This window comes from Pseudophryne corroboree (assembly GCF_028390025.1).
Source record: "Pseudophryne corroboree isolate aPseCor3 chromosome 3 unlocalized genomic scaffold, aPseCor3.hap2 SUPER_3_unloc_24, whole genome shotgun sequence".
Taxonomy (NCBI): domain Eukaryota; kingdom Metazoa; phylum Chordata; class Amphibia; order Anura; family Myobatrachidae; genus Pseudophryne; species Pseudophryne corroboree.
Window position 1 is genome coordinate 1,438,992 of NW_026967513.1, and position 288,358 is coordinate 1,727,349.

Sequence of the window (288,358 nt, forward strand, 5' to 3'; positions counted from 1 at the left end):
GTTACCGTAATACAGGTAGCGCAGACCCCGGTGTTACCGTAATACAGGTAGCGCAGGCCCCGCCGTTACCGTAATACAGGTGGCGCAGGCCCCGCCGTTACCGTAATACAGGTGGTGCAGACCCCGCCGTTACCATAATACAGGTGGCGCAGGCCCCGCCGTTACCGTAATACAGGTGCATCAGACCCCGCCGTTACCATAATACAGGTGGCGCAGACACCACCGTTACCGTAATACAGGTGGCGCTGACCCCGCCGTTACCGTAATACAGGTGGCGCAGACCCCGTTTACCGTAATACAGGTGGCACAGACCCCAATGTTCCCGTAATACAGGTGGCACAGGCCCCGCTGTTACCGTAATACAGGTAGCGCAGACCCCGGTGTTACCGTAATACAGGTAGCGCAGGCCCCGCCGTTACCGTAATACAGGTGGCGCAGGCCCCGCCGTTACCGTAATACAGGTGGTGCAGACCCCGCCGTTACCATAATACAGGTGGCGCAGGCCCCGCCGTTACCGTAATACAGGTGTATCAGACCCCGCCGTTACCATAATACAGGTGGCGCAGACACCACCGTTACCGTAATACAGGTGGCGCAGACCCCGCCGTTACCGTAATACAGGTGGCACAGACCCCAATGTTCCCGTAATACAGGTGGCACAGGCCCCGCTGTTACCGTAATACAGGTAGCGCAGACCCTGGTGTTACCGTAATACAGGTAGCGCAGACCCCGCCGTTACCGTAATACAGGTAGCGCAGGCCCCGCCGTTACCGTAATACAGGTGGCGCAGGCCCCGCCGTTACCGTAATACAGGTGGCACAGACCCCGCCGTTACCGTAATACAGAAGGCGCAGAGCCCGCCATTACTGTAATACAGGTGGCGCAGACCCCGCCGTTACCATAATACAGGTGGCGCGGACCCCGCCGTTACCGTAATACAGGTGGCGCAGACCCCGCCGTTACCGTTATACATGTGGCGCAGACCCCGCCGTTATCGTAATACATGTGGTGCAGGACCCGCCGTTACCGTAATACAGGTGGCGCAGACCACGCCATTACCATAATAGAGGTGGAGCAGACCCCGCCGTTACCGTAATACAGGGGGAGCAGACCTTGCTGTTACTGTAATACAGGTGGTGCAGACCCCTCTCTTACCGTAATACAGGCAGCGGAAACCCCGCTGTTACCTTAATAAAGGCGACGCAGATCCACCGTTACCGTAATACAGGTGACGCAGACCCCACCGTTACCGTAATACAGGTGGCGCAGACCCTGCTGTTACCGTAACGCAGGTGGTGCAGACCCCGCCATTACCGTAATACAGTGGGAGCAGACCCCGCCGTTACTGTAATACAGGTGGTGTAGACCCCGCTGTTACCGTAATACAGGTGGCGCAGACCCCGCCGTTACCGTAATACAGGGGTAGCATCCTGTGCTATTATAGTATACAGGAGGAGCAGCCTGTGTTGTCATAATATACAGTTGTAGCATCCTGTGCTGTCATGGTATACAGGAGGAGCGGCCTGTTTTGTCATAATATACAGGGGTAGAATCTTGTGCTGTCATACTGTACAGGTGGGGCGGCCTGTGTTGTCATAATATACAGTTGTAGCATCCTGTGGTGTCATAATATACAGGGGTATTATCCTGTGCTGTCATAGTATACAGGTGTAGCGGCCTGTGTTGTCATAATATACAGGGGTAGCATCCTGTGCTGTCATAATATACAGAGGGAGCAGCCTGTGGTGTCCTGTTATTATTATTATTATTATTATTATACAGAGGGAGCAGCCTGTGGTGTCTTGTTATTATTATTATTATACAGGGTGATCAGCCTGTGGTGTGCTGTTATTATTATACAGGAGGAGCAGCCTGTGGCATCCTGTTATTATTATTATTATACAGGAGGAGCAGCCTGTGGTGTCCTGTTATTATTGTTATACAAGAGGAGCAGCCTGTGGAATCCAGTTATTTTTATCATACAGGGGGAGCCACTTGTGGTGTCCAATTATTATTATTCTACAGGAGGAGCAGCCTGTGGTGTCCAGTTATTATTATTATTATTATTTTTATTATACAGGAGAAGTATCCTGTGGTGTCCTGTTGTTATTTTCATACAGGGGGAGCGGCATGTAGTGTCATGTTGTTATTATACAGATGGAGCGGCCTGTGGTCTCCTGTTATTATTATACAGGAGCAGCAGCCTGTGGTGTCCTGTTGTTGTTGTTATTATTATTATTATACAGGGGGAGCAGCCTGTGGTGTCCTGTTATTATTATTATACAGGGGGAGCAGCCTGTGGTGTACTATTATTATTGTTTCTCTAGCATCCATAAGGGATATTGGGATAATCTAGTATGATGGGGTATAGATGGGATCCAAAGGAGCCAGTGCACTTTAAATTTCTTCCACTGGGTGTGCTGGCTCCTCCCCTCTATGCCCCTCCCACAGGCAGTGTAGAAAATGTGCCCTCAGGAGAGGATGCCACCCTGGGGATCCAGAGAGTGTTATTTTCTGTATACTGTATACCGGAGATGGGTAACAGTATACCTGCACCGTGGGAGTTAGGAGGGGGGTGCGGTCACCGGCCTTGCGAGGTGTCAGAGCCGCTTCCCCGCTGCAGGATCGCCGTCCTGAGAGGTTGTTGTACAGCAGGCACTGCGCCTTAGCGGTCACAATCGCCGCACACCCCTAATAGTAGCCTGAAGGTGAGGAATGTGGTGATTACAAACCGCGGCCCCACTAGGGGGGTCTCCTGGTTCATGGTGCTGCAAACACGCAGGGGTGGCATATGGGACCCTCCTGGGGCAGACCCACTATAGCCGCCTGTGTACACTGGCAAGCAGTAGTGGAAACAAGTATTTATATTATGTTTCTCTTACGTCCTAGAGGATGCTGGGGTCCATTTAGTACCATGGGGTATAGACGGGTCCTTTGGGAGCCATAGGCACTTTAAGAGTTTAATAGTGTGTACTGGCTCCTCCCTCTATGCCCCTCCTACCAGACTCAGTTTAGAAAATGTGCCCAGAGGAGCCGGTCACAGCTAGGGGAGCTCCTAGGAGTTTTTCTAGTTTTAGTATTTTCTAAGAGTTTGTTAGGTACAGGCAGGCTGCTGACAACAGTCTCTCTGCTTCATGGGACTTAGGGGGGGGAGTAGGAACCAACTCTGGAAGTTAATGGTTCTCTCTCTCCGCTGACAGGACACTGAGCTCCTGAGGGTGCTGATCACAAGCCCACGAGGCGACCGCTCACTCCCGCAGCACGGCCGCCACCCCCTAACAGAGCCAGAAGAAAGAAGAGTGGTGATTATAACGCCGGTGCCCCGGGAAACGGGTCGCCGCGAGAATGGCGGCACAAGGGTGGGGGCACATCTCTGACAGGCTGTTCTCCGGAAGGCTCAGCGGACACACGGTGTTAGGCGCAGTGAGGGGCATCCTGGGCCAGCGCAATACCCTACACTGGTCAAAATAACTTTCAAGGTCTAATCCACTGTTTGCTGCAGAAATACCTCAGACCAGTATAATCTCTAAGTGCGGGAAGATGCGCCATTACAGGGGGCGGAGCTTCTCCTCATAGCGGATGCAGCACTCACCAGGCCATTTTCTCCCTGCAGATCATAGGAACAGAACGCTGCCCTCCACATAAATCCAGCATACCTCTGCGGTACCAGGGTGTTATAGACAGGGAAGAGGGGGGAGGGTGATTATAGTACTGAGTACCCTATTAAGGTTAGTTAGTCAGCGCCGGGCTTTTATCATAATAACTGCCTACAGGGGCGCTGTGTGGCTGGCTCCTTATACACTGTGACTCTCTGAAGGTGCTCTGGGGGAAACTGTGTCTGACATTTTCCTGTCTCTGTGTGTAAATATGTATATCTCACATAATCATATCTAGGGACTCTGAGTCTTGTGCTGCAGAATGTATCTTCTACCGGGGAATCTATACTATCCTCAAAACTGTACTGATCAGGCTTCTGGGGCAGGACCCCAGGGGTGGCCTCAGCAAGGTGTACTATACCGTATTTTTATACACATATATCCCATACTGGGAAGGAGCCACAGCTGTGCCTCTCACCCCAACTCTGTACCCTAGAAAGCGTAGTCTTGCCCAAATAATGCATATGAGGGGTGTAACATATGATTGAGGCTATTAGGGATGAGGAATCTTATTAAAAATAATTTGACTGTCGAATTGTCAAATGTCGAAATGGATCCAACGTTTTTTTGTCGAAAACGTGTTGAATTGTCGAATGCAATTTGACATTGTTTTTTCGTCGAAAGAGCCCCGGTTTCGACAACACAAAGGATTCGACACCAATTGAATACACCCGTATTTCACATCCCTAAAGAGTGTCTAAATTGTCAAAGAGGGTTGTGTTATCTATCCATAAGGTACAACCTCCATAAGGGATTGGGCTGATCGCAGATTGAGACTACTCTCTAATACTGTACATACAGGTGTAACTCAGTAACTTGGTCAGGCTCCTTACTTGATGATTTAGGTTCTAGGTATGACTGTGACATTTCCTTGTTTCTGTGTCACATACAGGATTCTACAGACTTCTCGGCTGGTGGCCGTGACGGAGTTTGGCCTGCATGACGCAGGGTCTTCTGTCCTGGCGGCTTAGACATGCAGGGGATGGTGGCGACACCAATGGAATGCGGATACAGAGTAAGATATGGCGAGTCTGTCCTTCACAGGTGAGACCCTGGTGGGGACGTGCTGGATACCTAACTATCCCTGCCGACTGCGGGTAAGTCGACATGTCTTCCTTCAGTACTAACCAGAATATTGTATCCTCCGCATACACTGCAATGCATTTGAACCGCAAGGGTTACACATAAATCCAAGGGTTCCTCCACTTCCTTTAGAGGACATTGGGGAAAATCCAGAAAACCTGCACCGCCAGGTTCCCAGGGACAGATTCGGGTTCTGCCTTCTCAAAGCCTTCGGTTTGATGGTGGACCTCGCTGCCCTGGGGATCAGGCTGGTGGGGGAAATGGTTTCACTCAAACATCCCGGTGATATCATGCCTAGGCCGCTAGAATGAGTTAGGTTGCCAAGGGAGTGGACTAGAGTTTCTAGTTTTCCCGCCTCACGGATTCTTCGGCTCGGGATTACTAGCTTCTCAGGCGAAGGGTACGATACTGCTGGTAGCTATTCAAACATTTGCGTTATCCGGTTCCACCTCATGTCCTGTACTGGCTCAACTAGGACTCTAAACTTCAGCAAAGCCAACTTTGACATGAAGGGTCCTGTACCTGTGTCAAGATATCTTCCACACTATTTTTCCATATCTGGGTCTGAGCCGTTTATGAATAAGAGCCATATTAGCATTCAAATCATTCAACACAGTCACACAATCAGCCGTCGGCGGTGCCGACAGGGTCGCCCCCCCCCCCCCCCCCCCCCCCCCTGCATTCAGTGTCCCCAACAAAACGTCCTCCTGGGAGGAACCTTCTACCTCAGACATGTCCTTACAATAGGACAGATCCACACAAAAACCTTTCAGAGAGACACAAAGGGAGTTTGCCGGCTCACAGCCCAGAGCATACAGCAGGACTGAAAAGTAATTTCACAGGACTGCAGCGCTTTGTATATAATATATATAAACAAATATGTCCGCCCCCCCCCCCCCCCCCTTGGTTGTTTGAAAACCTGTCTGCAGAGTGAGGAAGGACCAGCGTCTCGGGAAATGGCGCCGAGCAGTGTGAGCTGCCGGGATGAAGCTCCGCCCCCTTAATGGTGCGATTCGGACCCACTCGTTTTTAAATTAATAAATATACTGGCGGGGGTTAGGACAGTGCCTAGGCACATATGTCCCCTCTCAGCCAGTCATTTCATGAGGAAAGAATGTGTGTGTCTGGCGCTAAGCCTTTCCCCACTGTAGCCTCTAAACAAAGAGAACAACCCAAAAAGGCTGCCTTCACAATATGGACCTGGAAATCCACTTAACATCTAATGTGTACCTAAAGAAAATATAAGTGAAGGCGCACAATATAATAACCGACTGCTTCTTTGATACAATTAACGAATTTATTAAAATTACTGATTAAAAATTAATCTCATATATAGACAGTAAGGCAAATTCATTAGCCAATTAATATCATAAAACCATGAAACAATGATTTAAATCAATTACTCCATGAGCAAGCAAGTGTAAACTCCACACAGATTGCACTTTGATTGATAATGCTCCCTTTTGAAGCTTAATTTGCAAGCACCTGTAATAATAAACCAATTGAAGAAGAATTCTCATTCAGCCGGAATGCTTCTTACACATATATGGGCAAAGATTTTGTTATTTCCAAGAGTGCATGCAACTAACTCATTATTTTGTGAACTAACAACTATTCGCTTTGGAAATAACAAAATCTTTGCCCATATATGTGTAAGAAGCATTCCGGCTGAATGAGAATTCTTCTTCAATTGGTTTATTATTACAGGTGCTTGCAAATTAAGCTTCAAAAGGGAGCATTATCAATCAAAGTGCAATCTGTGTGGAGTTTACACTTGCTTGCTCATGGAGTAATTGATTTAAATCATTGTTTCATGGTGTAAAGATATAGGGGGGGGGCTAATACTGTATTTGTGGTGTTTCAATCTGTATAGCGTTTAATGTACTTTTTATTCCTTCTGTTCCCATGTCTCTCTGGCTTGTGTCACTATTACCCCATGTGTGTGTTCACCCATTAGCCTATATATTCTGTACTATAATCTTACCCATGTAAATACAGGTTGGCTGTGACCTGGCACCTAGTGCTGTCATGTATGTTATTGTAGGAGGATACCAGTCTGGTATGAGGTTATTACAGGTTATCATTGTTATGCCTATTGAGTCCATCCTGTGATCCTTATATGGTCACACAGGAAATACATTTGAGGACCAGGTAATGTCCCTTTGAAGCTTCTCCTCCACAGGGGACAATCAGGACTTAAACCAATTTCCCTGTCATTGTTCCTTCTGTTTACTGTCCCCTGTTCCATCCTGGTCTCTCACAGACAACGCGGAGCCTGACCCAGCATGTGGTCAGCAGGAGAAGGCCAGCTGTGGGAGGGAGTAGGGAAATACCTGAGGTGGCATACACCCAATCAGAAACCTGCGTCTCCTCCCCAGGTGAGCGCGGCATGATGGGAATTTGGAAGGTTTTAAAAGAGGTTGCGCAGGTCAGCTCCTCATGTTAGTCGCAGGACTCTGGCTAAGGGGTGATTCTCTGCCAGGGTACCTTGTGGAACGCATCAACAGTGCTGTGTGGAGTTATATATATTTACTACTACTGCATGGACTAATCTGCTATCACTGCTGTGTGGACTCAGTGATAGTTCTGCTGTATGGACTTGTTTATCTGGAACTTCTGCACGGAATTGCTGTGGACCTAAATCCTCTACTGGGACTTACTATCTGGACTGCTACCTGTATACTGTTTCTGGGCTATATTTACTTCTGCTTCCTGTGAATTATCTATTCCTGTGTGCAGTGAGAAATAAACCATCACTTTGGTTTCATCGGCTCTGTGTCTGAGTGATTAGAGGAACCCCATATCTTCACACATGGTTTTATGATATTAATTGGCTAATGAATTTGCCTTACTGTCTATATATGAGATTAATTTTGAATCAGTAATTTTAATAAATTAGTTAATTGTATCAAAGAAGCAGTCGGTTATTATATTGTGCGCCTTCACTTATATTTTCTTTAGATTTCATGAGGAATTATGCTGCCCAGGGCCCCCCCCCCCCCACCTGCGCCCTGCACCCTGCGGTGGTGATGTGTTTGTGGGAGCATGGCGCGCCGTGCTGTGTCGCTGCGCGGTACCTCAGAATGGCGTCACAGGAGATAAGTCTTCTTGTCTTCTTCTACTCACCTGTCTTCTGGCTCTGTAAGGGAGTGACGGCAGGCTGCGGGAGTGAGCATCCGAGCGTACCCGGCGTTCAGCACCCTCAGGTAGGAGACCTGTTAGCCAGAAGCAGAGCCCTTGAACTCAATAGAAGTGGGTCTAACTTCTCTCCCCTCAGTCCCACGAGGCAGGGAGACTGTTGCCAGCAGCCTCCCTGAAAATAAAAAACCTAACATAAGTCTTTTCAGAGAAACTCAGTAGAGCTCCCCTAGTGTGTGACCATCTCCCTGGGCACAATTCTAAAACTGAGGTCTGGAGGAGGGATATAGAGGGAGGAGCCAGTTCACGCCCCTTAAAAGTCTTAAAGTGCCCATGTCTCCTGCGGATCCCGTCTATACCCCATGGTTCTTTGAATGTCCCCAGCATCCTCTAGGACGTATGAGAAAATACTACAGAGAAATGGGATGTATTAAAATCACTGCTAATTAATAATACTCGGAAATGTATTCCCACCAGCAGCAAAAAAAGGAATAAAAATCCCAAACCAATGTGGTTTAACAAAAATATAAAGTCATTAATGGACAAAAAAAGACAAGCATTTAAAAAATACAAATCTGAGGGGGATGCGGAGTCATTTCAACACTATAAGGACTGTAACAAAATATGCAAAAAAGGAATAAGAGCGGCTAAAGTAGAAACTGAAAAAGTAGTAGCAAAGGAAAGCAAAGCGAATCCCAATTTTTTTTTAAGTACATCAACAGCAAGAGACTAAAGAAGGAGAGTATAGGCCCTTTAAAGGACAAGAGGGGAGTCTTAATAAAAAATTATAATGACATAGCAAACAAACTAAAAAAGTTTTTTTCAACAGTATTTACCAGAGAGGACCAAATGCTGAGTCTAACACAACATCTCAACAAAGATAATGTCCCACTGCTAAATGCTTATTTATGTGAGGAGGTAGTCTGTGACCGATTAAAAAAGTTAAAGATTAAAAAGTCACCTGGTCCCGATGGAATTCACCCAAGGGTTCTTGTGGAGCTGCACGCTGAACTAGCAAGACCTCTATTTTTGATTCAGTTAAATCGTGTATGGTTCCCAAAGACTGGCATATAGCGGAGGTAGTGGCAATATTTAAAAAGGGGAGCAAAGCTGAAACAGGTAATTATAGACCAGTTAGTCTTACATCTATAGTGGGGAAAGTATTGCAAGGTATTCTAAGGGACAGTATTCAAAAGTTCCTTGAAGCAAATAAGGTAATTAAAAGGAACCAACATGGATTTGTGAAGGACAGATCATGTCAGACCAACTTACTTGGCTTCTATGAAACAGTAAGTGCGAACCTGGATTAGGGTAAGGAGGTGGATATAATCTTTTTAGACTTTGCCAAAGCTTTCGACACTGTACCACACATGTGTCTTATCTATAAGCTACAAGAAATAGGGATAGGGAGCACAATATGCACTTGGGTCAGTAATTGGTTAGATAATAGGGAGCAGCACGTTGTGGTCAATGGATCATTTTCAAATTGGACTAAAGTGCTAAGTGGTGTGCCACAAGGGTCTGTACTTGGACCACTTTTGTTGAACATTTTCATCAACGACCTAACAGTAGGTCTAGAGAGCATGGTATCAATTTTCGCAGACCATACCAAATTGTGTAAGGTTATAATACGGAGGGGGATGCTGAGTCTTTTCAGAATGACTTAACTAAACTGGAAGCATGGGCAGCAAAATGGAGAATGAGATTCAACCCAGACAAGTGTAAGGCAATGCACTGCGGTGGCAAGACCAAAAATAACACCAACATACTAAATGGGGTAATATTAGGGGATTCTGTACTGGAAAAAGACTTAGGGGTTCACATAGATAACAAATTAAGCAGCAGTACCCACAGTAGGAGTGCAGAAAAGAAGGCTAATAAGATATTTGGCATGCATAAAACAGGGAATTGATGCAGGGGACGAGAGTATTATACTCCCATTATATAAATCACTAGTGAGGTCACATGTTGAATACTGTGTGCAATTGTGGGCACCATATTACAAAAAGGATATCCTGGAGCTACAAAAGGTTCAGAGGAGGGCGACAAAACTAATCAAGGGCATGGAGACGCTGGAATACGAGGAAAGGCTTGCAAGGCTAGGCAAGTTTACATTGGAAAAGAGGAGACTAAGAAGGGACATGATCAACATCTACAAATATATAAGGGGTCAATACACACAGCTTGGGAGGGACCTGTTTTCTATAAGATCAGCACAAAGAACACGTGGTTAGAGGAGAGGAGTTTCCGCACATTGAGGCGAAAAGGTTTTTTTACAGTAAGGACAATACGTGTTTGGAATTCCCTACCTGAGAGAGTAGTAACTGCGGACTCAGTGAACACCTTTAAGAATGGGTTAGATAAATTCCTATTGGATAAAGATATTCAGGGTTATGGTGTGTAGGCACGCATTATAGTTAATATAACTAGTCCTAACATAAAAATAACTAGTCCTATAATAAGACTGCATAGGAGACCACAAATAGGTTGAACTTGATGGACAATTGTCTTTTTCAACCTTAGTTACTATGTTACATAACAGGGGTTAATATTCAAGCCTAAAGTCATTGAACCCTCACTGGTGGGTATTCAATTCCAAGGGGGTCTGAGAGCGATGTTCTCGGGTAGAGAAATTCCATTCTGGCCATCTCTCTAGACCTCTCTAAGGTTGCGTTACAGCAATGTCACTTCCAGTTCCAGACACTGCACTTGGCTTCTACAAGACCATGGCAGAAATTAAGCTCATCCTCCGCAAAGGGGAGTGGACATACTTCCATACCTGGACAAATTTAACATCCTCCAGGAAGATGTTATTACAGAGTGGTAATCTCACAAATCTACTATCCCAGGATCTTGGGTAGTTCCTGAATTTTCCTGTTTGATTCGACATGGAGGCTGCCCTTCCTGGGAGTGAGTTTTGACAAAGTGCAGAGGGTGTTTCTACCAGTGGAGAAAGCGTTGGTGTTCCAATCGATGGTCCGGGATGTCCTGAAGCCAACCCTGGTGTCGTATCATCAGCGCATTCGCCTTCTGGGAAAGATGGTTGCCTCCTGCGAGGCTCTAAAGTTTGAAAGATGCCATGCAGGGTCCTTCCTAGACAATTGGTCGGGATCACACCTTCACATGCACCAGCGAATACGACTGTCACCAAAAGCCAGAATTTCACTCTCCTGGTGGCTGCGAACTACTCACCTTCTCGGGGGCCGCAAGTTCGGGATTCAGATTTGGATCCTTCTGAGATGCAAGTCTCGGTGTTTGGGGAGCAGTCACCCATGGGGAAAACTTCTAAGGAAGGTGGTCAAGTCTGGAATACGTCCTTCCGATAAATATTCTGTATTTACGGGCCTTATACAACAGCATTTCTTCTGCAAGATCACGCCATTCAGGTTCAGTCGGACAACGTCACGGCAGTGTCCTACATGAAAAGGCGGGGCGGAATGAAGAACGGGGCTGCAGTGTCAGAGGTAACAGAAATCCGCCTCTTGGCGGAAAACCATGTGGTGGCGCTGTCAGCAATCTTCATTCCAGGAGTGGACAACTGGGAAGAGGACTACCTCAGCAGACACGATCTCCATCCAGAAGAATGGGGCCTATACCCGGAGGTGTTCGAGGAGGTAACAAGTCATTGGGGTGTACCTCCAATTGATGTGATGGCCTCCTGCCTCATCAGGATGCTACGGAGGTACCGTTCCAGGTCGAGAGACCCACAGGTAGTGGCGGTGGACGCTCTGGTAGCTCCGTGGGTGTTCCAGTCAGTGTATGGGTTCCCTTCACTTCCGCGCGTCTACGAATTCTCAAACAAATAAGAAGCAAGCGTTCAGGCGATCATTGTTCCGGACGGGCCAAGACTGGCTTGGTATGCGGATTTTCTGGATTTACTGCTGGAGGATCCATGGCCTCTTCCTCTTCGCGAGTACCTTCTGCAATGGGCCGTTCGCTTATCAAGACTTACCGCGGCTACGTTTGACGGCATGGAGGTTGGATGCCTGATTTTAGCTCGGAAGGGCATTCTGAAAAAAAGTAATTTCTACCCTGATACAAGCTAGGAAGGGAGTAACGTCTGAACATTACCATCAGATTTTGAAAAAGTGTGGGTCTTGGTGTGAATCCAAGAAGTTTCGTACGGTGGGGTTTCAACTGGGATGGTTTCTCCTCTTTCTTCAAGCAGGTGTGGATGTGGGCCTACGCTTGGACTCCATAGAAGTCCAGATTTCAGCCTTGTCCATTTTATTCCAGAAACAATTGCCTGCTCTCCCTGAGGTTCAGACTTTTTTTAAACTGGTTCTGCACATCCAACGACCGTTTGTGCCGCCTACGGCACCGTGGGATCTTAATGTGGTGCTGCAGTTCCTGCAATCGGATTGGTTTGAGCCTTCCCAGAAGGTATAACTCAAGTTTCTTACTTGGTAGGCTGTCACACTGTTGGCATTAGCATTTGCTAGGCGTGTGTCAGAATTGGGGGCCTTGTCCTACAAGAGCCCCTACTTGATTTACCATGAGGATAGGGCTGAGCTCAGAACGCGTCAGCAATCTCTTCCAAAGGTTGTGTCAGCTTTTCATATTGTCCAACCTATTGTGGTGCCAGTGGCTACTGGCTCCTCAATTACCTCACAGTCCTTGGACGTTGTGAGGGCTTTGAAGATTTACGTGAAGCGTCTTTCTCTTCTCAGGATAGCAGATTCTCTGTTTGCCCTTTATGCTCCCAACAAGGGTGGTCATTCCGAGTTGTTCGCTCTGTAAATTTTTTCGCATCGCAGCAATTTTAAGCTTAGTGCGCATGCGCAATGTTCGCACTGCCACTGCGCCAAGTAAATTTGCTATGCAGTTAGGTATTTTACTCACGGCTTTTTCTTCATTCAGGCGATCGGAGTGTGATTGACAGGAAGTGGGTGTTTCTGGGCGGAAACAGGCCGTTTTATGGGTGTGTGTGAAAAAACGCTACTGTTTCTGGGAAAAACGCGGGAGTGGCTGGAGAAACGGAGGAGTGTCTAGGCGAACGCTGGGTGTGTTTGTGACGTCAAACCAGGAACGACAAGCACTGAACTGATCGCAGATGCTGAGTAAGTCTGGAGCTACTCTGAAACTACTAAGAGGTGTGTAATCGCAATTTTGAGAATCTTTCGTTCGCAATTATAAGAAGCTAAGATTCACTCCCAGTAGGCGGCGGCTTAGCGTGTGCAATGCTGCTAAAAGCAGCTTGCGAGCTAACAACTCGGAATGAGGGCCCAGGTTGGGTGTCCTGCTTCTAAGCGGACGATTTCTCGCTGGATCAGGTTCACTATCCAGTATGCCTATTCTACGGCAGGCCTGCTGTGTCCAGATTCTGTTAAGGCCCACTCTACATGTAAAGTGGGTTCTTCCTGGATGGCTGCCCGTGTGGTCTCGGCTTTGCAGCTTTTCCGAGCAGCTACTTGGTCAGGGTCGAACACGTTTGCTAAGTACTACAAGTTCGATACTTTGGTCGCTGAGGACCTAAAGTTTTGTCAATCAGTTCTGCAGGAGCCTCCGCGTTCTCCCTCCCATTCTGGGAGCTTTGGTACATCCCCATGGTACTAATGTGGACCCCAGCATCCTCTAGGACATAAGACAAAATAGGATTTTCTCGTAGTCCGTAGAGGATACTGGGCGCCCACCAAGTGCTTCGTTTTCCTGCATTTCTACTTGGTTAAGTATTGGTTCAGCTGTTGCTGTTCCTGTTTCATGCTTGGTTAGCAGGGTGTCTTCAGGTTACATGCTGACTGACATGGTTTCTTCCTATTTCATGCTAGATAACATGGTTTCTTCGTGTTCCGTGAGAGTTGGCATGATTTCTTCATGTTTCATCCTGGTTGGCGTGATTTATTCATGTTGCCTGCTGGTTATCGTGGTTTCTTCTTGTTACCTGCTGGTTGGCATGGTTTCTTCATGTTTCATGCGGTTTTGCATGATTTCTTCATATTGGCATGGTTTCTCCATGTTGCGTGCTAGTCAGCATGATTTTTTCAATTTGGTGTGAGCTGGTGTGATTCTCACCACTATCTGTGTATTTCCTTCTCTCGAAGTATGTCCGTCTCCTCGGGCACAGTTGCTAGACTGAGTCTGGTAGGAGGGGCATAGAGGGAGGAGCCAGCCCACACTATTAAACTCTTAAAGTGCCCATGGCTCCCAAAGGATCCATCTATAACTCATGGTACTAAGGTGGATCACAGCATCCTCTATGGACTACGAGAAAAGGATTTACCGGTAGGTAATTAAAATCCTATTTTTACACCAAAAGGCGTATTTCCAGTACAAATAAGTGTATAGCTCTGGTGCCATTGCAGTGGGCGGAGTTACCTCAGAGCGTGACCAGCGGCTTCTTGACACCTTCCTCTGCTTCCAGCAGCAGCAGGCACACAGTTCCTCCAACACCCCACATACATATAGGAGTGTTAGACAGGAGTAGAGCAGCTATTATACTGGTAAATAGAGTCCTGATAAGGACCATACACCGGTGTCCCACTGAGTCACAGTATAAAGTCACAGCCTGCAGTCTCCCTGAGTCTGCTAGGCTTGGTGTGCTGGTCATTTCCTCTGGATCTCCTCACATACCAAGGGCAGGCTTGCTTGTACAGTGTCTGTGTGTTGTGTGTGAGAGTTGTCTCCTGTGAGTATGGTAAACACCATTTATGCACATGCAGATCCCCCCCTCTTCTCATGAACAATGTTACAAGTCCTCACAGGCTTGTGAGGAGGAGGGAGGTGCAGCAGCCATCCTGGTTATACTCCCTGGATGGCGGACATGTTCTCTCAGCCCTCTGCAAATAGTCATAAGACACAGCGACTGCAGCAGGCTGTAGCGGACCTGGCTACAAGAGGCAGAGGACAGACCTCTCTCCCTAGCTCTGGGCCACATACACGTGGGTGACCTGACTTACTCTCAGTAACTGATGAAGAGGAACAGAAGAAGGGGGAGCTGGACACTATTACCGAGGATTCATCTCCTGCACAAGGGCTTGAGCCCCTCATACTTGCTATCAGGGATGTGTTACAACTCCCAGTAGAAGACAATGCACTAAAGCATTCGTTTTCTCCTAACAGAAAAAGGTTAGCGTCACTTTCCCTGATTCTAAGGAATTAGATGATATGTTTAAAGTTGACCTGGAAAAATCCTGATAAAATATTCTAGGTGGCCAGACGCTTCTTAACACTTTCCCATTTTCTCCTGAAGGCAGGAAAAACTGTGAAGATCCCATGGCTGTTGACATCTGTCTCACGCCTGTCTGAAGAGACCGGTCCCTGGCTCCTCGGCTTTGAGGGAGCCTGGGGATAGACTGGTATATCACAAAGACCTGTGATAGCAGGTGGCTGGTTGACACATGTCATTCCCAACTCGACAGGCCAGTTCAAGAGGGCCTTGCGGGGGATATGTCTCTGGTGAGTATGGTTACTCTAATCACACACATTCAGGATACTGCACGCGTCCTGTGCGACTCTATTAAAGAGATAGGCGCTATTAATGCAAATACTACTGCCATGGCAGTGTCGGCGCGCAGAGCTTTATGGCTACGCCAGTGGATAGTGAACACAGATTCCAAGCGTAGTGTGCTGTCTCTCTCTTTCTCAGGGGAGTGGCTATTCGGGGTTGAGTTGGTTTTGTGGATTTCAAAAGCTACTGTGGGGAATTCCACGTTTCTCCCCTCTGGGGCCCCACCGGCTAGGCTCTTACCTGGGGCCATCTACTTCGGACCGCTATGTTTTGATCGTGAACCAGAGGCGCAACAAAATGCTGCGCGAGGCACCAGAGGTAAGGCAAAAAAGGCCAGCAGTTGCAGGTTCCCAGGAAAAAAGCACCAGTTCAGCTTCCCCTAAGGCCTCAGCATGACGGTGCCTGCCCACCCCGAGGGGATCTCGAGGTGGGAGCTCAGCTGCATCACTTCATCTGCATCTGGGAAAGCTACTGCCAGGATACCTGGGTACAGGACTTCATTTCTCAGGGCTACAAGCTGGAGTTCGACGGCGCTCCTCCTCGACAATTTTTCAAATCAAGCTTACCGGCTTTGGCAGTTACGCGTGTTACGCTGCAACAGGCCATCCTAAAATTAGTCCAATTCCAAGTCAATGTTCCAGTGCCTCTTCAATAACAGGGAAAGGGTCATTACACCAACCTGTTCATGGTACCGAAACCTGATGGTTCGGTAAGACCCATTTTTAATCTGAAATCCTTGAACCCTTACTAAAGGTTTTCGGGTTCAAGATGGAATCCTTGCAAGCAGTGATTGCAGGTCTGGAATAACAGGAGTTCATGGTCTCCCTGGATATCAATGACACCTATCTAGATATCCCAATTTGACCACCTCTCACTTACCTGAGGTGTGCCCTGCTGAATGATCACTACCAGTTCCAGGCGCTACCCTTCGGCCTGTCCACAGCTTCGAGGGTGTTCACAAAGGTGATGGTGGAGATGATGTTCCAACTCCGGGTTCAGGGGGTCAATATTGTCCCTTACTTAGATAAAAGCGAGATCCAGGGAGCTTCTATTGCTCAATATAGGTCACCCTATTCAACTTCTGTCACATCATGGGTGGATCCTCAATTTACAGTCCTACCTAGAGCCAACTCAGCTGCTCCTGGGAATGGTGCTGGATACTGTGGCCCAGAAAGTGTTCCTCCCAGAGGACAAGGCGAGAACACTTCGGGAGATGGTCCGCATGGTTCTCCGGCCTACTCGAATATCCATCCATCTTTGCATAAGATTGTTGGGGAAAATGGTTGCGTCGTACGAGGTGATCTAGTATGGAAGGTTCCATGCCAGAACATTTCAATTGGATCTCCTGAGCAAGTGGGCCGGATCACATCTTCAGATGCGCCGAATAATACGGCTGTCACCTCAGGCCAGGCTTTCCCTCCTGTGTTGGCTGCAGTCCTCCGACCTACTGGAAGGCCAAAGTTTCGGAATTCAGGATTGGATCCTCCTCACAATGGATGCGATTCTGAGAGGATGGGAAGCTGTCACCCAGGGGCTTAGTTCCAGGGCAGGTGGTCAGCCCACGAAGCCCTGCTTCCCATCAACATTCTGGAACTTCAGGCGATCTCCCTCCTGTGGTGACTACAGTCCTCCAACCTACTGGAAGGCCGAAGTTTCGGGATTCAGGATTGGATCCTCCTCATGATGGATGCGATTCTGAGAGGATGGGAAGCTGTCACCCAGGGTGCTCAGTTCCTGGGCAGGTGGTCAGCCCGCGAAGCCCTGCTTCTGATCAACATTCTGGAACTTCAGGCAATCTACAATGCTCTGATTCAGGCATCTCCCCTCCTCTGGGATCGAGCCATTCAGGTGCAGTCGGACAACGCCACGGCCGTGGCGTACATCAACTGACAAGGAGGGACAAAAAGCAGTGCCTGCATGTGAGAGGTGTCAAAGATACTCCTCTGTTCAGAAAAAAATGCAAGAGCACTGTCCGCAATCTTCATTCCAGGAGTTGACAACTGGGAAGCTGACTTCCTGAGGCGTCACGATCTCCACCCGGGAGAGTGGGGGCTTCACCATCAGGTGTTTCAGCAGATCATCGACTGGTGGGCCTGCCCACAAATAGACATAATGGCTTCTCGACTCAACAAGAAGGTTTGTTGGTATTGCTCACGAACCAGGGACCCTCAGGCGAGGGCAGTAGATGCACTGGCGTCACCTTGGCCTTACCAGCTGGTCTTCCTGTTTCCTCCAATTCCATTGCTCCCAAGGGTGCTCAAGCTAATACAGTGTGAGCCTTGAAGATCTATGTCAAGAGGACGGCTCGGATCAGAAAGACTGATTCCTTGTTCGTGCTATATGATGTGCAGAAAAAGGGTTGCCCTGCTTCAAACCAGTCCATTGCTCGTTGGCTTAGACTTACTATCCAACAGGCCTATTTGTCGGCAGCCTTACCTACAAGATCGGTAGGGTCTTCCTGGGCTGCTGCCCGTTGTGTCTCGGCCTTGCAACTATGCCGAGCTTCTACCTGGTCGGGGATAAACACCTTTGTGAAATTCTACAAGTTTGATTCCCTGACCAAAGAGGATAACCAGTTTGGGCAGGTGGTGCTGCAGACGTCTCTGCACATTTCCGCCCGTTCTAGAAGCCTTGGGATGTCCCCATCGTACTAGATTCCCCCAATATCCCTTATGGATGCTAGAGAAAATAGGATTTCTGCAGGGAATAACATCGGGGTGTAGAGTAGGATCTTGATCCGAGGCACCAACATGCTAAAAGCTTTGACTGTTCCCAAGATGGTCAGCCTCCTCTATAACCCACCTCTGCGCACTGGAGCTCAGTTTGTAGTTGGTGACTGCAGCGCAGGACACTAACAGGTAGGGGCTGCTCCAGCAGCCCTGAGAAGAGCTTTTTAAAGAAGAAATAGGCGACTTCAAGGGCTGCAGCAGAGGCCCTCTAGTGCTAGATATCATTCTGACATCTCCTGCTGCAGCTCCATCACCTCCCCCAGCGGGGCTGTATACTCCCGCGTCCCTGGTTGCCGGGTACTTACAGCGGAGGTTCTGGTGCTTCACCCAGGGCACACACACTCACCGCTATTCTCCGGGATCACGTGGCCACATTCAGGGAGGAGGTAAGGTTCCCCCAGGTGGGACCCGCTGAAAATCGTGATCCGGCGTGGCCATTAGGAGGCGGGCAGCGCGCTGGGGTGGACACTGTGTTGGTACAGGGACCCCAATAGACCACCAGGGCAAGGGCACAGGTCAAGTTTCCTCATAAACCAGTTTATTAAGGCCCACAGTACCCGGCTCTGACCTGTAGCCCCTCCCCCAGCCCATGGGCGCCATTTAGAGTAATTGTTCCCGCCCTGGAGCTGCATCTCTCTGTCTCCCTCACTCCCTGTCAGCGTTTGGGCGCCATTACACATGAGCTGCGCTGATTCCGGGACTGCTGGGTGATGCCTTTTCTGTAAAGCCGCCTGCATCATCAGCGATATGCTTTTACAGGACACTTAAGTATTCTACATGTCGTTTAGACAGTGTTAGTTAAGAAAAAGGGCATACTTCAGGGTTATTTAGTACAAGTACCCTGTGACATTCATCCAGTTTTTACTGTGCATTGATATATCTCTTTATATACATAGCCGTACTCAGTAGTAGTATTGCTAGTCCAGTGCAGTTTTATTGTGTGTTATAATTCCTGCATTGTACATATGACTGTGTGTGTGCATATAGCTGCTGTGTGATCTCCACTCTGTGTATCTCACTCATACTGCTATCCATATATTCTGTACCCTGAGGGCTCCGTGCGTCAGGATTATTAGATAATACAGTGCTATCCCTATATTCTGTAACCTGAGGGGGCTCCGTGCGTCAGGATTATTAGATAATACAGTGCTATCCCTATATTCTGTAACCTGAGGGCTCCGTGCGTCAGGATTATTAGATAATATACTGCTATCCCCTATATTCTGTAACCTGAGGGCTCCGTGCGTCAGGATTATTAGATAATATACTGCTATCCCTATATCCTGTAACCTGAGGGCTCCGTGCGTCAGGATTATTAGATAATATACTGCTATCCCTATATTCTGTAACCTGAGGGCTCCGTGCGTCAGGATTATTAGATAATATACTGCTATCCCTATATTCTGTAACCTGAGGGCTCCGTGCGTCAGGATTATTAGATAATATACTGCTATCCCTATATTCTGTAACCTGAGGGGGCTCCGTGCGTCAGGATTATTAGATAATATACTGCTATCCCTATATTCTGTAACCTGAGGGGGCTCCGTGCGTCAGGATTATTAGATAATATACTGCTATCTGTTAGGGTCTCCTGCCCTGTGCTGCCACGTCGTCATGGCAACCGGGAGACAAGTGCTAGTGGAGTAACCTGAGCGCAGCTGATACTCCGGTTCGGGTCTTTTGCTGTGCAGTGGTTATAGGCTCTGTGCACGGCAGGGGATCCGGTGCTGGTTTTTGTGCTCACAGTCTGTGAGGTTTGAGTGGGGCGTGGACAGCACCTGCTTTATAAGGCCTCTTTTCAGAGTAAGCAGATGCTGCTGAATCTTTGTTGGTTAGTCAGTTCATGAAAGTTAGCCAGTACTGTGTAGCTTTGTATTTGTTTGTTGCTTACTGCAAATAGGCCTGGGGATTTGGTATTACACTCTGCCAATCCAGACCTAGCAGTAAGACTGGAGTCAGTCGTTTAGCTTGCTGGAGTTCTGTTACTACTCTGTGAACTTAGCAAGTTTGCGGCTGTATTCTAAGACTTGCCTGTCTAATCCTGTCTCACTGTGCTAGGTGTCAGGGGTCAGTTTAGTGGCAGTAAGCTAAAACCTGTGCACTGCAAGTGAGAAATAGGATTGTGGAGACTCTCCTTGTGTCTATCATTCCATCTCTGACCAAGGAGTTTACTGCCACACCCGTTGGTAACCCTTTAGGGTTTTGCTGTTGCCCTTAGCAACAGCATTTCGGGTTCTCTACGTATTAAAACACAACATCTTGCTTTTTCTATCTGAGCAGTTCTAATACAAGGGAGATACCCAGTTCCTTAGCCTCTGGGCTTCTCTGTTCACTTTGTGTGTATTTTGTTACCCTATCACCTTCTGTGTACGTTATGTCATATTCCCCAGTTTGTCTGTGAGTCCATTTGTTTTGCATAACAGTTCAAACACCAGTACATTCCTGCAGACACTGGAGTGCATAACAGTTCTGACACCAGTACGTTCCTGCAGGCACTGGTGTGCATAACACTATCCCTATATTCTGTAACCTGAGGGCTCCGTGCGTCAGGATTATTAGATAATATAGTGCTATCCCTGTATTCTGTAACCTGAGGGCTCCGTGCGTCTGGATTATTAGGTAATATACTGCTATCCCTATATTCTGTAACCTGAGGGCTCCGTGCATCAGGATTATTAGATACTATACTGCTATCCCTATATTCTGTAACCTGAGGGGGCTCCGTGCGTCAGGATTATTAGATAATATACTGCTATCCCTATATTCTGTAACCTGAGGGCTCCGTGCGTCAGGATTATTAGATAATATAGTGCTATCTCTATATTCTGTAACCTGAGGGGGCTCCGTGCGTCAGGATTATTAGATAATATAGTGCTATCCCTGTATTCTGTAACCTGAGTGCTCCGTGCGTCAGGATTATTAGATAATATACTGCTATCCATATATTCTGTAACCTGAGGGCTCCGTGCGTCAGGATTATTAGATAATATAATGCTATCCCTATATTCTGTAACCTGAGGGCTCCGTGCATCAGGATTATTAGATAATATACTGCTATCCCTATATTCTGTAACCTGAGGGCTCCGTGCGTCAGGATTATTAGATAATATAGTGCTATCCCTGTATTCTGTAACCTGAGGGGGCTCCGTGCGTCAGGATTATTAGGTAATATAGTGCTATCCCTATATTCTGTAACCTGAGGGCTCCGTGCGTCAGGATTATTAGATAATATACTGCTATCCCTATATTCTGTAACCTGAGGGGGCTCCGTGCGTCAGGATTATTAGATAATATACTGCTATCCCTGTATTCTGTAACCTGAGGGCTCCGTGCGTCAGGATTATTAGATAATATAGTGCTATCCCTATATTCTGTAACCTGAGGGCTCCGTGCGTCAGGATTATTAGATAATATACTGCTATCCCTATATTCTGTAACCTGAGGGGGCTCCGTGCGTCAGGATTATTAGATAATATAGTACTATCCCTGTATTCTGTAACCTGAGGGCTCCGTGCGTCAGGATTATTAGGTAATATACTGCTATCCCTATATTCTGTAACCTGAGGGCTCCGTGCGTCAGGATTATTAGATAATATAGTGCTATCCCTATATTCTGTAACCTGAGGGCTCCGTGCGTCAGGATTATTAGATAATATACTGCTATCCCTATATTCTGTAACCTGAGGGCTCCGTGCGTCAGGATTATTTAGATAATATAGTGCTATCCCTGTATTCTGTAACCTGAGGGCTCCGTGCGTCAGGATTATTAGATAATATACTACTATCCCAATATTCTGTAACCTGAGGGCTCCGTGCGTCAGGATTATTAGATAATATACTGCTATCCCTATATTCTGTAACCTGAGGGCTCCGTGCGTCAGGATTATTAGATAATATACTGCTATCCATATATTCTGTAACCTGAGGGCTCCGTGCGTCAGGATTATTAGATAATATACTGCTATCCCTATATTCTGTAACCTGAGGGGGCTCCGTGCGTCAGGATTATTAGATAATATACTGCTATCCCTATATTCTGTAACCTGAGGGCTCCGTGCGTCAGGATTATTAGATAATATACTGCTATCCATATATTCTGTAAACTGAGGGCTCCGTGCGTCAGGATTATTAGATAATATACTGCTATCCCTATATTCTGTAACCTGAGGGCTCCGTGCGTCAGGATTATTAGATAATATACTGCTATCCCTATATTCTGTAACCTGAGGGGGCTCCGTGCGTCAGGATTATTAGATAATATACTGCTATCCCTATATTCTGTAACCTGAGGGCTCCGTGCGTCAGGATTATTAGATAATATACTGCTATCCCTATATTCTGTAACCTGAGGGCTCCGTGCGTCAGGATTATTAGATAATATACTGCTATCCCTATATTCTGTAACCTGAGGGCTCCGTGCGTCAGGATTATTAGATAATATACTGCTATCCCTATATTCTGTAACCTGAGGGCTCCGTGCGTCAGGATTATTAGATAATATACTGCTATACCTGTATTCTGTAACCTGAGGGCTCCGTGCGTCAGGATTATTAGATAATATACTGCTATCCCTATATTCTGTAACCTGAGGGCTCCGTGCGTCAGGATTATTAGATAATATACTGCTATCCCTATATTCTGTAACCTGAGGGCTCCGTGCGTCAGGATTATTAGATAATATACTGCTATCCCTATATTCTGTAACCTGAGGGCTCCGTGCGTCAGGATTATTAGATAATATAGTGCTATCCCTATATTCTGTAACCTGAGGGGGCTCCGTGCGTCAGGATTATTAGATAATATACTGCTATCCCTATATTCTGTAACCTGAGGGCTCCGTGCGTCAGGATTATTAGATAATATACTGCTATCCCTGTATTCTGTAACCTGAGGGCTCCGTGCGTCAGGATTATTAGATAATATACTGCTATCCCTATATTCTGTAACCTGAGGGCTCCGTGCGTCAGGATTATTAGATAATATACTGCTATCCCTGTATTCTGTAACCTGAGGGCTCCGTGCGTCAGGATTATTAGATAATATACTGCTATCCCTATATTCTGTAACCTGAGGGCTCCGTGCGTCAGGATTATTAGATAATATACTGCTATCCCTATATTCTGTAACCTGAGGGCTCCGTGCGTCAGGGTTATTAGATAATATACTACTATCCGTGTATTCTGTAATCTGAGGGCTCCGTGCGTCAGGGTTATTAGATAATATACTGCTATCCCTATATTCTGTAACCTGAGGGCTCCGTGCATCAGGATTATTAGATAATATACTGCTATCCCTATATACTGTAACCTGAGGGCTCCGTGCGTCAGGATTATTAGATAATATAGTGCTATCCCTATATTCTGTAACCTGAGGGGGCTCCGTGCGTCAGGATTATTAGATAATATAGTGCTATCCCTATATTCTGTAACCTGAGGGCTCCGTGCGTCAGGATTATTAGATAATATACTGCTATCCCTATATTCTGTAACCTGAGGGGGCTCCGTGCGTCAGGATTATTAGATAATATAGTGCTATCCCTATATTCTGTAACCTGAGGGCTCCGTGCGTCAGGATTATTAGATAATATAGTGCTATCCCTATATTCTGTAACCTGTGGGCTCCGTGCGTCAGGATTATTAGATAATATACTGCTATCCCTATATTCTGTAACCTGATGGCTCCGTGCGTCAGGATTATTAGATAATATACTGCTATCCATATATTCTGTAACCTGAGGGCTCCGTGCGTCAGGATTATTAGATAATATACTGCTATCCCTATATTCTGTAACCTGAGGGCTCCGTGCGTCAGGATTATTAGATAATATACTGCTATCCCTATATTCTGTAACCTGAGGGGGCTCCGTGCATCAGGATTATTAGATAATATACTGCTATCCCTATATACTGTAACCTGAGGGCTCCGTGCGTCAGGATTATTAGATAATATAGTGCTATCCCTATATTCTGTAACCTGAGGGGGCTCCGTGCGTCAGGATTATTAGATAATATAGTGCTATCCCTATATTCTGTAACCTGAGGGCTCCGTGCGTCAGGATTATTAGATAATATACTGCTATCCCTATATACTGTAACCTGAGGGCTCCGTGCGTCAGGATTATTAGATAATATAGTGCTATCCCTATATTCTGTAACCTGAGGGGGCTCCGTGCGTCAGGATTATTAGATAATATAGTGCTATCCCTATATTCTGTAACCTGAGGGCTCCGTGCGTCAGGATTATTAGATAATATACTGCTATCCCTATATTCTGTAACCTGAGGGGGCTCCGTGCGTCAGGATTATTAGATAATATACTGCTATCCCTATATTCTGTAACCTGAGGGCTCCGTGCGTCAGGATTATTAGATAATATACTGCTATCCCTATATTCTGTAACCTGAGGGGGCTCCGTGCATCAGGATTATTAGATAATATACTGCTATCCCTATATTCTGTAACCTGATGGCTCCGTGCGTCAGGATTATTAGATAATATACTGCTATCCCTATATTCTGTAACCTGAGGGCTCCGTGCGTCAGGATTATTAGATAATATACTGCTATCCATATATTCTGTAACCTGAGGGCTCCGTGCGTCAGGATTATTAGATAATATAATGCTATCCCTATATTCTGTAACCTGAGGGCTCCGTGCGTCAGGATTATTAGATAATATACTGCTATCCCTATATTCTGTAACCTGAGGGCTCCGTGCGTCAGGATTATTAGGTAATATAGTGCTATCCCTATATTCTGTAACCTGTGGGCTCCGTGCGTCAGGATTATTAGATAATATACTGCTATCCCTATATTCTGTAACCTGAGGGGGCTCCGTGCGTCAGGATTATTAGATAATATACTGCTATCCCTGTATTCTGTAACCTGAGGGCTCCGTGCGTCAGGATTATTAGATAATATAGTGCTATCCCTATATTCTGTAACCTGAGGGCTCCGTGCGTCAGGATTATTAGATAATATACTGCTATCCCTATATTCTGTAACCTGAGGGGGCTCCGTGCGTCAGGATTATTAGATAATATAGTACTATCCCTGTATTCTGTAACCTGAGGGCTCCGTGCGTCAGGATTATTAGGTAATATACTGCTATCCCTATATTCTGTAACCTGAGGGCTCCGTGCGTCAGGATTATTAGATAATATAGTGCTATCCCTATATTCTGTAACCTGAGGGCTCCGTGCGTCAGGATTATTAGATAATATACTGCTATCCCTATATTCTGTAACCTGAGGGCTCCGTGCGTCAGGATTATTTAGATAATATAGTGCTGTCCCTATATTCTGTAACCTGAGGGCTCCGTGCGTCAGGATTATTAGATAATATACTGCTATCCCTATATTCTGTAACCTGAGGGCTCCGTGCGTCAGGATTATTAGATAATATACTGCTATCCCTATATTCTGTAACCTGAGGGCTCCGTGCGTCAGGATTATTAGATAATATAGTGCTATCCCTATATTCTGTAACCTGAGGGGGCTCCGTGCGTCAGGATTATTAGATAATATACTGCTATCCCTATATTCTGTAACCTGAGGGCTCCGTGCGTCAGGATTATTAGATAATATACTGCTATCCCTATATTCTGTAACCTGAGGGCTCCGTGCGTCAGGATTATTAGATAATATACTGCTATCCCTATATTCTGTAACCTGAGGGCTCCGTGCGTCAGGATTATTAGATAATATACTGCTATCCCTATATTCTGTAACCTGAGGGCTCCGTGCGTCAGGATTATTAGATAATTTACTGCTATCCCTATATTCTGTAACCTGAGGGCTCCGTGCGTCAGGATTATTAGATAATATACTGCTATCCCTATATTCTGTAACCTGAGGGCTCCGTGCGTCAGGATTATTAGATAATATACTGCTATCCCTGTATTCTGTAACCTGAGGGCTCCGTGCGTCAGGATTATTAGATAATATAGTGCTATCCCTGTATTCTGTAACCTGAGGGGGCTCCGTGCGTCAGGATTATTAGATAATATACTGCTATCCCTATATTCTGTAACCTGAGGGCTCCGTGCGTCAGGATTATTAGATAATATACTGCTATCCATATATTCTGTAACCTGAGGGCTCCGTGCGTCAGGATTATTAGATAATATACTGCTATCCCTATATTCTGTAACCTGAGGGGGCTCCGTGCGTCAGGATTATTAGATAATATACTGCTATCCCTATATTCTGTAACCTGAGGGCTCCGTGCGTCAGGATTATTAGATAATATAGTGCTATCCCTATATCCTGTAACCTGAGGGCTCCGTGCGTCAGGATTATTAGATAATATACTGCTATCTATATATTCTGTAAACTGAGGGCTCCGTGCGTCAGGATTATTAGATAATATACTGCTATCCCTATATTCTGTAACCTGAGGGCTCCGTGCGTCAGGATTATTAGATAATATACTGCTATCCCTATATTCTGTAACCTGAGGGGGCTCCGTGCGTCAGGATTATTAGATAATATACTGCTATCCCTATATTCTGTAACCTGAAGGTTCCGTGCGTCAGGATTATTAGATAATATACTGCTATCCCTATATTCTGTAACCTGAGGGCTCCGTGCGTCAGGATTATTAGATAATATACTGCTATCCCTATATTCTGTAACCTGAGGGCTCCGTGCGTCAGGATTATTAGATAATATACTGCTATCCCTATATTCTGTAACCTGAGGGCTCCGTGCGTCAGGATTATTAGATAATATACTGCTATACCTGTATTCTGTAACCTGAGGGCTCCGTGCGTCAGGATTATTAGATAATATACTGCTATCCCTATATTCTGTAACCTGAGGGCTCCGTGCGTCAGGATTATTAGATAATATACTGCTATCCCTATATTCTGTAACCTGAGGGCTCCGTGCGTCAGGATTATTAGATAATATAGTGCTATCCCTATATTCTGTAACCTGAGGGGGCTCCGTGCGTCAGGATTATTAGATAATATACTGCTATCCCTATATTCTGTAACCTGAGGGCTCCGTGCGTCAGGATTATTAGATAATATACTGCTATCCCTATATTCTGTAACCTGAGGGCTCCGTGCGTCAGGATTATTAGATAATATACTGCTATCCATATATTCTGTAACCTGAGGGCTCCGTGCGTCAGGATTATTAGATAATATACTGCTATCCCTATATTCTGTAACCTGAGGGCTCCGTGCGTCAGGATTATTAGATAATATACTGCTATCCCTATATTCTGTAACCTGAGGGGGCTCCGTGCGTCAGGATTATTAGATAATATACTGCTATCCCTATATTCTGTAACCTGAGGGCTCCGTGCGTCAGGATTATTAGATAATATAGTGCTATCCCTATATTCTGTAACCTGAGGGGGCTCCGTGCGTCAGGATTATTAGATAATATAGTGCTATCCCTATATTCTGTAACCTGAGGGCTCCGTGCGTCAGGATTATTAGATAATATACTGCTATCCCTATATTCTGTAACCTGAGGGGGCTCCGTGCGTCAGGATTATTAGATAATATAGTGCTATCCCTATATTCTGTAACCTGAGGGCTCCGTGCGTCAGGATTATTAGATAATATACTGCTATCCCTATATTCTGTAACCTGAGGGCTCCGTGCGTCAGGATTATTAGATAATATACTGCTATCCCTATATTCTGTAACCTGAGGGCTCCGTGCGTCAGGATTATTAGATAATATACTGCTATCCCTATATTCTGTAACCTAAGGGCTCCGTGCGTCAGGATTATTAGATAATATACTGCTATCCCTATATTCTGTAACCTGAGGGCTCCGTGCATCAGGATTATTAGATAATATACTGCTATCCCTATATTCTGTAACCTGAGGGCTCCGTGCGTCAGGATTATTAGATAATATACTGCTATCCCTATATTCTGTAACCTGAGGGCTCCGTGCGTCAGGATTATTAGATAATATACTGCTATCCCTATATTCTGTAACCTGAGGGCTCCGTGCGTCAGGATTATTAGATAATATACTGCTATCCCTATATTCTGTACCCTGAGGGCTCCGTGCGTCAGGATTATTAGATAATATACTGCTATCCCTATATTCTGTAACCTGAGGGCTCCGTGCGTCAGGATTATTAGATAATATACTGCTATCCCTATATTCTGTAACCTGAGCGCTCCGTGCGTCAGGATTATTAGATAATATAGTGCTATCCCTATATTCTGTAACCTGAGGGCTCCGTGCGTCAGGATTATTAGATAATATACTGCTATCCCTATATTCTGTAACCTGAGGGCTCCGTGCATCAGGATTATTAGATAATATACTGCTATCCCTATATTCTGTAACCTGAGGGCTCCGTGCGTCAGGATTATTAGATAATATAGTGCTATCTCTATATTCTGTAACCTGAGGGCTCCGTGCGTCAGGGTTATTAGATAATATACTGCTATCCCTATATTCTGTAACCTGAGGGCTCCGTGCGTCAGGATTATTAGATAATATACTGCTATCCCTGTATTCTGTAACCTGAGGGCTCCGTGCGTCAGGATTATTAGATAATATACTACTATCCCAATATTCTGTAACCTGAGGGCTCCGTGCGTCAGGATTATTAGATAATATACTGCTATCCCTATATTCTGTAACCTGAGGGCTCCGTGCGTCAGGATTATTAGATAATATACTGCTATCCCTATATTCTGTAACCTGAGGGCTCCGTGCGTCAGGATTATTAGATAATATACTGCTATCCCTATATTCTGTAACCTGAGGGCTCCGTGCGTCAGGATTATTAGATAATATAGTGCTATCCCTATATTCTGTAACCTGAGGGCTCCGTGCGTCAGGATTATTAGATAATATAGTGCTATCCCTATATTCTGTAACCTGAGGGCTCCGTGCGTCAGGATTATTAGATAATATAGTGCTATCCCTATATTCTGTAACCTGAGGGGGCTCCGTGCGTCAGGATTATTATATAATATAGGTATTTCACAGGATATACGTATTCTGTATTTTTCTTTGTGTTTTTCAGTAACATTTTACCTCAGAAATCCTCCGTTTGTGCTGTCACACTGTACGGGGGGGTTTGAGTTAGGTGTTCTATCTCCTGACATTGTACTACGTCGCCCGTGGTTTACGCTTTCATATAATGTCAGCTACATGGGAAGATGGGTCTGGGACTGATTCCGCTGTGCACGGTTATGACGTCCCAGATGCATTAGAGGATAACATGGCTGCGGAACTGGTTAACAAAACTGAGCTCCAGTGCACGGAGGCGGGGTTATAGAGGAGGCGGGGTTATAGAGGAGGCGGCGCTGAGCATCTTGGGAACAGTCAAAACTTTTAGCCTGTTGGTGCCTCGGATCAGGATCCTACTCTACACCTCGATGTTATTCCCTGTGGAATCCAGTGTACCTTGCAGAAAGAGATTTAACAAAGGTAAGTTCTTACCATAAATCTCCTTTTTAATTACCTACCGGTAAATCCTTTTCTCGTAGTCCATAAGGGATATTGGGCGCCCGCCTCAGTGCGGTGACTTTTCTGCAGGTTCTCTTTTGTACGGTTACCTGTTCAGCTGTTACTGTTTGTTACCAGCCATTGCTGGTTGCTTTATGTTGTGGTGTGCTGGTGTAAATCTCACCACTCATTGTTGTGATCTTCCTTCTCTCAAGTATGTCCTTTCTTCTTCGGGCACTGTTTTCCCTATAACTGCCTGTGGGATGGGGCATAGAGGGTTGGAGCCAGCACAGCCAGTTTAAAGAAATTTAAAGTGCACCGGCTCCTTTGGACCCTGTCTATACCCCATCGTACTAGATTCTCCCAATATCCCTTATGGACTACAAGAAAAGGATTTACCGGTAGGTCATTAAAATCCATTTTTTTTGCAGGGGAAGCAGCCTGAGGTGTAATTTTATTATTACTATAAAGGGAAAGCAGAATGGGGTGTTCTGTTGTTATTAGTGTTATACAGGAGAAGCAGGTTTTTGTGTACGGTTGTTATTATTATACAGGAACAGCAGCTTGTGGTGTCCTGTTATTATTATTATACATCGGGAGTGGTGGGGATGTCCTACAATACAAGAGGAATGGTCTGAGGTGTCCTGCTTTTACAGACATCTGTTATTATTTTTATACTGGGGTGCAGCCTTTAGTGTTGTTGTTGTTGTTGTTGTTATTATTATTACTAATATTAATTTTATTATATGTAATTGTGGGGATTGAAAATATTGCTCAAATTCTAGTATATATTAAAGCAGAGACCATAATACCCCTGGCATGTGTAACAGATGATAATAGGAGCATTATGAAGCAAATGTGACATCACTTATATCTATAGTAATAATACAGGGACATGACTGGGGAGGTGAGGGGATCCGGAAATGTAACAGTGACATCACTTATATCTATAGTCATAGTAAACGGACATGACTGGGGAGGAGAGGGGGTCTAGGAGTGTCACTGTGACATCACTTAAATCTATGGTAAAAATACAATGACAAACTGTGGAGGTGAGGGGACCTGGGAGTGTCACAGTGACACCACTTATATATCTATAGTAATAATACAGGAACATGACTGGGGAGGTGAGGGGATCTGGGAGTGTCACAATGACACCACCTATATCTATGGTAATAATACAGGGACATGACTGGGGAGGTAAGGGGGTCTGGGAGTGTCACTGTGACATCACTTATATCTATAGTAATAATACAGATACATAACTGGGGAGGTGAGGGGATCTGGGAGCTACACAGTGACATCACTTATATCTAAAGCAATAATAAAGGGGCATGACTGGAGGTGAGGGGATCTGGGAGCGTCACAGTGACATCACTTATATTTCTATTAATAATACAGGGACGTATTAATAATACTGGGGACGTGAGGGGATCTGGGAGCATCATAGTGATGTCATTTATATCTATAATAATAATACAGGGACATGACTGGGGAGGTGCGGGGATCTGGGAGAGTCACAGTGACATCTGTTATATCTGTAGTAATAATACAGGGACATGACTGGGGAGGTTTGGGGATTTGGGAGTATTTACAGTGATATTGATGTCTCACTAATTTCGCAGGATTACACAGTAGTAAGGAAGACATCCGGTGAGTGTGAGACACCCAGCAGCCGTCCCCGTGTGTCAGGAGGACTGAGCAGGACCCAGAGCCCCATCACGTTGCCACCACCTCACTGACTGATACATGAGAGGCACAGTGACCAGAAGATCCTGGAATTCATCAACAAGATCATTCAGCTGCTGACTGGAGAGGTGACTGCTGGGAATGTGGCATTATACAGTAACACCAGGGGGCGTGTCTGGGTGATGGCTGGAGAGGTGACTGCTGGAAATGGGACATTATACAGTAACACCAGGGGCTGTGTCTGGGTGATGACTGGAGAGGTGACTGCTGGGAATGGGACATTATATACAGTAACACCAGGGGATGTGTCTGGGTGATGACTGGAGAGGTGACTGCTGGGAATGGGGCATTATACAGTAACACCAGGGGATGTGTCTGGGTGATGACTGGAGAGGTGACTGCTGGGAATGGGACATTATATAGTAACACCAGGGGATGTGTCTGGGTGATGACTGGAGAGGTGACTGCTGGGAATGGGGCATTATACAGTAACACCAGGGGATGTGTCTGGCTGATGACTGGAGAGGTGACTGCTGGGAATGGGGCATTATACAGTAACACCAGGGGATGTGTCTGGGTGATGACTGGAGAGGTGACTGCTGGGAATGGGACATTATATAGTAACACCAGGGGATGTGTCTGGGTGATGACTGGAGAGGTGACTGCTGGGAATGGGGCATTATACAGTAACACCAGGGGACGTGTCTGGGTGATGACTGGAGAGGTGACAGCTGGAAATGGGGCATTATACAGTAACACCGGGGAATGCGTCTGGGTGATGACTGGAGAGGTGACTGCTGGGAATGGGACATTATACAGTAACATCGGGGAATGTGTCTGGGTGCTGACTGGAGAGGTGACTGCTGGGAATGGGGCATTATACAGTAACACCAGGGAATGTGTCTGGGTAACGACTGGAGAGGTGTCTTCTGGGAATGGGACATTATAAAGTAACCAGGGGATGTGTCTAGGTGATGACTGTATCACTGTGTGTGTCAGGTTCCTATAAGGTGTCAGGATGTCACTGTCTATGTCTCCATGCAGGAGGGGGAGTATATAGAGGAACACAGGGGTCTGTACAAGGACGTGATGATGGAGAATCACCGGCCCCTCACATCACTGGGTAAGAGGAGACTGTCATGTATTGTACAGGGGAGAGCAGGTATGGGGACCCCTTTTATACAAACATCATCTGATAATCACATATATACACTGTACTCAGTCTTTGTGTGTCTCCTACAGATGGGCTCAGTAACAGAGATACCCCAGAGAGATGTCCCCGTGCTCTGTATTCCCAGGATTGTACAGAGGAGAATCACAGGACCCCACAGGAGGATCGGGTAGGTGGAATTTAGGGTCTCGACAATATACTAAAGTGACTGTCACTGTATTATCTGTAGAGAAGCTGTGTGTCTTATACACTGATATTATACTGTTTCACCTCAGTTTAATCTGACTGTATACAGGTAGAACGTCTGTCTAATATTAAAACAGAAGATATAGAGGAAGAAGAAGACACGTATGTGACTGCTATAAAGGCAGAAGATATAGAGGGAGAACAAGACACGTATGTGACTGATATAAAGGCAGAAGATGTAGAGGGAGAAGAAGAGACGTATGTGACTGATATAAAGGCAGAAGATATAGAAGGAGAAGAGATGTATGTGACTGATATAACGGCAGAAGATATAGAGGGAGAAGATGGGACGTATTTGACTGATATAAAGGCAGAAGATACAGAGGGAGAAGAAGAGACGTATGTGAGGGGTGATCAGCAGTGTAAGGAGGAGGAGATCCCTACAGATATCGGCACAGGTGAGTAGTAAACATTTATTACAGAAAAAAGTCACATATTCTCCTTTCTCAGTCACTACAGCAATCTCTTAGCCTACACCCTCCTCTGTCAGTACAAACTAATGAGGAATATGTATTTTTACAGTGGTGGAGTCAGGAACCATTAGCCCCTATTATACTCTTGCTCTCCCCCTCACATCATGTCACTGTGTGTTACCAGCCCAGAGATCTGACCAGTCTCCTCCCCACACTCTATGGTGTATCTCATTAATCAGGAGCCATCAGCCCCTATTATACTCCTGCTCTCCCCCTCACATCATGTCACTGTGTGTTTCCAGCCCAGAGATCTGACCAGTCTCCTCCTCACACTCTCTGGTGTATCTCATATATCAGGAGACATCAGCCCCTATTATACTCCTGCTCTTCTCCTCACATCATGTCACTGTGTTACCAGCCCAGATATCTGACCAGTCTCCTCCCCACACTCTCTGGTGGATCTCATACATCAGGAACCATCAGCCCCTATTATACTCCTGCTCTCCCCCTCACATCATATCACTGTGTGTTACAGGACGATAGTATAAGGTATATAGTTACGGGAAGAGAAGCATCACATAAATGTCCTGTAAGTCAGAGCAGTATGGACAGTAGATCAATGTTTCCATCAGTAGTTACTGGAGAAGCATCTCCGAGTATTCTCAGACAGCGGGTGTGCCAGGAAAGCAGTGAGATGGTGGTAGAGGTGGGAAAGATGATATATTGTGTAGAGAGAGTCACCTCACATGTTCCATGTATCAGGCTAGGAGTATACAGTGGCCGAATAGCTGAGACTGAGGCAGGATGTTCCAAGGGACTGGTCCCTACATCAGGAAGTCTTCCAGCTACTGATAGAAAGATTTGGGCTTCTTCAGGTAGACATTATGGCAGCAGCTCATGTCACCTGTAGTAATCCCATGTGATCTCTCTGTGTTAGTTATACTCCAATCCAATCATCCTGGTTTTAATAAAATAAATAAACATAAAAGCAATGCTTACATGTAATAATGTCACTTATAGAATGATATATTGTACCATGTGACACCATGGGTCTCGTCTACTCATTTTATAGTAATTTGCTATTTTTAATTATAATCTTTACAAGATTAAAATTGTTACAGGAAAATGTATATTTCCATAATGTATTTTATTTCCAGCAGACGGACACACAAGCAGGAATATCTCAGAAGGACATCTAATGTTATCCCCGGATTGTGACATAAAAGATAATGACAGTAGACAGGATTCTTCAGGAGATAATCCCATTACACCAGTTATACATCCAGCTTTATCAGCTGATCCCTCTGATCCTGGGAAATGTTCTCCTGATCACTCTGATATTGGTGCATCTGTTACAGCTCTGAGAGTAGATACAGTGTTTCCCTGTTCTATAGATGCCAAATGTTTTACACAGAACACAAAGCCTATTAACCAACACACAGGTAAGGCAGGTGAGAGGCCACTGATATGTTCTGAGTGTGGGAAATGTTTTACATACAAAGCAGCTTTTGTTACACATCAGAAAACTCACACAGGTGAGAAACCATTTCCATGCTCTGAGTGTGGGAAATGTTTTACATACAAATCAGCTTTTGTTACACATCAGAGATATCACACAGGTGATAGGCCATTTCCGTGTTCTGAGTGTGGAAAATGTTTTATACAAAAATCACGTCTTGTTATACACGAGAGAAGTCACACTGGTGAAAAACCATTTACATGTTCTGAGTGTGGAAAATGTTTTATTCGAAAATCAACTCTTGTTATACATGAGAGAAGTCACAATGGTGAGAAACCATTTCCATGTTCTGAGTGTGAGAAATGTTTTATATATAAGTCACAACTTGTTAGACATGAGAGATATCACACAGGTGAGAAACCATTTCCATGTTCTGAGTGTGGAAAATGTTTTATTCAAAGCTCAGCTCTTTTTATACATAAGAAAAGTCACACAGGTGAGAAACCATTTCCATGTTCTGAGTGTGGGAAATGTTTTATACATAAGTCACAACTTGTTACACATCAGAGGAGAAGTCACATAGGTGAAAAACCATTTCCATGTTCTGAGTGTGGAAAACGTTTTATACATAAGTCACATCTTATTACACATCAGAGAAGTCACACAGGTGAAAAACCATTTCCATGTTCTGAGTGTGGGAAATGTTTTGTAAACAAATCAGCTCTTGTTAGACATGAGAGAAATCACACAGGTGAGAAACCATTTCAATGTTCTGAGTGTGGTAAATGTTTTGTACAGAAATCAGATCTTGTTACACATGAGAGACGTCACACAGGTGAGAAACCATTTCTATGTTCTGAGTGTGGGAAATGTTTTGCACACAAATCACATCTCGTTAGACATGAGAAAAGTCACATGTTCTGAGTTTGAGAAGTAAATCAGCTGTTTCACACAATAGACATCACACAGGTGAGGAACCGTTATTATCTCATCATCACCATTGCCATGCAATGTTCCTCAAGGTCCTGTCCTATCTCCTATGCTTTTTGCAATATACCTGCTGCCACTAGGTGAATCAATCAGATGTCATGCCCTGGTCTACCACTGCTGTGCCGATTACCTATTTTTTGCTCTGTGTACTCGGAACCCAATACCAATCCTAAGTGGCTGTCTAGCTGAGCTCCAGGTGTGGGTGATACCAGTTGGCTGTGACTAAGTTGTGGTGAAACATCCTTATGATAGAGACTCACCTACAAAGGGCAAGGCTACTGCGTTACCAACCAATATGGGGGAAGCTTTCTGTCTGACCTCTCATTACACAACGTATCCTGATCCCGGCTCTATGTGACCTCTCACATCTATCACTTGTGTCACATTACATCTTATACCTGTAGTTTTATGTTTCTGTTTCCCTGTTACCTGTTCTGTAAGATCACCTGCTCTCATTGTGTGAGGGGGAGGGGGGGGGTTCACTTTCTAGCATGAGTGGTAGTTTCTGGAATTGGATCGCCCAGAGGAGTGTGGGAGTACCAGCCTGGAGGTGACAGGGGTTAGTTCCTATTACCTAATGATAGGGATACGGTCTGACTGTCACATTCCTGGTACACACCGCCGCTCTGCCTAATAATGATTGCCACTTTACATATGTGCAGCTGTGCCAGTGTCACCCCAAGCCTGTATCACACAGGCTGTCACATAAGCCCCTATATCTGTTGTAGATGCAGTAATCAGCCTTTGGCACAATTATATATATATATATATATATATATATATATATATATATACACACACACACACACACACACACATTCATGGGTTCGCCACTCCCAAAGCCTGGTATACGGCTGCGTTGACTCTGGACTAAATAAAGCACAGTGGACCAACACCAGCTGATGACATGGTTTCCTAAATCAACACAGACTGTGTAAACTTCACACTGGACTTCAAGCATCTTGGACTGTGTGCCTCTCCTTTCTTCCTCCGTACTCTGGGACTTTGGTATTCAAATGAGATGCAAAATTTGCTCTAATCAGAAAAGGACTTTGGACCACTGAGCAACAGACCAGTTCTTTTTTTCTTTAGCCCAGGTAAGATGCTTCTTACTAGGCCATTTTAGAGCACATCACACATCCTTCAGCAGACGAGCTTTATGGAGATGCGGACTTCATTTTCCAGCAGGACTTGGCACCTGCCCACACTGCCAAAAGTACCAAAACCTGGTTCAATGACTTTACTTTCTGTGTTGGATTGGCCAGCAAACTCACATGACCTGAACCCTATAGAGAATCTATGGGGCATTGCCAAGAGAAAGATAAGACATGAGATTGAACAATGCAGAAGAGCTGAAGGCCATAACATCTCAGCAGTGCCACAGGCTGATAGAATCCATGCCATGCCGCATTGAGGCAGTAATTCATGCAAACGGGGCCCAAACTGAGTACATATGTATGATTATACTTTTCAGAGGGCCGACATTTCTGTATTTAAAATCCCTTTTTTTTATTGATTTTATGTGATCTAATTTTCTGAGATTTGGGATCTGGGGTTTTCTTAAGCTGTAAACCACAATCATCAATATTATAACAAATAAAGGCAAGAAATATCTCACTGCATGTAATGAGTCTAGATAATATATTAGTTTCACCTTTTAAGTTGAATTACTGAAATAAATGAACTTTTGCACAATATTCTAATTTTCTGAGTTTCACCTGTACAGTTCATTATTACATCTTTCTGCTGCTGATTCCTCTCCCAATGCAGCCAAGCATCTGACTAGCCTTCCTCATTGCTTTGTTACATTGCTTATCTGCCTTTAAGTCACCTGAAATAGTGACTCCTAGATCCCATAGCTCCTCAGTAGTTTCCAGTATAGTGCCATTAATACTGTATTTAGCCTTTGGATTTTTGAGACCCAAGTGCATGATTTTGCATTTTTTGGCATTAAACTGTAATTGCCGCACTCTTGACCATTCCTCTAGTCTACCTAGATCCTCAATCATTTGTTTTACCCCTCCTGGTGTGTCTACCCTGTTCCATACCTTTGTGTCATCTACAAAAAGGCATACTATCCATTTAATGCCATTTTGCAATGTCACAAATAAAGATATTAAAAAGCACTGGTCCAAGTACAGATACCTGGGGTACTCCACTGGTATAATTTCCCTCCTGTGAATGCACTCCATTTACTACAACTCTCTGTTTCTATCATGTAACCAAGATCTTATCCATTCAACAATCTTAGGGGTATATTTACTAACATTCGTAATTTTCGGAAAAAGGTCAAAGTTCAATCCCGAATGACATCGAAAGTGTAAAACTGCAACTTTTTGAATTTATTACGATTAATTTACTAAGCTGTCGTATCCGGATTTTTCTTTTGTTCCGATGTCGATGTCATTCGTGGTTTTTTTTTAATTTTTACGGCAGTGATTAGCAAAACACTGCCGACATTTTAAAAATGAATCTCGGACGGATCTGTGTGATCCGTGCTGGGGTTCATTTTTTTTTTTTTAATTAAACACTGTAAAATCACAAAAAAAAATGTGTGGGGTCCCCCCTCCTAAGCATAACCAGCCTCGGGCTCTTTGAGCCGATCCTGGTTGCAGAAATATGGGGGAAAAATGACAGGGGTTCCCCCATATTTAAGCAACCAGCATCGGGCTCTGCGCCTGGTCCTGGTTCCAAAAATATGGGGGACAAAAAGAGTAGGGGTCCCCCGTATTTTTAAAACCAGCATCGGGCTCCACTAGCTGGACAGATAATGCCACAGCCGGGGTTCACTTTTATATAGTGCCCTGCGGCCGTGGCATAAAATATCCAACTAGTCACCCCTGGCCGGGGTACCCTGGGGAAGTGGGGACCCCTTCAATCAAGGGGTCCGTCCCCCCCAGCCACCCAAGGGCCAGGGGTGAAGCCCGAGGCTGCCCCCCCATCCAATGGGCTGTGGATGGGGGGCTGATAGCCTTTTTGTGAAAATGAAAATATATTGTTTTTAGTAGCAGTACTACAAGGCCCAGCAAGCCTCCCCCGCATGCTGGTACTTGGAGAACCACAAGTACCAGCATGCGGCAGAAAAACGGGCCCGCTGGTACCTGTAGTACTATTACTAAAAAAATACCCAAAAAAAGACAATACACACACACCTTGAAAGTAAAGATTTATTACATACATCCACACAAACATACATACATACTTACCTATGGCCCCACGCAGGTCGGTCCTCTTCTCCAGTAGAATCCAAGGGGTACCTGTTGAATAAATTATACTCACCAGCTCCAGGGTCCCAGGCTCCTCGGGGAATCCATTTGTAATCCACGTACTTGATTAAAATAAAAAAACGGACACCCGAGCCACGAACTGAAAGGGGACCCATGTTTGCACATGGGTCCCCTTCCCCCGAATGCCAGAAACCCACTCTGACTTATGTTTAAGTGGGTTTCTTCAGCCAATCAGGGAGCGCAACGTTGTAGCACTCTCCTGATCGGCTGTGTGTTCCTGTACTGACTGACAGGCGGCACACGGCAGTGTTACAATGTAGCGCCTATGCGCTCCATTGTAACCAGTGGTGGGAACTTTCTGCCCTGCGGTTGACCGAAAGTGACCTCACCGCTGAGCAGATTGACAGGAAGTGGGTGTTCTGGGCGGAAACTGATCGTTTTCTGGAAGTGTGCGGAAAAACGCAGGCGTGTCAGGGAAAAACGCGGGAGTGTCTGGAGAAATGGGGGAGTGCCTGGGCGAACGCTGGGTGTGTTTGTGACGTCAAACCAGAAACGAAAAGGACTCAACTGATCGCAGTGTAGGAGTAAGTCTGGAGCTACACTGAAACTGCTAAGAAATTTCTATTCGCAATTCTGCTAATCTTTCGTTTGCAATTCTGCAAAGCTAAGATTCACTCCCAGAGGGCGGCGGCTTAGCATGTGCAATGCTGCTAAAAGCAGCTAGCAAGCGAACAACTCGGAATGAGGGCCCTTGTACGTTAGTAAGGCATTTTGAAGGCGTATGTGTTGAGACAGAGCCTTGATGAGAAGGTCTTCTAAGTACGGCACTATTATGACTCCCAGGGATCTGAGATGAGCTATCATCACAGACATCACCTTTGTGAATACCCGATGCACTGATGAGAGGCCAAACGGTAGTGCCTGAAATTGCTAATAGTTTTGTTGTACTGCAAACCTTAAGTACACCTGATGCGCTGGCCAAATTAGAATGTGTAAGTACGCATCCTTGAGATCCAGCGTAATCATTAATTCCTGTGGTTCTAAACCTGAAATTACCGACCGCAGGGATTCCATCTTGAATCTGTAGTAGGTCATGTACTGATTGAGCCCCTTCAGGTTCAATATCGGTCTGACCAAGCTGTCCAGCTTTGGTACTACAAAAAGATTGGAATAATAACCTTGACCTTCTTGATGAACTGGAACCTGAATCAAAACTGCTGAATCTAGAAGAGACTGAATCGCAGTCTGCAGAACAGCCTTTTTGTCTCCTGACACAGACTGGCCTGTCTTGAGAAACCGCATTGGTGGTAGGCAATCAAACTCTATTTTGTAACCTTTGAACACTTAATTGTGGATCCACCCATCTGTGGATGTCTGAATCCATGCCAAGTTAAACATATGAAGGTGTGCTCCCACAACTGACGATCTGAGATGGGCAGGAAGCCTGTCATGCCACCGGTTTGTCAGCTGCCTTTCTGTCCTGATGACGGTTAGGGGTTTGTTGAAAACCACATCCTCTACCATGTCTGCGCTGTATGGTTGTTCCTCTTGCACGGCCTCAAAAAGACTGCGGTCTAAAAGATTTGAATGCTGGTCCAGCGTATTTCCGTTTTAGGAACTGGTACAGGCAATGGCAGGAAAACAGACTCCTACAGTAGCCTGAGAAATCCTTTTGTTCAATTCAGGACCAAATAACATATTGCCAGTGTAAGGCAGTGCTTCTATTCCTTGTTTTTACTTTTCCTCCGCTTGCCAAGAATGTAGCCAAAGCGCCCGTCGGGCTGCAACTAGTGAAGTTGAAAGCCAAGAACTAATCTGGCTGACGTCCATAGAAGACATACCTAAATACTCAGCAGATTCACAGATTTGATCAGCAAGAAGTATAAGCTGGTCTAAGGTAAGATCCTATTGTAGGCACAACTTGAGCTGTGTTGTCCATGCAACTACAGCCTTGTTACCCAAACTCCAACTAAAGCATGTCTAAGCAACACCCCTACTGTATACATTGACTTTAGCATAGCTTCTAGCTTATGCTCTGATGGGTCTTTAAGCGTTATTGCAGCGGGGACTGGAATGGTTAACTTCTTTGAAAGTTTTAAAACTGAGGAATCCACTGTTGGTGGATTTTCCCATTTAGTTGTCAGACTGTGGGAATGGGTAGTTAGACAGAAACCGCCTAGGCATAGAAAACCATTTATCTGGATTTTCCATGCTTCCATTAACTGCTTGTAAGAGAATCTGAATAAGGAAAACACCAGTTATCCTCTGGTTTTTAGCAAATAAAACGTCTTCATTTGAAAGAGGTTACTCAGTCTCAGTAAAATGTAGAACCTGGAATACCGCCCTGATGATATTATCAATGGCTGGGTTATCAGTAAAATTATATATATATATATATATATATATATATATATATAAACGCGTTCAAAAAGGACAATCAGCGGCACTCAGAGACTGCAAAAGTCAGGAATAAAGTCCAACGTTTCGGGACGCGAACGTCCCTTTGTCAAGGTGAACAAACATAGAGTGAGTAAACATACAATTTAGTGTTACCTTTATGGTGTGGGAGACCCGGAGGGCGGGAGTAGCAGCAGTGTCCGGAGGAGCGTGGAGCTTCCGTCCCAGTGTGTGTGACATGCAGGCGCCTCAGTCACGTGCTTCTGGCGCGTCATGGGATTCCAACAGTGCCTAGGCAACCAGGCAAGATGTTGCCATGGTTACCCGGCGCTCTGTGCCTTCCCGTTCGGAGGTCCAGTGGCGAGGCTGTGAAACAACAATGCTTAAACGTAATAAGTGAAACATGTGGAACACGTAAAGGGACATAGATGGCATTGCCACGGTTCATGTATAGTAATATCCTAAAGGGACGTTCGCGTCCCGAAACGTTGGACCACCCTTTTTTTGCTGAAATGGATTAAAAGCACTTGCACTTTATTCCTGACTTTTGCAGTCTCTGAGTGCCGCTGATTGTCCTTTTTGAAAGCGTTTGCATGCATCTTCCAGATGGCACCGGAGCACCATTGAATGCACAGGGAGAGTGCCGATCCGAGTATACATCATTATATATATATATATACATTGATACTCAAGACCAATGATAAGGAGTGCTTTGTAAGTTGGAAAAAATTGAATTAATTAATTAGCAGTTATTATCACATTTCCTTAAAAAAGATCTCTGATTAAAAACATATTATGGACAAATATCAATAAGACCAATCATGTGTAGCGAAAAAGATTTCCAATTGTGTGCTGGGAGCTACATCGCCGCTGTGCAATGCTTTTGTACTTTTGCAGTGGGGGGTCGGGCCAGACATGCGGGGTGGACTAGCCCTGTGCTGAGCATCCCCCCCACATGTCAGTGTGCCTGATCATAGTCCTGTGCTGAGCTTCCCCCCCACATGTCAGTGTGCCTGATCGTAGCTCTGTGCTGAGCATCCCCCCACATGTCAGTGTGCCTGATCGTAGCCCTGTGCTGAGCATCCCCCCGCATGTCAGTGTGCCTGATCGTAGCCCTGTGCTGAGCATCCCCCCCACATGTCAGTGTGCCTGATCGTAGCCCTGTGCTGAGCATCCCCCCCACATGTCAGTGTGCCTGATCGTAGTCCTGTGCTGAGTATCCCCCCCACATGTCAGTGTGCCTGATCGTAGCCCTGTGCTGAGCATCCCCCCTGCAGAATTGTGTAGGGCTACGGTCAGTTCTGAATTAGGCCCAAAGTGCAGATTTCTGAACAGTGCTTTTAGAAGGAACACAAGAAGTGCATAGATCACAGTGATCAGAAGTCCAGGACAATGAGGTCAAGAAACCAATGCTGTGGTACTAATAACCCCAATACAAATCACTTGGAGCAAGAGACTAGGTTAAGGACAATAACAATTTCTCATACGTCTCCAGAGCCTTTTCCACTGGAAGAAAAACTCTCTGTAGTTCTGTGTCCAATATCATTTCCAGAAATGACAATCTTGTCGTTGGAACCAACTGTGTCTTTGGGAAGTTCAGGACCCAACCATGTTGTTGAAGTACTGTCAGGGAGAGTGCAATGTTCTGCACCAACCTGTCCTTGGATCTCGCCTTTATCAGGAGATCGTCCAAGTACGGGATAACAGTGACTCCTTTCTGGGGAACCATCATCTCCGCCATCACCTTGGTGAAAATCCTCAGAGCTGTGGACAGACCAAACGGCAACGTCTGAAATTGGTAATGGCAATCCTGAATTGCAAACCTCAGGTAAGTCTGATGCTGAGGATAAATGGGAACATGTAAGTAGGCATCCTTTATGTCCACTGAAACCATGAAATCTTCTTCCTCCAGACTGGAGATCACTGCTGTCAAAGTCAGAAAAATATCTCTATGCACACTGCCATATTTGCACCTCATTCAGGTCCGCGCTGCGCATGCGTGCGCTCTCCCGTGAGTGCGCATACCCGCTGTTGCGTGCACCCGCTGGTGCTCGGTATGCGTATTTACGGTAAAGTTTGTGTAGTCGTAGCGTGCGACTCAACCGTTACATATTTTCACTAATAAGGTATTTTGTAGATCATGGTCCCTTTGATAGATTCTGAAAGTTTGGTTAACATAGCATGTTCCTGAACGGAGAGATTCCTCTTTGTATTGTACGAAGGGTCTAACAGGGGTCATACAGTAGTGTTTGGTACCCATCGGAAGAGTATTTAAATAGCAATATTCCGGTGTTGGTTTGGAGCGGATTAATCGCTCGTGCGAATAGTTATGGACATAAGAAGTTTATGTCCATTTACTATTATTTGTTCTTACTTAGTCATGCGGCGGGAAACCCTGTATCCCACCCACCTGAACAGTTGGAAACAGTCACAGCCCACCTGTATGAATCAACCTATGACCTTTTGTTATAATGCGAAGCCGAATTCCTGTGTCCAATGAACAATGAGATTGTAGGGACCATTGAATTGTATTGTGTGTGGGGCATAAATAGGCAGGCCGACCATATCCAGATTCACTCTCATCAACGGTTCTCATTGCTGATAATCGGGAGCTGGATATCGAGGCGCATGCGATCGTTTCCCCTTGTGCGTAAGTTTTCTCCGTAATCATATTGTCTTACTGTGAGCCATCTCTCTCTCTCTCTATCTCTCTCTTATTTTCCTTTAATTGTATTGTATTGTATTTCCCATGTAGTTATCTGGTTAGTTAGTCTATGTTATATTGTAGTGTATCATTTGTACTGTGATTCCTTTTGCAAGTATAATAATTATAATACATATAATAGGTTTTGGACCCTAAACCCAGGTATCTGTGTATTCTTTATAGTGTTAAGTATTCTCTGAGCGTCGGTGACGCTCAAGCAGCTTTGTAGTTAATCAGGTTACACCAGGTTGCACTTACACTCTGTCTCTACACCAAGGTATACTGTGTATTTCATTGTTAAAGGTATAGGTATAAAGGTTTAACGTTGTAAGCGTCTGCACCGCTGGTGATCTCCTCATGGTCTCGAGCGTACGCTACGCTATAGCGAATCATTACGTTAGTCGGCAGCCAATAGCGTGCCTGCCTGTGATCACTAAGCCGTAAGCGAACGTGACGCTTGAGCGTCTCGACTACGGCTGAGCGATCGCTACGCAACTTGCGTACCCTTACGGTACTTCTTACGTAGATAGCGTACAGTGTTCTTAGAGCTCTTAAAGTGTTTATATAAGATAAATATTTAGCTTTATCAATTGGCGGCTCGCCCGTCCTTCACATATCTGCACTAGGTAGATCAGCAGACATTATCCCTCAGCAAAGGGCGGGAGGATGTATCCCTCGTAGTGCTGACGGGATAAGCGTCTGCTTCGCTTAGGTAAAGAGTGCTGAAGGAATCCGGGAACCGGAGGTAAGAACAAAACGCTAGTGTCTTAAAATTGTTTATTTTTCTGTCTTGCGTACACACGCACGCACACACATATATATATCTGCATTTCTTTTTCATTTTCGTATATCACTCTCCTGTCTGCCAGTTTTATAGTTGATAAAAGTGCTAAAAGAGATTTGCCGTTATTTCATAGTTTAAGAGTAAAGGTAATATAGTTAAAGGATAGACAAACACACAGTTTTGCCTGGGAGATAAGGCGAAGTCAGTGTGGTGTGTGGTAGATGATCAAGGATCATCTACATTGATAAAAGTATAAATTGTGTTACGGTGGATCTTTGCTTTGCGTATACGTGTCTCTAACAAAGACTTGCATACGCAATCCAAAGGCCGACGCACACAGCGTATATTACGCAACGGAGCGTCCGGTTACGCCCACGTAGCTCAAGTCACGATAAGTTGATTTTTAACGCAAAGCGATAAATAGCGCAACAGGCGGTAAATAACGCAAGTCTATTTTTGGGTGTCCGAAATTTAATTAACAGATCCTGCTCCTAATTGGTAACACACCTGATCTAAAGAAAAATTTCTGCGCAGAAATAGAAATAGAAACAAAAGTGTACATGTGATGAGTGAGTGTTTTTACAATTTTAAAGGTTGAACCACAAGAAAAGTCGAGTACTCGTGAGGTACATGCGTGTAAGTGACGTGCACGGTGGCTAGGGAGGCATCCCTGGTTAAATATACAATTTTGAGCATTAGAGTGTAGCAGACCAGGAGGTCATACTGTAACAGACCAGGAGGTCATAACAGATCAGCAGGTTCAGGTACAGCAGACAAGGAAGTCCGCTATACAGTTCACAGGCACAACACCAAGAAAGGGTTGGTGCAACACCCATATAGGCCATATAAGCTCTGGCTGAAGGAATTCGCAGCCGTAATTTTCGATTCCATTGGTCTTTCCGTACATAAGCTTAGTTGTTTGTGTACTGAACGATTGGACCGCACGTAATTGTGTACATTAGTTAGTAATCTGACCTAATACCATTAGAGTAAAGGGGTCACAAACGCTATTTGTACACTCTAATGTGATTTGTGTAATTTTTTTATTTTAAGGGAAGTTTGCTGCTCACTCAGGAACTATCCAGCAACCAATAGTTACTGGAAAGAGTAAGTGTTCTTCGGATAACCCTCGCAGGTTCCAGTAAATAGAGGTTCAGGTCGCAGGGGCCCTAGGTCGAGTACGCCAGCACCATATCGGTGTGATCAGGTCGTATTGGTCGGCGTGGGCGAGTGAGTGGGGTACTCGGTAAACCGCCACCGTCAGCCTATTGTGGACATTTGGTTTTGCGTAAAGGTTGGCTAAATAAAGCAACACTTTCGAACTATGGGGGCCACTTGTTCAGGTAGGGGGCGATCAACCTCGGTTCGGGTTGATTCAGTGGTCCGACCAATTGGGTCAGCCAGGTATATAATGTGTGAGAAATACGGAAGTCACACAGAAGCTTTATGTGATGAATGGGAGAGAATGACTGTACATGACGGGGAGAAATTCCCAAGAGTAGGTAGCTTCAGCTCAGAAGTGTTACAAAATTTAAGGAGGAGGATATGTCTCATAAAATCAACAAAGAGACGAATCCAGCATTATGATTATTTACAGTTGTGGCAACAGGAAGGTGAGATACAGAGAGGTTTGGCTCAGGCGGCGGGATCTGGCCCTAACAGAAAACTGATTGCCACGGCCCCACCGCCACCATATATAGCAGGAGAGAAGTTGATTGCGGAGAAAGACGCACTAAGGAGTAACACACAATCACTTAGTAACTGTGTAAATGTTAATGATAATGTTAACCCATTAACCCATGCAAGTATTAACCCGTGCAAGTTGTACCCTGTTTTGAACTTTCCTCAGGAGTGTGATCAAGAGGACGAATCGGCAACGATTTCAGCGCTCTCTCTAGCAGCCACCATAGCAGAGACCACAGTAGGCACAGCTCCACCCACGAGATTAGTAAAGGCCCCTAGCGGAGGGATAGGTGAGGTCATATCAACTGGTAAGTACGGCACCATGCATTATGCTGAGACTATTTCACCACAGCCTGTAGAATCTACACAGAATGAGGTTGTTAGAATTACACCTGTCAGAGTAATAGCAGTGCCAAATGGGAAAACAGACACATCAGGAGCCACTCCCATTAGGAACATTGCCATGTACACCCCATTTTCCCGAATGGAATTAAGGACCATAGTGTCTGAATTTCCTGACCCTAGAAAAGATTTAGTTGCCAGTCAAAAATACATCAGAGACTTAGGTAACACTGTAGAGCCCAACAATAAAGACTGGCAAATGTTGCTGAGAGCATGTTTACCCTCAAATGTCGACGCAACTCAATTTTTATCTGATTGCGGATTAGATCATGATGTACCTCTTACAGATGTGTACAACCAAGATAATGTGAAAAGAATAAACTTGCAGTTAAAAGAGTATTTCCCAGCGGTAGCTAAATGGAATAAGATATTCTCCATTAAACAGAGGGAGTCAGAGACAGCTGCAGAGTATTTTCACAGAGCATTATTAGAAATGGAAAAATACACAGGCATAGAGGACATTAAAACAGACACAAACCATCGGGAAGTAGCAGTATCGGTACTGATGGATGGTTTAAAAGAGTCATTGAGGACTAGGGTACAGACCACACAACCATGTTGGTGAGGTCTGTCTGTGGCTACTTTTGAGAGAGGCTGCTATTGATCACGATAGAAACATCACCAGACACAGGGAACAACAAGGTGATAAATTAATGTCAGTAAGTATACAGGCCCTGACCACAAGGCAGCCTTTGTTTGTATCACCAAACCCTGTGGGTAGGTCAAGTGTGGTTACTTGTTATTCTTGTCACAAACAGGGACACATGGCACAAGATTGTAGAGTAAAGAATCCACGAAACTCATACCAACCCCCTAGACAACGACACGACACACGACATTGGGATCGGGGTCCACAGAAACGGAGTTATGAGCCACATACAGGGGAAACAAAAAGATATCCCCCGAACAGAGACTGGCATGCCTCTGGTAGTTCCCAGCTATCTCCCTCACAAGTAGTTGCTGCCAGCGGGATTCAGGAAGGTCACCATACCCAATAGGGGTGTGGCCATACCTGTAATCTGCAGCCAGTAAAATTGATTGCCAACCTTGGAAGTGAACCCGAGATCGCAATTAATGTAGCTGGTAAAACTTTAAACTTTCTTGTAGACACAGGGGCGGCCAAGTCAGTGATAAATTCGACAGTGGGCATGAGAACCACTGGTAGGACAATTCCAGCCATGGGAGTAACAGGAGTAGTCCAGCACTACCCTGTTAGCAAACCAGCCGAGATTACAATAGGGCCTTTGCATACCAAGCAGTGATCGCAAAAACGCGCTATAGCGCGTATTTTACCCGCTTTTGATGTCTGGGGACTCACTTATCTAAAATGGGAGGGTCCCCAGGGACGCGCTCAGCAGCAACAAATACTCCGGGACTCCCATTTAGCAGAATAGCTGGACGCGTTCATCTGTGATCGCGCCAGCCAGTCAACGGCATGCAGGAGGTGACTGGCTGTTTCCTCAACCAATCACCTCCTGCCAATCATCCCTGCAGCATCTCCCGCCAGTCCGCCCGCTTTGAATCCTCTCCCCGCTGTCCTGGGCTCCGCTGCCAGCACATGAATGTGCTGCAGCGCTGAGCCCCGCTAATCTCCACCTCCTCCCCGCTGCACACTCTGCCGCCGCCGCCGCCTCCAGCACCAAGAGACTGGCCCCGCTCATCTCCACCTCCTCCCTGCTCCGCCGCCGCCTCCAGCACCAAGAGACTGGCCACGCTCATCTCCACCTCTGCCCTGCTGAATGCTCCGCCGCCGCCTCCAGCACCAAGAGACTGGCCACGCTCACCATGCATAGTGCCCTCCGCCGCAACGGTGAGTACAGGTCCTCATCTACCCCCCCGCATCTGCCCCTGTTCCCAGGCTGCAGCTGGCTGCCAGTGTGGTGGTGGATGGTCTTGCTGAAGGTTTCCCGTGGAGAGGGGGGGGGGGGGGGAGTTGGTTACTGCAGTGTGCCTCAGTGCTCTACCTGGTGCAGTGTGCCTCAGTGCTCTACCTGGTGCAGTGTGCCTCAGTGCTCTACCTGGTGCAGTGTGCCTCAGTGCTCTACCTGGTGCAGTGTGCCTCAGTGCTCTACCTGGTGCAGTGTGCCTCAGTGCTCTACCTGGTGCAGTGTGCCTCAGTGCTCTACCTGGTGCAGTGTGCCTCAGTGCTCTACCTGGTGCAGTGTTTATATGTGCTCTACCTGGTGCAATGTGCCTCGCTGCTCTACCTGGTGCAATGTGCCTCGCTGCTCTACCTGGCGCAATGTGTCTCGGCGCTCTACCTGGCGCAATGTGTGTAACGTGCTCTGCCTGGCGCATTGTGTGTAACGTGCTCTGCCTGGCGCAATGTGTGTAACATGCTCTACCTGGCGCAATGTGTGTAACGTGCTCTGCCTGCTGGAATGTGTGTAATGTGCTCTACCGGGCGCATTGTGTGTAACGTGCTCTACCTGGTGCATTGTGTATAACGTCCTCTACCTTGTGCATTGTGTATAATGTCCTCTACCTTGTGCAATGTTCAGATTTGATTTACCTGGTGCAATGTGTCTTAAGTGTTCTACCTGGTGCAATGTATATAACGTGCTGTACCGGGCGCATTGTGTATAACGAGCTCTACTGGGCGCAATGTGTATAATAATGCGCTCTACCTGGCGTAATGTGTATACCGTGCTCTGCCTGGCACAATGTGTATAACATGTTCTACCTGGCGCAATGTGTATAATGTGCTCTACTTGGAGCAAAGTGTATAGCGAGCTGTACCTGGAACAAAGTGTATAACATGCTGTACCTGGTGCAATATGTATAATGTGCTCTACCTGATGCTATATGTATAACGTGTTCTACCTGGCGCAGTGTGTATAGGAGGTTCTACCTGGTGCAGTCTGTATAAGCGGAACTACTGTGTGGTGTAATGTGAATTGGCACTATTATGTGGTCACGCCCCTTCCCCATGAAGCCACGCCCCTTAAATTTTGCGGCGCGCCTCCGGCGCGCAATTCCTATGCTTTACGCTCTAGTGAGGTGGAACACCAATTCACTTTCTGCCTAAGGGCACCAAAATGTCAAGTTACAGTTTTGGTGCAGGGTGTCCTGTATGCTACACAGCCCAGCAGCATTGTCACCCCATCCCCCTACCTTGCAACACTTTTGTAGTGTCCAAACAATATTAAGATTATTAAGAACCCTCATTCCGATGGGACCCAGAAAAAGACCGGTAGGACCCCAATTTTCGAAAGTGAGGGGTCCCTGGGACCCACTTTTTTTTGGGATCAGCGCGATCACTGCCAAGCATTCCTTTTTGCTGGCTGCATCGGCACCAACCAATCTCCTGGGTAGAGACTTATTGTGTAAAATGGGGTGCGTCATTTATTGTACTCCTGAAGGTGTATTCTTGGACATACCTGAGAAACACGCTCAGGAAGTGCGAGACATGTTAGACTCCCCATCAAAATTAATGTCACATACCATTATGACAAATAGGAATCCATCCCAAGTAGAAGAGATGACATCTCAGATACCAGAGTCACTTTGGACAAAAGACGGACAAGACACTGGATTAATGGCAAACGTAGCTCCAGTAGTTGTACAAGTAAAAGATGGTAGGATAGCTCCAAAAATCCCACAGTACCCTCTGAAGCCAGAGGTGGAGTTAGGAGTTTACCCAGTAATAGAGCGCTTGCTACAACAGGGCATTCTGGTAAGAACGTCCAGCACTGCCAATAGTCCCATCTTCCCTGTTAAAAAGAGTGGGGGGAGGGGTTACAGACTAGTGCAGGATCTAAGGGGGATTAACAAAATAGTTGAGAGTCAGTTCCCCGTAGTGCCAAATCCAGCTGTCATCCTAATGCAAATCCCTCCCACTGCCAAATTTTTCACTGTTATTGACCTCTGCTCCGCTTTCTTTTCGGTACCTCTGCACCCTGACAGCCAATATTTGTTTGCATTCACATACAGAGGAGTCCAATACACGTGGACTCGATTACCCCAAGGTTTCATAGATAGTCCAAGTATATTTTCTCAGGCTTTGCATGATTGTTTACAGTCTTTCCAACCAGACAGTGGATCAGTATTGATACAGTATGTGGACGATTTACTGCTGTGTTCAGATTCACTGGAAGCATCCCTGAAGGATACGAAACAGCTCCTGTTTCATCTTTCAGACACAGGACACAAGGTTTCCAAAGACAAGTTACAATTATGCCAAACTAAGGTAAAATATTTGGGACACTGTCTAACACAAGGACTGAGACACCTGACCGCTGATAGAATCCAAGCAATTAGAGACATGACTCTGCCACAAACCCAGCAACAGATCAGAACGTTTTTAGGAATGTGTGGGTATTGCCGTAATTGGATCCCAGGGTTTTCCATTTTGGCGTTACCTTTGCAAGAAATGGTCTCCTCAAACAAACCTGATAGGATTTCGCATACAGACGAGTCCGAAACAGCATTTGAGAGACTCAAACAGTGCCTAACGCAGGCACCAGCACTAGGTATGCCAGACTATGGGAAACCCTTTGAACTATACGGAACAGAAAGTGCTGGTTGCGCGGCAGGTGTACTAACCCAAAAGCACGGTGATGCCAGCAGGCCAGTTGCATACTACAGCGCTCAGCTAGACACGGTAGCGCGATCCCTCCCCACATGCTTGCGAAGCGTTGCTGCGATAGCATTGCTAGTGACAAAAAGCGAAGATGTCGTGCTAGGCCACAACCTCATAATCCATACGCCACATGCAGTGTCAGCCTTATTGAATTCTGCCCAAACCAGACACGTCTCATCAGCAAGGTTTACAAGATGGGAATTGGCACTAATGGCCCCCGTAAACATCACCATAAGGAGATGCAGTGCATTAAATCCTGCAACGTATCTCCCAGGTGTGCCTGGTCAGGCACAAAGGGTGGAAGGTGAGAGTGATGGGGAAGGAGGATTTAATACAAAGGAAGATACACATGATTGTATGGAATATTTGACCCAAAATTTTACCGCAAGGCCTGACATCAGTGACAACCCACTGGAAGATGCAGAACTCACGTTCTACACGGACGGTAGTTGTCACAGACAGTCAGACTCGGGAGACTTGTGTACTGGATACGCAGTCGTAGATGACCAAGACACCATAGAAGCGGAACCGCTAGGCCCACCTCACTCAGCCCAGGTTGCTGAACTGGTCGCCCTAACCAGAGCATGTGAATTGGCTAAGGGTAAGTCAGCCAATATCTACACCGATTCTAGATACGCATTCGGGGTAGTCCATGATTTCGGAGCCCTATGGCGCCTCAGAAATTTCATGACGGCAGCTGGTACACCGGTAGCGCATGCAGCTCACATAAAAAGGCTTCTAACAGCGATACAGGAACCCGACAGAGTGGCTGTTATCAAGTGTAAAGCACACACATATAGCCAAGACCCGGTATCACTTGGTAACAGCCGAGCAGACGAAGCTGCTAAGTTAGCAGCTGCTACCCCCATACAGACAGACACCACACAACTGATGGTATTTAATACCATCAACACACAGAAGTTGTGTGAAATGCAGAATTTGTGTTCCACACAGGAAAAGGCAGTCTGGAAGGCAAAGGGATATGGCCAGGAGTCCTCAGGACTCTGGACGGATGGACATGGTAAACCAGTGGCCCCCAGAGCATATCTTCCATGTCTAGCTGAAGCAGCTCACGGGCTGACTCATCTGGGCAAGGAGGGGATGTGCAAATTGGTGAGAGCATATTGGTGCGCCCCAGGATTCTCCTCTCATGCGAGTAAAAGAGCAATGTCATGCCTTACCTGTTTGAGAAAGAATATTGGAAAGGCAATACCTACAGAACCATCCCATATCCCACCTGCCGGCGGCCCTTTCCAGGTAATACAGATTGACTTCATACAATTACCCCCTTGTCGGAATTTGAAATATGTACTTGTTTGTATAGATGTTTTCTCGAATTGGGTCGAAGCATTTCCGGCGGCTACAAATACCGCTATGTTTACTGCTAAGAAAATTGTGCAGGAATTTGTATGTAGATATGGTATCCCTAGAATAATCAAAAGTGATAGGGGTACCCATTTTACAGGTGATGTCTTTCAAGGAATGTGTAAGTTGATGGGAATTGATAGCAAGCTGCACACTCCGTACCGTCCACAGGCGAGTGCGAAGGTCGAAAGAGTGAACAGCACTATTAAAAATAAATTGAGTAAAGTGATGGCAGAGACAGGATTGACATGGCCAGAAGCTTTACCCATTGTATTGTACAGTATCAGAAACACTCCCAGGTCCCCTTTTAATCTGTCCCCCTTTGAAATCTTGTTTGGTCGACAACCGCATGTCATGATTAACCCTCAGGATGATTTGAAGTGTAACAATGAAGTGACTGTAAAGTACTTGATTAACATGAGTAAACAGTTAAGGAACCAAAACGATAATCTGAAGTTGGTGATTCCTGATCTACCAGATAGTAATTGTCATGACATTGAACCTGGGGATTATGTAATGATACGAAATTTTCTACGCTCAGGTTGCCTTATTGACAGATGGGAAGGACCATACCAGGTCTTATTGACTAGCACCACAGCATTAAAGGTTGCCGAGAGAGAGACTTGGGTTCATTCATCCCACTGCAAGAAGGTTGCTGATCCAGAGAAGTCCCGTGATAAGGAACAGACGGTAGAGGTTGTATCACTGGAGTGTCTGTTCCAGGAGGACTGAGGCGGCACCTGAGCCTTGAAGACCGAGAGCTGTTGTCGACTCCCCACTCCCTTTTATTGTTTTTCTCCACTTCCCATCCCCTCTCCCTCAAATTTCTTTTCCCCCTTCTCATTCTTCTCCGTTTCCTCCTATAAGATGGACTTGCCCCAAGAGACTGTGATCCGGATTTTCCTGTTAACCATGATGTTGACCAGAGCAGTCTGTTCCGGCGAGAGTACCATGGAGGTCGAGAGAGGTTCTGGAATGGGTTCTGATGATAAAGATGGAGGCGTAGTTTTCCAAGATCAACCTAACCAACAAGCAAAGGCGAGTATTAGAAAACGATCCGATAGGATTGACCATAGAAGAAATTGTGACGGATTGTTAGCTGAAGAAAACTGTATCTGCAGGCTCTGTAACAATGTCATTGAGGATGGGTGCATTAAGAAATGCCAATCCAGTTTTAATATCCATATGGACCGGCATCCATTGAGTGACTATCACTCCTTAGTGGGTAGTGTGTTAAACAAAACAGATTGTTGGGTATGCTCTCAAGTACCTCAAGGTCATAGCAAATCAGGGCTAGTACCATTTCCTTTAACGATAAGGGAGGTACTTGAGTTAAATGGTGGGAGACCGGTGGACAGGAGGTTTAATATCTCCAGCCCTCCTACTTTGAAGCTCCACCAATACCATGTGGATAGATCCCTATTATGTTTCAACATCTCCAATCCCAGAAAGCCGGGAAATTGGGAAGTGTCATGGAGTAACCACACCATGACCTTTTCGCATAGAGCAGATAGAATGCCTACAGATACAGAGCTTGTACGCCACATAGCCAGTAGAGGAAAATCTTTCAGGTATAGGTATACCTTAGGAAATAGAATTACTAGAGTTGGAGAAGTATCACCAGGATACTGTGCACATATCGTACAACCTGATACGTGTATTAAGCAGATGGAAGAATTAGGGTTAGGAGATTTCACCTGGAAGGTGTGTAATATGGTTATGTCCTTCTCCGTCCCATATGTTCTCCCCGATGATGCATATTTCATATGCGGGAGAAAGGCGTACAAGTGGCTTGCCCCAAACGCTGAAGGATTGTGTTATATTGGAAAAGTACTGCCTGAAGTAATGACTGTAACACATGACAAAATGAAAGACATACACCGTGGTGCCCAAGCTCCTTATACTCACACTCATTACGAGCACGTAGTTAAAAGACAACTGACAGAAAGGTTAGAGCATCCGGCCTCTGACCTGATCCATGAATCCACCGGGATTCAGGTTCTGGTGGCGTTAGATTTCACTCGCACCGCTCGAGGAGTGATGAACTATAGATACATCTCTGCGCTTGCAAATTTGTTAGATAATATCACAGAAATGTATGATGACACGTTTAGATATACTGGAAGGGAACTTCAAGCTTATAAAACAGAACTGGTGCAGCATAGAATGGTTCTTAATTACCTCACAGCAGTGACAGGCGGATATTGTGTTACATTGGCAACGCAGTACGGCGTGAAGTGTTGCACGTATATCACAAATAGCACCGAGGATCCGGTAGATAGACCAAAAGATGGACGATATTCTCCAGTTAAAGTGGGAATTTCGCCGAAAACACAATCTCACTCTTGCTGCTGTAGGTAATGAGCTGACTGGTTGGGTGTCATGGTTGAACCCGCGAAATTGGTTCTCCGGTTTGGGAGACTGGGCTCAAGGAGTCATAATGGATGTTGGGAAGTTTCTCCTATGTATCTTAGGTGTTGTCATATCAATTGCCTTGATATTTAGATGCGGTCAGGCTTTAATGAAGTGCAAACATCGTACAAGGGTAATGAGTTTGAGGAGTGAGGAAACTGTAATTAACCTGGATTTGATTTATGACCCAACGATAGAAACAATGATGTGATGAAAATGCGATTATACGGTCCGTTTCTTTCACCTGTTTTTCTGCTTTTCCCCAAGATATAAAGACCCCCTTGGACGAGGAAGTTGACGAGACGCTATACAGACAACGGATATACCAAAGAAGAAGTTTTGACCACTAGAGATACGGACATTTGATGAACTTTGCCATGGATCCCCAGTTTCCCTAGAATTCTTAAACTTACGCTAGCCCAACATTTTTTGTAAATCTAATGGCATTGACAAAGCTTTTTGCTCACACCTAATGGGCAACACAGCGCAAAGAAGACGACTTTCAACTGATACCGAACAAAACTTCAACCGACAGATGTACATTAACCTGACATAGAATACTACTGCATTTTCCATAAGTGTTCTTTATCTTCATCTCTACAACCCTCAGGTAACGACACACATAGTCGATAGGGAATACAGGCACAAATATCAGCAACCACATACCTCCCCTATTCATGTATCATCAACTAAAATGTGCTTCCCCATTTTGTTACAACTGAAAGCCGAAATGAGCTCGGTAGAGTTTGACAGCCCATCCACAGACCCTTAATACGGGATAAGAAGGAATTCAAATGTATACTTCGCAATACCTCGAAGCTTGATTTACAACACGTACGGCACGATGATACATGACCCCCCAAACATGGACTCATACACACATGCTTCTGCTATCTCACTAGGTCATACCCTCTTCACACCTACTCCTCTCTCCTCCCTTACCCAACCATGGAAATGAATTAACCCCTGACATATATTTTTCTCCTTTTGAAATGTTTTAGAAGGTGGCAGTTATTATTGACTGCCAAAGGGTGGACTGTCAAAGTCAGAAAAATATCTCTATGCACACTGCCATATTTGCACCTCATTCAGGTCCGTGCTGCGCATGCGTGCGCTCTCCCGTGAGTGCGCATACCCGCTGTTGCGTGCACCCGCTGGTGCTCGGTATGCGTATTTACGGTAAAGTTTGTGTAGTCGTAGCGTGCGACTCAACCGTTACATATTTTCACTAATAAGGTATTTTGTAGATCATGGTCCCTTTGATAGATTCTGAAAGTTTGGTTAACATAGCATGTTCCTAAACGGAGAGATTCCTCTTTGTATTGTACGAAGGGTCTAACAGGGGTCATACAGTAGTGTTTGGTACCCATCGGAAGAGTATTTAAATAGTGATAAAGCTGAATTATTTATCGTACTTATAACCCTTTATGAGGCCTTAGAACACAGTACGCTATCTACGTAAGAAGTACCGTAAGGGTACGCTAGTTGCGTAACGATCGCTCAGCCGTAGGCGAGACGCTCAAGCGTCACGTTCGCTCACGGCCCAGAGATCACAGGTAAGCACGCTATTGGCTATGACTAACGTAATGATTCGCTATAGCGTAGCGGACGCTCGAGACCACGAGGAGATCACCAGCGGCGCAGACGCTCACAACGCTATACCTTGATATCTATACCTTTAACAATGAGAGACACAGTATACCTTTATGTAGAGACACTGTGTAAGTGCAACCTGGTGTAACCTGATTAACTACAAAGTTGCTTGAGCGTCACCGACGCTCTGTGAACACTTAACACTATAAAATACACAGATACTTGTTTAGGGTCCAAAGCCTATTATATGTATTATAACTAATATACTTGCAAAAGGAATCACAGTACAAATGATACACTACAGTATAACAGAAACTTCCTAACCAAATAACTATACAAGAAAATACAATACAATACTAATCAAGGGAAAATACGAGAGAAGGAGAAAAGAGGGAGAGAGAGAGATATGAGAGAAATGGCTCACAGAAAGACAATATGATTACGGAGAGAAACTTACGCACAAGGGGAAACGATCGCAAGCGCTTCTGGACATCCAGCTTCCCGATTATCAGCAATGAGAACCGTTTGATGAGAAGTGAAAGCTGGATGCCACAGGCCCGTCTTTTATGCTACTCACACAATGCAATCCAATGGTCCCTACAATCTCATTGTCCATTGGACGCAGGAATTCGGCTTCGCATCATAACAAAAGGTCATAGGGTGATTCATACAGGTGGGCTGTGACGATTTCAAACAGCTCAGGTGGGTGGGAAACTAGGTTTCCCGCCGCATACCTGAGTAAGAGTAAATAATAGTAATGGACATAAACTTCTTATGTCCATAACTATTCGCACGAGCGATTAATACGCTCCAAACCAACACCGGAATATTGCTATTTAAATACTCTTCCGATGGGTACCAAACACTGCTGTATGACTCCTGTTAGACCCTTCCTACAATACAAAGAGGGATTCCTCCGTTCAGGGACATTCTATATTAACCAAACTTTCAGAATCTATCAAAGGGACCATGATCTATAAACTACGTTAATTGTGGAAATATGTAACGATTGGGTCGCACGCTACGACTACATACTCTTTACCGTAAATACGCATACCGATGCGAGCGGGTGCACGCATCAGCGGGTATGCGCTATCACGGGAAAGCGCATGCGCAGCGCGTACCAGGGTGAGGTGCAAATATGGCAGTGTGTATAGGGATATTTTTCTGACTTTGACAGTCCACCCTTTGGCAGTCAATAATAACTGCCACCTTCAAAAACATTTCAAAAGGAGAAAAATATAAGTCAGGGGTTAATTCATTTCTATGGTTGGGTAAGGAAGAAGAGAGGAGTAGGTGTGAAGAGGGTATGACCTAGTGAGATAGCAGAAGCATGTGTGTATGAGTCCATGTTTGGGGGGTCATGTATCATCGTGCCGTACGTGTTGTAAATCAAGCTTCGAGGTATTGCGAAGTATACATTTGAATTCCTTCTTATCCCGTATCAAGGGTCTGTGGATGGGCTGTCAAACTCTACCGAGCTCATTTTGGCTTTCAGTTGTAACAAAATGGGGATGCACATTTTAGTTGATGATACATGAATGGGGGAGGTATGTGGTTGCTGATATCTGTGCCTGTATTCCCTATCGACTATATGTGTCATTACCTGAGGGTTGTAGAGATGAAGATAAAGAACACTTATGGAAAATGCAATGATATTCTATGTCAGGTAAATGTACATCTGTCGTCGAAGTTTTGTTCGGTATCAGTTGAAAGTTGTCTTCTTTGCGCTGTTTTGCTCCTTAGGCGTGAGCAATAAGCTTTGTCAGTGCCATTAGATTTACAAAAAAATGTTGGGCTAGCGTGAGTTTAAAAATACTAGGGAAACTGGGGATCCATGGCAAAGTTCATCAAATGTCCATATCATAGGTTGTCAAAACTTCATCTTTGGTTCTTCCGTTGTCTGTATATATATCGTCTCGTCAGCTTCCTCGTCCAAGGGGGGTCTTTTTATCTTGGAGAAAACAGAAAAACAGGTGAAAGAAACGGACCGTATAATCGCATTTTCATCACATCATGGTTTCTATCATTGGGTCATAAATCAAATCCAGGTTAATTACAGTTTCCTCGCTCCTCAAACTCATCACTCTTGTGCTTTGTTTGCACCTCATTAAAGCCTGCCCGCATCTAAATATCAATCCAATAAATATAACAACACCTAAGATACATAGGAGAAACTTTCCAACATCCATTATGACTCCTTGAGCCCAGTCTCCCAAACCGGAGAACCAATTTCGCGGGTTCAACCATGACACCCAACCAGTCAGCTCATTACCTACAGCAGCAAGAGTGAGATTGTGTTTTCGGCGAAATTCCCACTTTAACTGGAGAATATCGTCCATCTTTTGGTCTATGACCTCTACCGGATCCTCGGTGCTATTTGTGATATACGTGCAACACTTCACGCCGTACTGCGTTGCCAATGTAACACAATATCCGCCTGTCACTGCTGTGAGGTAATTAAGAACCATTCTATGCTGTACCAGTTCTGTTTTATAAGCTTGGAGTTCTCTTCCAGTGTATCTAAACGTGTCATCATACATTTCAGTGATATTATCTAACAAATTTGCAAGCGCAGAGATGTATCTATAATTCATCACTCCTCGAGCGGTGCGAGTGAAATCTAACGCCACCAGAACCTGAATCCCGGTGGATTCATGGATTAGGTCAGAGGCCGGATGCTCTAACCTTTCTGACAGTTGTCTTTTAACTCGGTGCTCGTAATGAGTGTGAGTATAAGGAGCTTGGGCACCACGGTGTATGTCTTTCATTTTGTCATGTGTTACAGTCATCACTTCAGGCAATACTTTTCCAATATAACACAATCCTTCAGAGTTTGGGGCAAGCCACTTGTACGCCTTTCTCCCGCATATGAAATATGCATCATCGGGGAGAACATAAGGGACGGAGAAGGACATTACCATATTACACACCTTCCAGGTGAAATCTCCTGACCCTAATTCTTCCATCTGCTTAATGCACGTATCAGGCTGTACGATATGTGCACAGTATCCTGGTGATACTTCTCCAACTCTAGTAATCCTATTTCCTAAGGTGTACCTATACCGGAAAGATTTTCCTCTACTGGCTATGTGGCGTACAAGCTCTGTATCTGTAGGCATTCTATCTGCTCTATGCGAGAAAGTCATGGTTTGGTTGCTCCATGACACTTCCCAATTTCCCGGCCTTCTGGGATTGGAGATGTTGAAACATAAGAGGGACCTATCCACATGGTATTGGTGGAGCTTCAAGCTAGGAGGGCTGGAGATGTTAAACCTCCTGTCCACCGGTCTCCCACCACTTAGCTCAAGTACCTCCCCTATCGTTAAAGGAAATGGTACTAGCCCTGATTTGCTATGACCCTGAGGTACTTGAGAGCATACCCAACAATCAGTTTTGTTTAACACATTACCCACTAAGGAGTGATAGTCACTCAATGGATGCCGGTCCATATGGATATTAAAACTGGATTGGCATTTCTTTATGCACCCATCCTCAACCAAATTGTCACAGAGCCTACAGATACAGTTTTCTTCAGCTAACAATCCATCACAATTTCTTCTATCGGATCGTTTTCTGATACTCGCCTTTGCTTGTTGGTTAGGTTGATCTTGGAAAACTACGCCTCCATCATCATAATCGGAACCCATTCCAGAACCTCTCTCGACCTCTATGGTACTCTCGCCGGAACAGACTGCTCTGGTCAACATCATGGTTAACAGTAAAATCCGGATCACAGTCTCTTGGGGCAAGTCCATCTTTGAGGAGGAAATAGAGAAGAATGAGAAGGGGGAAAAATAAATTTCAAGGGAGAGGGGATGGGAAGTGGAGAAAAACAATAAAAGGGAGAAGGGAGTCGACAACTGCTTTTGGTCCTCAAGGCTCAGGTGCCGCCTCAGTCCTCCTGGAACAGACACTCCAGTGATACAACCTCTACCGTCTGTTCCTTATCACGGGACTTCTCTGGATCAGCAACCTTCTTGCAGTGGGATGAATGAACCCAAGTCTCTCTCTCAGCAACCTTCAATGCTGTGGTGCTAGTCAATAAGACCTGGTATGGTCCTTCCCATCTATCAATAAGACAACCTGAGCGTAGAAAATTTCGTATCATTACATAATCCCCAGGTTCAATGTCATGACAATTACTGTCTGGTAAATCAGGAATCACCAATTTCAGATTATCATTTTGATTCCTCAACTGTTTACTCATGTTAATCAAGTACTTTACAGTTACTTCATTGTTACATTTCAAATCATCCTGAGGGTTAATCATGACATGCGGTTGTCGACCAAACAAGATTTCAAAGGGGGACAGATTAAGAGGGGACCTGGGAGTGGTTCTGATGCTATACAAAACAATGGGTAAAGCTTCTGGCCACGTCAATCCTGTCTCTGCCATTACTTTACTCAATTTATTTTTAATAGTGCTGTTCACTCTTTCGACCTTCGCACTCGCCTGTGGACGGTACGGAGTGTGCAGCTTGCTATCAATTCCCATCAACTTACACATTCCTTGAAAGACATCACCTGTAAAATGGGTACCCCTATCACTTTCAATGATTCTAGGGATACCATATCTACATACAAATTCCTGCACAATTTTCTTAGCTGTAAACATAGCGGTATTTGTAGCCGCTGGAAATGCTTCGACCCAATTCGAGAAAACATCTATACAAACAAGTACATATTTCAAATTCCGACAAGGGGGTAATTGAATGAAGTCAATTTGTATTACCTGAAAAGGGCCGCCGGCAGGTGGGATATGGGATGGTTCTGTAGGTATTGCCTTTCCAATATTCTTTCTCAGACAGGTAAGGCATGACATTGCTCTTTTACTCGCATGAGAGGAGAATCCTGGGGCGCACCAGTATGTTCTTACCAATTTGCACATTCCCTCCTTGCCTAGATGAGTCAGCCCGTGAGCTGCTTCAGCCAGACATGGAAGATATGTCCTGGGGGCCACTGGTTTACCATGTCCATCCGTCCAGAGCCCTGAGGACTCCTGGCCATATCCCTTTGCCTTCCAGACTGCCTTTTCCTGTGTGGAACACAAATTCTGCATCTCACACAACTTTTGTGTGTTGATGGTATTGAATACCATCAGTTGTGTGGTGTCTGTCTGTATGGGGGTAGCGGCTGCTAACTTAGCAGCTTCGTCTGCTCGGCTGTTACCAAGTGATACTGGGTCTTGACTATATGTATGTGCTTTACATTTGATAACAGCCACTCTGTCGGGTTCCTGTATTGCTGTTAGAAGCCTTTTTATGTGAGCTGCATGCGCTATCGGTGTACCAGCTGCCGTCATGAAATTTCTGAGACGCCATAGGGCTCCGAAATCATGGACTACCCCGAATGCGTATCTAGAATCGGTGTAGATATTGGCTGACTTACCCTTAGCCAATTCACATGCTCTGGTTAGGGCGACCAGTTCAGCAACCTGGGCTGAGTGAGGTGGGCCTAGCGGTTCCGCTTCTATGGTGTCTTGGTCATCTACGACTGCGTATCCAGTACACAAGTCTCCCGAGTCTGACTGTCTATGACAACTACCGTCCGTGTAGAACGTGAGTTCTGCATCTTCCAGTGGATTGTCACTGATGTCAGGCCTTGCGGTAAAATTTTGGGTCAAATATTCCATACAATCATGTGTATCTTCCTTTGTATTAAATCCTCCTTCCCCATCACTCTCACCTTCCACCCTTTGTGCCTGACCAGGCACACCTGGGAGATATGTTGCAGGATTTAATGCACTGCATCTCCTTATGGTGATGTTTACTGGGGCCATTAGTGCCAATTCCCATCTTGTAAACCTCGCTGATGAGACGTGTCTGGTTTGGGCAGAATTCAATAAGGCTGATACTGCATGTGGCGTATGGATTGTGAGGTTGTGGCCTAGCACGACATCTTCGCTTTTTGTCACTAGCAATGCTATCGCCGCAACGCTTCGCAAACATGTGGGGAGGGATCGCGCTACCGTATCTAGCTGAGCGCTGTAGTATGCAACTGGCCTGCTGGCATCACCGTGCTTTTGGGTTAGTACACCTGCTGCGCAACCAGCACTTTCTGTTCCGTATAGTTCAAAGGGTTTCCCATAGTCAGGCATACCTAGTGCTGGCGCCTGCGTTAGGCACTGTTTGAGTCTCTCAAATGCTGTTTCGGACTCGTCGGTATGCGAAATCCGATCAGGTTTGTTTGAGGAGACCATTTCCTGCAAAGGTAACGCCAATATGGAAAATCCTGGGATCCAATTACGGCAATACCCACACATTCCTAAAAACGTTCTGATCTGTTGCTGGGTTTGTGGCAGTGTCATGTCTCTAATTGCTTGGATTCTATCAGCGGTCAGGTGTCTCAGTCCTTGTGTTAGACAGTGTCCCAAATATTTTACCTTAGTTTGGCATAATTGCAACTTGTCTTTGGAAACCTTGTGTCCTGTGTCTGAAAGATGAAACAGGAGCTGTTTCGTATCCTTCAGATAAGCTTCCAGTGAATCTGAACACAGTAGTAAATCATCCACATACTGTATTAATACTGATCCACTCTCCGGTTGGAAAGACTGTAAACAATCATGCAAAGCCTGAGAAAATATACTTGGACTATCTATGAAACCTTGGGGTAATCGAGTCCACGTGTATTGGACTCCTCTGTATGTGAATGCAAACAAATATTGGCTGTCAGGGTGCAGAGGTACCGAAAAGAAAGCGGAGCAGAGGTCAATAACAGTGAAAAATTTGGCAGTGGGAGGAATTTGCATTAGGATGACAGCTGGATTTGGCACTACGGGGAACTGACTCTCAACTATTTTGTTAATCCCCCTTAGATCCTGCACTAGCCTGTAACCCCTCCCCCCACTCTTTTTAACAGGGAAGATGGGACTATTGGCTGTGCTAGACGTTCTTACCAGAATGCCCTGTTGTAGCAAGCGCTCTATTACTGGGAAAACTCCTAACTCCACCTCTGGCTTCAGAGGATACTGTGGGATTTTTGGAGCTATCCTACCATCTTTTACTTGTACAACTACTGGAGCTACGTTTGCCATTAATCCAGTGTCCTGTCCGTCTTTTGTCCAAAGTGACTCTGGTATCTGAGATGTCATCTCTTCTACTTGGGATGGATTCCTATTTGTCATAATGGAATGTGACATTAATTTTGATGGGGAGTCTAACATGTCTCGCACTTCCTGAGCGTGATTCTCGGGTATATCCAAGAATACACCTTCAGAAGTACAATAAATGACGCACCCCATTTTACATAGTAGGTCTCTACCCAGGAGATTGGTTGGTGCAGATGCAGCCAGCAAAAGGAATGCTTGGTATGCAAAGGCCCTATTGTAATCTCGGCTGGTTTGCTAACAGGGTAATGCTGGACTACTCCTGTTACTCCCATGGCTGGAATTGTCCTACCAGTGGTTCTCATGCCCACTGTCGAATTTATCACTGACTTGGCCGCCCCTGTGTCTACAAGAAAGTTTAAAGTTTTACCAGCTACATTGATTGCAATCTCTGGTTCACTTCCAAGACTGGCAATCAACTTAACTGGCTGCAGATTACAGGTATGGCCACACCCCTATTGGGTATGGTGACCTCCCTGAATCCCGTTGGCAGCAACTACTTGTGAGGGAGTTAGCTGGGAACTACCAGAGGCATGCCAATCTCTGTTCGGGGGGTATCTTTTTGTTTCCCCTGTATGTGGCTCATAACTCCGTCTCTGTGGATCCTGATCCCAATGTCTTGTGTTGTGTCGTTGTCTAGGGGGTTGGTATGATTTTGGTACATTTCTTACTCTACAGTCTCGTGCATAGTGTCCCGGTCTGTTACAGGAATAACAAGTTATTACAGTTGACTTACTTACAGGATTCGATGGTACATACGTAGGCTGCTTTGTGGTCAGCGCCTGTATACTTACTGACATCAACTTATCACTTTGCGACTCCCTATGTCTGGTGATGTTTCTGTCGTGATCAATAGCAGCCTCTCTCAAAGTGGACACTGACAGACCTCGCCAACATGGTTGCGTAGTCTGTACCCTAGCCTTTAATGTTTCCTTTAAACCATCCATCAGTACAGATACTGCTACTTCTTGGTGGTTTGGGTTGGTCCTAATGTCTTCTATACCAGTGTATTTTGCCATTTCTAATAGTGCCCGGTGGAAATATTCTACTGCCGTTTCGGACTCCTTTTGCTTAATGGAGAATATTTTATTCCATTTAACAACGGCTGGGAAATACTCTTTTAGCTGTAAATTTATCCTTTTTACATTATCTTTGTCGTACACATCTGTAAGCGGTATATCTTTATCTAGTCCACAATCAGCCAAGAATTGAACTGAGTCGACATTGGAAGGTAAGCAAGCTCTTAGTACTATCTGCCAATCCTTATTATTGGGCTCTAAAGTGTTTCCTAGATCCCTGATGTATTTTTGGCTTGCAACTAAATCTTTTCTGGGGTCTGGGAATTCAGACACTATAGTCCTCAATTCCATTCTAGTAAACGGGCAATACATGGCAATGTTCCTAACAGGTGTGGCTCCTGATGCATCTGTTTTCCCATTGGGAACTACTATCACCTTAACTGGATTAATTCTAACAACTTCACTCTGTGTAGATTCTACAGCTTGTTGTGGTACAATTGTCTCAGCATAATGCATGGTGCCGTACTTACCCGTTGACACGACCTCACCTATCCCTCCGCTATGGGCCTTCACTAATCTCGTGAGTGGAGCAGTTCCTACTGTGGTTTCTGATATGGTGGCCGCTAGAGAGAGCGCTGAAATTGTTGCCGAATCGTCTTCTTGATCACACTCCTGAGGAAAGTTCAAAACAGGGTGAACTTGCACGGGTTAATAATTGCATGGGTTACTTGGTTAACATCATTAACATTTACAGGGTTGCTAAGAGTTTGTGTTTTACACCCCAGTGCATTTTTCTCCGCAATCAACTTCTCTCCTGCAATGTATGGTGGAGGTGGGGCTGTGGCTATCAGTTTCCTGACTGCCCCAGATCCCGCCGCCAGAGCCAAACCTCTCTGTATCTCACCTTCCTGTTGCCACAACTGTAAATAATCATGATGCTGAATTCGTCTCTTTGTTGATTTTATGAGACATATCCTCCTCCTTAAATTTTGTAACACTTCTGGACTGAAGCTACCTATTCTTGGGAATTTCTCCCTGTCTTGTACAGTCATTCTCTCCCATTCATCACATAAAACCTCTGTGTGACTTCCGTATTTCTCACACATGATGTACCTTGCCGACCCGACTGGTCGGTTCTCTGAATCAACCCGAACCGAGGTTGATCGCCCCCTACCTGAACAACTGGCCCCCATAATCTGCAGGTGTTGCTTACTACTCCTTTGATCTTTATATCACGGTCTTCAGCGAACCCATACAGCAAACCAAATTATTCAAAATAGGCCGGCGGTGGCGGTTTACCGAGTACCCCACTCACTCGCTCACGTCGACCAATACGACCTGGTCACACCGATATGGTGCTGGCGTACTCGACCTAGAGCATCTACCAAAAACCTTCTGTTTACTGGAACATGTGAGGGTTACCCGCAGGACACTTACTCTTTCCAGTAAAGGTGGGGTTGTTAGATAGTTCCTGAGTGACCAGCGAACTTCCCTTCCAAAAATAAAAAATTACACAAATCACGTCAGAATGTACAACTAGCGTTTGTGACCTTTGTACGCAAAATGATACTAGTCAGGTTTACTAATGCACACAATTACGTGCGGTACAATCGTTCAGTACATAAGCACTACTTGTTATGTACTGAGAGATCAATGGAATCGAAAATTTCGGCTGCGAATTCCTTCAGCCAGAGCTTATATGGCCTATATGGGTTCTGCACCAACCCCGGGGTTGTGCCTCTTACCTTTATAGCGGACTTCCTTGTCTATTGTATGACCTCCTGGTCTGTTACCTTGTGGTCCGCTATACTCTAATGCTCAAATATTTTATTTAACCAAGGATGCCTCCCTAGCCACCGTATATGTCACTTACACGTATGTCCCTTACGAGTACCCGATTTCTTTTTGGTTCAACCTCTAAGTTATATAAACTTATGTGATAAAAACACACTCACTCAACACATGTACACTTTCGTTTCTATATCTATTTCTGCGCAGAAATTTTCTTTAGCCCAGCTGTGTTACCAATTAGGAGCAGGATCTGTTAAACTAAATTTCAGATTTTCCAAAAATAGACTTGCGTTATTTATCGCCTGTTGCGCTATTTACCGCTTTGCGCTAATTATCGCCTTTGCGTTAATTCCACTTATCGTGACTTGAGCTACGTGGGCGTAGCCGGACACTCCGCTGCGTAATGTACGCTGCGTGCCTCGGCCTTTGGATTGCGTACGCAAGTCTCAGTTAGGGACACGTGTACGCAAAACAAAGATCCACCGTACCACAATTTATACTTTTATCAATGTAGATGATCCCTGATCATCCACCGCGTACCCCACTGGCTTTGCCTTATCTCCCAGGCAAACCTGTGTGTTTGTCTACACTTTTAACTATTACCTCTATTCTTAAACTATGAAATAACAGCAAGTCTCTTTTAGCACTTTTCTATCAACTATAAAATTGGCAAACAGGATAATGATATACGAAAAAAATGAAATACACAGATGAAAAAGAAATGCAGATGTATTTATGCGTGCGTGTGTACGCAAGACAGAAGACAAATAAACAGTTTTAAAAGACACAAGCGTTTTGTTCTTACCTCTTATCCCGTCAGCACTGCGAGACAACCTCCCACCCTTTGCTGAGGGATAATGTCTGCTGATCTACCTAGTGCAGATATGTGAAGGACAGGACGAGCCGCCAATTGATAAAGCTGAATTATTTATCGTACTTATAACCCTTTATGAGGCCTTAGAACACAGTACGCTATCTACGTAAGAAGTACCGTAAGGGTACGCTAGTTGCATAACGATCGCTCAGCCGTAGGCGAGACGCTCAAGCGTCACGTTCGCTCACGGCCCAGAGATCACAGGTAAGCACGCTATTGGCTATGACTAACGTAATGATTCACTATAGCGTAGCGGACGCTAGAGACCACGAGGAGATCACCAGCGGCGCAGACGCTCACAACGCTATACCTTGATATCTATACCTTTAACAATGAGAGACACAGTATACCTTTATGTAGAGACACTGTGTAAGTGCAACCTGGTGTAACCTGATTAACTACAAAGTTGCTTGAGCGTCACCGACGCTCTGTGAACACTTAACACTATAAAATACACAGATACTTGTTTAGGGTCCAAAGCCTATTATATGTATTATAACTAATATACTTGCAAAAGGAATCACAGTACAAATGATACACTACAGTATAACAGAAACTTCCTAACCAAATAACTATACAAGAAAATACAATACAATACAATACTAATCAAGGGAAAATACGAGAGAAGGAGAAAAGAGGGAGGGAGAGAGAGAGATATGAGAGAAATGGCTCACAGAAAGACAATATGATTACGGAGAGAAACTTACGCACAAGGGGAAACGATCGCAAGCGCTTCTGGACATACAGCTTCCCGATTATCAGCAATGAGAACCGTTTGATGAGAAGTGAAAGCTGGATGCCACAGGCCCGTCTTTTATGCTACTCACACAATGCAATCCAATGGTCCCTACAATCTCATTGTCCATTGGACGCAGGAATTCGGCTTCGCATCATAACAAAAGGTCATAGGGTGATTCATACAGGTGGGCTGTGACGATTTCAAACAGCTCAGGTGGGTGGGAAACTAGGTTTTCCGCCGCATACCTGAGTAAGAGTAAATAATAGTAATGGACATAAACTTCTTATGTCCATAACTATTCGCACGAGCGATTAATACGCTCCAAACCAACACCGGAATATTGCTATTTAAATACTCTTCCGATGGGTACCAAACACTGCTGTATGACTCCTGTTAGACCCTTCCTACAATACAAAGAGGGATTCCTCCGTTCAGGGACATTCTATATTAACCAAACTTTCAGAATCTATCAAAGGGACCATGATCTATAAACTACGTTAATTGTGGAAATATGTAACGATTGGGTCGCACGCTACGACTACATACTCTTTACCGTAAATACGCATACCGATGCGAGCGGGTGCACGCATCAGCGGGTATGCGCTATCACGGGAAAGCGCACGCATGCGCAGCGCGTACCAGGGTGAGGTGCAAATATGGCAGTGTGTATAGGGATATTTTTCTGACTTTGACAGTAGCAATATTCCGGTGTTGGTTTGGAGCGGATTAATCGCTCGTGCGAATAGTTATGGACATAAGAAGTTTATGTCCATTTACTATTATTTGTTCTTACTTAGTCATGCGGCGGGAAACCCTGTATCCCACCCACCTGAACAGTTGGAAACAGTCACAGCCCACCTGTATGAATCAACCTATGACCTTTTGTTATAATGCGAAGCCGAATTCCTGTGTCCAATGAACAATGAGATTGTAGGGACCATTGAATTGTATTGTGTGTGGGGCATAAATAGGCAGGCCGACCATATCCAGATTCACTCTCATCAACGGTTCTCATTGCTGATAATCGGGAGCTGGATATCGAGGCGCATGCGATCGTTTCCCCTTGTGCGTAAGTTTTCTCCGTAATCATATTGTCTTACTGTGAGCCATCTCTCTCTCTCTATCTCTCTCTTATTTTCCTTTAATTGTATTGTATTGTATTTCCTGTGTAGTTATCTGGTTAGTTAGTCTATGTTATATTGTAGTGTATCATTTGTACTGTGATTCCTTTTGCAAGTATAATAATTATAATACATATAATAGGTTTTGGACCCTAAACCCAGGTATCTGTGTATTCTTTATAGTGTTAAGTATTCTCTGAGCGTCGGTGACGCTCAAGCAGCTTTGTAGTTAATCAGGTTACACCAGGTTGCACTTACACTCTGTCTCTACACCAAGGTATACTGTGTATTTCATTGTTAAAGGTATAGGTATAAAGGTTTAACGTTGTAAGCGTCTGCACCGCTGGTGAGCTCCTCGTGGAGCTATAGCGAATCATTACGTTAGTCGGCAGCCAATAGCGTGCCTGCCTGTGATCACTAAGCCGTAAGCGAACGTGACGCTTGAGCGTCTCGACTACGGCTGAGCGATCGCTACGCAACTTGCGTACCCTTACGGTACTTCTTATGTAGATAGCGTACAGTGTTCTTAGACCTCTTAAAGTGTTTTATATAAGATAAATATTTAGCTTTATCACTGCCCTGAGAGATTCCATCTTGAATTTGAATTTCTTCAGGTAGAAATTGAGGGATTTCAGGTTTAGGATTGGTCTGACAGTGCCGTCCGGCTTCGGGACTACGAAGAGACTTGAATAAAAGCCTTCTCCCTGTTGTGACGGGGGAACCAGTATAATGACCTGATCCTGACACAACTTTTGTATTGCCGCGCTTACAATATGCCTGTCCGGGAGAAAAACTGGCAAGGCCGTTTTGAAAAATCGGCGAGGGGTAACGTCTTGAAACTCCAGTTTGAACCCTTGGGATACTATTTGTAAAACCCATGGGTCCAGGCTTGAATGAACCCAGTACTGACTGAAAAGTTTTAGACGTGCCCCCACCGGTGCGGACTCCCAAAAGGGAGCCCCAGCGTCATGCGGTGGATTTGGCAGAAGCAGGGGATGATTTCTGCTCCTGTGATCCCGATGAGGCCGCAGATCTTTTTCCTCTTCCCCTTCCTCCACTAGCAAGGAAGGAGGAGCCTCTCCCTCTTCTGTATCTATTGGGCCGAAAGGACTGCATCTGATAGTGATGTGTCTTCTTTTTTTTTTTTTTGCGCAGGAACATAAGGCAAGAAGGTTGACCTACCTGCGGTAGCCGCAGAAACCAAATCATCTAGGCCATCACCAAACAAGGCTTCTCCTTTATAGGGGAGAGACTCCATATTCTTTTTGGAGTCTGCATCAGCATTCCATTGGTGAATCCACAAAGCCCTCCTAGCCGAGATCGCCATGGTAGCGGCCCTTGATCCCAAGAGCCCAATATCCCTTGCGGCCTCACATATGTATGCTGCAGCGTCCTTGATATGACCCAATGTTAAGAGAATCTCATCTTTATCTAGTGTGTCTATATCAGATGACAAGTTATCCGACCACTTTTCAATAGCACTACTCACCCACGCACAGGCAATGGCAGGCCTGAGCAGCGTACCATTGGTCACATAAATAGATTTTAATGTAGTTTCCTGCTTACGATCTGCCGGCTCCTTAAGTGCCGCCGTGCCCGGTGCTGGTGGAGCTACCTTTTTTGTTAACCGTGACAGGGCCCTGTCCAGAACGGGGGGTGGCTCCCACCTTTTCCTGTCCTCTGTTGGAAAGGGATAAGCAACTGGTATTCTTCTGGGAATTTTACATTTTTTTTTTCAGGGTTTTCCCAGACTTTCTCAAAGAGATCGTTCAGTTCATGAGAAGGAGGAAAAGTTACCTCAGCTTTCCTTTCTTTATAGAGACACACCTTCTTGTCAGGTACAGAAGGGGTCTCCGTGACGTATAGGACAACCTTAATAGCCACAATCATGTACTGAATGCTCTTTGCCAATTTTGGATCTATTCTGGAATCACTATGGGCGACACAGGAAGTCCATGTCGGTATCAGTGTGTATTAGCTGGGCAAAAGAACATTTATGCGACCCTGGGGGGTCTCCTGTGGAAAAAGAAGCAGAGCCTTGTAACATCACAATCTCCACTGATTTTCTCCATGTCTGTGACTCAGACTTATCCAACCTTTTCCTGATCTGAGTCACACTATCACGCAAATCTTTCACCCAGTCAGGTATAGGCGGTGCCGACAGGGCCACATCACAATTCTGCGTCTCTAATATAGCGTCCTCTGGGGAAGAACATTCTGCCTCAGACATATCGACACACGTGTACCAAACACCCACAGACACTCCGGGGCTTATAGGGGACAGACCCACAGTAAAATATGTCAGAGGGACACAGAGAGGAATCGCCAGCTCACAACCCCATGCCAATAATACAAAGCCTGTGAAACAATAAATGCTGACAGACCTGCAGCGCTTTTATAATGATCAATAAAGCACCAAAATTCACTGCGCCCCCACACCTTTTTGCACCCTCATACTTGTGTCAGTAGTGAAGGAAGGGCCAGCGACTCCTCTGCAGCTCTGGATGAAGAGAAATGGCGCAGAGTATTGTGCTGGCTGAGTGAGGAAGAAGCCCCGCCCCCGCAATGAAGCGCTTCTGTCCTGCTCTAAATTTACCAATATTTATACTGGCCTGGGTAGGACAGTGCCCTGGCACTATATGTCCCCTCTGTGCCAGTTTTTTGTGAGGTTCTATGCTGCCCATGGGTTCCTTCCCCCTCTGTGCCCTGCAGTGCCTGTGTATAGTGGGAGGATGGCGCGCAGCATTCCCGCCCGCTGCGCGATACCTCTATCAGCCTTCGCTGGAGAAGAAGTCTTCTTTCTTCTTTACACTCACCTGTCTTATAATTCTGCAGGGCTACAATCAGGCACACTGACATGTGGGGGGGATGCTCAGCACAGGGCTACGATCAGGCACACTGACATGTGGGGGGGATGCTCAGCACAGGACTACGATCAGGCACACTGACATGCGGGGGGATGCTCAGCACAGGGCTACGATCAGGCACACTGACATGCGGGGGGGATGCTCAGCACAGGGCTATGATCAGGCACACTGACATGTGGGGGGATGCTCAGCACAGGGCTACGATCAGGCACAGCGGCGATGCATTTGTAGTTCAGGAGTAGCTCCCAGCCAGTGCAGCTCCTGCGCACTGTTCCGGGAGCTGCTCGGGTCGCACGGCTGCGTGTGATGTCACGCAGCCGCCACGGCCCATCCCACATACGGTCTAGGCACACCTGCATTGCCCGGACTGTTTCCCTGAAACAGCGGCCAAATGCCACCAGTTTGCCAATCCCACCCAGCAAATGCCTGTGCCTGTCAATCAGGCTGAGGCGTTTGCAGCGCTGCGACAGCCATTGGCTGTCTGCTATGCGCCGTTGTACTGCGGCGCGGGCGAATGCACAGTTCTAACCTGATCGGCTGCTGTGCAAATTCGGACAGCACCAAACAGGTCTGAATTAGGCCCTTTATCTTCTCTCCCCGATGTATGGTGGCAGCGCTGATATTCTGTGGGATACGCCTGGTTCCTCTACTGGTTACTGGTGGCATAGTCCTTGCTATAAAGGCTTTTGTTCTCCTGATAGAGTCAATGAGTCCAAGAATTGGCGATTTTCTTCTATTTTCTTGTGTAATTAATGGCTGTTAATGCAAATGTAACATATTTTTGTAAAAATCAGAGGGTCAGCAAGACGTTATGGAGCCAATATGTAATTTAATTTTTGCTAGTAATTCAACCAAAACAACCGGACCTCCCAAATGTAAGTAGAAGGGACTGCAGCAGGTATCTCCCATACCTTCATACATGGACATTTCCAGGCAAGGGTCAGGTAAGTTATTTTTAAATACAACAACCCTAATTCCCCTACAAGTAAAAAAACCCAGAACATTTGAACAGACATCATTTATTTAAAACAAGTACATACATTATATATATATAAATATACATATACACACACACACACACACACACACACACACACACAAACACACACCCAGAGGGGAATATGGAAACCAGAGAAAATCACGTTATATAATTGCAGCTTCCTGCCAGGCCACTGCCCCCACTCTGCATATCCGGTCACACCCACATATTATCACCTTCCAAAAATGAATAAGCCACTGTTGTCACCTCCTGGGCGTCCTATTATTTCAGGTCTGGGTTCACTCACTTCCATAGCATATGTGGATTTTTTTTGCAGCCACACGTAAACATTCTTAAATCCTATATTAAAGACACCACTCACTTTTTACATTTAATTAAAGATTTAAAGTGGCAAGAGGATTATCTGCTAGTTACATGTGATGCAGAATCCCTATATACAAATATACCAAACGAAAATGGATTAAAGGTAATAGAGCAGTATCTAAATAAAGACCCAACAATGTCATAAAAGCACTGTCAATTTATTATGGAATGTATTCACTTTATTTTGTCATGTAATTATTTCACATTCAATGGAGAATATTTTTACAGATATATGGTACCGCGATGGGTACCAGGTTCACCCCAAGTTTTGCTAATTTATATATGGGTCACCTCAAAGACAAATACATCTGGGGAGGACCTTTTGGGGCAAACTTGGTGCTATATGGTAGATATATAGACAATTTGTTTATTGTTTGGAAAGGGGATACACTATCAGTTTCACTGTTTATTGATTTTCTCAATACTAATACATTTGGTCTCACCTTCACAAGCACTGTTCATAGGACAGATTTAACTTTTTTGGATATTGCGCTACATGCTGGGGAAATCAACCAACCGATACAGACTAAGACTTATCGAAAAAAAGTAAACTGTAATAACTTTTTAAACTATACGAGCTGCCATTATAAACCCTGTCTCACAAATATTCCTAAGAGTCAATACCTTAGGATTAAAAGATATTGTTCTGCTAATGATGACTTTGTCCTTCAAAGCGAGGAATTAACACAATCTTTATTTGATCAGGGCTATCCAAGTCACTTACTTGTCAGTTCTTTTATAGAGGTATCCAAGAAAGAATGACAGAGCCTTCTGTCTTTAGAAAAATCAGAAAATAACTCATATACTTTGATTGAACAGAATAAACCCGTCTTTATATCCCGGTATATTAATTCCTCAAATAAAATCAAAAATATTCTTACAAAATTTTTTCTTATCCTTAAAATGGACAGGGTGTTAGCAGGAAGCTTGGAGGACAAACCTGAATTGGTCTTCAAGAAAGCTAATAATCTAAAAACTTATCTCTCACCAAGTAATTTGGAACATATAACTGAGAATAAGCTAGGTACATGTAAGATAAGAAAATCGTGTCTATTAAAGGGAAGTTGCTCTAAATGCTTCAAAACGAAATGCATTACATGTTGCTTCATGAAACATGGACGTTACGAATTTACTGCCCACAAAGATATAACAAACATGAACTTTAAGATCATCGGTTCTATAACTTGTCAGACCACCTTTGTTGTATATCTGATAACTTGTATATGTGGTGTTCAGTATGTAGGTAGAACCATTCGATCTTTGAACACAAGATTTTTGGAACATAGACTTATCCTCAAAAAGATAATATCTCATAGTGTCCCTAGACATGTTCAGAGTCATGGTGGAGATATTAATGTTCTATCTGTTCAAGGGATTGAACATATTGAAAAAACTTTTAGGGGAGGAGATAGATACAATCGGTTATGCAAAAGGGAGGCATACTGGATCTGTTCATTAAATACTCTATACCCAATGGGATTAAACAAAAATATTGAAATGAATAACATCTAAAAAAAAATTGACAGATACCAGTATGTGTCCCCCTTCTTTTCTTTGCTCCGCTTGTTCTTTTTCTTGCATGCCTTGTAATCCGTCCCCTTTGAGAACGCCCGAGATCTTATCTATTTTCATTAAAAATGTTTCTTTAATAATAATGTCCCTGTGTTAATAACAAATATATACTGTCTAAAGAATTCCCTATGACTGCGTGTTAAATGGTTCTCCTGTCTCTTAATGAATATAGATGTGGAAACGTGTTAGTCCTGTTATATAATACACTGTTATGGTTGATTTACTGCACTATAAATAGAAAAGATCGTGGCCCTGGTTACTTTGCCTAACAAGTTCTGTTAGAATATGTCAGTTTGAGATTTCTCTTGTGTGTAATAGTGTAACATAATTACAAGGTCTCTCAGATATGAACCTTCCTTCTCTATATGGTGTGGAGCTGATGCAGAATAACGACACAGGTAACCTGTTTATGGACTCCTGGATATGCTGTCCTGATATTGTTTTATCTTCTGTGCATTCTCCACCAGATCTATATCATTAATATGTAAATTAATGTTCCACATTTAGACTGTAGTGCTTAGTATTTCAGTATAGATCTACTGGGCTGTTCTGTTATGATATCTGAAGTCTGAAGACTGAGTTGAAAAGTAACTTATTAAATATCAGTCTGAACCCAGATAGCTACGTATCTATGTCTGTTTTGTAAAAACAATGTATTAATCTAGTATTTTTATCAATATAATCAGCTTTGCTCTAATTAAAGTTTTTTTTACAAAGTTGCCAGAGTATCTTGGTAGTTTAATACCTGCATAGACTTAGCCATATAACAAATGGAAAAATGTAAACTGTTTACTAAAAAAGCTGGTGAGCGGGAGGCTCGATCTCGTGACCCTATGCATTGGAGTCCATAACTTAACCGTGTGAGCCATAAGAGCTCAAATACATTTGTTGCTCAAATATATCTGAAGCACCATGACTTTGTGAACACTGATAATGTACAAAACTGCAACAATTAACTTTCACCAGATAATCCGAAATCAATTGGAAATCTTTTGCGCTACACATGGTTGGTCTTATTGGTATTTGTCCATAATATGTTTTTAATCAGAGATCTTTTTAAGGAAATGTGATAATAACTGCTAATTAATTAATTCAATTGTTTCCAACTTACAAAGCACTCCTTATCATTGGTCTTGAGTATCAATGTATATATATAATTTTATTGATAACCCAGCCATTGATAATATCATCAGGGTGGTATGCCAGGTTCTAAATTTTACTGAGACTGAGGAACCTCTTTCAAATAAAGACATTTTATTTGCTGAAAACCAGAGGATAACTGGTGTTTTCCTTATTCAGATTCTCTTAATAAGCAGTTAATGGAAGCATGGAAAAATCCAGGTAAATGGTTTTCTATGCCTAGGCGGTTTCTGTCTAACTACCCATTCCCAGAGTCTGACAACTAAATGATAAAATCCACCAACAGTGGATTCCTCGGTTTTAAAACTTTCAAAGAAGTTAATCATTCATGTTCCCGCTGCAATAACGCTTAAAGACCCATCAGAGCGTAAGCTAGAAGCTATGCTAAAGTCAATGTATATAGTAAAGGTGTTGCTTGGAGCTGCTTTAGTTGGAGTTTGGGTAACAAGGCTGTAGTTGCATGGACAACACAGCTCAAGTTGTGCCTACAATAGGATCTTACCTTAGAACAGCTTATACTTCTTGCTGATCAAATCTGTGAATCTGCTGAGTATTTAGGTATGTCTTCTATGGACGTCAGCCAGATTAGTTCTTGGCTTTCAACTTCACTAGTTGCGGCCCGACGGGCGCTTTGGCTACATTCTTGGCAAGCGGAGGCAGAGTAAAAACAAGGAATAGAAGCACTGCCTTACACTGGCAATATATTATTTGGTCCTGAATTGAACAAAAGGATTTCTCAGGCTACTGTATGAGTCTGTTTTCCTGCCATTGCCTGTACCAGTTCCTAAACGGAAATACGCTGGACCAGCATTCAAATCTTTTAGACCTCAGTCTTTTTGAGGCCGTGCAAGAGGAACAACCATACAGCGTAGACATGGTAGAGGACGTGGTTTTCAACAAACCCCTAACCGTCATCAGGACACAAATCAGGACAAACCGGTGGCATGACAGGCTTCCTGCCCATCTCAGATCGTCAGTTGTGGGAGCACACCTTCAGATGTTTCACTTGGCATGGATTCAGACATCCACAGATGGGTGGATCCACAATTAAGTGTTCAAAGGTTACAAAATAGAGTTTGATTGTCTACCACCAATGCGGTTTCTTAAGACAGGCCTCCCTGTGTCAGGAGACAAAAAGGCGGTTCTGCAGACTGCGATTCTGTCTCTTGTAGATTCAGCAGTTTTGATTCAGGTTCCAGTTCATCAACAAGGTCAAGATTATTCCAATCTTCTTGTAGTACCAAAGCTGGACAGCTTGGTCAGACCGATATTGAACCTGAAGGGGCTAAATCAGTACATGACCTACTACAGATTCAAGATGGAATCCCTACGGTCGGTGATTGCAGGTTTAGAACCACAGGAATTAATGATTACGCTGGATCTCAAGGATGCGTACTTACACATTCCAATTTGGCCACCGCATCAGGTGTACTTAAGGTTTGCAGTACAACAAAACCATTAGCAATTTCAGGCACTACCGTTTGGCCTCTCATCAGTGCATCGGGTATTCACAAAGGTGATGTCTGTGATGATACCTCATCTCAGATCCCTGGGAGTGATAATAGTGCCGTACTTAGAAGACCTTCTCATCAAGGCTCTGTCTCAACACATACGCCTTCAAAATGCCTTACTAACGTACAAGGGCCCTCATTCCGAGTTGTTCGCTCGCTAGCTGCTTTTAGCAGCATTGCACACACTAAGCCGCCGCCCTCTGGGAGTGAATCTTAGCTTAGCAGAATTGCGAACGAAAGATTAGCAGAATTGCGAATAGAAATTTCTTAGCAGTTTCAGAGTAGCTCCAGACTTACTCCTACACTGCGATCAGTTGAGTCCTTTTCGTTCCTGGTTTGACGTCACAAACACACCCAGCGTTCGCCCAGGCACTCCCCTGTTTCTCCAGACACTCCCGCGTTTTTCCCTGACACGCCTGCGTTTTTCCGTACACTCCCAGAAAACGATCAGTTTCCGCCCAGAACACCCACTTCCTGTCAATCACACTACGATCAGCAGAACGATGAAAAAACCTTGTTAGGCCGTGAGTAAAATACTAAACTATTGTGCAAATTTACTTGGCGCAGTCGCACTGCGTTCATTGCGCATGCGCAGTTTGCGACTAATCGCTCCGTAGTGAAAAAAAATAACGAGCGAACAACTCGGAATGACCCCCAAGGTACTAGTTCAGCACGATTGGATTGTCAACTTCTAGAAATCACACCTGGTTCCATGTCAAAGAGTTCAATTTCTAGGAATGATTTTGGATACGGTGGATCAATGAATTTACCTGCCAGAATAGAAAGCACAAAGTATTTGTCATCTAGTACAGTTAGTGCTCAAACCACGGACAGTCTCTGTGCACTTGTGCATTCGACTGTTACGAAAGATGGTGGCGTCTTTTGAAGCACTCCAGTTCGGAAGATTTTACTCATGTCCTTTTCAGCTAGATCTTATAGCATGGTGGTCAGGCTCTCATCTCCAAATTCATCAGATGTTTCGGTTGTCTCCAAGGGCAAGAGTATCACTACTCTGGTGGCTCCAAGTACAGCATCTCACTGTGGGAAAACGGTTCGGAGTCTGGAATTGGATAATTCTAACGATGGACGCAAGTCTCAGAGGTTGGGGAGAAGTGGTCCTACATCATCAATTTCAGGGTATCTGGTCAGACCGAGAAATATTACCGTCAACAAATGTCCTGGAACTCAGGGCAATTTACAATGTACTGTGAGAGGCAGTTCACTTGCTCCAGTCTGAGACTGTTCAGGTTCAGTCAGACAACGTGACTGAAGTCGCATATATCAACAAACAAGGAGGGACTCAAAGTCGAAGTTGCTCGAATCCTGAATTGGGCCGAGCATCACCAAGTGATATTGTCGGCAGTGTTCATTCCAGGAGCGGACAACTGGGAAGCAGATTATCTCAGCCATCAGTATTTTCATCAAGGAGAATGGGTTTTACATCCAGAGGTGTTCCAGATGTTGGCCCAACGGTGGGGTTACCCATAAATGGATCTAATGGCATCTTGCCAAAATCATCAAATACCCCAGTTTGTGTCCAGAACAAGAGATCCAAAAGCAGTGGCAGTGGATGCTCTCACAATACAACCTCGTGTATCTGTTTCCACCATTTCCGCTGCCTCCTCGGTTGCTAAAGCGGATCAAAAGAGAATCCATGACCGTCATAGTAGTGGCGCCTCATTGGCCTTGGTAAGCATAGTTCTCTGATCTCCATGGTCTACTCGCAGATGATCCATGGCCGCTTCCGCTACGTCCATACTACAACAGGGTCCATTCCTTTACCCCGATTTAACGCGTCTGCGTTTCATGGGTTGGCTGTTGAAATGGCTCTCTTAAGATGAGATGGCATTCCAGACTCTGTTATACCAACCACCAGTTACAGCAGCTCATTATCACAGGATTAGATGAGTTTATATTGGTTGGTGTGAAGCTCAGAAGTTTCCAACATCTTCTTTCAAGTTATCCAGTCTTTTGCTATTTTTACAGGCGGGGTTAGATGGATGACTACGTTTAGCTACACTAAAAGTACAGGTCTCTGCCTTGTTAATTTTCTTTCAAAGGCATTTGTCTCTTTTACGAACAGTTCACAATTTCCTACAATGTGTCCTTAGAGTTCAACCTCCACCTACAGCTCCATGGGACTTGAATCTAGTTTTGGATTTTTTGCAGTCTTCAATTTTTGAACCCTTCCAACAATTGGATGTTAAGTTTCTAACACAGGAAAACAGTGTTTTTCCGAGCCTTAGCTTCGGCAAGGCGTGTTTCAGAATTGGGTGCCTTGTTATGCAAGCCACTGTATCTGGTATTTCATGATGACAGAGCAGAACTTTGGACGAATCCCACTTTTATACCAAAAGTAGTTTCTTCTTTTCACATCAATCAACCAATTGTAGTTCAGAAGATTCAGGAACTCCAGCTAATTTGGATGTGGTACATCGACTCAGCGTTTATGTAGCCCGAACATCAACTGTACATAAAATGGATACATTGTTTGTTCTCTATGATGTAGTCAAGATAGGATGGCCAGCTTTCAAACAAGACCTTGGCTAGATGGATTAAGCTTACCATTCGTCAGGTGTACTTTCATGCTAGTCTAACACCGACTACATCTGTTTCAGCACATTCCATGCGTTCTGTGGGAACGTCACGGGCAGCATGTTGTGGGGCTTCTATGATGAAACTTTGCCATGCAGCTACATGGTCATTAGTGCACGTTTGTGCGCTTTTACAAGTTTGACGCGTTTGCGGCATCAGCTTCTAGCTTTGACCACCTAGTGTTACGGTGCCTACCAACTCTCCCGCTCAAGGGGGAAACTTTGGTACATCCCAAGAGTACTCCAATGGATGAAAAAGAAAAGAGGATTTTGGTACTTACCAGATAAATCTTTTTCTTTTAATCCACAGGGGGCACTGGATACCCTTCCAAAGCAGTTTCACCTGTCTTGTGGTAAGTTCAGTAAATCTTATGGTAACACATTCTCACCGACTTGTTCAAATGTTAAGGTGACTGTTATCTATTGTTGTGTCAAGTTTCTAGTTGTCCGTTATGTTATATGTAATTCTCCATTGTTCATCCTCTCTATCGCTCCTATTCGGCTCAGTAAAAAAAAAAACCTCACTGTGGTATCTTGGGAGTATTGAGGGGATGGAGGGTCACTAATTTAAATATTTAAATATATTTAAATGTGCCTATCCCTGCTAATGCCCCATCCATATCCCCAACAGTACTCCAGTGCACCCTGTGGATTCGAAGAAAAGGATTTATCAGGTAAGTACCAAAATCCTCCTTTCAGGTATGTAGGAAAACATATTACTGCATTGCTTTCTATAGGACTTTGACATATTCAGACACACAGTGAAAGGAGTCTGAAAAGATTAGATCGTTCGGGCATTTCCGCAGCCGCAACCTAATATCCAAAGGTATATCCTGTGGATACCACGGTGGACCCTACAGGAGAAATATCTTGTTAGTGTCCTGTCTATGAAGGTAATCAGATGTGCAAAGGCACAAGCTGAGGAGAAAATGGCCCAGTAAGTGGGTGAAGGAGGCAAAACTTTTTTTAGGTATATAATCGAAAGGAGAAAAATAAAAGGCAGAATAATAAAACTAAAAGACAGAGACTGGGAGTCTTGTTGAGGGAGACAATGTAATAGCAGATCATCTTAATTATTTTTGCTCAGTGTTCACTACTGAGAGGGGAAGGGGCCACAGTTAAGTTGCAGAGATATTCAGGAAAATTAAACAAGTACATTTACAAAGGAGAAGGTCCTAACAGAACTCTTAAAGCTGAAAGTGGATAAATCTCTGGGGCCAGATGGGATACATCCAAGGATACTAAAAGAGCTTAAAGAGGTGCTGGTAGCACCATTAACAGAATTATTCAACCAGTAATTAGCTACAGACGTAATTCCAGAGGACTGGAAAAGAGCGAACGTAGTCCCACTGCACAAAAGTGGAAGCAAGGAAGAGGCAAACAACTACAGACCAGTGAGTCTTACATCAGTAGTAGGGAAATACTCTTAGTTGTAGATTATCTCAAATCCAGCAATTTACAGGATCCCAAACAGCATGGATTCACTGGGGGGAGATCATGTCAAACAAACCTTATTGACTGTGTGACTAATGTGATGGCTTAAGATGGAGCCGTGGATATAGCTTATCTAAACTTTAGCAAGACTTTTGACACTGTTCCACATCGCAGACTGCTAAATAAACTCAAAAGCTTGGGATTGGATACTAAGATTGTTGAATGGATAAGATCTTGGTTACATGATAGAAAACAGAGAGTTGTAGTAAATGGAGTGCATTCACAGGATGGAAATGTTACCAGTGGAGTACCCCAGGGATCTGTACTTGTACCAGTGCTTTTTAATATCTTTATTTGTGACACTGCGAATGGCATTAAATGGATAGTATGCCTTTTTGTAGATGACACAAAGGTATGGAACAGGGTAGACACACCAGGAGGGGTAATACAAATGATTGAGGATCTAGGAAGATTAGAGGAATGGTCAAGAGTTTGGCAATTACAGTTTAATGCCAAAAAATGCAAAATTATGCACTTGGGTCTCAAAAATCCAAAGGCTAAAAACAGTACAGTATTAATGGCACTATACTGGAAACTACTGAGGAGGAAAGGGATCTAGGAGTCACTATGTCAGGTGACTTAACACAGCAATGAGGAAGGCTAGTCAGATGCTTGGCTGCATTGGGAGAGGAATCAGCAGCAGAAAGACGGAATAATGAACTGTACAGGTGAAACTCAGAAAATTAGAATATTGTGCAAAAGTTCATTTATTTCAGTAATTCAACTTAAAAGGTGAAACTAATATATTATCTAGACTCATTACATGCAGTGAGATATTTCTTGCCTTTATTTGTTATAATATTGATGATTGTGGCTTACAGTAACAGGAAACCCCAGATCCCAAATCTCAGAAAATTAGATCACATAAAATCAATAAAAAAAGGGATTTTAAATACAGAAATGTCGGCCTCTGAAAAGTATAATCATACATATGTACTCAGTACTTGGTTTGGGCCCCGTTTGCATGAATTACTGCCTCAAAGCGGCATGGCATGGATTCTATCAGCCTGTGGCAGTGCTGAGGTGTTATGGCCTTCAGCTCTTCTGCATTGTTCAATCTCATGTCTCATCTTTCTCTTGGCAATGCCCCATAGATTCTCTATGGGGTTCAGGTCAGGTGAGTTTGCTGGCCAATCCAACACAGAAAACAAAGTCATTGAACCAGGTTTTGGTACTTTTGGCAGTGTGGGCAGGTGCCAAGTCCTGCTGGAAAATGAAGTCCGCATCTCCATAAAGCTTGTCTGCTGAAGGATGTATGAAGTGCTCTAAAATGGCCTAGTAGGAAGCGTCTTACCTGGGCTAAAGAAAAAAAGAACTGGTCTGTTGCTCAGTGGTCCAAAGTCCTTTTCTGATTAGAGCAAATTTTGCATCTCATTTGAATACCAAGGTCCCAGAGTACGGAGGAAGAATGGAGAGGCACAAAATCCAAGATGCTTGAAGTCCAGTGTGAAGTTTCCGCAGTCTGTGTTGATTTAGGGAACCATGTCATCAGCTGGTGTTGGTCCACTGTGCTTTATTAAGTCCAGAGTCAACGCAGCCGTCTACCAGGCTTTGGGAGTGCTGAACCCATGAATGTGTGTGTGTGTATATATATATATATATATATATATATATATATATATATATAAAATTGTGCCCAAAGGCTGATTACTGCATCTACAACAGATATAGGGGCTTATGTGACAGCCTGTGAGCTACAGACGTGGGGTGACACTGGCACACCTGCCCATATATAAAGTGTCACTCATTATGAGGCAGAGCGGAGGTGTGTACCAGGAACAAGACAGTCAGACCGTATCCCTATCATTAGGTAATAGGCACTTACCCCTGTCACCCCAGGCTGGTACTCCCACACTCCTCTGGGCGATCCAGTTCCAGAAACTACTACTCATGCTAGAAAGTGACCCCCCCCCCCCTCCCCCTCACACAATGAGAGCAGGTGATCTTACAGAACAGGTAACAGGGAAACAACAGAAACATAAAACTACAGGTATAAGATGTAATGTGACACAAGTGATAGATGTGAGAGATCACATAGAGCCGGGATCAGGATACGTTGTGTAATGAGAGGTCAGACAGAAAGCCTCCCCATGTTAGTTGGTAACGCTGTTGCCTTGCCCTTTGTAGGTGAGACTCTATCATAAGGACGTTTCACCACAACTGAGTCACAGCCAACTGGTATCACCCACACCTGGAGCTCAGGTAGACAGCCACTTAGGATTGGTATTGGGTTCCGAGTACACAGAGAAAAAGAGAGGTCATCGGCATAGCAGTGGTAGACCAGGGCATGACATCTGATTGTTTCACTCAGTAGCAGCAAGTATATTGCAAAAAGCATAGGAGATAGGACAGGACCTTGATTGCATGGTGATGATGAGATAATAAAGGTTTCTCACCTGTGTGATGTCTATTGTGTGAAAAAGAGCTGATTTACTTCTCAAACTCAGAATATGTGTGACTTTTCTCATGTCTAACGAGATGTGATTTGTGTGCAAAACATTTCCCACACTCAGAACATGGAAAGGGCTTCTCACCTGTGTGACGTCTCTCATGTGTAACAAGATCTGATTTCTGTACAAAACATTTCCCACACTCAGAACATGGAAATGGTTTCTCACCTGTGTGATTTCTCTCATGTCTAACAAGATCTGATTTCTGTATAAAACATTTCCCACACTCAGAACATGGAAATGGTTTTTCACCTATGTGAATTCTCTGATGTTTAACAAGATCTGATTTCTGTGTAAAACATTTCCCGCACTCAGAACATGGAAATGGTTTTTCACCTGTATGACTTCTCTCATGTCTAACAAGTTGTGACTTATATATAAAACATTTCTCACACTCAGAACATGGAAATGGTTTCTCACCTGTGTGACTTCTCTCATGTATAACAAGAGTTGATTTTTTTAATAAAACATTTTCCACACTCAGAACATGTAAATGGTTTTTCACCAGTGTGACTTCTCTCATGTATAACAAGACGTGATTTTTGTATAAAACATTTTCCACACTCAGAACACGGAAATGGCCTATCACCTGTGTGATATCTCTGATGTGTAACAAAAGCTGATTTGTATGTAAAACATTTCCCACACTCAGAGCATGGAAATGGTTTCTCACCTGTGTGAGTTTTCTGATGTGTAACAAAAGCTGATTTGTATTTAAAACATTTCCCACACTCAGAACACGGAAATTGCCTCTCACCTGCCTTAGCTGGTTGATGGGTAATAAGCTTTGTGTTCTTTGTAAAACATTTGGCTTCTATAGAAAAGGGAAACTATATCTACTGTCAGAGCTGTAACAGATGCACCAATATCAGAGTGATCAGGAGAATATTTCCCAGGATCAGAGGGATCAGCTGATAGAGCTGGATGTATAATTGGGGTAATGGGGTTATCTCCCGGAGAATCATGTCTACTGTCATTATCTCTTATGTCACAATCCGGGGATAACATTAGATGTCCTTCTGAGATATTCCTGCATGTGTGTCCATCTGCTGGAAATAAAATACATTATGGAAATATAAATTTTCCTGTAACAATTTTAATCTTGTAAAGATTATAATTAAAAATAGCAAATTACTATAAAATGAGTAGACAAGACCCAGGGTGTATAATATATAATTCTATAAGTGACATTATTACATGTAAGCATTGCTTTTATGTTTATTTATTTTATTAAAACTAGGATGATTGGACTGGAGTATAACACTGAGAGATCATGTGGGATTACTACAGGTGACATGAGCTGTTGCCATAATGTCTAGTTGAAGAAGCCCAAATCTTTTTATCAGTAGCTGGAAGACTTCCTGATATAGGAACCAGTCCCTTGGAACATCTTGCCTCAGTCTCAGCTATTTGGCCACTGTATACTCCTAGCCTGCTACATGGAACACGTGAGGTGACTCTCCCTACACAATATATCAGCTTTCCCACCTCTACCACCATCTCATTGCTTTCCTGGCACACCCGCTGTCTGAGAATACTCGGAGACGCTTCTCCATTAACTACTAATGGAAATATTGCTCTACTGTCCCTACTGCTCTGACTTACAGGACATTTATGTGACGCTTCTCTTCCCATAATTATATACCTTATACTATCGTATGGCAACACAGTGACATGATGTGAGGGGGAGAGCAGGAGTATAATAGGGGCTGATGGCTCCTGATGTATGAGATACACCAGAGAGTGTGGGGAGGAGACTGGTCAGATCTCTGGGCTGGTAACACAGTGACATGATGTGAGGGGGAGAGCAGGAGTATAATAGGGGCTGATGGCTCCTGATGTATGAGATACACCAGAGAGTGTGGGGAGAAGACTGGTCAGATCTCTGGGCTGGTCACACACAGTGACATGATGTGAGGGGGAGAGCAGGAGTATAATAGGGGCTGATGGCTCCTGATGTATGAGATACACCAGAGAGTGTGGGGAGGAGACTGGTCAGATCTCTGGGCTGGTAACACAGTGACATGATGTGAGGGGGAGAGCAGGAGTATAATAGGGGCTGATGGCTCCTGATGTATGAGATACACCAGAGAGTGTGGGGAGGAGACTGGTCAGATCTCTGGGCTGGTAACACACAGTGACATGATGTGAGAGGAGAGCAGGAGTATAATAGAGGCTGATGTCTCCTGATGTATGAGATACACCAGAGAGTGTGGGGAGGAGACTGGTCAGATCTCTGGGCTGGTAACACAGTGACACGATGTGAGGGGGAGAGCAGGAGTGTAATAGGGGCTGATGGCTCCTGATGTATGAGATACACCAGAGAGTGTGGGGAGGAGACTGGTCAGATCTCTGGGCTGGTAACACACAGTGACATGATGTGAGGGGGAGAGCAGGAGTATAATAGGGGCTGATGGCTCCTGATGTATGAGATACACCAGAGAGTGTGGGGAGGAGACTGGTCAGATCTCTGGGCTGGTAACACAGTGACATGATGTGAGGGGGAGAGCAGGAGTATAATAGGGGCTGATGGCTCCTGATGTATGAGATACACCAGAGAGTGTGGGGAGAAGACTGGTCAGATCTCTGGGCTGGTAACACAAAGTGACATGATGTGAGGGGAGAGCAGGAGTGTAATAGGGGCTGATGGCTCCTGATGTATGAGATACACCAGAGAGTGTGGGGAGAAGACTGGTCAGATCTCTGGGCTGGTAACACAAAGTGACATGATGTGAGGGGGAGAGCAGGAGTATAATAGGGGCTGATGGCTCCTGATGTATGAGATACACCAGAGAGTGTGGGGAGGAGACTGGTCAGATCTCTGGGCTGGTAACACAGTGACATGATGTGAGGGGAGAGCAGGAGTATAATAGGGGCTGATGGCTCCTGATGTAGGAGATACACCAGAGTGTGTGTGGAGGAGACTGGTCAGATCTCTGGGCTGGTAACACACAGGGACATGATGTGAGGGGGAGAGCAGGAGTATAATAGGCACCTTGAAAAAGACCTGCTTGGTTGAAACACGTTGGTGCCCTTGCTGCCTAGGACCTGGTGAAGGTACAGCTCTATAGGGGGGAGCTCAACAAATACCCTTATTTGCTTTTTACTGTGCCTTCCTGGAAGGTCTTTTCTGGTACGCATTTTAACTGTAAAATATTGTGTCTTTGAATAAATTTGTAAGAAGTCTGCACCATGATTCCCTATTATTTGTTTTGCATGCACCTACATTGAGGAGCCAGACAAAGAATCATATATGGTGGGAACGACTTACTACAAACAATAAGGAGGATACCAGATAAGCAACAGACTGCTTTTGGACTTTGATTGGATTTTATATATAATATTATTATATATTTTATATTTTTTATGAACTTATTACGAGACTTTCCGCTATTGTTTTGTTTCTTTTGCGAGAAATAAGACGTATGGTATATATTCTTGTGTGAGAAAACAACACGTTTGGTATATATACTAATGTGAAGATTTTTGGTGGATAAAGAAAGGATCTCACATATTATCATCAAAAAAAAAAAAATTGTTTTAAGGTGTTTCCAACGCCCTAAAAAAAAGTGTGTTATATACCCTTTCTAGTGCGCAGGAATTCTTTCCCCCTCTTTTTTGATTGTTACTTTGTGATTAGTGGAGTCACTTAAAAATTCCAGCAGCCAGTTTACTAGCAAGGATCGCAGGTGGTACCGCTGTCTTTTTTAGGAGTATAATAGGGGCTGATGGCTCCTGATGCATGAAATACACCAGAGACAGTGTGAGGAGGAGACTGGTCAGATCTCTGGGCTGGTAACACACAGTGACATGATGTGAGGGGTGGGGAGGGGGGGGCAGGAGTATAATAGGGGCTTATGGCTCCTGATGTATGAGATACACCAGAGAGTGTGAGGAAGAGACTGGTTAGATCTCTGGGCTGGTAACACAAAGTGACATGATGTAAGGGGGAGAGCATGAGTATAATAGGGGCTGATGGCTCCTGACTCCCCCACTGGCAAAATATATATTCCTCATTAGTCTCATTAGTCTGTACTGACAGAGCAGGGTGTAGGATAAGAGATTGCTGTAGTGACTGAGAAAGGAGAATATGTGACTTTTTTCTATAATAAGTGTTTATTACTCACATGTGCTGATATCCCTCACATACGTCTCTTCTTCTCCCTCTATATCTTCTGCCTTCATTTCAATCACATACGTCTCTTCTTCTCCCTCTATATCTTCTGCCTTTATATCAGTCACATACGTCTCTTCTTCTGCCTCTGTATCTTCTGCCTTTATATCAGTCACATATGTCTCTTCTTCTCTCTCTGTATCTTTTGCTTTTATATCAGTCACATACGTCTCTTCTTCTCCCTCTATATCTTCTGCCTTTATATCAGCCACATACGTCTCTTCTTCTCCCTCTATATCTTCTGCCTTTATATCAGTCACATATGTCTCTTCTTCTCCCTCTTTATCTTCTGCCTTTATATCAGCCACATACGTCTCTTCTTCTCCCTCTATATCTTCTGCCTTTATGTCAGTCACATACGTCTCTTCTTCTCCCTCTATATCTTCTGCCTTTATATCAGTCACATACGTCTCTTCTTCTCCCTCTATATCTTCTGCCTTTATATTAGTCACATACGTCTCTTCTTCTCCTTCTATCTTTATATCAGTCACATACGTCACTTCTTCTCCCTCTGTATCTTCTGCCCTTATATCAGTCACATACGTCTTTTCTTCTCCCTCTATATCTTCTGCCTTTATATCAGTCACATACGTCTCTTCTTCTCCCTCTATATCTTCTGCCTTCATATCAGTCACATATGTCTTTTCTTCTCCCTCTATATCTTCTGCCCTTATATCAGTCACATACGTCTCTTCTTCTCCCTCTATATATTCTGTTTTAAAATCAGACAGACGTTCTACCTAATACAAAAAAAAAACGTACACTATGACGACATTTGCATACAGTCAGATTAAACTGAGGTGAAACAGTATAATATCAGTGTATAAGACACACAGCTTCTCTACAGATCATATAGTGACAGTCACTTTGGTATATTGGCGAGACCCTAAATCCTACCTACCTGATCCTCCTGTGGGATCCTGTGATTCTCCTCTGTACAGTCCTGGGAATACAGAGGACGGGAACATCTCTCTGGGGTATCTCTGTTACTGGACCCATCTGTAGGAGACACACAGTGACTGAGTACAGTGTATATATGTGATTATCAGATGATGTGTGTATATAGGGACCCCCATACCTGCTCTCCCCTGTACAATACATGACAGTCTCCTCTTACCCAGTGATGTGAGGGGATGGTGATTCTCCATCATCACGTCCTTGTACAGACCCCTGTGTTCCTCTATATACTCCTCCTCCTGCATGGAGACATAGACAGTGACATCCTGACACCTTATAGGAACCTGACACCCACAGTGATACAGTCATCACCCAGACACATCTCCTGATGTTTCTGTATAATGTCCCATTCCCAGCAGTTACCTCTCCAGTCATCACCCAGACACTACCCCCGGTGTTACTGTATAATGCCCCATTCCCAGCAGTCACCTCTCCAGTCAGCAGCTGAAAAATTTTGTTGGTGAGTTCCAGGATCTTCTGGTCATTGTGTCTCTTATGTATCAGTGAGTGAGGTGGAGGCACTGTGATGGGGCTCTAGGTCCTGCTTAGTCCACCTGCAACACGAGGATGGCTGCTGGGGGTCTCATGCTCACCAGATGTCTTCTTCACTATGGTGTAATCCTGCTAAATGGGGACATCAATATCACTGTAAATACTCCCAGATCCCCTCACCTCCCCCGTCATGTCCCTGTATTATTACTATTGAGATAAGTGATGTCACAGTGATGCTCCTAGATCCCCTCACCTCCCCAGTTATGTCCCTGAATTATTATTATAGATATAAGTGATGTCACTGTGACACTACCAGGTCCCCTCACTTCCCCAGTCATGTCCCTGTATTATTACTATAGATATAAATGACGTCACTGAGACACCCACAAATCCCCTCACCTCCCCAGTCCTGTCCCTGTATTATAGATATAAGTGATGTCACTGTGACACTCCCAGAACCCCTCACCTCCCCAGTCATGTCCCTGTATTATTACTATAGATATAAGTGATGTCACAGCGATGCTCCTAGAACCCACCTCCCCAGTCATGTCCCTAAATAATTATTATAGATATTAGTGATGTCACTGTAACACTCCCAGACCCCCTCACCCCCCCATTCATGTCACTGTATTATTATTATAATTATTAATAAAGATATTAGTGATGTTACTATGACACTCCTAGATCCCTTCACCTCTCCAGTCACGTCCCTGTATTATTAGTAGAGATATAAGTGATGTCACTGTGACATTCCAACATCCCCTCACCTCCTCAGTCATGTCCGTGTATTATTACTATAGATATGAGATGTCACTGTGAAGCTCCCAGACCCCCTCACCTCCCTATTCATGTCCCTGTATTATCACTACAGATATAAGTGATATCACTGTGACACTCCCAGATCCCCTCACTTCTCCAGTCATGTCCCTGTATTATTACTGTAGTTATACGTGATGTAAATGTGACGTTCCAACATCCCCTTCACCCCCCAGTCATGTCCCTGTGATGCTCTCAGATCCCCTCACCTCCCCAGTCATGTCCCTGTATTATTACTAGAGATATGTAATTTAACTGTGACACTTCTAGATCCACTCACCTCCCTAGTCATGTCCATGTATTAAATTAATACTATAGATATAAGTGAGGTCACTGTGACGTTTCCAGATCCCAATACCTCCCCAGTCATGTCCCTGTATTATTATTATAGATATAAGTGATGTCACTGTGACGTTCCCAGTTCCTCTCACCTCCCAAGTCATGTCCCTGTATAATTACTATAGATATAAGTGACGTCACTGTCATGTTCTCATATTCCCTCAACTCCCCAATCATGTCCCTGTATTGTTACTATAGATAAAAGTGATGTCACTGTGAAGCTCCCAGATCCCCTCACCTCCCCAGTCATGTCCCTGTATTATCACTATAGTTACAAGTGATGTAAATGTGACACTCCTAGATCCCCCTCACCCCCCAGTCATGTCACTGTATTATTACTATAGATGTAAGTGATGTCACTGTGACGCTCCCAGATCCCCTCACCTCCCCAGTCATGTCCATGTATTATTATTATTATTATTATTATAAATATAAGTGATGTCACTGTGACATTCCAACATCCACTCACCTCCCCAGTCATAACCTTGTAATATTACTATAGATATAAGTGATGTTTCCAGATCACCTCATCTCCCTATTCATGTCCCTGTATTATTACTATAGATATAAGTGATGTCACTGTGAAGCTCCCAGACCCCCTCACCTCCCTATTCATGTCCCTGTATTATCACTACAGATATAAGTGATGTCACTGTGAAGGTCCCAGATCCCCTCACTTCTCCAGTCATGTCCCTGTATTATTACTGTAGTTATACGTGATGTAAATGTGACGTTCCAACATCCCCCTCACCCCCCAGTCATGTCCCTGTATTATTACTATAGATATAAGTGATGTCACTGTGACATTCCCAGATGTCCTAACCTTCCCAGTCATGTCCCTGTATTATTACTATAGATATAAGTGATGTCACTGTCACATTCCCAGATGCCCTTATCTTCCCAGTCATGTCCCAGTATTAATACTATAGCTATAACTGATGTCACTGTCACATTCCCAGATCCCCTCACCTCCCCAGTTATGTCCCTGAATTATTACTATAGATATAAGTGATGCTACCAGATGCCCTCACCTCCCCAGTTGTGTCCCTGTATTATTACTAGATATAAGTGATGTCACTGTCATGTTCCCAGATCCCTCACCCCCCAGTCATGTTCCTGAATTATTATTATTATAATTATAGATATAAGTGATGTCACTATGATGCTCCTAGATCCCCTAAACTCCCCAGTCAAATCCATGTATTATTACTAGATATATAAATGATGTTACTGTGACATTCCCAGATCCCCTCAGCTCCCGTCATGTCCCTGTATCATTACTTTAGATATGTAATGCCACTGTAATACTCCGAGATCCCCTCACCTCCCCAGTCATGCCCCTTAGTGTACAAGCTAGGCTGTTTTAGCAGGGCGCCGCACCTTGCCCTATTTTTTAAGGGCAAAATCCACCCTGCCCTTTCTGCGGCACCCTGCTAAAACTGCCGTCCGCTTCCTGCCCTCTCAGCGTGTAAAGATGTCTTGCACGTGCGCATGCGGACGGCATCCATTCATGCTAGGAGAGAGAGAGCTTATGGAAAGCCCAGCACATCATAAGTGCTGGGCACGTCTCCAACAGTGAAGCCGCCGGCCGCCCACGCCCCCTGCAGTAACGTCTGTGGGCCGCAACGCCCACTTAAATTATGTTTTATGGCCACCAACCCCATTTTACATGTCCACAAACCCTTTTCAGATGCGTGTATGGCATTGCCGTGCGCGCACACATATGCCACCGCAGTCCAGGGCCCTGCCTAACATTATTTCTAGAGTGAACACTATCCCTGTATTATTACTACAGATAAGTTATGTAACTGTGACACTCCCCGATTCCCTCAACTCCCCAGTCATGTCCCTGTATTATTAGTATAGATATAAGTGAGTTACTGTGAGATTCCCAGATCCCCTCACCTTCCCAGTCATGTCCCTGTATTATTACTAGAGATATGTAATGTAACTGTGACACTCCCAGATCCCCTCACCTTCCCAGTCATGTCCCTGTATTATTAGTATAGATATAAGTGAGTTACTGTGAGATTCCCAGATCCCCTCACCTCCCAAGTCATGTCCCTGTAGTATTATGTCTAAGTTGAAAAATATTGCAGTACACACATCAGGTACAAACAACACACAGATGGCCTCCGCGCGTGTACTTGTTCTGCTGTGCGTGCACATATTCGCAATTTGCGTATGGTCGCTCCCGCGGTCGTGCGCATCAGCGCGTGGTATGGGTATTTACGGTAGAGTTTGTGAACTACACATTACATATTTAATCCAAATAGTGCACAAAGTACACATAGGCCCTCATTCCGAGTTGTTCGCTCGGAGATTTTCATCGCATCGCAGTGAGAATTCTCTTAGTGCGCATGCGCAATGTTCGCACTGCGACTGCGCCAAGTAACTTTACTATGAAGAAAGTAAGTTTACTCACGGCTTTTTCATCGCTCCGACGTTCGCATTGTGATTGACAGGAAATGGGTGTTACTGGGCGGATGCACGGCGTTTTAGGGGCGTGTGGCTGAAAACGCTACCGTTTCCGGAAAAAACGCAGCAGTGGCCGGGGAAACGGTGGGTGTGCCTGGGCGAACGCTGGGTGTGTTTATGACGTCAGTCAGGAACGAAAAGCACTGAACTGATCGCACAGGCAGAGTAAGTCTGAAGCTACTCAAAAACTGCTAACTCGTTTGTGATCGCAATATTGCGCATACATCGGTCGCACATTTAAGAAGCTAAGATTCACTCCCAGTAGGCGGCGGCTTAGCGTGTGTAACTCTGCTACATTCGCCTTGCGAGCGAACAACTCGGAATGAGGGCCATAGTCTCCCTGCACCACATATGAAATTAACAACAGTTTAAATGGTTTCAGAACAAAGGGATTCACCTTTACAGGATAGGAGGGGACAGAACAAGGTTATAAGGTGGTGTTTGGTATCCAGCTGTAGGGTATTTTAAGGGTAACATTCCGGTGTTGGTTTGAGGGAGATCGCATATTCCTGCGGATACTTATGTGCAGAAGCAGAATATAGACATAAACTGTATTTACTGTATATTATGTATGCGGCGGGAATCCAGAGGAGACCACCCACAAGAGCAGTTGGAACAGACATCGCCCACCTATTCAAACTGACCTATGACCTCTCCTGTACTGTAAAAGTGCATTCCTCTGTCCAATGGACAAAGGGATTACAGTATCCATTGTATTGCTTTTGGAAGAAGTGTATAAAGAGAGCCTGTTTCTGGCCTGGTAAATCACAAGACTCACAAAGTTATCTATTTGATGACCGAGGACCGGGCCTGGAAGCGCAAGCGTATCTACTCAAGTATGTACCATTGAATGTAGCCATTTACTCTGTTATATTGTATTGTATTATTTGTATTGTAACCCCCTTTCAGCAATAATCCACTGTGGTGTCAGAACCCAGCGGTTAAATCACGATTGGTGTCGTGTCTTCATTGCCCTGCTAAGGTTTAAAGTCAGAAATGGCAAAGTGTAGGATTGCCATTTCTGACTTTTTGGGGAAAGAGGAATTCCCTGAGGTGTATCCTAGGCTGCCCATTCCATTTCTTGCGCCCAATAAGTTTTCTCGCAACCCCGTTTCTACATAAGGTTTAAAGTGTTTTATCATTGCATTGCATTACTGTGAAGGTTTAAAGTGTATCTCTGGGTGTGCGCGCGCTGTGTGTACTTTGTACCCCCAGCGTGGCGTTTGTACGCTAAGTCCGCACAGTGATACGGGACTCCGTACGTAAACAGTGTCTAAAGTACGTAGCGTGTGTACTAAGTTTAGCGGCAGCAGCGGCTCCATGGTAAAGTGTATTCGAAGTGTGTATAAGGTATAGCTTTCTTTCCTGTAAGATAATCGACATTATCAATTATTATAGATATAAATTATGTCACTGTGACACTTCCAGATTCCCTCACCTCCCCAGTCATGTCCCTGTTTTATTACTAGAGATATAAGTGATCTCACTGTAACGCTCCCAGATACCCTCACCTCCCCAGTCATGTCCCTGTATTATTACTATATATGTGTGATGTCACTGTGACTCTCCCAGACCTCCTTACCTCCCCAGTCATGTCCCTGTATTATTACTATAGATATAAGTGATGTTACTGTGATGCTCCCAGATCCCCTCACCTCCCCAGTCATGTCCCTGAATTATTATTATTATTATTATAGATCTAAGTGATGTCACTATGATGTTCCCAGATCCCCCTCACTTCTCCCAGTCATATCCCTGTATTACTATTATAGATATAAGTGAAATCACTGTGACATCACCACCACTCCCAATGTATAATAATAATAATAATACCAGGACACCACAAGCTGCTGTCCCTGTATAATAATAGAAAGGGGAATAATAGAAGCGCTCTTAACACTATAAATATTGAAATCCCTGAAAAAGATTTTACTATCAAAGGAGTCAAAAGGCAATTCAAAATGTATATATATATAACACTATATGCTGTCCCTATTTCCACTAGAAGGTCACGATATAATAGTATAGAAAATTCACATAAATGCACTTTAAAGCAAACGAATAAACATATAAACTGTTAAATAGACTGAAATGATTGGTCACAGTATGAAAAATAAAAAAAGGGCTCCTCCCCTTATCCACTGGACTGATTACACGATTTTGGCAGCATCTACAAGTACCTCTCTCCTTCTGATTTAGCAGCGGACAGCATACGTCCATAAATAGATGTTTTATCCACAGCGGTATCTGTGCAGCTGCAGCAAGCCGACAATTTATATCAGCCTCTCTCTCTCCAATTACCTGCGGACGGTGCACGTCTATAGAGAGGTGTTTTATACACAGCGGTATCCGTGCGGCTGCAGCAAGCCCACAATTTATATCAGCCTCTCTCCCTCCAATTACCTGCGGACAGTGCACGTCTATAGAGAGGTGTTTTATCCACAGCGGTATCCGTGCGGCTGCAGCAAGCCGACAATTTATATCAGCCTCTCTCCTTCCAATTACCTGCGGACGGTGCACGTCTATAGAGAGGTGTTTTATCCACAGTGGTATCCGTGCGGCTGCAGCAAGCCGACAATTTATATCAGCCTCTCTCTCTCCAATTACCTGTGGACAGTGCACGTCTATAGAGAGGTGTTTTATCCACAGCGGTATCCGTGCGGCTGCAGCAAGCCGACAATTTATATCAGCCTCTCTCTCTCCAAATACCTGCGGACGGTGCACGTCTATAGAGAGGTGTTTTATACACAGCAGTATCCGTGCGGCTGCAGCAAGCCGACAATTTATATCAGCCTCTCTCCCTCCAATTACCTGCAGACGGTGCACGTCTATAGAGAGGTGTTTTATCCACAGCGGTATCCGTGCGGCTGCAGCAAGCCGACAATTTATATCAGCCTCTCTCTCTTCAATTACCTGCGGACGGTGCACGTCTATAGAGTGGTGTTTTATCCACAGCGGTATCCGTTCCGCTGCAGCAAGCCAACAATTTATATCAGCCTCTCTCTCTCCAAATACCTGCGGACGGTGCACGTCTATAGAGAGGTGTTTTATACACAGCGGTATCCGTGCGGCTGCAGCAAGCCGACAATTTATATCAGCCTCTCTCCCTCCAATTACCTGCAGACGGTGCACGTCTATAGAGAGGTGTTTTATCCACAGCGGTATCCGTGCGGCTGCAGCAAGCCGACAATATATATCAGCCTCTCTCTCTTCAATTACCTGCGGACGGTGCACGTCTATAGAGTGGTGTTTTATCCACAGCGGTATCCGTTCCGCTGCAGCAAGCCAACAATTTATATCAGTCTCTTTCCCTCCAATTACCTGCGGACGGTGCACGTCTATAGAGAGGTGTTTTATCCACAGCGGTATCCGTGCGGCTGCAGCAAGCCGACAATTTATATCAGCCTCTCTCTCTCCAATTACCTGTGGACGGTGCACGTCTATAGAGAGGTGTTTTATCCACAGCGGTATCCGTGCAGCTGCAGCAAGCTGACAATTTATATTAGCCTCTCTCTCCCCAATTACCTGTGGACGGTGCACGTCTATAGAGAGGTGTTTTATCCACAGCGGTATCCGTGCGGCTGCAGCAAGCCGACAATTTATATCAGCCTCTCTCTCTCCAATTACCTGCGGACGGTGCACTTCTATAGAGAGGTGTTTTATCCACAGCGGTATCCCTGCGGCTGCAGCAAGCCGACAATTTATATCAGCCTCTCTCTCTCCAATTACCTGCGGACGGTGCATGTCTATAGAGAGGTGTTTTATCCACAGCGGTATCCGTGCGGCTGCAGCAAGCCGACAATTTATATCAGCCTCTCTCTCTCCAATTACCTGCGGACAGTGCACGTCTATAGAGAGGTGTTTTATCCACAGCGGTATCCGTGCGGCTGCAGCAAGCCGACAATTTATATCAGCCTCTCTCTCTCCAAATACCTGCGGACGGTGCACGTCTATAGAGAGGTGTTTTATACACAGCAGTATCCGTGCGGCTGCAGCAAGCCGACAATTTATATCAGCCTCTCTCCCTCCAATTACCTGCAGACGGTGCACGTCTATAGAGAGGTGTTTTATCCACAGCGGTATCCGTGCGGCTGCAGCAAGCCGACAATTTATATCAGCCTCTCTCTCTTCAATTACCTGCGGACGGTGCACGTCTATAGAGTGGTGTTTTATCCACAGCGGTATCCGTTCCGCTGCAGCAAGCCAACAATTTATATCAGTCTCTCTCCCTCCAATTACCTGTGGACAGTGCACGTCTATAGAGAGGTGTTTTATCCACAGCGGTATCCGTGCGGCTGCAGCAAGCCGACAATTTATATCAGCCTCTCTCTCTCCAAATACCTGCGGACGGTGCACGTCTATAGAGAGGTGTTTTATACACAGCGGTATCCGTGCGGCTGCAGCAAGCCGACAATTTATATCAGCCTCTCTCCCTCCAATTACCTGCAGACGGTGCACGTCTATAGAGAGGTGTTTTATCCACAGCGGTATCCATGCGGCTGCAGCAAGCCGACAATTTATATCAGCCTCTCTCTCTTCAATTACCTGCGGACGGTGCACGTCTATAGAGTGGTGTTTTATCCACAGCGGTATCCGTTCCGCTGCAGCAAGCCAACAATTTATATCAGTCTCTCTCCCTCCAATTACCTGCGGACGGTGCACGTCTATAGAGAGGTGTTTTATCCACAGCGGTATCCGTGCGGCTGCAGCAAGCCGACAATTTATATCAGCCTCTCTCTCTCCAATTACCTGTGGACGGTGCACGTCTATAGAGAGGTGTTTTATCCACAGCGGTATCCGTGCAGCTGCAGCAAGCTGACAATTTATATTAGCCTCTCTCTCCCCAATTACCTGTGGACGGTGCACGTCTATAGAGAGGTGTTTTATCCACAGCGGTATCCGTGCGGCTGCAGCAAGCCGACAATTTATATCAGCCTCTCTCTCTCCAATTACCTGCGGACGGTGCACGTCTATAGAGAGGTGTTTTATCCACAGCGGTATCCCTGCGGCTGCAGCAAGCCGACAATTTATATCAGCCTCTCTCTCTCCAATTACCTGCGGACGGTGCACGTCTATAGAGAGGTGTTTTATCCACAGCGGTATCCGTGCGGCTGCAGCAAGCCGACAATTTATATCAGCCTCTCTCTCTCCAATTACCTGCGGACAGTGCACGTCTATAGAGAGGTGTTTTATCCACAGCGGTATCCGTGCGGCTGCAGCAAGCCGACAATTTATATCAGACTCTCTCTCTCCAATTACCTGTGGACAGTGCACGTCTATAGAGAGGTGTTTTATCCACAGCGGTATCCGTGCGGCTGCAGCAAGCCGACAATTTATATCAGCCTCTCTCTCTCCAATTACCTGCGGACGGTGCACGTCTATAGAGAGGTGTTTTATCCACAGCGGTATCCGTGCGGCTGCAGCAAGCCGACAATTTATATCAGCCTCTCTCTCTCCAATTACCTGCGGACGGTGCACGTCTATAGAGAGGTGTTTTATACACAGCAGTATCCGTGCGGCTGCAGCAAGCCGACAATTTATATTAGCCTCTCTCTCTCCAATTACCTGCGGACGGTGCACGTCTATAGAGAGGTGTTTTATCCACAGCGGTATCCGTGCGGCTGCAGCAAGCCATCAATTTATATCAGCCTCTCTCTCTCCAATTACCTGCGGACAGGGCACGTCTATAGAGAGGTGTTTTATCCACAGCGGTATCCGTGCAGCTGCAGCAAGCCGACAATTTATATCAGCCTCTCTCTCTCCAATTACCTGTGGACGGTGCACGTCTATAGAGAGGTGTTTTATCCACAGCGGTATCCGTGCAGCTGCAGCAAGCTGACAATTTATATTAGCCTCTCTCTCTCCAATTACCTGTGGACAGTGCACGTCTATAGAGAGGTGTTTTATCCACAGCGGTATCCGTGCGGCTGCAGCAAGCCGACAATTTATATCAGCCTCTCTCTCTCCAATTACCTGCGGACAGTGCACGTCTATAGAGAGGTGTTTTATCCACAGCGGTATCCCTGCGGCTGCAGCAAGCCGACAATTTATATCAGCCTCTCTCTCTCCAATTACCTGCGGACGGTGCACGTCTATAGAGAGGTGTTTTATCCACAGCGGTATCCGTGCGGCTGCAGCAAGCCGACAATTTATATCAGCCTCTCTCTCTCCAATTACCTGCGGACAGTGCACGTCTATAGAGAGGTGTTTTATCCACAGCGGTATCCGTGCGGCTGCAGCAAGCCGACAATTTATATCAGACTCTCTCTCTCCAATTAACTGTGGACAGTGCACGTCTATAGAGAGGTGTTTTATCCACAGCGGTATCCGTGCGGCTGCAGCAAGCCGACAATTTATATCAGCCTCTCTCTCTCCAATTACCTGCGGACGGTGCACGTCTATAGAGAGGTGTTTTATCCACAGCGGTATCCGTGCGGCTGCAGCAAGCCGACAATTTATATCAGCCTCTCTCTCTCCAATTACCTGCGGACAGTGCACGTCTATAGAGAGGTGTTTTATCCACAGCGGTATCCCTGCGGCTGCAGCAAGCCGACAATTTATATCAGCCTCTCTCTCTCCAATTACCTGCGGACGGTGCACGTCTATAGAGAGGTGTTTTATCCACAGCGGTATCCGTGCGGCTGCAGCAAGCCGACAATTTATATCAGCCTCTCTCTCTCCAATTACCTGCGGACAGTGCACGTCTATAGAGAGGTGTTTTATCCACAGCGGTATCCGTGCGGCTGCAGCAAGCCGACAATTTATATCAGACTCTCTCTCTCCAATTACCTGTGGACAGTGCACGTCTATAGAGAGGTGTTTTATCCACAGCGGTATCCGTGCGGCTGCAGCAAGCCGACAATTTATATCAGCCTCTCTCTCTCCAATTACCTGCGGACGGTGCACGTCTATGAGGTGTTTTATCCACAGCGGTATCCGTGCGGCTGCAGCAAGCCGACAATTTATATCAGCCTCTCTCTCTCCAATTACCTGCGGACGGTGCACGTCTATAGAGAGGTGTTTTATTCACAGCGGTATCCGTGCGGCTGCAGCAAGCCGACAATTTATATTAGCCTCTCTCTCTCCAATTACCTGCGGACGGTGCACGTCTATAGAGAGGTGTTTTATCCACAGCGGTATCCGTGCGCCTGCAGCAAGCCATCAATTTATATCAGCCTCTCTCTCTCCAATTACCTGCGGACAGGGCACGTCTATAGAGAGGTGTTTTATCCACAGTGGTATCCGTGCAGCTGCAGCAAGCCGACAATTTATATCAGCCTCTCTCTCTCCAATTACCTGCGGACGGTGTACGTCTATAGAGAGGTGTTTTATCCACAGCGGTATCCGTGCAGCTGCAGCAAGCCGACAATTTATATCAGCCTCTCTCTCTCCAATTACCTGCGGACGGTGCACGTCTATAGAGAGGTGTTTTATCCACAGCAGTATCCGTGCGGCTGCAGCAAGCCGACAATTTATATCAGCCTCTCTCTCTCCAATTACCTGTGGACAGTGCACGTCTATAGAGAGGTGTTTTATCCACAGCGGTATCCGTGCGGCTGCAGCAAGCCGACAATTTATATCAGACTCTCTCCCTCCAATTACCTGCGGACAGTGCACGTCTATAGAGAGGTGTTTTATCCACAGCGGTATCCGTGCAGCTGCAGCAAGCCGACAATTTATATCAGCCTCTCTCTCTCCAATTACCTGTGGACGGTGCACGTCTATAGAGAGGTGTTTTATCCACAGCGGTATCCGTGCAGCTGCAGCAAGCTGACAATTTATATTAGCCTCTCTCTCCCCAATTACCTGTGGACGGTGCACGTCTATAGAGAGGTGTTTTATCCACAGCGGTATCCGTGCGGCTGCAGCAAGCCGACAATTTATATCAGCCTCTCTCTCTCCAATTACCTGCGGACGGTGCACGTCTATAGAGAGGTGTTTTATCCACAGCGGTATCCCTGCGGCTGCAGCAAGCCGACAATTTATATCAGCCTCTCTCTCTCCAATTACCTGCGGACGGTGCACGTCTATAGAGAGGTGTTTTATCCACAGCGGTATCCGTGCGGCTGCAGCAAGCCGACAATTTATATCAGCCTCTCTCTCTCCAATTACCTGCGGACAGTGCACGTCTATAGAGAGGTGTTTTATCCACAGCGGTATCCGTGCGGCTGCAGCAAGCCGACAATTTATATCAGACTCTCTCTCTCCAATTACCTGTGGACAGTGCACGTCTATAGAGAGGTGTTTTATCCACAGCGGTATCCGTGCGGCTGCAGCAAGCCGACAATTTATATCAGCCTCTCTCTCTCCAATTACCTGCGGACGGTGCACGTCTATAGAGAGGTGTTTTATCCACAGCGGTATCCGTGCGGCTGCAGCAAGCCGACAATTTATATCAGCCTCTCTCTCTCCAATTACCTGCGGACGGTGCACGTCTATAGAGAGGTGTTTTATACACAGCAGTATCCGTGCGGCTGCAGCAAGCCGACAATTTATATTAGCCTCTCTCTCTCCAATTACCTGCGGACGGTGCACGTCTATAGAGAGGTGTTTTATCCACAGCGGTATCCGTGCGGCTGCAGCAAGCCATCAATTTATATCAGCCTCTCTCTCTCCAATTACCTGCGGACAGGGCACGTCTATAGAGAGGTGTTTTATCCACAGCGGTATCCGTGCAGCTGCAGCAAGCCGACAATTTATATCAGCCTCTCTCTCTCCAATTACCTGTGGACGGTGCACGTCTATAGAGAGGTGTTTTATCCACAGCGGTATCCGTGCAGCTGCAGCAAGCTGACAATTTATATTAGCCTCTCTCTCTCCAATTACCTGTGGACGGTGCACGTCTATAGAGAGGTGTTTTATCCACAGCGGTATCCGTGCGGCTGCAGCAATTCGACAATTTATATCAGCCTCTCTCTCTCCAATTACCTGCGGACAGTGCACGTCTATAGAGAGGTGTTTTATCCACAGCGGTATCCCTGCGGCTGCAGCAAGCCGACAATTTATATCAGCCTCTCTCTCTCCAATTACCTGCGGACGGTGCACGTCTATAGAGAGGTGTTTTATCCACAGCGGTATCCGTGCGGCTGCAGCAAGCCGACAATTTATATCAGCCTCTCTCTCTCCAATTACCTGCGGACAGTGCACGTCTATAGAGAGGTGTTTTATCCACAGCGGTATCCGTGTGGCTGCAGCAAGCCGACAATTTATATCAGACTCTCTCTCTCCAATTAACTGTGGACAGTGCACGTCTATAGAGAGGTGTTTTATCCACAGCGGTATCCGTGCGGCTGCAGCAAGCCGACAATTTATATCAGCCTCTCTCTCTCCAATTACCTGCGGACGGTGCACGTCTATAGAGAGGTGTTTTATCCACAGCGGTATCCGTGCGGCTGCAGCAAGCCGACAATTTATATCAGCCTCTCTCTCTCCAATTACCTGCGGACAGTGCACGTCTATAGAGAGGTGTTTTATCCACAGCGGTATCCCTGCGGCTGCAGCAAGCCGACAATTTATATCAGCCTCTCTCTCTCCAATTACCTGCGGACGGTGCACGTCTATAGAGAGGTGTTTTATCCACAGCGGTATCCGTGCGGCTGCAGCAAGCCGACAATTTATATCAGCCTCTCTCTCTCCAATTACCTGCGGACAGTGCACATCTATAGAGAGGTGTTTTATCCACAGCGGTATCCGGGCGGCTGCAGCAAGCCGACAATTTATATCAGACTCTCTCTCTCCAATTACCTGTGGACAGTGCACGTCTATAGAGAGGTGTTTTATCCACAGCGGTATCCGTGCGGCTGCAGCAAGCCGACAATTTATATCAGCCTCTCTCTCTCCAATTACCTGCGGACGGTGCACGTCTATGAGGTGTTTTATCCACAGCGGTATCCGTGCGGCTGCAGCAAGCCGACAATTTATATCAGCCTCTCTCTCTCCAATTACCTGCGGACGGTGCAAGTCTATAGAGAGGTGTTTTATACACAGCGGTATCCGTGCGGCTGCAGCAAGCCGACAATTTATATTAGCCTCTCTCTCTCCAATTACCTGCGGACGGTGCACGTCTATAGAGAGGTGTTTTATCCACAGCGGTATCCGTGCGCCTGCAGCAAGCCATCAATTTATATCAGCCTCTCTCTCTCCAATTACCTGCGGACAGGGCACGTCTATAGAGAGGTGTTTTATCCACAGTGGTATCCGTGCAGCTGCAGCAAGCCGACAATTTATATCAGCCTCTCTCTCTCCAATTACCTGCGGACGGTGTACGTCTATAGAGAGGTGTTTTATCCACAGCGGTATCCGTGCAGCTGCAGCAAGCCGACAATTTATATCAGCCTCTCTCTCTCCAATTACCTGCGGACGGTGCACGTCTATAGAGAGGTGTTTTATCCACAGCAGTATCCGTGCGGCTGCAGCAAGCCGACAATTTATATCAGCCTCTCTCTCTCCAATTACCTGTGGACAGTGCACGTCTATAGAGAGGTGTTTTATCCACAGCGGTATCCGTGCGGCTGCAGCAAGCCGACAATTTATATCAGACTCTCTCCCTCCAATTACCTGCGGACAGTGCACGTCTATAGAGAGGTGTTTTATCCACAGCGGTATCCGTGCAGCTGCAGCAAGCCGACAATTTATATCAGCCTCTCTCTCTCCAATTACCTGCGGACGGTGCACGTCTATAGAGAGGTGTTTTATCCACAGCGGTATCCGTGTGGCTGCAGCAAGCCGACAATTTATATCAGCCTCTCTCTCTCCAATTACCTGCGGACGGTGCATGTCTATAGAGAGGTGTTTTATCCACAGCGGTATCCGTGCGGCTGCAGCAAGCCGACAATTTATATCAGACTCTCTCTCTCCAATTACCTGTGGACAGTGCACGTCTATAGAGAGGTGTTTTATCCACAGCGGTATCCGTGCGGCTGCAGCAAGCCGACAATTTATATCAGCCTCTCTCTCTCCAATTACCTGCGGACGGTGCACGTCTATGAGGTGTTTTATCCACAGCGGTATCCGTGTGGCTGCAGCAAGCCGACAATTTATATCAGCCTCTCTCTCTCCAATTACCTGCGGACGGTGCATGTCTATAGAGAGGTATTTTATCCACAGCTGTATCCGTGCGGCTGCAGCAAGCCGACAATTTATATCAGCCTCTCTCTCTCCAATTACCTGCGGACGGTGCACGTCTATAGAGAGGTGTTTTATCCACAGCGGTATCCGTGCGGCTGCAGCAAGCCGACAATTTATATCAGCCTCTCTCTCTCAAATTACCTGCGGACGGTGCATGTCTATAGAGAGGTGTTTTATACACAGCGGTATCTGTGCGGCTGCAGCAAGCCCACAAATTATATCAGCCTCTCTCCCTCCAATTACCTGTGGACGGTGCACGTCTATAGAGAGGAGTTTTATCCACAGCGGTATCCGTGTGGCTGCAGCAAGCCGCCAATTTATATCAGCCTCTCTTCCTCCAATTACCTGCGGACAGTGCACGTCTATAGAGAGGTGTTTTATCCACAGAGGTATCCGTGCGGCTGCAGCAAGCCGACAATTTATATCAGCCTCTCTCTCTCCAATTACCTGCAGACGGTGCACGTCTATAGGCCCTCATTCCGAGTTGTTCGCTCTGAGATTTTCATCGCATCGCAGTGAGAATTCTCTTAGTGCGCATGCGCAATGTTCGCACTGCGCATGCGCCAAGTAACTTTACTATGAAGAAAGTATTTTTACTCACGGCTTTTTCATCGCTCCGGCGATCGCATTGTGATTGACAGGAAATGGGTGTTACTGGGCGGATGTACGGCGTTTTAGGGGCGTGTGGCTGGAAACGCTACCGTTTCCGGAAAAAACGCAGGCGTGTCCGGAGAAACGGTGGGAGTGCTTGGGCGAACGCTGGGTGTGTTTATGACGTCAGCCGGGACCGAAAAGCACTGAACTGATCGCACAGGCAGAGTAAGTCTGAAGCTACTCAAAAACTGCTAACTCGTTTGTGATCGCAATAATGCGCATACATCGGTCGCACATTTAAGAAGTTTAGATTCACTCCCAGTAGGCGGCGGCTTAGCGTGTGTAACTCTGCTAAAATCGCCTTACGAGCGATCAACTCGGAATGAGGGCCATAGAGAGGTGTTTTATCCACAGTGGTATCCGTGCGGCTGCAGCAAGCCGACAATTTATATCAGCCTCTCTCTCTCCAATTACCTGTGGACAGTGCACGTCCATAGAGAAGTGTTTTATCCACAGCGGTATCCGTGCGGCTGCAGCAAGCCAACAATTCATATCAGCCTCTCTCCCTCCTATTACCTGCGGACGGTGCACGTCTATAGAGAGGTGTTTTATCCACAGCGGTATCCGTGCGGCTGCAGCAAGCCGACAATTTATATCAGCCTCTCTCTCTCCAATTACCTGCGGACGGTGCACGTCTATGAGGTGTTTTATCCACAGCGGTATCCGTGCGGCTGCAGCAAGCCGACAATTTATATCAGCCTCTCTCTCTCCAATTACCTGCGGACGGTGCACGTCTATAGAGAGGTGTTTTATACACAGCGGTATCCGTGCGGCTGCAGCAAGCCGACAATTTATATTAGCCTCTCTCTCTCCAATTACCTGCGGACGGTGCACGTCTATAGAGAGGTGTTTTATCCACAGCGGTATCCGTGCGCCTGCAGCAAGCCATCAATTTATATCAGCCTCTCTCTCTCCAATTACCTGCGGACAGGGCACGTCTATAGAGAGGTGTTTTATCCACAGTGGTATCCGTGCAGCTGCAGCAAGCCGACAATTTATATCAGCCTCTCTCTCTCCAATTACCTGCGGACGGTGTACGTCTATAGAGAGGTGTTTTATCCACAGCGGTATCCGTGCAGCTGCAGCAAGCCGACAATTTATATCAGCCTCTCTCTCTCCAATTACCTGCGGACGGTGCACGTCTATAGAGAGGTGTTTTATCCACAGCAGTATCCGTGCGGCTGCAGCAAGCCGACAATTTATATCAGCCTCTCTCTCTCCAATTACCTGTGGACAGTGCACGTCTATAGAGAGGTGTTTTATCCACAGCGGTATCCGTGCGGCTGCAGCAAGCCGACAATTTATATCAGACTCTCTCCCTCCAATTACCTGCGGACAGTGCACGTCTATAGAGAGGTGTTTTATCCACAGCGGTATCCGTGCAGCTGCAGCAAGCCGACAATTTATATCAGCCTCTCTCTCTCCAATTACCTGCGGACGGTGCACGTCTATAGAGAGGTGTTTTATCCACAGCGGTATCCGTGTGGCTGCAGCAAGCCGACAATTTATATCAGCCTCTCTCTCTCCAATTACCTGCGGACGGTGCATGTCTATAGAGAGGTATTTTATCCACAGCTGTATCCGTGCGGCTGCAGCAAGCCGACAATTTATATCAGCCTCTCTCTCTCCAATTACCTGCGGACGGTGCACGTCTATAGAGAGGTGTTTTATCCACAGCGGTATCCGTGCGGCTGCAGCAAGCCGACAATTTATATCAGCCTCTCTCTCTCAAATTACCTGCGGACGGTGCATGTCTATAGAGAGGTGTTTTATACACAGCGGTATCTGTGCGGCTGCAGCAAGCCCACAAATTATATCAGCCTCTCTCCCTCCAATTACCTGTGGACGGTGCACGTCTATAGAGAGGAGTTTTATCCACAGCGGTATCCGTGTGGCTGCAGCAAGCCGCCAATTTATATCAGCCTCTCTTCCTCCAATTACCTGCGGACAGTGCACGTCTATAGAGAGGTGTTTTATCCACAGAGGTATCCGTGCGGCTGCAGCAAGCCGACAATTTATATCAGCCTCTCTCTCTCCAATTACCTGCAGACGGTGCACGTCTATAGGCCCTCATTCCGAGTTGTTCGCTCTGAGATTTTCATCGCATCGCAGTGAGAATTCTCTTAGTGCGCATGCGCAATGTTCGCACTGCGCATGCGCCAAGTAACTTTACTATGAAGAAAGTATTTTTACTCACGGCTTTTTCATCGCTCCGGCGATCGCATTGTGATTGACAGGAAATGGGTGTTACTGGGCGGATGTACGGCGTTTTAGGGGCGTGTGGCTGGAAACGCTACCGTTTCCGGAAAAAACGCAGGCGTGTCCGGAGAAACGGTGGGAGTGCTTGGGCGAACGCTGGGTGTGTTTATGACGTCAGCCGGGACCGAAAAGCACTGAACTGATCGCACAGGCAGAGTAAGTCTGAAGCTACTCAAAAACTGCTAACTCGTTTGTGATCGCAATAATGCGCATACATCGGTCGCACATTTAAGAAGTTTAGATTCACTCCCAGTAGGCGGCGGCTTAGCGTGTGTAACTCTGCTAAAATCGCCTTACGAGCGATCAACTCGGAATGAGGGCCATAGAGAGGTGTTTTATCCACAGTGGTATCCGTGCGGCTGCAGCAAGCCGACAATTTATATCAGCCTCTCTCTCTCCAATTACCTGTGGACAGTGCACGTCCATAGAGAAGTGTTTTATCCACAGCGGTATCCGTGCGGCTGCAGCAAGCCAACAATTCATATCAGCCTCTCTCCCTCCTATTACCTGCGGACGGTGCACGTCTATAGAGAGGTGTTTTATCCACAGCGGTATCCGTGCGGCTGCAGCAAGCCGACAATTTATATCAGCCTCTCTCTCTCCAATTACCTGCGGACGGTGCACGTCTATGAGGTGTTTTATCCACAGCGGTATCCGTGCGGCTGCAGCAAGCCGACAATTTATATCAGCCTCTCTCTCTCCAATTACCTGCGGACGGTGCACGTCTATAGAGAGGTGTTTTATACACAGCGGTATCCGTGCGGCTGCAGCAAGCCGACAATTTATATTAGCCTCTCTCTCTCCAATTACCTGCGGACGGTGCACGTCTATAGAGAGGTGTTTTATCCACAGCGGTATCCGTGCGCCTGCAGCAAGCCATCAATTTATATCAGCCTCTCTCTCTCCAATTACCTGCGGACAGGGCACGTCTATAGAGAGGTGTTTTATCCACAGTGGTATCCGTGCAGCTGCAGCAAGCCGACAATTTATATCAGCCTCTCTCTCTCCAATTACCTGCGGACGGTGTACGTCTATAGAGAGGTGTTTTATCCACAGCGGTATCCGTGCAGCTGCAGCAAGCCGACAATTTATATCAGCCTCTCTCTCTCCAATTACCTGCGGACGGTGCACGTCTATAGAGAGGTGTTTTATCCACAGCAGTATCCGTGCGGCTGCAGCAAGCCGACAATTTATATCAGCCTCTCTCTCTCCAATTACCTGTGGACAGTGCACGTCTATAGAGAGGTGTTTTATCCACAGCGGTATCCGTGCGGCTGCAGCAAGCCGACAATTTATATCAGACTCTCTCCCTCCAATTACCTGCGGACAGTGCACGTCTATAGAGAGGTGTTTTATCCACAGCGGTATCCGTGCAGCTGCAGCAAGCCGACAATTTATATCAGCCTCTCTCTCTCCAATTACCTGCGGACGGTGCACGTCTATAGAGAGGTGTTTTATCCACAGCGGTATCCGTGTGGCTGCAGCAAGCCGACAATTTATATCAGCCTCTCTCTCTCCAATTACCTGCGGACGGTGCATGTCTATAGAGAGGTATTTTATCCACAGCTGTATCCGTGCGGCTGCAGCAAGCCGACAATTTATATCAGCCTCTCTCTCTCCAATTACCTGCGGACGGTGCACGTCTATAGAGAGGTGTTTTATCCACAGCGGTATCCGTGTGGCTGCAGCAAGCCGACAATTTATATCAGCCTCTCTCTCTCAAATTACCTGCGGACGGTGCATGTCTATAGAGAGGTGTTTTATACACAGCGGTATCTGTGCGGCTGCAGCAAGCCCACAAATTATATCAGCCTCTCTCCCTCCAATTACCTGTGGACGGTGCACGTCTATAGAGAGGAGTTTTATCCACAGCGGTATCCGTGTGGCTGCAGCAAGCCGCCAATTTATATCAGCCTCTCTTCCTCCAATTACCTGCGGACAGTGCACGTCTATAGAGAGGTGTTTTATCCACAGAGGTATCCGTGCGGCTGCAGCAAGCCGACAATTTATATCAGCCTCTCTCTCTCCAATTACCTGCAGACGGTGCACGTCTATAGGCCCTCATTCCGAGTTGTTCGCTCTGAGATTTTCATCGCATCGCAGTGAGAATTCTCTTAGTGCGCATGCGCAATGTTCGCACTGCGCATGCGCCAAGTAACTTTACTATGAAGAAAGTATTTTTACTCACGGCTTTTTCATCGCTCCGGCGATCGCATTGTGATTGACAGGAAATGGGTGTTACTGGGCGGATGTACGGCGTTTTAGGGGCGTGTGGCTGGAAACGCTACCGTTTCCGGAAAAAACGCAGGCGTGTCCGGAGAAACGGTGGGAGTGCTTGGGCGAACGCTGGGTGTGTTTATGACGTCAGCCGGGACCGAAAAGCACTGAACTGATCGCACAGGCAGAGTAAGTCTGAAGCTACTCAAAAACTGCTAACTCGTTTGTGATCGCAATAATGCGCATACATCGGTCGCACATTTAAGAAGTTTAGATTCACTCCCAGTAGGCGGCGGCTTAGCGTGTGTAACTCTGCTAAAATCGCCTTACGAGCGATCAACTCGGAATGAGGGCCATAGAGAGGTGTTTTATCCACAGTGGTATCCGTGCGGCTGCAGCAAGCCGACAATTTATATCAGCCTCTCTCTCTCCAATTACCTGTGGACAGTGCACGTCCATAGAGAAGTGTTTTATCCACAGCGGTATCCGTGCGGCTGCAGCAAGCCAACAATTCATATCAGCCTCTCTCCCTCCTATTACCTGCGGACGGTGCACGTCTATAGAGAGGTGTTTTATCCACAGCGGTATCCGTGCGGCTGCAGCAAGCCGACAATTTATATCACCCTCTCTCTCTCCAATTACCTGCGGACAGTGCACGTCTATAGAGAGGTGTTTTATCCACAGCGGTATTCGTGCGGCTGCAGCATGCCGACAATTTATATCAGCCTCTCTCTCTCTCCAATTACCTGCGGACGGTGCACGTCTATAGAGAGGTGTTTTATCCACAGCGGTATCCGTGCAGCTGCAGCAAGCTGACAATTTATATTAGCCTCTCTCTCTCCAATTACCTGCGGACGGTGCACGTCTATAGAGAGGTGTTTTATCCACAGTGGTATCCGTGCGGCTGCAGCAAGCCGACAATTTAGATCAGCCTCTCTCTCTCCAATTACCTGCGGACAGTGCACGTCTATAGAGAGGTGTTTTATCCACAGCGGTATCCGTGCGGCTGCAGCAAGCCGACAATTTATATCAGCCTCTCTCTCTCCAATTACCTGCGGACGGTGCACGTCTATAGAGAGGTGTTTTATCCACAGCGGTATCCGTGCGGCTGCAGCAAGCCGACAATTTATATCAACCTCTCTCTCTCAAATTACCTGCGGACGGTGCACGTCTATAGAGAGGTGTTTTATACACAGCGGTATCCGTGCGGCTGCAGCAAGCCCACAAATTATATCAGGCTCTCTCCCTCCAATTACCTGCGGACGGTGCACGTCTATAGAGAGGAGTTTTATCCACAGCGGTATCCGTGCGGCTGCAGCAAGCTGACAATTTATATCAGCCTCTCTCCCTCCAAATACCTGCGGACAGTGCACGTCTATAGAGAGGTGTTTTATCCACAGCGGTATCCGTGCGGCTGCAGCAAGCCGACAATTTATATCAGCCTCTCTCCCTCCAATTACCTGCGGACGGTGCACGTCTATAGAGAGGTGTTTTATCCACAGTGGTATCCGTGCGGCTGCAGCAAGCCGACAATTTATATCAGCCTCTCTCTCCAATTACCTGTGGACAGTGCACGTCCATAGAGAAGTGTTTTATCCACAGCGGTATCCGTGCGGCTGCAGCAAGCCGACAATTCATATCAGCCTCTCTCCCTCCAATTACCTGCGGACGGTGCACGTCTATAGAGAGGTGTTTTATCCACAGTGGTATCCGTGCGGCTGCAGCAAGCCGACAATTTATATCAGCCTCTCTCTCTCCAATTACCTGCGGACGGTGCACGTCTATAGAGAGGTGTTTTATCCACAGCAGTATCCGTGCGGCTGCAGCAAGCCGACAATTTATATCAGCCTCTCTCTCTCCAATTACCTGCGGACGGTGCACGTCTATAGAGAGGTGTTTTATACACAGCGGTATCCGTGCGGCTGCAGCAAGCCGACAATTTATATCAGCCTCTCTCTCTTCAATTACCTGCGGACGCTGCACGTCTATAGAGAGGTGTTTTATACACAGCGGTATCCGTGCGGCTGCAGCAAGCCAACAATTTATATCAGCCTCTCTCTCTCCAATTACCTGCGGACAGGGCACGTCTATAGAGAGGTGTTTTATCCACAGCGGTATCCGTGCGGCTGCAGCAAGCCGACAAATTATATCAGCCTCTCTCTCTCCAATTACCTGCGGACAGTGCACGTCTATAGAGAGGTGTTTTATACACAGCGGTATCCGTGCGGCTGCAGCAAGCCGACAATTTATATCAGCCTCTCTCTCTCAAATTACCTGCGGACGGTGCACGTCTATAGAGAGGTGTTTTATACACAGCGGTATCCGTGCGGCTGCAGCAAGCCCACAAATTATATCAGGCTCTCTCCCTCCAATTACCTGCGGACGGTGCACGTCTATAGAGAGGAGTTTTATCCACAGCGGTATCCGTGCGGCTGCAGCAAGCCGACAATTTATATCAGCCTCTCTCCCTCCAAATACCTGCGGACAGTGCACGTCTATAGAGAGGTGTTTTATCCACAGCGGTATCCCTGCGGCTGCAGCAAGCCGACAATTTATATCAGCCTCTCTCTCTCCAATTACCTGCGGACGGTGCACGTCTATAGAGAGGTGTTTTATCCACAGCGGTATCCGTGCAGCTGCAGCAAGCTGACAATTTATATTAGCCTCTCTCTCTCCAATTACCTGCGGACGGTGCACGTCTATAGAGAGGTGTTTTATCCACAGTGGTATCCGTGCGGCTGCAGCAAGCCGACAATTTAGATCAGCCTCTCTCTCTCCAATTACCTGCGGACAGTGCACGTCTATAGAGAGGTGTTTTATCCACAGCGGTATCCGTGCGGCTGCAGCAAGCCGACAATTTATATCAGCCTCTCTCTCTCCAATTACCTGCGGACGGTGCACGTCTATAGAGAGGTGTTTTATCCACAGCGGTATCCGTGCGGCTGCAGCAAGCCGACAATTTATATCAGCCTCTCTCTCTCAAATTACCTGCGGACGGTGCACGTCTATAGAGAGGTGTTTTATACACAGCGGTATCCGTGCGGCTGCAGCAAGCCCACAAATTATATCAGGCTCTCTCCCTCCAATTACCTGCGGACGGTGCACGTCTATAGAGAGGAGTTTTATCCACAGCGGTATCCGTGCGGCTGCAGCAAGCTGACAATTTATATCAGCCTCTCTCCCTCCAAATACCTGCGGACAGTGCACGTCTATAGAGAGGTGTTTTATCCACAGCGGTATCCGTGCGGCTGCAGCAAGCCGACAATTTATATCAGCCTCTCTCCCTCCAATTACCTGCGGACGGTGCACGTCTATAGAGAGGTGTTTTATCCACAGTGGTATCCGTGCGGCTGCAGCAAGCCGACAATTTATATCAGCCTCTCTCTCCAATTACCTGTGGACAGTGCACGTCCATAGAGAAGTGTTTTATCCACAGCGGTATCCGTGCGGCTGAAGCAAGCCGACAATTCATATCAGCCTCTCTCTCTCAAATTACCTGCGGACGGTGCACGTCTATAGAGAGGTGTTTTATACACAGCGGTATCCGTGCGGCTGCAGCAAGCCCACAAATTATATCAGGCTCTCTCCCTCCAATTACCTGCGGACGGTGCACGTCTATAGAGAGGAGTTTTATCCACAGCGGTATCCGTGCGGCTGCAGCAAGCCGACAATTTATATCAGCCTCTCTCCCTCCAAATACCTGCGGACAGTGCACGTCTATAGAGAGGTGTTTTATCCACAGCGGTATCCCTGCGGCTGCAGCAAGCCGACAATTTATATCAGCCTCTCTCTCTCCAATTACCTGCGGATGGTGCACGTCTATAGAGAGGTGTTTTATCCACAGCGGTATCCGTGCAGCTGCAGCAAGCTGACAATTTATATTAGCCTCTCTCTCTCCAATTACCTGCGGACGGTGCACGTCTATAGAGAGGTGTTTTATCCACAGTGGTATCCGTGCGGCTGCAGCAAGCCGACAATTTAGATCAGCCTCTCTCTCTCCAATTACCTGCGGACAGTGCACGTCTATAGAGAGGTGTTTTATCCACAGCGGTATCCGTGCGGCTGCAGCAAGCCGACAATTTATATCAGCCTCTCTCTCTCCAATTACCTGCGGACGGTGCACGTCTATAGAGAGGTGTTTTATCCACAGCGGTATCCGTGCGGCTGCAGCAAGCCGACAATTTATATCAGCCTCTCTCTCTCAAATTACCTGCGGACGGTGCACGTCTATAGAGAGGTGTTTTATACACAGCGGTATCCGTGCGGCTGCAGCAAGCCCACAAATTATATCAGGCTCTCTCCCTCCAATTACCTGCGGACGGTGCACGTCTATAGAGAGGAGTTTTATCCACAGCGGTATCCGTGCGGCTGCAGCAAGCTGACAATTTATATCAGCCTCTCTCCCTCCAAATACCTGCGGACAGTGCACGTCTATAGAGAGGTGTTTTATCCACAGCGGTATCCGTGCGGCTGCAGCAAGCCGACAATTTTTATCAGCCTCTCTCCCTCCAATTACCTGCGGACGGTGCACGTCTATAGAGAGGTGTTTTATCCACAGTGGTATCCGTGCGGCTGCAGCAAGCCGACAATTTATATCAGCCTCTCTCTCCAATTACCTGTGGACAGTGCACGTCCATAGAGAAGTGTTTTATCCACAGCGGTATCCGTGCGGCTGCAGCAAGCCGACAATTCATATCAGCCTCTCTCCCTCCAATTACCTGCGGACGGTGCACGTCTATAGAGAGGTGTTTTATCCACAGTGGTATCCGTGCGGCTGCAGCAAGCCGACAATTTATATCAGCCTCTCTCTCTCCAATTACCTGCGGACGGTGCACGTCTATAGAGAGGTGTTTTATCCACAGCAGTATCCGTGCGGCTGCAGCAAGCCGACAATTTATATCAGCCTCTCTCTCTTCAATTACCTGCGGACGGTGCACGTCTATAGAGAGGTGTTTTATACACAGCGGTATCCGTGCGGCTGCAGCAAGCCGACAATTTATATCAGCCTCTCTCTCTTCAATTACCTGCGGACGGTGCACGTCTATAGAGAGGTGTTTTATACACAGCGGTATCCGTGCGGCTGCAGCAAGCCAACAATTTATATCAGCCTCTCTCTCTCCAATTACCTGCGGACAGGGCACGTCTATAGAGAGGTGTTTTATCCACAGCGGTATCCGTGCGGCTGCAGCAAGCCGACAAATTATATCAGCCTCTCTCTCTCCAATTACCTGCGGACAGTGCACGTCTATAGAGAGGTGTTTTATACACAGCGGTATCCGTGCGGCTGCAGCAAGCCGACAATTTATATCAGCCTCTCTCTCTCAAATTACCTGCGGACGGTGCACGTCTATAGAGAGGTGTTTTATACACAGCGGTATCCGTGCGGCTGCAGCAAGCCCACAAATTATATCAGGCTCTCTCCCTCCAATTACCTGCGGACGGTGCACGTCTATAGAGAGGAGTTTTATCCACAGCGGTATCCGTGCGGCTGCAGCAAGCCGACAATTTATATCAGCCTCTCTCCCTCCAAACACCTGCGGACAGTGCACGTCTATAGAGAGGTGTTTTATCCACAGCGGTATCCCTGCGGCTGCAGCAAGCCGACAATTTATATCAGCCTCTCTCTCTCCAATTACCTGCGGACGGTGCACGTCTATAGAGAGGTGTTTTATCCACAGCGGTATCCGTGCAGCTGCAGCAAGCCGACAATTTATATCAGACTCTCTCTCTCCAATTACCTGTGGACAGTGCACGTCTATAGAGAGGTGTTTTATCCACAGCGGTATCCGTGCGGCTGCAGCAAGCCGACAATTTATATCAGACTCTCTCTCTCCAATTACCTGTGGACAGTGCACGTCTATAGAGAGGTGTTTTATCCACAGCGGTATCCGTGCGGCTGCAGCAAGCCGACAATTTATATCAGCCTCTCTCTCTCCAATTACCTGCGGACGGTGCACGTCTATAGAGAGGTGTTTTATCCACAGCGGTATCCGTGCGGCTGCAGCAAGCCGACAATTTATATCAGCCTCTCTCTCTCCAATTACCTGCGGACGGTGCACGTCTATAGAGAGGTGTTTTATACACAGCGGTATCCGTGCGGCTGCAGCAAGCCGACAATTTATATTAGCCTCTCTCTCTCCAATTACCTGCGGACGGTGCACGTCTATAGAGAGATGTTTTATCCACAGCGGTATCCGTGCGGCTGCAGCAAGCCATCAATTTATATCAGCCTCTCTCTCTCCAATTACCTGCGGACGGTACACGTCTATAGAGAGGTGTTTTATCCACAGTGGTATCCGTGCGGCTGCAGCAAGCCGACAATTTATATCAGCCTCTCTCTCTCCAATTACCTGCGGACGGTGCACGTCTATAGAGAGGTGTTTTATACACAGCGGTATCCGTGCGGCTGCAGCAAGCCGACAATTTATATTAGCCTCTCTCTCTCCAATTACCTGCGGACGGTGCACGTCTATAGAGAGATGTTTTATCCACAGCGGTATCCGTGCGGCTGCAGCAAGCCATCAATTTATATCAGCCTCTCTCTCTCCAATTACCTGCGGACGGTACACGTCTATAGAGAGGTGTTTTATCCACAGTGGTATCCGTGCGGCTGCAGCAAGCCGACAATTTATATCAGCCTCTCTCTCTCCAATTACCTGCGGACGGTGCACGTCTATAGAGAGGTGTTTTATCCACAGCGGTATCCGTGCGGCTGCAGCAAGCCGACAATTTATATCAGCCTCTCTCTCTCCAATTACCTGCGGACGGTGCACGTCTATAGAGAGGTGTTTTATACACAGCGGTATCCGTGCGGCTGCAGCAAGCCGACAATTTATATCAGCCTCTCTCTCTTCAATTACCTGCGGACGGTGCACGTCTATAGAGAGGTGTTTTATACACAGCGGTATCCGTGCGGCTGCAGCAAGCCGACAATTTATATCAGACTCTCTCCAATTACCTGTGGACAGTGCACGTCTATAGAGAGGTGTTTTATCCACAGCGGTATCCGTGCGGCTGCAGCAAGCCGACAATTTATATCAGCCTCTCTCTCTCCAATTACCTGCGGACGGTGCACGTCTATAGAGAGGTGTTTTATCCACAGCGGTATCCGTGCGGCTGCAGCAAGCCGACAATTTATATCAGCCTCTCTCTCTCCAATTACCTGCGGACGGTGCACGTCTATAGAGAGGTGTTTTATACACAGCGGTATCCGTGCGGCTGCAGCAAGCCGACAATTTATATTAGCCTCTCTCTCTCCAATTACCTGCGGACGGTGCACGTCTATAGAGAGGTGTTTTATCCACAGCGGTATCCGTGCGGCTGCAGCAAGCCATCAATTTATATCAGCCTCTCTCTCTCCAATTACCTGCGGACAGGGCACGTCTATAGAGAGGTGTTTTATCCACAGCGGTATCCGTGCAGCTGCAGCAAGCTGACAATTTATATCAGCCTCTCTCTCTCCAATTACCTGCGGACGGTGTACGTCTATAGAGAGGTGTTTTATCCACAGCGGTATCCGTGCAGCTGCAGCAAGCCGACAATTTATATCAGCCTCTCTCTCTCCAATTACCTGCGGACGGTGCACGTCTATAGAGAGGTGTTTTATCCACAGCGGTATCCGTGCGGCTGCAGCAAGCCGACAATTTATATCAGCCTCTCTCTCTCCAATTACCTGTGGACAGTGCACGTCTATAGAGAGGTGTTTTATCCACAGTGGTATCCGTGCGGCTGCAGCAAGCCGACAATTTATATCAGACTCTCTCCCTCCAATTACCTGCGGACAGTGCACGTCTATAGAGAGGTGTTTTATCCACAGCGGTATCCGTGCAGCTGCAGCAAGCCGACAATTTATATCAGCCTCTTTCTCTCCAATTACCTGAGGACGGTGCACGTCTATAGAGAGGTGTTTTATCCACAGCGGTATCCGTGCGGCTGCAGCAAGCCGACAATTTATAATCAGCCTCTCTCTCTCCAATTACCTGCGGACGGTGCATGTCTATAGAGAGCTGTTTTATCCACAGCTGTATCCGTGCGGCTGCAGCAAGCCGACAATTTATATCAGCCTCTCTCTCTCCAATTACCTGCGGACGGTGCACGTCTATAGAGAGGTGTTTTATCCACAGCGGTATCCGTGCGGCTGCAGCAAGCCGACAATTTATATCAGCCTCTCTCTCTCAAATTACCTGCGGACGGTGCACGTCTATAGAGAGGTGTTTTATACACAGCGGTATCCGTGCGGCTGCAGCAAGCCCACAAATTATATCAGGCTCTCTCCCTCCAATTACCTGCGGACGGTGCACGTCTATAGAGAGGAGTTTTATCCACAGCGGTATCCGTGCGGCTGCAGCAAGCCCACAAATTATATCAGGCTCTCTCCCTCCAATTACCTGCGGACGGTGCACGTCTATAGAGAGGAGTTTTATCCACAGCGGTATCCGTGCGGCTGCAGCAAGCTGACAATTTATATCAGCCTCTCTCCCTCCAATTACCTGCGGACGGTGCACGTCTATAGAGAGGTGTTTTATCCACAGTGGTATCCGTGCGGCTGCAGCAAGCCGACAATTTATATCAGCCTCTCTCTCCAATTACCTGTGGACAGTGCACGTCTATAGAGAGGTGTTTTATCCACAGTGGTATCCGTGCGGCTGCAGCAAGCCGACAATTTATATCAGACTCTCTCCCTCCAATTACCTGCGGACAGTGCACGTCTATAGAGAGGTGTTTTATCCACAGCGGTATCCGTGCAGCTGCAGCAAGCCGACAATTTATATCAGCCTCTTTCTCTCCAATTACCTGAGGACGGTGCACGTCTATAGAGAGGTGTTTTATCCACAGCGGTATCCGTGTGGCTGCAGCAAGCCGACAATTTATAATCAGCCTCTCTCTCTCCAATTACCTGCGGACGGTGCATGTCTATAGAGAGCTGTTTTATCCACAGCTGTATCCGTGCGGCTGCAGCAAGCCGACAATTTATATCAGCCTCTCTCTCTCCAATTACCTGCGGACGGTGCACGTCTATAGAGAGGTGTTTTATCCACAGCGGTATCCGTGCGGCTGCAGCAAGCCGACAATTTATATCAGCCTCTCTCTCTCAAATTACCTGCGGACGGTGCACGTCTATAGAGAGGTGTTTTATACACAGCGGTATCCGTGCGGCTGCAGCAAGCCCACAAATTATATCAGGCTCTCTCCCTCCAATTACCTGCGGACGGTGCACGTCTATAGAGAGGTGTTTTATCCACAGCGGTATCCGTGCGGCTGCAGCAAGCTGACAATTTATATCAGCCTCTCTCCCTCCAATTACCTGCGGACGGTGCACGTCTATAGAGAGGTGTTTTATCCACAGTGGTATCCGTGCGGCTGCAGCAAGCCGACAATTTATATCAGCCTCTCTCTCCAATTACCTGTGGACAGTGCACGTCCATAGAGAAGTGTTTTATCCACAGCGGTATCCGTGCGGCTGCAGCAAGCCGACAATTCATATCAGCCTCTCTCCCTCCAATTACCTGCGGATGGTGCACGTCTATAGAGAGGTGTTTTATCCACAGTGGTATCCGTGCGGCTGCAGCAAGCCGACAATTTATATCAGCCTCTCTCTCTTCAATTACCTGCGGACGGTGCACGTCTATAGAGAGGTGTTTTATACACAGCGGTATCCGTGCGGCTGCAGCAAGCCAACAATTTATATCAGCCTCTCTCTCTCCAATTACCTGCGGACAGGGCACGTCTATAGAGAGGTGTTTTATCCACAGCGGTATCCGTGCGGCTGCAGCAAGCCGACAAATTATATCAGCCTCTCTCTCTCCAATTACCTGCGGACAGTGCACTTCTATAGAGAGGTGTTTTATACACAGCGGTATCCGTGCGGCTGCAGCAAGCCCACAAATTATATCAGGCTCTCTCCCTCCAATTACCTGCGGACGGTGCACGTCTATAGAGAGGAGTTTTATCCACAGCGGTATCCGTGCGGCTGCAGCAAGCCGACAATTTATATCAGCCTCTCTCTCTCCAATTACCTGCGGACGGTGCACGTCTATAGAGAGGTGTTTTATCCACAGCGGTATCCGTGCGGCTGCAGCAAGCCGACAAATTATATCAGCCTCTCTGTCTCCAATTACCTGCGGACAGTGCACGTCTATAGAGAGGTGTTTTATCCACAGCGGTATCCCTGCGGCTGCAGCAAGCCGACAATTTATATCAGCCTCTCTCTCTCCAATTACCTGCGGACGGTGCACGTCTATAGAGAGGTGTTTTATCCACAGCGGTATCCGTGCGGCTGCAGCAAGCCGACAATTTATATCAGCCTCTCTCTCTCCAATTACCTGCGGACGGTGCACGTCTATAGAGAGGTGTTTTATACACAGCGGTATCCGTGCGGCTGCAGCAAGCCGACAATTTATATCAGACTCTCTCTCTTCAATTACCTGCGGACGGTGCACGTCTATAGAGAGGTGTTTTATACACAGCGGTATCCGTGCGGCTGCAGCAAGCCGACAATTTATATCAGCCTCTCTCTCTCCAATTACCTGCGGACAGGGCACGTCTATAGAGAGGTGTTTTATCCACAGCAGTATCCGTGCGGCTGCAGCAAGCCGACAATTTATATCAGCCTCTCTCCCTCCAAATACCTGCGGACAGTGCACGTCTATAGAGAGGTGTTTTATCCACAGCGGTATCCCTGCGGCTGCAGCAAGCCGACAATTTATATCAGCCTCTCTCTCTCCAATTACCTGCGGACGGTGCACGTCTATAGAGAGGTGTTTTATCCACAGCGGTATCCGTGCGGCTGCAGCAAGCCGACAATTTATATCAGCCTCTCTCTCTCCAATTACCTGCGGACAGTGCACGTCTATAGAGAGGTGTTTTATCCACAGCGGTATCCGTGCGGCTGCAGCAAGCCGACAATTTATATCAGACTCTCTCTCTCCAATTACCTGTGGACAGTGCACGTCTATAGAGAGGTGTTTTATCCACAGCGGTATCCGTGCGGCTGCAGCAAGCCGACAATTTATATCAGCCTCTCTCTCTCCAATTACCTGCGGACGGTGCACGTCTATAGAGAGGTGTTTTATCCACAGCGGTATCCGTGCGGCTGCAGCAAGCCGACAATTTATATCAGCCTCTCTCTCTCCAATTACCTGCGGACGGTGCACGTCTATAGAGAGGTGTTTTATACACAGCGGTATCCGTGCGGCTGCAGCAAGCCGACAATTTATATTAGCCTCTCTCTCTCCAATTACCTGCGGACGGTGCACGTCTATAGAGAGGTGTTTTATCCACAGCGGTATCCGTGCGGCTGCAGCAAGCCAACAATTTATATCAGCCTCTCTCTCTCCAATTACCTGCGGACAGGGCACGTCTATAGAGAGGTGTTTTATCCACAGCGGTATCCGTGCGGCTGCAGCAAGCCGACAAATTATATCAGCCTCTCTCTCTCCAATTACCTGCGGACAGTGCACGTCTATAGAGAGGTGTTTTATACACAGCGGTATCCGTGCGGCTGCAGCAAGCCCACAAATTATATCAGGCTCTCTCCCTCCAATTACCTGCGGACGGTGCACGTCTATAGAGAGCAGTTTTATCCACAGCGGTATCCGTGCGGCTGCAGCAAGCCGACAATTTATATCAGCCTCTCTCTCTCCAATTACCTGCGGACGGTGCACGTCTATAGAGAGGTGTTTTATCCACAGCGGTATCCGTGCGGCTGCAGCAAGCCGACAAATTATATCAGCCTCTCTCTCTCCAATTACCTGCGGACAGTGCACGTCTATAGAGAGGTGTTTTATCCACAGCGGTATCCCTGCGGCTGCAGCAAGCCGACAATTTATATCAGCCTCTCTCTCTCCAATTACCTGCGGACGGTGCACGTCTATAGAGAGGTGTTTTATCCACAGCGGTATCCGTGCGGCTGCAGCAAGCCGACAATTTATATCAGCCTCTCTCTCTCCAATTACCTGCGGACGGTGCACGTCTATAGAGAGGTGTTTTATACACAACGGTATCCGTGCGGCTGCAGCAAGCCGACAATTTATATCAGCCTCTCTCTCTCCAATTACCTGCGGACGGTGCACGTCTATAGAGAGGTGTTTTATCCACAGCGGTATCCGTGCGGCTGCAGCAAGCCGACAATTTATATCAGCCTCTCTCTCTCCAATTACCTGCGGACGGTGCACGTCTATAGAGAGGTGTTTTATACACAGCGGTATCCGTGCGGCTGCAGCAAGCCGACAATTTATATTAGCCTCTCTCTCTCCAATTACCTGCGGACGGTGCACGTCTATAGAGAGGTGTTTTATCCACAGCGGTATCCGTGCGGCTGCAGCAAGCCAACAATTTATATCAGCCTCTCTCTCTCCAATTACCTGCGGACAGGGCACGTCTATAGAGAGGTGTTTTATCCACAGCGGTATCCGTGCGGCTGCAGCAAGCCGACAAATTATATCAGCCTCTCTCTCTCCAATTACCTGCGGACAGTGCACGTCTATAGAGAGGTGTTTTATACACAGCGGTATCCGTGCGGCTGCAGCAAGCCCACAAATTATATCAGGCTCTCTCCCTCCAATTACCTGCGGACGGTGCACGTCTATAGAGAGGAGTTTTATCCACAGCGGTATCCGTGCGGCTGCAGCAAGCCGACAATTTATATCAGCCTCTCTCTCTCCAATTACCTGCGGACGGTGCACGTCTATAGAGAGGTGTTTTATCCACAGCGGTATCCATGCGGCTGCAGCAAGCCGACAAATTATATCAGCCTCTCTCTCTCCAATTACCTGCGGACAGTGCACGTCTATAGAGAGGTGTTTTATCCACAGCGGTATCCCTGCGGCTGCAGCAAGCCGACAATTTATATCAGCCTCTCTCTCTCCAATTACCTGCGGACGGTGCACGTCTATAGAGAGGTGTTTTATCCACAGCGGTATCCGTGCGGCTGCAGCAAGCCGACAATTTATATCAGCCTCTCTCTCTCCAATTACCTGCGGACGGTGCACGTCTATAGAGAGGTGTTTTATACACAGCGGTATCCGTGCGGCTGCAGCAAGCCGACAATTTATATCAGACTCTCTCTCTTCAATTACCTGCGGACGGTGCACGTCTATAGAGAGGTGTTTTATACACAGCGGTATCCGTGCGGCTGCAGCAAGCCGACAATTTATATCAGCCTCTCTCTCTCCAATTACCTGCGGACAGGGCACGTCTATAGAGAGGTGTTTTATCCACAGCAGTATCCGTGCGGCTGCAGCAAGCCGACAATTTATATCAGCCTCTCTCCCTCCAAATACCTGCGGACAGTGCACGTCTATAGAGAGGTGTTTTATCCACAGCGGTATCCCTGCGGCTGCAGCAAGCCGACAATTTATATCAGCCTCTCTCTCTCCAATTACCTGCGGACGGTGCACGTCTATAGAGAGGTGTTTTATCCACAGCGGTATCCGTGCGGCTGCAGCAAGCCGACAATTTATATCAGCCTCTCTCTCTCCAATTACCTGCGGACAGTGCACGTCTATAGAGAGGTGTTTTATCCACAGCGGTATCCGTGCGGCTGCAGCAAGCCGACAATTTATATCAGACTCTCTCTCTCCAATTACCTGTGGACAGTGCACGTCTATAGAGAGGTGTTTTATCCACAGCGGTATCCGTGCGGCTGCAGCAAGCCATCAATTTATATCAGCCTCTCTCTCTCCAATTACCTGCGGACGGTGCACGTCTATAGAGAGGTGTTTTATCCACAGCGGTATCCGTGCGGCTGCAGCAAGCCGACAATTTATATCAGCCTCTCTCTCTCCAATTACCTGCGGACGGTGCACGTCTATAGAGAGGTGTTTTATACACAGCGGTATCCGTGCGGCTGCAGCAAGCCGACAATTTATATTAGCCTCTCTCTCTCCAATTACCTGCGGACGGTGCACGTCTATAGAGAGGTGTTTTATCCACAGCGGTATCCGTGCGGCTGCAGCAAGCCATCAATTTATATCAGCCTCTCTCTCTCCAATTACCTGCGGACAGGGCACGTCTATAGAGAGGTGTTTTATCCACAGCGGTATCCGTGCAGCTGCAGCAAGCTGACAATTTATATCAGCCTCTCTCTCTCCAATTACCTGCGGACGGTGTACGTCTATAGAGAGGTGTTTTATCCACAGCGGTATCCGTGCAGCTGCAGCAAGCCGACAATTTATATCAGCCTCTCTCTCTCCAATTACCTGCGGACGGTGCACGTCTATAGAGAGGTGTTTTATCCACAGCGGTATCCGTGCGGCTGCAGCAAGCCGACAATTTATATCAGCCTCTCTCTCTCCAATTACCTGTGGACAGTGCACGTCTATAGAGAGGTGTTTTATCCACAGCGGTATCCGTGCGGCTGCAGCAAGCCGACAATTTATATCAGACTCTCTCCCTCCAATTACCTGCGGACAGTGCACGTCTATAGAGAGGTGTTTTATCCACAGCGGTATCCGTGCAGCTGCAGCAAGCCGACAATTTATATCAGCCTCTTTCTCTCCAATTACCTGAGGACGGTGCACGTCTATAGAGAGGTGTTTTATCCACAGCGGTATCCGTGTGGCTGCAGCAAGCCGACAATTTATAATCAGCCTCTCTCTCTCCAATTACCTGCGGACGGTGCATGTCTATAGAGAGCTGTTTTATCCACAGCTGTATCCGTGCGGCTGCAGCAAGCCGACAATTTATATCAGCCTCTCTCTCTCCAATTACCTGCGGACGGTGCACGTCTATAGAGAGGTGTTTTATCCACAGCGGTATCCGTGCGGCTGCAGCAAGCCGACAATTTATATCAGCCTCTCTCTCTCAAATTACCTGCGGACGGTGCACGTCTATAGAGAGGTGTTTTATACACAGCGGTATCTGTGCGGCTGCAGCAAGCCCACAAATTATATCAGCCTCTCTCCCTCCAATTACCTGTGGACGGTGCACGTCTATAGAGAGGAGTTTTATCCACAGCGGTATCCGTGCGGCTGCAGCAAGCCGCCAATTTATATCAGCCACTCTTCCTCCAATTACCTGCGGACAGTGCACGTCTATAGAGAGGTGTTTTATCCACAGAGGTATCCGTGCGGCTGCAGCAAGCCGACAATTTATATCAGCCTCTCTCCCTCCAATTACCTGCAGACGGTGCACGTCTATAGAGAGGTGTTTTATCCACAGTGGTATCCGTGCGGCTGCAGCAAGCCGACAATTTATATCAGCCTCTCTCTCTCCAATTACCTGCGGACGGTGCACGTCTATAGAGAGGAGTTTTATCCACAGCGGTATCCGTGCGGCTGCAGCAAGCCGACAATTTATATCAGCCTCTCTCCCTCCAAATACCTGCGGACAGTGCACGTCTATAGAGAGGTGTTTTATCCACAGCGGTATCCCTGCGGCTGCAGCAAGCCGACAATTTATATCAGCCTCTCTCTCTCCAATTACCTGCGGACGGTGCACGTCTATAGAGAGGTGTTTTATCCACAGCGGTATCCGTGCGGCTGCAGCAAGCCGACAATTTATATCAGCCTCTCTCTCTCCAATTACCTGCGGACAGTGCACGTCTATAGAGAGGTGTTTTATCCACAGCGGTATCCGTGCGGCTGCAGCAAGCCGACAATTTATATCAGACTCTCTCTCTCCAATTACCTGCGGACAGTGCACGTCTATAGAGAGGTGTTTTATCCACAGCGGTATCCGTGCGGCTGCAGCAAGCCGACAATTTATATCAGCCTCTCTCTCTCCAATTACCTGCGGACGGTGCACGTCTATAGAGAGGTGTTTTATCCACAGCGGTATCCGTGCGGCTGCAGCAAGCCGACAATTTATATCAGCCTCTCTCTCTCCAATTACCTGCGGACGGTGCACGTCTATAGAGAGGTGTTTTATACACAGCGGTATCCGTGCGGCTGCAGCAAGCCGACAATTTATATTAGCCTCTCTCTCTCCAATTACCTGCGGACGGTGCACGTCTATAGAGAGGTGTTTTATCCACAGCGGTATCCGTGCGGCTGCAGCAAGCCATCAATTTATATCAGCCTCTCTCTCTCCAATTACCTGCGGACAGGGCACGTCTATAGAGAGGTGTTTTATCCACAGCGGTATCCGTGCAGCTGCAGCAAGCTGACAATTTATATCAGCCTCTCTCTCTCCAATTACCTGCGGACGGTGTACGTCTATAGAGAGGTGTTTTATCCACAGCGGTATCCGTGCAGCTGCAGCAAGCCGACAATTAATATCAGCCTCTCTCTCTCCAATTACCTGCGGACGGTGCACGTCTATAGAGAGGTGTTTTATCCACAGCGGTATCCGTGCGGCTGCAGCAAGCCGACAATTTATATCAGCCTCTCTCTCTCCAATTACCTGTGGACAGTGCACGTCTATGTAGAGGTGTTTTATCCACAGCGGTATCCGTGCGGCTGCAGCAAGCCGACAATTTATATCAGACTCTCTCTCTCAAATTACCTGCGGACGGTGCACGTCTATAGAGAGGTGTTTTATACACAGCGGTATCTGTGCGGCTGCAGCAAGCCCACAAATTATATCAGCCTCTCTCCCTCCAATTACCTGCGGACAGTGCACGTCTATAGAGAGGTGTTTTATCCACAGCGGTATCCGTGCAGCTGCAGCAAGCCGACAATTTATATCAGCCTCTCTCTCTCCAATTACCTGCGGACGGTGCATGTCTATAGAGAGGTGTTTTATCCACAGCTGTATCCGTGCGGCTGCAGCAAGCCGACAATTTATATCAGCCTCTCTCTCTCCAATTACCTGCGGACGGTGCACGTCTATAGAGAGGTGTTTTATCCACAGCGGTATCCGTGCGGCTGCAGCAAGCCGACAATTTATATCAGCCTCTCTCTCTCAAATTACCTGCGGACGGTGCACGTCTATAGAGAGGTGTTTTATACACAGCGGTATCTGTGCGGCTGCAGCAAGCCCACAAATTATATCAGCCTCTCTCCCTCCAATTACCTGTGGACGGTGCACGTCTATAGAGAGGAGTTTTATCCACAGCGGTATCCGTGCGGCTGCAGCAAGCGGCCAATTTATATCAGCCTCTCTTCCTCCAATTACCTGCGGACAGTGCACGTCTATAGAGAGGTGTTTTATCCACAGAGGTATCCGTACGGCTGCAGCAAGCCGACAATTTATATCAGCCTCTCTCCCTCCAATTACCTGCAGACGGTGCACGTCTATAGAGAGGTGTTTTATCCACAGTGGTATCCGTGCGGCTGCAGCAAGCCGACAATTTATATCAGCCTCTCTCTCTCCAATTACCTGTGGACAGTGCACGTCCATAGAGAAGTGTTTTATCCACAGCGGTATCCGTGCGGCTGCAGCAAGCCGACAATTCATATCAGCCTCTCTCCCTCCTATTACCTGCGGACGGTGCACGTCTATAGAGAGGTGTTTTATCCACAGCGGTATCCGTGCGGCTGCAGCAAGCCGACAATTTATATCACCCTCTCTCTCTCCAATTACCTGCGGACAGTGCACGTCTATAGAGAGGTGTTTTATCCACAGCGGTATTCGTGCGGCTGCAGCATGCTGACAATTTATATCAGCCTCTCTCTCTCCAATTACCTGCGGACGGTGCACGTCTATAGAGAGGTGTGTTATCCACAGCGGTATCCGTGCGGCTGCAGCAAGCCGACAATTTATATCAGCCTCTCTCTCTCCAATTACCTGCGGACAGTGCACGTCTATAGAGAGGTGTTTTATCCACAGCGGTATCCCTGCGGCTGCAGCAAGCCGACAATTTATATCAGCCTCTCTCTCTCCAATTACCTGCGGACGGTGCACGTCTATAGAGAGGTGTTTTATCCACAGCGGTATCCGTGCGGCTGCAGCAAGCCGACAATTTATATCAGCCTCTCTCTCTCCAATTACCTGCGGACAGTGCACGTCTATAGAGAGGTGTTTTATCCACAGCGGTATCCGTGCGGCTGCAGCAAGCCGACAATTTATATCAGACTCTCTCTCTCCAATTACCTGTGGACAGTGCACGTCTATAGAGAGGTGTTTTATCCACAGCGGTATCCGTGCGGCTGCAGCAAGCCGACAATTTATATCAGCCTCTCTCTCTCCAATTACCTGCGGACGGTGCACGTCTATAGAGAGGTGTTTTATACACAGCGGTATCCGTGCGGCTGCAGCAAGCCGACAATTTATATTAGCCTCTCTCTCTCCAATTACCTGCGGACGGTGCACGTCTATAGAGAGGTGTTTTATCCACAGCGGTATCCGTGCGGCTGCAGCAAGCCATCAATTTATATCAGCCTCTCTCTCTCCAATTACCTGCGGACAGGGCACGTCTATAGAGAGGTGTTTTATCCACAGCGGTATCCGTGCGGCTGCAGCAAGCCGACAATTTATATCAGCCTCTCTCTCTCAAATTACCTGCGGACGGTGCACGTCTATAGAGAGGTGTTTTATACACAGCGGTATCTGTGCGGCTGCAGCAAGCCCACAAATTATATCAGCCTCTCTCCCTCCAATTACCTGTGGACGGTGCACGTCTATAGAGAGGAGTTTTATCCACAGCGGTATCCGTGCGGCTGCAGCAAGCCGCCAATTTATATCAGCCACTCTTCCTCCAATTACCTGCGGACAGTGCACGTCTATAGAGAGGTGTTTTATCCACAGAGGTATCCGTGCGGCTGCAGCAAGCCGACAATTTATATCAGCCTCTCTCCCTCCAATTACCTGCAGACGGTGCACGTCTATAGAGAGGTGTTTTATCCACAGTGGTATCCGTGCGGCTGCAGCAAGCCGACAATTTATATCAGCCTCTCTCTCTCCAATTACCTGCGGACGGTGCACGTCTATAGAGAGGAGTTTTATCCACAGCGGTATCCGTGCGGCTGCAGCAAGCCGACAATTTATATCAGCCTCTCTCCCTCCAAATACCTGCGGACAGTGCACGTCTATAGAGAGGTGTTTTATCCACAGCGGTATCCGTGCGGCTGCAGCAAGCCGACAAATTTATATCAGCCTCTCTCTCTCCAATTACCTGCGGACAGTGCACGTCTATAGAGAGGTGTTTTATCCACAGCGGTATCCGTGCGGCTGCAGCAAGCCGACAATTTATATCAGACTCTCTCTCTCCAATTATCTGTGGACAGTGCACGTCTATAGAGAGGTGTTTTATCCACAGCGGTATCCGTGCGGCTGCAGCAAGCCGACAATTTATATCAGCCTCTCTCTCTCCAATTACCTGCGGACGGTGCACGTCTATAGAGAGGTGTTTTATCCACAGCGGTATCCGTGCGGCTGCAGCAAGCCGACAATTTATATCAGCCTCTCTCTCTCCAATTACCTGCGGACGGTGCACGTCTATAGAGAGGTGTTTTATACACAGCGGTATCCGTGCGGCTGCAGCAAGCCGACAATTTATATTAGCCTCTCTCTCTCCAATTACCTGCGGACGGTGCACGTCTATAGAGAGGTGTTTTATCCACAGCGGTATCCGTGCGGCTGCAGCAAGCCATCAATTTATATCAGCCTCTCTCTCTCCAATTACCTGCGGACAAGGCACGTCTATAGAGAGGTGTTTTATCCACAGCGGTATCCGTGCAGCTGCAGCAAGCTGACAATTTATATCAGCCTCTCTCTCTCCAATTACCTGCGGACGGTGCACGTCTATAGAGAGGTGTTTTATCCACAGCGGTATCCGTGCGGCTGCAGCAAGCCGACAATTTATATCAGCCTCTCTCTCTCCAATTACCTGTGGACAGTGCACGTCTATAGAGAGGTGTTTTATCCACAGCGATATCCGTGCGGCTGCAGCAAGCCGACAATTTATATCAGACTCTCTCCCTCCAATTACCTGCGGACAGTGCACGTCTATAGAGAGGTGTTTTATCCACAGCGGTATCCGTGCAGCTGCAGCAAGCCGACAATTTATATCAGCCTCTCTCTCTCCAATTACCTGCGGACGGTGCATGTCTATAGAGAGGTGTTTTATCCACAGCTGTATCCGTGCGGCTGCAGCAAGCCGACAATTTATATCAGCCTCTCTCTCTCCAATTACCTGCGGACGGTGCACGTCTATAGAGAGGTGTTTTATCCACAGCGGTATCCGTGCGGCTGCAGCAAGCCGACAATTTATATCAGCCTCTCTCTCTCAAATTACCTGCGGACGGTGCACGTCTATAGAGAGGTGTTTTATACACAGCGGTATCTGTGCGGCTGCAGCAAGCCCACAAATTATATCAGCCTCTCTCCCTCCAATTACCTGTGGACAGTGCACGTCTATAGAGAGGAGTTTTATCCACAGCGGTATCCGTGCGGCTGCAGCAAGCGGCCAATTTATATCAGCCTCTCTTCCTCCAATTACCTGCGGACAGTGCACGTCTATAGAGAGGTGTTTTATCCACAGAGGTATCCGTGCGGCTGCAGCAAGCCGACAATTTATATCAGCCTCTCTCCCTCCAATTACCTGCAGACGGTGCACGTCTATAGAGAGGTGTTTTATCCACAGTGGTATCCGTGCGGCTGCAGCAAGCCGACAATTTATATCAGCCTCTCTCTCTCCAATTACCTGTGGACAGTGCACGTCCATAGAGAAGTGTTTTATCCACAGCGGTATCCGTGCGGCTGCAGCAAGCCGACAATTCATATCAGCCTCTCTCCCTCCTATTACCTGCGGACGGTGCACGTCTATAGAGAGGTGTTTTATCCACAGCGGTATCCGTGCGGCTGCAGCAAGCCGACAATTTATATCACCCTCTCTCTCTCCAATTACCTGCGGACAGTGCACGTCTATAGAGAGGTGTTTTATCCACAGCGGTATTCGTGCGGCTGCAGCATGCCGACAATTTATATCAGCCTCTCTCTCTCCAATTACCTGCGGACGGTGCACGTCTATAGAGAGGTGTTTTATCCACAGCGGTATCCGTGCGGCTGCAGCAAGCCGACAATTTATATCAGCCTCTCTCTCTCCAATTACCTGCGGACAGTGCACGTCTATAGAGAGGTGTTTTATCCACAGCGGTATCCCTGCGGCTGCAGCAAGCCGACAATTTATATCAGCCTCTCTCTCTCCAATTACCTGCGGACGGTGCACGTCTATAGAGAGGTGTTTTATCCACAGCGGTATCCGTGCGGCTGCAGCAAGCCGACAATTTATATCAGCCTCTCTCTCTCCAATTACCTGCGGACAGTGCACGTCTATAGAGAGGTGTTTTATCCACAGCGGTATCCGTGCGGCTGCAGCAAGCCGACAATTTATATCAGACTCTCTCTCTCCAATTACCTGTGGACGGTGCACGTCTATAGAGAGGTGTTTTATCCACAGCGGTATCCGTGCGGCTGCAGCAAGCCGACAATTTATATCAGCCTCTCTCTCTCCAATTACCTGGGGACGGTGCACGTCTATAGAGAGGTGTTTTATACACAGCGGTATCCGTGCGGCTGCAGCAAGCCGACAATTTATATTAGCCTCTCTCTCTCCAATTACCTGCGGACGGTGCACGTCTATAGAGAGGTGTTTTATCCACAGCGGTATCCGTGCGGCTGCAGCAAGCCATCAATTTATATCAGCCTCTCTCTCTCCAATTACCTGCGGACAGGGCACGTCTATAGAGAGGTGTTTTATCCACAGCAGTATCCGTGCAGCTGCAGCAAGCCGACAATTTATATCAGCCTCTCTCTCTCCAATTACCTGCGGACGGTGCACGTCTATAGAGAGGTGTTTTATCCACAGCGGTATCCGTGCGGCTGCAGCAAGCCGACAATTTATATCAGCCTCTCTCTCTCCAATTACCTGCGGACAGTGCACGTCTATAGAGAGGTGTTTTATCCACAGCGGTATCCGTGCGGCTGCAGCAAGCCGACAATTTATATCAGACTCTCTCTCTCCAATTACCTGCGGACGGTGTACGTCTATAGAGAGGTGTTTTATCCACAGCGGTATCCGTGCAGCTGCAGCAAGCCGACAATTTATATCAGCCTCTCTCTCTCTAATTACCTGCGGACGGTGCACGTCTATAGAGAGGTGTTTTATCCACAGCAGTATCCGTGCGGCTGCAGCAAGCCGACAATTTATATCAGCCTCTCTCTCTCCAATTACCTGTGGACAGTGCACGTCTATAGAGAGGTGTTTTATCCACAGCGGTATCCGTGCGGCTGCAGCAAGCCGACAATTTATATCAGACTCTCTCCCTCCAATTACCTGCGGACAGTGCACGTCTATAGAGAGGTGTTTTATCCACAGCGGTATCCGTGCAGCTGCAGCAAGCCGACAATTTATATCAGCCTCTCTCTCTCCAATTACCTGTGGACGGTGCACGTCTATAGAGAGGTGTTTTATCCACAGCGGTATCCGTGTGGCTGCAGCAAGCCGACAATTTATATCAGCCTCTCTCTCTCCAATTACCTGCAGACGGTGCATGTCTATAGAGAGGTGTTTTATCCACAGCTGTATCCGTGCGGCTGCAGCAAGCCGACAATTTATATCAGCCTCTCTCTCTCCAATTACCTGCGGACGGTGCACGTCTATAGAGAGGTGTTTTATCCACAGCGGTATCCGTGCGGCTGCAGCAAGCCGACAATTTATATCAGCCTCTCTCTCTCAAATTACCTACGGACGGTGCACGTCTATAGAGAGGTGTTTTATACACAGCGGTATCTGTGCGGCTGCAGCAAGCCCACAAATTATATCAGCCTCTCTCCCTCCAATTACCTGTGGACGGTGCACGTCTATAGAGAGGAGTTTTATCCACAGCGGTATCCGTGTGGCTGCAGCAAGCCGCCAATTTATATCAGCCTCTCTTCCTCCAATTACCTGCGGACAGTGCACGTCTATAGAGAGGTGTTTTATCCACAGAGGTATCCGTGCGGCTGCAGCAAGCCGACAATTTATATCAGCCTCTCTCTCTCCAATTACCTGCAGACGGTGCACGTCTATAGAGAGGTGTTTTATCCACAGTGGTATCCGTGCGGCTGCAGCAAGCCGACAATTTATATCAGCCTCTCTCTCTCCATTTACCTGTGGACAGTGCACGTCCATAGAGAAGTGTTTTATCCACAGCGGTATCCGTGCGGCTGCAGCAAGCCGACAATTCATATCAGCCTCTCTCCCTCCTATTACCTGCGGACGGTGCACTTCTCTAGAGAGGTGTTTTATCCACAGCGGTATCCGTGCGGCTGCAGCAAGCCGACAATTTATATCACCCTCTCTCTCTCCAATTACCTGCGGACAGTGCACGTCTATAGAGAGGTGTTTTATCCACAGCGGTATTCGTGCGGCTGCAGCATGCCGACAATTTATATCAGCCTCTCTCTCTCTCCAATTACCTGCGGACGGTGCACGTCTATAGAGAGGTGTTTTATCCACAGCGGTATCCGTGCGGCTGCAGCAAGCTGACAATTTATATTAGCCTCTCTCTCTCCAATTACCTGCGGACGGTGCACGTCTATAGAGAGGTGTTTTATCCACAGTGGTATCCGTGCGGCTGCAGCAAGCCGACAATTTAGATCAGCCTCTCTCTCTCTCCAATTACCTGCGGACAGTGCACGTCTATAGAGAGGTGTTTTATCCACAGCGGTATCCGTGTGGCTGCAGCAAGCCGACAATTTATATCAGCCTCTCTCTCTCCAATTACCTGCGGACGGTGCATGTCTATAGAGAGGTGTTTTATCCACAGCTGTATCCGTGCGGCTGCAGCAAGCCGACAATTTATATCAGCCTCTCTCTCTCCAATTACCTGCGGACGGTGCACGTCTATAGAGAGGTGTTTTATACACAGCGGTATCCGTGCGGCTGCAGCAAGCCCACAAATTATATCAGCCTCTCTCCCTCCAATTACCTGCGGACGGTGCACGTCTATAGAGAGGAGTTTTATCCACAGCGGTATCCGTGCGGCTGCAGCAAGCTGACAATTTATATCAGCCTCTCTCCCTCCAAATACCTGCGGACAGTGCACGTCTATAGAGAGGTGTTTTATCCACAGCGGTATCCGTGCGGCTGCAGCAAGCCGACAATTTATATCAGCCTCTCTCCCTCCAATTACCTGTGGACAGTGCACGTCCATAGAGAAGTGTTTTATCCACAGCGGTATCCGTGCGGCTGCAGCAAGCCGACAATTCATATCAGCCTCTCTCCCTCCTATTACCTGCGGACGGTGCACGTCTATAGAGAGGAGTTTTATCCACAGCGGTATCCGTGCGGCTGCAGCAAGCCGACAATTTATATCAGCCTCTCTCTCCAATTACCTGTGGACAGTGCACGTCCATAGAGAAGTGTTTTATCCACAGCGGTATCCGTGCGGCTGCAGCAAGCCGACAATTCATATCAGCCTCTCTCCCTCCAATTACCTGCGGACGGTGCACGTCTATAGAGAGGTGTTTTATCCACAGTGGTATCCGTGCGGCTGCAGCAAGCCAACAATTTATATCAGCCTCTCTCTCTCCAATTACCTGCGGACAGTGCACGTCTATAGAGAGGTGTTTTATCCACAGCGGTATCCGTGCGGCTGCACAAGCCGACAATTTATATCAGCCTCTCTCTCTCCAATTACCTGCGGACGGTGCACGTCTATAGAGAGGTGTTTTATCCACAGCGGTATGCGTGCGGCTGCAGCAAGCCGACAATTTATATCAGCCTCTCTCTCTCAAATTACCTGCGGACGGTGCACGTCTATAGAGAGGTGTTTTATACACAGCGGTATCCGTGCGGCTGCAGCAAGCCGACAATTTATATCAGCCTCTCTCTCTTCAATTACCTGCGGACGGTGCACGTCTATAGAGAGGTGTTTTATACACAGCGGTATCCGTGCGGCTGCAGCAAGCCAACAATTTATATCAGCCTCTCTCTCTCCAATTACCTGCGGACAGGGCACGTCTATAGAGAGGTGTTTTATCCACAGCGGTATCCGTGCGGCTGCAGCAAGCCGACAAATTATATCAGCCTCTCTCTCTCCAATTACCTGCGGACAGTGCACGTCTATAGAGAGGTGTTTTATACACAGCGGTATCCGTGCGGCTGCAGCAAGCCGACAATTTATATCAGCCTCTCTCTCTCAAATTACCTGCGGACGGTGTACGTCTATAGAGAGGTGTTTTATACACAGCGGTATCCGTGCGGCTGCAGCAAGCCCACAAATTATATCAGCCTCTCTCCCTCCAATTACCTGCGGACGGTGCACGTCTATAGAGAGGAGTTTTATCCACAGCGGTATCCGTGCGGCTGCAGCAAGCCGACAATTTATATCAGCCTCTCTCCCTCCAAATACCTGCGGACAGTGCACGTCTATAGAGAGGTGTTTTATCCACAGCGGTATCCCTGCGGCTGCAGCAAGCCGACAATTTATATCAGCCTCTCTCTCTCCAATTACCTGCGGACGGTGCACGTCTATAGAGAGGTGTTTTATCCACAGCGGTATCCGTGCGGCTGCAGCAAGCCGACAATTTATATCAGCCTCTCTCTCTCCAATTACCTGCGGACGGTGCACGTCTATAGAGAGGTGTTTTATCCACAGCGGTATCCGTGCGGCTGCAGCAAGCCGACAATTTATATCAGCCTCTCTCCCTCCAATTACCTGCGGACGGTGCACGTCTATAGAGAGGTGTTTTATACACAGCGGTATCCGTGCGGCTGCAGCAAGCCGACAATTTATATTAGCCTCTCTCTCTCCAATTCCTGCGGACGGTGCACGTCTATAGAGAGGTGTTTTATCCACAGCGGTATCCGTGCGGCTGCAGCAAGCCATCAATTTATATCAGCCTCTCTCTCTCCAATTACCTGCAGACGGTGCACGTCTATAGAGAGGTGTTTTATCCACAGCGGTATCCGTGCGGCTGCAGCAAGCCGACAATTTATATCAGCCTCTCTCTCTCCAATTACCTGCGGACGGTGTACGTCTATAGAGAGGTGTTTTATCCACAGCGGTATCCGTGCAGCTGCAGCAAGCCGACAATTTATATCAGCCTCTCTCTCTCCAATTACCTGCGGACGGTGCACGTCTATAGAGAGGTGTTTTATCCACAGCGGTATCCGTGCGGCTGCAGCAAGCCGACAATTTATATCAGCCTCTCTCTCTCCAATTACCTGCGGACGGTGTACGTCTATAGAGAGGTGTTTTATCCACAGCGGTATCCGTGCAGCTGCAGCAAGCCGACAATTTATATCAGCCTCTCTCTCTCCAATTACCTGCGGACGGTGCACGTCTATAGAGAGGTGTTTTATCCACAGCGGTGCAAGCCGACAATTTATATCAGCCTCTCTCTCTCCAATTACCTGTGGACAGTGCACGTCTATAGAGAGGTGTTTTATCCACAGCGATATCCGTGCGGCTGCAGCAAGCCGACAATTTATATCAGACTCTCTCCCTCCAATTACCTGCGGACGGTGCACGTCTATAGAGGTGTTTTATCCACAGCGGTATCCGTGCGGCTGCAGCAAGCCGACAATTTATATCAGCCTCTCTCTCTCCAATTACCTGCGGACGGTGCACGTCTATAGAGAGGTGTTTTATCCACAGCGGTATCCGTGCGGCTGCAGCAAGCCGACAATTTATATCAGCCTCTCTCCCTCCAATTACCTGCGGACGGTGCACGTCTATAGAGAGGTGTTTTATACACAGCGGTATCCGTGCGGCTGCAGCAAGCCGACAATTTATATTAGCCTCTCTCTCTCCAATTCCTGCGGACGGTGCACGTCTATAGAGAGGTGTTTTATCCACAGCGGTATCCGTGCGGCTGCAGCAAGCCATCAATTTATATCAGCCTCTCTCTCTCCAATTACCTGCAGACGGTGCACGTCTATAGAGAGGTGTTTTATCCACAGCGGTATCCGTGCGGCTGCAGCAAGCCGACAATTTATATCAGCCTCTCTCTCTCCAATTACCTGCGGACGGTGTACGTCTATAGAGAGGTGTTTTATCCACAGCGGTATCCGTGCAGCTGCAGCAAGCCGACAATTTATATCAGCCTCTCTCTCTCCAATTACCTGCGGACGGTGCACGTCTATAGAGAGGTGTTTTATCCACAGCGGTATCCGTGCGGCTGCAGCAAGCCGACAATTTATATCAGCCTCTCTCTCTCCAATTACCTGCGGACGGTGTACGTCTATAGAGAGGTGTTTTATCCACAGCGGTATCCGTGCAGCTGCAGCAAGCCGACAATTTATATCAGCCTCTCTCTCTCCAATTACCTGCGGACGGTGCACGTCTATAGAGAGGTGTTTTATCCACAGCGGTGCAAGCCGACAATTTATATCAGCCTCTCTCTCTCCAATTACCTGTGGACAGTGCACGTCTATAGAGAGGTGTTTTATCCACAGCGATATCCGTGCGGCTGCAGCAAGCCGACAATTTATATCAGACTCTCTCCCTCCAATTACCTGCGGACAGTGCACGTCTATAGAGAGGTGTTTTATCCACAGCGGTATCCGTGCAGCTGCAGCAAGCCGACAATTTATATCAGCCTCTCTCTCTCCAATTACCTGCGGACGGTGCATGTCTATAGAGAGGTGTTTTATCCACAGCTGTATCCGTGCGGCTGCAGCAAGCCGACAATTTATATCAGCCTCTCTCTCTCCAATTACCTGCGGACGGTGCACGTCTATAGAGAGGTGTTTTATCCACAGCGGTATCCGTGCGGCTGCAGCAAGCCGACAATTTATATCAGCCTCTCTCTCTCAAATTACCTGCGGACGGTGCACGTCTATAGAGAGGTGTTTTATACACAGCGGTATCTGTGCGGCTGCAGCAAGCCCACAAATTATATCAGCCTCTCTCCCTCCAATTACCTGTGGACAGTGCACGTCTATAGAGAGGAGTTTTATCCACAGCGGTATCCGTGCGGCTGCAGCAAGCGGCCAATTTATATCAGCCTCTCTTCCTCCAATTACCTGCGGACAGTGCACGTCTATAGAGAGGTGTTTTATCCACAGAGGTATCCGTGCGGCTGCAGCAAGCCGACAATTTATATCAGCCTCTCTCCCTCCAATTACCTGCAGACGGTGCACGTCTATAGAGAGGTGTTTTATCCACAGTGGTATCCGTGCGGCTGCAGCAAGCCGACAATTTATATCAGCCTCTCTCTCTCCAATTACCTGTGGACAGTGCACGTCCATAGAGAAGTGTTTTATCCACAGCGGTATCCGTGCGGCTGCAGCAAGCCGACAATTCATATCAGCCTCTCTCCCTCCTATTACCTGCGGACGGTGCACGTCTATAGAGAGGTGTTTTATCCACAGCGGTATCCGTGCGGCTGCAGCAAGCCGACAATTTATATCACCCTCTCTCTCTCCAATTACCTGCGGACAGTGCACGTCTATAGAGAGGTGTTTTATCCACAGCGGTATTCGTGCGGCTGCAGCATGCCGACAATTTATATCAGCCTCTCTCTCTCCAATTACCTGCGGACGGTGCACGTCTATAGAGAGGTGTTTTATCCACAGCGGTATCCGTGCGGCTGCAGCAAGCCGACAATTTATATCAGCCTCTCTCTCTCCAATTACCTGCGGACAGTGCACGTCTATAGAGAGGTGTTTTATCCACAGCGGTATCCCTGCGGCTGCAGCAAGCCGACAATTTATATCAGCCTCTCTCTCTCCAATTACCTGCGGACGGTGCACGTCTATAGAGAGGTGTTTTATCCACAGCGGTATCCGTGCGGCTGCAGCAAGCCGACAATTTATATCAGCCTCTCTCTCTCCAATTACCTGCGGACAGTGCACGTCTATAGAGAGGTGTTTTATCCACAGCGGTATCCGTGCGGCTGCAGCAAGCCGACAATTTATATCAGACTCTCTCTCTCCAATTACCTGTGGACGGTGCACGTCTATAGAGAGGTGTTTTATCCACAGCGGTATCCGTGCGGCTGCAGCAAGCCGACAATTTATATCAGCCTCTCTCTCTCCAATTACCTGCGGACGGTGCACGTCTATAGAGAGGTGTTTTATACACAGCGGTATCCGTGCGGCTGCAGCAAGCCGACAATTTATATTAGCCTCTCTCTCTCCAATTACCTGCGGACGGTGCACGTCTATAGAGAGGTGTTTTATCCACAGCGGTATCCGTGCGGCTGCAGCAAGCCATCAATTTATATCAGCCTCTCTCTCTCCAATTACCTGCGGACAGGGCACGTCTATAGAGAGGTGTTTTATCCACAGCGGTATCCGTGCAGCTGCAGCAAGCCGACAATTTATATCAGCCTCTCTCTCTCCAATTACCTGCGGACGGTGCACGTCTATAGAGAGGTGTTTTATCCACAGCGGTATCCGTGCGGCTGCAGCAAGCCGACAATTTATATCAGCCTCTCTCTCTCCAATTACCTGCGGACAGTGCACGTCTATAGAGAGGTGTTTTATCCACAGCGGTATCCGTGCGGCTGCAGCAAGCCGACAATTTATATCAGACTCTCTCTCTCCAATTACCTGTGGACAGTGCACGTCTATAGAGAGGTGTTTTATCCACAGCGGTATCCGTGCGGCTGCAGCAAGCCGACAATTTATATCAGCCTCTCTCTCTCCAATTACCTGCGGACGGTGCACGTCTATAGAGAGGTGTTTTATACACAGCGGTATCCGTGCGGCTGCAGCAAGCCGACAATTTATATTAGCCTCTCTCTCTCCAATTACCTGCGGACGGTGCACGTCTATAGAGAGGTGTTTTATCCACAGCGGTATCCGTGCGGCTGCAGCAAGCCATCAATTTATATCAGCCTCTCTCTCTCCAATTACCTGCGGACAGGGCACGTCTATAGAGAGGTGTTTTATCCACAGCGGTATCTGTGCAGCTGCAGCAAGCCGACAATTTATATCAGCCTCTCTCTCTCCAATTACCTGCGGACGGTGTACGTCTATAGAGAGGTGTTTTATCCACAGCGGTATCCGTGCAGCTGCAGCAAGCCGACAATTTATATCAGCCTCTCTCTCTCCAATTACCTGCGGACGGTGCACGTCTATAGAGAGGTGTTTTATCCACAGCAGTATCCGTGCGGCTGCAGCAAGCCGACAATTTATATCAGCCTCTCTCTCTCCAATTACCTGTGGACAGTGCACGTCTATAGAGAGGTGTTTTATCCACAGCGGTATCCGTGCGGCTGCAGCAAGCCGACAATTTATATCAGACTCTCTCCCTCCAATTACCTGCGGACAGTGCACATCTATAGAGAGGTGTTTTATCCACAGCGGTATCCGTGCAGCTGCAGCAAGCCGACAATTTATATCAGCCTCTCTCTCTCCAATTACCTGTGGACGGTGCACGTCTATAGAGAGGTGTTTTATCCACAGCGGTATCCGTGTGGCTGCAGCAAGCCGACAATTTATATCAGCCTCTCTCTCTCCAATTACCTGCAGACGGTGCATGTCTATAGAGAGGTGTTTTATCCACAGCTGTATCCGTGCGGCTGCAGCAAGCCGACAATTTATATCAGCCTCTCTCTCTCCAATTACCTGCGGACGGTGCACGTCTATAGAGAGGTGTTTTATCCACAGCGGTATCCGTGCGGCTGCAGCAAGCCGACAATTTATATCAGCCTCTCTCTCTCAAATTACCTACGGACGGTGCACGTCTATAGAGAGGTGTTTTATACACAGCGGTATCTGTGCGGCTGCAGCAAGCCCACAAATTATATCAGCCTCTCTCCCTCCAATTACCTGTGGACGGTGCACGTCTATAGAGAGGAGTTTTATCCACAGCGGTATCCGTGTGGCTGCAGCAAGCCGCCAATTTATATCAGCCTCTCTTCCTCCAATTACCTGCGGACAGTGCACGTCTATAGAGAGGTGTTTTATCCACAGAGGTATCCGTGCGGCTGCAGCAAGCCGACAATTTATATCAGCCTCTCTCTCTCCAATTACCTGCAGACGGTGCACGTCTATAGAGAGGTGTTTTATCCACAGTGGTATCCGTGCGGCTGCAGCAAGCCGACAATTTATATCAGCCTCTCTCTCTCCATTTACCTGTGGACAGTGCACGTCCATAGAGAAGTGTTTTATCCACAGCGGTATCCGTGCGGCTGCAGCAAGCCGACAATTCATATCAGCCTCTCTCCCTCCTATTACCTGCGGACGGTGCACTTCTCTAGAGAGGTGTTTTATCCACAGCGGTATCCGTGCGGCTGCAGCAAGCCGACAATTTATATCACCCTCTCTCTCTCCAATTACCTGCGGACAGTGCACGTCTATAGAGAGGTGTTTTATCCACAGCGGTATTCGTGCGGCTGCAGCATGCCGACAATTTATATCAGCCTCTCTCTCTCTCCAATTACCTGCGGACGGTGCACGTCTATAGAGAGGTGTTTTATCCACAGCGGTATCCGTGCGGCTGCAGCAAGCTGACAATTTATATTAGCCTCTCTCTCTCCAATTACCTGCGGACGGTGCACGTCTATAGAGAGGTGTTTTATCCACAGTGGTATCCGTGCGGCTGCAGCAAGCCGACAATTTAGATCAGCCTCTCTCTCTCTCCAATTACCTGCGGACAGTGCACGTCTATAGAGAGGTGTTTTATCCACAGCGGTATCCGTGTGGCTGCAGCAAGCCGACAATTTATATCAGCCTCTCTCTCTCCAATTACCTGCGGACGGTGCATGTCTATAGAGAGGTGTTTTATCCACAGCTGTATCCGTGCGGCTGCAGCAAGCCGACAATTTATATCAGCCTCTCTCTCTCCAATTACCTGCGGACGGTGCACGTCTATAGAGAGGTGTTTTATACACAGCGGTATCCGTGCGGCTGCAGCAAGCCCACAAATTATATCAGCCTCTCTCCCTCCAATTACCTGCGGACGGTGCACGTCTATAGAGAGGAGTTTTATCCACAGCGGTATCCGTGCGGCTGCAGCAAGCTGACAATTTATATCAGCCTCTCTCCCTCCAAATACCTGCGGACAGTGCACGTCTATAGAGAGGTGTTTTATCCACAGCGGTATCCGTGCGGCTGCAGCAAGCCGACAATTTATATCAGCCTCTCTCCCTCCAATTACCTGTGGACAGTGCACGTCCATAGAGAAGTGTTTTATCCACAGCGGTATCCGTGCGGCTGCAGCAAGCCGACAATTCATATCAGCCTCTCTCCCTCCTATTACCTGCGGACGGTGCACGTCTATAGAGAGGAGTTTTATCCACAGCGGTATCCGTGCGGCTGCAGCAAGCCGACAATTTATATCAGCCTCTCTCTCCAATTACCTGTGGACAGTGCACGTCCATAGAGAAGTGTTTTATCCACAGCGGTATCCGTGCGGCTGCAGCAAGCCGACAATTCATATCAGCCTCTCTCCCTCCAATTACCTGCGGACGGTGCACGTCTATAGAGAGGTGTTTTATCCACAGTGGTATCCGTGCGGCTGCAGCAAGCCAACAATTTATATCAGCCTCTCTCTCTCCAATTACCTGCGGACAGTGCACGTCTATAGAGAGGTGTTTTATCCACAGCGGTATCCGTGCGGCTGCACAAGCCGACAATTTATATCAGCCTCTCTCTCTCCAATTACCTGCGGACGGTGCACGTCTATAGAGAGGTGTTTTATCCACAGCGGTATGCGTGCGGCTGCAGCAAGCCGACAATTTATATCAGCCTCTCTCTCTCAAATTACCTGCGGACGGTGCACGTCTATAGAGAGGTGTTTTATACACAGCGGTATCCGTGCGGCTGCAGCAAGCCGACAATTTATATCAGCCTCTCTCTCTTCAATTACCTGCGGACGGTGCACGTCTATAGAGAGGTGTTTTATACACAGCGGTATCCGTGCGGCTGCAGCAAGCCAACAATTTATATCAGCCTCTCTCTCTCCAATTACCTGCGGACAGGGCACGTCTATAGAGAGGTGTTTTATCCACAGCGGTATCCGTGCGGCTGCAGCAAGCCGACAAATTATATCAGCCTCTCTCTCTCCAATTACCTGCGGACAGTGCACGTCTATAGAGAGGTGTTTTATACACAGCGGTATCCGTGCGGCTGCAGCAAGCCGACAATTTATATCAGCCTCTCTCTCTCAAATTACCTGCGGACGGTGTACGTCTATAGAGAGGTGTTTTATACACAGCGGTATCCGTGCGGCTGCAGCAAGCCCACAAATTATATCAGCCTCTCTCCCTCCAATTACCTGCGGACGGTGCACGTCTATAGAGAGGAGTTTTATCCACAGCGGTATCCGTGCGGCTGCAGCAAGCCGACAATTTATATCAGCCTCTCTCCCTCCAAATACCTGCGGACAGTGCACGTCTATAGAGAGGTGTTTTATCCACAGCGGTATCCCTGCGGCTGCAGCAAGCCGACAATTTATATCAGCCTCTCTCTCTCCAATTACCTGCGGACGGTGCACGTCTATAGAGAGGTGTTTTATCCACAGCGGTATCCGTGCGGCTGCAGCAAGCCGACAATTTATATCAGCCTCTCTCTCTCCAATTACCTGCGGACGGTGCACGTCTATAGAGAGGTGTTTTATCCACAGCGGTATCCGTGCGGCTGCAGCAAGCCGACAATTTATATCAGCCTCTCTCCCTCCAATTACCTGCGGACGGTGCACGTCTATAGAGAGGTGTTTTATACACAGCGGTATCCGTGCGGCTGCAGCAAGCCGACAATTTATATTAGCCTCTCTCTCTCCAATTCCTGCGGACGGTGCACGTCTATAGAGAGGTGTTTTATCCACAGCGGTATCCGTGCGGCTGCAGCAAGCCATCAATTTATATCAGCCTCTCTCTCTCCAATTACCTGCGGACGGTGCACGTCTATAGAGAGGTGTTTTATCCACAGCGGTATCCGTGCGGCTGCAGCAAGCCGACAATTTATATCAGCCTCTCTCTCTCCAATTACCTGCGGACGGTGTACGTCTATAGAGAGGTGTTTTATCCACAGCGGTATCCGTGCAGCTGCAGCAAGCCGACAATTTATATCAGCCTCTCTCTCTCCAATTACCTGCGGACGGTGCACGTCTATAGAGAGGTGTTTTATCCACAGCGGTATCCGTGCGGCTGCAGCAAGCCGACAATTTATATCAGCCTCTCTCTCTCCAATTACCTGTGGACAGTGCACGTCTATAGAGAGGTGTTTTATTCACAGCGGTATCCGTGCGGCTGCAGCAAGCCGACAATTTATATCAGACTCTCTCCCTCCAATTACCTGCGGACAGTGCACGTCTATAGAGAGGTGTTTTATCCACAGCGGTATCCGTGCAGCTGCAGCAAGCCGACAATTTATATCAGCCTCTCTCTCTCCAATTACCTGCGGACGGTGCACGTCTATAGAGAGGTGTTTTATCCACAGCGGTATCCGTGCGGCTGCAGCAAGCCATCAATTTATATCAGCCTCTCTCTCTCCAATTACCTGCGGACGGTGCACGTCTATAGAGAGGTGTTTTATCCACAGCGGTATCCGTGCGGCTGCAGCAAGCCGACAATTTATATCAGCCTCTCTCTCTCCAATTACCTGCGGACGGTGTACGTCTATAGAGAGGTGTTTTATCCACAGCGGTATCCGTGCAGCTGCAGTAAGCCGACAATTTATATCAGCCTCTCTCTCTCCAATTACCTGCGGATGGTGCACGTCTATAGAGAGGTGTTTTATCCACAGCGGTATCCGTGCGGCTGCAGCAAGCCGACAATTTATATCAGCCTCTCTCTCTCCAATTACCTGTGGACAGTGCACGTCTATAGAGAGGTGTTTTATTCACAGCGGTATCCGTGCGGCTGCAGCAAGCCGACAATTTATATCAGACTCTCTCCCTCCAATTACCTGCGGACAGTGCACGTCTATAGAGAGGTGTTTTATCCACAGCGGTATCCGTGCAGCTGCAGCAAGCCGACAATTTATATCAGCCTCTCTCTCTCCAATTACCTGCGGACGGTGCACGTCTATAGAGAGGTGTTTTATCCACAGCGGTATCCGTGTGGCTGCAGCAAGCCGACAATTTATATCAGCCTCTCTCTCTCCAATTACCTGCGGACTGTGCATGTCTATAGAGAGGTGTTTTATCCACAGCTGTATCCGTGCGGCTGCAGCAAGCCGACAATTTATATCAGCCTCTCTTTCTCCAATTACCTGCGGACGGTGCACGTCTATAGAGAGGTGTTTTATCCACAGCGGTATCCGTGCGGCTGCAGCAAGCCGACAATTTATATCAGCCTCTCTCTCTCAAATTACCTGCGGACGGTGCACGTCTATAGAGAGGTGTTTTATACACAGCGGTATCTGTGCGGCTGCAGCAAGCCCACAAATTATATCAGCCTCTCTCCCTCCAATTACCTGTGGACGGTGCACGTCTATAGAGAGGAGTTTTATCCACAGCGGTATCTGTGCGGCTGCAGCAAGCCGCCAATTTATATCAGCCTCTCTTCCTCCAATTACCTGCGGACAGTGCACGTCTATAGAGAGGTGTTTTATCCACAGAGGTATCCGTGCGGCTGCAGCAAGCCGACAATTTATATCAGCCTCTCTCCCTCCAATTACCTGCAGACGGTGCACGTCTATAGAGAGGTGTTTTATCCACAGTGGTATCCGTGCGGCTGCAGCAATCCGACAATTTATATCAGCCTCTCTCTCTCCAATTACCTGTGGACAGTGCACGTCCATAGAGAAGTGTTTTATCCACAGCGGTATCCGTGCGGCTGCAGCAAGCCGACAATTCATATCAGCCTCTCTCCCTCCAATTACCTGCGGACGGTGCACGTCTATAGAGAGGTGTTTTATCCACAGCGGTATCCGTGCGGCTGCAGCAAGCCGACAATTTATATCACCCTCTCTCTCTCCAATTACCTGCGGACAGTGCACGTCTATAGAGAGGTGTTTTATCCACAGCGGTATTCGTGCGGCTGCAGCATGCCGACAATTTATATCAGCCTCTCTCTCTCTCCAATTACCTGCGGACGGTGCACGTCTATAGAGAGGTGTTTTATCCACATCGGTATCCGTGCGGCTGCAGCAAGCCGACAATTTATATCAGCCTCTCTCTCTCCAATTACCTGCGGACAGTGCACGTCTATAGAGAGGTGTTTTATCCACAGCGGTATCCCTGCGGCTGCAGCAAGCCGACAATTTTTATCAGCCTCTCTCTCTCCAATTACCTGCGGACGGTGCACGTCTATAGAGAGGTGTTTTATCCACAGAGGTATCCGTGCGGCTGCAGCAAGCCGACAATTTATATCAGCCTCTCTCCCTCCAATTACCTGCAGACGGTGCACGTCTATAGAGAGGTGTTTTATCCACAGTGGTATCCGTGCGGCTGCAGCAAGCCGACAATTTATATCAGCCTCTCTCTCTCCAATTACCTGTGGACAGTGCACGTCCATAGAGAAATGTTTTATCCACAGCGGTATCCGTGCGGCTGCAGCAAGCCGACAATTCATATCAGCCTCTCTCCCTCCTATTACCTGCGGACGGTGCACGTCTATAGAGAGGTGTTTTATCCACAGCGGTATCCGTGCGGCTGCAGCAAGCCGACAATTTATATCACCCTCTCTCTCTCCAATTACCTGCGGACAGTGCACGTCTATAGAGAGGTGTTTTATCCACAGCGGTATTCGTGCGGCTGCAGCATGCCGACAATTTATATCAGCCTCTCTCTCTCTCCAATTACCTGCGGACGGTGCACGTCTATAGAGAGGTGTTTTATCCACAGCGGTATCCGTGCGGCTGCAGCAAGCCGACAATTTATATCAGCCTCTCTCTCTCCAATTACCTGCGGACAGTGCACGTCTATAGAGAGGTGTTTTATCCACAGCGGTATCCCTGCGGCTGCAGCAAGCCGACAATTTATATCAGCCTCTCTCTCTCCAATTACCTGCGGACGGTGCACGTCTATAGAGAGGTGTTTTATCCACAGCGGTATCCGTGCGGCTGCAGCAAGCCGACAATTTATATCAGCCTCTCTCTCTACAATTACCTGCGGACAGTGCACGTCTATAGAGAGGTGTTTTATCCACAGCGGTATCCGTGCGGCTGCAGCAAGCCGACAATTTATATCAGCCTCTCTCCCTCCAAATACCTGCGGACAGTGCACGTCTATAGAGAGGTGTTTTATCCACAGCGGTATCCCTGCGGCTGCAGCAAGCCGACAATTTATATCAGCCTCTCTCTCTCCAATTACCTGCGGACGGTGCACGTCTATAGAGAGGTGTTTTATCCACAGCGGTATCCTTGCGGCTGCAGCAAGCCGACAATTTATATCAGCCTCTCTCTCTCCAATTACCTGCGGACGGTGCACGTCTATAGAGAGGTGTTTTATCCACAGCGGTATCCGTGCGGCTGCAGCAAGCCGACAATTTATATCAGCCTCTCTCCCTCCAATTACCTGCGGACGGTGCACGTCTATAGAGAGGTGTTTTATCCACAGCGGTATCCGTGCGGCTGCAGCAAGCCGACAATTTATATCAGCCTCTCTCCCTCCAAATACCTGCGGACAGTGCACGTCTATAGAGAGGTGTTTTATCCACAGCGGTATCCCTGCGGCTGCAGCAAGCCGACAATTTATATCAGCCTCTCTCTCTCCAATTACCTGCGGACGGTGCACGTCTATAGAGAGGTGTTTTATCCACAGCGGTATCCTTGCGGCTGCAGCAAGCCGACAATTTATATCAGCCTCTCTCTCTCCAATTACCTGCGGACGGTGCACGTCTATAGAGAGGTGTTTTATCCACAGCGGTATCCGTGCGGCTGCAGCAAGCCGACAATTTATATCAGCCTCTCTCCCTCCAATTACCTGCGGACGGTGCACGTCTATAGAGAGGTGTTTTATACACAGCGGTATCCGTGCGGCTGCAGCAAGCCGACAATTTATATTAGCCTCTCTCTCTCCAATTCCTGCGGACGGTGCACGTCTATAGAGAGGTGTTTTATCCACAGCGGTATCCGTGCGGCTGCAGCAAGCCATCAATTTATATCAGCCTCTCTCTCTCCAATTACCTGCGGACAGGGCACGTCTATAGAGAGGTGTTTTATCCACAGCGGTATCCGTGCAGCTGCAGCAAGCCGACAATTTATATCAGCCTCTCTCTCTCCAATTACCTGCGGACGGTGTACGTCTATAGAGAGGTGTTTTATCCACAGCGGTATCCGTGCAGCTGCAGCAAGCCGACAATTTATATCAGCCTCTCTCTCTCCAATTACCTGCGGACGGTGCACGTCTATAGAGAGGTGTTTTATCCACAGCGGTATCCGTGCGGCTGCAGCAAGCCGACAATTTATATCAGCCTCTCTCTCTCCAATTACCTGTGGACAGTGCACGTCTATAGAGAGGTGTTTTATCCACAGCGGTATCCGTGCGGCTGCAGCAAGCTGACAATTTATATCAGACTCTCTCCCTCCAATTACCTGCGGACAGTGCACGTCTATAGAGAGGTGTTTTATCCACAGCGGTATCCGTGCAGCTGCAGCAAGCCGACAATTTATATCAGCCTCTCTCTCTCCAATTACCTGCGGACGGTGCACGTCTATAGAGAGGTGTTTTATCCACAGCGGTATCCGTGTGGCTGCAGCAAGCCGACAATTTATATCAGCCTCTCTCTCTCCAATTACCTGCGGACTGTGCATGTCTATAGAGAGGTGTTTTATCCACAGCTGTATCCGTGCGGCTGCAGCAAGCCGACAATTTATATCATCCTCTCTTTCTCCAATTACCTGCGGACGGTGCACGTCTATAGAGAGGTGTTTTATCCACAGCGGTATCCATGCGGCTGCAGCAAGCCGACAATTTATATCAGCCTCTCTCTCTCAAATTACCTGCGGACGGTGCACGTCTATAGAGAGGTGTTTTATACACAGCGGTATCTGTGCGGCTGCAGCAAGCCCACAAATTATATCAGCCTCTCTCCCTCCAATTACCTGTGGACGGTGCACGTCTATAGAGAGGAGTTTTATCCACAGCGGTATCCGTGCGGCTGCAGCAAGCCGCCAATTTATATCAGCCTCTCTTCCTCCAATTACCTGCGGACAGTGCACGTCTATAGAGAGGTGTTTTATCCACAGAGGTATCCGTGCGGCTGCAGCAAGCCGACAATTTATATCAGCCTCTCTCCCTCCAATTACCTGCAGACGGTGCACGTCTATAGAGAGGTGTTTTATCCACAGTGGTATCCGTGCGGCTGCAGCAAGCCGACAATTTATATCAGCCTCTCTCTCTCAAATTACCTGCGGACGGTGCACGTCTATAGAGAGGTGTTTTATACACAGCGGTATCTGTGCGGCTGCAGCAAGCCCACAAATTATATCAGCCTCTCTCCCTCCAATTACCTGCAGACGGTGCACGTCTATAGAGAGGTGTTTTATCCACAGTGGTATCCGTGCGGCTGCAGCAAGCCGACAATTTATATCAGCCTCTCTCTCTCCAATTACCTGTGGACAGTGCACGTCCATAGAGAAGTGTTTTATCCACAGCGGTATTCGTGCGGCTGCAGCATGCCGACAATTTATATCAGCCTCTCTCTCTCTCCAATTACCTGCGGACGGTGCACGTCTATAGGCCCTCATTCCGAGTTGTTCGCTCGGTATTTTTCATCGCATCGCAGTGAGAATTCTCTTAGTGCGCATGCGTAATGTTCGCACTGCGCATGCGTCAAGTAACTTTACTAAGAAGAAAGTAATTTTACTCACGGCTTTTTCGTCGCTCCGGAGAACGCATTGTGATTGACAGGAAATGGGTGTTACTGGGCGGATGTACGGCGTTTTAGGGGCGTGTGGCAGGAAACGCTACCGTTTCCGGAAAAAACGCAGGCGTGTCTGGAGAAACGGTGGGAGTGCTTGGGCGAACGCTGGGTGTGTTTATGACGTCAGCCGGGACCGAAAAGCACTGAATTGATCGCACAGGCAGAGTAAGTCTGGAGTTACTCAGAAACTGCTAACTCGGTTTTGATCGCAATATTGCGAATACATCGGTCGCACATTTAAGATGTTTAGATTCACTCCCAGTAGGCGGCGGCTTAGCGTGTGTAACTCTGCTATAATCGCCTTGCGAGCGAACAACTCGGAATGAGGGCCATAGAGAGGTGTTTTATCCACATCGTATCCGTGCGGCTGCAGCAAGCCGACAATTTATATCAGCCTCTCTCTCTCCAATTACCTGCGGACAGTGCACGTCTATAGAGAGGTGTTTTATCCACAGCGGTATCCCTGCGGCTGCAGCAAGCCGACAATTTATATCAGCCTCTCTCCCTCCAATTACCTGCGGACGGTGCACGTCTATAGAGAGGTGTTTTATCCACAGCGGTATCCGTGCGGCTGCAGCAAGCCGACAATTTATATCAGCCTCTCTCCCTCCAAATACCTGCGGACAGTGCACGTCTATAGAGAGGTGTTTTATCCACAGCGGTATCCCTGCGGCTGCAGCAAGCCGACAATTTATATCAGCCTCTCTCTCTCCAATTACCTGCGGACGGTGCACGTCTATAGAGAGGTGTTTTATCCACAGCGGTATCCTTGCGGCTGCAGCAAGCCGACAATTTATATCAGCCTCTCTCTCTCCAATTACCTGCGGACGGTGCACGTCTATAGAGAGGTGTTTTATCCACAGCGGTATCCGTGCGGCTGCAGCAAGCCGACAATTTATATCAGCCTCTCTCCCTCCAATTACCTGCGGACGGTGCACGTCTATAGAGAGGTGTTTTATACACAGCGGTATCCGTGCGGCTGCAGCAAGCCGACAATTTATATTAGCCTCTCTCTCTCCAATTCCTGCGGACGGTGCACGTCTATAGAGAGGTGTTTTATCCACAGCGGTATCCGTGCGGCTGCAGCAAGCCATCAATTTATATCAGCCTCTCTCTCTCCAATTACCTGCGGACAGGGCACGTCTATAGAGAGGTGTTTTATCCACAGCGGTATCCGTGCAGCTGCAGCAAGCCGACAATTTATATCAGCCTCTCTCTCTCCAATTACCTGCGGACGGTGTACGTCTATAGAGAGGTGTTTTATCCACAGCGGTATCCGTGCAGCTGCAGCAAGCCGACAATTTATATCAGCCTCTCTCTCTCCAATTACCTGCGGACGGTGCACGTCTATAGAGAGGTGTTTTATCCACAGCGGTATCCGTGCGGCTGCAGCAAGCCGACAATTTATATCAGCCTCTCTCTCTCCAATTACCTGTGGACAGTGCACGTCTATAGAGAGGTGTTTTATCCACAGCGGTATCCGTGCGGCTGCAGCAAGCTGACAATTTATATCAGACTCTCTCCCTCCAATTACCTGCGGACAGTGCACGTCTATAGAGAGGTGTTTTATCCACAGCGGTATCCGTGCAGCTGCAGCAAGCCGACAATTTATATCAGCCTCTCTCTCTCCAATTACCTGCGGACGGTGCACGTCTATAGAGAGGTGTTTTATCCACAGCGGTATCCGTGTGGCTGCAGCAAGCCGACAATTTATATCAGCCTCTCTCTCTCCAATTACCTGCGGACTGTGCATGTCTATAGAGAGGTGTTTTATCCACAGCTGTATCCGTGCGGCTGCAGCAAGCCGACAATTTATATCATCCTCTCTTTCTCCAATTACCTGCGGACGGTGCACGTCTATAGAGAGGTGTTTTATCCACAGCGGTATCCATGCGGCTGCAGCAAGCCGACAATTTATATCAGCCTCTCTCTCTCAAATTACCTGCGGACGGTGCACGTCTATAGAGAGGTGTTTTATACACAGCGGTATCTGTGCGGCTGCAGCAAGCCCACAAATTATATCAGCCTCTCTCCCTCCAATTACCTGTGGACGGTGCACGTCTATAGAGAGGAGTTTTATCCACAGCGGTATCCGTGCGGCTGCAGCAAGCCGCCAATTTATATCAGCCTCTCTTCCTCCAATTACCTGCGGACAGTGCACGTCTATAGAGAGGTGTTTTATCCACAGAGGTATCCGTGCGGCTGCAGCAAGCCGACAATTTATATCAGCCTCTCTCCCTCCAATTACCTGCAGACGGTGCACGTCTATAGAGAGGTGTTTTATCCACAGTGGTATCCGTGCGGCTGCAGCAAGCCGACAATTTATATCAGCCTCTCTCTCTCAAATTACCTGCGGACGGTGCACGTCTATAGAGAGGTGTTTTATACACAGCGGTATCTGTGCGGCTGCAGCAAGCCCACAAATTATATCAGCCTCTCTCCCTCCAATTACCTGCAGACGGTGCACGTCTATAGAGAGGTGTTTTATCCACAGTGGTATCCGTGCGGCTGCAGCAAGCCGACAATTTATATCAGCCTCTCTCTCTCCAATTACCTGTGGACAGTGCACGTCCATAGAGAAGTGTTTTATCCACAGCGGTATTCGTGCGGCTGCAGCATGCCGACAATTTATATCAGCCTCTCTCTCTCTCCAATTACCTGCGGACGGTGCACGTCTATAGGCCCTCATTCCGAGTTGTTCGCTCGGTATTTTTCATCGCATCGCAGTGAGAATTCTCTTAGTGCGCATGCGTAATGTTCGCACTGCGCATGCGTCAAGTAACTTTACTAAGAAGAAAGTAATTTTACTCACGGCTTTTTCGTCGCTCCGGAGAACGCATTGTGATTGACAGGAAATGGGTGTTACTGGGCGGATGTACGGCGTTTTAGGGGCGTGTGGCAGGAAACGCTACCGTTTCCGGAAAAAACGCAGGCGTGTCTGGAGAAACGGTGGGAGTGCTTGGGCGAACGCTGGGTGTGTTTATGACGTCAGCCGGGACCGAAAAGCACTGAATTGATCGCACAGGCAGAGTAAGTCTGGAGTTACTCAGAAACTGCTAACTCGGTTTTGATCGCAATATTGCGAATACATCGGTCGCACATTTAAGATGTTTAGATTCACTCCCAGTAGGCGGCGGCTTAGCGTGTGTAACTCTGCTATAATCGCCTTGCGAGCGAACAACTCGGAATGAGGGCCATAGAGAGGTGTTTTATCCACATCGTATCCGTGCGGCTGCAGCAAGCCGACAATTTATATCAGCCTCTCTCTCTCCAATTACCTGCGGACAGTGCACGTCTATAGAGAGGTGTTTTATCCACAGCGGTATCCCTGCGGCTGCAGCAAGCCGACAATTTATATCAGCCTCTCTCTCTCCAATTACCTGCGGACAGTGCACGTCTATAGAGAGGTGTTTTATCCACAGCGGTATCCCTGCGGCTGCAGCAAGCCGACAATTTATATCAGCCTCTCTCTCTCAAATTACCTGCGGACGGTGTACGTCTATAGAGAGGTGTTTTATACACAGCGGTATCCGTGCGGCTGCAGCAAGCCCACAAATTATATCAGCCTCTCTCCCTCCAATTACCTGCGGACGGTGCACGTCTATAGAGAGGAGTTTTATCCACAGCGGTATCCGTGCGGCTGCAGCAAGCCGACAATTTATATCAGCCTCTCTCCCTCCAAATACCTGCGGACAGTGCACGTCTATAGAGAGGTGTTTTATCCACAGCGGTATCCCTGCGGCTGCAGCAAGCCGACAATTTATATCAGCCTCTCTCTCTCCAATTACCTGCGGACGGTGCACGTCTATAGAGAGGTGTTTTATCCACAGCGGTATCCGTGCGGCTGCAGCAAGCCGACAATTTATATCAGCCTCTCTCTCTCCAATTACCTGCGGACGGTGCACGTCTATAGAGAGGTGTTTTATCCACAGCGGTATCCGTGCGGCTGCAGCAAGCCGACAATTTATATCAGCCTCTCTCCCTCCAATTACCTGCGGACGGTGCACGTCTATAGAGAGGTGTTTTATACACAGCGGTATCCGTGCGGCTGCAGCAAGCCGACAATTTATATTAGCCTCTCTCTCTCCAATTCCTGCGGACGGTGCACGTCTATAGAGAGGTGTTTTATCCACAGCGGTATCCGTGCGGCTGCAGCAAGCCATCAATTTATATCAGCCTCTCTCTCTCCAATTACCTGCGGACGGTGCACGTCTATAGAGAGGTGTTTTATCCACAGCGGTATCCGTGCGGCTGCAGCAAGCCGACAATTTATATCAGCCTCTCTCTCTCCAATTACCTGCGGACGGTGTACGTCTATAGAGAGGTGTTTTATCCACAGCGGTATCCGTGCAGCTGCAGCAAGCCGACAATTTATATCAGCCTCTCTCTCTCCAATTACCTGCGGACGGTGCACGTCTATAGAGAGGTGTTTTATCCACAGCGGTATCCGTGCGGCTGCAGCAAGCCGACAATTTATATCAGCCTCTCTCTCTCCAATTACCTGTGGACAGTGCACGTCTATAGAGAGGTGTTTTATTCACAGCGGTATCCGTGCGGCTGCAGCAAGCCGACAATTTATATCAGACTCTCTCCCTCCAATTACCTGCGGACAGTGCACGTCTATAGAGAGGTGTTTTATCCACAGCGGTATCCGTGCAGCTGCAGCAAGCCGACAATTTATATCAGCCTCTCTCTCTCCAATTACCTGCGGACGGTGCACGTCTATAGAGAGGTGTTTTATCCACAGCGGTATCCGTGCGGCTGCAGCAAGCCATCAATTTATATCAGCCTCTCTCTCTCCAATTACCTGCGGACGGTGCACGTCTATAGAGAGGTGTTTTATCCACAGCGGTATCCGTGCGGCTGCAGCAAGCCGACAATTTATATCAGCCTCTCTCTCTCCAATTACCTGCGGACGGTGTACGTCTATAGAGAGGTGTTTTATCCACAGCGGTATCCGTGCAGCTGCAGCAAGCCGACAATTTATATCAGCCTCTCTCTCTCCAATTACCTGCGGATGGTGCACGTCTATAGAGAGGTGTTTTATCCACAGCGGTATCCGTGCGGCTGCAGCAAGCCGACAATTTATATCAGCCTCTCTCTCTCCAATTACCTGTGGACAGTGCACGTCTATAGAGAGGTGTTTTATTCACAGCGGTATCCGTGCGGCTGCAGCAAGCCGACAATTTATATCAGACTCTCTCCCTCCAATTACCTGCGGACAGTGCACGTCTATAGAGAGGTGTTTTATCCACAGCGGTATCCGTGCAGCTGCAGCAAGCCGACAATTTATATCAGCCTCTCTCTCTCCAATTACCTGCGGACGGTGCACGTCTATAGAGAGGTGTTTTATCCACAGCGGTATCCGTGTGGCTGCAGCAAGCCGACAATTTATATCAGCCTCTCTCTCTCCAATTACCTGCGGACTGTGCATGTCTATAGAGAGGTGTTTTATCCACAGCTGTATCCGTGCGGCTGCAGCAAGCCGACAATTTATATCAGCCTCTCTTTCTCCAATTACCTGCGGACGGTGCACGTCTATAGAGAGGTGTTTTATCCACAGCGGTATCCGTGCGGCTGCAGCAAGCCGACAATTTATATCAGCCTCTCTCTCTCAAATTACCTGCGGACGGTGCACGTCTATAGAGAGGTGTTTTATACACAGCGGTATCTGTGCGGCTGCAGCAAGCCCACAAATTATATCAGCCTCTCTCCCTCCAATTACCTGTGGACGGTGCACGTCTATAGAGAGGAGTTTTATCCACAGCGGTATCTGTGCGGCTGCAGCAAGCCGCCAATTTATATCAGCCTCTCTTCCTCCAATTACCTGCGGACAGTGCACGTCTATAGAGAGGTGTTTTATCCACAGAGGTATCCGTGCGGCTGCAGCAAGCCGACAATTTATATCAGCCTCTCTCCCTCCAATTACCTGCAGACGGTGCACGTCTATAGAGAGGTGTTTTATCCACAGTGGTATCCGTGCGGCTGCAGCAATCCGACAATTTATATCAGCCTCTCTCTCTCCAATTACCTGTGGACAGTGCACGTCCATAGAGAAGTGTTTTATCCACAGCGGTATCCGTGCGGCTGCAGCAAGCCGACAATTCATATCAGCCTCTCTCCCTCCAATTACCTGCGGACGGTGCACGTCTATAGAGAGGTGTTTTATCCACAGCGGTATCCGTGCGGCTGCAGCAAGCCGACAATTTATATCACCCTCTCTCTCTCCAATTACCTGCGGACAGTGCACGTCTATAGAGAGGTGTTTTATCCACAGCGGTATTCGTGCGGCTGCAGCATGCCGACAATTTATATCAGCCTCTCTCTCTCTCCAATTACCTGCGGACGGTGCACGTCTATAGAGAGGTGTTTTATCCACATCGGTATCCGTGCGGCTGCAGCAAGCCGACAATTTATATCAGCCTCTCTCTCTCCAATTACCTGCGGACAGTGCACGTCTATAGAGAGGTGTTTTATCCACAGCGGTATCCCTGCGGCTGCAGCAAGCCGACAATTTTTATCAGCCTCTCTCTCTCCAATTACCTGCGGACGGTGCACGTCTATAGAGAGGTGTTTTATCCACAGAGGTATCCGTGCGGCTGCAGCAAGCCGACAATTTATATCAGCCTCTCTCCCTCCAATTACCTGCAGACGGTGCACGTCTATAGAGAGGTGTTTTATCCACAGTGGTATCCGTGCGGCTGCAGCAAGCCGACAATTTATATCAGCCTCTCTCTCTCCAATTACCTGTGGACAGTGCACGTCCATAGAGAAATGTTTTATCCACAGCGGTATCCGTGCGGCTGCAGCAAGCCGACAATTCATATCAGCCTCTCTCCCTCCTATTACCTGCGGACGGTGCACGTCTATAGAGAGGTGTTTTATCCACAGCGGTATCCGTGCGGCTGCAGCAAGCCGACAATTTATATCACCCTCTCTCTCTCCAATTACCTGCGGACAGTGCACGTCTATAGAGAGGTGTTTTATCCACAGCGGTATTCGTGCGGCTGCAGCATGCCGACAATTTATATCAGCCTCTCTCTCTCTCCAATTACCTGCGGACGGTGCACGTCTATAGAGAGGTGTTTTATCCACAGCGGTATCCGTGCGGCTGCAGCAAGCCGACAATTTATATCAGCCTCTCTCTCTCCAATTACCTGCGGACAGTGCACGTCTATAGAGAGGTGTTTTATCCACAGCGGTATCCCTGCGGCTGCAGCAAGCCGACAATTTATATCAGCCTCTCTCTCTCCAATTACCTGCGGACGGTGCACGTCTATAGAGAGGTGTTTTATCCACAGCGGTATCCGTGCGGCTGCAGCAAGCCGACAATTTATATCAGCCTCTCTCTCTACAATTACCTGCGGACAGTGCACGTCTATAGAGAGGTGTTTTATCCACAGCGGTATCCGTGCGGCTGCAGCAAGCCGACAATTTATATCAGCCTCTCTCCCTCCAAATACCTGCGGACAGTGCACGTCTATAGAGAGGTGTTTTATCCACAGCGGTATCCCTGCGGCTGCAGCAAGCCGACAATTTATATCAGCCTCTCTCTCTCCAATTACCTGCGGACGGTGCACGTCTATAGAGAGGTGTTTTATCCACAGCGGTATCCTTGCGGCTGCAGCAAGCCGACAATTTATATCAGCCTCTCTCTCTCCAATTACCTGCGGACGGTGCACGTCTATAGAGAGGTGTTTTATCCACAGCGGTATCCGTGCGGCTGCAGCAAGCCGACAATTTATATCAGCCTCTCTCCCTCCAATTACCTGCGGACGGTGCACGTCTATAGAGAGGTGTTTTATCCACAGCGGTATCCGTGCGGCTGCAGCAAGCCGACAATTTATATCAGCCTCTCTCCCTCCAAATACCTGCGGACAGTGCACGTCTATAGAGAGGTGTTTTATCCACAGCGGTATCCCTGCGGCTGCAGCAAGCCGACAATTTATATCAGCCTCTCTCTCTCCAATTACCTGCGGACGGTGCACGTCTATAGAGAGGTGTTTTATCCACAGCGGTATCCTTGCGGCTGCAGCAAGCCGACAATTTATATCAGCCTCTCTCTCTCCAATTACCTGCGGACGGTGCACGTCTATAGAGAGGTGTTTTATCCACAGCGGTATCCGTGCGGCTGCAGCAAGCCGACAATTTATATCAGCCTCTCTCCCTCCAATTACCTGCGGACGGTGCACGTCTATAGAGAGGTGTTTTATACACAGCGGTATCCGTGCGGCTGCAGCAAGCCGACAATTTATATTAGCCTCTCTCTCTCCAATTCCTGCGGACGGTGCACGTCTATAGAGAGGTGTTTTATCCACAGCGGTATCCGTGCGGCTGCAGCAAGCCATCAATTTATATCAGCCTCTCTCTCTCCAATTACCTGCGGACAGGGCACGTCTATAGAGAGGTGTTTTATCCACAGCGGTATCCGTGCAGCTGCAGCAAGCCGACAATTTATATCAGCCTCTCTCTCTCCAATTACCTGCGGACGGTGTACGTCTATAGAGAGGTGTTTTATCCACAGCGGTATCCGTGCAGCTGCAGCAAGCCGACAATTTATATCAGCCTCTCTCTCTCCAATTACCTGCGGACGGTGCACGTCTATAGAGAGGTGTTTTATCCACAGCGGTATCCGTGCGGCTGCAGCAAGCCGACAATTTATATCAGCCTCTCTCTCTCCAATTACCTGTGGACAGTGCACGTCTATAGAGAGGTGTTTTATCCACAGCGGTATCCGTGCGGCTGCAGCAAGCTGACAATTTATATCAGACTCTCTCCCTCCAATTACCTGCGGACAGTGCACGTCTATAGAGAGGTGTTTTATCCACAGCGGTATCCGTGCAGCTGCAGCAAGCCGACAATTTATATCAGCCTCTCTCTCTCCAATTACCTGCGGACGGTGCACGTCTATAGAGAGGTGTTTTATCCACAGCGGTATCCGTGTGGCTGCAGCAAGCCGACAATTTATATCAGCCTCTCTCTCTCCAATTACCTGCGGACTGTGCATGTCTATAGAGAGGTGTTTTATCCACAGCTGTATCCGTGCGGCTGCAGCAAGCCGACAATTTATATCATCCTCTCTTTCTCCAATTACCTGCGGACGGTGCACGTCTATAGAGAGGTGTTTTATCCACAGCGGTATCCATGCGGCTGCAGCAAGCCGACAATTTATATCAGCCTCTCTCTCTCAAATTACCTGCGGACGGTGCACGTCTATAGAGAGGTGTTTTATACACAGCGGTATCTGTGCGGCTGCAGCAAGCCCACAAATTATATCAGCCTCTCTCCCTCCAATTACCTGTGGACGGTGCACGTCTATAGAGAGGAGTTTTATCCACAGCGGTATCCGTGCGGCTGCAGCAAGCCGCCAATTTATATCAGCCTCTCTTCCTCCAATTACCTGCGGACAGTGCACGTCTATAGAGAGGTGTTTTATCCACAGAGGTATCCGTGCGGCTGCAGCAAGCCGACAATTTATATCAGCCTCTCTCCCTCCAATTACCTGCAGACGGTGCACGTCTATAGAGAGGTGTTTTATCCACAGTGGTATCCGTGCGGCTGCAGCAAGCCGACAATTTATATCAGCCTCTCTCTCTCAAATTACCTGCGGACGGTGCACGTCTATAGAGAGGTGTTTTATACACAGCGGTATCTGTGCGGCTGCAGCAAGCCCACAAATTATATCAGCCTCTCTCCCTCCAATTACCTGCAGACGGTGCACGTCTATAGAGAGGTGTTTTATCCACAGTGGTATCCGTGCGGCTGCAGCAAGCCGACAATTTATATCAGCCTCTCTCTCTCCAATTACCTGTGGACAGTGCACGTCCATAGAGAAGTGTTTTATCCACAGCGGTATTCGTGCGGCTGCAGCATGCCGACAATTTATATCAGCCTCTCTCTCTCTCCAATTACCTGCGGACGGTGCACGTCTATAGAGAGGTGTTTTATCCACATCGTATCCGTGCGGCTGCAGCAAGCCGACAATTTATATCAGCCTCTCTCTCTCCAATTACCTGCGGACAGTGCACGTCTATAGAGAGGTGTTTTATCCACAGCGGTATCCCTGCGGCTGCAGCAAGCCGACAATTTATATCAGCCTCTCTCTCTCCAATTACCTGCGGACAGTGCACGTCTATAGAGAGGTGTTTTATCCACAGCGGTATCCCTGCGGCTGCAGCAAGCCGACAATTTATATCAGCCTCTCTCTCTCAAATTACCTGCGGACGGTGTACGTCTATAGAGAGGTGTTTTATACACAGCGGTATCCGTGCGGCTGCAGCAAGCCCACAAATTATATCAGCCTCTCTCCCTCCAATTACCTGCGGACGGTGCACGTCTATAGAGAGGAGTTTTATCCACAGCGGTATCCGTGCGGCTGCAGCAAGCCGACAATTTATATCAGCCTCTCTCCCTCCAAATACCTGCGGACAGTGCACGTCTATAGAGAGGTGTTTTATCCACAGCGGTATCCCTGCGGCTGCAGCAAGCCGACAATTTATATCAGCCTCTCTCTCTCCAATTACCTGCGGACGGTGCACGTCTATAGAGAGGTGTTTTATCCACAGCGGTATCCGTGCGGCTGCAGCAAGCCGACAATTTATATCAGCCTCTCTCTCTCCAATTACCTGCGGACGGTGCACGTCTATAGAGAGGTGTTTTATCCACAGCGGTATCCGTGCGGCTGCAGCAAGCCGACAATTTATATCAGCCTCTCTCCCTCCAATTACCTGCGGACGGTGCACGTCTATAGAGAGGTGTTTTATACACAGCGGTATCCGTGCGGCTGCAGCAAGCCGACAATTTATATTAGCCTCTCTCTCTCCAATTCCTGCGGACGGTGCACGTCTATAGAGAGGTGTTTTATCCACAGCGGTATCCGTGCGGCTGCAGCAAGCCATCAATTTATATCAGCCTCTCTCCCTCCAATTACCTGCGGACGGTGCACGTCTATAGAGAGGTGTTTTATCCACAGCGGTATCCGTGCGGCTGCAGCAAGCCGACAATTTATATCAGCCTCTCTCTCTCCAATTACCTGCGGACGGTGTACGTCTATAGAGAGGTGTTTTATCCACAGCGGTATCCGTGCAGCTGCAGCAAGCCGACAATTTATATCAGCCTCTCTCTCTCCAATTACCTGCGGACGGTGCACGTCTATAGAGAGGTGTTTTATCCACAGCGGTATCCGTGCGGCTGCAGCAAGCCGACAATTTATATCAGCCTCTCTCTCTCCAATTACCTGTGGACAGTGCACGTCTATAGAGAGGTGTTTTATTCACAGCGGTATCCGTGCGGCTGCAGCAAGCCGACAATTTATATCAGACTCTCTCCCTCCAATTACCTGCGGACAGTGCACGTCTATAGAGAGGTGTTTTATCCACAGCGGTATCCGTGCAGCTGCAGCAAGCCGACAATTTATATCAGCCTCTCTCTCTCCAATTACCTGCGGACGGTGCACGTCTATAGAGAGGTGTTTTATCCACAGCGGTATCCGTGCGGCTGCAGCAAGCCATCAATTTATATCAGCCTCTCTCTCTCCAATTACCTGCGGACGGTGCACGTCTATAGAGAGGTGTTTTATCCACAGCGGTATCCGTGCGGCTGCAGCAAGCCGACAATTTATATCAGCCTCTCTCTCTCCAATTACCTGCGGACGGTGTACGTCTATAGAGAGGTGTTTTATCCACAGCGGTATCCGTGCAGCTGCAGCAAGCCGACAATTTATATCAGCCTCTCTCTCTCCAATTACCTGCGGATGGTGCACGTCTATAGAGAGGTGTTTTATCCACAGCGGTATCCGTGCGGCTGCAGCAAGCCGACAATTTATATCAGCCTCTCTCTCTCCAATTACCTGTGGACAGTGCACGTCTATAGAGAGGTGTTTTATTCACAGCGGTATCCGTGCGGCTGCAGCAAGCCGACAATTTATATCAGACTCTCTCCCTCCAATTACCTGCGGACAGTGCACGTCTATAGAGAGGTGTTTTATCCACAGCGGTATCCGTGCAGCTGCAGCAAGCCGACAATTTATATCAGCCTCTCTCTCTCCAATTACCTGCGGACGGTGCACGTCTATAGAGAGGTGTTTTATCCACAGCGGTATCCGTGTGGCTGCAGCAAGCCGACAATTTATATCAGCCTCTCTCTCTCCAATTACCTGCGGACTGTGCATGTCTATAGAGAGGTGTTTTATCCACAGCTGTATCCGTGCGGCTGCAGCAAGCCGACAATTTATATCAGCCTCTCTTTCTCCAATTACCTGCGGACGGTGCACGTCTATAGAGAGGTGTTTTATCCACAGCGGTATCCGTGCGGCTGCAGCAAGCCGACAATTTATATCAGCCTCTCTCTCTCAAATTACCTGCGGACGGTGCACGTCTATAGAGAGGTGTTTTATACACAGCGGTATCTGTGCGGCTGCAGCAAGCCCACAAATTATATCAGCCTCTCTCCCTCCAATTACCTGTGGACGGTGCACGTCTATAGAGAGGAGTTTTATCCACAGCGGTATCTGTGCGGCTGCAGCAAGCCGCCAATTTATATCAGCCTCTCTTCCTCCAATTACCTGCGGACAGTGCACGTCTATAGAGAGGTGTTTTATCCACAGAGGTATCCGTGCGGCTGCAGCAAGCCGACAATTTATATCAGCCTCTCTCCCTCCAATTACCTGCAGACGGTGCACGTCTATAGAGAGGTGTTTTATCCACAGTGGTATCCGTGCGGCTGCAGCAATCCGACAATTTATATCAGCCTCTCTCTCTCCAATTACCTGTGGACAGTGCACGTCCATAGAGAAGTGTTTTATCCACAGCGGTATCCGTGCGGCTGCAGCAAGCCGACAATTCATATCAGCCTCTCTCCCTCCAATTACCTGCGGACGGTGCACGTCTATAGAGAGGTGTTTTATCCACAGCGGTATCCGTGCGGCTGCAGCAAGCCGACAATTTATATCACCCTCTCTCTCTCCAATTACTTGCGGACAGTGCACGTCTATAGAGAGGTGTTTTATCCACAGCGGTATTCGTGCGGCTGCAGCATGCCGACAATTTATATCAGCCTCTCTCTCTCTCCAATTACCTGCGGACGGTGCACGTCTATAGAGAGGTGTTTTATCCACATCGGTATCCGTGCGGCTGCAGCAAGCCGACAATTTATATCAGCCTCTCTCTCTCCAATTACCTGCGGACAGTGCACGTCTATAGAGAGGTGTTTTATCCACAGCGGTATCCCTGCGGCTGCAGCAAGCCGACAATTTTTATCAGCCTCTCTCTCTCCAATTACCTGCGGACGGTGCACGTCTATAGAGAGGTGTTTTATCCACAGAGGTATCCGTGCGGCTGCAGCAAGCCGACAATTTATATCAGCCTCTCTCCCTCCAATTACCTGCAGACGGTGCACGTCTATAGAGAGGTGTTTTATCCACAGTGGTATCCGTGCGGCTGCAGCAAGCCGACAATTTATATCAGCCTCTCTCTCTCCAATTACCTGTGGACAGTGCACGTCCATAGAGAAATGTTTTATCCACAGCGGTATCCGTGCGGCTGCAGCAAGCCGACAATTCATATCAGCCTCTCTCCCTCCTATTACCTGCGGACGGTGCACGTCTATAGAGAGGTGTTTTATCCACAGCGGTATCCGTGCGGCTGCAGCAAGCCGACAATTTATATCACCCTCTCTCTCTCCAATTACCTGCGGACAGTGCACGTCTATAGAGAGGTGTTTTATCCACAGCGGTATTCGTGCGGCTGCAGCATGCCGACAATTTATATCAGCCTCTCTCTCTCTCCAATTACCTGCGGACGGTGCACGTCTATAGAGAGGTGTTTTATCCACAGCGGTATCCGTGCGGCTGCAGCAAGCCGACAATTTATATCAGCCTCTCTCTCTCCAATTACCTGCGGACAGTGCACGTCTATAGAGAGGTGTTTTATCCACAGCGGTATCCCTGCGGCTGCAGCAAGCCGACAATTTATATCAGCCTCTCTCTCTCCAATTACCTGCGGACGGTGCACGTCTATAGAGAGGTGTTTTATCCACAGCGGTATCCGTGCGGCTGCAGCAAGCCGACAATTTATATCAGCCTCTCTCTCTACAATTACCTGCGGACAGTGCACGTCTATAGAGAGGTGTTTTATCCACAGCGGTATCCGTGCGGCTGCAGCAAGCCGACAATTTATATCAGCCTCTCTCCCTCCAAATACCTGCGGACAGTGCACGTCTATAGAGAGGTGTTTTATCCACAGCGGTATCCCTGCGGCTGCAGCAAGCCGACAATTTATATCAGCCTCTCTCTCTCCAATTACCTGCGGACGGTGCACGTCTATAGAGAGGTGTTTTATCCACAGCGGTATCCTTGCGGCTGCAGCAAGCCGACAATTTATATCAGCCTCTCTCTCTCCAATTACCTGCGGACGGTGCACGTCTATAGAGAGGTGTTTTATCCACAGCGGTATCCGTGCGGCTGCAGCAAGCCGACAATTTATATCAGCCTCTCTCCCTCCAATTACCTGCGGACGGTGCACGTCTATAGAGAGGTGTTTTATCCACAGCGGTATCCGTGCGGCTGCAGCAAGCCGACAATTTATATCAGCCTCTCTCCCTCCAAATACCTGCGGACAGTGCACGTCTATAGAGAGGTGTTTTATCCACAGCGGTATCCCTGCGGCTGCAGCAAGCCGACAATTTATATCAGCCTCTCTCTCTCCAATTACCTGCGGACGGTGCACGTCTATAGAGAGGTGTTTTATCCACAGCGGTATCCTTGCGGCTGCAGCAAGCCGACAATTTATATCAGCCTCTCTCTCTCCAATTACCTGCGGACGGTGCACGTCTATAGAGAGGTGTTTTATCCACAGCGGTATCCGTGCGGCTGCAGCAAGCCGACAATTTATATCAGCCTCTCTCCCTCCAATTACCTGCGGACGGTGCACGTCTATAGAGAGGTGTTTTATACACAGCGGTATCCGTGCGGCTGCAGCAAGCCGACAATTTATATTAGCCTCTCTCTCTCCAATTCCTGCGGACGGTGCACGTCTATAGAGAGGTGTTTTATCCACAGCGGTATCCGTGCGGCTGCAGCAAGCCATCAATTTATATCAGCCTCTCTCTCTCCAATTACCTGCGGACAGGGCACGTCTATAGAGAGGTGTTTTATCCACAGCGGTATCCGTGCAGCTGCAGCAAGCCGACAATTTATATCAGCCTCTCTCTCTCCAATTACCTGCGGACGGTGTACGTCTATAGAGAGGTGTTTTATCCACAGCGGTATCCGTGCAGCTGCAGCAAGCCGACAATTTATATCAGCCTCTCTCTCTCCAATTACCTGCGGACGGTGCACGTCTATAGAGAGGTGTTTTATCCACAGCGGTATCCGTGCGGCTGCAGCAAGCCGACAATTTATATCAGCCTCTCTCTCTCCAATTACCTGTGGACAGTGCACGTCTATAGAGAGGTGTTTTATCCACAGCGGTATCCGTGCGGCTGCAGCAAGCTGACAATTTATATCAGACTCTCTCCCTCCAATTACCTGCGGACAGTGCACGTCTATAGAGAGGTGTTTTATCCACAGCGGTATCCGTGCAGCTGCAGCAAGCCGACAATTTATATCAGCCTCTCTCTCTCCAATTACCTGCGGACGGTGCACGTCTATAGAGAGGTGTTTTATCCACAGCGGTATCCGTGTGGCTGCAGCAAGCCGACAATTTATATCAGCCTCTCTCTCTCCAATTACCTGCGGACTGTGCATGTCTATAGAGAGGTGTTTTATCCACAGCTGTATCCGTGCGGCTGCAGCAAGCCGACAATTTATATCATCCTCTCTTTCTCCAATTACCTGCGGACGGTGCACGTCTATAGAGAGGTGTTTTATCCACAGCGGTATCCATGCGGCTGCAGCAAGCCGACAATTTATATCAGCCTCTCTCTCTCAAATTACCTGCGGACGGTGCACGTCTATAGAGAGGTGTTTTATACACAGCGGTATCTGTGCGGCTGCAGCAAGCCCACAAATTATATCAGCCTCTCTCCCTCCAATTACCTGTGGACGGTGCACGTCTATAGAGAGGAGTTTTATCCACAGCGGTATCCGTGCGGCTGCAGCAAGCCGCCAATTTATATCAGCCTCTCTTCCTCCAATTACCTGCGGACAGTGCACGTCTATAGAGAGGTGTTTTATCCACAGAGGTATCCGTGCGGCTGCAGCAAGCCGACAATTTATATCAGCCTCTCTCCCTCCAATTACCTGCAGACGGTGCACGTCTATAGAGAGGTGTTTTATCCACAGTGGTATCCGTGCGGCTGCAGCAAGCCGACAATTTATATCAGCCTCTCTCTCTCAAATTACCTGCGGACGGTGCACGTCTATAGAGAGGTGTTTTATACACAGCGGTATCTGTGCGGCTGCAGCAAGCCCACAAATTATATCAGCCTCTCTCCCTCCAATTACCTGCAGACGGTGCACGTCTATAGAGAGGTGTTTTATCCACAGTGGTATCCGTGCGGCTGCAGCAAGCCGACAATTTATATCAGCCTCTCTCTCTCCAATTACCTGTGGACAGTGCACGTCCATAGAGAAGTGTTTTATCCACAGCGGTATTCGTGCGGCTGCAGCATGCCGACAATTTATATCAGCCTCTCTCTCTCTCCAATTACCTGCGGACGGTGCACGTCTATAGAGAGGTGTTTTATCCACATCGTATCCGTGCGGCTGCAGCAAGCCGACAATTTATATCAGCCTCTCTCTCTCCAATTACCTGCGGACAGTGCACGTCTATAGAGAGGTGTTTTATCCACAGCGGTATCCCTGCGGCTGCAGCAAGCCGACAATTTATATCAGCCTCTCTCTCTCCAATTACCTGCGGACGGTGCACGTCTATAGAGAGGTGTTTTATCCACAGCGGTATCCGTGCGGCTGCAGCAAGCCGACAATTTATATCAGCCTCTCTCCCTCCAATTACCTGCAGACGGTGCACGTCTATAGAGAGGTGTTTTATCCACAGTGGTATCCGTGCGGCTGCAGCAAGCCGACAATTTATATCAGCCTCTCTCTCTCCAATTACCTGTGGACAGTGCACGTCCATAGAGAAGTGTTTTATCCACAGCGGTATCCGTGCGGCTGCAGCAAGCCGACAATTAATATCAGCCTCTCTCCCTCCTATTACCTGCGGACGGTGCACGTCTATAGAGAGGTGTTTTATCCACAGCGGTATCCGTGCGGCTGCAGCAAGCCGACAATTTATATCACCCTCTCTCTCTCCAATTACCTGCGGACAGTGCACGTCTATAGAGAGGTGTTTTATCCACAGCGGTATTCGTGCGGCTGCAGCATGCCGACAATTTATATCAGCCTCTCTCTCTCTCCAATTACCTGCGGACGGTGCACGTCTATAGAGAGGTGTTTTATCCACAGCGGTATCCGTGCGGCTGCAGCAAGCCAACAATTTATATCAGCCTCTCTCTCTCCAATTACCTGCGGACAGTGCACGTCTATAGAGAGGTGTTTTATCCACAGCGGTATCCCTGCGGCTGCAGCAAGCCGACAATTTATATCAGCCTCTCTCTCTCCAATTACCTGCGGACGGTGCACGTCTATAGAGAGGTGTTTTATCCACAGCGGTATCCGTGCGGCTGCAGCAAGCCGACAATTTATATCAGCCTCTCTCTCTCCAATTACCTGCGGACAGTGCACGTCTATAGAGAGGTGTTTTATCCACAGCGGTATCCGTGCGGCTGCAGCAAGCCGACAATTTATATCAGACTCTCTCTCTCCAATTACCTGCAGACGGTGCACGTCTATAGAGAGGTGTTTTATCCACAGCGGTATCCGTGCGGCTGCAGCAAGCCATCAATTTATATCAGCCTCTCTCTCTCCAATTACCTGCGGACAGGGCACGTCTATAGAGAGGTGTTTTATCCACAGCGGTATCCGTGCAGCTGCAGCAAGCCGACAATTTAAATCAGCCTCTCTCTCTCCAATTACCTGCGGACGGTGCACGTCTATAGAGAGGTGTTTTATCCACAGCGGTATCCGTGCGGCTGCAGCAAGCCGACAATTTATATCAGCCTCTCTCTCTCCAATTACCTGCGGACAGTGCACGTCTATAGAGAGGTGTTTTATCCACAGCGGTATCCGTGCGGCTGCAGCAAGCCGACAATTTATATCAGACTCTCTCTCTCCAATTACCTGTGGACAGTGCACGTCTATAGAGAGGTGTTTTATCCACAGCGGTATCCGTGCGGCTGCAGCAAGCCGACAATTTATATCAGCCTCTCTCTCTCCAATTACCTGCGGACGGTGCACGTCTATAGAGAGGTGTTTTATCCACAGCGGTATCCGTGCGGCTGCAGCAAGCCATCAATTTATATCAGCCTCTCTCTCTCCAATTACCTGCGGACAGGGCACGTCTATAGAGAGGTGTTTTATCCACAGCGGTATCCGTGCAGCTGCAGCAAGCTGACAATTTATATCAGCCTCTCTCTCTCCAATTACCTGCGGACGGTGTACGTCTATAGAGAGGTGTTTTATCCACAGCGGTATCCGTGCAGCTGCAGCAAGCCGACAATTTATATCAGCCTCTCTCTCTCCAATTACCTGCGGACGGTGCACGTCTATAGAGAGGTGTTTTATGCACAGCAGTATCCGTGCGGCTGCAGCAAGCCGACAATTTATATCAGCCTCTCTCTCTCCAATTACCTGTGGACAGTGCACGTCTATAGAGAGGTGTTTTATCCACAGCGGTATCCGTGCGGCTGCAGCAAGCCGACAATTTATATCAGACTCTCTCCCTCCAATTACCTGCGGACAGTGCACGTCTATAGAGAGGTGTTTTATCCACAGCGGTATCCGTGCGGCTGCAGCAAGCCGACAATTTATATCAGCCTCTCTCTCTCCAATTACCTGCGGACGGTGCACGTCTATAGAGAGGTGTTTTATCCACAGCGGTATCCGTGTGGCTGCAGCAAGCCGACAATTTATTTCAGCCTCTCTCTCTCCAATTACCTGCCGACGGTGCATGTCTATAGAGAGGTGTTTTATCCACAGCTGTATCCGTGCGGCTGCAGCAAGCCGACAATTTATATCAGCCTCTCTCTCTCCAATTACCTGCGGACGGTGCACGTCTATAGAGAGGTGTTTTATCCACAGCGGTATCCGTGCGGCTGCAGCAAGCCGACAATTTATATCAGCCTCTCTCCTCCAATTACCTGCGGACGGTGCACGTCTATAGAGAGGTGTTTTATACACAGCGGTATCCGTGCGGCTGCAGCAAGCCGACAATTTATATTAGCCTCTCTCTCTCCAATTCCTGCGGACGGTGCACGTCTATAGAGAGGTGTTTTATCCACAGCGGTATCCGTGCGGCTGCAGCAAGCCATCAATTTATATCAGCCTCTCTCTCTCCAATTACCTGCGGACAGGGCACGTCTATAGAGAGGTGTTTTATCCACAGCGGTATCCGTGCAGCTGCAGCAAGCCGACAATTTATATCAGCCTCTCTCTCTCCAATTACCTGCGGACGGTGTACGTCTATAGAGAGGTGTTTTATCCACAGCGGTATCCGTGCAGCTGCAGCAAGCCGACAATTTATATCAGCCTCTCTCTCTCCAATTACCTGCGGACGGTGCACGTCTATAGAGAGGTGTTTTATCCACAGCGGTATCCGTGCGGCTGCAGCAAGCCGACAATTTATATCAGCCTCTCTCTCTCCAATTACCTGTGGACAGTGCACGTCTATAGAGAGGTGTTTTATCCACAGCGGTATCCGTGCGGCTGCAGCAAGCTGACAATTTATATCAGACTCTCTCCCTCCAATTACCTGCGGACAGTGCACGTCTATAGAGAGGTGTTTTATCCACAGCGGTATCCGTGCAGCTGCAGCAAGCCGACAATTTATATCAGCCTCTCTCTCTCCAATTACCTGCGGACGGTGCACGTCTATAGAGAGGTGTTTTATCCACAGCGGTATCCGTGTGGCTGCAGCAAGCCGACAATTTATATCAGCCTCTCTCTCTCCAATTACCTGCGGACTGTGCATGTCTATAGAGAGGTGTTTTATCCACAGCTGTATCCGTGCGGCTGCAGCAAGCCGACAATTTATATCATCCTCTCTTTCTCCAATTACCTGCGGACGGTGCACGTCTATAGAGAGGTGTTTTATCCACAGCGGTATCCATGCGGCTGCAGCAAGCCGACAATTTATATCAGCCTCTCTCTCTCAAATTACCTGCGGACGGTGCACGTCTATAGAGAGGTGTTTTATACACAGCGGTATCTGTGCGGCTGCAGCAAGCCCACAAATTATATCAGCCTCTCTCCCTCCAATTACCTGTGGACGGTGCACGTCTATAGAGAGGAGTTTTATCCACAGCGGTATCCGTGCGGCTGCAGCAAGCCGCCAATTTATATCAGCCTCTCTTCCTCCAATTACCTGCGGACAGTGCACGTCTATAGAGAGGTGTTTTATCCACAGAGGTATCCGTGCGGCTGCAGCAAGCCGACAATTTATATCAGCCTCTCTCCCTCCAATTACCTGCAGACGGTGCACGTCTATAGAGAGGTGTTTTATCCACAGTGGTATCCGTGCGGCTGCAGCAAGCCGACAATTTATATCAGCCTCTCTCTCTCAAATTACCTGCGGACGGTGCACGTCTATAGAGAGGTGTTTTATACACAGCGGTATCTGTGCGGCTGCAGCAAGCCCACAAATTATATCAGCCTCTCTCCCTCCAATTACCTGCAGACGGTGCACGTCTATAGAGAGGTGTTTTATCCACAGTGGTATCCGTGCGGCTGCAGCAAGCCGACAATTTATATCAGCCTCTCTCTCTCCAATTACCTGTGGACAGTGCACGTCCATAGAGAAGTGTTTTATCCACAGCGGTATTCGTGCGGCTGCAGCATGCCGACAATTTATATCAGCCTCTCTCTCTCTCCAATTACCTGCGGACGGTGCACGTCTATAGAGAGGTGTTTTATCCACATCGTATCCGTGCGGCTGCAGCAAGCCGACAATTTATATCAGCCTCTCTCTCTCCAATTACCTGCGGACAGTGCACGTCTATAGAGAGGTGTTTTATCCACAGCGGTATCCCTGCGGCTGCAGCAAGCCGACAATTTATATCAGCCTCTCTCTCTCCAATTACCTGCGGACGGTGCACGTCTATAGAGAGGTGTTTTATCCACAGCGGTATCCGTGCGGCTGCAGCAAGCCGACAATTTATATCAGCCTCTCTCCCTCCAATTACCTGCAGACGGTGCACGTCTATAGAGAGGTGTTTTATCCACAGTGGTATCCGTGCGGCTGCAGCAAGCCGACAATTTATATCAGCCTCTCTCTCTCCAATTACCTGTGGACAGTGCACGTCCATAGAGAAGTGTTTTATCCACAGCGGTATCCGTGCGGCTGCAGCAAGCCGACAATTAATATCAGCCTCTCTCCCTCCTATTACCTGCGGACGGTGCACGTCTATAGAGAGGTGTTTTATCCACAGCGGTATCCGTGCGGCTGCAGCAAGCCGACAATTTATATCACCCTCTCTCTCTCCAATTACCTGCGGACAGTGCACGTCTATAGAGAGGTGTTTTATCCACAGCGGTATTCGTGCGGCTGCAGCATGCCGACAATTTATATCAGCCTCTCTCTCTCTCCAATTACCTGCGGACGGTGCACGTCTATAGAGAGGTGTTTTATCCACAGCGGTATCCGTGCGGCTGCAGCAAGCCAACAATTTATATCAGCCTCTCTCTCTCCAATTACCTGCGGACAGTGCACGTCTATAGAGAGGTGTTTTATCCACAGCGGTATCCCTGCGGCTGCAGCAAGCCGACAATTTATATCAGCCTCTCTCTCTCCAATTACCTGCGGACGGTGCACGTCTATAGAGAGGTGTTTTATCCACAGCGGTATCCGTGCGGCTGCAGCAAGCCGACAATTTATATCAGCCTCTCTCTCTCCAATTACCTGCGGACAGTGCACGTCTATAGAGAGGTGTTTTATCCACAGCGGTATCCGTGCGGCTGCAGCAAGCCGACAATTTATATCAGACTCTCTCTCTCCAATTACCTGCAGACGGTGCACGTCTATAGAGAGGTGTTTTATCCACAGCGGTATCCGTGCGGCTGCAGCAAGCCATCAATTTATATCAGCCTCTCTCTCTCCAATTACCTGCGGACAGGGCACGTCTATAGAGAGGTGTTTTATCCACAGCGGTATCCGTGCAGCTGCAGCAAGCCGACAATTTAAATCAGCCTCTCTCTCTCCAATTACCTGCGGACGGTGCACGTCTATAGAGAGGTGTTTTATCCACAGCGGTATCCGTGCGGCTGCAGCAAGCCGACAATTTATATCAGCCTCTCTCTCTCCAATTACCTGCGGACAGTGCACGTCTATAGAGAGGTGTTTTATCCACAGCGGTATCCGTGCGGCTGCAGCAAGCCGACAATTTATATCAGACTCTCTCTCTCCAATTACCTGTGGACAGTGCACGTCTATAGAGAGGTGTTTTATCCACAGCGGTATCCGTGCGGCTGCAGCAAGCCGACAATTTATATCAGCCTCTCTCTCTCCAATTACCTGCGGACGGTGCACGTCTATAGAGAGGTGTTTTATCCACAGCGGTATCCGTGCGGCTGCAGCAAGCCATCAATTTATATCAGCCTCTCTCTCTCCAATTACCTGCGGACAGGGCACGTCTATAGAGAGGTGTTTTATCCACAGCGGTATCCGTGCAGCTGCAGCAAGCTGACAATTTATATCAGCCTCTCTCTCTCCAATTACCTGCGGACGGTGTACGTCTATAGAGAGGTGTTTTATCCACAGCGGTATCCGTGCAGCTGCAGCAAGCCGACAATTTATATCAGCCTCTCTCTCTCCAATTACCTGCGGACGGTGCACGTCTATAGAGAGGTGTTTTATGCACAGCAGTATCCGTGCGGCTGCAGCAAGCCGACAATTTATATCAGCCTCTCTCTCTCCAATTACCTGTGGACAGTGCACGTCTATAGAGAGGTGTTTTATCCACAGCGGTATCCGTGCGGCTGCAGCAAGCCGACAATTTATATCAGACTCTCTCCCTCCAATTACCTGCGGACAGTGCACGTCTATAGAGAGGTGTTTTATCCACAGCGGTATCCGTGCGGCTGCAGCAAGCCGACAATTTATATCAGCCTCTCTCTCTCCAATTACCTGCGGACGGTGCACGTCTATAGAGAGGTGTTTTATCCACAGCGGTATCCGTGTGGCTGCAGCAAGCCGACAATTTATTTCAGCCTCTCTCTCTCCAATTACCTGCCGACGGTGCATGTCTATAGAGAGGTGTTTTATCCACAGCTGTATCCGTGCGGCTGCAGCAAGCCGACAATTTATATCAGCCTCTCTCTCTCCAATTACCTGCGGACGGTGCACGTCTATAGAGAGGTGTTTTATCCACAGCTGTATCCGTGCAGCTGCAGCAAGCCGACAATTTATATCAGCCTCTCTCTCTCAAATTACCTGCGGACGGTGCACGTCTATAGAGAGGTGTTTTATACACAGCGGTATCTGTGCGGCTGCAGCAAGCCCACAAATTATATCAGCCTCTCTCCCTCCAATTACCTGTGGACGGTGCACGTCTATAGAGAGGAGTTTTATCCACAGCGGTATCCGTGTGGCTGCAGCAAGCCGCCAATTTATATCAGCCTCTCTTCCTCCAATTACCTGCGGACAGTGCACGTCTATAGAGAGGTGTTTTATCCACAGAGGTATCCGTGCGGCTGCAGCAAGCCGACAATTTATATCAGCCTCTCTCTCTCCAATTACCTGCAGACGGTGCACGTCTATAGAGAGGTGTTTTATCCACAGTGGTATCCGTGCGGCTGCAGCAAGCCGACAATTTATATCAGCCTCTCTCTCTCCAATTACCTGTGGACAGTGCACGTCCATAGAGAAGTGTTTTATCCACAGCGGTATCCGTGCGGCTGCAGCAAGCCGACAATTCATATCAGCCTCTCTCCCTCCTATTACCTGCGGACGGTGCACGTCTATAGAGAGGTGTTTTATCCACAGCGGTATCCGTGCGGCTGCAGCAAGCCGACAATTTATATCACCCTCTCTCTCTCCAATTACCTGCGGACAGTGCACGTCTATAGAGAGGTGTTTTATCCACAGCGGTATTCGTGCGGCTGCAGCATGCCGAAAATTTATATCAGCCTCTCTCTCTCTCCAATTACCTGCGGACGGTGCACGTCTATAGAGAGGTGTTTTATCCACAGCGGTATCCGTGCGGCTGCAGCAAGCTGACAATTTATATTAGCCTCTCTCTCTCCAATTACCTGCGGACGGTGCACGTCTATAGAGAGGTGTTTTATCCACAGTGGTATCCGTGCGGCTGCAGCAAGCCGACAATTTAGATCAGCCTCTCTCTCTCCAATTACCTGCGGACAGTGCACGTCTATAGAGAGGTGTTTTATCCACAGCGGTATCCGTGCGGCTGCAGCAAGCCGACAATTTATATCAGCCTCTCTCTCTCCAATTACCTGCGGACGGTGCACGTCTATAGAGAGGTGTTTTATCCACAGTGGTATCCGTGCGGCTGCAGCAAGCCGACAATTTATATCAGCCTCTCTCTCTCAAATTACCTGCGGACGGTGCACGTCTATAGAGAGGTGTTTTATACACAGCGGTATCCGTGCGGCTGCAGCAAGCCCACAAATTATATCAGCCTCTCTCCCTCCAATTACCTGCGGACGGTGCACGTCTATAGAGAGGAGTTTTATCCACAGCGGTATCCGTGCGGCTGCAGCAAGCTGACAATTTATATCAGCCTCTCTCCCTCCAAATACCTGCGGACAGTGCACGTCTATAGAGAGGTGTTTTATCCACAGCGGTATCCATGCGGCTGCAGCAAGCAGACAATTTATATCAGCCTCTCTCCCTCCAATTACCTGCGGACGGTGCACGTCTATAGAGAGGTGTTTTATCCACAGTGGTATCCATGCGGCTGCAGCAAGCCGACAATTTATATCAGCCTCTCTCTCCAATTACCTGTGGACAGTGCACGTCCATAGAGAAGTGTTTTATCCACAGCGGTATCCGTGCGGCTGCAGCAAGCCGACAATTCATATCAGCCTCTCTCCCTCCAATTATCTGCGGACGGTGCACGTCTATAGAGAGGTGTTTTATCCACAGTGGTATCCGTGCGGCTGCAGCAAGCTGACAATTTATATCAGCCTCTCTCTCTCCAATTACCTGCGGACGGTGCACGTCTATAGAGAGGTGTTTTATCCACAGCGGTATCCGTGCGGCTGCAGCAAGCCGACAATTTATATCAGACGTTCTCTCTCCAATTACCTGTGGACGGTGCACGTCTATAGAGAGGTGTTTTATCCACAGCGGTATCCGTGCGGCTGCAGCAAGCCGACAATTTATATCAGCCTCTCTCTCTCCAATTACCTGCGGACGGTGCACGTCTATAGAGAGGTGTTTTATACACAGCGGTATCCGTGCGGCTGCAGCAAGCCGACAATTTATATCAGCCTCTCTCTCTTCAATTACCTGCGGACGGTGCACGTCTATAGAGAGGTGTTTTATACACAGCGGTATCCGTGCGGCTGCAGCAAGCCAACAATTTATATCAGCCTCTCTCTCTCCAATTACCTGCGGACAGGGCACGTCTATAGAGAGGTGTTTTATCCACAGCGGTATCCGTGCGGCTGCAGCAAGCCGACAAATTATATCAGCCTCTCTCTCTCCAATTACCTGCGGACGGTGCACGTCTATAGAGAGGTGTTTTATCCACAGCGGTATCCGTGTGGCTGCAGCAAGCCGACAATTTATATCAGCCTCTCTCTCTCCAATTACCTGCGGACGGTGCATGTCTATAGAGAGGTGTTTTATCCACAGCTGTATCAATGCGGCTGCAGCAAGCCGACAATTTATATCAGCCTCTCTCTCTCCAATTACCTGCGGACGGTGCACGTCTATAGAGAGGTGTTTTATCCACAGCGGTATCCGTGCGGCTGCAGCAGGCCGACAAATTATATCAGCCTCTCTCTCTCAAATTACCTGCGGACGGTGCACGTCTATAGAGAGGTGTTTTATACACAGCGGTATCTGTGCGGCTGCAGCAAGCCCACAAATTATATCAGCCGCTCTCCCTCCAATTACCTGTGGACGGTGCACGTCTATAGAGAGGAGTTTTATCCACAGCGGTATCCGTGTGGCTGCAGCAAGCCGCCAATTTATATCAGCCTCTCTTCCTCCAATTACCTGCGGACAGTGCACGTCTATAGAGAGGTGTTTTATCCACAGAGGTATCCGTGCGGCTGCAGCAAGCCGACAATTTATATCAGCCTCTCTCTCTCCAATTACCTGCAGACGGTGCACGTCTATAGAGAGGTGTTTTATCCACAGTGGTATCCGTGCGGCTGCAGCAAGCTGACAATTTATATCAGCCACTCTCTCTCCAATTACCTGTGGACAGTGCACGTCCATAGAGAAGTGTTTTATCCACAGCGGTATCCATGCGGCTGCAGCAAGCCGACAATTCATATCAGCCTCTCTCCCTCCTATTACCTGCGGACGGTGCACGTCTATAGAGAGGTGTTTTATCCACAGCGGTATCCGTGCGGCTGCAGCAAGCCGACAATTTATATCACCCTCTCTCTCTCCAATTACCTGCGGACAGTGCACGTCTATAGAGAGGTGTTTTATCCACAGCGGTATTCGTGCGGCTGCAGCATGCCGAAAATTTATATCAGCCTCTCTCTCTCTCCAATTACCTGCGGACGGTGCACGTCTATAGAGAGGTGTTTTATCCACAGCGGTATCCGTGCGGCTGCAGCAAGCTGACAATTTATATTAGCCTCTCTCTCTCCAATTACCTGCGGACGGTGCACGTCTATAGAGAGGTGTTTTATCCACAGTGGTATCCGTGCGGCTGCAGCAAGCCGACAATTTATATCAGCCTCTCTCTCCAATTACCTGCGGACGGTGCACGTCTATAAAGAGGTGTTTTATCCACAGCGGTATCCGTGCGGCTGCAGCAAGCCGACAATTTATATCAGCCTCTCTCTCTCAAATTACCTGCGGACGGTGCACGTCTATAGAGAGGTGTTTTATACACAGCGGTATCCGTGCGGCTGCAGCAAGCCCACAAATTATATCAGCCTCTCTCCCTCCAATTACCTGCGGACGGTGCACGTCTATAGAGAGGAGTTTTATCCACAGCGGTATCCGTGCGGCTGCAGCAAGCTGACAATTTATATCAGCCTCTCTCCCTCCAAATACCTGCGGACAGTGCACGTCTATAGAGAGGTGTTTTATCCACAGCGGTATCCGTGCGGCTGCAGCAAGCCGACAATTTATATCAGCCTCTCTCCCTCCAATTACCTGCGGACGGTGCACGTCTATAGAGAGGTGTTTTATCCACAGTGGTATCCGTGCGGCTGCAGCAAGCCGACAATTTATATCAGCCTCTCCCCCTCCAATTACCTGCGGACAGTGCACGTCTATAGAGAGGTGTTTTATCCACAGCGGTATCCGTGCGGCTGCAGCAAGCCGACAATTCATATCAGCCTCTCTCCCTCCAATTACCTGTGGACAGTGCACGTCTATAGAGAGGTGTTTTATCCACAGCGATATCCGTGCGGCTGCAGCAAGCCGACAATTTATATCAGCCTCTCTCTATCCAATACCTGCGGACGGTGCACGTCTATAGAGAGGTGTTTTATCCACAGCGGTATCCGTGCGGCTGCATCAAGCCGACAATTTATATTAGCCTCTCTCTCTCCAATTACCTGCGGACGGTGCACGTCTATAGAGAGGTGTTTTAGCCACAGCGGTATCCGTGCGGCTGCAGCAAGCCGACAATTTATATCAGCCTCTCTCTCCAATTACCTGCGGACGGTGCACGTCTATAAAGAGGTGTTTTATCCACAGCGGTATCCGTGAGGCACCAGCAAGCCGACAATTTATATCAGCTTCTCTCTCTCCAATTACCTGCGGACAGTGCACGTCTATAGAGAGGTGTTTTATCCACAGCGGTATCCGTGCGGCTGCAGCAAGCCGACAATTTATATCAGCCTCTCTCTCTCCAATTACCTGCGGACGGTGCACGTCTATAGAGAGGTGTTTTATCCACAGCGGTATCCGTGCGGCTGCAGCAAGCCGACAATTTATATCAGCCTCTCTCTCTCCAATTACCTGCGGACGGTGCACGTCTATAGAGAGGTGTTTTATCCACAGCGGTATCCGTGCGGCTGCAGCAAGCCGACAATTTATATCAGTCTCTCTCCCTCCAATTACCTGCGGACGGTGCACGTCTATAGAGAGGTGTTTTATCCACAGCGGTATCCGTGCGGCTGCATCAAGCCGACAATTTATATCAGCCTCTCTCTCTCCAATTACCTGCGGACGGTGCACGTCTATAGAGAGGTGTTTTATCCACAGCGGTATCCGTGCGGCTGCATCAAGCCGACAATTTATATCAGCTTCTCTCTCCAATTACCTGCGGACGGTGCACGTCTATAGAGAGGTGTTTTATCCACAGCGGTATCCGTGCGGCTGCAGCAAGCTGACAATTTATATTAGCCTCTCTCTCTCCAATTACCTGCGGACAGTGCACGTCTATAGAGAGGTGTTTTATCCACAGCGGTATCCGTGCGGCTGCAGCAAGCCGACAATTTATATCAGCCTCTCTCTCTCCATTTACCTGTGGACAGTGCACGTCTATAGAGAGGTGTTTTATCCACAGCGGTATCCGTGCGGCTGCAGCAAGCCGACAATTTATATCAGACTCTCACCCTCCAAATACCTGCGGACAGTGCACGTCTATAGACAGGTGTTTTATCCACAGCGGTATCCGTGCGGCTGCAGCAAGCCGACAATTTATATCAGACTCTCTCTCTCCAATTACCTGTGGACAGTGCACGTCTATAGAGAGGTGTTTTATACACAGCAGTATCCGTGCGGCTGCAGCAAGCCGACAATTTATATTAGCCTCTCTCTCTCTCCAATTACCTGCGGACGGTGCACGTCTATAGAGAGGTGTTTTATCCACAGCGGTATCTGTGCGGCTGCAGCAAGCCGACAATTTATATCAGCCTCTCTCTCTCCAATTACCTGCGGACGGTGCACTTCTATAGAGAGATGTTTTATACACAGCGGTATCCGTGCGGCTGCAGCAAGCCGACAATTTATATTAGCCTCTCTCTCTCTCCAATTACCTGCGGACGGTGCACGTCTATAGAGAGGTGTTTTATCCACAGCGGTATCTGTGCGGCTGCAGCAAGCCAACAATTTATATCAGCCTCTCTCTCTCCAATTACCTGCGGACAGGGCACGTCTATAGAGAGGTGTTTTATCCACAGCGGTATCCGTGCGGCTGCAGCAAGCCGACAATTTATATCAGCCTCTCTCTCTACAATTACCTGCGGACGGTGCACATCTATAGAGAGGTGTTTTATCCACAGCGGTATCCGTGAGGCACCAGCAAGCCGACAATTTATATCAGCCTCTCTCTCTCCAATTACCTGCGGACAGTGCACGTCTATAGAGAGGTGTTTTATCCACAGCGGTATCCGTGCGGCTGCAGCAAGCCGACAATTTATATCAGCCTCTCTCTCTCCAATTACCTGCGGACGGTGCACGTCTATAGAGAGGTGTTTTATCCACAGCGGTATCCGTGCGGCTGCAGCAAGCCGACAATTTATATCAGCCTCTCTCTCTCCAATTACCTGCGGACGGTGCACGTCTATAGAGAGGTGTTTTATCCACAGCGGTATCCGTGCGGCTGCAGCAAGCCGACAATTTATATCAGTCTCTCTCCCTCCAATTACCTGCGGACGGTGCACGTCTATAGAGAGGTGTTTTATCCACAGCGGTATCCGTGCGGCTGCATCAAGCCGACAATTTATATCAGCCTCTCTCTCTCCAATTACCTGCGGACGGTGCACGTCTATAGAGAGGTGTTTTATCCACAGCGGTATCCGTGCGGCTGTATCAAGCCGACAATTTATATCAGCTTCTCTCTCCAATTACCTGCGGACGGTGCACGTCTATAGAGAGGTGTTTTATCCACAGCGGTATCCGTGCGGCTGCAGCAAGCTGACAATTTATATTAGCCTCTCTCTCTCCAATTACCTGCGGACAGTGCACGTCTATAGAGAGGTGTTTTATCCACAGCGGTATCCGTGCGGCTGCAGCAAGCCGACAATTTATATCAGCCTCTCTCTCTCCATTTACCTGTGGACAGTGCACGTCTATAGAGAGGTGTTTTATCCGCAGCGTTATCCGTGCGGCTGCAGCAAGCCGACAATTTATATCAGACTCTCACCCTCCAAATACCTGCGGACAGTGCACGTCTATAGAGAGGTGTTTTATCCACAGCGGTATCCGTGCGGCTGCAGCAAGCCGACAATTTATATCAGACTCTCTCTCTCCAATTACCTGTGGACAGTGCACGTCTATAGAGAGGTGTTTTATACACAGCAGTATCCGTGCGGCTGCAGCAAGCCGACAATTTATATTAGCCTCTCTCTCTCTCCAATTACCTGCGGACGGTGCACGTCTATAGAGAGGTGTTTTATCCACAGCGGTATCCGTGCGGCTGCAGCAAGCCGACAATTTATATCAGCCTCTCTCTCTCCAATTACCTGCGGACGGTGCACGTCTATAGAGAGATGTTTTATACACAGCGGTATCCGTGCGGCTGCAGCAAGCCGGCAATTTATATTAGCCTCTCTCTCTCTCCAATTACCTGCGGACGGTGCACGTCTATAGAGAGGTGTTTTATCCACAGCGGTATCTGTGCGGCTGCAGCAAGCCAACAATTTATATCAGCCTCTCTCTCTCCAATTACCTGCGGACAGGGCACGTCTATAGAGAGGTGTTTTATCCACAGCGGTATCCGTGCGGCTGCAGCAAGCCGACAATTTATATCAGCCTCTCTCTCTACAATTACCTGCGGACGGTGCACATCTATAGAGAGGTGTTTTATCCACAGCGGTATCCGTGCGGCTGCAGCAAGCCGACAAATTATATCAGCCTCTCTCTCTCCAATTACCTGCGGACAGTGCACGTCTATAGAGAGGTGTTTTATCCACAGCGGTATCCGTGCGGCTGCAGCAAGCCGACAATTTATATCAGCCTCTCTCCCTCCAATTACCTGCGGACGGTGCACGTCTATGGAGAGGTGTTTTATCCACAGCGGTATCCGTGTGGCTGCAGCAAGCCGATAATTTATATCAGCCTCTCTCCCTCCAATTACCTGCAGACGGTGCACATCTATAGAGAGGTGTTTTATACACAGCGGTATCCGTGCGGCTGCAGCAAGCCGACAATTTATATCAGCCTCTCTCTCTCCAATTACCTGCGGACAGTGCACGTCTATAGAGAGGTGTTTTATCCACAGCGGTATCCGTGCGGCTGCAGCAAGCCGACAATTTATATCAGCCTCTCTCCCTCCAGTTACCTGCGGACGGTGCACGTCTATAGAGAGGTGTTTTATCCACAGCGGTATCCGTGTGGCTGCAGCAAGCCGATAATTTATATCAGCCTCTCTCCCTCCAATTACCTGCAGACGGTGCACATCTATAGAGAGGTGTTTTATACACAGCGGTATCCGTGCAGCTGCAGCAAGCCGACAATTTATATCAGCCTCTCTCTCTCTCCAATAACCTGCGGACGGTGCACGTCTATAGAGAGGTGTTTTATACACAGCGGTATCCGTGCAGCTGCAGCAAGCCGACAATTTATATCAGCCTCTCTCCCTCCAATTACCTGCGGACGGTGCACGTCTATAGAGAGGTGTTTTATCCACAGCGGTATCCGTGCGGCTGCATCAAGCCGACAATTTATATCAGCCTCTCTCTCTCCAATTACCTGCGGACGGTGCACGTCTATAGAGAGGTGTTTTATCCACAGCGGTATCCGTGCGGCTGCAGCAAGCCGACAATTTATATCAGTCTCTCTCCCTCCAATTACCTGCGGACGGTGCACGTCTATAGAGAGGTGTTTTATCCACAGCGGTATCCGTGCGGCTGCATCAAGCCGACAATTTATATCAGCCTCTCTCTCTCCAATTACCTGCGGACGGTGCACGTCTATAGAGAGGTGTTTTATCCACAGCGGTATCCGTGCGGCTGCATCAAGCCGACAATTTATATCAGCTTCTCTCTCCAATTACCTGCGGACGGTGCACGTCTATAGAGAGGTGTTTTATCCACAGCGGTATCCGTGCGGCTGCAGCAAGCTGACAATTTATATTAGCCTCTCTCTCTCCAATTACCTGCGGACAGTGCACGTCTATAGAGAGGTGTTTTATCCACAGCGGTATCCGTGCGGCTGCAGCAAGCCGACAATTTATATCAGCCTCTCTCTCTCCATTTACCTGTGGACAGTGCACGTCTATAGAGAGGTGTTTTATCCACAGCGGTATCCGTGCGGCTGCAGCAAGCCGACAATTTATATCAGACTCTCACCCTCCAAATACCTGCGGACAGTGCACGTCTATAGAGAGGTGTTTTATCCACAGCGGTATCCGTGCGGCTGCAGCAAGCCGACAATTTATATCAGACTCTCTCTCTCCAATTACCTGTGGACAGTGCACGTCTATAGAGAGGTGTTTTATACACAGCAGTATCCGTGCGGCTGCAGCAAGCCGACAATTTATATTAGCCTCTCTCTCTCTCCAATTACCTGCGGACGGTGCACGTCTATAGAGAGGTGTTTTATCCACAGCGGTATCTGTGCGGCTGCAGCAAGCCGACAATTTATATCAGCCTCTCTCTCTCCAATTACCTGCGGACGGTGCACGTCTATAGAGAGATGTTTTATACACAGCGGTATCCGTGCGGCTGCAGCAAGCCGACAATTTATATTAGCCTCTCTCTCTCTCCAATTACCTGCGGACGGTGCACGTCTATAGAGAGGTGTTTTATCCACAGCGGTATCTGTGCGGCTGCAGCAAGCCAACAATTTATATCAGCCTCTCTCTCTCCAATTACCTGCGGACAGGGCACGTCTATAGAGAGGTGTTTTATCCACAGCGGTATCCGTGCGGCTGCAGCAAGCCGACAATTTATATCAGCCTCTCTCTCTACAATTACCTGCGGACGGTGCACATCTATAGAGAGGTGTTTTATCCACAGCGGTATCCGTGCGGCTGCAGCAAGCCGACAAATTATATCAGCCTCTCTCTCTCCAATTACCTGCGGACAGTGCACGTCTATAGAGAGGTGTTTTATCCACAGCGGTATCCGTGCGGCTGCAGCAAGCCGACAATTTATATCAGCCTCTCTCCCTCCAATTACCTGCGGACGGTGCACGTCTATAGAGAGGTGTTTTATCCACAGCGGTATCCGTGTGGCTGCAGCAAGCCGATAATTTATATCAGCCTCTCTCCCTCCAATTACCTGCAGACGGTGCACATCTATAGAGAGGTGTTTTATACACAGCGGTATCCGTGCGGCTGCAGCAAGCCGACAATTTATATCAGCCTCTCTCTCTCCAATTACCTGCGGACAGTGCACGTCTATAGAGAGGTGTTTTATCCACAGCGGTATCCGTGCGGCTGCAGCAAGCCGACAATTTATATCAGCCTCTCTCCCTCCAATTACCTGCGGACGGTGCACGTCTATAGAGAGGTGTTTTATCCACAGCGGTATCCGTGTGGCTGCAGCAAGCCGATAATTTATATCAGCCTCTCTCCCTCCAATTACCTGCAGACGGTTCACATCTATAGAGAGGTGTTTTATACACAGCGGTATCCGTGCAGCTGCAGCAAGCCGACAATTTATATCAGCCTCTCTCTCTCTCCAATAACCTGCGGACGGTGCACGTCTATAGAGAGGTGTTTTATCCACAGTGGTATCCGTGCGGCTGCAGCAAGCCGACAATTTATATCAGCCTCTCTCTCTCAAATTACCTGCGGACGGTGCACGTCTATAGAGAGGTGTTTTATACACAGCGGTATCCGTGCGGCTGCAGCAAGCCCACAAATTATATCAGCCTCTCTCCCTCCAATTACCTGCGGACGGTGCACGTCTATAGAGAGGAGTTTTATCCACAGCGGTATCCGTGCGGCTGCAGCAAGCTGACAATTTATATCAGCCTCTCTCCCTCCAAATACCTGCGGACAGTGCACGTCTATAGAGAGGTGTTTTATCCACAGCGGTATCCATGCGGCTGCAGCAAGCAGACAATTTATATCAGCCTCTCTCCCTCCAATTACCTGCGGACGGTGCACGTCTATAGAGAGGTGTTTTATCCACAGTGGTATCCGTGCGGCTGCAGCAAGCCGACAATTTATATCAGCCTCTCTCTCCAATTACCTGTGGACAGTGCACGTCCATAGAGAAGTGTTTTATCCACAGCGGTATCCGTGCGGCTGCAGCAAGCCGACAATTCATATCAGCCTCTCTCCCTCCAATTATCTGCGGACGGTGCACGTCTATAGAGAGGTGTTTTATCCACAGTGGTATCCGTGCGGCTGCAGCAAGCTGACAATTTATATCAGCCTCTCTCTCTCCAATTACCTGCGGACAGTGCACGTCTATAGAGAGGTGTTTTATCCACAGCGGTATCCGTGCGGCTGCACAAGCCGACAATTTATATCAGCCTCTCTCTCTCCAATTACCTGCGGACGGTGCACGTCTATAGAGAGGTGTTTTATCCACAGCGGTATCCGTGCGGCTGCAGCAAGCCGACAATTTATATCAGACGTTCTCTCTCCAATTACCTGTGGACGGTGCACGTCTATAGAGAGGTGTTTTATCCACAGCGGTATCCGTGCGGCTGCAGCAAGCCGACAATTTATATCAGCCTCTCTCTCTCCAATTACCTGCGGACGGTGCACGTCTATAGAGAGGTGTTTTATACACAGCGGTATCCGTGCGGCTGCAGCAAGCCGACAATTTATATCAGCCTCTCTCTCTTCAATTACCTGCGGACGGTGCACGTCTATAGAGAGGTGTTTTATACACAGCGGTATCCGTGCGGCTGCAGCAAGCCAACAATTTATATCAGCCTCTCTCTCTCCAATTACCTGCGGACGGTGCACGTCTATAGAGAGGTGTTTTATACACAGCGGTATCCGTGCGGCTGCAGCAAGCCGACAATTTATATCAGCCTCTCTCTCTCCAATTACCTGCGGACAGGGCACGTCTATAGAGAGGTGTTTTATCCACAGCGGTATCCGTGCGGCTGCAGCAAGCCGACAAATTATATCAGCCTCTCTCTCTCCAATTACCTGCGGACGGTGCACGTCTATAGAGAGGTGTTTTATCCACAGCGGTATCCGTGTGGCTGCAGCAAGCCGACAATTTATATCAGCCTCTCTCTCTCCAATTACCTGCGGACGGTGCATGTCTATAGAGAGGTGTTTTATCCACAGCTGTATCAATGCGGCTGCAGCAAGCCGACAATTTATATCAGCCTCTCTCTCTCCAATTACCTGCGGACGGTGCACGTCTATAGAGAGGTGTTTTATCCACAGCGGTATCCGTGCGGCTGCAGCAGGCCGACAATTTATATCAGCCTCTCTCTCTCAAATTACCTGCGGACGGTGCACGTCTATAGAGAGGTGTTTTATACACAGCGGTATCTGTGCGGCTGCAGCAAGCCCACAAATTATATCAGCCGCTCTCCCTCCAATTACCTGTGGACGGTGCACGTCTATAGAGAGGAGTTTTATCCACAGCGGTATCCGTGTGGCTGCAGCAAGCCGCCAATTTATATCAGCCTCTCTTCCTCCAATTACCTGCGGACAGTGCACGTCTATAGAGAGGTGTTTTATCCACAGAGGTATCCGTGCGGCTGCAGCAAGCCGACAATTTATATCAGCCTCTCTCTCTCCAATTACCTGCAGACGGTGCACGTCTATAGAGAGGTGTTTTATCCACAGTGGTATCCGTGCGGCTGCAGCAAGCTGACAATTTATATCAGCCACTCTCTCTCCAATTACCTGTGGACAGTGCACGTCCATAGAGAAGTGTTTTATCCACAGCGGTATCCATGCGGCTGCAGCAAGCCGACAATTCATATCAGCCTCTCTCCCTCCTATTACCTGCGGACGGTGCACGTCTATAGAGAGGTGTTTTATCCACAGCGGTATCCGTGCGGCTGCAGCAAGCCGACAATTTATATCACCCTCTCTCTCTCCAATTACCTGCGGACAGTGCACGTCTATAGAGAGGTGTTTTATCCACAGCGGTATTCGTGCGGCTGCAGCATGCCGAAAATTTATATCAGCCTCTCTCTCTCTCCAATTACCTGCGGACGGTGCACGTCTATAGAGAGGTGTTTTATCCACAGCGGTATCCGTGCGGCTGCAGCAAGCTGACAATTTATATTAGCCTCTCTCTCTCCAATTACCTGCGGACGGTGCACGTCTATAGAGAGGTGTTTTATCCACAGTGGTATCCGTGCGGCTGCAGCAAGCCGACAATTTATATCAGCCTCTCTCTCCAATTACCTGCGGACGGTGCACGTCTATAAAGAGGTGTTTTATCCACAGCGGTATCCGTGCGGCTGCAGCAAGCCGACAATTTATATCAGCCTCTCTCTCTCAAATTACCTGCGGACGGTGCACGTCTATAGAGAGGTGTTTTATACACAGCGGTATCCGTGCGGCTGCAGCAAGCCCACAAATTATATCAGCCTCTCTCCCTCCAATTACCTGCGGACGGTGCACGTCTATAGAGAGGAGTTTTATCCACAGCGGTATCCGTGCGGCTGCAGCAAGCTGACAATTTATATCAGCCTCTCTCCCTCCAAATACCTGCGGACAGTGCACGTCTATAGAGAGGTGTTTTATCCACAGCGGTATCCGTGCGGCTGCAGCAAGCCGACAATTTATATCAGCCTCTCTCCCTCCAATTACCTGCGGACGGTGCACGTCTATAGAGAGGTGTTTTATCCACAGTGGTATCCGTGCGGCTGCAGCAAGCCGACAATTTATATCAGCCTCTCCCCCTCCAATTACCTGCGGACAGTGCACGTCTATAGAGAGGTGTTTTATCCACAGCGGTATCCGTGCGGCTGCAGCAAGCCGACAATTCATATCAGCCTCTCTCCCTCCAATTACCTGTGGACAGTGCACGTCTATAGAGAGGTGTTTTATCCACAGCGATATCCGTGCGGCTGCAGCAAGCCGACAATTTATATCAGCCTCTCTCTATCCAATACCTGCGGACGGTGCACGTCTATAGAGAGGTGTTTTATCCACAGCGGTATCCGTGCGGCTGCATCAAGCCGACAATTTATATTAGCCTCTCTCTCTCCAATTACCTGCGGACGGTGCACGTCTATAGAGAGGTGTTTTAGCCACAGCGGTATCCGTGCGGCTGCAGCAAGCCGACAATTTATATCAGCCTCTCTCTCCAATTACCTGCGGACGGTGCACGTCTATAAAGAGGTGTTTTATCCACAGCGGTATCCGTGAGGCACCAGCAAGCCGACAATTTATATCAGCTTCTCTCTCTCCAATTACCTGCGGACAGTGCACGTCTATAGAGAGGTGTTTTATCCACAGCGGTATCCGTGCGGCTGCAGCAAGCCGACAATTTATATCAGCCTCTCTCTCTCCAATTACCTGCGGACGGTGCACGTCTATAGAGAGGTGTTTTATCCACAGCGGTATCCGTGCGGCTGCAGCAAGCCGACAATTTATATCAGCCTCTCTCTCTCCAATTACCTGCGGACGGTGCACGTCTATAGAGAGGTGTTTTATCCACAGCGGTATCCGTGCGGCTGCAGCAAGCCGACAATTTATATCAGTCTCTCTCCCTCCAATTACCTGCGGACGGTGCACGTCTATAGAGAGGTGTTTTATCCACAGCGGTATCCGTGCGGCTGCATCAAGCCGACAATTTATATCAGCCTCTCTCTCTCCAATTACCTGCGGACGGTGCACGTCTATAGAGAGGTGTTTTATCCACAGCGGTATCCGTGCGGCTGCATCAAGCCGACAATTTATATCAGCTTCTCTCTCCAATTACCTGCGGACGGTGCACGTCTATAGAGAGGTGTTTTATCCACAGCGGTATCCGTGCGGCTGCAGCAAGCTGACAATTTATATTAGCCTATCTCTCTCCAATTACCTGCGGACAGTGCACGTCTATAGAGAGGTGTTTTATCCACAGCGGTATCCGTGCGGCTGCAGCAAGCCGACAATTTATATCAGCCTCTCTCTCTCCATTTACCTGTGGACAGTGCACGTCTATAGAGAGGTGTTTTATCCACAGCGGTATCCGTGCGGCTGCAGCAAGCCGACAATTTATATCAGACTCTCACCCTCCAAATACCTGCGGACAGTGCACGTCTATAGACAGATGTTTTATCCACAGCGGTATCCGTGCGGCTGCAGCAAGCCGACAATTTATATCAGACTCTCTCTCTCCAATTACCTGTGGACAGTGCACGTCTATAGAGAGGTGTTTTATACACAGCAGTATCCGTGCGGCTGCAGCAAGCCGACAATTTATATTAGCCTCTCTCTCTCTCCAATTACCTGCGGACGGTGCACGTCTATAGAGAGGTGTTTTATCCACAGCGGTATCTGTGCGGCTGCAGCAAGCCGACAATTTATATCAGCCTCTCTCTCTCCAATTACCTGCGGACGGTGCACTTCTATAGAGAGATGTTTTATACACAGCGGTATCCGTGCGGCTGCAGCAAGCCGACAATTTATATTAGCCTCTCTCTCTCTCCAATTACCTGCGGACGGTGCACGTCTATAGAGAGGTGTTTTATCCACAGCGGTATCTGTGCGGCTGCAGCAAGCCAACAATTTATATCAGCCTCTCTCTCTCCAATTACCTGCGGACAGGGCACGTCTATAGAGAGGTGTTTTATCCACAGCGGTATCCGTGCGGCTGCAGCAAGCCGACAATTTATATCAGCCTCTCTCTCTACAATTACCTGCGGACGGTGCACATCTATAGAGAGGTGTTTTATCCACAGCGGTATCCGTGAGGCACCAGCAAGCCGACAATTTATATCAGCCTCTCTCTCTCCAATTACCTGCGGACAGTGCACGTCTATAGAGAGGTGTTTTATCCACAGCGGTATCCGTGCGGCTGCAGCAAGCCGACAATTTATATCAGCCTCTCTCTCTCCAATTACCTGCGGACGGTGCACGTCTATAGAGAGGTGTTTTATCCACAGCGGTATCCGTGCGGCTGCAGCAAGCCGACAATTTATATCAGCCTCTCTCTCTCCAATTACCTGCGGACGGTGCACGTCTATAGAGAGGTGTTTTATCCACAGCGGTATCCGTGCGGCTGCAGCAAGCCGACAATTTATATCAGTCTCTCTCCCTCCAATTACCTGCGGACGGTGCACGTCTATAGAGAGGTGTTTTATCCACAGCGGTATCCGTGCGGCTGCATCAAGCCGACAATTTATATCAGCCTCTCTCTCTCCAATTACCTGCGGACGGTGCACGTCTATAGAGAGGTGTTTTATCCACAGCGGTATCCGTGCGGCTGCATCAAGCCGACAATTTATATCAGCTTCTCTCTCCAATTACCTGCGGACGGTGCACGTCTATAGAGAGGTGTTTTATCCACAGCGGTATCCGTGCGGCTGCAGCAAGCTGACAATTTATATTAGCCTCTCTCTCTCCAATTACCTGCGGACAGTGCACGTCTATAGAGAGGTGTTTTATCCACAGCGGTATCCGTGCGGCTGCAGCAAGCCGACAATTTATATCAGCCTCTCTCTCTCCATTTACCTGTGGACAGTGCACGTCTATAGAGAGGTGTTTTATCCGCAGCGTTATCCGTGCGGCTGCAGCAAGCCGACAATTTATATCAGACTCTCACCCTCCAAATACCTGCGGACAGTGCACGTCTATAGAGAGGTGTTTTATCCACAGCGGTATCCGTGCGGCTGCAGCAAGCCGACAATTTATATCAGACTCTCTCTCTCCAATTACCTGTGGACAGTGCACGTCTATAGAGAGGTGTTTTATACACAGCAGTATCCGTGCGGCTGCAGCAAGCCGACAATTTATATTAGCCTCTCTCTCTCTCCAATTACCTGCGGACGGTGCACGTCTATAGAGAGGTGTTTTATCCACAGCGGTATCCGTGCGGCTGCAGCAAGCCGACAATTTATATCAGCCTCTCTCTCTCCAATTACCTGCGGACGGTGCACGTCTATAGAGAGATGTTTTATACACAGCGGTATCCGTGCGGCTGCAGCAAGCCGACAATTTATATTAGCCTCTCTCTCTCTCCAATTACCTGCGGACGGTGCACGTCTATAGAGAGGTGTTTTATCCACAGCGGTATCTGTGCGGCTGCAGCAAGCCAACAATTTATATCAGCCTCTCTCTCTCCAATTACCTGCGGACAGGGCACGTCTATAGAGAGGTGTTTTATCCACAGCGGTATCCGTGCGGCTGCAGCAAGCCGACAATTTATATCAGCCTCTCTCTCTACAATTACCTGCGGACGGTGCACATCTATAGAGAGGTGTTTTATCCACAGCGGTATCCGTGCGGCTGCAGCAAGCCGACAAATTATATCAGCCTCTCTCTCTCCAATTACCTGCGGACAGTGCACGTCTATAGAGAGGTGTTTTATCCACAGCGGTATCCGTGCGGCTGCAGCAAGCCGACAATTTATATCAGCCTCTCTCCCTCCAATTACCTGCGGACGGTGCACGTCTATGGAGAGGTGTTTTATCCACAGCGGTATCCGTGTGGCTGCAGCAAGCCGATAATTTATATCAGCCTCTCTCCCTCCAATTACCTGCAGACGGTGCACATCTATAGAGAGGTGTTTTATACACAGCGGTATCCGTGCGGCTGCAGCAAGCCGACAATTTATATCAGCCTCTCTCTCTCCAATTACCTGCGGACAGTGCACGTCTATAGAGAGGTGTTTTATCCACAGCGGTATCCGTGCGGCTGCAGCAAGCCGACAATTTATATCAGCCTCTCTCCCTCCAGTTACCTGCGGACGGTGCACGTCTATAGAGAGGTGTTTTATCCACAGCGGTATCCGTGTGGCTGCAGCAAGCCGATAATTTATATCAGCCTCTCTCCCTCCAATTACCTGCAGACGGTGCACATCTATAGAGAGGTGTTTTATACACAGCGGTATCCGTGCAGCTGCAGCAAGCCGACAATTTATATCAGCCTCTCTCTCTCTCCAATAACCTGCGGACGGTGCACGTCTATAGAGAGGTGTTTTATACACAGCGGTATCCGTGCAGCTGCAGCAAGCCGACAATTTATATCAGCCTCTCTCCCTCCAATTACCTGCGGACGGTGCACGTCTATAGAGAGGTGTTTTATCCACAGCGGTATCCGTGCGGCTGCATCAAGCCGACAATTTATATCAGCCTCTCTCTCTCCAATTACCTGCGGACGGTGCACGTCTATAGAGAGGTGTTTTATCCACAGCGGTATCCGTGCGGCTGCAGCAAGCCGACAATTTATATCAGTCTCTCTCCCTCCAATTACCTGCGGACGGTGCACGTCTATAGAGAGGTGTTTTATCCACAGCGGTATCCGTGCGGCTGCATCAAGCCGACAATTTATATCAGCCTCTCTCTCTCCAATTACCTGCGGACGGTGCACGTCTATAGAGAGGTGTTTTATCCACAGCGGTATCCGTGCGGCTGCATCAAGCCGACAATTTATATCAGCTTCTCTCTCCAATTACCTGCGGACGGTGCACGTCTATAGAGAGGTGTTTTATCCACAGCGGTATCCGTGCGGCTGCAGCAAGCTGACAATTTATATTAGCCTCTCTCTCTCCAATTACCTGCGGACAGTGCACGTCTGTAGAGAGGTGTTTTATCCACAGCGGTATCCGTGCGGCTGCAGCAAGCCGACAATTTATATCAGCCTCTCTCTCTCCATTTACCTGTGGACAGTGCACGTCTATAGAGAGGTGTTTTATCCACAGCGGTATCCGTGCGGCTGCAGCAAGCCGACAATTTATATCAGACTCTCACCCTCCAAATACCTGCGGACAGTGCACGTCTATAGAGAGGTGTTTTATCCACAGCGGTATCCGTGCGGCTGCAGCAAGCCGACAATTTATATCAGACTCTCTCTCTCCAATTACCTGTGGACAGTGCACGTCTATAGAGAGGTGTTTTATACACAGCAGTATCCGTGCGGCTGCAGCAAGCCGACAATTTATATTAGCCTCTCTCTCTCTCCAATTACCTGCGGACGGTGCACGTCTATAGAGAGGTGTTTTATCCACAGCGGTATCTGTGCGGCTGCAGCAAGCCGACAATTTATATCAGCCTCTCTCTCTCCAATTACCTGCGGACGGTGCACGTCTATAGAGAGATGTTTTATACACAGCGGTATCCGTGCGGCTGCAGCAAGCCGACAATTTATATTAGCCTCTCTCTCTCTCCAATTACCTGCGGACGGTGCACGTCTATAGAGAGGTGTTTTATCCACAGCGGTATCTGTGCGGCTGCAGCAAGCCAACAATTTATATCAGCCTCTCTCTCTCCAATTACCTGCGGACAGGGCACGTCTATAGAGAGGTGTTTTATCCACAGCGGTATCCGTGCGGCTGCAGCAAGCCGACAATTTATATCAGCCTCTCTCTCTACAATTACCTGCGGACGGTGCACATCTATAGAGAGGTGTTTTATCCACAGCGGTATCCGTGCGGCTGCAGCAAGCCGACAAATTATATCAGCCTCTCTCTCTCCAATTACCTGCGGACAGTGCACGTCTATAGAGAGGTGTTTTATCCACAGCGGTATCCGTGCGGCTGCAGCAAGCCGACAATTTATATCAGCCTCTCTCCCTCCAATTACCTGCGGACGGTGCACGTCTATAGAGAGGTGTTTTATCCACAGCGGTATCCGTGTGGCTGCAGCAAGCCGATAATTTATATCAGCCTCTCTCCCTCCAATTACCTGCAGACGGTGCACATCTATAGAGAGGTGTTTTATACACAGCGGTATCCGTGCGGCTGCAGCAAGCCGACAATTTATATCAGCCTCTCTCTCTCCAATTACCTGCGGACAGTGCACGTCTATAGAGAGGTGTTTTATCCACAGCGGTATCCGTGCGGCTGCAGCAAGCCGACAATTTATATCAGCCTCTCTCCCTCCAATTACCTGCGGACGGTGCACGTCTATAGAGAGGTGTTTTATCCACAGCGGTATCCGTGTGGCTGCAGCAAGCCGATAATTTATATCAGCCTCTCTCCCTCCAATTACCTGCAGACGGTTCACATCTATAGAGAGGTGTTTTATACACAGCGGTATCCGTGCAGCTGCAGCAAGCCGACAATTTATATCAGCCTCTCTCTCTCTCCAATAACCTGCGGACGGTGCACGTCTATAGAGAGGTGTTTTATACACAGCGGTATCCGTGCAGCTGCAGCAAGCCGACAATTTATATCAGCCTCTCTCCCTCCAATTACCTGCGGACGGTGCACGTCTATAGAGAGGTGTTTTATCCACAGCGGTATCCGTGTGGCTGCAGCAAGCCGACAATTTATATCAGCCTCTCTCCCTCCAATTACCTGCAGACGGTGCACGTCTATAGAGAGGTGTTTTATCCACAGCGGTATCCGTGCAGTTGCAGCAAGCCGACAATTTATATCAGCCTCTCTCTTTCCAATTACCTGTGGACAGTGCACGTCTATAGAGAGGTGTTTTATCCACAGCGGTATCCGTGCAGCTGCAGCAAGCCGACAATTTATATCAGCCTCTCTCTCTCCAATAACCTGTGGACAGTGCACGTCTATAGAGAGGTGTTTTATCCACAGCGGTATCCAAGCCGACAATTTATACCTCTCTCTCTCCAATCACCTGCGGACGGTGCACGTCTATAGAGAGGTGTTTTATCCACAGCGGTATCCGTGTGGCTGCAGCAAGCCCACAATTTATATAAGCCTCTCTCCCTCCAATTACCTGCGGACGGTGCACGTCTATAGAGAGGTGTTTTATCCACAGCTGTATCCGTGCGGCTGCAGCAAGCCCACAATTTATATCAGCCTCTCTCCCTCCAATTACCTGCGGACGGTGCACGTCTATAGAGAGGTGTTTTATCCACAGCGGTATCCGTGCGGCTGCATCAAGCCGACAATTTATATCAGCCTCTCTCTCTCCAATTACCTGCGGACGGTGCACGTCTATAGAGAGGTGTTTTATCCACAGCGGTATCCGTGCGGCTGCATCAAGCCGACAATTTATATCAGCCTCTCTCTCCAATTACCTGCGGACGGTGCACGTCTATAGAGAGGTGTTTTATCCACAGCGGTATCCGTGCGGCTGCAGCAAGCTGACAATTTATATTAGCCTCTCTCTCTCCAATTACCTGCGGACAGTGCACGTCTATAGAGAGGTGTTTTATCCACAGCGGTATCCGTGCGGCTGCAGCAAGCCGACAATTTATATCAGCCTCTCTCTCTCCATTTACCTGTGGACAGTGCACGTCTATAGAGAGGTGTTTTATCCACAGCGGTATCCGTGCGGCTGCAGCAAGCCGACAATTTATATCAGACTCTCTCCCTCCAAATACCTGCGGACAGTGCACGTCTATAGAGAGGTGTTTTATCCACAGCGGTATCCGTGCGGCTGCAGCAAGCCGACAATTTATATCAGACTCTCTCTCTCCAATTACCTGTGGACAGTGCACGTCTATAGAGAGGTGTTTTATCCACAACGGTATCCGTGCGGCTGCAGCAAGCCGACAATTTATATCAGCCTCTCTCTCTCCAATTACCTGCGGACGGTGCACGTCTATAGAGAGGTGTTTTATACACAGCAGTATCCGTGCGGCTGCAGCAAGCCGACAATTTATATTAGCCTCTCTCTCTCTCCAATTACCTGCGGACGGTGCACGTCTATAGAGAGGTGTTTTATCCACAGCGGTATCTGTGCGGCTGCAGCAAGCCGACAATTTATATCAGCCTCTCTCTCTCCAATTACCTGCGGACGGTGCACGTCTATAGAGAGATGTTTTATACACAGCGGTATCCGTGCGGCTGCAGCAAGCCGACAATTTATATTACCCTCTCTCTCTCTCCAATTACCTGCGGACGGTGCACGTCTATAGAGAGTTGTTTTATCCACAGCGGTATCCGTGCGGCTGCAGCAAGCCAACAATTTATATCAGCCTCTCTCTCTCCAATTACCTGCGGATTGGGCACGTCTATAGAGAGGTGTTTTATCCACAGCGGTATCCGTGCTGCTGCAGCAAGCCGACAATTTATATCAGCCTCTCTCTCTACAATTACCTGCGGACGGTGCACATCTATAGAGAGGTGTTTTATCCACAGCGGTATCCGTGCGGCTGCAGCAAGCCGACAAATTATATCAGCCTCTCTCTCTCCAATTACCTGCGGACAGTACACGTCTATAGAGAGGTGTTTTATCCACAGCGGTATCCGTGCGGCTGCAGCAAGCCGACAATTTATATCAGCCTCTCTCTCTCCAATTACCTGTGGACAGTGCACGTCTATAGAGAGGTGTTTTATCCACAGCGGTATCCGTGCGGCTGCAGCAAGCCGACAATTTATATCAGACTCTCTCCCTCCAAATACCTGCGGACAGTGCACGTCTATAGAGAGGTGTTTTATCCACAGCGGTATCCGTGCAGCTGCAGCAAGCCGACAAATGATATCAGCCTCTCTCTCTCCAATTACCTGCGGACAGTGCACGTCTATAGAGAGGTGTTTTATCCACAGCGGTATCCGTGCGGCTGCAGCAAGCCGACAATTTATATCAGCCTTTCTCTCCAATTACCTGCGGACGGTGCACGTCTATAGAGAAGTGTTTTATCCACAGCGGTATCCATGTGGCTGCAGCAAGCTGACAATTTATATCAGCCTCTCTCCCTCCAATTACCTGCGGACAGTGCACGTCTATAGAGAGGTGTTTTATACACAGCGGTATCCGTGCAGCTGCAGCAAGCCGGCAATTTATATCAGCCTCTCTCTCTCCAATTACCTGCGGACAGTGCACGTCTATAGAGAGATGTTTTATCCACAGCGGTATCCGTGCAGTTGCAGCAAGCCGACAATTTATATCAGCCTCTCTCTCTCCAATTACCTGTGGACAGTGCACGTCTATAGAGAGGTGTTTTATCCACAGCGGTATCCGTGCGGCTGCAGCAAGCCGACAATTTATATCAGCCTCTCTCTCTCCAATTACCTGCGGACGGTGCACGTCTATAGAGAGGTGTTTTATACACAGCAGTATCCGTGCGGCTGCAGCAAGCCGACAATTTATATTAGCCTCTCTCTCTCTCCAATTACCTGCGGACGGTGCACGTCTATAGAGAGGTGTTTTATCCACAGCGGTATCTGTGCGGCTGCAGCAAGCCGACAATTTATATCAGCCTCTCTCTCTCCAATTACCTGCGGACGGTGCACGTCTATAGAGAGATGTTTTATACACAGCGGTATCCGTGCGGCTGCAGCAAGCCGACAATTTATATTAGCCTCTCTCTCTCTCCAATTACCTGCGGACGGTGCACGTCTATAGAGAGTTGTTTTATCCACAGCGGTATCCGTGCGGCTGCAGCAAGCCAACAATTTATATCAGCCTCTCTCTCTCCAATTACCTGCGGATTGGGCACGTCTATAGAGAGGTGTTTTATCCACAGCGGTATCCGTGCGGCTGCAGCAAGCCGACAATTTATATCAGCCTCTCTCTCTACAATTACCTGCGGACGGTGCACATCTATAGAGAGGTGTTTTATCCACAGCGGTATCCGTGCGGCTGCAGCAAGCCGACAAATTATATCAGCCTCTCTCTCTCCAATTACCTGCGGACAGTACACGTCTATAGAGAGGTGTTTTATCCACAGCGGTATCCGTGCGGCTGCAGCAAGCCGACAATTTATATCAGCCTCTCTCTCTCCAATTACCTGTGGACAGTGCACGTCTATAGAGAGGTGTTTTATCCACAGCGGTATCCGTGCGGCTGCAGCAAGCCGACAATTTATATCAGACTCTCTCCCTCCAAATACCTGCGGACAGTGCACGTCTATAGAGAGGTGTTTTATCCACAGCGGTATCCGTGCAGCTGCAGCAAGCCGACAAATGATATCAACCTCTCTCTCTCCAATTACCTGCGGACAGTGCACGTCTATAGAGAGGTGTTTTATCCACAGCGGTATCCGTGCGGCTGCAGCAAGCCGACAATTTATATCAGCCTTTCTCTCCAATTACCTGCGGACGGTGCACGTCTATAGAGAAGTGTTTTATCCACAGCGGTATCCATGTGGCTGCAGCAAGCTGACAATTTATATCAGCCTCTCTCCCTCCAATTACCTGCGGACAGTGCACGTCTATAGAGAGGTGTTTTATACACAGCGGTATCCGTGCAGCTGCAGCAAGCCGGCAATTTATATCAGCCTCTCTCTCTCCAATTACCTGCGGACAGTGCACGTCTATAGAGAGATGTTTTATCCACAGCGGTATCCGTGCAGTTGCAGCAAGCCGACAATTTATATCAGCCTCTCTCTCTCCAATTACCTGCGGACGGTGCACGTCTATAGAGAGGTGTTTTATCCACAGCGGTATCCGTGTGGCTGCAGCAAGCCGACAATTTATATCAGCCTCTCTCCCTCCAATTACCTGCAGACGGTGCACATCTATGGAGAGGTGTTTTATACACAGCGGTATCCGTGCAGCTGCAGCAAGCCGACAATTTATATCAGCCTCTCTCTCTCCAATAACCTGTGGACAGTGCACGTCTATAGAGAGGTGTTTTATCCACAGCGGTATCCAAGCCGACAATTTATACCTCTCTTTCCAATCACCTGCGGACGGTGCACGTCTATAGAGAGGTGTTTTATCCACAGCGGTATCCGTGCAGCTGCAGCAAGCCGACAATTTATATCAGCCTCTCTCTCTCCAATAACCTGCGGACGGTGCACGTCTATAGAGAGGTGTTTTATACACAGCGGTATCCGTGCAGCTGCAGCAAGCCGACAATTTATATCAGCCTCTCTCTTTCCAATTACCTGTGGACAGTGCACGTCTATAGAGAGGTGTTTTATCCACAGCGGTATCCGTGCGCTGCAGCAAGCCGACAATTTATATCAGCCTCTCTCTCTCCAATAACCTGTGGACAGTGCACGTCTATAGAGAGGTGTTTTATCCACAGCGGTATCCGTGCGGCTGCAGCAAGCCGACAATTTATATCAGCCTCTCTCCCTCCAATTACCTGCGGACGGTGCACGTCTATAGAGAGGTGTTTTATCCACAGCTGTATCTGTGCGGCTGCAGCAAGCCGACAATTTATATCAGCCTCTCTCTCTCCAATTACCTGCGGACGGTGCACGTCTATAGAGAGATGTTTTATACACAGCGGTATCCGTGCGGCTGCAGCAAGCCGACAATTTATATCAGCCTCTCTCCCTCCAATTCCCTGTGGACGGTGCACGTCTATAGAGAGGTGTTATATCCACAGTGGTATCCGTGCGGCTGCAGCAAGCCGACAATTTATATCAGCCTCTCTCTCTCTCCAATAACCTGTGGACGGTGCACGTCTATAGAGAGGTGTTTTATCCACAGCGGTATCCGTGCGGCTGCAGCCAGCCCACAATTTATATCAGCCTCTCTCCCTCCAATTACCTGCGGACGGTGCACGTCTATAGAGAGATGTTTTATACACAGCGGTATCCGTGCGGCTGCAGCAAGCCGACAATTTATATCAGCCTCTCTCCCTCCAATTCCCTGTGGACGGTGCACGTCTATAGAGAGGTGTTTTATCCACAGTGGTATCCGTGCGGCTGCAGCAAGCCGACAATTTATATCAGCCTCTCTCTCTCTCCAATAACCTGTGGACGGTGCACGTCTATAGAGAGATGTTTTATACACAACGGTATCCGTGCGGCTGCAGCAAGCCGACAATTTATATCAGCCTCTCTCCCTCCAATTCCCTGTGGACGGTGCACGTCTATAGAGAGGTGTTTTATCCACAGTGGTATCCGTGCGGCTGCAGCAAGCCGACAATTTATATCAGCCTCTCTCTCTCTCCAATAACCTGTGGACGGTGCACGTCTATAGAGAGGTGTTTTATCCACAGCGGTATCCGTGCGGCTGCAGCCAGCCCACAATTTATATCAGCCTCTCTCCCTCCAATTACCTGCGGACGGTGCACGTCTATAGAGAGGTGTTTTATCCACAGCGGTATCCGTGCGGCTGCAGCAAGCCGACAATTTATATCAGCCTCTCTCCCTCCAATTACCTGCGGACGGTGCACGTCTATAGAGAGGTGTTTTATCCACAGCTGTATCTGTGCGGCTGCAGCAAGCCAACAATTTATATCAGCCTCTCTCTCTCCAATTACCTGCGGACGGTGCACGTCTATAGAGAGATGTTTTATACACAGCGGTATCCGTGCGGCTGCAGCAAGCCGACAATTTATATCAGCCTCTCTCCCTCCAATTCCCTGTGGACGGTGCACGTCTATAGAGAGGTGTTTTATCCACAGTGGTATCCGTGCGGCTGCAGCAAGCCGACAATTTATATCAGCCTCTCTCTCTCTCCAATAACCTGTGGACGGTGCACGTCTATAGAGAGGTGTTTTATCCACAGCGGTATCCGTGCGGCTGCAGCCAGCCCACAATTTATATCAGCCTCTCTCCCTCCAATTACCTGCGGACGGTGCACGTCTATAGAGAGGTGTTTTATCCACAGCGGTATCCGTGCGGCTGCAGCAAGCCCACCATTTATATCAGCCTCTCTCCCTCCAATTACCTGCGGACGGTGCACGTCTATAGAGAGGTGTTTTATCCACAGCGGTATCCGTGCGGCTGCAGCAAGCCCACAATTTATATCAGCCTCTCTCCCTCCAATTACCTGCGGACGGTGCACGTCTATAGAGAGGTGTTTTATCCACAGCGGTATCCGTGCGGCTGCAGCAAGCCGGCAATTTATATCAGCCTCTCTCTCACCAATTACCTGCGGACGGTGCACGTCTAAGGAGAGAAAGAGGTGATCTATATACAGCGGGTCCCTCACGGCTAACAACACACCTGCCGCCCTACTTCTTAATTTGCAGCGGGCGACCAGGGAGTGTGAGGAGACCTTCAGTTGCGGGATCCCTGTGGACATTCAGCTGGCACACAAGCCACACTCTCCAGCACCATAACAGATTGGGTACACGGTGGATTTATAAGCATTATGCCACAGTGATTTATGGTAGTTGCAACTACCCACTTTTTTTATTTTTCATATAGTATTTTACATATATATATATATATATATATATAATGAGCATTTTTTAAAGATAGTGTTACTTACTATCTCTTTTTTAAAATAAAAATACATTTTGAGCCTTTTGACTCCTTTGGTAGTAAAATCTTTTCAGGGATTTCAATGTTTATAGTGTTATGAGCGCTTCTATTATTCCCCTTTCTTGAGTTTTTTTTCATTCTTAGGAGTATCACACAACTCCTTATAGAAGTGTACGTGCACCTAACATTACCTGTATAATAATAACCATACACAAAAACCTGCTCCCCCAGTATTATACTAATAACAACAGGACACCCCATTCTGCTCTCCCTTTATAGTAATAATAACATGACACCACAAGCTGCTCCCTCTGCAAAAAAATAATAATATTAGGACACAACAGGCTGCTCCCCCTGTATAATAATAATAACAAGACACCACAGCCTGCTTCCCCTGTATAATAATAATGACAGGACACCACAGGCTGCTGCCCCTGTATAATAATAATAAGCGGACACCACTAGCTACTCCTTTATAATATTAATAATAGGACAACAAAGGCTGCTGCTCCTGTATAATAATAATAATAATAATAATAATAATATTAACAGGACATCACAGGCTGCTCCCCTGTATAATAATAATAATAATAATAACAAAAACAACAACGGCACACCACAGGCTACTCCCCCTGTATAATAATAATAATAATAATAATAATAATAATAATACTTCCCCTGTATAATAATAACGGGATCCGGACTGAAAGTCGACAGTAAATAGGTCGACAATGTCTAGGTCGACCACTATTGGTCGACAGTAACTAGGTTGACAGGGTCAAAAGGTCGACAGGGTCAAAAGGTCGACATGTTCTAGGTCGACAGGTCAAAAGGTCGACATGAGTTTTTCACAATTGTTTTCTTTTTTTGAACCTTTTTATACTTAACGATCCACGTGGACTACGATTGGAACGGTAATCTGTGCCGAGCGAAGCGAAGGCACCATGCCCGAAGCATGGCGAGCGAAGCGAGCCATGCGAGGGGATGCGGTGCACTAATTGGGGTTCCCGGTCACTCTACGAAGAAAATGACACCAAAATAACATAAAAAATTCATGTCGACCTTTTGACCTGTCGACCTAGAACATGTCGACCTTTTGACCCTGTCGACCTTTTGACCCTGTCGACCTAGTTACTGTCGACCAATAGTGGTCGACCTAGACATTGTCGACCTAGTTACTGTCGACTTTCAATACCACACCCAATAATAACAGACCACAGGCTGCTCCTCCTGTATAATAACAGGACACCACAGGATGCTCCTATTGTATAATAATAATAATAATAACAACAGGACACCATAGGCTGCTCCCCCTGTATAATAATAATAACAGGACACCACAGGCTGCTCCTCCTGTATAATAACAGGACACCACAGGATGCTCCTATTGTATAATAATAATAATAATAATAACAACAACAACAGGACACCATAGGCTGCTCCCCCTGTATAATAATAATAACAATAATAATAGGACAACACAGGCTGCTCCCCCTGTATAATAATTGGACACCACAGGCTGCTCCCCCTGTATAATAATAATAATAATAATAATAACAACAACAACAACTGTACACCGCAGGCTACTCCCACTGTATAATAATAACAGGACACCACAGGCTGCTCCTCCTGTATAATAATAACAGGACACCACAGGCTGATCCTCCAGTATAATAATAATAATAATAACAATAATAACAACAACAACAGGACACCACAGGCTGCTCCATCTGTAGAGTAGGATGCCACAGGCTGTTCCTCCTGTCTATTATGACAACGCAGGATGCTACCCCTGTATATTATTGCAACACAGGCTGCTCCTCCTGTATACTATGACAAAACAAGATGTTACCCCTGTATATTATGACAACACAGGCCACTCCCCCTGTATACTATGACAGCACAGGGACAACACAGGTCACTCCCCCTGTATACTATGACAGCACAGGATGCTACCCCTGTATATTATGACAGCACAGGATGCTCCCCCTGTATACTATGACAGCACAGGATGCTACGCCAGTATATTATGACAACACAGGCCGCTCCCCCTGTATACTATGACAGCACAGGATGCTACCCCTGTATACTATGACAACACAGGATGCTACCCCTGTATATTATGACAGTACAGGACACTCCCCCTGTATATTATGACAGCACAGGATGCTCCCCCTGTATATTATGACAGCACAGGATGCTCCCCCTGTATACTATGACAGCACAGGATGCTCCCCCTGTATACTATGACAGCACATGCCGCTCCCGCTGTATATTATGACAACACAGGCCACTCCTCCTGTATACTATGACAGCACAGGGACAACACAGACCACTCACCCTGTATACTATGACAACACAGGCCGCTCTCCCTGTATTCTATGACAGCACAGATCGCTCCCACTGGATATTATGACAACACAGGCTGCTCCTCCTGTATACTATGACAACACAGGCCGCTCCCCCTGTACAGCACAATGCCAGAGGACACAACACCTGTAATGTCCTGTGTATAGAATTACGGTAACGGCGGGGTCTGCGCCACCTGTATTACGGTAACGGCGGGGTCTGCGCCACCTGTATTACGGTAACGGCAGGGCCTACGCCACCTGTATTACGGTAACGGCAGGAGCTGCGCCACCTGTATTACGGTAACGGCGGGGTCTGCACCACCTGTATTACGGTAACGGCAGGGCCTACGCCACCTGTATTACGGTAACGGCGGGGTCTGGGCCACCTGTATTACGGTAACGGCGGGGTCTGCGCCACCTGTATTACGCTAACGGCGGAGTCTGCGTCACCTGTATTACAGTAACGGCGGAGTCTTCGCCACCTGTATTACGCTAACGACGGGGTCTGCGTCACCTGTATTACAGTAAAGTCGGGGTCTGCACCACCTGTATTACGGTAACGGCGGGGTCTGCGCCACCTGTATTACGGTAACGTTGGGGTCTGCGCCACCTGTATTACGGTAACGGCGGGGTCTGGGCCACCTGTATTACGGTAACGGCGGGGTCTGCGCCACCTGTATTACGCTAACGGCGGAGTCTGCGTCACCTGTATTACAGTAACGGCGGGGTTTGCACCACCTGTATTACGGTAACGGCGGGGTCTGCGCCACCTGTATTACGGTAACGTTGGGGTCTGCGCCACCTGTATTACAGTAATAGGACACTAGAGTGTCAGCCACCTGTACAGGGATAATGCAGCACCAGAGGCTGCTCCAGCTGCACTATAACAAGGCACCAGAGGCTGCTCCCCCTGTAGTACAGAACCTGACACCAGAGCTGCTCAGCCTATAGAATAATAATAATAATATCATTACCTGCTGCCAGACACAGCAATGGCTGCTCTCTGCTCCTGCTGCCTTGTGGGAATGATAGAAGGAAGGCGGAGCTCAGACCAGGGGAAAATGGCCGCTGCTCCTGACGTCACTACTCAGCCAGGGAACCTATTGCTGCTGCCGGACTGGTCTACAAGAAAATGGCCGCCGGCCTCCTGCACTGAGGACATCTATGGTTCAAATATTACTGGGGCGGAGGTGCGGGCGTGGTGTAGAGGGGAAGGGCCAATAACCAGAAAGCAGCCTTTGCCAATCATGACCTACTTCCGGACTGTGCGTTCCACCTTACTTCCGGACTGTGCGTTCCACATACAGGAAGTGAGTTTTCATCGACAGCTGCTGCCTCCCAGTGTCCGTGGAGATCAGGTAATGGCGTCTTACTATACAGGGGGAGCAGCCCGTGGTGTCTTGTTGTTGTTATTATTATTATTATTATACAGGAGGAGCAGCCTGTGGTGTCCAGTTATTATTATTATTATACAGGAGGAGCAGCTTTTGGTGTCCTGTTATTACTTTTATACAGGAGGAGCAGCCTGTGGTGTCCTGTTATTATAATTAATTGTAATTTTTTTTACAGGGGGAGCAGCCTGTGGTGTCTTGTTATTATTATTATACAGGGGAAGCAGCCTGTGGTGTACTGTTGTTATTATTATACAGGGGGAGCAGCCTGTGGTGTCCTGTTGTTATTATTATTATTATTATTATTATTATACAGGGGGAGCAGCCTGTGGTGTATTGTTGTTATTATTATACAGGGAGAGCATCCTGTGGTGTCCTGTTAGTATTATTATACAGGGGCAGCAGCCTGTGGTGTCCTGTTGTTGTTATTATTATTATTATTATTACTATTATTATTATTATTATTAATATTATTATTATACATAGGGAGCAGCCTGTGGTGTCCTATTATTATTATTATTATTATTATTATTATTATTATTATTATTATTATACAGGGGGAGCAGCATGTAGTGTCCTGTTGTTGTTGTAGTAGTTGTTGTTGTTATTATTATCATTATTATCATTATTATACAGGGGAGCAGTCTCTAGTGTTCTGTTGTTATTATTTTATTATTATTATACAGGGGGAGCAGATTTTAGTGTCCTGTTGTTATTATTATTATTATTATTATTATACAGGGGAGCAGCCTGTAGTGTCCTGTTATTATTATTATTATACAGTAGGTGCAGCCAGTGGTGTCCTGTTGTTATTATTATTATTATTATTATTATTATTATACACGGGGGCAACCTGTAGTGTCCTGTTGTTATTATTATTATTATACAGGTTGAGCAGCCTGTGGTGTCCTGTTATTATTATTCAGGGATAGTAGCATGTGGTGTCCTGTTGTTGTTGTTGTTGTTGTTGTAGTAATAATAATAATAATAATAATAATACAGGGGGAGCGGACTGTGGTATCCTGTTGTTGTTGTTATTATTATTGTTATTATTATTATTATTATACAGAGGAAGCAGCCTGTAGTGTCCTGTTGTTGTTGTTGTTGTTGTTGTTGTTATTATTATTATTACTATTATTATTATTATTATTATTATTATACAGAGGGAGCAGCCTGTGGTGTCCTATTATTATTATTATTATTATTATTATTCAGGGGGAGCAGCATGTAGTGTCCTGTTGTTGTTGTTGTTATTATTATACAGGAGGAGCAGTCTCTTGTGTTCTGTTATTATTATTATTATTATCATCATTATTATTATTATTATTATTATTATACAGGGGAGCAGTCTCTAGTGTTCTGTTGTTGTTGTTGTTGTTGTTGTTGTTGTTGTTATTATTATTATTATTATTATTATTATACAGGAGGATAAGCCTGTGGTGTCTTGTTATTATTTTTAGTATACAGAGGGAGCAGCAGCCTGTGGTGTCCTGTATTTATTATTATTATTATTATTATTATTATTATTATTATTATTATATAGGAGGAGCAGCTTGTGGTGTCCTGTTATTATTGTACAGGCTGAGTAGCCTGTGGTGTCCTGTTATTATTATACTGGCTGAGTACCCTGTGGTGTCCTTTTTTTTATTATTATTATTATTATTATTATTATTATTATTATAACACAGGAGGAGCAACCTGTGGTGTCCTGTTAATAAAGACATATGTTATTATTTTTATACTGGATGCAGCCTTTAGTGTCGTTATTATTATTATTAATTTTATTATATGTAATTGTGGGGATTGAAAATATTGCTCAAATTCTAGGATATATTAAAGCAGAAACCATAATATCCCTGGCATGTGTAACAGATGATAATTGGAGCAGTGTGAAGCAAATGTATATCACACTCCTGGGAGTGTCACTGTGACATCACTTATATCTATAGTAATACAGGGACATGACTGGGGAGGTGAGGGGATCTGGGAGCGTCACAGTGACATCACTTATATCTACAGTAATAATACAGGGAAATGACTGGGTAGGTAAGAGGATCTGGGAGTATCACTGTGGCATCACTTATATCTAAATTAATAATACAAGGACATAACTGGGGAGGTGGGGGGATCTGGGAGTGTCATAGTGATGTCACTTATATCTATAGTAATAATACAGGGACATGACTGGGGAGGTGAGGGGGTCTGGGAGTGTCACAGTGACCTCATATGTATAGTATTAATACAGGGACATGAATGGGGAGGTGAGGGGATCTAGGAGCATCACTGTGACATCACTTATATCTATAGTAATAATACAGGTACATGATTGGAGAGGTGAGAGAATCTGGGAGTGTCACAGTGACATACCATATATCTATAGTAATAATACAGGGACATGACTGGGAAGGTGATAGGATCTGGGAGCGTCACAGTGACTTCACTTATATCTATAGTGTTAATACAGGGACATGACTAAGGAGGTGAGGGGATCTGGGAGCGTCAGAGTGAGGTCACTAATTTCTATAGTAATAATACAGGGACAAGACTGGCGAGGTGAGGGGATCTGGGAGTGTATATATTGATATTTGATGTCTCCACCATTACACAGGATTACACAATAGTGAAGAAGACATCCAATAAGTGTGAGATAACCAGCAGCCATCCCCGTGTGTCAGGAGGACTGAGTAGAACACAGAGCCCCATCACGGTGCCTCCACCTCACTCACTGACACCTGAGAGACACAATGACCAGAAGATCCTGGAACTCACCAAAAAGATCATTCAGTTGCTGACTGGAGAGGTGACTGCTGGGAATGGGACATTATACAGTAACACCAGGGGACGTGTCTGAGTGATGACTGGAGAGGTGACTGCTGGGAATGGGGCATTATACAGTACACCAGGGGATGTGTCTGGGTGATGACTGGAGAGGTGACTGCAGGGAATGGGGCATTATACAGTACACCAGGGGGCATGTCTGGGTGATGACTGGAGAGGTGACTGCTGGGAATGGGGCATTATACAGTAACACCAGGGGATGTGTCTGGGTGATGACTGGAGAGGTGACTGCTGGGAATAGGGCATTATACAGTAACACCAGGGGACGTGTCTGGGTGATGACTGGAGAGGTGACCGCTGGGAATGGGACATTATACAGTAACACCAGGGGATGTGTCTGGGTGATGACTGGAGAGGTGACTGCTGGGAATGGGGCATTATACAGTAACACCAGGGGACGTGTCTGGTGATAACTGGAGAGGTGACTGCTGGGAATGGGACATTATACAGTAACACCAGGGGACGTGTCTGGGTGATGACTGGAGAGGTGACTGCTGGGAATGGGACATTATACAGTAACACCAGGGCATGTGTCTGGGTGATGACTGGAGAGGTGACTGCTGGGAATGGGACATTATACAGTAACACCAGGGGATGTGTCTGGGTGATGACTGGAGAGGTGACTGCTGGGAATGGGACATTATACAGTAACACCAGGGGATGTGTCTGGGTGATGACTGGAGAGGTGACTGCTGGGAATGGGGCATTATACAGTAACACCAGGGGATGTGTCTGGGTGATGACTGGAGAGGTGACTGCTGGGAATGGGGCATTATACAGTAACACCAGGGGATGTGTCTGGGTGATGACTGGAGAGGTGACTGCTGGGAATGGGACATTATACAGTAACACCAGGGGATGTGTCTGGGTGATGACTGGAGAGGTGACTGCTGGGAATGGGACATTATACAGTAACACCAGGGGATGTGTCTGGGTGATGACTGGAGAGGTGACTGCTGGGAATGGGACATTATACAGTAACACCAGGGGATGTGTCTGGGTGATGACTGGAGAGGTGACTGCTGGGAATGGGGCATTATAAAGTAACACCAGGGGATATGTCTGGGTGATGACTGGAGAGGTGACTGCTGGGAATGGGGCATTATACAGTAACACCAGGGGATGTGTCTGGGTGATGACTGGAGAGGTGACTGCTGGGAATGGGACATTTTACAGTAACACCAGGGGATGTGTCTGGGTGATGACTGGAGAGGTGACTGCTGGGAATGGGACATTATACAGTAACACCAGGGGATGTGTCTGGGTGATGACTGGAGAGGTGACTGCTGGGAATGGGGCATTATACAGTAACACCAGGAGACATGTCTGGGTGAGGACTGTATCACTGTGTGTGTCAGGTGTCTATAAGGTGTCAGGATGTCACTGTCTATGTCTCCATACAGGAGGGGGAGTATATAGAGGAACACAGGGGTCTGTACAAGGACGTGATGATGGAGAATCACCAGCCCCTCACATCACTGGGTAAGAGGAGACTGTCATGTATTGTACAGGGGAGAGCAGGTATTGGGGCCCCCTATATACACACATCATCTGATAATCACATATATACACTGTACTCAGTCACTGTGTGTCTCCTACAGATGGACCCAGTAACAGAGATACCCCAGAGAGATGTCCCCGTCCTCTGTATTCCCAGGATTGTACAGAGGAGAATCACAGGACCCCACAGGAGGATCAGGTAGGTGGGCTTTAGGGTCTCCCCAATATACCAAAGTGACTGTCACTATATGATGTGTAGAGCAGCTGTGTGTATCAATATATTTGTATTAATCTATTACTGAAATCAACAATTATTACAGTATTCTTTTATTGATGGTTTACATAGGGTGAAGCCCAATTAAATAATATTAAAGTCAAAGATACAGAGGGAGAAGAAGAGACGTATGTGACTGATATAAAGTCAGAAGATATAGAGGGAGAAGAAGAGACGTATGTGACTGATATAAAGGCAGAAGATATAGAGGGAGAAGAAGAGACGTATGTGGCTGATATAAAGGCAGAAGATATAGAGGGAGAAGAAGAGACGTATGTGACTGATATAAAGGCAGAAGATATAGAGGGAGAAGAAGAGATGTATGTGACTGATATAAAGGCAGAAGATATAGAGGGAGAAGAAGAGACGTATGTGACTGATATGAAGGCAGAAGATATAGAGGGAGAAGAAGAGACGTATGTGACTGATATAAAGGCAGAAGATATAGAGGGAGAAGAAGAGACGTATGTGGCTGATATAAAGGCAGAAGATATAGAGGAAGAAGAAGAGACGTATGTGACTGATATAGAGGCAGAAGATATAGAGGGAGAAGAAGAGACGTATGTGACTGATATAGAGGCAGAAGATATAGAGGGAGAAGAAGAGACGTATGTGACTGATATAAAGGCAGAAGATATAGAGGAAGAAGGAGAGACGTATGTAACTGATATAAAGGCAGAAGATATAGAGGGAGAAGAAGAGATGTATGTGACTGATATAAAGGCAGAAGATATAGAGGGAGAAGAAGAGACGTATGTGACTGATATAAAGGCAGAAGATATAGAAGGAGAAGAAGAGACGTATGTGACTGATATAGAGGCAGAAGATATAGAGGGAGAAGAAGAGACGTATGTGACTGATATAAAGGCAGAAGATACAGAGGGAGAAGAAGAGACATATGTGACTGATATAAAGGCAGAAGATATAGAGGAAGAAGAAGAGACGTATGTGACTGATATAAAGGCAGAAGATATAGATGGAGAAGAAGAGACGTATGTGACTGATATGAAGGCAGAAGATCTAGAGTTAGAAGAAGAGACGCATGTGACTGATATAAAGGCAGAAGATATAGAGGGAGAAGAAGAGACGTATGTGACTGATATGAAGGCAGAAGATCTAGAGTTAGAAGAAGAGACGCATGTGACTGATATAAAGGCAGAAGATATAGAGGGAGAAGAAGAGACGTATGTGACTGATATGAAGGCAGAAGATACAGAGGGAGAAGAAGAGACGTATGTGACTGATATAAAGGCAGAAGATATAGAGGGAGAAGAAGAGACGTATGTGACTGATATAAAGGCAGAAGATATAGAGGGAGAAGTAGAGACGTATGTGACTGATATGAAGGCAGAAGATCTAGAGTTAGAAGAAGAGACGCATGTGACTGATATAAAGGCAGAAGATATAGAGGGAGAAGAAGAGACGTATGTGACTGATATGAAGGCAGAAGATCTAGAGTTAGAAGAAGAGACGCATGTGACTGATATAAAGGCAGAAGATATAGAGGGAGAAGAAGAGACGTATGTGACTGATATGAAGGCAGAAGATACAGAGGGAGAAGAAGAGACGTATGTGACTGATATAAAGGCAGAAGATATAGAGGGAGAAGAAGAGACGTATGTGACTGATATAAAGGCAGAAGATATAGAGGGAGAAGAAAAGACGTATGTGACTGATATAAAGGCAGAAGATATAGAGGGAGAAGAAGAGACGTATGTGAGGGGTGATCAGCAGTGTAAGGAGGAGGAGATCCCTACAGATATCAGCACAGGTGAGTAATAAACACTTATTACAGAAAAGAGTCACATATTCTCCTTGCTCAGTCACCACAGCAATCTCTTATCCTACACCCTCCTCTGTCGGTACAAACTAATGAGGAATATTTATTTTCCCAGTGGGGAAGTCAGGAGCCATCAGCCCCTATTATACTCCTGCTCTCCCCCTCACATCATGTCACTGTGTGCTACCAGCCCAGAGATCTGACCAGTCTCCTCCCCACACTCTCTGGTGTATCTCATACATCAGGAGCCATCAGCCTCTATTATACTCCTGCTCCCCCTCACATCATGTCACTGTGTGTTACCAGCCCAGAGATCTGACCAGTCTTCTCCCCACACTCTCTGGTGTATCTCATACATCAGGAGCCATCAGTCCCTATTATACTCCTGCTCTCCCCCTCACATCATGTCACTGTGTGTTACCAGCCCAGATATCTGACCAGTCTCCTCCCCACACTCTCTGGTGTATCTCATACATCAGGAGCCATCAGCCTCTATTATACTCCTGCTCCCCCTCACATCATGTCACTGTGTGTTACCAGCCCAGAGATCTGACCAGTCTTCTCCCCACACTCTCTGGTGTATCTCATACATCAGGAGCCATCAGCCACTATTATTCTAGGCTGGGGATACTGGGATGGTCTTAGTACTATGGGGTATAGATCGGGTCTATTGGAGCCTGGCACTTTAAGAAATCATTAGTGTGTGCTGGCTCCTCCCCTCTATGTCCCTCCTACCAGACTACATTTAGAAAAATGTGCCCAAGGAGCCGGGTGCAATCTCTGGAGCTCCAGAGAGTTTTCTTCAGATTTTATTTTAGTTTTTGTTTTCAGGAAGAACGGGTTGGCACCAGTCTGCCTGCGTCGTGAGACTTAGGGGGGTACCGGTACCAACCTCTTGAACGGTTAATAGTCCAGATCCCCGCTGACAGGACATAGCTCCTGAAAGGGGTTGTTTCGCTCACCCACAGCGGTGTGCACTCTTCCCCACAGCATGCCGCCACCTCTAATTGAGTGGTGAGTGCTAAACCGGTTCAGATGGCGGCATTAGGGCAGCGGGCACAGTGCTGCTGTTGTCCCTCTATGCAAGCATGATGACACCCAGACGTGACTGAAATCTTTTAGTCTCGCTCCCACCTGCCTGATCTCCAGGCTGAGAGGTCCACCATCATGCTGAATATTTGGAGGAAGCAGAACCTGGATTCTGTCCCTGGGAACCTGTTGGTGCAGGTTTTTTTGATCTTCCCCGACCTCCTGTAAAGAAGGTGGGAGGGGGTTTGGATTTTTTAAATGTTGCGGTCCAAAAGGACTGCAGTGTAGGTGTATGATTTCCTAGCTGGGGCTGCTGCTGTGGGAAGAAATGTCTTACCCGCAGTCGCCGTGGAAATCAACGAATCCAATGCGTCCCCAAATAGTGCCTGACCTGTGAATGGCAGGTTCTCCACACTTTTCTTTGATACTGCATCCGCAGTCCATTGGCGTAGCCAGAGTCCTCTGCGTGCCGAGACAGCCATGGAAGAAGCAGGCCAATGTCCTTCATTGCCTCCACCATGAAACCTGCAGAATCCTGTATGTGACGTAAAAACAAGTCAATGTCACTCCTATCCATAGAATCTAAGTCCTCTAGTAAGGTGTCTGACCACTTTACTATGGCTTTAGAAATCTACGCACAAGCAATAGTGGGCCTTAAAGCTACGCTTGTAGCAGTGTATAGTGATTTGAGCGTAGTCTTAATCTTGCGGTCAGCCGGCTCCTTTATGGCGGTTGAAACAGGGACAGGTAAAATCACCTTTTTAGACAGCCTAGATACAGAAGCATCTACTATAGGTGGATTTTCCCACTTCTTCCTATCCTCTTCAGGGAAAGGGAAAGCAATGAGAATTCTTTTAGGGATCTGGAATTTTTTCTCTGGGTTTTCCCAGGATTTCTCATACGTCCTAGAGGATGCTGGGGACTCCGTAAGGACCATGGGGTATAGACGGGATCCGCAGGAGACATGGGCACACTATAAGACTTTGAATGGGTGTGAACTGGCTCCTCCCCTTATGTCTGGCATGACATGTATACAGTGCACGGACACTGTATACGAACCCCCGCCAGCATGAACCGTTAAAATAACAGCGGGGCTGAAGCGCGCCGAAACGGGGGCGTGGCTTAGCCCTCACAGCACGATACAGCGCCATTCTCTCCAACAGTCCCCGCCAAAAGCTCTGTGTACATAGCAGTGTAAACAAAGTGGGGCACAGTGATTAGTGCAATATACAAGTATAGCACTATGTTAGATCATGGCCGTGTAGTCAGTGTGTTGTATATAAGTGTCTGTGTTTTCCCTGTCAGATACCCACTATAGCTTTTAGTACACATGTGTCGACATGTGTGAGGGCTCTGTCGCAGACAGTTATGGGACTATCTCTGTCGGCATTGCCGACTCCTGTGGTACTTGATTGAGTAAATGAAGTGTCAGCAGGTTGGTAGTGGTATTCTTTCAAAGAGTAAACACGCTATGGGAGACACAGTAGTATGTGGGTGACCCTGTCGGCACCAACTGTCAATACTGGGTGTAAATTAACATGCTGTAACTGCCTTATACCTGTATATATATTTATATGTATATGTATGGTACGGTTTCATGGGCCTGTAGCTCGAGCACAGACATGGTAGTATTGTGGGGGTGTGATATTAAAATTATATATGTATATTTCCCTCGGACCCCTCGGGGTCGCAAGAATGTTATTTTGCCTGGTTACTACTCCCTGCTGTCGACGATTGCTAGGTTTTCTGTCGACCATAAGGTTTCCTGTTAGATCCACAACTGGGGCATTCAGTACATGGTCATACACATTCAGAACACATTGATGTCACTAGGGACCCAATGGTTCCGGACAATCCGCTTATATGTATGGTGTATGTGTATATATATATATATGTAGGATATGTGTATTACATTATGTATATTCATATTATGATTTCTAATGAGTGCTGAAGTAAAAGTATTCCTTCTCATGTGCTGGTCGCTCTGTTGATAAAGCTCTAGGTCGGCCGTGACGAGTTGGTCTCAGATCCTCACAAGGAGTCCGAATGTTTATTATTTTCCCGCTGCGGATTGAATACTGTGAAAGTCAACTCCTGGTCTGCACGGGGCCCTGTCATAAAGGATCGTACACAGGAAGCTAAGTGATATTTTATTCTATGCTTTGGAGTTATTTGCATTACCTGCACATGGGGGAGTGTTTATATTTGGAAAGACATCCAATAGAATTACCCTATAGAGAGAGGGGGTGTGTCTTATGTTGATTCTTCTCTATAACATGGCGGCAGGCTGCCGTGCGACTGCAGGAGGTGTGGCCGGGGGAATGCTGAGGCTGACTCCGAGAGATACTGGAGTGTTTCCCTGGGACGGTGTACCGCTGTTAGGGGAGGCCTCAGTCAATCTCGGCGGATACCACTGGTAAGTGTAACTTCGTGAGTTAGATTCCCTCACAACGGTTGGTGACGCATTCTGCTGTGGGATGCAGTCATTTTAACCGGTTCGATACCGTTCTTTTTTCCCTTTCGGTGCAGATTGTGGAAGGTGAAAAGTAAGAGTTCTGCAGCCTTGTCAGGTTCGCAGAAGCGGATGTCGTTTTCTGTTTCTACCACATCCACCGCATGTCGCTGGGTCTATCTGGCTGGAGGCCACTCTGGTGGGTACTCGTCCAATACTCTTCAGTCAGTCCGGGAATGGACTTGGACCTGTGAGTTAATAATGGAATCCTAAGGGGGACATCCTGGAGTTTACAGATGAATCCCCTCACTGATTTTTAAAGTAAATCTTACCGATTCCCCTCTGAAAGGGGAGGTAGTACGCGACGCCATACCAGAGTTGCGTCAGGTTCAGGGCATTGTCCTGCTGTCCCTGTTAAAAAAAAAAAAGAAAGAAAACCAAGATTTCTCCTTACGAATTTGAACTACAAGATGGAATCTCTCAGGCCAGGGAGCTCCAGCACGTAAAGGTAGAAAGGGGTTAAATGCATTGTTCTCCGCATTTAGCTTACCTGGGTTGATGTCCAGGATTGTCTTTGCCATTTCACCGGAGTGATGGCAGTATGATGGGTTTCTTTCAGTAGTAGGAGCCATTGTTATTCTGTACTCAGACGCTCTCCGGATTAAGGCGAGGTCAAGAAACAAGTGGTGCAAATCGTTGTTTCTCTCTGACTGTTCTTCAACACATGGAATGGCTGTTGTTCCCAATGACGGAGATGTCGGAGGTGGATATCAGAGTAGATACTGAACGGTTGAAGTTGTGTGTGTTCCTGTGGAAAGAGGTCTGAGGATCCGGAGTCGGGTCAGATTTGCAGTGACAATCCATCATTATGTTCCGTTGATGAAGAAGATGGGTGCGGCCTAAGAGGCCTTTTCGGTGAGCAGGTCAAATGCCAGAGTGGTTTTCACGGGGCCAGTTGGAAATGTGGTCCGGATCTCACCTGCACAGGCCAGGATATCACTCCTGTGGTGTCTGCTCAGTTCTCACCTCCTAGAGGGAGGAAGGTTCAGAATCCAGGATGAGATCCTGGTGTCCCTGCATGCAGATCTCCGAGACTGGGGAGCAGTCCTTGCAAGGGAAGTATTTCCAGAGGAAAAGGTCAAGCTGGGAAGTTTGTCTGCAATAAGCTTTCTTGAAGTAAGAGCTATTTTCAATGAACATATGCTTCGTGATCTACCCGTGTTAATTCTGTCGGACGACTTGACAGCAGTGGTGTAAGTAAGCCGCTAGGGTGGAAAAAGGAGCAAAGCGGCAATGGCAGAAGCCGAAAAAGTTTTCAGCTGGGTGAAAAGACTGGTAACCGCTATATTAGCAGTCGTCGTTCCGGATGTGAACGACAGAGAAATAGATTCCTTTGACGGGATTGCCGTTACCAAATTCGGTAGAGGCCCATTCCACTAGGAAGGTGGGCTCTTCTTGGGCGGCTGCCCGAGGCATCTCGGCATTACAGTTGTGCCGAGCAGCTACTTGGTCGGGTTCAAACACTTTTGCAAAATTCTACAAGTTTGATACCCTGGCTGATGAGGACCTCGCGTTTGCTCAATCTGTGCTGCAGAGTCATCCGCACTCTCCCGCCCATTTGGGAGCTTTGGTATAAACCCCATGATCCTTACGAAGTCCCCAGCAACCTTTAGGATGTAAGAGAAAATAAGATTTTAAACCTACCTGTAAATCTGTTTCTCCTAGACCGTAGAGGATGCTGGGCGCCCGTCCCAGTGCGGACTATTTCTGCAAGACTTGTATATAGTTGTTGCTTTCATAAGGGTTATGTTACAGTTGGAATCGGTCTTTGACTGATGCTGTTTTTGTTCATACTGGTAACTGGTTGCGTAGTATATTCCAGGTTATATGGTATGATTGGTGTGGGCTGGTATGAATCTTGCCCTTAAATTAACAAAATCCTTTCCTCATATTGTCCATCTCCCCTGGGCAGTTTCTCTAACTGAGGTCTGGAGGAGGGGCATAGAGGGAGGAGCCAGTGCACACCCATACTAAAACTTCTTTAGAGTGCCCATATCTCCTGCGGAGCCCGTCTATACCCCATGGTCCTTACGGAGTCCCCAGCATCCTCTACGGACTAGGAGAAAAAGATTTACCGGTAGGTTTAAAATCTTATTTTTATATACTAACAGGGGTGACAGGTGTGGTACATCTCTGCAAAGGCAGATCCAATCTCTTTCTCATTAGGACTCTGCTGTCTTCCCTGCACTCTCACTCAGATGTTCACTGCTGCCAGTAGCACACGTGTGAGAAGCAGAAGTATGGCGGCAGCTGTATTGATCCTGATATGTAATTCTCTGTATCATACTTACTGTACACACATCTTCCTTATTACTATTGTGAATATAGAGGTAAGACACTGATGATGGGGGTGTAAGAGTGGATTATAACCTAGCAGATGATGATTGCAGGGTATTATATGGTGTATTGCATGTAATACCTTGTACCACACCTTCTCTGCTGTAGCAATATACCTTATATAAGGGTGAGTAACACATGTACAGGCTTACCAGCGTATGAGCACACACATAAAGGAATGCTACCTTACCAATGCTTCCAGGAGTAATATTAGGAGACATTTCTCTGATCCATCAGCTCATATGACTGATATTATTGTTCATCTAGAATCTCCAATTCATACGATATGTTCCCCATCCATTGTTTTACATTGGTGCTGACATAGGACTTGGCGAGTGACTACATCTCCATTTATACTTCATGGTTAGTTACCAGTACAAGAGAGAGATATATCTAAGTCTTATTATAATATTACATTTGTTATTGTGAGTGTTCTCAGGAGGGTGGACACAATGATAGTCTGAGACACAATATTATAAAGCCTTCATTAAAAGTTATGTTTTATTATACACACATTTACAATTAAGTGTCCCAGAGAGTCGTCTTCTCCTATTGTTTACAGGATTAATATTGTTACAGAAAATGTCACATTTCCATAATGTATTTTATTTCCAGCAGATGGACACACAAGCAGGAATATCTCAGAAGGACATCTAATGTTATCCCCGGATTGTGACATAAAAGATAATGACAGTAGACAGGATTCTCCAGGAGCTAACCCCATTACCCCAATTATACATCCAGCTCTATCAGCTGGTCCCTCTGATCCTGGGAAATGTTCTCCTGATCACTCTGATATTGGTGCATCTGTTACAGCTCGGAGAGTAGATACAGTGTTTCCGTGTTCTATAGATGCCAAATGTTTTACACAGAACACAAAGCTTATTACCCATCAGCCAGCTAAGGCAGGGGAGAGGCCATTTCCATGTTCTGAGTGTGGGAAATGTTTTACATACAAATCAGCTCTTGTTACACATCAGAGAAGACACACAGGTGAGAAGCCATTTCCATGTTCTGACTGTGGAAAATATTTTACATGGAAATCACAACTTGTTACACATCAGCAAAGTCACACAGGTGAGAAGCCATTTTCATGTCCTGAGTGTGGGAAATGTTTTGCACAGAAATCAGATCTTGTTACACATCAGCAAAGTCACACAGGTGAGAATCCATTTCCATGCTCTGAGTGTGGGAAAGGTTTTGCACGGAAATCACAACTTGTTACACATCAGCGAAGTCACACAGGTGAGAATCCATTTCCATGCTCTGAGTGTGGGAAAGGTTTTGCACACACATCAGCTCTTCTTATACATCACAGAAGTCACACTGGTGAGAAGCCATTTCCATGTTCTGAGTGTGGGAAATTCTTTGCACAAAAATCAGATCTTGTTAAACATCAGAGAAGTCACACAGGTGAGAAGCCTTTTTCTTGCTCTGAGTGTGGGAAATGTTTTACATGGAAATCACAACTTGTTATACATCAGAGAAGTCACACAGGTGAGACTCCATTTACATGCCCTGAATGTGGGAAATGTTTATTACACAAATCAGATCTTATTAGTCATAATAGAAGTCACACAGGTGAGAATCCAATTACTTGCTCTGAGTGTGGGAAATGTTTTACATGGAAATCACAACTTGTTATACATCAGAGAAGTCACACAGGTGAGAAGCCATTTCCATGTTCTGAGTGTGGGAAATGTTTTGCATACAAATCAGATCTTGTTAAACATCAGAGAAGTCACACAGGTGCAAAGCCATTTTCTTGCTCTGAGTGTGGGAAATGTTTTACACAGAAATCACATCTTGTTAGACATCAGCAAAGTCACACAGGTGAGAATCCATTTCCATGCTCTGAGTGTGGGAAATGTTTTTCACACAAATCAGCTCTTGTTATACATCACAGAAGTCACACAGGTGAGAAGCCTTTTTCTTGCTCTGAGTGTGGGAAATGTTTTACACGGAAATCACAACTTGTTATACATCACAGAAGTCACACAGGTGAGAACCCATTTCCATGTTCTGAGTGTGGGAAATGTTTTGCACAAAAATCAGATCTTGTTAAACATCAGAGAAGTCACACAGGTGAGAAGCCTTTTTCTTGCTCTGAGTGTGGGAAATGTTTTACACGGAAATCACAACTTGTTACACATCAGAGAAGTCACACAGGTGAGAAGCCATTTTAATCTTCTGGAGTATACTTATCATTGCCATGCGTTGTTCTTCAAGGTTCTTATCCTATCTCCTATGCTTTTTGCAATAATACATGCTACCGCAGGGTGAAATAATCAGATGTCATGCCCTCATCTACCACTGCTATGCAGATGACCTGTCTTTTGCTCCGGGTACTGAGAACCCAGTACCAATCCTAAATGGTTGTCTAGCTGATCTCCAAGTGTGGGTGATGCCAGTTGGCTGTGACTCAGTCCTGGTGAAACAGGTCCTTATGATAGAAGCTCACCAACAAAGGGCAGGGCAACAGCTCAACTTTGCAAACCAACCAGGCTTGCGCCTGGGGGTTCAGAGTTATAAAATGCTGATATGGGAGTCATTCTGATTTCGTTTGTTGCCAATTTTCGCTATGCTGCGATTAGTTGCAAATTGCGCATGCGGAAGGCACGCAGGGCGCATGCGCTTAGTTATTTAACACAGAACTTAGCAGTTTTGCTGTGGCTTCTGCGGCGCTTTTCAGTCGCACTGGTGTTTGGTAAATGATTGACAGAAAAGGGGCGTTTCTGGGCGGCAAGTCTGCGTTTTTCTGGCGCTTGCAAAAAAACGCAGACGTTTCAGGGAAAAACGCGGGCCGAACGCAGGGCGTGTTTGTGACGTCAAACCAGGAACTAAACAGACTGAGCTGATTGCAATTCGTGAGTAGTCCACAGCTACTCAGAAACTGCAAATAATTATTTAATAGCAATTCTGCTAATCTTTTGTTTGCAATTCTGCTAAGCTAAGATACACTCCCAGAGGGCGGCGGCCTAGCGTGTGCAATGCTGCTAAAAGCAGCTAGCGAGCGAACAACTCGGAATGAGGGCCAATGTGCGGAATCTTGATGTCCTGGGTGGTGGAGTGACACTTAGACATCAGGCATCAGCTACAATCAGTTCCTCATGTGTGGACCATAGCCAAACTCCAGCACTTATTTCCCTCAGAAGATCTACCTAGTCATACATGTACTCGTATTATCCCACTTTGGGGGTCATCCCGACCTGATCGCTCACTGCAGTTTGTCGCAGCGATCGGGTCGGAACTGCGCCGGCGCATGCCAGTCATCGTTGCCTAGCGATCGCCTCTGAGACAGAGGGAGGGGGCTGGACGGTGGCCAACGCAGGCGTGGCTGGACCGTTGGGGGTGCGGGCCATCATGGCGGCAGTGAAGAACAACTCCCGGCCAGCGGCAGGAGCTGCACTGGTTGGGAGTTACTCCAGAAATATAAAAGCATCGCCGGTGTGTGATGCTTTTGTAATTGGGGGGGGAGGCACTGACCTGCAGGGCGGACTAGCCCTGTGCTGGGTGTTTCCCCCGCATGTCAGGGAAGATGATTGTAGCTACGATCAACTCAGATAGCTCGTAGCTACGACCAACTCGGAATGACCCCCATAGACTACTGCAGTGTCCTCTGCCTGGGTCTCCCAGCAGAAGAATTGCACCACTTGTAGCATGTACAAAATGTAACAGCCAGTCTGTTACCTAACCAGCCCGTTCCTGCCACATAACACCCATTCTCTACTCCCTCCACCGGCTGCCTGGAAGATGGTGACTCTGGGCCTAACTCAGGTTGGGTTGCAGTGTGTGATAGAACTGGAATTATTCAAAAAAAGTTGTGGGCGCATCCACTGCGCCCATCCTGTGCATGCTCCCACCTTTTCCACTCCCACAGGCAGTTACGGGTGTGGGTGGGCAATGCTCCATTTCCAGGGAGGAGGCAGTGTGGCGCGAATGGAGGGCAGAGGCGGACAAATGGGCATGATCACGGTGGCTGTGTGACATCACATGCAGCCGCCATGATTGAGAAGAATGCGGTGGGCCTCCTGCAGGTGCAGCTAAGCTGCAGCAGCAGGAGGCTTCACTAACTTCTACGATGAAGCAGAAATTGTGAGGCAATCGCATTTTCTGCTTCATCAAGGAGGAGGCGGTGGTCAGCATGCTGGGTGGCTTTGCGCTGCGATGGGTGCCCCCCAGCACGCTAGGAAAAGGATTGCTAATTCTGGTAATTAGCAGCATCTGCAATCCTTACTGAATTAGGCCCTCTATTAAATAATCTTACTGACTCCCAGCCTTGCATGACCATGGTACCAGAAGCAGCTTCTGCCTCCTTACGGCCCTGGTTACTTCCATCTGTTGATGAAGGACTTAGCAGTATTATAAATTCCCAAGCAATGCTTAGATGTCAGGGGAGACAGGGTGGGTGGCAGTAGTGCAGTAGCGGGGGCTGCTGGAGGCAGTGTCTAAATGGGTAATATTGTCCCCAAGCAGCGCTGAGGAGGGAGACAGGGCGGGTGGCAGTAGTGAGAGCTGCTGGAGGCAGTGTCTATGTGGGTAAACATCCACAAGCAGGGCTGAGGTGTCAGAGCAGGGAGACAGGGCAGGGGGCAGTAGTGCAGTAACGGGGGCTGCTGGAGGCAGTGTCTAAATGGGTATTATTGTCCCCAAGCAGCGCTGAAGAGGGAGACGGGGGGGTGGCAGTAGTGCAGTAACGGGGGCTGCTGGAGGCAGTGTCTAAATGGGTATTATTGTCCCCAAGCAGCGCTGAGGAGGGAGACAGGGCGGGTGGCAGTAGTGAGAGCTGCTGGAGGCAGTGTCTATGTGGGTAAACATCCACAAGCAGGGCTGAGGTGTCAGAGCAGGGAGACAGGGCAGGGGGCAGTAGTGGGAGCTGCTGGAGGAAGTGTATATAGGTAAATGTTCCTAAGAAGGGCTGAGGTGTCAGAGTGGGGAGACAGGGCAGGTGGCAGTAATAGGGGGAGACAGGTCGGGTGGTAGTAGTGTGGGGATACAGGGCGGTGGCAGTAGTGGTGGGGAAACAGTTTGGTGGCAGTAGTAGGGGGAGACAGGGCAGGTGGCAGTAGTGGGGGGAGACAGGGCAGGTGGCAGTAGTGGGGGGAGACGGTGGTGTCAGTACTGGGAGGAGACAGGGCGAGTGGCAGTAGTGGGGGGAGACAGGGCAGATGGCGCAGTGCAGTACCAGGGGCTGCTGGAGGCAGTAAAGAGGTGTATGGGTCTCGCACAGAACCAGTTGATAATTAGACTTAATGATTATGCTTCCTTATTTCTAATTAATCCCTTGTATGTGTTACTGTTATTTGCTGTGTCAGCCTTTATGTGTGTTCTGTGTAATAATCCTGAAAGTGCTGCTACCGATCTCGTATCATTTGTAGTAGCTTGGAAAAGATGAGATATGAGGTACACTCTAGAAGCTTAAAGGGGGTTAATCAGAGATGATCTCAGATATGACATCACGCAGCCCCCCTGAAAAATGGTCCTGGCCCGCCCGCGTTCACCCCTCAGGGATGTGACCGCAATGTGTGTGTCTGTGTGGCTGCTGTGCATGTGCATTTTGCCACCACCAGTAAACGGCTGTGGGCCGCTATTGCGGCTGGGTCTGAATGACCCCCATAGGCTGTTGTGCAAAGTAAAGTATTTTTTAAGTTTAAGATATAGGCAAAAATCTGTGTATTAAAGATATGAAATAAAGTCATTTAAAATCAAAAGATTTCCGGTGCAATTTTGGCTATGTCCGATGCCGACAGCGCATTTGAATAGTGGGATGATATTACGGGGGGTCTCTGTGTAATTAAATAGTTTTATCATTTGTTGGTTTTAAATAAATGTCTACTCAAATGTTCTGGTTTTTTTTTTTACTTGTAGGTGAATTAGGGTTGTTGTATTTAAAAAAATAAACTTACCTGCCCCTTGCCTGGAAATGTCCATTTATGAAGGTATGGGAGATACTGCTGCGGTCCCTTCTACTTACATTTAAGGGGTCCGGTTTTTCGGGGGAATTAGCAGCAAATAGTAAATGATACATTGGCTCCATAACGTCTCGCTGACCCTCTGATTTTTACAAAAATATGTTACACAAAATGACATTTGCATTAACAACCATTTGTCACAACTGAGGGCTGAGGCTGACCTGGGGAAGCCTCAGATGTAGGGGCTGATGTGTAAGTGAACCGGGGAGGTAGTATCGGGTTCTTTGACATACAGGAGTACTATTACCCGTTGCCCGAAGGCGTGACCACGACAATGAAGTTGTAAAAGATAAAGTCAGTTTTATTGAACGCACAGCTTAAAGACACCTTTGATGTGCAAAACATCACAGGAGATGTGCAATGGTAAGTTACAGGTCAGTTCCCAGAAGCGCAGGGTAATTAGTGCTGTGGCTTGCAGAACATATATTACAGAGTCCTTGCTAGAACTGGAGATAGAGAGATGGGGTTGTATCTGCACGCTCGCTATTTATTAGTGCATAATTTGGAACCCAGTGTTCCAAGAGTAACCCCTATTCATTTTAGATATATGCTATTAATGTCGGGGGTGCTACCAACTACAGCTGAGGTGAATAGACAAGGAAGAAGGAGAAAAAAGGCTGTATTGTTGATGCACAGGAATGAGAGTGACCTAATTGTCACTATATTTTCAAAAATTATTATTATCTAAAATTTAACTTTTATTACAATCAATTTAAAATAGTGTGACAATAACAAACACACAAACTACGAGTGTAGACGAAACATAGAGGTTAAAATTAAGACATGTACAACATATACCGCAAGTGCAATTGAGATGATAGATGTGATTAAAGATTAAAAAATGTGTCCGCGTGTTGATTCTTATGTCCTACCATATAACATTGCTCTCAATTTTACACCAGTCTGATAATGGTTGTGTATAAACAATCACTATGTTTTTAAATGATCATTAATAGAAGCATTGATGTAGTGTCAAAGCTGTTTTATTCGTATTTAAATATTAACAGCTGACACTATCATTCAGACAGCAAGTGAAATATAATATCTGACTATCTGTGCTGTCTGTCTATTGTTCTGTATACAGAAAGGAGGAAGAGAGAGAAACTATAAATCACTGTATGTATATGCTTTCCAAGGAATGTTCGTAGATACGAGAAATTGAAATCTTCTGCCTGAGAATCGGTGCATTCTTTACATTAGACAGTGTTGGTGTGCTGATGGCAAAAATAAATTATGCCAGTACGATATAATCTATTGGTGTATCCTAGGGATTATAATTAGAATAAACCCATTGTGGCTTTAGTAAAGCATATAGTCATTATGTGAGGCGAAAAGATGGGAGGGTCAATAGCATCCTCCTTCCTGCATATTGCTATTATGATTAAATAATTATTTGTTCACTTAGTTTGGTTCTTTCAAATATAATTATCCTACTAAGGGGAAGCGTCTCATTATAGCTGTTAATTATGTCCCTTTATAATTAGGGATGGCCATGCAGATATAAATAACAATTTATGCTTTACCCACTTGTTTATTGAAGAAATACCAAGAACACTGAATTATATGGATTAGCTGTTTTCAAATAGCACAGATTCAGGTTAACATTGATACAATTATTATGTTTTACAGTTGTTCAATTTGTATCATAAATGTTTCCTCCTGGCTTACCAGGTGACCACTGTGATTAAATGTGATACATTGTAGCATCCCCATATGTTTACTATTCACAGCACTGTTTGTCAGTGTCTATTCCCTGGTATATATATGTGGCATGAATCTGCTTGAATTAAGGTAGTTATTATCCTTTTAATGGGTTATATCAGCATATGCTGATTACTATCAGAAAGCACCAAGAGGAGTACAAATCTATCTCATTTAGTATTCTCTCTGTCTATTGTGTGCAAGTACTAATGCAGCACGTATCTACTAAATTCAGACAGTGGGAGTCCTTTCATTAAATTGTATCAGAACATGTTTAAAGTAATCTTGCACTGATTGCATTATTCCTGAGCAGTAGAAAGAACATGAATCTCTATCATTGATTGTTCAATCAGTCTACTTATACAATAATACAGGTGCTAACAGATAGTGGTTTAACAACTAAGTCAGAGCTGGTTATACATTTAAATTATTTTGTGAGCGAGGACATGGAACGTACACGCGGACACACGCTGCCCACACGCGTGTTCCGCCGTTACTCTGAACCGGTATGAATGAAAAGGTGTGCAGGACTCACCACTGTAGATTTAGAGTTTGGCAGGACTCACCACTGTAGATTTAGAATTTGATGGTGAGCATCGATGGACGCTGTGGATCAATGGTAGGATGGTCACTGATGCAGGCGATATAGGAATACCGCTGAAGTTGAAGAAAACCAAAGATACTGTGGAGCACCGCTTAGCAGAATACCAGCGACTCAGGAGCACTGTGGAAATCTGGTAGGCCGTGGTAAGTACACTGTGGCATATGGGGAGCAGTGCTGCAGAAAGGTGAAGTTGTCAACGATACCAGGACACGGCTGGAAGCGAAGTGAAGCAGGGCCAACACTGGAAGCAGGAAGCCGGTGTCTGATCTTGGAGAGTGATCAGGAGCAATGCTGGAACACTGCAGAAGTCAGTCTAAACTGCAGGATGGAAACAGGTGCGGGTCTGTTAGTGGAGCTGGATCACAGGAGCTGGAATACCTGGAGATACAAGCAGAAGAATCCACAAGCAGGAGAGACATGTGTACAGGGTAGACAACCAAAGCACTGATGATTAGGCAGCCTTGATGCAGGATATTTATACCAGCTGGGAAGCAGGTATTGGCTGGGTAATCAGGCAGAGTCCAGAGTGCAGCTGATAGGCTGTAAAGCAGGGGTGGGGAACCTCGGGCCCAAGGGCCGTATAAGGCCCTCGTAGCCACTTGGCCCGGCCAGGCTCACCTAAACGAGAGGAGATGCCGAGCGCCCGCTGAGATTTTACCACCAGCAGGCGCCCCCCGGCTCCTCAGCAGCAGCCAGACACAGGCGCTCACTCCTGAGCTCCAGCTTCTGGCTCAGGTAGTGTACATATGTGGCTGTGCGGCGCTATGGGAGAGACGTCATGACATCTCTCCCATAGTTCCGAGGAGAGGGAGGGCAGCGGTTCGGAAGCAGGAGCAGGGCTGGTGATCATTGTGGGTTTTTTTTTCCTTTTAACGTGTGCGTGTGTAAGCGGTGCTACTAGGGGGCATATTTAATGGGGCATAACTACAGGAGGCATATTTAATGGGGCATAACTACAGGGGACATATCTAATGGGGCATATTTAATGGGCCAAAACAACTGACAGTGGGCATATCTAATGGGTCATAACAACTGACTGGAGGCAAATCTAATCGGACATAACAAATTACTAGGGGCATAACAACTACTGACTGGGGGCAGGCTAATTTTTAAGTTGATAATTTTTGTATGGCCCCAGATGGATTTTATAAATATCCAAATGGCCCTTGGTAGAAAAAAGGTTCCCCATCCCTGCTGTAAAGTAACATGTGATGAATCCAAACATGGCTGCGCCCATGTTTGAATCTGGAGGGAAAGTCTGTTTGAAGTTTAGCATGTGAGAGACTGAGGCCATGTTACACAGCGTGCTGCACGCAGACAGCGCAGGTGGAATCCAGGCTTGGCACGCTGGGTCAGTATCAGGAGACACTTGGAAGGTAAGAAATGGTGATAAATTACCCGGATCGTGACAGCATTAATTGAACAAGAAAAACAAAGCAAGTTTAAAAAACCCAAAACTTTATATATAAAAAATAGAAGAAGATCACCAATTCTGGTCTTCATTCACTGACTCTATCAGGAGAACAAGAGCCTTTTTAGCAAGGACTATGCAAGGACTATGCCACCAGTAACCAGTAGAGGAATCAGGCGTATCCCACAGAATATCAGCGCTGCCACCATACATTGGGGAGAGAAGATAAAGTGCAGATTTCTGAACAGTGCTTTTATAAGGAACATAAGAAGTGCATAGATCACAATGATCAGAAGTCCGGGACAATGAGGTCAAGAAACCAACACTGTGGTACTAATGACCTCAATACAGGTCACTTGGAGCAAGAGACTAGGGTAAGGGCAACAACAATTTTTCAAACAACTAAAAGTAAGTTTGAAAAAAAATTAATTATAGATTTAAAAACTGAGGATCGTCCAGTACAGAGGACTGTGTACTCAGCATGTCTAAGTACTGACACTGGATGAAGCGCTGGAATGGGAGGAGGGGGTGGGCTGTATGGGTCCCAGCAGAAAACAGCTCATCTATTGAGGGTTTCCCGGTACATAAAGCATGGGTTGGTGATGTGGGTGGGGGCACACTTGGGAGACAGCGCCTGGCAGGTGGTGTTATCTCACACGTCTCATTAAGAGATTCTTTATTTGCACGTGAGGTAGCATCAAGAACCAGACGCTTGTAGATCTTTTGATCCTCATTCATCAGTCACATCTCCGCCGCAATGTAATTGCCAAAAGTTTGCTCCAAGTCCGGGGGCCTACTAAGAACCTCCTCGGTGTAAGTAAAAGAACTGTTGTGAGCTGGGCGGGGCAGAAGTGGGTTTCTGAACGACCTCTGCTGTTTCAGGGGTTGTGGCTGTGGGGTTGGGTCATCCACTTCAGTTACCTCGCTCATGGAAGGCTCTACTTCCAGCTCCGGTGTAAAATCCTGCAATATAAAACAAAAATTATTTCCATGTAAAAATGTGTGGGTACAATACAATACAAATGTGTGTGTACTTACCAGATCCAGACTCTCCGATGCCTCCTCTTCCACAAGAGTAGGAGAATCCGGATCCAGGTTACACCGTGACCTTATCCTTGGCTCTTGCTCCAAAGTGAATTTCATGAGGTCATAATACCACAGCGAAATACACAAAAATAGTGGATACAGATAAGTCACAAGCGCTCTGAATGAATAATACTTCCCTCTTGTAAGACGGAGGCAATGTAGGTGAGATGAAGATGTTCCTTCTTTGTGCTAGATTTTAATCTTGGGTAAGATCATCAACGCTCAAAGGAAACATAAAACAGAACAAAAACACATCATGGTGTAATACGTCCACAATAGAGATTGATGTGGCTACAAAAAATGTGTTGAATGAACTGAACCAGGAGGTTCTAGATGGTGTACCCAGGGCCGAAACTAGGAACTTTGTCACCCGGGGCAAGGTAGTCATTTGACACCCAAGCCCACCCCCCCCCCCCGCAAAAAATAATAATATTCTTTTACAATAAATAAATAAAAATAATTAAAACAAAACAATTTAAAATAAATAAATAAATGAATAAAAATATTATATATATATATATATATATATATATATATATATCTCTCTTTCAGAACTTTTTTACCTGAAAAATTGCCTTTTCTAACATAAATTTCATATCCAGGAAAAAGTGTCCCTATTTTACACAGTACGACAGGCAAGTGTCCCCATTCCCCATTTTACACATTGCGGCAGACAGGTGACCCCATTTTACACATTGCGGCAGACAGGTATCCCCATTTTACCCATTGCGGCAGGAAAAAGTGTCCCCATTTTACACATTGCGGCAGGAAAAAGTGTCACCATTTTACACATTGCGGCAGGAAAAAGTGTCCCCATTTTACACATTGCGGCAGGCACAGGTCCCCATTTTACACAGCACGGCAGGAAAAAGTGTCCCCATTTTACACATTGCAGCAGGCACAGGTCCCCATTTTACACAGTACGCTGGCAAGTGTCCCCATTTTACACATTGCGGCAGGAAAGTGTCCCCATTTTACACATTGCGGCAAGCACAGGTCCCCATTTTACACATTGCGGCAGGAAAAAGTGTCCCCATTTTACACATTGCGGCAGGAAAGTGTCCCCATTTTACACATTACGGCAAGCACAGGTCCCCATTTTACACAGCACGGCAGGAAAAAGTGTCCCCATTTTACACATTGCGGCAGGCACAGGTCCCCATTTTACACAGCACGGCAGGAAAAAGTGTCCCCATTTTACACATTGCGGCAGGAAAGTGTCCCCATTTTACACATTGCGGCAAGCACAGGTCCCCATTTTACACAGCACGGCAGGAAAAAGTGTCCCCATTTTACACATTGCGGCAGGCACAGGTCCCCATTTTACACAGTACGCTGGCAAGTGTCCCCATTTTACACATTGCGGCAGGAAAGTGTCCCCATTTTACACATTGCGGCAAGCACAGGTCCCCATTTTACACATTGCGGCAGGCACAGGTCCCCATTTTACACAGTACGCTGGCAAGTGTCCCCATTTTACACATTGCGGCAAGCACAGGTCCCCATTTTACACAGCACGGCAGGAAAAAGTGTCCCCATTTTACACATTGCGGCAGGAAAGTGTCCCCATTTTACATATAGCGGCAGGTCCCCATTTTACACAGCACGGCAGGAAAAAGGTCCCCATTTTACACAGCACGGCAGGAAAAAGTGTCCCCATTTTACACATTGCGGCAGGCACAGGTCCCCATTTTACACAGCACGGCAGGAAAAAGTGTCCCCATTTTACACATTGCAGCAGGCACAGGTCCCCATTTTACACAGCACGGCAGGAAAAAGTGTCACCATTTTACACATTGCGGCAGGCACAGGTCCCCATTTTACACAGTACGCTGGCAAGTGTCCCCATTTTACACATTGCGGCAAGCACAGGTCCCCATTTTACACAGCACGGCAGGAAAAAGTGTCCCCATTTTACACATTGCGGCAGGAAAGTGTCCCCATTTTACACATTGCGGCAAACACAGGTCCCCATTTTACACAGCACGGCAGGAAAAAGTGTCCCCATTTTACACATTGCGGCAGGCACAGGTCCCCATTTTACACAGCACAGCAGGAAAAAGTGTCCCCATTTTACACATTGCGGCAGGCACAGGTCCCCATTTTACACAGCACGGCAGGAAAAAGTGTCCCCATTTTACACATTGCGGCAGGAAAGTATCCCCATTTTACACATTGCGGCAGGCACAGGTCCCCATTTTACACAGTACGCTGGCAAGTGTCCCCATTTTACACATTGCGGCAGGAAAGTGTCCCCATTTTACACATTGCGGCAAGCACAGGTCCCCATTTTACACAGCACGGCAGGAAAAAGTGTCCCCATTTTACACATTGCGGCAGGAAAGTGTCCCCATTTTATACATTGCGACAGGCACAGGTCCCCATTTTACACAGCACGGCAGGAAAAAGTGTCCCCATTTTACACATTGCGGCAGGCACAGGTCCCCATTTTACACATTGCGGCAGGTGGAGGAGGGAGAGAGAGAGAGAGAGGAAGGGAGAGGGGCTGACTTACATTTGAAGCGGTTCTCGCCGCTCTTCAGCCGCCTCTCCCTCCTCGTCTGCGTGGCTTCCCCTTCTCCCTCCTCCGGCGGGGTTTCGTGGAATGACGCGTTTGCGCCGTGACGTCACGACGCAATCGCGTCATTTTGCGAAACCCCGCCCCCCTGAGCTGGGCACTCGGGAGAAGGGGGTTTCAAAGTCTAAAAGTGCCGCGGCGGGTGTTAGGGGGTCTCGGCTCCCCCTCCAATCCGGCGCCCAGGTCGCCTGCCCCCCTAGCCCCCCCCTAGTTTCGGCCCTGGTGTACCGTACTCACTCAGTGGAAATGGTAAATAAACATATAATGGTATATTTATGTGGAACCCACTCTTGAATGGATATATCCTTGTTTAGATGTGAAAATCCCAAATGATGTAGTTGTGGGTACATACATGTGCGTACCCAAACTCACACTATCAGTGTAGTTGAAAACACATAGAGGTATCTTTCAACTGAAATCAGCTAGTGATGGTTGTTCAATAAGGATGTACGTACCCCACTCACAATTTAAGCTGTTACACTCACATCAAGGTTTCTTTATACCGGAGACAGGAAAAAGAAACAAATACCAGATTCCAAGTCCATAGAAAAGGGGGTTACAGTTTATAAAAAATCAGCGCAAAGTAAAAAAACATTCATAGAAAAGTAAAAAAACATAGAGGACACGTACTCGGCTAGGTGGTTGGTGAGTGGGCAATCCGGAATGCCTGACACACCCTTTTTCCATCTTTTACACCTGTGGTAATTTTTTGTGCCGAGTACATGTCCTCTATGTTTTTTAACTTTTCTATGGAGAATTTTTTTTCAGTTTTGTTTTAAACTTTGTTATTTTAGGTATACTGTCTGGGCAACAGTATACCTGCACCGTGGGAGTTAGGGGGGACGGTTACCGGCCTCTGTAAGGTGTCAGAGCCACTACCCCTCTGCACGACCACCGCCCTGAGAGGTTGTTGTTCCTTGGAGCACTGCGCCTTGGCGGTCACAACCGCAGCACACTGCACACCCCTAACACTGCCTGAAGGTGAGAAGAGTGGTGAGTAAAAAACCAGGGCCCCCGGTTCTTGGTGTGGTGCAACACGGTGGCAAGTGGGACCCTCCACGGGGGTACCCGCTTCAGCCCCCCTGTGCAGAACTGGCAGAGATTGTACAAACCAGCTAATCTGTGAGGTTTGCACACCGTGGGAGACATGGCTAGTATAAACATTGTCAGTGGCTCCTGCGCCATTATAGGGGGCGGAGCTTGTTCAGAGTGGTACCAGCGGCATTTTAGTGCCTTCCTCTGCATAAGCAGCAGCTTCAAGGACACGCAGCTCCTCCAGAGATCTGGGAGACACTGGAAACTGGTACAGGGGTGTACTAGCAGGGGGAGAGCCGTTATTGCACACAATATAGGCCCTCATTCCGAGTTGATCGCTCGCTAGGTGCTTTTAGCAGCCGTGCAAATACTAAGCCGCCGCCCTCTGGAAGTGTATCTTAGCTTAGCAGAAGTGCGAATGAAAGGATCGCACAGCTGCACCAAAATATTTTCAAGCAGTTTCTGAGTAGCTGCAGACCTACTTCAGACTATTTAGTTCCTGTTTTGATGTCACAAACACGCCCTACGTTTGGCCAGCCATACCTGCGCTTTCTCTGGCACGCCTGCGTTTGTATGTGACACGCCTGCGTTTTCCAGCACACTCCCAGAAAACGGTCAGGTACCACCCAGAACCACCCACTTCATGTCAATCACTCTGCGGCCAGCAGTGCGACTGAAAAGCGTCGCTAGTCCTTGTGTGAAACTACTTCGGCTGTTGTAAAAGTACGTTGCACGTGTGCATTGCGCCGCATGCACGGAAGTGATGCTTTTTGGCTTAATCGCTGCGCTGCAAATGAAAACAGCTGGCGAACAACTCAGAATGACCCCCATTGTGTCTTTAAAAAGACACACATTCCGGATTACTGGTATATAGATATATTTCAGCTTGCAGTTGTTACTACAAGCGAGGGGAGTGGGGGGGGGGGGCTGTTCTCTCACTCTGAGTCTCTATCACACACGCAGTGAGGCAGGCTGGTTAAACTTGTCTGTGAGTTTTTTGTGTGTGTGAGTGTTGTTCTCTATCAATATGGTTAAACATGCTGTATGCAAAGTTTGTCATACCAGATTCTCCCCTTCTACCACTGGGTCCCTATTGTGTGACCATTGCAGTCAGTCTTCTTAGGTCTGTGTGGAAACTAGGGGGGAAGGTCAGGAGACTTCTTGGCTCATGGCATTAAGACTATGATGGCTGACATGTCATCCCAGCTTGATGCTAATATGCAAACAACACTACAACTGCAACAGGCTGTTGCAGACCTTGCACCTACCTCCAATGCGGCACGAGATACCAGCGGTAAGACTAGAAAATCAGCTGCTACAGCTATTTCCCAAACACCAGTGCAGCTTCCACAAAAGCTTCAGCATGATGGTGGCTACCCACCCTGGGGTGATCTCAAGGTGGGAGCTTGTCTACATCACTTCAGCCACATCTGAGCAGACTTGCCAGGATACCTGGGTAAAGGAACTCATTTCCCAAGGTTACAAGCTGGAGGTCGACAGCGCTCCTCCCCAACGATTTTTCAAATCAGGCTTACCAGTTTAGGACCATACCAGAGTTACGCTACAAAAAGCTATCCTCAAATTGGTCCAGTCCCAGGTCATTGTTCCAGTACCACTGCTGAAACAAAGAAAAGGATACTACTCCAACCTGTTTGTGGTACCGAAACCAGATGGATCGGTAAGACCCATTCTGAATCTCAAATCCCTGAACCCTTACCTCAAGGTTTTCAAATTCAAGATGGAGTCCCTGCAGGCAGTAATTGCGGGCCTGCAAGAATGGGAGTTCATGGTCTCTCTGGATATAAAGGATGCTTATCTCCACATCCCGATTTGGTCCCCTCACCAAGCTTTTCTGAGGTTTGCCCTACTGAACAATCACTGTCAGTTTCAGGCGTTACCCTTCGGCCTGTCCACAGCTCCGAGGGTCTTCACAAAGGTGATGGCGGAGATGATGTTCCAACTCTGAGTCCAGGGGGTCAATGTGGTTCCTTATCTGGATGATCTTTTTATAAACTCAAGATCCAGGAAGCTGTTATTGCTCCATATAGATCTGTTGCAACATGGGTGGATCCTCAATTTCCAGAGGTCCCAACTGGAACCGACTCAGCATCTCCTGTTCCTGGCAATTTTACTGGATACAGCGGCCCAAAAAGTCTTTCTCCCAGAGGACAAAGCGAGAACGCATCAGGAGATGGTCCGAATGATCCTTCGGCCTACAAGAATATCCATCCATCTTTGCATAAAATTGTTGGGGAAGATGGAATACGTCTGTCACCTCAAGCCAGGATTTCCCTCCTGTGGTTGTTACCGTCCTCCAACCTACTGGAAGGTCGAAGTTCCGGGATCCAGGATTGGATCCTCCTGACAACAGATGCGTGTCTGAGGGGATGGGGATCTGTCACCCAAGGGGCTCAGTTCCAGGGCCGGCGGTCAGCCCACGAAGCCCTACTTATTATCAATATTCTGGAACTTCGGGCGATCTACAATGCTATGCTTCAGGCTTCTCCTCTGCTCAGGGATCGAGCGATCGAGGTTGTCAGACGGTGCCACAGCAGTGGCTTACATAAATTGACAAGGAGGGACAAAAAGCAGAGCCTGCATGCAAGAGATGTCAAAGATACTCCTCTGGGTGGAAAGAAACACAAGAGCCATGTCCGCCATTTTTTTCCCAGGGGTGGACAACTGGGAAGCGGACTTCCTGAGTGATCACGATCTCCACCCAGGAGAGTGAGGCCTCCACCAGCAGGTTTTTCAACAGATCATCAACTTGTGGGGCTGCCCACAGATAGACTTGATGGCCTCTCGACTCAACAATATGCTTCGCTGGTATTGCTCCAGAACCAGGGACCCTCAAGCTAGGGAAATAGATGCACTGACATCTCCTTGGCCTTATCGGTTGGTTTACCTGTTTCCTCCGATTCCGTTGCTACCGATGGTGCTCAAACGAATCGGGAATCAGGGAATTCAGACAATCCTGATTGCCTCGGAGGGCACTGTACGGCGATCTTCTGGACATGTCCGTGGCAGACCCTTGGCCCCTGCCACTGAGAAAAAATCTTCTACAACAAGGACCATTCGTCTACCCGGACTTACGGTGTCTTTGACAACGTGGAAGTTGAGCAAAACATCTTAGCTCGAAAAGGCCTTTCCAATAAGGTTATTGCAATTATGGTCCGGGCTCGAAAGCAGGTAACGTCAAAACACTATCATCATATCTGGAGGAGATATGTCTCCTGGTGCGAGGAACGCACATATCCACCGGTGGGTTTTCATTTAGGATGTTTTTACGTTTCATGCAGCCTGGTGTGGATAAGGGCCTGCGTTTGGGGTCCCTCAAGATCCAAATCTGAGCTCTCTCAATTTTCTTACAGAAAAAGTTGACTGTATAGCCAGAGGTTCAGACTTTCTTACAAGGAGTTCTCCACATACAGCCTCCATTTGTGTCACCCACGGCACCCTGGGATCTGAATGTAGTGTTAGAATTTCTGCAGTCCTCCTGTTTTGAACCTTTGACGTCGGTGGAATATAATTACCTCACATGGAAGATGGTGATGTTGCTGGCCCTAGCTTCTGCTAGGTGTGTCTCCGAGTTTATTATGTAAAAGTCCCTACCTGGTCTTTTACGAGGCCAGAGCGGAGCTCAGGACTAGACAGTAGTTCCTGCCAAAGGTTGTCTCTGCATTCCTCCTGAATCAACCAATTGTTGTCCTATCTAGTGCTGTGCGAGCCTTGAAGATTTATGTCAAGAGGATGGCTCGGATCAGAAAGATGGATTCTCTTTTTGTACTCTATGATACACAGAAGAAGGGTTTCCCTGCTTCTAAGCAGTCCATTGCTCTTTTGATTAGGCTGACTATCCAACAGGCCTGTGTTGGCAGCCTTACCTGTTCCACAGTCTCTGAAGGCCCACTATACAAGATCTGTGGGGTATTCCTGGGCTGCTGCCCATGGAGTCTTGGCCTTACAATTATGCCGAGCTGCTACCTGGTCAGGGAAGAACACTTTTGTGAAGTTCTACAGGTTTAATACCCTGGCCAAAGAGGATACCCAGTTTGGGCAAGCAGTTTTACAGATGTCTCCACATGTTCCGGCCCATTCTGGATGCTTTGGGACGTCCCCATCGTACTAAGTTCACCCCAGAATCCCTTATGGATGCCAGAGAAAACTGGATTTTAATACCTACCTGTAAATCCCTTTCTCGTAGTCCATAAGGGATACTGGGCGCCCACCTAAGTGCGTTGACTTTTCTGCAGGTTTTTTCTCTTCTAAAAAGTTACCTGTTCAGCTGTTACTGTTTGTTCCAGCCGTTGCTGGTTGTTTTCTGTTATGGTGTGCTGGTGTGTGAATCTCACCACTCGTTGTTATGTTCCTTCTCTCAAGTATGTCCTTTCTCCTTTGGGCACTGTTTTTGCTTAACTGCCTGTGGGAGGGGGCAAGTAGGGGAGGAGCCAGCACACCCAGTGGAATAAATTTAAAGTGCACTGACTCCTTTGGACCCCTTCTATACCCCATCGTACCAAGTTCACCCCAGTATCCCTTATGGACTTTGAGAAAGGGATTTAACGGTAGATATTAAAATTCCATTTACACACCAATATAGCCATTACACATTATTACACACAGTAATGCCCATTACACATTATTACACACCGTAATGCCCATTACACACCTGTAATGCTGATTACACATTATTACACACCATAATGCTGATTACACATTATTACACAACCGTTATGCCCATTACACATTGGGGGTCATTCCGAGTTGATCGCTCGCTAGCAACTTTTTGCAGTGCTGCGATCAGGTCAAAACTCAGAAAAACTGCTGTAAATGTCAAATTGCTTTCTAACAAATATTTAAAATGCCCGCTCTAATATATATTGTGGACGTCTGCACATCTTATTACCATGTGCTATGAATGTGCGCTATACATCGCAAAACACAGCATACTATAAAACAATACACCCACATATTATCTGAGTTCCAAAGCTCATTGATGTATATATTTGTTATTAAAAGGATATGTATTTGAGGGGCGTGGCTTGGACGCTGTCCTACACAGACATCTTGGGCTGGAGCTCCTGCAATTTAGGGCTCTAAATCACCCAAAACCCCCCTCAATACAGCCTCCATTAGCCCCTGCTGTAACCCAGTGAGCTGCTGACAGCAGTGGGCTATCTGGAGAGGAGTCCCGCACCGCTGAGGGATCATTTCCACCGCTACGAGCCCACGGCCTACTCGACTTCCAGAAGGCGGGGCCTCGAGTTTGGAGGCATCCCGGCGACGAGCTCCGGGACCTGTTCGCGGCTGCGGCGGAATCCGGCGGACCTCCTGCGGGCGCCCCACACACCCTCTGACCAGCGGAGACCTCCCCAGACCCTCAGGTACCTGCAAAAGGCCGAAAGCTCCCCTCCTGTGCCTGGAACAGCAGGTAGAAAGAGAATCTCTCTGCTGGTAATTCTGGCGGCGGCCATCTTGAAAAACATCCCATAGCTAATATTACCACAGGCAGCATCATTCAGAGACACTGCATAGCAGCTCTGTGGCAGCCTTTTAGTTCACAAACCCTGCCTGCTGTGCATCTGCAAGTGACCTCAGCCTATTGAAGACATATAATACACTGCTGGCGGCAGATAATGCGGCACATTTTGCCATCCAATCGTGCCCTCTCATACTAATCTGAGACTGCTCTCAAGCTATGTCTGGTGTTTTCCTACCATCACTATTGGGTTTGAGGCGACCCTCGTCTCTACACCTACAGCCCGTTGCAATGTGACCTCTAATATGTGCCTTTTCCACCCAGAGTCTTACCGTTTAACATGGGACTACATTTGAAACCCAGTATCCTGTCTACTCTATTACGCACCAGCCTAGAAGGATCCGTCTGCTGCACTACTCTCAGATCATTTATTTTTTCTCCATTTTTTCTTTATGGCGCCTAAAAAAGCAAAAGGCACACTACCTCCTCAGGCATCTCTCCCGATCCGGAAACAACATCAGGCACCCCCGCCACCTCGAGGAGTGTCGGCCCCTTCTACGAAAAGCCCCTATCTGTCTGACCTGACCAGCTCGCTTTCAGTGTCGGGCGTGGATCCGAATTCTGATGCTCCTTTTACTGTGAAGACCCTTTGCCAGGTCTTGACGGCCTTCAAATCGGACTTAACCCACGACCTCACAGGTGCTATACGTGAAGTCAAGGTTGAGCTAAAAGCCATTGGGGATAGAACCGACACTCTAGAGCGCAAATTGGAAGAACTGGTGACGTCACATAATGATCTCATTACAGCTCATGACCAACAACAAAGCGAGCTGGACACATTTAAAACAATTCTTTCTCCAAACCATATCTCGATAAATGCAGAGTTGTCTTGACAAAATACCTGTGGAAATCGCACCTCCCAAAAATGGCACATGCTAGAATGATACACCCTCGACACAGAGGAGGTCTCGCACTACCCGACCTGAGTCTGTATCAGGAATCATGTGTGCTTGCCCAACTTACATTTTGGAATCCCTCCAACCCCGTATCCTTGTGGGCCCACATTGAAGATGTTGGTTGCATAGGAAACCCCTTAGCAGATCTGTTGTGGACTCCTAAAGCCCTACGTCCCATCGACTTGACCATCCTTCCCTCTATGGCTTCTTCTTTACGAATATGGGATAGTTTGATAAGTAAGCTCCCTGGCATTACTACCCCCTACACGGCCCTTTCACTTAAAGCAGTGAGTAAATTAATTCCCAACTTACATATCTCTGTATGGAAGGCTTGTAATATTTATACCCTTGGAGACTTATTAGATGGAACTGCCTTTCTTTCATTCGCCCAGTTGCAGGATAAATTCTCCCTCCCGAGTACTGAACTATTTCACTACTTCCAAATCAGACACTGGTTTAAGAGTCTGCCCACTGTACAACCTCCCCCCAGCCCTCTGGTTCAGTCTATCCTATCCCGCGTGGTATTGCCTACATCAACTAAAGATATCACTTATTGGTACAATGCACTCATCTCATTGGTCCCATACCAAAAGTCTAATGCCCAGTAGCTCTGGGAGAGGGACTTGGGTATTCCCATAGCAGAGACACCATGGGAGAAATGATATCGTTTAACATTCCGCATGTCTCGCTGTTTAAACCATTCAGAAATGCATGTTAAATTACTCAATAGATTATACCTGACCCCGGACAGACTGCACACATTTTGGCCTTCCTGCTTACCACACTGTTGGAGAAATTGCGGAGAAATAGGACATTTGTACCACATTTTCTGGTCATGTCCCCTTCTCCAAACTTTCTGGGCAGATGTATTTATGCTGATAAATAAAGTTTTATGTCTGTCTTTAAGCCCATCCCCAGCTTTAGCTCTCTCTCCTACATATATATACCCTGGAGGTCTCAGCCTCCCAAAGGTACTTATTGGGACACATTTGTATAGCAGCAAAGGCAACCTTGGCCCAAGCCTGGAAACAAGCGATAGTCCCTCCTGCTCTAAAAGTGTTCCATAAAGTTAATTTCCATTATACCATGGAAACTGAATGTGTGCCTTATTCCTCCTCTGCTTCCTCTCCCATTATGCGATGGTTCCATTGGCATGAATACGTCACGGAGGGTGAAGGTTCTGCTCTCATATCACACCCAGGGAAGACACCCTTTTACAATTTAGCCTGAATGAGGAATCTACTACTTCTTGAGTGCTCCATCTCCCATGCTTTTCCTTTTGGTTTATACTAGCTGTTATGTTTATAATGCTATCAACTGCCTCCCCCCTGATGCTAGGGGTGGAGTTGATAAACCCTATTGACCTAGCTCTGCACACCTTCATCTGTTAATATGACTAGGATACCTGTATACCTGCTTAGTTGCTATGTTATCTGTCTCGTATGTATGTTTTATTTCATTGACGTGTACATCCCTCCCCACCCTGTTTTTTTTCTGTACCCCCCCTTTTTTTTTTGCATTCGATATAAAATCCAATAAAAATTATTGATGTTAAAAAAAGGATATGTATTCAATATATCACAATGTACAGTATATATATATATATATAAATATATATATATATATATATATATATATATATATGTGTATAGTTACATGGCTACAATTTACACAGTAAGCAGTTAATACAAACTAATTCATTACAGACACGGCTAGTAATACATCACCATCTCCCTCAATGCACTTTATAATCGCTCCAGTTCCTTCATCTTCAGCTGTGTCTCAACTCCAGCTAACAGAAGCAAAATATTACCAACACTCCATCAAGCTCGGGACCCAGGGGAAAAAGCACGCTTCTGTGTGTCTCTTCAGCAATACACTGAGTCTCTTGGGGGCGTATACAGATCTCTTGTGACTAGTCTAGGGTAGGGAACTTTCTCATTCATGATGAGTCATTGGTCAGTTCATATGCAAGCAAGGTCCAGCCTTGATGGTGTAATCACAGGAGATAGCCACTGGTCAGGCATGCTGTTCTAATAAGAGTGACTTTAGCTTTCATACATTTAATCATATCTACTTGTTGCAATGAGCTACAACTTAATAACAGGCATCAAATTGATATACACATTAATCTGGTTGCTTTAATACCAAACACGACATGTCTTGCTTGCTTCGTTCCAATGATACACATACATGACTTTACTCCATTATATAATTTTAAAACATTATGATGTCTGGCGCTTGATATGTTATAATTATGTGCTGTATGAAATATGTGTCGAATCTATCTCTGTGGCATGTCTGTGTAAATGCGTATGTTACCATATATTGCTGTGCTCGCTGCGCATATTAGCAAGCTGAGCGACTCATAATGTGTGGAGTCTGTATGTTCTCTGTAATATTTTTTACTTTGACACTGCGCATGCGTATGCACTACAATGCACAGGCGCGTCGTAAGAGTACAAAGCGGATCGTTGCTGTGCGATGAATTTTACAAAGAATCCATTCGCACGGGCGATCACAAGGTGATTGACAGGAAGAGGGCGTTTATGGGTGTCAAGTGACCGTTTTCAGGGAGTGGTTGAAAAAACGCAGGCGTGTCCAAGAGTTTGCAGGGCGGGTGTCTGACATCAAATCCGGACCAGACAGGCTGAAATGATCGCAAGGGCTGAGTAAGTCTAGAGCTACTTAGAAACTGCACAAAACTTTTTTGGGCCACTCGGCAGCACACGCGTTCCCACACTTGCAAAGCGAAAATACACTCCCCCATAGGCAGAGACTATCTGATCGCAAGGCAGCAAAAAGATTTTAAAAGGTCCACAGGTGAAGTTAATTATTTCATTTGTGATTCTGTGAGGAGACCTGCAAAACGTGCACTGTGTGGGGTCCTGAGGACCGAGTTTGAGAACCTGTGGTCTAGTGCACAGGTTCTCAAACTCGGTCCTCAGGACCCCACACAGTGCATGTTTTGCAGGTCTCCTAACAGAATCACAAGAGACATAATTAGCTCCACCTGTGGACCTTTTACAATGTGTCAGTGAGTAATTAATACACCTGTGCACCTGCTGGGTTACCTGCAAAACGTGCACTGTGTGGGGTCCTGAGGACCGAGTTTGAGAGCCACTGAATTACAGCTAACCCTAATATTAAAGGGATTGAAGTGGGGAAGAACCGTTACAACATTTCACTCTCTGCAGATGACATTCCTCTCACTTTATCTCTCCACAATCTTCAGTCTGAATTACAAACATATGGCTCCTCTCAGTATACACAATAAATAGCTGTAAGTCTGACGCTACGGCTCTCTGTGTTTCCTCGCACTGTCCACGCTTACTTCTTCCTTTTCTTTTATGTGTTGTCCATGACACCAGCGTCACTACTGCCGCAGCTAACGGCGTGACGGATAATGCAATTGGCGTGAATCAGGCAGGAAAACATAGTACTACAGATTGTGTGAGGGAGGGGGCCCCACACCAGTGTCTTACCTAGGGCCCCATGAGGTCTAAATCCGCCTCTGGCCAGGACTTACTCCTACAGTGTGATAGAATCAGGGTGATCGGGGCCGGAGCGGACGTCACACACCCGCCCTGAAAACACTTGGGCACAGGATTTGGGGGAATTTGGCGTTGCACCTGCACATTACGATCCGTACACATGCGCAGTCGTTTCATAACACCGGTCAGCACAAATTGTGAGTCCGGGTTCTGCATATCTGATTTTTATTTCTTTCACATTACTAATTAAAGAAAAAATAGATTTACCAGAAAAAGTTTCCTTTTGTAGCTATCAGAATGAAATTACGGATTTTAAGAAAATTTCCATATTTTCATAACTTTTATTGCATGTAAAAATAAAACAAACTTTTTGTTTTGAATTTTAATTACTTTTATTTACAAAAACAAATAAATAACAGAAAATATAAAAAAAGGTCTAGAAATGAATATTTGTCGTATTTCTCCTGTGATTGGAAGGAAGTTCTCGTATTAGCCCCCAAATATAATCCCCCCTCATCCTCCATATTTGTTACTACTCCGTTATCTGCGCATGAGTTGAAGGGGGGGGGGGGGCAACGTACTGGGGATAGTGATGTGCTCGCTGCATCGGGCAATACAGGTGGTGTAGTGGTTAGCATTACTGTCACTGGGCACTTGGGTTCCATTCCCTGTGTGGAGCTTGTATATTCTCCCCATACTTGCGTGGGTATCCTCCGGTTTTCTCCCACAATCCAAAAATATACTGGTTAATAAATTGGCTTGTGACAAAAATGAACTCTAGTGTATAATAGTTCATGTACAAGGACAGAATAGATGGGCCAAGGGGTTCTTATCTATCCACTGCCTCTCCCTGTCACCCACTGCCTCTATGTCTCTCCCCGTACCCTCACCCTCTGCTTCTCCCCTGAGTCACTATATCCCTGTCAGCCTCTCCTGTCATCCTCTGACTCTGCAAGGCATCACCCTCTCCCCGTCACACCCTGCTTTATCTTGGTACCCACTGCCTTTCCCTGTCACCCTCTCACTTACTGCCTCTCTCCGTCACCCACTGTCTCTTGCCGTCACCCTTTCCTATCATCCGCTGCCTATCCATCTCCCACTATTTCTCCCTGTCACCTTTCTCTTCTGCCACCCTCTTCCTGTCACCCACTACCTCTATCCACCATACTCTAAGTTGCTCACTGCCTCTCCGTGTATACAGAAAAGCAGTCTGAGATTGAGGTATGGAGCTGAGCAGTGCTGGGTGCGGGAAAAGGGGTCAGGAGGTGGAAGAGAGGGTGGTTACTTGGAGTCTAGAGGCTGGGAAAGGGACCCTTGCTGTGACTGGTGAGGGGACTGGGTGAGGACTGAGGAGGGAAATGTAGGCATGAGCTTTGGAATGGATGAGGAAGGGTTAGAAGGTGTGATGAAAATGAGGGCATGGCTTGTGGATAGGGCATTGCTTTTAAGGCCATGACCCTTGTTACGGATCCACACCCACTTTTCCAGGAGCGCGCGTGCCTTTGGTGCACATAAAAGAATACCCCAGCCCCCTATTTCCCTGTAATGGTGCCCCCTGTCATTTTGTTCTGGATCCGCCCCTGTACTTATGTACCAATGATATATAGATGACCTACTCCTACTGCAGACAGGCACAAGAGAAGATCTAGAATTGTTACTTATATCACATAACCAGTCATCTTCACCTGTAACATTTACATACTTGATGGATCCTATCAGTGTAAATGATTTGGATGTCCATATAGAAATTTTGCACGGGAAAATGTGTACGGATATGTTTGTGAAAGACACAGATTGTAATAATCTGTTGGTGGCTTGGAGCCATCGTCCCATTTCCCTATGTAGAGGATTGCCGTATTCCCAGACGTTGCGCGTAAGGCGCATAGTAAGTGATGAGTCTAAATTAGCAGCGCCACTGGATGTTGCTGTTAGTAAATTCCTGGTGAGAGGATACAGGTTAAACGATTTGAAGGGTCTCAAACAAAAGGTGATGAATATTCCACGTATTAGCACGTTAAAATCAAACAAATCTGCTGTTAAAAAACAAGATAGATTAATATGGGTTATCAGGTTTATTACGCAAAGTAATAAAATGAATGGGATAAGTAAAACATTCTGGCCCGTTATACAGACAGGTAAAGCTTTGAGTAGATTGTCTAAAGTACAGCTAATGCCAGCATATAAACGGGGGAAAATATAAGAGATTATGTAGTTAAGACTAACATAAATGCTCCAAATACAATTGCTAGAAACATCTTTTGTTGCTGTACTTTCCTATCTACTCAAAAGCCTGGAAGCTTTCAGGGCCTAGGATGTATTACATGCAGCCATATGTTGGTGGGAGATATGTTCTGTCCCCTCATTCAGGGAAAAAATATACAATTAGATACAGAGTGTCTTGCACCACAAAATATGTGGTGTATTTATTGAGTTGCTCGTGTGGACTTCATTACGTCGGTAAGACAGAATGTATGATGAAGGAACGCATGGCGGGGAATAGACATGCGATTAGATCTTCATTGAACACGGGCCACAGTGACCAGCCAGTGACCCGGCACTTTCTTAATGCTAAACTCTCCATAGCGGTGTTAAGACACCGGATTATTGATTACATCCCACCTCTGGAGAGGGGTGGAGACAGGGGTTTACTATTACGTAACGCAGAAGGTAAGTGGATTTTCACACTAGATACCCTCTCTCCGAGGGGACGTAACGAGCAATCAGGATTATCATGTTTTCTGTAATAAAGTGGACATAGTGTCTATAGGATTCCCTTGATATTGCTTTTGCTGATCTATTTAGATGCTAGGAATGTGATATTATATAATCAGCTTATATTGTCTGTAGTTACTTTTTTGGATTGGTTATGAATAGAATATGACACAATAGTGAGGTGTCATGAATAAGATAAATGTAGTCATCGGATGGATAGTACAAAATGCGCCTGTCCCATATACTGGGTGTGGGTTGGTCTATTTTTTGCTTTACTTTGTCTACTGTTTTTAATCAATCAGCTATTTGTTATATGTAATAACATTTTGTATAATGTAGAGATGAGCGGGTTCGGTTTTACTCGGTTCTTAACACCAGAATTATCGCAAGTTCTTTTTTTCTGGATTTGGGTACCGAGTAAAACCGAATCCGCTCATCTCTGTTATAAAATTGGGTGCTCTGGTCCCACCCTCCAGTGACGATGATGCCGACGCCAGACTCCTAGCGATGACGTCAGTTTTTACGGAGCGGGAGGCGGCGGGCGGTGTGCGCCGTGGAGGGGAGGACAGAGGTATTTAGGTGAGTGAAATGTATTGTGTTGTATCGTACTGATGAAAAAGTTCAATGAACTCTGAAACGTTGGCTTAAAGACGTGGTGTGGTCTATTCTTCTGAAGTGCCCGGAGTGCCGCCGAAGGGGTAACAGTAATATTTAAATATTGCAATATTTTTGGATCTCCCTTCCTGGGGAGGAAAACAAATCTAAAACCAAATTAGGAATTAGATATCCTGGGTTAGAATAATAACATACAGATGGAGCCAGTGTTATCTTAGCTGGCCCAGACGTGACTACGCGATCCATCCGCCTAGTCAGGCCAGGAGTACACAGAGACGCTCCCATTCAGACCGACTCTGTCCAGGAGCGCGGATGGAGACCCCCTCCATTCAAGTGAATGTGGCTCATCTCCGTCCGGGCGCATGTCCCATCCAGACGGAGAGGCTCACAGTGACTAGGTGCGCTTAGTCACACAAAGAGCCAAGATAATGGAGGCTCCATCTCTAGTACACATCAGCAGCAGCCATGTAAGCAGTAGGTCATGTGACATGTAAGTGGGTGACATGATTATCCTAATAAGCCCCCGTGTACTGACTATCACCATATTATAGTGACTGTGGCTGATACACATACTAGATTATAGAACTGTCCTTTCTATATACTGGGATTTGGGGATTTAGACTTTGTAGCTGTATTTGGAAGTGAGAGTGAAGCCGGTTTCTGTGTTCTTTACACCTGGGAGAGGATTGCGCACCTCTTATATCTGATTGCTGCACAAACACGAACGTGACGCGGGCAGGACCCCACAGGGGACTGTGCTGACTTGTATATCTGTGTGCGACTTACGCTGTGCTACGTATATAGGGGAATCCAATTAGCCTGATTCACCCCCTTCACCCGGCCTGCCGAATTCACCTAAAAGTGCCCAATACCTGTCGGGCAGCGAGCACTTTTTTTTAGCGAGATCCCCGCCTCCATAAAGTGCAGCGGAGTCACAGAGCAAATCCATCCTGCAGCTAATATGGTTCCCCTAGAGACTCAGTCGCACACATATACAAGTGTCACATTACTCAGCAGAGTCTCCTGGTGCGTCTCTACTCTGCATAAGCCACCTGATACCAGCAGAGTTGTACGAGACCTGTCAGCTCACTCACGCCAGACTTCTCCCACTGTGTGGCATATTGAGGCTGGCTGTATGAGGACACATCTGTAATAGCCTCTAATGCTTATTATCTTTCCATAATTACATATAGCGTATAGCTTGGGTGTCACACACAGTGCAGATACAGTATTCAGTCTTACACATAATTATATGTATCTATAACAGCTATAGGGGCTTATATAATAGCCTGCAAGATGCAGACGTGGGAGCAATTTGTATTTCATACAAAGATAAAGAACACAATAGTGTAATATTGTAGGGAGGATTCACACCCCACGTGTCCAAACAGTAATAGCAGGATAGTGTCCACGTCCCTCTCACAGTCCAGACAGTCCCACTTCCATTCTACCACCTGAATGTGACGGACAGTGACCGCCATACAAGCTCTTACACATATACTTATACGATACAGAATGATGGAAACTCATAGAGGTCACATAATCTTCTGGGGTCCACTCCGGGATTAGACATATAACGGCGGAATTACTCAGACGGGAATATAAAACAGACAAAAAAGCTATAATGCAATAATTAGCTGCAAACAAAAGCTTTTATTATGAAATCATACAGAGGAGTATCCGCACCATATAGATGTAACATACAACAAACCACCGCAGATGGAACCAGGGTGACTCTAATGCACATGATAATGTATATATGGATAGGATCTTGTATCCCACAACACTCCTGATTAAGATGATCAGATGACATAAGAATGGGAAACTAGAAGTGGAAACACATTCCTATGGCCGCCATATTGTCGTGCAGCAATATAGATAGTACAAACTGGCATTACACAATCACACAAAGCACAAGTTACAAAATAAACAACAGAACAAAGAACTAAGCATGTGTGATATATGTAAGAACTAGAGGAGCATTAATGAAATGAGTAACATGTCAGTCATCAGCCTGCTTGTGAAGGGCTCTAGGGTGGAGGCCTCTTGGACTGTGCGAGGCAGCAAGTTCCATGGCCAGGGCTACAAAGATAAAATTTTGACCCCAAATGCATTATGGGAGTTTCCTGGTACTACTGGTAACAGTCCTTTTACCTGCAGAAATAAACAAGTGAGGCAGTAAGGAGGCAGAAGCTGCTTCTGATACCTTGGACCATGTAATGTTGGGCTGGGAAGGTCAGTAAGCCGGTTATGAAATAGATTTCCCATCTTACAGGCAGCCGGTGGAGGGAGTAGAGAATGGGTGTTATGTGGCAGGAACGGGCTGGTTAGGTAACAGACTGGCTGCTGCATTCTGTACCATCTGCAAGTGGTGCAATTCATTTGCTGGGTGACCCAGATAGAGGACATTGCAGTAGTCTATGTGAGAGTATACAAATACATGTATGACTGTAGGCAGATCTTCTGAGGGAATCTAGTGCTGGAGTCTGGTCATGGTCCACAGATGGAAGAACAAGGATTTGAATGTGGCGGATACCTGATGTCTGTGTCGGCCACAATCCGGGACAACACAAAGATTCCGCAGTCAGCATTTTGTAACTCTGAACCCCAAAGCATAAGTCATGAGGCTTGGTAAAGCTGTAGTCTTGTCCTTTGTTGGTGAGCTTCTATTACGTATCACTAAGACTGAGTCACAGCCAACTGGCATCATCCACCCCTGGAGCTCTGCTAGACAACCATTTAGGATGGGATGTAGTTAATATACCGGCGTTCAGGAAATCCCAACAGCCGGGAATGCCGACAGCGTTCAGGAAATCCCAACAGCCGGGAATGTCGACAGCACTCGCCACAGCTATTCTCACTTGTGGGTGTCTATGACACCCATAGAGTGGGAATAATACCTGTGGTCAGCGCAACGAACCACCGCGCCTGCAGCATAGCGAGCGCAGGGAGCCCGCAAGGGAACTCTATGCACTCACCCCACTGCCGGTATTCTGGTGGCCGGGATGCCGCTGGTGGTATATTGACAGCCAGCATTCTGTCCACCGGGATATCATCACCATCCCATTTAGGATTGGTGTTGGGTTCTCAGTACATGGAGCAGAAGATAAGTCATCTGCATAGCAGTGGTAGGCCAGGTCATGACGTCTGATTATTTCACCCAGTGGTAGATTGCAAGAAGTATCGGAGATAGGACAGAACCTTGAGGAACAATGCATGGCAATGATGATTATACTCCAGAAGATTAAAATGGTTCCTCACTTGGATAATGTCTGTGTTCAACAAGAGCTGATTTATTTCCCACACTCAGGGAATGGGACGGCTTCCCAACTGTGTGAGTTCTCTGATGTCTAACAAGATGTGCTTTAATTAAAAAACCTTTCCCACACTCAGAACATGGAAATGGTTTCTCACCTGTGTGACTTCTCTGATGTGTAATAAGATTTGATTTACTTATAAAACATTTCCCACACTCAGAACAGGAAAATGGCTTCTCACCTGTGTGACTTCTCTGATGTGAAACTAGATGTGCTTTACATAAAAAAGATTTCCCACACTCAGAACATGGAAATGGATTCTCACCTGTGTGACTTCTCTGATGTGCAATAAGATTTGATTTACTTAAAAAACATGTCCCACATTCAGAACAGGAAAATGGCTTCTCACCTGTGTGACTTCTCTGATGTGTAATAAGATCCGATTTTCTTAAAAAACATTTTCCACACTCAGAACAGGAAAATGGCTTCTCACCTGTGTGACTTCTCAGATGTGTAATAAGATTTGATTTTCTTAAAAAACATTTCCCACACTCAGAACAGGAAAATGGCTTCTCACCTGTGTGAGTTCTGTGATGTGAAACTAGATGTGCTTTACTTAAAAAACATTTCCCACACTCAGAACATGGAAATGGATTCTCACCTGTGTGAGTACCCTGATGTGTAATAAGATTCGATTTACTTAAAAAACATTTCCCACACTCAGAACAGGAAAATGGCTTCTCGCCTGTATGAGTTCTCTGATGTTTAATCATATTTGAGCTCTGTGTAAAACATTTACCACATTCAGAACAGGAAAATGGCTTCTCACCTGTGTGAGTTCTCTGATGCGTAACAAGATTTGATTTCAGTGTAAAACATTTCCCACACTCAGAACATGGAAATGGCTTCTCACCTGTCTTAGCAGGCTGATGGGTAATAAACTTTGTGTGCTGTGTAAAACATTTGGCATCTATAGAACAGGGAAACTCTATATCTACTGTCAGAGCTGTAACAGATGCAAAAATATCAGAGTGATCAGGAGAACATTTCCCAGGATCAGAGGGATCAGCTGATAGAGCTGGATGTATAATTGGGGTAATGGGGTTATCTCCTGGAGAATCCTGTCTACTATCATTATCTTTTATGTCACAATCCGGGGATAACATTAGATGTCCTTCTGAGATATTCCTGCTTGTGCGTCCATCTGCTGGAAATAAAATACATTATGAAAATAAAAATTGGCAAATAATTATAAAATGAGTAGACAAGACCCAGGATGTCATAGGGTACAATTTATAATACTCTAACTCGTACTATAGTGCTGGCTTTGCTTTTATGTTTAAAACAAAACAAACTAAAATGCTTGGACTGGTGCTTGATCAACGCTGAAAGTGCATGTGGGATTACTAGAGGTGACATGGACACTCATGTGGGATTACTAGAGGTGACACGGACACTCATGTGGGATTACTAGAGGTGACACGGAGGCTCATGTGGGATTACTAGAGGTGACACGGACGCTCATGTGGGGTTACTAGAGGTGACATGGACGCTCATGTGGGATTAGTAGAGGTGACATGGACGCTCATGTGGGATTACTAGAGGTGACATGGACGCTCATGTGGGATTAGTAGAGGTGACATGGACGTTCATGTGGGATTACTAGAGGTGACATGGACGCTCATGTGGGATTACTAGAGGTGACATGGACGCTCATGTGGGATTAGTAGAGGTGACATGGACGCTCATATGGGATTAGTAGAGGTGACATGGACGCTCATGTGGGATTACTAGAGGTGACATGGACGCTCATGTGGGATGACTAGAGGAGACATGGACGCTCATGTGGGATTACTAGAGGTGACATGGACGCTCATGTGGGATTACTAGAGGTGACACGGACGCTCATGTGGGATTACTAGAGGTGACACGGAGGCTCATGTGGGATTACTAGAGGTGACACGGACGCTCATGTGGGGTTACTAGAGGTGACATGGACGCTCATGTGGGATTAGTAGAGGTGACATGGACGCTCATGTGGGATTACTAGAGGTGACATGGACGCTCATGTGGGATTAGTAGAGGTGACATGGACGTTCATGTGGGATTACTAGAGGTGACATGGACGCTCATGTGGGATTACTAGAGGTGACATGGACGCTCATGTGGGATTAGTAGAGGTGACATGGACGCTCATATGGGATTAGTAGAGGTGACATGGACGCTCATGTGGGATTACTAGAGGTGACATGGACGCTCATGTGGGATGACTAGAGGAGACATGGACGCTCATGTGGGATTACTAGAGGTGACGTGGACATTGCTATAATAAAACACCAAAGAGAAAGTGCTGTCCTGTTTGCGCACTTAGAAATAATATATAACCTTTATTTAGTACAGTAAAGTATGTAAGATAAATCAGTGATATATTAAACAGAAAGGTAAATGTATAAAGAGGTAAATAAAGTAATAAGAAACAAGTGTGTTTGTTGTTAATAATCAGCATGTATATTATATTGGGGGGTAATTGATTCAGTGCTGATAATCCAGTTCAGTAATAAATTACACCCAATAAATCTTATTCATACCAGGACGGGCTATATTACACGTTAAATTCTATTGTGGCAGAGTTTCCTCCAGCGGTAATCGCAATGTAACATCATATGTATAAACACTTTATGGGGGGGATTCAGTTGCTCACAAAAACTCCCTATCCAATTATCCGCAATAAGTTATTGGTGATAATTCTCCAAAGGTTTTACTGCAAATGTTTAATTTTCTCGTGCAAATGTCGCCGTACTGTGCAGTTGTGCGGTGTTAGGAGCTCATGTAAAAGGGCTTATTAGATTGTTTCCTACTGTATTGTTTTACTGACCTATAGTTTCCTACTGTATTGTCTTACTGACCTATAGTTTCCTACTGCATCATCTTACTGACCTATAGTTTCCTACTGCATCGTCTTACTGACCTATACTTTCCTACTGCATTGTCTTACTGACCTATAGTTTCTTACTGTATTGTCTTACTGACCTATAGTTTCCGACTGCATCATCTTACTGACCTATAGTTTCTTACTGCATCGTCTTACTGACCTATAGTTTCTTACTGCATTGTCTTACTGATGTATAGTTTCTTACTGTATTGTCTTACTGACCTATAGTTTTCTACTGTATCGTCTTACTGACCTATATTTTCTTACTGTATTGTCTTACTGGCCTAGAGTTTCCTTCTGTATTGTCTTACTGACCTATAGTTTCTTACTGTATTGTCTTACTGACGTATAGTTTCTTACTGTATTGTCTTACTGACCTATATTTTCTTACTGTATTGTCTTACTGGCCTATAGTTTCCTTCTGTATTGTCTTACTGACCTATAGTTTCTTACTGTATTGTCTTACTGACCTATAGTTTCTTACTGTATTGTCTTACTGACGTATAGTTTCTTACTGTATTGTCTTACTGACCTATATTTTCTTACTGTATTGTCTTACTGGCCTATAGTTTCCTTCTGTATTGTCTTACTGACCTATAGTTTCTTACTGTATTGTTTTACTGGCCTATAGTTTCCTTCTGTATTGTCTTACTGACCTATAGTTTCTTAAGTCTAAAATGCTGACGTGATGGAGAATGAGAATAATTATACCGTCACTTTTGCCAGAGACGTTTAGTATCACCTAATTTGTCTCCAGAAGACAGGGCCCCTATAAATGGGATATTAGCTAGGTATTTTATTTGACCAAGCATCTGCTGCCCAGGGGCCTATAGCCAGGCCCTTCCCCTAGCCCAGGGGCTTATAGCCAGGCCCTTCCCCTAGCCCAGACGCCTATAGCCAGGCCTTTCCCCTACCCCAGGGGCCTATAGCCAGGTCCTTCCAGTAGCTACTTTAGCTGATGCTGTAGACCTGAAAATACAAGGTGTTCAAAGAAACCACCAACAGGAATTCTCTCCCTCTTTACATGATCCCCACTCTGTACACAGGGATGGTCTGGATACCTTCTCCAGGACATCCGTACAGAATGCCCATAATCATTGGTTTCCTCATGAATTGTGAAGCAAATCTCTATCTATGAGGTCTCTATATTAGCAAGTGGTATGGATTGGTATGGGTTTGATATACGAATCCTGAATGGTATATGCAGGAAGAATGAGGAACATTTGTTTGGGAAATCAAATACAAACCGTATTTTGAAGCTATATGATAAATGTATTATAGGCAAATTGTAAACTCCCTGGTAGTAAGGAATGGACTTTAAAGGACACCAAACTTTGTGTGTGACAGGAAGGAGGAAATTGCTTCAAGTACTTATATCCTTTTTTTTTTTTTAAACACATTTTATTGGATGGATCATGAGATAAGTACAATGATAACGTAACAGAACACCCGAACATCTTGGGTGCTTAAAGAGCAGATATAATTACAGTGATTTGTTACAACAACAGAGTAGATCCGATTTTTGTTTTTGTGTTTTCCCATGTTTAGAGATTCAAGTCAAAGCATAAGAGATGGGAAACTCTCGGCAACGGGGTGGCCTTCCGTCATAGAGAGTCAGCAGAGGAAATGAGAGGAGGAGAGTGCTCAGATAGCGAGCAGGAGGGAACCGGAGAGCATAGGAGGTTGGGCACCTCCGGTTGGAGAGAAGAGAGGGGGGAGTAGAGAGAGGGTGGTGGGGTGGAGGGGTGGCCCTCGGGGGCAGGGGGTGGGTGCGGCTTTGGCATGCTGTGTCAGGTTATAAATGGGGAGGGGGCCTGTTGTAAAGTTAGCCACGGGGACCATACTTTATCAAATCGCTTCGACGTGTTACGAATGACTGCAGTCATGTATTCCATTTTGTGGATATACCATATCCGGGAAATTATCACCGGCATTGGTGAAGGGGTCGGGTTCTTCCAGTCTGTGGCAATTTGGCAAGTCATTGCCGAAACTATATGTCGGAATAGTTTGTTTTGGTGTCTGTTGAGGATGGGAAGAGTCATGGGGAGCAAGAAGTATTGGGGATCGGAGGAGATGGGGGTGTCAAATAGGCGCGAAAGCAAAGTGATGAGTTCACCCCATATTTTATGAATTTTGGGGCAAGCCCACCAAATGTGTAAGAATGAACCAGTGTCTGTACAACCCCTCCAGCATCCATCTGGGGTGCCGGGGAACATAGTATGCAGATGGGCAGGGACATAGTACCATCAGTAGAGTAATTTATAGATATTTTCTTTAATTCTTACACATATGGAGCTGGAAGCCGCATTGTCCCATATATCCACCCATTCCTCATTGTCTATAGTAAATCCCAGTTCCTTTTCCCATGCTGACTCGTGAGGGGCCCGGGATGTTGTGGGGAGGTCGTCCAGGAGGTTGTATATATCTGATATGAGGCCTTTAGTATTGGTGCGTTTCCAGCTAATGTATTCGAAGGGGGATAGGTGTCTGTGGAGAAGGGTAGTGGTAATGGTGGGGTGGAAATGTCTAATTTGGAGATAGCGAAAGAAGTCTGATGAGGGGATTACTGTTCCTTCACGGATATCTGTGAATTGTGGGAAAGTAGCTGTGGAGGTGATATCATTAACATATAGTATACCACTCGAGCGCCAAGATGTATGCGTGGCTCCACTCATGCCTGGCGGAAAGGCTGGGTTGTGAAATAACGGAATTAGCGGGGATGGGTATGGGGCCAAGCTGAACCGTCTGTTTGTCAGGTCCCAGGTCGCTAAGGAGCGACTTACTACAGGGTGCGATAAGGCCGCACGGGGACGCCGGTTCCGGTGTAGCCACAATAGAGAGGATAGCGTGGCTAGGCCTGTCTCCTCCGCCTCTATCCCCACCCAGACCTTCCGTGTCCCGCCCTCGTTGCACCATTGTGCACATTGAGCGAGTTGCGCGGCATAATAGTATTTCTTAAAGTCCGGGATACCCAGTCCGCCTCCTCTGGAGGGGCGTTGGAGCAGTTTAAGTCTGACTCGGGGACGTTTATGGTTCCAAATAAAAAGGGAGGATTGGCGTTGTAGGGTCTTGAAGACGTAGGTAGGGACGTAAATCGGGAGGGTCTGAAATAAGTACAGGAGTCGGGGGAGCACGCTCATCTTAACGGAGTTAATTCTGCCTATCCATGATATAAAATAACTGGACCAATCCACCAAGTCCTCCTTGATTGTCTGTAATAAACGGGGATAATTTGCTTGGAAAAGTTGGTGGTGATGGTGGGTCAAGAATACACCAAGGTATTTAATTTTCTTGGTATGCCAGTTACAGGGGAGGGTAGCTTGAAGGTCCTGTTTAAGAGCTGCCGGGATATACAAGTTGAGGACCTCTGTTTTGTTCACGTTTATTTTATAGCCAGAGAGCTGTGAGTATAAATTGGTCTCGGAAAGAAGTGCGGGGAGAGATTGGGCTGGGTCAGTGAGGGAAATCAGGACGTCATCGGCATATAACGCTATCTTGTGTTCGGAAAGGCCTGTGGATATTCCATGGATAGCACTGTTATTACGGATCCTTGCTGCTAGGGGCTCCATGACTAGTGCAAAGATTAAAGGGGAAAGGGGGCATCCCTGCCTGGTACCATTAGTGATTCCAAAACTGGAGGAGGAGACACCGTTAACCATCACCTGGGCTGACGGGGAACGGTAGAGTGCTTTGATTCCCTCTAGAAAGTTTCCGGAGAATCCCATTTTGTCAAGGACTGCAAAGGCAAAAGACCACGATATGCGGTCGAAGGCCTTCTCCGCGTCGAGAGCCAAAATGAGAGAGGGAAGTTTCCGTTTTTGGATTGAATATATTAGATCTATTGCCCTTCTGGTGTTGTCAGACGCCTGGCGTCCAGGGATGAAGCCAACCTGGTCCGGGTGGACCAGGCCGGGCATCAAGGGACCCAGACGGTTAGCTAGTATTTTCGCTTATATCTTCAAATCAACATTCAGTAATGAGATTGGTCTGTAGTTTAAGCAACTAGTCGGGTCTTTGTCAGGCTTTGGGATTACCACTATGTCTGCCCGGGTCGTCTCCGGTAGGAAGGAGGCTCCCTCGAGAATACCGTTAAATAGGGAGGTCAGGTGTGGTGCCAGTTCCTTCGCGAAGAGTTTATAATATTGGGCTGTGAAACCGTCTGGCCCTGGAGCAGCCGACGAGCGCATAGATCGTATGGCGGCTATTGTCTCCTCCTCCGAGATTCGACTATTAAGGGCTTCCATTTGATTGTCAGATAGGGTTGGGAGGGGGGTGTCAGATAAGTATGAGCGCACTCCCCCAGATCCGTCAGAAGATAGCAGGGGTGGGTCAGGTAGGTTATAGAGGGAGCTATAAAACAGGCGAAAATCTTCGGCCATCAGTTCAGGGTCATATGTATAGGTTCCCCTTTGTGACGAGTACAATTTATCTATTGCGCCCAGTGCCTGCTTACGACGAAGTTTGTTGGCTAATAGGGTATCTATTTTATCCATTTTGTCGTAAAACCGTTGTTGCAGTTTCCGAAGGATTAGTGCCGCACGGTTGGATAGGAGGGTGTTTAGTTGTCCCGGAGGGAGTCTATCTGAGTGAGTAAAGAGGGATCGGGGGATACTTTGTGTTTGGATAGTAAGGTGGCTATTTCTGATTCAAGGGAGGCTATCTCCTGTGCGGCTTTTTTCTTAATTGCCGACAATTTTGCTAACAGGGTGCCGCGGATCGTAGCTTTGTGGGCTTCCCAAAGGGTATTAAGTGGGATGTCAGGAGACATATTTTCGGTGAAATAGTGTGTGATCGCTAATCTAGTTTCCTCTAGTGCAGAGGGGTGTTGTAGAAGCGAGTCGTTAAGACGCCATTTGTATTTCCTATGAGGCGCTCGGTGTATATCTATGAGGAGGTAGACCCCAGCGTGGTCCGTCCAAGTCAGTGGTGTAATGCCCGTATCAGAGATCAGTGGCACTAGGGCAGAGGAGATGTGGATCATGTCAATCCTGGAGTAGTGTTGATGTGGAGCTGAGAAGTGCGTAAAATCTTTGATGTGGGGGTGTTGGGAACGCCAAGTGTCACAGAGGCCGTGAAGTTTCATGGTGGCGGTAAGTGTGCGGGAAGCCCGGGGGAGAGTCGTCATAGAAGCGTGGGGCGGAGGGCTGGATCTATCTAGCAAGGGGTCAATTATGGTATTAAAGTCGCCACCCATGATAATGCTTCCCTGTGCTTCTCGTGATAGGCGTTTGGAGAGAGAATCAAAAAACATAGATTGGTCTTGATTGGGGGCGTAGACGGAGACCAAATTGAGAGCCTTAGAACGGAGGGTACCCATTACCATAAGGAACCGCCCATCTGGGTCTATCACTGTCCTGGAATGGATAAACGGGATATTACGATGAACTAAGATGGCCACACCCCGTTTTTTACAGTCTGCTGAGGCAAAATAGGACTGGGAGAACCATTTCCCATCAGCCGGGTGTGGGGACCGGTGAGGTGTGTTTCCTGTAGGAATGCTATGTCGACTTTCTCACGTCTGCAAGCACTCAGGAACACGGTACGCTTCCTAGGGGAGTTCAGGCCATTTACATTGACCGAGAATATTTTAAGAGACATGATTATTTACGTGGGGGAGTATGGCGTGTTGCCGGGAATGGTCCAGCAAGGTACAATTTGTGCCAGGCGAAGGCCACCCCTCCAGGCCAAGCGAGAGAGGGAGCGGGGAGGTGGAATAGAGGCCACCAGAAAAGAGAGAGAAGGAAGAACATAGAGAAGAAGAAGAAATACCCCAAATGGGGAAACATCCCTGTGTTTGTGGGTCCCATTCAGGGGCCGCACGGGGAAAGCATCGAATAAGTAACATTATTAACAACATTAAGGGATTATGGGGGGGTAACTGAGCTACCATGTGAGAGGGTATGAGTCTCCCGGGCCACAAGGGCTGAGGATGGCTATAACCATTTTACATTTATGGCAGACATAATAGAATATAGGACTCTGAGAACTGTGTCCAGACAACAAAAACGCTAACATAAAAACAAAAATAGGGAGGGGGAGGGGAGGGCAGGGGGGGAGGGAATTTGGAAAGAGGGAAGAGAGAGGGAGAGGAAAAAAGAAGAGGAAAAAAAGAAAAAAAGGGGGGGGTTACGGAGAGGGAGGAGGGGGGGGGGGGGAATACCACAGGGGTGTAAACAGTCATAACTTGATTATAACAGCATTAACCGAGGATAGTTACGATACTGGTCTTTGAGCTGAGGCCGTATTCTCCACTGCTCTCAATCGTTTCGAGCTGTGGAGGCGCGGCATCGTCAGTTCATGCACTATACACTTCGTGGGGATTTCCCCAGTTCAGGGGGGATCCTTGTCCACATTGCGCTGTCGGGTTACCCGCGTCCAATCAGGAAGAGGGGGCTGAGGGTGTGGCGGTTTAGATGATGAGGCCGCCATGTCGTCTTCAGCTGATGTTGGGAGGAGATCTAGCTTTGCCAACAGTTCCTGTCCTTGGGTTAGGGTCTTGACCGAGTGGATAGTGTTATTAATCGAAACGTGTAAATGGAAGGGGAATCCCCATCTGTATCTGATCTGATGTTGTCGCAGGATCCGAGTGACCGGCTGGAGGTCTCGCCGTTTTTGGATGGTGGAGGGTGCCAGGTCCTGAAAGATCTGCAGCTGCGTGCCTTTGAACAGGATCTCCGATGAGTCTCGAACGGAGGACAAAATTTTCTCCTTTGAGCGGAAGTAATGGAAACGGACGATAAAATCCCTGGGCGGTTGGGCGGGAGATGGTTTTGCCCGGAGTGCTCTATGCGCCCTGTCGCAGAGGCATTCTTCGACCGTAAGGTCCGGTACCAAGTGTGTGAAGAATTCTCTCAAGAATGTTGGTAGCGATGGGCCGAGGACCGATTCTGGAACGCCGCGTATGCGCAGATTATTTCTACGCGAGCGATTTTCTTGGTCCTCTTGTCGCTCCTTGAGGGTCTCCATTTCCTCGTGCAATCTAGCGAGTTCACTGTCAATGCGATGTTGGGAGCGGCAGAGATCGTCTGTCTTTGTTTCCAATGTGTCCGTCCGGTTACCGAGATCTGTAAGGTCCGATTTAAATTCAGCTATAGCGTTCGAGAGTTCCTGCTTGAACGCGGACTGCACTCCCTCCAGTAGGCTCGACATGACCGCCTGTATCTGGGGATCGATACCCGCTTCCGAGAAACACGGGGAGGGGGGGGAGCTTGCGGCCATGGCGGGGTTCTGTGGGCCCTTGGTCTTTGAGCCAAAGAAGTTGGTCGGAGCTTGTGTTGCTTTTTTGTTTTTGGACATAGTGGTATGTATCAAACGAGGAGGATAGGGGTGGGGGTAAAAAAGAAAAGGGGAATAAAAGTTATTGATGGGAGGACACAGGCGAGAGCCCGTTTAATGAGCAAGTAATCTGGTCAGATCCGATCCTCCAACCGCGGGGCTGGGGTGCCAGAGTGTTATATATGGAATCCGACCATTTAGCTATGGCACATGTAGTATATTATTATTTTTGCGTTAAATCATCTTGCGAGTCGTCTTAAGGATAGGACTGGGATGTATGGATCCGAATGTCATAACGCTGAGACCGCGTCTTTTTCAGGCGCCAGCTCCGCTGTCGGGGCAGATCGCAGTCCAACCCCCTAATCAGTGGCCCGGTCACTCATGGTTGGTATTAAAGCATTTCCATAGCCGTCGCCGTCAGGGGTGTAAACAGAATCTGGATTCCTGTCGAAGTGAGGAGTGTGTGGTATAGTGCGGCTTTTCTTTACTCTGACTGGGTGCCAGAAAGTAAAATGGTGACTCTGGGTTCCTGTCGTGGGTTTTTTATGGAGCAGGAGTGCAGATAAAAAATAGGTGCTGTGGTGACAGCAGGTACTCACAGTATTCCAGGTTGGCTGGGTGTTGAAGGCAATGCAGCCTTTTTTGGCTGTGCTGTATAGACTTCTATGGTTGCAGGTGTGCACAGCTTTTCCCAGTTAGAGCTCCAGGATTCCAAGATGGCCGCCGCAGCATTTATGGAGCAGCTTCCCTCCTCACTTTCACCCCTTATGGGGCTGCCTGTGGCACAGAAGCTCCCTGAGGGTGTTGTGGGGTGTCCAGCCACGCTTATGGGGAAGATCCGAAGTCACTGGGAGCCCGTCGCGGCCGCGTTTCGCTCCCGGAGCTCACGGCCGGGTCGTCCCCGAACTCTAGGCCCCGGCTGCAGGGGGCGTGATAGGCCGCAGCGGCCGGAGGTAGCGGGGGGGGGCCGCAGGCCCGTTTCAACGGTCACACAGCTCCGCTGGAAGGATCCACAGAGGTGATAAGGCCACTGTAGGCCGTCACCAACGTTCCGGAAGGGGGGAGATGTGAATCCCGGGTCCCGCGGACGGCCCCGGAGCCCGGCCCCGCGACGTGCAGAAATTGAGGCCCCGGCTTCACAGGAGGGGGAAGGCCGCAATCCGCAAGGGCAGCCAAGGCCACCCTCCGACTCCGCAGCACGTTTCCCCTGGCCGGTTTGATATGAACAGAGGCAGTGGGGTAAGTGCAGGGGGCACCAGGGTACCAAAAGGGGTGATTTTAGTGCTTATTTCGGCCCATTAACAGGAGCCCATAGAAAATGCCTCCTCTCCCATTGCCAGCCAGGCCACGCCCCTCGTACTTATATCCTTTTAAATGTAACTTATTTATATTTTTGTAAGATATACTGATTGGATGGAAAGGACTCAGGGAAGGGGGAACTACCCGCTGAGATGCAGTGTGGTTTTACTGTATAAAAAGAGGAGGCTTGTGAGCTTCAGAGTTGTATTATACCAACTACTTTCTGCTGTAACATCTTGCTGTATGCTGTTGCCTCTAGCAATAGGGAAGAGTCTTTTTGAAGGCTATTTGAACAAATAAACATCTGCCTCAAGACAACCGCTTCATCTTGTGACCTGGAGAGCTAGGCCAAACCTAGCTCCCTTTTGTGGCTGTCCTGGGAGCACCCAGTGTCTTCAAGCTCTGCCTCCAGCCAGCTACCGGGTAGAGGCCTAGTCAAGCAACTAGTGGGGATTCGTCATTACCACACAGGTGTGGTAAGAGTGGGTTGACGCATACAGAGCAGAACCGTGGTTCCAGACACCATGGCTACGAGGAGTCTGGTGGTGGAAGTGTAGTATCCGCCCACTGGGCAGTGGGTGGAGTAAGTAACAGGCAGTTACTGACGGTAAGAGGGAATCCCCTATGTGGCCAGGTCCTGTGACACCTAAAACTCCATTCTGTTTGACCATAACTCTCATTTTCTTCTTTGGGTTTCATAGGGCTCCACAGGGATTACCATGGGGATATCCCAAAGCAGTTATTTCAGGGAAGGGATGCTCCTGAGTGGATAAAAGAATCCGGCATCAAAATGAAGCATCTTGGGAAGTGAATCTATCAAAGGCATACAACCTAAGAAAGGATAGAAGACCATGTACCCACCTTGCACAGTTGTCCTGCAGACACGCCACGGTGTGCGGCCCACAAAGGACCCACACAGAGAATAGAATGAGCTCAAACTGTAGTCGGTACAGGAAGGTCAGCCTGAGTGTACACTTCTGATATAGTCATACAAACCATCTGGCCAGAGTCAGTTTGTCTGCTGGTCACCCCCTCTTTTTGAAGCCACAAAGGACAAAGAGTGAGTCTGATTTCCAAAAGGGAACTGGAACGATCCACATAACTCTTTAGAGCAATGACCACATCAAGGGAGGGCTGCCCAGTCGAAAGTTTGGAGAGAGGAAGGCTACTACCACAATTACCTCATTAATATGTGACTGGGACATTACCTTAGGAAGGTAATTGGGCCTAGTACGTAGAACAACCCTGTCCCTATGAAAAATAAGAAAGGGGGAGCAAGAGGACAGCACTCCCAAATCTGATACCCTGTGGAAGCAATAGCTAGCAGGAATATGGCTTTTGTTTTCGTTAACCACTGTAGATCCACCGATTCCAGAGGTTCAAACGGAGGCTTCTGAAAAGCTTTGAGGACCACTGATAAATCCCATGGCACTACCAGAGTTACATATGGAGGTTGAACATGGAGAACACCTTGGAGAAAGGTACGAACATCTGGTAGTGGAGTAATTTATTATTGGAACCAGATGGAAAGCACCAAGATGTGCATTTTCAACGTTGCGAAGTCCAGCTTGGAGGAAGGTGAGAATCCTAGATACTCTAAAAAACTGTTGGTTATAGCACATTGCAGTGCACCTCTGAAGGTATGTATGCCACACCCGATAATAGATACGGGTAGATTCCAGCTTCCTCACTTTACGCATGGTCTGGACAACCGACTGAGAATCCTTTTGCTCTTAGGATGGATAACTCAAGGGCCACACCAACAAATTTAGATGAGCTAGATCTGGATGTAGACAGGGACCCTCAGACAAGTCTGGTAGCTGGGGAAGTGGGAAGGGAGCGTCTATGGATAGGTTCTGTAGATTGGAGAACCAATGACATATAGGCCATATCGGGACTACCACTTTGATGGTACCTCCTTCTTGTTTGAACTTCGGAGAAAGTGAAACCAGAGGGAAAACATATGGCAGATGGAAGGTCCACTGCATGGCCAGGGCATCCATGAAGGCTGAACAAAAAAGAAACAAATTCTTTTGCTGCGCCTGTGAATATTATCTGTTATAAATAAATAAAAATAAATTGAACCACGGATCTTATGGCATGGGGAAAACCACGTTCGCCACTATAAGGAGGTGTGCGACACTCCAATGAAATTAATCAGAAAATAGATAAAAAATAGAAGCGCTCATATAAACCACATACCAAAATATCACAGGTTCAATATCAGCCAAGGAATAAATAATAATAAAATGTATAAAATACATATATTTATTAATATTGAGATAAATTTCCTATTTTATAATGGATAATTCACTGTTCCATATAATTGGGATATAACAAATACAAAGAATTAAAAAAGACATGAGTTGTCCATTTCCTAGGTATATTTGGAAAACTGAACTAAACAATTCAAGAGATGTATCAGAATTTTGCAGTCTCTTAAAGAAACAATGTTGCCACAGCTACTACTAGCACTGTGTAGAGAGGAGTCATCTTTGAAAAAGTCACGGGTCACGTGACGAAACGCGTCAGGACTCCTCCCCTTTTTGGAAAACACTGAACACCTTCATCCAGGACGAATTCAAGCCACAGCTACCTTACCCGGCTTCACTAACAACAGCCGTGGTCGGTTATTCACGTGGCCGCATTATCAGTTGCAGACGCCGCATGGACACAGCAGTCTTCCAGCGCTCTCCACTTCGGCTGCTACCAGCGGACATTGCACGTCCAGGTAGCTGAAAAGGTGTTGTGGACGCACGATTAGTTACAAACGCTGCACGGACGCCGCACGGACACAGCAGTCCCTTCAGCGCTCTCCACTTCGGCCACTACCGGCGGACGGTGCACGTCCAGGTAGATGAAGGTACACACATCTACATCTGGGTTATAAACATCACCCTATCCGGCAGCTATACCATTTGCCGTCTACAAATTTCCTGCATCAAGCACCTGCAAGGTGTTACAAGCAAGGTAACAACTAATTGGTGTAGCTGACTGAAAGCATCAGACATTACACGTACCTTCGAGTTCTTTCAATTACTGGGCAATTCTTGAACTTACCCGGGGACGCTCGGGTTTATCAGCCCCTGTGGAGAGGTATCATATGCATTTATTCATGCTGCTTATCAATCAATATGTGCAGCTAATGTGATACATTCAGGATTCATTTGTAGTAGCTGTGGCAACATTGTTTCTTTAAGAGACTGCAAAATTCTGATACATCTCTTGAATTGTTTAGTTCAGTGTTTTTCCAAATATACCTAGGAAATGGACAACTCATGTCTTTTTTAATTCTTTGTATTTGTTATATCCCAATTATATGGAACAGTGAATTATCCATTATAAAATAGGAAATTTATCTCAATATTAATAAATATATGTATTTTATACATTTTATTATTATTTATTCCTTGGCTGATATTGAACCTGTGATATTTTGGTATGTGGTTTATATGAGCGCTTCTATTTTTTATCTATTTTCTCATCCATGAAGGCTGCCTCAGGAACTCTTGTCATGGATTCATATACTGGAACCTTGTTGTTGTGTCTGGAGGCCATGAGGTTCACACGGCTGGCCCCACTTGTGTAGCAGGAGCTGGAAAACCACTGGGTGTAGGAACCACTCTCCGTTGTGTACATCGTGATGGCTGATGAAGTCCAGTTACTAGTTTAAAACTCCTGGGCCGAAGACCGTAGAGATGGCTAGGAGGTGGCGTTCGGCCCACTGCAGAATGCAATCTACTTCCTTCATTGTCCACCGACTGAAGGTGCCTCCATGATTGTTTAGGTTGACTACTGCTGTGGCATTGTTGGACTGGATCTGAAAAGGTTTGCACTGAAGAACTTCCAGCGCCAGAATGAGTGCTCTGTAGACAACTCATAACTCAAGGTCGTTTATCGGTAAGCAGATTTCTGCCGGAGTCCAAAGGGCATGAAAGGTAATATGTCTAGTTACTGTGCCCCATCTGGAGACTGGGATCCGTGGTAAGCAGTACCCAATCCAGGATCCATAAGGGTCGCTCCTTGTTCAGATGTGCCGTCTGGAGCCATCAGAGACAGTCTGACCTTCTGAGAGAGGAATATCGTCTGGGACCTGAACTGATGTGGTTGTCCATTCATCCAGGTCAGGATCAGGTGTTGTAGAGGCCTGGAGTGGAACTGGGCGTATTTCACCATGTGGAAGCTGGAGACCATGGATCCAAATGCTTGCATGGCCGAATGTAAAGACACATGATGACTGCTGAGCAAGTGGTGTATCCACTGCTGTAACTTTTTCCGGGGCCAGGAAGAGCCTCTGGACTCGAGATTACAGAAGTGCTCCCAGATGTGTCATATGCTGTGAAGGCGTGAGGGATGACTTCTTCCAGTTGATGAGCCATATTTGTTGTTGTAGGAAGGAAATAGTCAGCTGGAGATAGTCGTTTAGTACCTCCAGGTCATCCAGATAAGGAAGAATTCTGACTCCCTGACAACGTATATGTGCTGCCATAACCGCCATAATTTTCGTGAAGACCCTGGGCGCAGTGGAGAGTCAATAAAGGCAATGCCTGAAATTGGTAATTTTGGTGAATAATAGCAAACCGTAGGAATTTTTGGTGGGAAGGTTCTATAGGAACATGCAAGTAAACATCCTAAATGTCTAGTCACCATGAAATCCCCCCGCTCCATTGCTAGAACAATGGAGCGTAGTGTTTCCATAAGGATCTTGGGTACTCTAACATACTTGAGAAATCTGAGGTTTACCATAGGTCGATGAGATCCATTGGGTTTCTGCATCAGGAATAGTGTTGAATAGAACCCGGTCCCATATTGAGAGCAAGGGACTGGTATTTTCACTCCTGATTGCAGGAGGGATTGAATAACCTTTTGTAGGTCCAAAACCTTGCTGGGGTCTGAAGGAAGGCCTGTACAAAAGAACTGTTGAGAGGGTTGTCTCTTGAAGGAGCCAGTGTACCCATGAGAGACCACTTCTTGCACTCAGGCGTCTGTTGTAGTTAGGCACCAGGCGTGCACAATCTAAAGAAGTTGGCCTACCACCCTGTGACAGGAAGGAGGAAACTGATTCATGCAGTTATCTCCTTTTACAGTGTAATTTATTTATTATCCTGATTGGATGGAAAAGACATGGAGGGCTTACCCCCGGAGATAGTATTATTACTGTATAAAGAGTGCTGTGAGCCCTGTGTAGGTATTATACCATCTTCTTTCTGTGTAAACATCTGGCTGTATGATATCCCCTGGGAGAAGGGAGGGGCCTTTTCAGGACTTGATTTGAGCGAATAAACATCTTTTTCCTCAAGACGACCGCTTCATCTTGTGACCAGCAGGGGTATGCCAAACGTAGTCCCGTTCTACTGTCCAGGGTAACCCTGGCATCTCCAAGCTCCGCCTTCAGCCAACTACCATGAAGAGCCCTGGTCAGGTGACCAGTGGGGATCAGTCATCACCACACAGGTGCGGTAAGACAGCGTGTCGACGCATACGGAGCAGAACCGAGCCACGGGAACAAGGAGTCTGGTGGTGGCGGCATTGTACCCGCCCACCGTCCAGTGGGTTGAGTCAGTAACAGGCGATTGTAAGCGTGAATCCTCTAATTGGCCAGGTCCCATGTGACCTAAACCCATTCCGTGACCATGGGACGCGCGGCCTTAGGAAGCGTCTGGTCACAGCGCTCTGTTCCTCTCCACTAACTATATTGTCTCATGTGATCACTGACTAAGAAGCTGCGATTCACATACGAAATGAATGTCAAATAGGCATTATTACAAGAGATTGTCTTTTTATATATCTTTCTCTACACGTGTGTTACACCGTTACCTGTGCACCTCTGCATCCACTACTATATATCACTACTAAATATATATAATCCTTAATAATAATAATAAAATTCTGCTTGTTATTTTGAATAACATTATAGTAAAGTGCGTAATAACTCTCCATGTGATATTTGTCATGGATAACCTTCTGTTATAAACACCCAACTGAGAACAGGGCAGATGGCGGAGGAGGGTGTAGTATAAGAGATTGCTGTAGTGACTGAGCAAGGAGAATATGTGACTTCTGTAATAAGTGTTTATTACTCACCTGTGCTGATATCTGTAGGGATCTCCTCCTCCTTACACTGCTGATCACCCCTCACATACGTCTCTTCTTCTCCCTCTGTATCTTCTGCCTTTATATCAGTCACATACGTCTCTTCTTCTCCCTCTGTATCTTCTGCCTTTATATCAGTCACATACGTCTCTTCTTCTCCCTCTATATCTTCTGCCTTTATATCATTCATGTTAGGCGCCGAGGGTCCGCTCGTCAGTGCGGCCGGCGCCTAGCAACGGGGACGCCACTGTCGGATCGTGTTCCCCGTTGCTGGGTCTAAGTTTATATCATCACTGGTTTCCTGGCTGTGTAGCATGCAGCTGCACGGCATGTTGTAATTATCACTCATCTGTTTCCCTGGCCATGCAGCTTGTCAGCTGCATGGCATTTAATCCAATCAGCCTCCAAACAGCTGATTGGAAGACTCTCTGTTAAAAGCACTCCCAGGACTCCTCACAGACGCCGGTGATAGCTTCCTGTTTGCCTGATTCTGCTGCAGAGAGAGTTCCCAGTCCCGGTCTGTTCGTTTGTTCCTGTTCTCAGTGATCCTGTACTCGGAAGTTACCATCTGTTCCTGGAGTCTGATCGAGCACCTTTAACATCTGGTGGCGTTCGTGAGTCGCGGCGCAGCCGTGTGTTGCGGCTTGTCCGCTACTATTTATTATTGGGTTTATTTTGAGTTCTGGAGCTTTGCGGAGGATTCCGCTTCCACAAGATCCACTCTGGTGTCCAGCGGTGCCGGATAGGAGTGTCGGATCCGTGGATCTTTGGTTGTCCTTTTCCCTGGCGGCTAGTCCGCACATACCTTTTGATTTAGTTTAGTTAGCTTGTAACCCCTGGCTTGGTTGCTTAGTCAGAGGGCCCCTTGTTATCACCCTGTCTCGGACTTCCCCTTGTCTCCCATTAAGACCTGCGGGGGCATCGGGGTTGGGCAGACATAATCCGCCCTTCGAACGCGGCTGCCATGGGCTCAAGCAACCATAGTCTCGCAGGGGATTTCTGATAACACGGGCGAGACAACGGAGTTAGGGCGCCAGGGGTTACTAGGCTCTCCAGCTCCCACAACCTGTATTTAATTCCTGTACTCAGATCTCTGCCATAAGATCTTCTCCAGTCTGGAGTACAGGAATCGTAACATTATCACCGGCCAGACAAAAGAAAAAATTTTCAACAGGAGTTAATTTTTTCACTTATCCAGTTGGGAGAATTTTGTCGGCCTCATGAATCCCACCGGTGTTGGGCCAAATCCTGGCCAGTTTTTGGTTAGTCAGATTCAGGAACTTACCCAGATGGTTCAGGATCTGTCCCTCCGGGTAAGCTCACAGGAAGATCTGTTACGGACTTCCCCGAGGGTCATCCCTGAACCAAAAATGCATCTGCCTGACCGTTTTTCTGGGGATAGAAAACAGTTTTTTAATTTTAAAGAGTCTTGTAAACTGTATTTTCGTTTAAGACCAGTTTCCTCAGGTACGGAGGCTCAGCGGGTTGGAATTATAATTTCTCTGCTTCAGGGGGATCCTCAGACCTGGGCTTTTGGTTTAAAGACAGACGATCCGGCCTTATCGTCTGTAGACGCCTTTTTGAAATCTTTAGGGCTATTGTATGACGACCCTGATAGAGAGGCATCCGCAGAAAGTCAGTTGCGTGCTCTAAGACAGGGTAGGAATCCTGCAGAGAATTATTGTACAGAGTTTCGCCGTTGGTCGAACGACTGTGGCTGGAATGATCCTGCCCTGCGCAGTCAGTTTTGCCTCGGCTTATCTGAATCTATAAAAGACAGCCTCCTTCAGTATCCCGCTCCTGAGAACCTTGATAAACTCATGGAGCTCTCTATTAAAATAGATCGTAGGCTCAGAGAGCGGAGGACTGAGAAAGGGGCATCTGTAGTTTCTTTTCCCTGTGTTTCTTCCGTTCCGGTAGACATGGAGGAGCCTATGCAGATTGGTCTCTCCAAATTGTCTCCGGAAGAAAGAACCAGGAGGCAAAATTCTGGTCTGTGTTTGTACTGCGGAGGTAAGGGACATTTTGCCCGTAGTTGCCCAAACAAGTCGGGAAACTTCCTGACCAAGTGAATAGTGAGGGGGTTCACTTTGGTCTACAGCTCATCTCCTCAAATAATTCACTATTGGTTCCTGCTAAAGTTTCTTATGACAGCCTCTGTTCCTCGGTCTCTGCTTTTGTGGACAGTGGAGCTGCAGGAAACTTTATGGACTTAACATGGGCCAAGGCCTTAGGTATTCCTCAGTTAACCTTAAGTAGGTGTATCACCATGCATGGTTTAGATGGGAGTCCCTTATCCAATGGGGTTATTTCTCTATGTACACCTCCTGTTTTGCTCTCGGTGGGAGCTCTACATTCTGAAAAGATTGAGTTTTTTCTTACCCATTGTCCAGCAGTTCCTGTGGTTCTGGGTCACCCTTGGCTGGCCTTTCATAATCCCATCATAGATTGGCAGTCTGGGGAGATCCTACAATGGAGTACCATCTGTGATAAAGAATGTATTACACTTCCTATCCGAGTAGCTGCTGCCAGGTCCGCACATATTCCTGGAGAATACCAAGATTTTTTGGATGTGTTTTCCAAGGGCAATGCGGATATTTTGCCTCCCCATAGGCCTTATGATTGTACCATTGAGTTAATTCCTGGTGCCACGTTGCCTAAAGGAAGGTTATATGCATTGTCTGGTCCTGAAACTGTGGCCATGAATGAGTATGTGAAAGAAAGTCTTGAGAAAGGGTTTATCAGGCCATCTAAATCCCCTTTAAGTGCAGGTTTTTTCTTCGTAGAGAAGAAGGATGGTTCCCTCAGACCCTGCATTGACTTTCGAGCCCTGAATAAAATCTCAGTAAAGAATACTTACCCTCTGCCTCTGATCTCTGTCCTCTTTGATCAGCTACGTTCGGCTGTTATTTTTTCTAAGATTGACCTGAGAGGAGCATATAATCTCATTAGAATCAGATCAGGGGATGAGTGGAAAACGGCATTCAGTACTCAATCAGGTCACTATGAGTATCTGGTCATGCCATTCGGCCTATCTAACGCTCCGGCAGTCTTTCAGGATCTCATTAATGATGTGCTCCGTGAGTTTCTGGGAAGATTCGTTGTGGTCTATTTAGACGACATTTTGATTTATTCTGACTCTATAGAACAACATGTTACCCAGGTGCGTCAGGTACTTAAGAAATTACGTGAAAATCACTTGTATGCCAAACCGGAGAAGTGTGAATTTCACGTCACGGAGGTATCCTTTTTAGGGTACATTATTTCCCCTCGGGGATTCCGAATGGAACCTAAGAAGCTCCAAGCCATCCTGAGTTGGGCGCAACCCACCAACTTAAAAGCAATTCAGCGCTTTTTAGGGTTTGCAAACTACTATAGAAGGTTTATTCACTCTTTCTCTGACATAGTTGCTCCCATTGTGGCACTCACTAAGAAGGGAGCAGATCCTACCAATTGGTCATGTGAAGCTAAAGTATCTTTTCAGGCCTTGAAACAAGCCTTTGTCTCAGCCCCTGTCCTTAGACATCCCAACCCAGAATTGCCTTTCATCGTTGAGGTAGATGCCTCGGAGGTTGGTGTAGGGGCTATCCTTTCTCAGAAGGATCCAGATTCCCTTGAGTTACATCCTTGTGCCTTTATGTCCAGGAAATTCTCATCTGCTGAATCCAACTACGATGTTGGTAATCGGGAGTTGCTGGCTATTAAATGGGCTTTTGAGGAGTGGAGACATTGGCTTGAAGGAGCGACCCATACCATTTCTGTTTTGACGGATCACAAAAATCTTCAATACATTGAATCAGCTAAGCGACTGAATGCCCGACAGGCTCGTTGGGCTTTATTTTTCACTCGTTTCAAATTCATTATCACCTTCAGACCTGGTTCCAAGAATACCAAGGCAGATGCCCTCTCACGCAGTTTTCTTCCCGTTCAAGACAACAGTCCGGTTACTCTCATACTTCCGCCTTCAGTCATTCAGGCAGGTCTCACACAGGATGTTTTTTCTCAATTGAAGCTGCTTCAACATCAAGCTCCGGGAAATACTCCTGCTGGCCGTCTTTTTGTTCCTGAGTTTTTGAGAGCAACTGTTTTGGAGGAATTTCATGATAGCAAAGTTGCAGGGCATCTGGGAGTCGCTAAAACTTTTGAATTGGTATCCCGCTCAGTGTGGTGGCCTGGTCTTTCTAAAGACATTAAAGAGTTTGTTGTTTCGTGTCAGGTCTGTGCACAGCATAAAGTTCCCCGTTCTTTGCCTATTGGTCAACTTATGCCATTGAATGTTCCCCTTAGACCATGGTCGCATATCTCCATGGATTTTGTGGTGGATCTCCCTCTGTCAGCTGGATGCACAGTCATATGGGTGGTAGTGGACCGTTTTAGTAAGATGGCTCATTTTATTGGTCTTCCCCGATTGCCATCTGCCCAGGGATTGGCAGTCTTGTTCCTCCGTCATGTTTTCAGACTCCATGGGTTACCCACTGATATTGTTTCTGACAGGGGTCCACAATTCATTGCACAGTTTTGGAAGTCTTTTTGTGCTTCGTTAAAAATGAAATTATCATTAACCTCCGGTTATCATCCACAATCAAATGGACAGACTGAGCGAGTGAACCAATCCTTAAAACAATATTTGCGTTTGTACTCGGCCAAACTCCAAAATGACTGGTCTGAGTTTCTTCCATTGGCAGAGTTTGCTTATAATAATGCCTGTCATTCCTCCACCAATGTGTCTCCATTTTTTGCAGTTTTTGGTTTCCACCCCAGAGCTAATTCATTTTTCCAACATTCCTCTGTCTCCTCTCTGGCCCTGACCTCTCATCTTAAACTTATTTGGAAAAAAGTGCACATAGCTCTCAGAAAAGCAGCTTTCAGGGAAAAAGATTTTTCGGACAGGTTCCGGCGGCCGTGCACTTTTAGAGTAGGAGACAGGGTGTGGCTGTCGACTCGCAATATCAAACTTCGACAAACCTCAGCCAGATTGGGTCCTAGATTTATTGGACCATTTCTCATTATCAAAAAAGTCAATCCAGTTGCTTTCCGGTTACAGCTACCAAAAACGTTACGGATCGGAAATACCTTCCATTGCTCTTTGCTCAAACCATATGTTTCATCTAGCAGATTTCCTCATAAAAAACCTCAGGGGAGATCACCAGTTAATGTACAGGGTCAGCAGGAGTTCGTGGTTGAGAAGGTTCTCGATTCCAAGTTGTCCCGGGGTCGGCTTTATTTTTTGGTGCATTGGAGAGGTTATGGTCCTGAGGAAAGGTCGTGGGTCCTAGAGGAGGACCTTCATGCCCCAAGGCTCAAAAGGGCATTTTTTCAAGAATTTCCTCAGAAACCCGGATTTAGGGGTTCCTTGACCCCTCCTCAAGGGGGGGGTACTGTTAGGCGCCGAGGGTCCGCTCGTCAGTGCGGCCGGCGCCTAGCAACGGGGACGCCACTGTCGGATTGTGTTCCCCGTTGCTGGGTCTAAGTTTATATCATCACTGGTTTCCTGGCTGTGTAGCATGCAGCTGCACGGCATGTTGTAATTATCACTCATCTGTTTCCCTGGCCATGCAGCTTGTCAGCTGCATGGCATTTAATCCAATCAGCCTCCAAACAGCTGATTGGAAGACTCTCTGTTAAAAGCACTCCCAGGACTCCTCACAGACGCCGGTGATAGCTTCCTGTTTGCCTGATTCTGCTGCAGAGAGAGTTCCCAGTCCCGGTCTGTTCGTTTGTTCCTGTTCTCAGTGATCCTGTACTCGGAAGTTACCATCTGTTCCTGGAGTCTGATCGAGCACCTTTAACATCTGGTGGCGTTCGTGAGTCGCGGCGCAGCCGTGTGTTGCGGCTTGTCCGCTACTATTTATTATTGTGTTTATTTTGAGTTCTGGAGCTTTGCGGAGGATTCCGCTTCCACAAGATCCACTCTGGTGTCCAGCGGTGCCGGATAGGAGTGTCGGATCCGTGGATCTTTGGTTGTCCTTTTCCCTGGCGGCTAGTCCGCACATACCTTTTGATTTAGTTTAGTTAGCTTGTAACCCCTGGCTTGGTTGCTTAGTCAGAGGGCCCCTTGTTATCACCCTGTCTCGGACTTCCCCTTGTCTCCCATTAAGACCTGCGGGGGCATCGGGGTTGGGCAGACATAATCCGCCCTTCGAACGCGGCTGCCATGGGCTCAAGCAACCATAGTCTCGCAGGGGATTTCTGATAACACGGGCGAGACAACGGAGTTAGGGCGCCAGGGGTTATTAGGCTCTCCAGCTCCCACAACCTGTATTTAATTCCTGTACTCAGATCTCTGCCATAAGATCTTCTCCAGTCTGGAGTACAGGAATCGTAACAATTCACATACGTCTCTTCTTCTCCCTCTATATCTTCTACCTTCATATCAGTCACATACGTCTCTTCTTCTCCTTCTATATCTTCTGCCTTTATATCAGTCACATATGTCTCTTCTTCTCCCTCTATATCTTCTGCCTTTATATCAGTCACATACGTCTCTTCTTCTCCCTCTATATTTTCTGCCTTTATATCAGTCACATACGTCTCTTCTTCTCCCTCTATATCTTCTGCCTTTATATCATTCACATACGTCTCTTCTTCTCCCTCTATATCTTCTGCCTTTATATCATTCACATACGTCTCTTCTTCTCCCTCTATATCTTCTGCCTTCATATCAGTCACATACGTCTCTTCTTCTCCTTCTGTATCTTCTGCCTTTATATCAGTCACATACGTCTCTTCTTCTCCCTCTATATCTTCTGCCTTTATATCAGTCACATACGTCTCTTCTTCTCCCTCTATATCTTCTGCCTTTATATCAGTCACATGCGTCTTTTCTTCTCCCTCTGTATCTTCTGCCTTTATATCAGTCACATACGTCTCTTCTTCTTCCTCTATATCTTCTGTCTTTATATCAGTCACATACGTCTCTTCTTCTCCCTCTATATCTTCTGCCTTTATATCAGTCACATGCGTCTCTTCTTCTCCCTCTGTATCTTCTGCCTTCATATCAGTCACATACGTCTCTTCTTCTCCCTCTATATCTTCTGCCTTTATATCAGTCACATACGTCTCTTCTTCTCCCTCTGTATCTTCTGCCTTTATATCAGTCACATACGTCTCTTCACCCTCTGTATCTTCTGTTTTAATATCAGACAGACGTTCTACCTAAAAAGAAAAAAAAAAGATTTTACTCACCGGTAAATCTATTTCTCGTAGTCCGTAGTGGATGCTGGGAACTCCGTAAGGACCATGGGGAATAGACGGGCTCCGCAGGAGACTGGGCACTCTAAAAAATGATTTAGGACTATCTGGTGTGCACTGGCTCCTCCCCCTATGACCCTCCTCCAAGCCTCAGTTAGTACACTGTGCCCGGACGAGCGTACACAATAAGGAAGGATTTTTGAATCCCGGGTAAGACTCATACCAGCCACACCAATCACACCATATAACACGTGATAGGAACCCCGGTTAACAGTATGATAACAAATGGAGCCTCTGAAAAGATGGCTCACAACAAAACCCGATTTTTGTAACAATAACTATGTACAAGTATTGCAGACAATCCGCACATGGGAAAACAAAAGAATCAGCTGCGCAAATTCGCAGGAAAAAAGGATACTAAAAAAGAGTTAGAGAGCCGATGTATAAACAAGATAGATTTAATAACTAAAAACTGTTGCTAAAATGTAACAATACACCAATAAAAGCACACCTTGAATACACGTATCAAATTCAATAGACACCTGGTGTGTCAGTTCTCTAGATGGAAAAGTCCACTAAGTTTAAAGTCCAGCTGATGTTTAAAGCTGTGAGTGGTAATAGCCGCAAAGAGGGAGACTGGAGGTACAGTGATTAATGATTCGGATGAATGTCCCAAATATTCAGATTGTGGGTGAAAACGGCATTGAACACAGCATAATACCTCTCCTTTTTGTGGGCTGGTTCCAGAGCCGAGCGTCCTCGGCGAAGTGTCCTGCAATGCCCACTGATGCGACTGCCGCAATGGAGAGGAGAGCCGTAAGTTCACTGGCGGGGAGCCGTATGCTGATGTGAGCGGCTGGAGGGAAGGACCCAAGTCCGCGGTGAATCCGAATTCTCTGTGGAGAGTATGGAGCGACTGGCGGGGAAAACAAACCCGCAGTTTCTTCCAGGAGCGGTTACCTTAGCACACCTTGCTAAGGTAACCGCTCCTGGAAGAAAATGCGGGTTTGTTTTCCCCGCCAGTCGCTCCATACTCTCCACAGAGAATTCGGATTCACAGCGGACTTGGGTCCTTCCCTCCAGCCGCTCACATCAGCATACGGCTCCCCGCCAGTGAACTTACGGCTCTCCTCTCCATTGCGGCAGTCGCATCAGTGGGCATTGCAGGACACCTCGCCGAGGACGCTTGGCTCTGGAACCAGCCCACAAAAAGGAGAGGTATTATGCTGTGTTCAATGCCGTTTTCACCCACAATCTGAATATGTGGGACATTCATCCGAATCATTAATCACTGTACCTCCAGTCTCCCTCTTTGCGGCTATTACCACTCACAGCTTTAAACATCAGCCGGACTTTAAACTTAGTGGACTTTTCCATCTAGAGAACTGACACACCAGGTGTCTATTGAATTTGATACGTGTATTCAAGGTGTGCTTTTATTGGTGTATTGTTACATTTTAGCAACAGTTTTTAGTTATTAAATCTATCTTGTTTATACATCGGCTCTCTAACTTTTTTTTAGTATCCTTTTTTCCTGCGAATTTGCGCAGCTGATTCTTTTGTTTTCATTGTCCTTAATCTAACACCCACATAGTGTTTTTCAGCTGCGCATTTATCAGGGAAATTTGATTTATTTGGTCCGTGAGGCGCTGTTAAAGCAGTTTATTGTTGTCTTTGAATCCGCACATGGGATGGGCGCCCAGCATCCACTACGGACTACGAGAAATAGATTTACCGGTGAGTAAAATCTTATTTTCTCTGACGTCCTAGTGGATGCTGGGAACTCCGTAAGGACCATGGGGATTATACCAAAGCTCCCAAACGGGCGGGAGAGTGCGGATGACTCTGCAGCACTGAATGAGAGAACTCCAGGTCCTCCTCAGCCAGGGTATCAAATTTGTAGAATTTTGCAAACGTGTTTGCCCCTGACCAAGTAGCTGATCGACAAAGTTGTAAAGCCGAGACCCCTCGGGCAGCCGCCCAAGACGAGCCCACTTTCCATGTGGAAAGGGCTTTTACAGATTTAGGCTGCGGTAAGCCTACCGCAGAATGCGCCAGCTGAATAGTGCTACAAATCCAGCGCGCAATAGACTGCTTAGAAGCAGGAGCACCCAGCTTGTTGGGTGCATACAGGATAAACAGCGAGTCAGTTTTTCTGACTCCAGCCGTCCTGGAAACATACATTTTCACTGGCCCTGACTACGTCCAGCAACTTGGAATCCTCCAAGTCCCTAGTAGCCGCAGGCACCACAATAGGTTGGTTCAAGTGAAAAGCTGAGACCACCTTTGGGAGAAACTGAGGACGAGTCCTCAATTCTGCCCTATCCATATGGAAAATCAGATAAGGGCTTTTACAAGACAAAGCCGCCAATTCTGAAACCCGCCTGGCTGACGCCAGGCCCAACAGCATGACCACTTTCCACGTGAGATATTTTAAATCCACAGTCTTAAGTGGTTCGAACCAATGTGATTTCAGGAATGCCAAAACCACATTGAGATCCCAAGGTGCCACTGCGGGCACAAAAGGAGGCTGAATATGCAGTACTCCTTTGACAAAAGTCTGAACTTCAGGCAGTGAAGCCAGTTCTTTCTGGAAGAAAATCGACAGAGCCGAAATCTGGACCTTTATGGACCCCAATTTGAGGCCCAACATCACCCCTGCTTGCAGGAAGTGCAGGAATTGACCCAGTTGAAATACCTCCGTCGGGGCCTTCATGGCCTCACACCAAGCAACATATTTCCACCAAATGCGGTGATAATGTCTTGCGGGGACATCCTTCCTGGCTTTGATCAGGGTAGGGATGACTTCCTCCGGAATACCCTTTTCCTTCAGGATCCGGTGTTCAACCGCCATGCCGTCAAACGCAGCCGCGGTAAGTCTTGGAACAGACAGGGTCCCTGCTGCAGCAGGTCTTGTCTGAGCAGCAGAAGCCAAGGGTCCTCTGCAAGCATCTCTTGAAGTTCCGGGTACCAAGCTCTTCTTGGCCAATCCGGAACCACGAGTATGGTTTTCACTCCTCGCCTTCTTATTATTCTCAGTACCTTGGGTATGAGAGGTAGAGGAGGAAACACATAAACCAACTGGTACACCCATGGTGTCACTAGAGCGTCCACCGCTATCGCCTGAGGGTCTCTTGACTGGGCGCAATATCTTTTCAACTTCTTGTTGAGGCGGGACGCCATCATGTCTACCTGTGGTTTTTCCCACCGGTTGACCAGCATTTGGAAGACTTCTGGATGAAGTCCCCATTCTCCCGGGTGGAGGTCGTGCCTGCTGAGGAAGTCTGCTTCCCAGTTGTCCACTCTTCTGGAATGAACACTGCTGTCAGTGCTAACACATGATTCTCTGCCCATCTGAGAATCCTTGTGGCTTCTGCCATCGCCATCCTGCTTCTCGTGCCGCCCTGTCTGTTTACATGGGCGACCGCCGTGATGTTGTCTGACTGGATCAGTACCGGCTGGTTTTGAAGCAGGGGTCTTGCCTGGCTTAGGGCATTGTAAATGGCCCTTAGCTCCAGGATATTTATGTGAAGAGAAATCTCCTGATTTGACCACAGTCCTTAGAAATTTCTGTGACTGCCCCCCAGCCTCGAAGGCTGGCATCCGTGGTCACCAGGACCCAGTCCTGTATTCCGAATCTGCGGCCCTCTAATAGAAGAGCCCTCTGCAGCCACCACAGCAGCGACACCCTGGTTCTGGACGATAGGGTTATCCGCCGTTGCATCTGTAGATGGGACCCCGACCATTTGTCCCACAGGTCCCACTGGAACGTCCTTGCGTGGAACCTTCCGAATGGAATTATGATTCGTACGAAGCTACCATTTTTCCCAGGACTCGTGTGCATTGATGTACCGACACCTGTCCTGGTTTTAGGATGTCTCTGACTAGAGATGACAACTCCTCGGCTTTTTCTACTGGAAGAAACACTCTTTTCTGGTCTGTGTCCAGAATCATTCCCAGGAACAGAAGACGTGTCGTCGGGACCAGCTGTGACCTTGGAATATTGAGAATCCAGTCGTGCTATTGTAGCACTTCCTGAGAAAGTGCTACCCCCACTACCAACTGTTCTTTGGACCTCGCTTTTATCAGGAGATCGTCCAAGTACGGGATAATTAAAACTTCCTTCTTGCGAAGGAGTATCATCATTTCAGCCATTACCTTGGTAAAGACCTTCAGTGCCGTGGACAACTCCAACGGCAGCGTCTGGAACTGATAGTGACAGTCCTGTACCACATATCTGAGGTACTCCTGGTGAGGAGGGTAAATGGGGACATGCAGGTACGCATCCTTGATGTCCAGGGAGACCCTGTAATCCCCCTCGTCCAGGCTCGTAATAACCGCCCTGAGCGATTCCATCTTGAACTTGAATCTTCTGATATAAAAGTTCAAGTATTTTAATTTTAAGATGGGTCTCACCGAACCGTTCTGTTTCGGTACCACAACCATTGTGGAATAGTAACCCCTTCCTTGCTGAAGGAGGGGCACCTTGACAATCACTTGTTGTGATTATAGTGTTGTATAGCCACCAACACCGCTTCCCTGGCAGAGGGAGGTGCCGGTAAGGCAGATTTTAGGAAACGGCGGGGGGAAGAACGTCTCGAACTCCAGCCTGTACCCCTGAGATACTACTTGAAGGACCCAGGGATCCATGTGAGAGAGCCCACTGGGCGCCGAAATTTCTGAGACGGGCCCCCACCGTACCCGGGTCCGCCTGAGCAGCCCCAGCGCCATGCTGTGGACCTACCGGACGCAGGGAGGACTTCTGCTCTTGGGAACTAGCTGTGTGCTGCAGCTTTTTCCGTTACCTTTGCCTCTCAGCAGAAAGGATGAGCCTCTAGCCCTCTTGCTTTTCTGGGGCCGAAAGGACTGTACTTGATGATACGGTGCTTTCTTTTGTTGTGGGGTAGCCTGTGGCAAAAAAGTCGATTTCCCAGCAGTAGCTGTGGAAACGAGGTCTGAAAGACCATCCCCAAACAATTTTACCCCCTTATAGGTCAAACTTCCATGTGCCGATTCGAGTCGGCATCGCCTGACCATTGCCAAGTCCATAACCCCTGTCTGGCGGCAATGGACCTAGCGCTTATTTTTGATGCCAGCCGGCAAATATCCCTCTGTGCGTCACGCATGTATAAGACCACGTCTTTTATATGCTCTATTTTCAGCAAAATATTGTCCCTATCCAGTTATTTTCTGACAGGGAATCTGACCACACAGCGGGAGCACTGCACATCCATGCCGAAGCAATGGCTGGTCGCAATATAATGCCCGAGTGTGTGACTATATCTTTTAGGGTAACCACCTGCTTTCTATCAGCAGGTTCCTTAAGGGTGGCCGTACCCGGAGACGGTAGTGCCACCTTTTCTGATAAGCGTGTAAGCGCTGTATCTACCCTATGGGGTGTTTCCCAACGTGACCTATCCTCTGCCAATAACCGTTTAGAAATTATCAATTTCTTACCGGGGGAAGACCACGCTTCCTCACACACCTCATTTAATTTCTCAGATGCAGGAAAAACTACTAGTATTCTCTCACCAACATAATACCCTTTTATGTGGTACCTGGGGTATTATCATAAATGTGTAATACATTTTTCATTGCCTCAATCATGTAACGGGTGAACCTATTTGGAGGGTACACTAGTCTCATCGTCGTCGACACTGGAGACGGTATCCATGTCGACATCTGTGTCTGCCATCTGAGGTAGCGGGCGTTTTTAGAGCCCCCATGACATTTGAGACGCTGGAACAGGCACAAGCTGAGTAGCTGGCTGTTCTATGTCGTCAAACCTTTTGTGTAAGGAGTTGACACTTTCACATAATTCCTTCCATAAGTCCAACCACACAGGTGTCGACCCCGCAGGGGGGTGACATCACATTTACAGGCATTCGCTCCGCCTCCACATCATTATCCTCCTCATACATGTCGACACAGCCGTACCGACACACAGCACACACACAGGGAATGCTCTGACAGAGGACAGGACCCCACAAAGTCCTTTGGGGAGACAGAGGGAGAGTATGCCAGCACACACCAGGGCGCTATATATCACAGGGATATCACCTATAAAGAGTGTTTTCCTTTATAGCTGCCTATATATATATATATTGTATACTGCGCCTAAATTGTGCCCCCCCCCTCTCTTTTTTTAACCCTTGCTGTAGTGTATTGACTGCAGGGGAGAGCCAGGGAGCTTCCCTCCAGCGGAGCTGTGAGGGAAAATGGCGCCAGTGTGCTGAGGGAGATAGCTCCGCCCCTTTTTCGCTGACTTTTCTCCCGCATTTTTATGGATTCTGGCAGGGGTTAAAAAGCACCTATATAGCCTATAGGGCTATATATGGTGCCAGTTTTCCAGCCAAGGTGTCAGTATTGCTGCTCAGGGCGCCCCCCCCCCAGCGCCCTGCACCCATCAGTGACCGCAGTGTGTGGTGTGCATGAGGAGCAATGGCGCACAGCTGCAGTGCTGTGCGCTACCTTGGAGAAGACAGAAGTCTTCAGCCGCCGATTTTCCGGACCTCTTCTTGCTTTTGGCTCTGTAAGGGGGACGGCGGCGCGGCTCCGGGAACGGACGACGAGATCGGTGCCTGTGTTCGAACCCTCTGGAGCTAATGGTGTCCAGTAGCCTAAGAAGCCCAAGCTACCTCCACTTAGGTAGGTTCGCTTCTTCTCCCCTTAGTCCCTCGCTGCAGTGAGCCTGTTGCCAGCAGGTCTCACTGAAAATAAAAAACCTAACATATACTTTCTTTCTAGGAGCTCAGGAGAGCCCCTAGTGTGCATCCAGCTCGGCCGGGCACAGAGATCTAACTGAGGCTTGGAGGAGGGTCATAGGGGGAGGAGCCAGTGCACACCAGATAGTACTAAATATTTCTTTAGAGTGCCCAGTCTCCTGCGGAGCCCGTCTATTCCCCATGGTCCTTATGGAGTTCCCAGCATCCACTAGGACGTCAGAGAAACCCACTATAATGACATTTGCTTACAGTCACATTAAACTGAGGTGAAACAGTATAATATCAGTGTATAAGACACACAGCTCCTCTACAGATCATATAGTGACAGTCACTTTGGTATATTGGGGAGACCCTAAATCTCACCTACCTGTTCCTCCTGTGGGATCCTGTGATTCTCCTCTGTACAATCCTGGGAATACAGAGGACGGGGACATCTCTCTGGGGTATCTCTGTTACTGGGTCCATCTGTAGGAGACACACAGTGACTGAGTACAGTGTATATATGTGATTATCAGGTGATGTGTGTATATAGGGGGCCCCCATACCTGCTCTCCCCTGTACAATACATGACAGTCTCCTCTTACCCAGTGATGTGAGGGGCCGGTGATTCTCCATCATCACGTCCTTGTACAGACCCCTGTGTTCCTCTATATACTCCCCCTCCTGCATGGAGACATAGACAGTGACATCCTGACACCTTATAGACACCTGACACACACAATGATACAGTCATCACCCAGACACATCCCCTGGTGTTACTGTATAATGCCCCATTCCCAGCAATCACCTCTCCAGTCATCACCCAGACACATCCCCTGGTGTTACTGTATAATGCCCCATTCCCAGCAGTCACCTGTCCAGTCATCACCCAGACACATCCACTGGTGTTACTGTATAATGTCCTATTCCCAGCAGTCACCCTCTCCAGTCATCACCCAGACATGTCCCCCGGTGTTACTGTATAATGCCCCATTCCTAGCAGTTACCTCTCCAGTCATCACCCAGTCACATCCCCTGGTGTTACTGTATAATGCCCCATTCCTAGCAGTTACCTCTCCAGTCATCCCAAAGACACGTCCACTGGTGTTACTGTATAATGTCCTATTCCCAGCAGTCACCCTCTCCAGTCATCACCCAGACATGTCCCCCGGTGTTACTGTATAATGTCCCATTCCCAGGAGTCACCTCTCCAGTCATCACCCAGACACATCCCCTGGTGTTACTGTATAATGCCCCATTCCCAGCAGTCACCTCTCCAGTCATCACCCAGACACATCCCCTGGTGTTACTGTATAATGTCCTATTCCCAGCAGTCAGCTCTCCAGTCATCACCCAGACACGTCCCCTGGTGTTACTGTATAATGCCCCATTCCCAGCAGTTACCTCTCCAGTCATCACCCAGTCACATCCCCTGGTGTTACTGTATAATGCCCCATTCCTAGCAGTTACCTCTCCAGTCATCACCCAGACACGTCCCCTGGTGTTACTGTATAATGTCCCATTCCCAGCAGTCACGTCTGCAGTCATCACCCAGACACATCCCCTGGTGTTACTGTATAATGTCCCATTCCCAGCAGTCACCTCTCCAGTCATCACCCAGACACATCCCCTGGTGTTACTGTATAATGCCCCATTCCCAGCAGTCACCTCTCCAGTCATCACCCGGACACATTCCCTAGTGTTACTGTATTATGCTCCATTCCCAGCAGTCACCTCTCCAGTCATCACCCAGGCACATCCCCTGGTGTTACTGTATAATGCCCCATTCCCAGCAGTCACCTCTCCAGTCATCACCCAGACACATCCCCTGGTGTTACTGTATAATGTCCCATTCCCAGCAGTCACCCCTCCAGTCATCACCCAGACACATCCCCTGGTGTTACTGTATAATGCCCCATTCCTAGCAGTTACCTCTCCAGTCATCACCCAGACACGTCCCCTGGTGTTACTGTATAATGCCCCATTCCCAGCAGTCACGTGTCCAGTCATCACCCAGACACATCCACTGGTGTTACTGTATAATGTCCTATTCCCAGCAGTCACCCTCTCCAGTCATCACCCAGACATGTCCCCCGGTGTTACTGTATAATGTCCCATTCCCAGGAGTCACCTCTCCAGTCATCACCCAGACACATCCCCTGGTGTTACTGTATAATGCCCCATTCCCAGCAGTCACCTCTCCAGTCATCACCCAGACACATCCCCTGGTGTTACTGTATAATGTCCTATTCCCAGCAGTCAGCTCTCCAGTCATCACCCAGACACGTCCCCTGGTGTTACTGTATAATGCCCCATTCCCAGCAGTTACCTCTCCAGTCATCACCCAGTCACATCCCCTGGTGTTACTGTATAATGCCACATTCCTAGCAGTTACCTCTCCAGTCATCACCCAGACACGTCCCCTGGTGTTACTGTATAATGTCCCATTCCCAGCAGTCACGTCTGCAGTCATCACCCAGACACATCCCCTGGTGTTACTGTATAATGTCCCATTCCCAGCAGTCACCTCTCCAGTCATCACCCAGACACATCCCCTGGTGTTACTGTATAATGCCCCATTCCCAGCAGTCACCTCTCCAGTCATCACCCGGACACATTCCCTAGTGTTACTGTATTATGCTCCATTCCCAGCAGTCACCTCTCCAGTCATCACCCAGGCACATCCCCTGGTGTTACTGTATAATGCCCCATTCCCAGCAGTCACCTCTCCAGTCATCACCCAGACACATCCCCTGGTGTTACTGTATAATGTCCCATTCCCAGCAGTCACCTCTCCAGTCATCACCCAGACACTTCCCCTGGTGTTACTGTATAATGCCCCATTCCCAGCAGTCACCCCTCCAGTCATCACCCAGGCACATCCCCTGGTGTTACTGTATAATGTCCCATTCCCAGCAGTCACCTGTCCAGTCATCACCCAGACACATCCACTGGTGTTACTGTATAATGTCCTATTCCCAGCAGTCACCCTCTCCAGTCATCACCCAGACATGTCCCCCGGTGTTACTGTATAATGTCCCATTCCCAGGAGTCACCTCTCCAGTCATCACCCAGACACATCCCCTGGTGTTACTGTATAATGCCCCATTCCCAGCAGTCACCTCTCCAGTCATCACCCAGACACATCCCCTGGTGTTACTGTATAATGTCCTATTCCCAGCAGTCAGCTCTCCAGTCATCACCCAGACACGTCCCCTGGTGTTACTGTATAATGCCCCATTCCTAGCAGTTACCTCTCCAGTCATCACCCAGACACGTCCCCTGGTGTTACTGTATAATGCCCCATTCCCAGCAGTTACCTCTCCAGTCATCACCCAGTCACATCCCCTGGTGTTACTGTATAATGCCCCATTCCTAGCAGTTACCTCTCCAGTCATCACCCAGACACGTCCCCTGGTGTTACTGTATAATGTCCCATTCCCAGCAGTCACGTCTGCAGTCATCACCCAGACACATCCCCTGGTGTTACTGTATAATGTCCCATTCCCAGCAGTCACCTCTCCAGTCATCACCCAGACACATCCCCTGGTGTTACTGTATAATGCCCCATTCCCAGCAGTCACCTCTCCAGTCATCACCCGGACACATTCCCTAGTGTTACTGTATTATGCTCCATTCCCAGCAGTCACCTCTCCAGTCATCACCCAGGCACATCACCTGGTGTTACTGTATAATGCCCCATTCCCAGCAGTCACCTCTCCAGTCATCACCCAGACACATCCCCTGGTGTTACTGTATAATGTCCCATTCCCAGCAGTCACCTCTCCAGTCATCACCCAGACACTTCCCCTGGTGTTACTGTATAATGCCCCATTCCCAGCAGTCACCCCTCCAGTCATCACCCAGGCACATCCCCTGGTGTTACTGTATAATGTCCCATTCCCAGCAGTCACCTCTCCAGTCATCACCCAGACACATCCCCTGGTGTTACTGTATAATGCCCCATTCCTAGCAGTTACCTCTCCAGTCATCACCCAGACACGTCCCCTGGTGTTACTGTATAATGTCCCATTCCCAGCAGTCACGTCTGCAGTCATCACCCAGACACATCCCCTGGTGTTACTGTATAATGTCCCATTCCCAGCAGTCACCTCTCCAGTCATCACCCAGACACATCCCCTGGTGTTACTGTAAAATGCCCCATTCCCAGCAGTCACCTCTCCAGTCATCACCCGGACACATTCCCTAGTGTTACTGTATTATGCTCCATTCCCAGCAGTCACCTCTCCAGTCATCACCCAGGCACATCCCCTGGTGTTACTGTATAATGCCCCATTCCCAGCAGTCACCTCTCCAGTCATCACCCAGACACATCCCCTGGTGTTACTGTATAATGTCCCATTCCCAGCAGTCACCTCTCCAGTCATCACCCAGACACTTCCCCTGGTGTTACTGTATAATGCCCCATTCCCAGCAGTCACCCCTCCAGTCATCACCCAGGCACATCCCCTGGTGTTACTGTATAATGCCCCATTCACAGCAGTCACCTCTCCAGTCAGCAGCTGAATGATCTTGTTGGTGAGTTCCAAGCTCTTTTGGTCATTGTGTCTCTCATGTATCAGTGAGTGAGGTGGAGGCACCGTGATGGGGCTCTTGGTCCTGCTCAGTCCTCCTGACACACAGGGACGGCTGCTGGATGTCTTCTTCACTACTGTGTAATCCTGCAAAATGAGGGAAACATCAATATCATTGTAAGTACTCCCAGATCACCTTCCCAGTCATGTCCCTGTATTATTACCTTAGATAAAAGTGACGTCACTGTGACGCTCCCAGATCCCCTCACCTCCCCAATCATGTCTCTATATTATTACTTTAGATATATGTGATGTCACTGTGACGCTCCCAGATCACTTCACCTCCCCAGTCATGATCCTGTATTATCACTATAGATATAAGTGATGTCACTGTGATGCTACCAGTTCCTGTATTATTACTATATATAAGCGATGTCACTGTGTCGCTCCCAGACTCCCTCACCTCCTTAGTCATGTCTATGTATTATTATTATTATTATAGATATAAGTGATGTCACTGTGAAGCTCCTAGATCCCCTCACCTCCCCAGTCATGTTCCTGTATTATCACTATAGATATAAGTGATGTCACTGTGAAGCTCCCAGATCCCCTCACCTCCCCAGTCATGTCCCTGTATTATTACTATAGATTTAAGTGACGTCACTGTGACACTTCCAGATCCCCTCACCTCCTTAGTCATGTCTATGTATTAGTATTATTATTATTATAGATATAAGTGATGTCACTGTGATGCTTCCAGATCCCCTCACCTCCCCTGTCATGTCCCTGTAGTATTACTATAGATATAAGTGATGTCACTGTGATGCTCCCAGATCCCCTCACCTCCCCAGTCATGTCCCTGTATTATTACTATAGATTTAAGTGACGTCACTGTGACACTTCCAGATCCCCTCACCTCCTTAGTCATGTCTATGTATTAGTATTATTATTATTATAGATATAAGTGATGTCACTGTGATGCTTCCAGATCCCCTCACCTCCCCTGTCATGTCCCTGTAGTATTACTATAGATATAAGTGATGTCACTGTGATGCTCCCAGATCCCCTCACCTCCCCAGTCATGTAAATGTATTATTACTATAGATATAATTGACGTCACTGTGATGCTTCCAGATCCCCTCACCTCCCCTGTCATGTCCCTGTAGTATTACTATAGATATAAGTGACGTCACTGTGACACTCCCAGATCCCCTCACCTCCCAGTCATGTAAATGTATTATTACTATAGATATATGTGATGTCACTGTGACACCAAAAAGGAAAAAGAAAAAAGAAAGACTCTGTGTTGGGGCACTCTTATGATTGTAGTCAGACAATAAAACATAACTTTTAATTAGATATTAAAATAAGATTAAGTAGCACACAACGAGGCTCGTTAAAGCTGCCCGTACAGCGAAACATGCATGTCGGCCTTTTAGTGGGCCACCACACTCCTTGAAAGTTCTAGCAATGTTGTATTTTGTGTAATATACATTTATGCTTTTACCCGCACCAGAACTGATCTCAATATAGCTATAGCATTTAGGATCCGCTCAGCAGGCTGTGTGCAGGAGTTTAGGAAATTGTGCAAAAACCACTCAAGATAGTAGCAAAGGGGATTACCCAAGGTTACTTACGTATTAGAGCAGCGGTGGCCAACCAGTGGCTCTTGAGCCGCATGAGGCTCTTTCTTTATTTAAATGTGGCTCCCAACACTCTAAATCATGTGACCACAACAGATACAGAAACTGCTACACTCCAGCCAGACATGCAGCAGCACTGCAGGGACTGAAAATCGAAGGAGCCAGATACTAGAGGTGAGACACCCACTGGCAAACAGAGAACACATTAGGGGCTGCAGCAATGGCACGACTTGGTGGGGGAACTTTAGTGACACATGAGGGTGGGCTAGAGTGACACAAGGTGGAGCTGGCTGGAGTGACACAGAAGGGTCCTGGCAGGAGTGAAACATGGAGGAGCTGACTGGAGTGATGAAGGAGGGTGCTGGAAGTAGTGACATATGGAAAAGCTGGCTGGAGTGACATAGGAGGGTGGTAGCAGGAGTGACACATGGGAGAGCTAGCTGGAGTGACATTGGGGGTGCTGGCAGGAGTGAAACATGGAGGAGCTGACTGGAGTGATGAAGGAGGGTGCTGGAAGTAGTGACATATGGGAAAGCTGGCTGGAGTGACATAGGAGGGTGCTAGCAGGAGTGACACATGGGAGAGCTGGATGAAGTGACATAGGATGGTGCTAGTAGGAGTGACACATGGGAAAGCTGGCTGGAGTGACATATGAGGGTGGTAGCAGGAATGACACATGGGAAAGCTGGCTGGAGTGACATAGGAGGGTGGTAGGACTCCAGCCAGTACGTCACTCCTGCCAGGGTGGTAGCAGGAATGACACATGGGGAGCTGGCTGGAGTGACACAGGAGGGTGGTAGCAGGAGTGACACATGGAAGAGCTAGCTGGAGTGACATGGGGGGTGCTGGTAGGAGTGACATAGGTATGTCACTCCTGCCAGGGTGGTAGCAGGAGAGACACGTGGGAAAGCTGGCTGGAGTGACATAGGAGGGTGGTAGCAGGAGTGACACATGGGAGAGCTGGATGATGTGACATAGGAGGGTGGTAGCAGGAGAGACACGTGGGAAAGCTGGCTGGAGAGACATAGGAGGGTGGTAGCACTCCAGCCAGTACGTCACTCCTGCCAGGGTTGTAGCAGGAGTGACACATGGGAAAGCTGGCTGGAGTGACATAGGAAGGTGGTAGGAGTGACACATGGGAGAGCTAGCTGGAGTGACATGGGGGGTGCTGGTAGGAGTGACATAGGTATGTCACTCCTGCCAGGGTGGTAGCAGGAGAGACACGTGGGAAAGCTGGCTGGAGTGACATAGGAGGGTGGTAGCACTCCAGCCAGTACGTCACTCCTGCCAGGGTGGTAGCAAGAGTGACACATGGGAAAGCTGGCTGGAGTGACATAGGAAGGTGGTAGGAGTGACACATGGGAGAGCTAGCTGGAGTGACATGGGGGGTGCTGGTAGAAGTGACATAGGTATGTCCCTCCTGCCAGGGTGGTAGCAGGAGAGACACGTGGGAAAGCTGGCTGGAGTGACATAGGAGGGTGGTAGCAGGAGTGACACATGGGAGAGCTAGCTGGAGTGACATTGGGGGTGCTGGCAGGAGTGAAACATGGAGGAGCTGACTGGAGTGATGAAGGAGGGTGCTGGAAGTAGTGACATATGGGAAAGCTGGCTGGAGTGACATAGGAGGGTGCTAGCAGGAGTGACACATGGGAGAGCTGGATGAAGTGACATAGGATGGTGCTAGTAGGAGTGACACATGGGAAAGCTGGCTGGAGTGACATATGAGGGTGGTAGCAGGAATGACACATGGGGAGCTGGCTGGAGTGACACAGGAGGGTGGTAGCAGGAGTGACACATGGAAGAGCTAGCTGGAGTGACATGGGGGGTGCTGGTAGGAGTGACATAGGTATGTCACTCCTGCCAGGGTGGTAGCAGGAGAGACACGTGGGAAAGCTGGCTGGAGTGACATAGGAGGGTGGTAGCAGGAGTGACACATGGGAGAGCTGGATGATGTGACATAGGAGGGTGGTAGCAGGAGAGACACGTGGGAAAGCTGGCTGGAGAGACATAGGAGGGTGGTAGCACTCCAGCCAGTACGTCACTCCTGCCAGGGTTGTAGCAGGAGTGACACATGGGAAAGCTGGCTGGAGTGACATAGGAAGGTGGTAGGAGTGACACATGGGAGAGCTAGCTGGAGTGACATGGGGGGTGCTGGTAGGAGTGACATAGGTATGTCACTCCTGCCAGGGTGGTAGCAGGAGAGACACGTGGGAAAGCTGGCTGGAGTGACATAGGAGGGTGGTAGCACTCCAGCCAGTACGTCACTCCTGCCAGGGTGGTAGCAAGAGTGACACATGGGAAAGCTGGCTGGAGTGACATAGGAAGGTGGTAGGAGTGACACATGGGAGAGCTAGCTGGAGTGACATGGGGGGTGCTGGTAGAAGTGACATAGGTATGTCCCTCCTGCCAGGGTGGTAGCAGGAGAGACACGTGGGAAAGCTGGCTGGAGTGACATAGGAGGGTGGTAGCACTCCAGCCAGTACGTCACTCCTGCCAGTGTGGTAGCAGGAGTGACACATGGGAAAGCTGGCTGGAGTGACATAGGAGGGTGGTAGCAGGAGTGACACATGGGAGAGCTAGCTGGAGTGACATGGGGGGTGCTGGTAGGAGTGACATAGGTATGTCACTCCTGCCAGGGTGGTAGCAGGAGAGACACGTAGGAAAGCTGGCTGGAGTGACATAGGAGGGTGGTAGCACTCCAGCCAGTACGTAACTCCTGCCAGGGTGGTAGCAGGAGTGACACATGGGAAAGCTGGCTGGAGTGACATAGGAAGGTGGTAGGAGTGACACATGGGAGAGCTAGCTGGAGTGACATGGGGGGTGCTGGTAGGAGTGACATAGGAGGGTGGTAGCAGAAGTGACACATGGGAGAGCTAGCTGGAGTGACATGGGGGGTGCTGGTAGGAGTGACATAGGTATGTCCCTCCTGCCAGGGTGGGAGCAGGAGAGACATGTGGGAAAGCTGGCTGGAGTGACATAGGAGGGTGGTAGCACTCCAGCCAGTACGTCACTCCTGCCAGGGTGGGAGCAGGAGTGACACATGGGAGAGCTGGCTGGATTGACATAGGAAGGTGGTAGCAGGAGTGACACATGGGAAAGCTGGCTGGAGTGACGTAGGAGGGTGTTAGCAGGAGTGACACATGAGGGAGCTGGCTGGAGTGACATAGGAGGGTGGTAGCACTCCAGCCAGTACGTCACTCCTGCCAGGGTGGGAGCAGGAGTGACACATGGGAAAGCTGGCTGGAGTGACATAGGAGGGTGGTAGCAGGAGTGACACATGGGAAAGCTGGCTGGAGTGACATAGGAGGGTGGTAGCACTCCAGCCAGTACGTCACTCCTGCCAGGGTGGTAGCAGGAGTGACACATGGGAAAGCTGGCTGGAGTGACATAGGAGGGTGGTAGCACTCCAGCCAGTACGTCACTCCTGCCAGGGTGGTAGCAGGAGTGACACATGGGAAAGCTGGCTGGAGTGACATAGGAAGGTGGTAGGAGTGACACATGGGAGAGCTAGCTGGAGTGACATGGGGAGTGCTGGTAGGAGTGACATAGGTATGTCCCTCCTGCCAGGGTGGTAGCAGGAGAGACACGTGGGAAAGCTGGCTGGAGTGACATAGGAGGGTGGTAGCACTCCAGCCAGTACGTCACTCCTGCCAGGGTGGTAGCAGGAGTGACACATGGGAAAGCTGGCTGGAGTGACATAGGAAGGTGAATACGCGCTACAGCGCGTTTTTACGCGGTACAGGAAGTGAGGTACTCGGTTTAAAAAAATGAGCGGGTCCCATAGGACGCGCTGTGTCTCAATGCGTCAATAGGAGACTTCTGTCTCCCCATCCAATCACCGCCGCGTCTCCCCGCAATTATTCCACATGCACATAGAAGGCCCCGCCTCCCTACAGCCGCATAGGTACTAGGTAGATGCGGGACGCTGAGCCGCTGACTGTGTCCCGGGTAATGGGATACCCCTTTCGCTGATGCCGCCACTTTGACTGTGAGCTGCTGTAGTCGGTAACATGAGCATGGTTACCGTGACCACGAGAAGGCTTGAGCACGCCGCTCAAGCCTTCTCGTGGTCACGGTAACCATGCTCATGTTAATCCCAAGTAGCCCTGTGCGCCTCATGCCAGCCTCGGCCATGCTGCGACACCTTCCGCACGGGGAGACTCCATGTACAGCGTTTTCCACTGCTCCCCAGACCGGGACTCCTCCCACTGATGACTTGA

General features: G+C 47.4%; 1 protein-coding gene across 1 annotated transcript; it reads left to right on the top strand.

The window, feature by feature from the left end:
* Positions 1–4,551: 4,551 nt before the first annotated feature.
* On the top strand, positions 4,552–217,884 carry LOC134983782 (zinc finger protein 585A-like). Its single transcript, XM_063949418.1, has 7 exons — positions 4,552–4,753; positions 31,114–31,305; positions 32,222–32,300; positions 32,420–32,517; positions 32,644–32,992; positions 34,165–35,160; positions 216,419–217,884. Exons 3-7 carry the CDS (start codon positions 32,267–32,269, stop codon positions 217,750–217,752), a joined length of 2,811 nt encoding a protein of 936 aa, XP_063805488.1. The 5' UTR covers positions 4,552–4,753; positions 31,114–31,305; positions 32,222–32,266; the 3' UTR covers positions 217,753–217,884.
* The last annotated feature ends 70,474 nt before the right edge of the window (positions 217,885–288,358 follow it).

Bases quoted from the DNA above. Each gene is read 5' to 3' on its own strand.
- LOC134983782 (XM_063949418.1), top strand. From the start codon at position 32,267: ATGATGGAGAATCACCGGCCCCTCACATCACTGG. The intron at 32,301-32,419 runs GTAAGAGGAGAC...TGTCTCCTACAG, and splicing joins CCGGCCCCTCACATCACTGG to ATGGGCTCAGTAACAGAGAT. The intron at 32,993-34,164 runs GTGAGTAGTAAA...TTTTATTTCCAG, and splicing joins CCCTACAGATATCGGCACAG to CAGACGGACACACAAGCAGG.